The sequence below is a fragment of the Vicugna pacos genome, chromosome 6 (genome assembly GCF_048564905.1).
Source record: "Vicugna pacos chromosome 6, VicPac4, whole genome shotgun sequence".
NCBI classification, from domain to species: Eukaryota; Metazoa; Chordata; class Mammalia; order Artiodactyla; family Camelidae; genus Vicugna; species Vicugna pacos.
The window spans coordinates 22377499-22663671 of NC_132992.1; the positions used below are offsets into that span (position 1 = coordinate 22377499).

Sequence of the window (286173 nt, forward strand, 5' to 3'; positions counted from 1 at the left end):
CCCTAGTATGATATTAAATAGAAGTGGTAAGAGTAGACATCTTTATCTTCTTCCTGATCTTACAGGGGAAACATTCAGTCATTTCACCTTAAGTACATTGTTGCAGAAGCAGAAGTCTTGAATGTGCATTTTCAGGATTTTTGATAAGTACAGACTCCAGGAAAGTGCCAATTCACACAACCTCCAGCAACGTGTGAGAGGGTATCTTTTCCTACACCCTTCTCAATGTTAGGCATCATCTTAGAAAAATTAAAGCCTGCCATTCTTAATGTTATCTAGCTATTTGAAGTTTGTTTCTTTGACTGTTAAGGGAGATCAGCATCATTTAATGTTTACTGGCCAATTGTATTTATATTATTAGTTGTCTGTGTCTTCTGCTCATTTTGTCTAATGGAGTGTTCATTTTATTCATTTCTTTCTTAGAAATTTCATAGTAACTTTTTAAAGTTCGAATGTCCTTAAATATATCTAGCGTATATGTCTGTAATATTTTATCCAATTTGTCTTTTGCCTTTTACTTTTGTTTATGGATTTGTTTTTTGTTCACTATTTTTAATGAAATTTAGATTCACAGCAAAATTGAGTGTAAAGTATAGAGATTTCCCCTGTATCCCTTATCCCTCCAACACAGGCTTCCCACTATCAACATCCCACACTATCAACATCCCACACCAGAGTGGTACATATGTTACAGTCAATGAACCTAGCCTACACTGACACATTATTATTACCCCAAATACATAGTTTACATTAGGGTTCACTCCTGGTGTTATACATTCTATGGATTTGGACTAATGTATAATGACATGTATCCACAAATACATTATCATACAGAACAGTTTCACTGCCCTACAAATCTGTGCTCTTCCTATTTGTCCTTCTCTCCTCCTTGACCCTTGGCAACCACTGATCTTTTTACCGTCTCCATAGTTTTGCCTTTTCTGGGATGTCGTATAGTTGCAATCGTATGGAATCTGGCCCTTTTAGATTGGCTTCTTTCACTTAGTAATATAGATTTAAGTTTCCTCCATGTCTTTTCCTGGTTTGATAGCTCATTTCTTTTTAGCTGAATAATATTTCACTGTCTAAACGTACCACAGTTTATTTATCCATTCACCTAGCCAAGAACATCTTAGCTGCTTCCAAGTTTTGGCAATTATGCATAAAGCTGTTATAAACATTTGTGTGCAGTTTTTGTGAAAACAGAAATTTTCAACTCATTTGGGTAAATACCAAGGAGAGCAATTTCTAGATCATATGGTGAAAGTATGTTTATATGGGTTCTTTTTTTTTATGAATTTTAAAACTCATTGAAGCCTTGACTTTTTTTTGTTGACAAATCTATCAACCTTTCTTTCATAATTTTTATCTTTGATTTTGATTAGAAAGGTTTTTCCTATCCAAATTCTACAAATCTTCAGTAGCTTCTAAAATAGTTCTTCTTTCAATAGGTCTATGGTTTCATTTTATTTTTATATTTCAATCTTTGTTTTATTTTGACATGAGGCAGATATCTAACTTCATTTTCCCATGGCATTCTTTTCACTTTCCTATTTACACACAACTCCCATTTTACAAACAAGGAAACTGAGGCAGAGAGGTAACTCATTGCATTTAAGGTCACATAGTCATTAATTTATATAGTCAGGATTCAAACCCAGATCTTTGGGTGCCAAGTCCTGTTCTATTCACCACAGCCTTGGTACTCAAAGTATGATCCATGGACAAGCAGCATTTGAAACAACTGGGAGCTTGTTAGAAATGTAGTCTTGAGTCCCATCCCATACTCACTGAATCAGAATCTGCATTTCTTTCAAGTTTGAGAAGTACTGTTGTGCATCTATTCCCCCGATTTAGGGTACATTAGAATCACCTGAAGGTTCTTGTTGACCTTCATCCGTCCTCAGTATTTTAACTCAATAGGTCTGGGTTGTTGACCAGAAATCTGCATTTTAACAAGCATCCCAGGTTATTCTTACGTAAGTGACTCCTTGGACCATACTTGAGAAATACTCTAAAACTGAGAAGTATTCTAAAACTGTAACCTGGTGACACCAAAAAATGATAGCCGATTATTTCTCCCAATCTCAATTTAGGTGTATCCTTTTCACCTGAAGGTGGTAACAATAACTCTTTTTAATGCTAATATGTGGAAATGAGGTTGTAGTAATAAGGATGATGACTAAGTCTTCAATTTTACAAAACAACAACAACAACAAAGAAAACTAAGGGCAAAAGGCCTTTAATCGATTCAGAATTTGGTGGAGGTAGCGTCAAGAAGTAGGAGAAACATCTACCCGAGTACATTAGAGTCTACTTCCCGTACTTCAAATTTTGTCAGTTATGCCCGTGATTCAAAATCTCGTTGTCAATAAAATTAGAGGAGTAATAACCTTCCAGTGGGTAGAAAGAAACTGCCTGTCAACTTTATGAAGTTTTTCCCCCCGTATCGCTATCTTTAGGGCTGCGATGAGTAAACGTTCCTGGAGACTAAGCGCCTCTGGAGGCTCGATTTTTATCAGCTCAGATTTGCCTGGAAGCCGACGCCACCTGGCTAGAGGTGGGGCCCGGCAACCCAGGTGGGCCCCTCCGAGGGCGGGATTGCACGGGCAAGTTGGAGGAACGCCCTGTTCCCCGCCCTAGTCCTCCAGAAGGATTCCGTCAATAATTTATTAAGAACTTCCTCTCCATTGGTTGGCTCCTCCACCCATGCTGGCAGCGGCCCAATGAGGAAGGACTTGAGAGAGCCCTCCTGAATAGTGAACGAGCTCTCGTGACGTATAGGCTGAGGATTGGCTGAGACGGCGGGAGGCGGGGCCAGCCCGGGCGGCAGCGAGCGTGTCTCGGGCAGCTCAGTGCGTGCCGGTGAGGGTCGAACGCCGAGTCGGGTGGGAGCTCAGGACCCGCACCAACAGGGCGAGCTCGGGGCGCGGACGTGCTGACCGGCGGCAGGATGTTCAGCTGGCTGGGGCGGCAAGCGGGCGGGCGCGAGCGCCCGGGCGGCGCGGACGCCGTGCAGACGGTGACTGGAGGCCTGCGCTCGCTCTACCTGCGCAAGGTGCTGCCACTGGAGGAGGCGTACCGCTTCCACGAGTTCCACTCGCCCGCGCTGGAGGACGCCGACTTCGAGAACAAGCCCATGATCCTGCTGGTGGGCCAGTACAGCACGGGCAAGACCACCTTCATCAGGTAACCCTCGACCCCTGTCCCCCACCACCTAGGTGGAGGCGGTCCTGCCCACGTGTGTGCGTGTTGTCCACAACATACGGCCACCCTCGGGCTTCCTGCAGCTCCCGCTCCTCCTTGAGAAACCCTTTCGCCGCTGCTTCCTCCTCCAGCATCGGCGTGACCTCAGGTTCCCCGTCCGAGCGCGGTGTCAGAAGCCCCGCCTGGGGCGCGGCCGCCAGAGTGGGGCTGGCTGTCCCTATGAGGCCAGACGGGTCCTCGGAACCCCTTCTCCGTGTATTCCGAGCTCTCCTTCCTTTCTATTGGAAAGGCACTCCTCTGACTGGCTTTATTTTGTCATCCTAGCCAGGGGACCCGGGGAGGGGAGGGGAAGCGAGGCTATAATAAGCACCTTCTTGATGAGCGAATGAGGCCTAGGGCTGGAAATGGGGACGGAGGTGTGAGATACTGGAATGGGCTGAGTCAAAGTTGGAAAGTTAAGCCCTCGCACATTGTTCAGCGTATAACTGTTTATAGAATGAATGAATGAATGAATGTTAACAGTAGAGGGTATTGCCCACGCCCCCTTCCCTTGAGGTCCTTCCTTGCTGCCCCCCACCGCAGTGTGCGGGGGTGGGGTAGGGGCAGAGTAGAGAGGCCGCCTTCATTCAGCGGTTCACAGCCTCCCTTTATCCTGCCACAGGAAGTTAGCTGTGTGTAGCAGCCACACTAGCCAGCGCCCAGTGGAACTAAGGGGGAGTGTCATATTACTATTCGTTAGTTTCCATTTCTTAGATGGCTCATTCCCTCCTCGCTCACCCTTAACGACTGAAAATATTTGTCATCCTCCCTGTGTCTCCAAAAGCAAGCAAAAGCATGCCTTGACGTTCACATCGCATTGCTCCCTCTGAAGTGATTTTTGATGGGAAATAATTTACATTGAAACAGATTGCTTTTTGAAGAGGCTGTTTTACTTCTAAAGCAGCTGGCATTTCAAGACTCTCTTTCTTTGCTTAGGAGACTGGTTTTCGTGGGTTAAACTCTGTCAGTTTAAACAAAGTGACTGATCATTTAAGGTTTCCGTCTAGGGTTTTGGAAATTGTAACAGTCTCTTCATCATTGATGTTCAACAGGTGTTCAGAAAACTGCATCTATATTTGGATACATGCCATTTCTATTAAGTAGCGGCCTCTTTTTCTCCACTCTAGTGACCTAAATAGTTCCCACAAATAGAGTAGTTGTCGCTACAGAAAATATGCTCAATCCAGGCCTGCAGATACACTGTGAATGAATTCAACAAAGCAAATGTACTCTGTTAAAATATATTTCTAGATAGTCAATTGAATGTGAAGGATGACTGAGGAAAATAATTTTAAATTGCTTTATTTTGTGCTTATTAATAAGCTGAAAATAGTACTAAATATGTTACCTCAGACACTCAAAATGAACCATAGAAATATTACAGTAATTGGTACCTTGAAACATGATAGACAATACATTTAAGGTCTCAGTAATACTAACCAGTTCAGTATATGAGACAATGAAGTATTACAACCACCTGGTACAAGAGAGGGAGGTGGACCTTTTGAAATCTGCAGATAAAGGATAAGAAGGTAGCATTGTTATAATTTTAATAGTCTCAGGCATTAGCAGTGTCATGTTCATAGCATCCCGGGTAGTTCCTTCTGTCTGTCTTTGCTGTGAGAGCTTTATTGTGCCACATGTGATGAGGGAGCCCCTGATGATGCTGTGCCAACCTGAATGTACTGTGGCCCTCTCTCTGTTCTCACAGCCTGGATAATGTGCAAGCCTGAGGCAAGAGAACAGACCCCCAGGAACATGAATCAATTTTTTTTTCCAGTTTACTGCTTCATTATATTACTTCTCACTCTTCTTTCTGTTTCACCATTTGAGGGGAGCTTTGTGGAATAGCTAAGGATAGTTTTAAGATGGATTTTGAGAGTTGACTCCTGGTGACTGCATCCAAATGAACCTCTTCTCAGGAGGCATTGGTGCACCATGTGCAACACTAGGTGAGGAAGGAGTCACCTAATCAGGAAGTCACTTGTCTTGAGACCTTCCCTGACCTAAATGACTTTGCCTTTTGGCAGAAGGCACAAAAGTGGACCTGTGAGGTTTGGCGAAAATCAGGGTGGACAGGAAGCTTGGTGAGACACCAGAGATCTGAGTTTGGTTTCAAAGTGGCACTAAGAGGAAGAGATGGAGCTTCTGGGAGGAAAGCCCCAAACCAAAGGGCAGCTGTCCTCTACACTGCACTGGAGCTGGGGAGCACAAGTGCTGGCCCAGGGTGCTGACCATCCTGGAATCTGCCCGCATCCATGGTTATCTTTTCTCTGAGGCTGGTCAGTGCCTGGGTTGTTTGCTTCTAACCAGTGGGCACTGGAAGTTCATACTTGGCTCTGGGGTACACATGTCTGTGTAGTCAGATTCTTACCCACTTGGCTTCCCGCACATTCCAAGAGGTTACTGGTAACATAGAACCAGCACTGACATGGAGGGAAACCTCTCTCATTGTAAAGCCATTCAGCAAGGCCTTTGGTGTACATTCCACACCTTTAATGAAACCTTACCCTTCCTTTTGTCCCATAACTGGGAAGAATTAAGAGCCCCACCAACACATGGGGAGCCAGGACGTTCATCAAGAGTGAGGAAATGAAGTGCGTGCCGTGTTCTAATAAGAAGGTCTCCTAAAAGGGGTGGATGAAGAGCCTGAGTGTCAAGAGCCTCTGTTCACTTCTGCCTGGAAGGTCACCTCAAGGGGCCCAAGTATGAGGAGGAGGACAGACAGGAGAGTCTTGGTGGACTTGGCTCAGGTGGCTCACAAAGCTGGCCCAGAACTTCAGGAGATGCTTGTCCAAGTCTCTTTGGGTTAGAAGCAGAACAGCTTCTACTATGTCATTGGCAGTTTTGTTTCTCAGAAGGCAGAGGATGCAACGGGAGGAACTGTTGGTGCTCTGCCTCTGACCTGCAAGGAAGAACTGGCCGGAGAAGGGATGGCCCAGGGAAAGGGGCCACATCATCATAGACTCTTTAGCAATCAAGGAAGGCAGGATATTGGACTCCGCCAGGCGTATATCCAAAACCGGAGGAAAACAGATTTCAGAGATTCCCTCAGAAAACCCCTGGGCCCAGGTATAGTGAAGGAAGACATTTCCACTGAGAGGATGTGAGGTTCGCCAAAAATCAATTCAAACCGCACAAATGCAACTTCTGATATTTAAGAGCTCCACTTTCTCTCTTCCTCCTACACCCTGGCCTGTTCTCTCAAAAAAAAAATTATTCTAATGAGAAAAAAAGAAGGAATTCATTCAAGAAACTGTATAGGCTTTAAAAGAGCAAAGACAAAGGCACTTAGGCAAGAAAAAAAAATAGAAGGCATGTAGATCTGAAAGGGAGAAGTAAAACCACCTCTAGTCACAGAAGACATGATCTTGTATATAGAAAATCCTAAGGATTTAGGAAAATCTTGAAAAAAAATTCATAAAACTAACAAGTTCAGCGAAGTGTCAGGGTATAAGATTAATATGCAGAATTGTTAATATTTCTATACACCAGCAATGAGCAATCTGAAAATGAAATTAAAACAATTCCATCTAAGAGAATAAATGCAATAAAAGTAATGTAAAACTTATGCACTGAAGACTATAAAACTTTGCTGAAAGAAATTAATTAAAGAAAACCTTAAAAGAAAAAAAAAGAAAGACATTCTGTGTTCATGGGCTGGAAGACTTAATATTTTTAGAATGGCAATACTACTCAAAATGATCTGCAGATTCACTGCAATCTCTAGCAAAATCCTGGTTGCCTTCTTTACAGAAACTGACAGGCTGATCCTAAAATTCACATGGAGATGTGAGGAATCCAAAATAGCCAAAACGATCTTGAAAAAGAAAAAACAAGCCCCAAATTGGAGTTCTCATACGTCTGATTTCAAAAATTATTACAAAGCTACAGTAAACAAGATAGCATGATACCAGCTTAAAGACAGACAAGTAGATCAATTGAATAGAATTGAGAGTCCAGAAATAAGCCCATACGTCTATGATAAATTTGTTTTTACAAGGGTTCCAAGACAATTCAATGGGAGAAAAATATTCTTTTTAACAAATGATGGAAGGACAACTGGATAGCCATATTGCAGAAGAAATAGTGACTTTGAATGGGTACAGGGTTTCTTTTTGGGTGATGAAAATGTTCTGAAATTAGTGGTGTTAGTTGCACAACTTTGTGACTATATTAAAAACCACAGAATTGTGCCCTAATAAAAGGGCAAATTTTGTGGCATATGAATTGTATCTCAATAAAAAATGTAACACAATTCAGCCTTTCAATATTAAGCATCCTATGATTTAATTTCCATAATTCTGCAGTTAGTGCCAGTCAAGTAATTTCTGCACCTGTGTGCAATAATTCAAAATAAAAACGGATACCAGAAAGAAAACAAATGAAGAAAAGTAGAAATAGGCTAAAAGAACACAAGGACAAAAGGAACTAATGAGTAGGCATGAGACAAAAGGAAGTACAAACAGCCCTGACACAATCTCTATTGGTTTCTCCCTGTATGTTCTAGTCACTGTATAAACATGTTCATTCTTCATAGCACTCCAGTTAGTAAAATCGAGGTATGTTGTTTTCCTATAAAATGCTTGATTAAAGTAATTATGTTTTAAAACTTTATTACTTAAATATAGTGTTAATAGGGGAAAAAGAAGGCAAGGGTTACACAGACAAGGGTGAAAACAAGGTTTATGGACAGTGTGAAACATTAAGAAACTGGAGTGAGTGGGCTGAGAGGGTACCAGTGCCTTGGACAGTAAAAAAGCCTTTTTTGGTATGATTAGAACAAAAAAAAAGAATCAGGAAGTGAAAGGCCCACTGCATGGGACTCTTGCTATAGCATTAACAGAAAGCAGAACTATCCAACTATTATTTTGCTTCCTCCTTTTCTCTCAAAGAAAATGCTCCAGAGATGGTAGAAGGAAGACCAGCCAGGTTTGAGAGGGACTTAAACTCAGACAGTGACACACTCCCAGGGCCTGGCACAGGTGGAACTGAGTAAATACCTGGGGGAGGGATGGAAGGAGGGAGGGGTGGGTGGGTGGGTGGGAGGTCCGTACAGGAAGAACTTGCAGTTGTGCTCATAGGACTGGGTTTGGTGGTTTGTAAGAAATTATAAAGAAAATGAAAAATATCAGAAAATTGGAAGCAGGCAAATGTTCTAGTTTTTAAAAAAGGGGGAAGATAAATTTTAAGAACAAAGCTCTACTCCATCCCTTTGATCAGCTCTAGACTCCATGTTATTAAAGAGAAGTGAAGGCACTCACTAGGAGGCAACCTGGTTTACCCATTTAACAACAACAATCCCGTTAGGGAAATGCTGCGGGCCCAGTTTGGTGGTTCTCACTCATTCAGATGCTGGACCCCTGACATCATAGTCTTCCATGCCAAATACCATGCCCTTTGCAAATCTCTCTGAAATACTGAAATATTTATTGTTCACCGAAGAATACACTATATTTACAATATACAATGTAAGATCATACCTACACACCCTGGTGTTCCTTTACTCAAATAACCTTGATTTCAGGGGTGGGCCCAGCTGTCACAGAATATGGAAAGGAATCAAGACATTAGGGCCCTGGGGAATAAGAGCTGTGATGCTAAAGCACAAGGTGGGATCACAGCATAGGAGCAACCTTTCATTCAGGTTTGGAGGTTGGTAAAGGCCTCCCCGACGCTATGATGTAAAAGCTGAGCCCTGCAGAATGACCCAGAGTTAGCTGCCCAGAGGAGATGGAGGTGAAAGCGACAAAGTGTTGATGATGAGGCCCAGGTTTCTTGGATAACCAGGTGGGTGGTTGAGCCGTCCACTGAGATGGGGACACAAGAAGAGGAAGAGTGGGGGCATGATTATAAGTTTAGATTTAAACCTATGTGTAAGTGGACACCACCCAGGTGTAGGGTCCATGAGGGATCAGACATATGGGTCTGGAGCCAGAGGAAGAGGACCTTGTAGAGATGCTGGGGAAAATGGCACCAGGTGGTGAAGTAATGCCAGGGGAGGATGGTGGTTGGCTCTTTAGGTTGCAAATGATGGAAATTCAACTAAGAAACTTTTAAGTAAAAAGGTACACATTTTCTCATGAAACTGTTCAGACCAGGGTGTGCTGGCTTCAGGCCTGTTCTAGGACCCCACGTGGTGCTGTCAGGACTCTTGTCTCTCAGCTCTGGTGCCTTCCTCATGTTGGCTTCCTTCTCAGGCAGTTGCTGATGGATTGGGCAGATGGCCGTCTCCAATTCCAGACTCACATTCTGCCAGTGGGAAAAAAAGAGAACCCTCGTCCCCCAATAGTTTCAGGGAAAGTCTCAGGTTTGAGTCTCATTGGTTTAACTTTGGCCATATGCCCATCCCCGAACCAATCTCTTGAGCCAGTGGAATGAAGTATTCATGCCTGGAGCGCAGTGGTCAGCCCCCAGACCCCATGCACTAAGAGGGAGGAAAGGTAGCTCCTCAGGGTACAGCTGTCAAAAAAGGGGAAATGAATGCTAGACAGGTGAAACAGCAGGCGGCCCCCACCAAAGCCAGGGAAAGAGAGGGGATGGTCAGCAGTGTCAGCTGCTTCTGGGAAGAGGAGTGAAATGGAACCAGTGGATTAGCCATCAGGAGCTGGGTCCCCTTGGCAAGAGCTGTGTCAGTAAGTGGTGGTGATGGAAGCCAGGTGGCAGTGGGTTGAGGAATGAGTGGGAGGTGAGGCATCAAATATAGAAAACTCTCAGCAACTGGGCACTGAAGGGGAGGAACTGTGCCCTGGTCACAGGCATTCCGGAGGTTTGGTTGATGAGCAAGACCTCAGTTAGAAGTTGATGGAAGGGGCCTGTGGAGGGGGAGCAGCCGGCATTCTGAAGCCTGGGAGGAGGCAGGACTTGGAGCAAGGATTCTGAGAGGTGGGGGCGGTACAGGGCAGGTTGAGTGTGACATCGGTGGCAGCAGTCAGCTTGGCGAGACTTGGCCTCTTGTCCGCTCATTACATCATCTACCCAACAAACGGCAGTGGTGTCTGAGGATTCGGAGAAATTACATTTGGAAGCTTACATCTAGAGACATTCAGTATACTTTTCAAAGCTTGGAAAATTGTGATCTAGAAAGCTGTGATTCCTGAATCCGTCTGTGGGTCAGAATCATCAGGAGACCTTCTGAAACAGATTCCAGGGCCTCCTCCCAGCCCTTGTGAATGGGAATCTCTATGGAGATTCCAATCTGTTTCTGTTTTCATAAACTACCTCTCAGGGTGATTGTTAGGCAGCCTCCTCCAGGAAACGTCTGGGAACAATTGCTAGATGAAGGTTCAGCTGATGGAATCATGACAACTGAACCATCAAGCCTGAAGCGGGAGGCTCACTCTGGTGCACCTTCCATGGCATGTGGTCCAAGCCTGTCTGTACACATTTTTAGCAGATGACCTAGATGAAGACATAAAAGTCATGATTACAAACCTGGGGGTTATGCAGTAAAGACAGTTTAATAAACAGCCTTTTCCACTTAATATGATGATCTTTTTCTTGTGTCATTAAGTAATCTTCAAAAAATAACTAATGGCTGCATCTTACTCTGTCATATAGATTGGACCATTGTTTTTAGTTTTATGCTGTTATGCATAATATTGCAATGAATATTCTTGTCTCTAAATCTTAGTATATCTAGTTTTTTCTTTGAATAGCTGAGCATGAATTACTGCATCAACAGTTATATTTTTCAAGTTTATATATATTCCTGATTTTGTGTATATATATATATATATAATATATATACACACACACACACATGAAGGAGTATATATGTATATATATATATTCCTTTTCAGAAAAGTTCTTCCAAATTAGACTCTCACCAGGGAGTCTAATATGAGGATCATTATGTCACAAAACCATTGGTAAAACTAAGTATTACCATTAAAAACAAACAAATATGATAGGAAAAAGTTTCCTTTAATTTGCTTGTTTTTAAACCAATGACGTTGAACTTATAAAATATATAGTCATCTATATTCATGAATTGTCTGTGAACTTGACCCAATTTTTGTTTGGAGTATTAGTCTTTATCTTGTAGATGTTTAAATATTTTACTCAATATTGGCTATCAGTCTCTTGTCATAGTTATTGTGAATATTTTTCCAGTATGAGATTTGCCTCTTTAATTTTTTATAATTTTTGACATGCAGATACATTTGTGGCCAAATCTGACATTTTTTTCTCCATAAAAGATGTCTTTTATCACCCTTATGCCTAGAAAATCCTTGTTTATCCTAAGATTCAGTAAATACTCACCTCTATTTTCTTTTTTAAATAGGCTTTTAAAAATATTATCTCTTTAATTCATTTAGAAGTAAAATCTGTTTTGAAAATATCCATTTTGTTTTTAAGTTTTTTAACCCTACTTATAGAATAATCCTACCTTTTCCTGCTGTCACGTGAGGCTTCCTCAAAGGCTAATTTATTAAATATTGGGATCTTTTAGGACTTTTCCCTCTCATCTGTTGTTCTGATAGTAAATTCTGATACCCACACCATACTGTCCTAAGTATTGTCATTTTAAGACTTTCTGTAATAAATGGTAGCACAGACCCTTCTGATCTCATTTTCTCTTTGTTTTCCAAATGCTGTCAGTCATCGTTTCCTGTTATTCTTTCAGAGGAACTTTAAAATCACTTCATTAACTTCTTCCCAGAAAGTCCCCCTGGGATCCATTCATATTGGAGTGGTGGTGTATCTTGGTACTTGCTCTTCCCGTTCAGAACCTCAGCATCACTTGCACTCGGACCTCTTTTATGTATCTCAGAAAGGTGGTTGATTTACTCATACAGGGTCTATACACTCTTACTAGAGTTGTTGTTCTTAGGTATTTTATATTTCACGAATCTGATTTTTTCTCCTTTATATATTCTAGCTACATATCGCTAGTGTGTAAGAAAGCTACTGGTTTCTTGCAGTTTTGTTTTGTATGTGGTCATTTGCTTCAAGTTATTCTGACAGCTTTTCAGTAGATTCTCTCGGGTTTTCTAGACAGACCGCCGTATCATTTGCATTCATGATTACTTTGCTTCCTCTCCTCTTTCATATTTTATTGTACTGGAAAGTGAGCTTCCATATCAAACTTCTAATTTTAATGATAATGCCTTATTATTTTACCTTAAGATATGATGTTAGCTCTTGGTTTACTATTTTATAAATTAATCACACTAAGAAATTATCTCCTATTACTAATTTTAAAAGAATTTTATTTGAAAAACTTAGTATTAGAGTGGATGTTAAATTTATTAAATGCCTTTTTACCTCTTCCTTTGGTCTGTTCTGTAGAATGCAACCTGGGAGGTTGTTAACAGGTGTTCAAAGAAAAGACCTGTTCTCTAGTCAAGTAACTTTGGGAAGTGCTCTGTCTGAGAGCCTCCTTGTGAAGCTTTCCACTGCTCCCAGATCAACCTAAAGTCAGTTGTCAGATTCATATATTATAAGTTACACTGTAGGAAACACTTAATAGCTCTCCATTGCATGAGCAAATGAATGACTGGAAAAATAAACAGGATTGTGAGGAATGGGGGAAGCATGTTGCCGTTGATCCGGTAAGCTTCCTCCCCCTTTCTTCTCCTTCTCTCCTTCCTTTCCCTGTCTTCCACCCTCCTTCCAGGACAGCATGGGAGGGACAGTGGAGCAGCAGGTAATGGCATAGGTCAGACAGCAGGGAGCCTGCAGCACATGCCAGCCCCATGTAGCTTAAATGCTCACTCAGAGCCAGGAAAATGGAAATGGGAAAGGCTTTATCCAGCAAAGTCCAATTTCTTGGTCCAACAGGTCATCCCAGTTTCATGCCCCCACAGTAGATACAGTAGTTACAAGGATGATGTCATCTGAACAAGCAGTCCTGGTGATACGTCAATGATTTAAGTAAGGGGAAAACAAAAATAAAAATAAAATATTTCACACTTAAAGAGGACATGGAGTTTTAAAATGGAAGTGAAGCTTGGCCATAGTTTTTCAATCACTCCAAGAAGATTAAAAATGTAAAGTAGTCTTGTAATAAATTTTAATAGAATATAATCTGTAAAAAAAATATGGAGTCACTATGCCGTACAACTGAAACTAATATACTGTTGTAAATCAACTATACTTCAATAATTAATAAATAGATGAGTTAAGTTGAAAATATTTTTTTAAGTAGAAGAGCTCTTTGTTCAGGGATATTTATCTCAGCATTATTTATAATAGTGAGAGATGGGAAGCTATTTCAATGCCCCACAGTAAGGAAATGGCAAACTAAATTGATTCACGTTCACCTTAGAATAGTATGCCGCCATTACAAATTGTGTTTTCAAATAAATTTTAATAGCATGATAAAAACTAATGGTGAGAAATCTGGATGCAAAATTGTTTAAATGCTTTGATCTCAACTTCATAAAGAAAAATGACTGGATGGAAATACACAAAGTGTTAAAAGTAGTCATTACCTGTATTAATGTGGTCTCGTGCAAGTTGCTCAACTTGTTATAAGTTCTCTCTTCTGTAAGCTAGGGATAAAAATACCTGCTCCAGCAACCGAGAGGCTGACGTGTTAAAGCCTATGTGTGACATGCCTTATAAACTGAACAGCATGGTCTCATAATAACCTGTTGTTTGGTGGTCTACAAATGGTGGTGTTGGTGGTGGTAATACTAACTTGCTAGGAAATAATTAGGTATTCTTGACCATTTTATTAAGACTTTTGTGATAGTGAATGTTCAATTCTTCTCCCACTACCATTTCTTGGTATACATGAGGATAAACAAAGGAGACTGCTTTAAAAACATCATTTCCAAATTTAGGACAAATCAGAATCAAAAGATTAATCCTTTCTTTTCAGCCCCTCTCCTCATGAAATGGTAGATCAAGCATTATTAATTAAAAATCATTATGTAAAACCTTCCAAAAGATTATAAACTGAAATGTATTCAAACTCATAGCCCTGGATTTAAAAATAAGAAAATAAAACTATTTCTCCACTCAACTCAGAAGTTATACTTCATATATTTCTTTCACATCTGTGTGGTTTAAAACCTTAGTAATACTAAAAGGAATAAAATGACTGTTGAGGTTAAGTGTAATGCTCTTTTAAAAAATGCTCCAGGCCACAACAATGAATTGAACCTCTGAACTCTGCACAGATGCCAGTATTTTCACAAATATTTTAAAATTTCATATAGCATTACACCAGCCATTTCTCTAGAATTTGGCTTGAGAATTTTTTAAAAATAGTGCTCATAAAGCACCCCAAATATATAGGCCATATTAGTTTTTTTTTCATTTTTCAGTTTTATTAAGTAGAATTATTATAATTTGACTGCACATAAATAATGTTACATGTAAATATATATACAATTTACTGCACATAATTTTTTTAGTTTACATATATGTACTATTCATTGTTTTTAAGAACAGTTTAGAGCTTTAGCTTTTTAAACTTACATAGTTATCAAAGGAATAAAGCCTCCCACAAAATAAGAATCAACAGAATGCAGTAATCCAATCATAAAGGACAATCAAATGTGCTTACACATATTCAAGAAATCAGTCATCTAAATTATATATAATAAGTAGTTCATTTAGTCCTTTTTTTCAAGATCCCACATATAAGTGATGTCATATGGCATTTTTCTTTCTCTTTCTGGCTTACTTCACTTAGAATGACAATCTCCAGGTCCATCCATGTTGCTGCAAATGGCATTATTTTATTCTTTTTTATGGCTGAGTAGTATTCCAGTGTGTGTGTGTGTATACACACACACACACACACACACACCCCACATCTTTTTTATCCAGTCATCTGTTGATGGACATTTGGGTTGTTTCCATGTCATGGCTATTGTAAATAGTGCTACTATGAACATTGGGATGCATGTGTCTTTTTGAATTATATTTTTCCCCAGGTATATGCCCAAGAATGGGATTGCTAGATCACATGGTAAGTCTATTTTTAGTTTTTTAAGGAACCTCCATACTGTCCTCCACAGTGGCTGCACCAATCTACAGTCCCACCAACAGCGTAGGAGGGTTCCCTTTTCTCCACATCCTCTCCAGCATTTATCATTTGTTGACTTTTTAATGATGGCCATTCTGGCTGGTGTGAGGTGATACCTCATGGTAGTTTTGATCTGCATTTCTGTGACAATTAGCGATGCCTAGCATTTTTTCATGTGCCTACTGGCCACTTGTATGTCTTCATTGGAGAATTGCTTTTTTAGGTCATCTGCCCATTTTTGGATTGGGTTGCTTGTTTTTTACACTAAGGTGTATGAGCTGTTTGTGTATTTTGGAAATTAGTCCCTTGACAGTCAGATCATTTGCAAATATTTTCTCCCATTCTGCAGGTTGTCTTTTGGTTTTGTTAATGGTATCCTTAGCTGTGCAAAACTTTTAAGTTTAATTAGATCCCATTTGTTCATTTTTGCTTTTATTTCCATTACTCCAGGACCTGGTTCATAAAATACATTGCTGTGATTTATGTCCAAGCATGTTCTGCCTGTTTTCCTCTAGGAGTTTTATAGTGTCTTGTCTTACATTTAAGTCTTTAATCCATTTTGAGTTATTTTTTTATATGGTGTTAGAGATTGTTCTAATTTCAGTCTTTTACATGTAGCTCTCCAGCTTTCCCAGCATCACTTACTGAGGAGGCTGTCTTTTCTCCATTGTATATGCTTGCCTCCTTTGTTGTAGATTAATTGACTGTAAGTGTGTGGGTTTATTTCTGGACTTTCTATCCTGTTCCATTGATCTAGGTGTCTATTTTTGTGCCAGTACCATACTGTTTTGATTACTGTAGCTTTGTAAAATAGGCTGAAGTCAGGGAGCATGATTCCTCCAGCTCTGTTCTTCTTTTTCAAGATTGTTTTGGCTATTCAGGGTCTTTTCTGTTTCTGTACAAATTTTAGCATTTTTTGTTCCAGCTCTGTGAAGAATGTCATTGGTAATTTGAAGGGGACTGCGTTGAATCTGTATATTGCTTTAGGCAGTATGGCCATTTTAACAATATTGACTCTTCCAATCCAAGAGCATGGTATATCTTTCCATTTGTTTATGTCATCTTCAGTTTCCTTCATGAGTGTCTTATAGTTTTCAGAGTACAGGTCTTTGGCCTTTTTGGGTAGGTTTATTCCTAGGTATTTTATTCTTTTTGGTGCAATGGTAAATGGTATCATTTCATTAATTTCCCGTTCTGTTATTTCATTGTTAGTGTATAGAAATGCAACTGATTTCTGTATATTAGTTTTGTATCCTGCAACTTTCCCAAATTCATTGATGAGTTCTAGTAGTTTTCTAGTCACTTCTTTAGGATTTTCTATGTATACTGTCATGTCATCTGCAAACAGTGAGTTTTACTACTTCATTTCCAATTTGGATTCCTTTTATTTCTTTTTCTTCTCTGATTGCTATGGCTAAGACTTCCAAAACTATGTTGAATAAAAGTGGCAAGAGTGGGTATCCTTGCTTACTCCTGATCTTAGAGGAAATGCTTTCAGCTTTTCACCATTAGGTATGATGTTAGCTGTGGTTTGTCATAGATGGCCTTTATTATGTTGAGGTATGTTCTGTCTGTGCCCACTTTCTGGAGAGTTTTTACATAAATGGATGTTGAATTTTATCAGAAGCTTTTTCTGCATCTATTGAGATGATCATATAGTTCTTATTTTTTTGATTGTTAACATGGTGTATCACATTGATTGATCTGTGGATACTGAAAAATCCCTGCATCCTTGGGATAAATCCCACTTGATAATAATGGTGTATGATCCTTTTGATGCATTGTTGGAGTCAATTTGCTTGTATTTTATTGAGGATTTTTTCATCTATATTGATAAGTGATACTGGCCTGTAATTTTCTTTCTTTCTAATATCTTTGGTTTTCGTATCAGGGTGACATAGAATGAGTTTGGAAGTGTTCCTTCCTCTGCAATTTTTTCGAATAATTTTAGAAGGATAGGTGTTAACTCTTCTCTAAATGTTTGGTAGAATTCACCTGTGAAGCCATCTGTTCCTGGACTTTTGTTTGTTGGGAGGTTTTTAATTACCGATTCAACTTCAGTACTGGTAATTGGTCTATTCATATTGTCTGTTTCTTCCTGGTTCAGTTTTGTATGCCATATTACTTTTTAGAATGCTTACTTAATTACTGAATACCAACTAAAAAAGTCTTAGATTTGTATATTTGTCATGATTCGCAGAATGAGTTACTGTGTACACGTTGCTGGAGGCTGACTCGGCCTCTCAAGCTCAGATTTAGGGCAAGTAATGTTCTCACAGAACAAGTGAGAAATCCTAGGTTCTAATATACCCCTTAATGTATTCGAGCCTTCATTTTCTCATCTGTAAAATGGGGGTTAAAAGTAGTACCTACCCCATAAGGTACTGAGGATGAAATAAGTTTATTCATATAAAGATTTTAGCGCATAACAAGTCCTCAAACATTAAGTGTATTACTCAAATAAGTCATGCCCTTTCCACTATTCCAAGCTAAAGTGTGACAGACAAAACCCAGACAGAATTCATAGATGAATACCCGGGAGAGACAAAGTTTGCAGCTTGGAATTTTGGATGTCTATCATGGAATAGAGTGCCCCTTATTGTTTATTTGATTGTTTTTTAGATATTCTTAAGCTCATCTTTGAGAAGATGGTGCTTGGGTTGTTGAGGGACTTCTCATTGTCTTAAAGTTTTGCTTCCCCTTGTCACAAATGACAGTTTTTCTCTATGAAGTTAAAAAGAAAATTTCTCACCTAAGCAATGGAAAAAGAAAGGCATTGTCCACATATAGCCTTTCATGAAAGCAGCTCCTTGACCTTGGCTGAGCGTGGCAGCTGATGTGCTGGGAGCCACTTGGATGAGGCTGAACTGTGGCCCTCAGCAGACAGGGACAAGGTGATGCTGGGTCTCCTGTCCTCCGCACCAACCCCTCCACCCAGCTGCTTGGAATCCAAACGTCTGTCCCTTTTTTCATTGATGACTTGGCTCGAGACTCCTGGAGCAGTCACCGCCGGAATTGGCAGCCCTCTCTGAGAACACAGGAAAAGGAGAGCAAGGTGGAGCCAGGGACAAAATGTAACCCAGGGCACAGGATGCCTGTGTAGTGGGCTCGCTGGCTCTGAACCGCAGTGGAGTCTTTTCCATAGTCTTCCTGTGGCCCCCAGTTCCTTTGAATTCTTGTTATTGCAGATAACAGCACAGAGTCCCTGGAACTCGTAGCTTCGGGGAAGCCTCTGAGGTGTCCAAAAACTTTAAAAGTTTTACAGTTGATCAGCCTCATGCACGTGGCCATGTAGGTGACTGTTTTGGGACATCACACCTCAGATCCACTCAGACACTTCCTTCCAAGTTTGCTGGCTTTGAGCCTCATCTCCTCATTCTCACTTTGTTTGTGTGGATACTCTGTGTCCGGACTGTTCTCAGTCCCCTCCTGTCCAGCAGTGTGACAGAAGGGGATCTGAGTTTCACAGTCCCCCAGTGTAAAGACTCCTCTGGGCAGTCATATAGTAACTCACGTGCCTGACAGGTCCTCCTTAGGTACCAGAACCTGGGGGCTGTGTGGGACCCCAAGGCTATAGGGCTGAGCCTGGTCTAAAAGCAAAAACCTCGGGCCGGGAGGGAGGAGCTCCAGGCTCAGTGCTACATGGCCATTCACACCTTTAACCAGCAACAAGCCCTTTTCCTGCTCTAACCCTCAGTCTCGTCACCTGTAGATGTGAGGTTGAACCAAATGTCTCCTAAGAGGCTCTGGGGCTCTAACATTCTCAGTGTGTGCACCATGCCCTGTGGGAAATGGCAGCCTATCAGAAGAGAGGAGCTAAGCCCACAAGTAACAGCCATACTAGGTGTCCTGTGAGGGGCTCCACAAGGGAAGAGGAGGCGGGGAGCGGCCAAAAAAAGATCCTGGAGTGATCAGGGAGGACTGCCCCAAAGGAGGTGCCATTTTGTAAAGTGACTTAAGGAGTGAGTAGAGTAGATAGTGGAGATGGTGAGACACGAGGAGATGAAGTGAGGGAAGACAGGGAGGGGCAGGAATTTCGGGCCTGGAAGAGACCAGTCAAGGAGGGAAGAAGGTCCCCAAAAGAGGAAGAGCAAGAGCCCCCACTGCCAGGTGGAAGGTGGAGGTTGTTGGGGGCCCCAAACTGAAGTCATCCTGAAGGACTAGGTTGTGGATGAAGGCTGTCTAATTAGAGTGGTACTTTAGAAGAAGAATCTGAGCCTTGAGAGCAAGTGGGGAAGAGGGAGGCTGGGAGGCGAGGAGAACATTGGTCAGTTCACAGATACTGGTTCTGCACCTACAACGTACAGACGGACTCTGGTTCTGCACCTGCTGTGTGCCAGATTCTGTGTTAGCTGTGGGGATGTGGTGATGAGTCAGACAGACAAGGGCCCCTCTCTCAAGTGCTCCTGACATCCTGGGACAGTAACATGAGGTAATTCAGATACTGATAAGTACTATGAGTAGGGTAATGAGAGAGAGGCGGGTAGGGGATCACACAGGCTGGAGGGGCTCAGAAAGTGCCATTTGACAGGCCGAGATCTAGGGGAGGGCCTTCTAATCAACCCTGAGCTATGAGAACCCTTGGCATATTGGAATGGCGGAACACGGACCAGTGTTCCTGGCCACCTGTACATTCATTATTTCAACAAGGATTTATTGAGCACCTCACCCACTTGCCAGAGATTGTTCCAAGCACATGGAAGTGTTAGTGAACAGAAGAGACAAAAGCCCTGCTTTCCAGTGGCTTACACTCTACCGGGGGGACAGGGAATAAGTCATAAAAATAATAAGTAAATTTTACATTCTAGGGGGACGGATAAGGGCTATGGGAAAGGAAACACATCTTCTTTTTTTCTAATTTTTGTTTACTGTTGAAGATAATGCTGTAATGGAATCTTCATGCATAAATATTTTTCACGTGTCTAGGATTTTTCCTTAAGATAGATTTCTAAAACTAGAATTGCTCCATTTTAAAGGCTTTTAACACAAAGTATCAAACTGCTTTTCAGTGAGGTTATACCAACTTATTCTCCCACCAACATACATAAAGATATTTCACTACACCCTCCCTAGCACTGAGTATTATGAGTCTTTACAATGCTAATATGCTATGCTATATTAATTGGTATTACTTCAATAATGAAATTGAATACTAAATTCTGGCTTTTTATTGTATGTGAGAGAAAGTATCACTCAGCAAATAAATAATGTAAACACGCTATATAATACAGCCTGTGTGTCTGGGACCCAGAGATGGAGGGATTGGCCAGGGTCACAGTTCAGGGGGCACCTTTTGCTTCAAACTGATTGACATTAGCAGCATACTTTAAAATGATTATTTGTTAAAGTTCTGTCTGGCAGGGTTGCTACTTTGGAAATTCTAGTGTCTCTGACAGTGTGAACTTGAAAGTAAGAAACCCTTGCTCTTCTTTAAACAATTTCATACTTCAAGTTTTTCACTGAAACCTCCAACATAGAATCAGTGGGATTTGCTGTGCTTTTATGTAAATGAAACATCAGGAACAGTTCGGGCTCTCCTTGGCAATGATGGTCTGGCTTACACACCTTTACATGTGCGTTACTGCCCTGCCAGGGATTCACTGCTCAACTAGAGCACCCACATGCCCCTCCACCCCAGCCTGGACCCCATCCTCACCTCCCCACGGCCTGGAGCTGAAGGGCTCTCCTCCTGCCTAGGCCTGGGAGCGTGCAGGGAGCCACCCAAGGGGGAACTCAGCACTGAGCTGAGTAGGCAGTGCTCCAATTTCTTGTCTGGTTTGTCTTACTGGTGTGTGTAAACTTTTGGCTGTCTTGGCAAGCCAGCCGCTGCTGTTAACATTGACTCTGAGAAAGGGCCTGACAAGTTTCATACCAGCCCTCGGAGCTAACCCTTTTGTGAGCTGGGAATTGTGTGCTGCAGGAAGCCTGGTGACATTGGCTGAGGTTCCTCAAGCTCCAGTCCCTCTCCCCAGTTGTCTCCCCTTCCTCCGTCTCTCCCACGGGCCTCCTGACACTGCCTCGTTCAGGCGGCGGGGCGTGGATATCTAACTGGACGTGGGAGGGGTGTGATCTTTGTGGACTTGAATTCTAGCCTTGCTGCTGAATGACTTCAGACTTGAGATCCCAGAGTTGCTGTAAAAAGTAAATTCCACGTTCACATGTGCATGTGCAGTCTGCACGTTCTGTGTACACACCAGAAGTGCTGGGGCTGCACAAAGCGGGAGATGCTCTCACTGTAGCTTTTACCAGCATTTCTAAGATGAATGTAGAATTTCACAGGAATTTATAAACAGGAACATTTCTGCTCCTAAGGATATGTTGTAGTCTACTAGGTGCCTGGAAAAGTTTTGAAATTAAAAAAAAATTAAATTTGAACATGTTTAGAAAAACAGCACCTCCTCTCCCCAGCTTTTCCCCAGGCAGAGTGAGGGGAGCTGACCCCTTTTTATATCTGGGCGCCCAAGGACCATGCAGGGGGGTGGGTGGGAGAGCTCGTTCCCCTCATTTTTAGGAAATATAGGGTCATTGGTGCCCTATGCTCAGTGGCATGCTCTGCGTGAGGGCCCTGAACTCCCCCTGTGTTCCTCATCTCTGAACAAACACCAGCTCAAGCCCAGGTCTGAATGTATCTGGAGACAGCAAAAGACCTGGAGCCCAACTGCCTGCATTCCATCTTCTTGCTGTGTGACCTTGGGCATGTTGCTTAGCCTTTCTGTTGCCTCAGTTTTCTTACCTGTAAAGTGGGGATAATGTTAGTACCCACCTCAGAGTGTCGTGGAGATTAAATGAAACCACCGTGCATGTGGAGAGCTTTGTGTGATATCCAGTAAATTGTGAGTACAGTCGACCCTTGAACAACACAGGGGTTAGGGGTGCTGACCCTGGGAGCAGTCAAAAAGCCACACATAACATGTATTTAGCCCTCCCTACCCACAGTTCTTCCCTAACCTCAGCTCCTCCACATCCGCAGATTCAACCAACCGTGGGCCATGTAGTACCACAGTATTTATTACCAAAAAACATCCATGTGTGAGTGCAATTCAAACCCGTATTGTTCAAGGGTCAACTGTACTTGATAAATGCTGGGTGTTATTATCTAATCATTTTCATATTTATTCTAAATTTAGGGGGTCTGTTTAAATCATGTGTCTATTCTGGTGCTCTACAAGTTCACAGAAATGTAGAAAGCTTGGCTGATGTTAAAAAACCAATTAAATGTTTAGAATACAGCCTGCTAAGAGTGCTAAACAATTTCAATTTTACTTACACAGAAAACAGAAGTCTACTTAATTTCTTATTCTTAGAAAAATGGCAAAATTGTGTTGGATGTTCGATAGTTCCATTCTTTCCCTCTATCCCTGGAAATAAAATCACAGGTTCTGGGCTTAAATTTGATCAGTCAGGACATTTTAGGAACAAAGAAATGGTTTAGGACCAAACAGATTATTTGCTGCTGATGGGGAGCTGGAGAAAGTTGTGCAGTTTTCTGCCCTTGAGCCTCTGCACCAGGGAAGGGGGGACACAGCTCTGCCCCAGTCACCTCAGACGGGGATCCCCTTCCCCTACTCCCCACCCACAGTGTCCGTTCACTGTCACTACCAAGTGTTCTCTGAAGGTTTGCGTTTCCACCTGTTGCTTGATAATGAGCGAAGTGAATTCCAAAATACCCTCCTCTTCATGCTCCCCTTGATTGCAAAGGAAGGAGGGAGTGGTCTTTGCCCCCCACCATTCTATATATGCATGAACACATTTGTGTGTTTTTTTGGGAATACACTTCATGGAAAAGGAAATCTTGGTGGGGAGGAAGGGAGGGGCTCTGAGTGGCTTCAGCAGAGTGGAGTGCTGGTGGGGGTGGGGAGGAGCTATTTAGGACTCAGCCGTTTCCCACAGAAAGCAGATTTCCCCCACCACTCTCCCTCTGGCTCCCTTGCCCCACCCTAACCATGTCCCTGGGCAAGTCTTATGGCTTGTAGCACATCAGCTGGGCTCCCCAGCCCCCTGAACGAGAACCCTCAATAACGGCAGCCACGGCCGCTGGATGTAGTTGTACAGGTTAAACTACGTGAGGGCACCTTGCCCAGGGGGCACGTGGGGGTAAAATCCAACTGGAGTCCTGATCACTAAGCTGAGAGCCCTGGTGCAGGCTGGGTGCACCTAGAGGAAAGGGCATCTTTTTCCGATTTGCTCGAAGGGCTAGCGATGGCCCTGGTGGTATCTAATCTCCGCCCCCCTTCCTCACTCCCACCCCCCATGGCAGCCTCTGTTGCTGCTGAATTCTTTGGAGATCGCCTTCCGAGGCCACGACCTCCAGGAGCCCACGGGAGCCATAAAATGCATGAGGGAGGATGTGCTGACTGCACTGATTGCCAGTGACAAGGAAGGAAATGATTCACTATTTCATTCACTACATTGGGTGCCCTCTGTGGCAGACACCGTGCTGGGTGCCAGGGATATGCATGTGGCCATAGACGTGGGCCTGCCTTCAAGGCCCACAAACGGAGATGTGCAGCACTATAGTAAGCACCATGATAGCCGCAGGCCCACAGAGCAGGTGTCCCCAACATGCTGGAGGGACAGGGACACTTCCCTAAAGGTGGTAGGGCTGAGCAGGGTCTTCCAGGATACATAGGAGCTGGCGGGGTACCCTTCTCTGGGGTGGCGTCTGTTGTGACAGAAATTGCTGTGCTGAGCTAAGGTCCACTTTCAGGAGGCCCAGCAACCTGCAAGATGTCTGCCTCTTTCACTACACTCCCTACACCGGGAGCAAATAGCTCTGTAGATTTTAAGCTTTGAAAATTTGTTATTAGCCAAAGAGTAAAATACCAATCATTCTCTTTTCCTTGGGATTACATTTCAGGTTTTTAAATGATTCTGTTAAAAATTGGTAGCCCCAGGAAGCTTTCCAGCCTCTTGCTTTGTGACAACATGCTAAGTTTCTTTTCTTTTCCCCTCTCCCAGATACTTACTGGAGCAAGATTTCCCAGGCATGAGGATTGGTCCAGAGCCCACCACCGACTCCTTCATCGCTGTGATGTATGGGGACACAGAGGGCAGCACCCCAGGGAACGCTTTGGTCGTGGACCCCAAAAAGCCATTTCGAAAGCTTAGTCGCTTTGGAAATGCTTTCCTCAATCGGTAAGGACCAGCAAGCTGCCATCTTTGGTCAGGTCGTTTAAACCTGTTCTTTGAATTCTTGCCAATTACATGTAAAGTTTCAAAAACAGAAGAACAGAGCAGGTGTGTTCTAAAAGAGAAAAATTATAAGAAAATCAGAAAGATTCTCTGAGGAAATGATCATTTATGTCTATTCAGAGTTGCTTCAGAGGCCAGAGCTAAGGCCCAGGATTGGACATGATAAGGCCACACAGTATGAGGAATAAATTTTTAATAATTTGGCCTGCACAGAAGTGGACCAAGTCACCTTGTGAGGTAGTGAGTTCCCCATCTCTGGCCATGTTGCATGGTAGCTGGATGGCCACCTCTCAGGCATGGTGTGCTGGGGCCTCCTGCACAGAGGGCTAAGCCCAGAGGGCGCAGAGGTCCACTTGACACCCAGATTTAGTCTTGGTTATTCCAAGACAGATCACCCCCCCCCCCGGCTATCCCTCTTGCTTCTCACTGCCATGCTCTGAGCTGCTTCCTTACTCATTCGAGCAGGGCAGGGCTATAGGGTCAGAGCAACACCAAGCGTTGATTTTGTTGCATGGTCATTATTTCACAGCTTTGACGTTGTAAGAGAGCTGAGGTTCTGTCTTGATTGGAGTTGTGTTTTGTTTGTTCTGCCTTTCACCAGAGTTCCCAGTGACACAGACGGGACAGGACAGAACAAGCCAGCAGGTTCTCTTGGATGCAGCTCTGCACTCTTGACACCATCTGCTCTTACCTCCCCCTCCCTCCTCTTTGCCACTCCCAGCCTATTTTTTTGAAAGCCTTTTTATTTCCTCCTTTCTTGTGGCTCCCCACACCCCGCCATTCCCCTCTTTGATGAGTCTTCTGCTTTAGACTGGTCTTTGTGGTTGTGGGGAGTGGACTGTGGGAGGCACAGGGAAGGGTCTTCCATACCCCTTTAGGGAGACATTGCACTAGAGCTACCAGACGAGAGACTTGAACTGCACTTCTCCTTTTTAGATTTTTTTAAAAATAGGAACAGATCCTCCCTGATTGCTATCCTCCCAGAGGCTAATATTGCACAACCCCAGGGGGCACCATTCACAAGGACCATGGGATGAATAATGTGCCCAGATGCTGTGCGGTGGCTCTGCCGAGGGCCCAGGCAATGTCCACAGGTGCCTTCTGTGAAGAACTAAACTCTCTAGGGATCTGTCCTCAACCCTAAGCACTTGTTTGTGCTCCAAAGAAGGCATCCAACTGGCAGCAAGGGAACTTGGCAGCAGGGTGAATAGAAATGTGCAATGATGTGGATGGAGTCACAGAGAAATTTCATCTTGCTGCTGACAGTGATGGGCAGAATACCACCCAGAGACATTCTCACCTGCAGAGTCTCTACTTTAGAAGCAGTGTACAACTCAGCTCCAGAGTGGCTGTGGTTGGCACCAGAGCATCGGCTTGTGGGAGAAGTGGGGGTTGAGCCGGGAGGGAGAACACCAGAGGGTCTCTCAGGACGAGTGGACCACAGCTGAGGAGAAGTGGGACAAGATGCTCCCCCAGCAGGGCCTCCTGGGAGCTGTGGTCGTGGGCTTCCTGTCCCCAGATGGCCCTGGAAAGTGCAGGGCACAGGCTCGTTCTCCACGGAAGGCTGCCTGGAGTCCTGTGATTTCATTACCACTGTTCTTAGTCTTACTCTCTTTTTGCCTGACAAAGGCTTAAAAAAGAAAGAAGCCACCGCCTTTGTCAAACTCCCATTCTGTAAAGTCTGTATTCACAAGAATAAAACTAGGAAGAGTGGCTACTGGCTCGTTTTATTTTGGCAGATGATTTATTTCCCCAACAAGTTTATTTTTCTCAAATCCCAAGCATTCAGCAGATGAGTATGGAAAAGAAGCACTCAGGAAAGATTTTGAATAGCAAGGTTACTTATCTCAGAATTTTAAACTTGCTGAAAATAATCCATGCATTATGTAATCAAGTGTTAATTGAATTCAGAATATATAGAAAAATAATAGCAAATAACTACATGGCATTTACTCTGTGTCTAAACTTTACTTGTCAATTAGCTCTAAATTCTTACAAAAGCCCTGTGACACAGGTGCTACAATTCTCCCCAAGGTGGAGGGGAGGAATTGACGCCTAGAGAGGTCCACTTCACTTCCACAGGGCATCTCGGCTGATAAGTGGCAGTGCTGGGATTGGAACCCGGGGCGTCTGGCCCAGAGTCCTGCTAGTGGCCACTGTACTGAGCTGCCCAGAGGTAGGATGTTTGGACTGAGAATCACTGCCGACTGCCCTCTATTTAAGTTTTAAGGCTGTCCTTAATCTTAGCTCACCAACAATGATGACGAAGATGATCATGCTTATGTCCCAAATTATAGACTGATGATTTCATGTACACTCTCTTTTCAAGGCTAATGAGACATGATACCAGGGCCATTTTACAGATCAGAAAACTGGGAAGAAAGAATTAAAATGAGTTGCCCAAGAAGAGGCAGAGATAGGACTAGGATTCAGGTTCCCTCTTCCCTTTTGTCTACCTCCCTGTACCTGACAAAGTAGAGTCTCTCTCCTTCTAGCCACCTGGCAGCTGTGTATATCTGAGGCTCACATGTCAGGGATGTACCTCCTGGAAGTTAATAGCACACTTAAGAGTAAGCAGCCTGATTAAGTTGTATCCACACAACAGCGCTGCCGTTTCACGCAGCACTAATGTATAGAGGAGAGTCGGTTAGTATGGATGCTCAAATGTGTGTATGTAATTATAGCATCCCCGTGGGAAGAGCAGCAAGCTTAGTTCTAAAGGCAGGCAGACTTTTTATGTAGCATGCTTTCTGGGAACTAGGTCAAAATAGAGTACTTAGTAGGAAAAAGAATTGGGTGTCTGCTATGGAGAACTTTTACCCCTACCCCACTGAGCATCCACTGGTCCCCCACCCCGGGATAGGTCTCATTACCTGACCTCTCAGTACAGGGCATGAGCTTGGGCATCTGCCCCCAGCAGTGTCTTTAAAAGAGTTTAGTATTTAGCAAGGTGGTACCAGCCTCGAAGCATTAAGCAAACCCGTGGAGCCTGAGTCACAATCTTCAAGGCTGGATTCTAAGAAAGTAACAGAAGGTCTACAGTGCACTTCTGAACAACAAAGGCAAATTTCCAAAAGGCAGGTTCAAATTAGAGAAATTCCATACCTGAACAATAGAAGAAGGAGTTGAGTCTACAACAAAGGTGTCTATGGAAAAGACTTTAATGCGACATGGAACTCCACCATGCTGCCTTACTTTTGAGAGAATTCCACAGGTAGGCCTGTCTTGGAGTTGCTCCATGGAATTTGTGGTTATTGAGGTTCCAAATTCTGTTATCAGGAGGCAATTCCACCTCCCAGAGGAGAGGAACACCCACGGCACCCTGAGGGCACGAGTCCTGGGAGATGCCAGCATTTTGGTCCAGTCAAGAAGTGTCAGGAATTGGCCTGTGACATTTCCCTCTGCAGCCTGCATTTGAACTGGATGTTATATTTCCCCCTCAATCTACTTTTCTGAAAATAGTTGTCTTTTTTAAAATCCAGATAGCTACAGACATCGTTTTTAGTTTAAGATCTAGTATAATTTTAAATTGTAGTCTTCCACAGAAGAAGTTCTTAATCTCATTTACTTCCTCTGTTTCTCTTTGAAAAATAACTTTACTCACTGGCCCTAGGGATTGAAATTTGGAAACTTCCTTTTGAGCTAAGAGAATCTGACCAGTACTTCTAGTGCTCCTGTCATTTTAGCCAGACGTGATGATGGTGATGGTGATGATTAAAAAAAAAAAAACCCTAAAAAACCCAAAAAACAAAACAAAACAAAAAACACTGTCTTAAATTTTCATAGAATACATATGTGTATTTTTGGACTTATACTCTGTTTGTTACCTCTATGTTTATAATTGAATGAGGCTTCATTAAATATTATTAGACTATGTTATTAGACTATGAATATTACCTAGTCATTTAGTACCATTGGGAATTTTTAAATTACTGACTTAATACAAGTTTCCAGCATCAGTCCAGACACATGCTGGCTCCACCAGATAATTTAGCTGCAGAGATAAAGGAAAGCAGGCTCTTGCCAAGAATTACTGTTGATTCATCAGGAAAACTGGTTTTTTCCCCAACTTGAGAGATTAACTGGGGTTGGTTGGGTTGTGGGGGTTGTTTTGTGTGGCGTGCTTATCCATCATAAACTCCCTGAAGCTGTTCCCATTAATCTTAAACCTCAGGATTTGTGGTGGCTCCCAGGTCATCAAACAATTGCTCTCTTTTGGCAGCTGCCTATACAGCCCTGGTTCCGACTTCCCAGAAAACCACCTTTTTCCTTTTTCCCCTGCGGTGGTTGGGAGAAGGAGGCTTGATTTAGAAAAGTCCATGTTTAGGTGGAACCATGTGAAACTGCCAATGTTCAGCCATCTTTTACTTGTTAAGGGTGGTAATTCCATAAGACTTGATCTGAGTGGTAGCCATGGGCTTTTTGTAGTCTGGATATGAAATTAAATTCCCCCTGGGCAGTGAAAGATTAGATCAGACCTTTGTGATAGGACCACATAATAATAATTATCACAGGTTAGTTGTCAAAGTCTTTCTACATAGTGTGTGCTATTCACTGTGCCGACATAGGAAGTCGTGTGATCTCTCTGGTCTTACCCCTATTAGTAAAGAAGCCAGGGTCGAAACAGCAATTCCACTGTAAGCTTAGGTTTATTTGAACCTGACGACAACCTGTGAGTCCTCAGACTGGTGGAACTGCTCAGAGACCTGAGCAGTGAGTGAGAAGGAAGACAGCCAGAACCAGATCTTCTGCCGCAGTCACTGCTCCACCCCACACCAGAGGACTGACAGCAAGCTGCACACAGGGGCCTCTTCAGTGGGGAGTCTAGCACTATGTCATGTTGCTCCTTTGTTTTAGGATGTTGCCCTCTGTGTGATAAAGATACACAGCAGAGGCTCAAATGCATGAAATAGCTATAGCAGCCTGGCCTGGAGTCAGCAATGCCCATTTCGTATCCCAGCTCTGTCACCTAGCAGCTGTGTGACTTGGCAAGTTATGATATGTGACCCCTCTGTCCCCCTGTTGGAAAGGAAGAAATTTTCCTCTACCCTCTTAGGTTCTTCTGGCTGGTCTCAGAATTAAGTTGACATGAGACAGATTAACAGGAGACAATCAAACAAAAACTGAATTACATGTATACATGAGGAAGACCCAGGAAAACTAAAGAACTCGCCAAAATAGCTGAAGCCCTCACCTTAAGTACCATGTTCAGTTAAAGACAGAGGAATAGTTTGGAACCTTAAAGAGGAGGAAGGCAATTGACATGAAATGGAAAAACAAATATTTGGTAAACAAACATTTGCTGGGTCACGCAGAGACAATGGGACACAGAGAGGAGTTTTAACAAACAGATTTTGCAAGGTTCCTCCCTGTCTCCACACCTAGTTCATACTATATTTATCTCTGGTGACAGCTCCCTTCCTGGAAAGGTCCTCCATCTACATTCTTTAGGCAGTTATCAGGGAGGTCAGAGATTCTTCCTGAGTCTCTTGGGCCTTAAAAAATAATCAGCTTAAATAAATCCTCATGCCAGTGAGGCACCTTTTCAGGGTGGCAAAATTTGCTCCCCTCCACCCCAGTCTCCTCCTTTGTAGAGTGGAGGTGCCCAGCCCCACTGCTGAGTCGTGGCCAGGGTTGACTGAGTTAATGGAAAGTGCTTGGGACAGTGCCTGGCACACAGTGAGTGGTCAGTAGATGTTTGTGCCATTTTATTATTGCTGCAGCTACTGGATATCACTCCTCTGGAAATCAAATCACTATTAAGCTACTGCCTGGCTCATTTAAAATGCTGATCATTGAATTGGAATGTTAGTGTTTAGAGGCGATTTTAAAACTGGAATCCCCTTACCTCCTTGTCTTACTGTGCGCAGGACTGGTAGCAATTGGCCCAAGACCTTACAGCCCAGACCATTCCTTCACCCACCTACTCTCTGCTACCCACTTCAGCCTTCCTTGGTTGTGGGAGTGACGGAGTGGGGGTCCAGTGTAGGGATGATCCCCTCCTCCTCTCTTTTTATCAGAAAATAAAATATATCTAGTCAGCCCTGGGTGAGGGAGATCTTTCATAAATCTTATGTGAGGCTCCTGGGCTGAACCAGCTCATGTCTGCATATCTCACATATAAAGTTGAAGGCAAGCACAGATACATTTTGTGTTTGTTACAGTCACTCCGGAGGAAGTAGGAAATCCATCTGGGGACAGCAAATCTGTGCTTGGAAACATTTCAGCAGACACGCATCAGCAGGGAAGGCCTGACCCAAGGCTGACTGTGTTATTCCCAGTAAATAACCCTGCTTTTCACCTTCCTTTTGTAGAACGTAAAAGTGAGACAGTATTGTTCTCACAGCATTGCATTGGGTTTTTTTCTGACTGGAGTATAACTATCGAAGAAAATGTGTGTGTGTGGTTCTAACCCCTAGAGTGTGAGCCACGGCCCCACATAGGAGTCTGAAAGCTGACCTGTGCTCTGTGCTCCTTTGCCCACCTCCCCAGCACCCGCCTCCCACATGCTGTGCAAGGCTGTGCAAAGTCCAGCTTTGCACACACAGCCCCAGTCACCCTGTCTTGGGGTGCCCCTGGAGGGCTCCCTTCTCTTTCCCTTTTTTCTTCCCTTCCTTCTCCCCCTCCCCCTCCTGCCCACCCCCTTTTGCCTGCAGTCATCCCTCCTGGCCCCTGGGGCTGCTCCCTTGTATGTTGTGTGGTGACATCACCACATCTGACCATCTTGCTTTGTAGTTCACAAATTGTGCCCCTGCCATTGTGTTGGGAGGCATGGGAGTTGCTGAAACCTTGTCTCTGCGCAGAGGGAGTGCATAGTTTATAAATTTTGAATCCCTCTCTTAACTTCTTACTAAGATCCAGGGGTTTTGTGGTTTGGAAAAAATTGGTATTGAGTGTGAGTTTGTGGTTTCAGAAAAAGGTCAGCCTCTCACAGGAATCCTGTATGTGAAATAGTTTCACACATGTGCAGTTTTTTCAGCGTTGCCAGATGTCTCGAGCCATCTGATAAAAAGGGTGGGACTATGATTAGAGACCGAATCATCACCAACAAGAAATGCGGTCCACCACAGATGTGCTCAGAACTCCATTCCTACCACCAAGTCTAGAGACCTGACTGTGGCATTTTTTTCTCTGTGAGCTTCCAAAGGCTGCGTAGTGATCCTGGTGAATTTATTCTCACAGATCAGCTATCTGTGTGTTGGGCAACGGGGTTTATAAAGGTGGAGAGTGTGGGAGGGGCAGGAGAAAATCAGAAATGAGGGGCTTCTTATAGATTAACTTGATCCTTTACTTTTAATGTTACGAGTTTTTTCCTTTATGAGTTGAGTTCTACTCAACTCTGGCATCAGAAATCTCAGGGTGTGGCCCCCAGCCAGCCACGCATTAGCCGCACAACCTCGAAATGTCATAACTCCTCTGTGCTTCAACTTTTCCAGCTGCAAAATTATAATATCACTCCTTCATCTTCCTGGGCTGGCTAGAAAATGTGGGAAAGAATGTAAGAGAAACTTGTCCTGAGCACCTTCAGTGGAAGTTCTTTCGAAAAGTCTGTAATTGCTCCCCTTGCTCAGGGCAGCCCATCCCGCCGGGCTGCGCTGTTGACAGGAGCCCACAGGAGCCCACAGGAGTTGGAGCGTTGTGAAGGCTGGGCAGGCCTCCCTCTCCTGCATTCCCGGCATATTTACTTTCTGAGTAATCCCACCAGCTCCACTGAATGGAAGAATTGAGCTTTCACCAAGGATTTTCAAACTTTCTGCCCCCACAGATACCGAAGTTAGCCAGTTGCAGTACAGGAAAAGGAGAGGCACTCTCCAGCTCCTGCTCAAAACAGACACAGTGCCTAACAGAGATTCCACCCCCCACCCCACCCCACCCCAACCTGGACTCTCTTGCCTGGGGTGGAAGTAACAAAGCATTTACCTCTGCCACCCTAGAGTGACATAGTGTTAAAGCTGAAAGAACCTCGCCAGCCCCTGGTCCAAGCATCTCCATTTACACATAAAGAAATGGAGGCCCAGAGTGGGGAAGCCCTTGTCCAGGGTCCCAAGCAAGTTATTGGCAAAGGCTGAGCTGAATCTGAACCCAGGTCTGCTGATGCCCAGTCCACGGTTTTCCTGCCACTTCACTCTACTTCCAAGGCTGATGCCAGGGCAGCCGACTGGAGCCATGGCAGAGGGATGAGGAGGAGGAGGTGGTATCGTGGAAGTGATGGACCAGGGGGAAGGCTTGGAGAAGCTTGGCCAGGGCTCTCGCCAGCCCTGCCCTTTGTCCACTCTTAGGGCACTGAAGCACCTGGAGGGTTCGGGGTGTTGCCTGTGGGCACTTGCCCCACCCTGAGCCTGGAGCCATTGCAAGCACCAGGCAGGATGCTAAGTCCTTGGGAGATCAGACAGTGACAACAGGCCCTAGTACCTCCACTGTCACATTAGGGTGTGGGCGGGGCTGAATGGAGCTCAGTATACTCCAGCCCAGGGGCAGTGACCCTGAAGGAAGCATGGGGTTGATTCCCTGGAAGGAGAAGCCCAGGATGCCTGTCTGAGGAGCAGCGCAGAGGAGGGGCAGGTGAGGCTGATGGGCTTTGGAGTCACACTGACCTGGGTGTAAGGCTCAGCTCTAAGTGACCCTGAGCAAGTTACTTAACCTCTCAGGTAAATGGTAATTTCTTCTTCATGATACTAATATGAAGAGCAAATGAAATGAGGTTTGTAAAATACCTGTATTCAATGAATGCTAGCTAAAATAAAATTAACAGTAAGGGATCTGGTGGCAGGGAGCAGCCGGTGCCAGGCCACCCTCCCATACCTGCCTGTGGACCAGCATCTGGTCTCCTCAGCACCAGCTGGGGTGCCATCAATCTCCTCCGAGTCCCTGCTTTTCAGATGTCAGGAGCTGGGAGAGGCCAAGGAGCTCCGAGGTTAGAGTGCTCCGTGACGTGCAGGTTCTGATCCCACCTTTGATCCCTTTCTTCCAGATTCATGTGCTCCCAGCTGCCCAACCAGGTCCTGAAGAGCATCAGCATCATCGACAGCCCCGGCATCCTGTCTGGGGAGAAGCAGCGCATCAGCCGAGGTCAGTGCCCACCCCAGCCCCCCTCCACCCGGGCAGAGGCTCTCTCTGATGTTGGCATTTAATTCCTTTAAACACTGTCATCTACAACCAGTACCCACCTCACAAATCTTCAGCCTTTAAGAGGGGACCTATCACATTCACGCGGACACATGACCAAAAACCAAGGAGACTAGCCAGTCACAGAGCCCTCCCAGCTGCTCTTCCTTCCACTGGCACATACTTACCCCAGTCGCCTCTGCAGCAGCCTTCCGTTGAGCGAGCCTTTATTGGTACCTGCTTGGCACGGCACACTGTGCTGCACACTGCGGAAAAAACAGGTGCAGTTTCTGCCCTGGGGGAGCTTGTGTTCTCATGAAGAAGACTGATATTAGTTAAGTAATCACAGAAATAAATAGAAAATGAGAGCTGGGATAATCACTCTGCGACGGGGCCGTGTATCAGGTTGTAAGGGGTGTATCAGGCCTTGGGGTGTTGGGAAGCGCTCTCCAGAGAAGGTGATGTTGGAGCCAGTCTGGAGGATGAACAAGAATGACCTAAGGGGAGCTCTGGGGTGGGGAAGGAGAGACCACATGGCATTCAGAGGAGATCTACAGAGAATAGAAAATGCTTGTGAAGAACGGGGATATCTGGGCTTCTTCAGCCCTCAGAATGCAAGGCTGAGGCAGTCACTGTTTCCAGACCCATGCATCGTGGTTAAACAGATGGGCCAGCCGTCTCCCCATCCTTCTGGAGAAAGGGGCCATCAGGGGCAGCCCAGAGGACACAGTTTACTTACAGAGAGGAAATTCCTGACAGGGAGGGCCCTAGGATGAGTTCCTGTGGTCCTGGAGGCAGGTCAAGTTCCCTGTGCCCTGGCCCTTGAAACAAAGGACAGTTCCTGGAGACTTTGCTGGGAAGGAGAAGGTGGTGGAGCAGATTGATTGCTGCTGTCACTTCTCACTGATAACTCTTGACACCCCCTTGAATAGCAGCAGCCGGGGTTATGGTCAGACAGTGACCTCCCCAGAAGTACAGTTACACAGGCCCTGGGACACCCGGGAGCTGGAAAGCACAAGTCCCATGACACGGGTCAGGGGAGGGCTTCTGAGGTCATAAGCCCTCCCTTCTCAAGGCATTTCAGAAATGCTGGTTTTGCAGCATTACTGTACCTTCACCCTTTCGTTCAGGGACCTGGTGGGCCATTAGGCCTCCCCGAGGCCTCCAAGAACATTGTGCTCGTAGAAAAAGCCATAAATAGCAATTATTAATGGCTGTCTCTAGCTCCTTAGAGGCTCTTTCCTATGCATATACAAAATACCATTTTTAACAGAAACGCGATTACCACGCACATTTTCTACAACATGATTTTTTGCCGTAACAGCTATCACAGACATCATTCTATGCCCATAAACTCAAATTACTTTATTTCTTTTAACAGCTGCTTAGGTTCTGTCAAAAGGATGTAACATTGTTTATTTAACTAACTTGTGGATATTGTGATGGTTAATAATTTTTCTCTCTTACATATAGTGCTACAGATTGACATCTTTTTTGTATCTTTACAACCTCAGTGCCAATAGATTTAGTTTCTGAGAGCCAATTTAGGATCATTTATTTGGCCCTATAAAAGTTGCTCTGCAAATAAAATGTTTTGTTTTAAAAGGAAAATAAAGCAAACCGCTTTTCCATAGCTTTTGCAAATCTGATGAAAGTATGCTAGAGATATATGTGGTTCTGTTAATAAATCATTCTTTTTGCCTCTAAATTTTAGGACCTCTAGATTTTAGCTTCTGCCTTATTCACTCCTTTTCATATTTAGGCCTTTGGCCAGTGCTGATCATCCATATTCCTCAGGGTTTCTCCTTGGCTTAGTAATTCTAAGTGTCCTTCAAACTGGGGTAGCTAGCATGGCACAATGCTCTCAGGATGCTTTGAAGACAGTTCTTTTTAACACTGTAATAACTGACTCATATCCTGGTCTGACTTACCATGACAGGTCCCCTTACTCAGTTCCTATGCCCAGAAATAGCACATATGGTTCCAACCAGTCTGCCAGTCCCTGCCGCACTGACAGACAGCAGCTGGTGGGGAAGGACCCAGGCCTGCAAACAATGACAGCTTCAGGCATTGCCACCAGGTCCCCAGGCTTGGGTACCATACCGTGTTCGGACACAGTTGGTGGTTGGAGTCACTCAGTGTTGACAGTTTCAACACATCAACCCAAAGAATATATACTATTTTAAAGCTGCTTCAGCTTGAAGTCTTGCAAACAGCGCTACGTTCTCACACACACTCACACCTGCTTCCATCCCTCCACCTCCGGCTTTTAAATCACAGCACCACCTTCACCTTTATCTGTGTCAACATTGCTCGTGACACACGTACCAACTGTGACCCCACAAAACATAGGAAAACATCTACCATTGACTTTATTAATGGGGCTTTGCCTCCCTGACGGTGTCTGGTCTGTGAAAGAGGGAAGGTGGCAGCTGCTGCCCCTCCTCCCTGTTCCTTTGTGCAGTTGATGGATTAACTCTCAATAAGCAGAGACCCATCAGGCAGGCCCCTGTTATACATATGAAGCCTCCTTGAAGTGTGTCCCTGTATCAGCAATATGAGAACAGCCACCGGGTCTTGAGCCCTTGCTGTGTGTCTGCGCTGTGCTCTTCATTTAGGATTTGCTAACTTAAACCGGCAGGCAGTCACGCACAGACAGAAGCTCAGCCCTGACCAAAGAACCTCCTCGCCCTCGCTGCTCTGGGAAAGCAGAGCCTAACAGCAATCATATGAATTATTTCCCCAACTGCTAGGCGGATAGGCGACCAGACTTGACATCTGGGGAGTGGACAGAGTGAAAGCTTTAACACGGTGCCACCTTTGAAGAGCAGGCTGAGAGGTGGAGTGCTTTAGGCGGTCGCTGTAGGCTGACGCTGCTGTGTAGACCCAGCCCACCCTCCAGCCTGCAGGGCTGTGCAACCCTGGCTGAGCGCACGCTGGACAGATGGTGCAGCTGCAGGAGGAGGTGATGAGCATGGGGTGATGCTGAGCACCCCATGGAGACCTGTGACTGCACCACACTCAGCGTTCTGCCCATCTGTGTGGGACAAGGCAGATGACAGTGGAGCATTGTGCTATTTTGCTGGTGGCTAAACGGGAAAGGAGGAGCCTGAACTGGGGAGCTGGCCTCGTCATCACTGGCCACCCTCGGGTGCCCCCATGATTTTCCCAGGTCGCCTAGTGAAGATGTGTTTCCAGGTAGGAGTCCTGAACTTGGGCTTCAGTCCCATGCCTCCCCTCACCTGTGGCTGCCTCTCCCTTGTTCATTGTGCTTTCTCATGACATCGTAAGCCTGGTTCCTTTTCACTCTGTGCTGAGTAGAGGGAGCAAGTGTGATGACAAGGAGGACATGGTGTTTCACGGTCATTGCTCTTCTCTTTGCCAAAGTCATAGGTGACAAGAAAAAACACTTGACATTCCTACATGATGATTCATATTTTCAGGAGTTAGGTTTTAGGTAAAACATGGCAAACCCACTGTTATGTTAGAAGTGACCTTTACCAATTAGAATGTGCATGGCCTTCTTTTCATCAGGACCTTAACATGGACCCTACAGGTCAGATCCCTGCTCTGCGCTCCAGAGTAAAACAAGAACACATAGTCGTACACTGTTGGTGGGAATGTAAGTTGGTGCAGCCATTATGGAAAACAGCATGGAGATTCCTTAAAAACCTAAAATTAGAGTTACCATATGATCCAGCAATCTCACTCCTGGGCATGTATTTGGAGAAAACTCTAATTCAAAAGGATACATGCACCCCGATGTTCATAACAGCACTATTTACAATAGCCAAGACATGGAATCAACCTAAATGTCCATCGACAGATGACTGGATAAAGATGTGTGTGTGTGTGTGTGTGTGTGTGTATACATACATACACAAAGGAATACTACTCAGTCATTAAAAAATGAAATAATGCCATTTGCAGCAACATGGATGGATCTAGAGATTATCATAAGTGAAGTAAGTCAGACAGAGAAAGATAAATATCATCTGATATCACTTATATGTATAATCTAAAAAACATGGCACAAATGAACTTATCTATGAAGCAGAAATAGTCTCACAGACATAGAAAACAAATTTATGGTTACCAAAGGGGAAAGGGAGGGGGATAAATTAGGAGTTTGGGATTAGCAGATGCAAACTACTATATATAAAATAGATAAACAACAAGGTCCCACTGTATAGCCCAGGGAGCTATATTTAATATCTTATAATAAACTATAATGAAAAAGAATAGGAAAAGGAATATGTATATAACTGAATATATATATATATATTTATATGTATATATTCAACTGAATCACTATGCTATACACCATAAACTAACACAACGTTGTAAATCAACTATACTTAAATTAGTGCATAGTCAGCATTTGTGGGGAGTAAATGTTATCTAAATCTCCTCTTTGGAAGCTCTATAAATAAAACTCACTAGAGTAGTGGACTTTGGAGCAAATTTTAGCATACTACATATGGAAACCTGTTATCCTTCAGATGTTCCTTAGTTTAATTATAGTTAACAGAAAATCTTTAGGAACAAAAGGGTGAACTTAGATACTAAACTGTAGCTTTCTTGGCTGACATAGAGAATTCCCACCAAGCAGGGATAAAAATGTTCTGATATATTTCTAATCATAATTTTATTCTTCTGAAGCAAGAGCTATGTAAAATTCCTACAAACTTTTCTTGATTCTGTAGCCGGTAAAAGAATGACTGAGGTCTTAAGATTTTCTAAATTATGTTTGAAGTGGGTGGGTGAAATCTGACTAGGTTCACTCCTGAGAACATCCTTTGCCCTGATGATGGCATCCAGATCTTTGACCCTTTGTGACAGGAAAAGAGCACATTTATCCACACATCCTTATTTTCATTCCCAGTCTCTTATTCCAGCACCTGAACTGTTTTCTTCCTAAAATACTGTTTATGTCATGCTGAGCCGAAATATCCTCTAGGATTTATTCCTGGGCTCAGCATGAACACAGCTTCTGGTACAAAGCTTTGGGTCCTGGCTCCAATCACCACATCCCTGTGTGATGAGAAGACTATGGAAAAGTCTAATGTGGCAGCTGGTGACCTTGTCCGTCTATTATTTTAGCAGGCAAGTAATTATTCCTGTGGTTTCGTGAAAACATGAGATTTTGTGTAGTCTTCAACAGACTTGACTTTGATAACAAAAATAGTATAATTTTTCTCTTTTAAAAAATGTTAATAACTCTAGAAGAAAAAATACCTCTTGATCTGAGTTTTCCAACAGATCTACTGGCAGATAGGACTTAGGACCTAGGGCCAGCAGCTTTCAAATGAAAGTATGAGGGCATCTTCTGATGTGTAAGCCCTGCACATTATAAATCACTGAATAGAGCAGAAAAGACAGGGGGAAATAGAAGGGCAGAAATGTCCTGCTACTAAAAACAATCAATAATGAGAATGCATGAAACAGAAGGGATCTAACTGTGCTTCAGATAACATAACAGGCACTAACATTAGCTTCAAGATCATTGATTAGTGTCTTAACATTTACATACAAACATTCTTATGTCCTCCTCATTTTGGCACCAATTAAGGAAAGCCCTCGGGAATTTAAAAAAAAAAAATAGGCATCTAAATACTGACAGATACATGTGAGCAGGTAGTTTTTAAGGATCTGCCAACACAGAGGAGGTGCCCAAACACAATCACAAAAGAATTGACAGAAGGGGAAACCGGGCATGGAAATCCAACCGGTAATTATTAAAGGTGCCAGAAAAATAGTGATGGCGAAAACAAACTGTAACCAGGGAAGTATAAACACACCTCCTTGACACATTTGTTGAACTTGAAAGACAAAAGACCAGATTCTGAAGGCTGCCCAAGAAAGGAGAGAGAACATTCAGAGATGTCCCGATAAGAGTGACTTCCCCTCCTGGGCTTTGGGATCCAGGAGGACTAGAGCGGAAAACACACATGTGCACAGGAGAAATCAGTCTTTTTCCCTAAAAGAACGAGAAGGCTTGGAACAGGATGTTAGCCAGGTTCAGTGGCAGCAAAGACCCTTCTAAGAAGCACCTGGAGAGCTAGAGTTGGAGGCTTGAGAAGTCAGCAGCTCCCAGGGCAGGGCAATGCCGGCAGCTGCAGCCTGTCCCTCGGGTAGACTGCACGGCCCAAGGCTGAGCTTCATGGAGAGTGACTCCTGGGGCCTGCTAGTGCCTGCTGAGTATCCCTGGAGTAAGAAGTCCGGGCCTTGCTTGGGTGGTATACAAAGAAGAGTAGGAATAATAAATAAAGTGGGGTGCGAGGCTGCGCTGTCCCCCCCATTCTGCTCACCACACAGTACAGACACAGCTCAGGACTGTTCCTCCTTCTCTGTCGTTACCTCAGGCTGCACTCACCTGAGCTCACTGGACATGGGGCCCTTAATACAGTTGCTGCTCCTGTCCCCGCCTTCCCAGCCTATGGTTGATACAGTTTCTTTTTTTTTTTTCCCCAGTTTTATTGAGATATAATTGACATACGGCACTGTATGAGCTTAAGGTGTGTAGCATAATGAACTGACTTACATTATAAAGAGACGACCACCATAGGTGTAGTGAACATCCATCATCTCCTACAGATACAACATCAAAGAAATAGGAAAAAAATTTTCCTTGTGGTGAGGACTCTTAGGATTTACTTTCTTAGCTTTCGTTTATAACATACAGCAATGTGAATTATATGTAGTGTGATACATTACACCCCCAGTGCTTATTTATCTTTTAACTGGAAGTTGGTGCCTTTTGACTGCCTTCATCTAATTTCCCCTCCCTCATACTGGAGTTTCTTGATTTTTTTTGTTTTGTTTCTTGGGTTTGACCTTAAAACTGTGCGAGCTCTCTCAGCTCCTCTCCCTGTCATCTGTGGCTCCTCCCAGCATTAAGGCATCCCCCGGCTTCATCAGCGTGTCCTTAGACCCTTGCCCTTGGATCCAGAAGTTGGGTAGACAGGACCCAAGGTGGAACCTTGAGGTATCCCAATAGAGACCGCCCTCCAGGTTGACAGCAGTTTATCAGTGAGCAAGCTCTGTCCCGATGCACTGAGCTCCCGTGTGCCAGGCACCGAGCTGGGACCTGGGACAGTAAAGAGGATCAAGGTGCCGCCCTGCCCTGGAGTTGCTGCAGCCTAGTGTGCCCATCCTGCCGGTGACTGGTGCACCAAGTTGTTCTAAAAGAAAGGTGTCCCCTACATAGAGAGTTATTACTTGTTCAGCAAACGCTAGGCAAAAAGACAGACACGATCAGTGCCTTTATGGGATTTACATTCTAATGGGAGTGTTTGACAAGAAAAACAGGTGAACAAATAAATAAAATCGTTGTAAGGAGTGGTGAGTACCAGATGAGGCACTGAGCTCAGTGAGAAGAGGGTGAGGTGGGAGGGTTACAGTCTTGGAAGGTGGGGAGCCTGCGGCTGAAAGTTCAGAAGGAGCCAGCCTCGGAGAGTGGGGCAGGTCAAGGTTTTGCAAATTTGGGCTGACTACATTGTCTATTCAGAAATTTTCCTCCTGATATATAAAAGAAAAATAAAACAATAGACATTCAAATACCAGATATTCACATGTGGATTTCAGTTCCAGCATATTCATGTTCTTTTCCTGAGGTCTTTTCTATAACCTACACTATTCAGTCTGTAAACCAAGAATCAAACAAATTGCTGTCCTAGGTCCAATCAAGGGATTGAAGTCCCTGTAGGCTGTCCTGTGTCGTGTGGAGGGAAGTGTGTGGACAGTGGAATTGGACCTCCTGGGTTCCAGTTCAGCTTCGCCATTTACCAGCCGTGCAGCTTTGAGATGTGGTTAATCTCTGTGAAACAGGGTAATAATAGTAACTACCACATCATGTTGTAAATGAGTTAATACCTAGAAATCAGAAAATAATACCCATCCTAGTACATAGTAAGTGCTCACTAAATGTTAGCTGTTTTTATTTCTTTTATCATCTCATGATGATTTTATTCATCATGTTGTTGTTACTGTTGAAGGCCAAAGAGTTTTCAAAGGCTGATTTAATCGGTCTTTGTATTGGTTGATGTTGGTTTCTTGCCTCTTAACATCTTGTGTCTAAGAGCAGGGAAAATTTTTGTCAGGTTATTTGCAACATGAAATTTGTTGTTCGGGGGCTGAATATGCTATTTTTGGCTAAGTGTTTCTATCTTTTACCCACATATCTGGACCATTATGTGGATGATTAACTTTAAATTTTGAAATCATTTATCTCTCTGGAAGCAGAAAACGGACAACACTAACTGATCATCTCATTTAAAAATATTTGATGGAAAAAGAATTTTAAATAATGGAGAGCTATTTTGTGTGTGTGTGTGATCTTTTTGGCATTCCTTTATTGGAGAAGTGATAGGGTAAAGATGCAATAGGTAATGTTAGGGGCACACTAGAGACTACTCGTTCAACACACATTTATACTGATTACCTACCCAGCATCAAGCACTGTCCTGGATGCCAGGATAGATGGACTTGTAAACAATCCACTCGGACCTCGTGCATTAACATGGAATTCAGGTCAAGAAGTTGGGGAGGGGAGGTGGGCTGTCAGTGAAGCTGCTTCTAGAAGGGGCTCTTCTTCCCTTTCATAAAAATTTATATTTTCTCTCTCTTTTGAAACTACTCATTGGGTTTTTGATATGTTTACAGAGTTGTGCAACCATCACTACAGTCAATTTTAGAACATTTTCATCACCCCCAAAAGAAACCTTGTCCTGATTAGCAATCACTACCCATTCTCCGCCTCTGCCCAGACCCTGGCAACCACTAATCTACTTTCTGTCTCTGGATTTGCCTACTCTAGACATTTCATATAAATAGAATCATACAATGTGCGACCTGTGTGTCTGGCTTCTTTCACTTAGCATCTCATGTTCAAGTTTTGTCTGTGTCAAAGCAGGTGTCAGGGCTTCATTCACTTCTATGGTTAAATAGCATTCCATTGTATGGCTTTACTATATTTTATTCATTCATGAGTTGATGGACATTTGGGTTTTGGGTTTGTTTTTTGTTGTTGTTGTTGGGTTTTGTTTTGTTTTGTTTTTGCTAATTTAAGTAATGCTGCTATGATCATTCATGTGTGAGTTTTAGTGAAAACGAGCGTTCTCTGTTCTGTTGGGTATAAACCTAGGAGCAGAATTGCTGGATCATATGGTAACTCAATATTTAATGTGTTGAGAAACTGCCAGACTGTTTCCCAAAGTGACTGCATCATTTTATATTTCTATCAGCAGTGTGTGATGGTTCTAATTTCTCCACATCCTCATCAACACTGCCATTTTGATTACAGCCATCCTAATAGGTATGAAGTGGTATTTCACTGTGGTTTTAATTTGCATTTCTCTGATGGTTAATGATATTAAGCATCTTTTCATGTTCTTTGATGGCTACTTCTGTATCTTCTTTGGAGAAAGGTATATACAGAGCCCTTGTCCATTTTTAATTGGATTATTTGTCTTCTAATTGTTGAGTTTTAACATTCTTCATATGCCCTATGTACTAGTCAAACATATAACTTGCAAATATTTGTCTCATTTTCTTTTCACTTTCTTTATGGTATCATCTGAAGCATTAGAGTTTTTTATTTTAATGAAATCTAATTTAGCTATTTTAATTTTTGCTACTTGTGCTTTTGCCCTAACCCAAGCTCATGAAAATTCACTCCTATATTCTACTAAGAAGTTTATAATTTTAGCACTCATGTTTAGGTCGTTGATCCATTTTAAGTTAATTGTTGTATATGGTGTGAGATCCGGGTCCAACTTGATATTTTTTTTTGTGCATGTGTATATCTAGTTGTCCCAGGACCATTTGATGAAAAGACAAATACTTTCCCTGTGGAATTGTCTTGGCGCCCTTATTGACAATCAGTTGGCTATAAACATGGAGGTTTCTTTCTGTCTGTCAATTCTGTTTCATTGATCTGTATGTCTAACGTTATGAAGCAGCTCTTCTTGATCAGAGACTCCAGGTGAATGGATGAGTTCATCAGCCAGCAAGGTCAGGGCCTCATAGGCTGGGGTGAGGATAAAGTGAGGTGACAGTACGATGCTCTTACCACAGCACCTGTCTGCTGCACAGTCGAGGGAAAGACAGCCTGGCTTCCCTTACTATTGTTGTTCCCTCCCAGGCAGCAAAAAGAGGTGTGCGAGGATGGGAAGATGTGTGATCTCAGGGCCCTCAGGAGGAATGCAAGTTGTGCACGTGGCTGGGACATGAGTATGCGACAGGTGGGCACACATGTCAGGAGTCTGGGTTTTGTCCTGAAGGCTGCATGAAAAACTGAGGGGTATAAGGTAGAAGATGACATGGTAGAGAATTCTGTAAGAATTCTGTGGAACATTTGTCCACACCATAGGTTCTGTTCTACAGAGTCTAAGATCATGAAGCCATTTTTATATTTAGAGCTTGAGCTCAATGACTTGTCTCTGAGCTTTATTTGAGTTTGGCAACAACAAAAAAGTGTGCACCCCCAGGGCCTGAGGCCAGCCTCTGATAACTTGTTGGCAGATCCTGTTTTCTGGCCAGAGCTAAGCCAGGCTGAGGTTGGGTTGCGAGGTCCTGGACCTCACTTGCTTCTTGGGCCTCCAGCAGGAAATCCGGGTTTCTTTTTGTTTCGAGGAAGTTTGCTGACAAACACATTCATGGCTCCTTTTCCGCCGGTGCCACGGGAAATTCCACACCACGAGAGTGGCTGCTTCTGCCTCTAATGTGAGCACGTCATCACCATGACTCAGAATGGCATTTGCTGAGCCCTGAAAGCTATTCTTAGTTTTTGTTAATACTTAAAATCCATACTTGATCATGAGAAATGACTGCTTCTACCCAAACTTTAAACCTAACTAGATTTTTAAATGAATACAAAATTTTTTAGTAGAGACAACTACTTTCCATAGAGAGCAGCTCATAATCATAAAACATTTCACAAACATTGGGATACAGAGATTAATCACAGAAAAGGCTTGCTCTTTACTTTTTTGGATGATGATAACAACAACTGATATTTACACAGTGCATTAAGTATCTCCCATGTTTTATTGACTCATTTGCTCCTCGCAAAAGCTCTGCGACGTAGGAACTCTTACCCCATTCTATAGGAGAAAAGACTGAGGCACAAAGAGATTAAGTCCAGAGTCCTATAGCAGGTGTGTTAGCTAGTCTCAAAAGACAACTTTTCGTCCTGCCACTGCCAACACCATGAAATGTGCCTCCCAGTACTTAAGCCCTGGTGCTGTCTCCTCCCCTTGAATCTGCGATGACCTTCCAGCTCACTTTTTGATCAGTAGAATTCAGCAGAAGTGATGCTTTATGACTTTCCAAGTCTAAGTCATAAGAAACCCTAAAGGTTCTACCTGGATCTCTTGGCATGTTTTCTCTGGGAAAGCCAACTGCCAGCTAAAAAGTCTAACTACCCCAAGCCCACCGTATTGTGAGGGAAGCCCAAGCTCGTCAATGGAGTGGCCAGGAGGCTCCGGCTGGTCCAGCTACCCCAGCTGAGACATGAGTGAAGCCACTGTGGGCAGTCAGATCAGTTGAGCCTTCAGTGGTTCCAGCTTCAACTGCCATTTGACTTGCACCTCATGACAGACCCCAGTCAAGACCCACCCAATTGAGCCAAGTCAACCCTCAGACCAGAGAAAATAATAAGTTGTTGTTTAAGCCACTAAGTCTTAAGGTAACTGATAACCAAAGCAGCTAGTAAGAGGCTGAGTGGGATTCAAACCAGACAGCCTGATTCCAGAGCAGGTGCTGTTAACCCCAAGACACAAGGAGACAAACCAGGGAAACACCCCGACCCTGTCTGTCTGTCTGTCTGTCTCTCTTGCACACTCACATGCACACACACTCTCTCTCACTGAGAAGACAGCACTGGGGAAGGATACCACATGGGGTAAGTTTCCATGTAATTGACACTTTTCTCCTACCTCCTGGGTTTTTTCCTTTAGCGATTTTTGATAGCAATCTTTGGGAAAGGTAGTACACACCAGCCTGCATTCTCATTCAAAGGATAGTAGAAAGGGGAAGAGGTTTCCTTACGTTGAAGGCCTGCCCTACACCACGCTCTGCTAGTCCTCCTGGTCCCTCGCTTAAGCACTTACCACGTGTCAGGTACCAGGCACTCTGGTGTTAACAGCACCCGGATAGACCCTGTTGTTGCCTTCTTGGAGCACTGGGGTGAGGTGGGGCAGGGGACGAGTAGACGGATGAGCTAAAATACAAAACAAATGAGGTTGAAACGAAGACTTGAAGGAAACAAGCGGAGTGCCCCAGCAGGGGCGGCCCTACTTTAGGTGGGTAGTGAGGGGAGGTCTCTGTGAGGAGGTGACTTTAGGCTCAGACCCACAGGATGAAGGGACAGCCTGGCAGGGAGTTGAGGGAAGGGCATTGCAGGCAAAGACCCGAGGGAAGGTAAGAGCTGGCAGGTTCAGGGAAGGCTGGAGGCTGGGAAGTGGTAGGCAGTGGGGTCCGGAGGGCCTGCTGGTAGGAGCCGTTGGCTTTAGGGAAGCACACCAGGTTTATTGTGAGAAGAACAGGATTATCTTTATTAACCATCTCCTTACCCAGAATGATCTCTGTGAACATCCAGGTGTTCCCATCCTGGGCAGTCACAGATCCAGCCCTGGCTCTGCCACTGTTTCCTTGCATTCGTCTGCTTGGTTGGTTTTCTCTTCCCTTGATGCCAGGTTGTTGTCATTTTTCCTTCTGTCCTACCTGTTCTCAGGTCCCCTCTCCCCTCCACTCCCTTCTGCCCTGTGAATGAGGCACTGAAGCCTAGAGCCACGAGTCTTAGGCTCCAGGGAGCTGTTAATATGCTGTTCCCTGGCCTCGAGCACAATTTGGGGGATGTGGAGTGGGACCCAGAAGCTGCCTGTCAGGGTTCTGGTGCAGGGTGTCCCCACTTTGAGGAATCTGGGGTAGCACCAAGCCTGTCCCCTCCTGTGTGCTCTCCCACCCCGACACCAAATGAAAGAAAAGATCATCACAAACTTGGAAAACCTACCAAAATGGACTTGAGCTGTGTCCCATGTTCCGTTTCACCAGTGTGAATGCTGCCCTCTCAGAGAACAGGTTGGAGGATGTAAGTGGTGGGGGTGGTCTTTGGGTGGGGCGAGGGGCAGCCCAGTACTGGGCTGGGCTCTGTGACTACCCAGCATCCTTCCAGGCGGGGGCTTTGACAGGGAGCAGGGAAACTTCACCCCACCATCGTCACCAGGTAACCGGGTGACCTGACTGCCTTAGCCTTACAAGCATCTGCCAGGAACTCCTTGCCTGGTGCTGCCGTCCCCCATCTGTGCCTTCACCGCATCTAGGTGCACCCCCAAACCATTTGAGACTTCTCTGAAAGTTAAGATTTTTAGGAGCCTCTTTAAAAAATAGAATTTTTTTTGAAGACTTATTTACATTCTCAGGCGTTTAATGACTTCACTGCTATAGTGGGGACATCCTTGTTATACAACCACCATCCCTGCTGTTATGTGTGGCAAGAGCCCTCTCCCCGCAACCCCTGTGCACTCACGGGGGGACCCCCAGACTGGAGGGTGAGAGTGAGAGATTGTATATGCAGGGTTCTCGGCAGGCGAGGAGCAGTATTGTGCTGAGAAACGCTGGCCTGGGACTTTTTCCATTTTCCTGGCTCATGCACTGACCAGCTGGGTGCCCTGGGCAAGTTATTCCTCCTCTGAGAGCCTTAGTTTGCTTCTTTATAAAATGAGAAGAAAAGTACTTTCTCTCAAAGAGTTAGATCTGGATAACTATGTACATACCAAGTGCTCCATTGGCATTAGCTCTGAAGCACAATGAGAGGACCCGGAGCTGGTGGGGATCAGGTTCAGGCACGGGTGCGGGCAGCTAGGTGTCTCCAGCCGGTGGACGTAGACACATGCTGAAAATAGTGGTGCTTCCAGGACACCTTTATTTTCCAGTGCTGTGGGCCCTGAAGGAGGCTGACCTGAGCTCAAATCCCAGTGCCCCCACTTCACTGTCAGACCCTCTGAGCTTCAGTTTGTACTTTTATAAAGTGTGGGAATCTCCCACACACCGCCTCCACCAGCTTGTTTGAAGGTAAAATAACGTAACATGTATAAGCCATCTGGCATTGAATCGTGTTGCAGAGTTGGTGACGGTGGTCTTGTTTGTTTCATGGAACGAAGGTGGTGCCAGATAAGACTGACCAGGATCGCAGGGTCAGCCCGGCCGAGTGCTCCAGAGTCCCCCAGAGAGTGGATGGTGCTCGAGCCCTGGGACTCAGACAGGGACCTTGCTCTTCCAGGACTCCAAAACAGGAGGGGGACGGGGAAGGGAAGTCTTTGGACTTGACATAGAGCTGTGGAAAGAATACCCGGAGAACGCAGCCACAGAATGGCTTTCAGGGAACCTGGCACAGAGAACGACCCAGAGCAGGTGTTCTCTTGTGGCGAGGGCCTCGTCTCTTGTCAATCTTCCACTTCTTTTTCCATAATCCTCTTTCTGGTACCTAGGGGTATTTCTCACATGTTCCGTGATGCAGTTTCCTCTAGAAACTCCCATTTGTCTGGATTCTTTCAGTCTCTTTCTCAAAACCACCTCCTGTTTGAATCCGAATCACAATGCAAAGCATAAGTCAGACCATTTATTCAGCATTTCGCCCTTCTGAAGTACTCTTGAGAAGTACTGCTGTTTTGTGTGGATGTGTGTACATTCTTGGGATGAAAAATGAGATAATGAGGAATATCTGTCCCACCCACATCCCCCAGTTCCTCTCCCAGAACAAACCCCATCAGCAGTCTCACGGGCTTCCTCTGAGTGGGAGGGTCCTCGGCTCCCGGCTCCACACCAAGACTTTTTCCTCTTAGTAAGTCTTGGAGGGCATCTGTTGGGACTTCAGAGCTGTCTCCTTCCTATTCCATCATATGGATGTGCCCCGAAATTAATAGCTGGTGTCTTTCTGATGGATGACATTCAGGCTGTTTCTAATCTTTCACTGTTGGTGCCATGGAGAATATACAGTGCAGGTTTTGCAGGTGCAATGCAAGTATATGTAGTTTGCATAGTAATATAAGATATACTCCTGCTAGTGGCATTGGCGAATTAAAAGGAACTGTGATCTTTTTACCGTGTTAGCTGATGCAAAAATGCCCTCTCTAGAAGATGTACCTGTTGACATTCCCACCGGCAATGCAGAAGGGCCTGTTTCCACACATCCTCCCCAGTTTGGGGCTTTACTAATTTTTTTTTAATCTTTGCTTTATCTTTGCATTATCTGATCGGTGAATGGCATCTCATTATAATACTAATTTCATTTCTCATTATTTGTGTGGTTGAGCATCTTTTCAAATTTACAGATCTTTTCAAAGCTATCCCTTGGTATTTGACCATTTTGAATTACTGTTGGTAACTACATGGACTTTTATTTAATAAAATAAGTGAATTTTTTTTTAAATAAAGAACCCAGTGTGGACTCATATGTTCCCTGCTGACTTGATCTGTCTTTCTATCTGGGACATAAACCCAGAGATAACCCTCTCTGAGTAATGGTTTGGCTTTCGGAGTCAGTTAACTGATAACTTCGTTGCTGGAGCTGGTCTTCATGACTGACTGTTATCCAAATGCTTAGACACTCACTCAACTCTGAGAATATTTAAATGGAGGAACAGAGCAGGGCCGGAGGAGGGGGGGTCAAGGTCAGAGGACACTTGCACGCCATTTGTTGATCCGAAGTTGTCACCCTCTGGGTTTAACATTTCTCTTTAGAAAAGCATGGCTTGAAGAGACATTGTCTTTTTGCCCTTCTGAACCACAAAATGACAAGATGCATTGCCAGAGCTGAGGCCTTGTTTGTAAATATTTGGTCTCCACGCCTGAGTGGAATCTATATACCATTGGCATTTTGCCTCAAGAAAATTCCATACAAGTACAAACTGCCTCTGCCTGATTTATAGCCATATTGTATGAAACCTTCTTGCTCGAGGTACACAAAGCCCACTTGAAAATGAGGAAGGGGCTATTTCTATGTGAGTGACACTTGATTCCTGGATTCTATTAACTGTAGTGTTAGACGGTTGAATGTAATGACCTCTTCAGCATCCTGGAAAGTCTCAAATTCTGTCTTTTCCTCTGGTAATTTCTTTCAACAGAGAGGTGTTTAGAATTGGATGACAAGGAAATTAATCTTGCAGGGCAACTAAGTACCCCTCTGGCAACATGCAGGGACCTTCGCATCGGCCCACAGTGCCGTAGCACAGGAGTCCAGTGGAACAAGTATATAAAATGAAACGTGTCACCTGTTAGTCTTGTCACTTAGAGTTAATCACTGAGTATTCCTGTAACCATCCAAATGGTTTTATATTCTTATGCTGGTACTGGAACTAGACGATATCTTCTCTACAGGCATTAAATAGATTTTCCTGGGAATTTGATTTTTTTATTTCAGAAAAGCTTAATATTCAGAACCCCCAAATATAACCTTAAGATTTGAAGGAATCCATACTGATCACCTTTCCCCTCTGATAAAAGTGGAAACTGAGATCAGGCAAAGTCAGGTGTCTGAGCCAGGCTCCAGGACATGTAGGTTTTTCATGGTAGACTTTCACCAACTTCTCTCTCCAGCAAAGAGCCTGAAATGCTATGTACTGTTGCTGTCATTTTCTAAGGCTCAGACCTGCTTCTTAACCTAATTTTTAATCTGAAATGGAAAATTAAATATGAAGCCCACTTTTCTCTTTGACTTGGTCACATGACCTGAAGCAGCTGGTTCACTGCGCTGAATATTCGAGGAGAGCCTTTCTCTGGTCCCTGTCTGTGCATGGTGTCGTGGGCCTCCGGGCCATGTGGTCCCATCTGCCCCATCCTTATCTTTACAACATCCCCTGGAGGAAGGAGAGACAGGTTATGAGGCTAGCTTGTTTATTTTAGGAGGAAACAGGCACAGAAAAATTAATTCACAAGGTCTTGGACTAAATTCCACAGGAAGAAGGAGTCGGGAGAGGAGACAGAAGATAAACAACAGCAAGCCCATCCCAGGACCGGTTCGGTCCTTGGTTTAATTAAAATTGTCGCCTGCCCACTGGCCACACCTCCAGCCAGGCACAGTGAGGCAGGGAACTCTGTAACCGCAGGGATTTTCTTGTAGCCAATTATGTTCTTCATGAGGCAACACTACCATCTGAAAACTTTGAGGCAAACACACCTGGGACTTCTGCAAAAAGAGGTGACTTCTGTGCAGATGTGGAGACCAAGGTGTTTGTCCTCTCTGGCAGTCTTTTTGGATCCAAGGAGAGGTGTAGTATCAGCCCCTCCCCACTCTCAGCCCACCCACCCAACCCGTGCATGTGGTCCGCTGGGAGGGGGAGGAGGACAGGTTCAGAGGCGGCAGGAGCAGTGTCCGTGCTCCTTTCACTCCAGCTCACTGCCGGCTCTGCCAGCACAGCTGAAGGGGACCCCCTTCTCCCAGGGCATCGTGTAGTTGCAAAGACGACACTTCACCCTTAGGGGTTTCTTGAGGTGGTGGTAGACCAGATAGCGCTAGAAATTCAGACCCTAGCTGTAAACATGACAGGGGAGAAGCAGCCTCCTTAGTAATGCTGCTAGCCCAGTCACACGTGGTCCCATCATCTTTCACATGCTTATTTTTTTCTTACTACAAAAATAAAGGAGAAAATAACACTCACCTCTAATCCCACCATTCCCAACGTATGTATGGGGCAGTGCAGTGGGTGAAATTGCAGGCTCTGAGATTAGTGTCCCTGGGCTTGAATCCTGGCTCCCCAGGGAAATAGCCCTGTGACCTTGGGTAAGTTATTTAACCTCTCTGAGTCTCTGTAGCCTCACCTATAAAAGGGGGCCAATAACAGTACCTGCTTCATGGGGTTATTATGAGGATTCCAGGAGGCTGTATTGATGGAAAGCTCTCTGGGCAGTGCAGGGATGTTGAGAGAGCTCAGTAAATATTTGTTACAATTCTTTATTTTTAGCTGTCATTCTGCTTCCAACCCCACTACATTTTCAGGAACAGCCTTTTCCAGTTACAAAGTAAACTCAGCCTGGAAACAATACAAGGACTCCTTGCCCATGTTTAACTGAAGCAGCTGTTATTGTTAGCTGAAGTGACTATTTTTGAAAATATGTATTTAACACCTGAGTGAACCCAGGTATTTGATGTTTATTTTGAGATGATTTGTGCTTCCTGTAATTAGCAACAGCCCTTTTTTCAAAGAAACTCACAACACTATTTAAGCAGCTAAACCCTCTAACTTGCTAAAAATCAAGAAAAAAAATGTACCTCTTGTTCAAGTCAATTTGCTTCATTAAGCCAACTTTTCTTTTCTTTCATTGTGGTAAGGACACTTAACACGCACATATGATCTACCCTTTTAAATAACTGAGTGTACAATACAGTACTGTTCACTATAGGCACAGTGTTGTACGTGGATTTCTAGAACTTATTCACCTTGTGTAACTGGGGCTCTATGCCCATTGATTAGCAGCTCCCCATTTCCCCCTCTCCTCGGCCCCTGGCTACCACCTTTCCATGCTGTGATTCTGAGTTTAACTATTTTAGATTGCTCATGTAAGCGGACTCATGTAGTATTCGCCCTTCTGCAACTGGCTTATTTCACTTAGCCTAATGTCCTCAAGGTTCACCCGGGTTGTCACATGGTACAGAATTTCCTTCTTTAAGCCTGAGTAATATTCCAGTGTGTGCGTAAACCATGTTTTCCTTATTCATTCATCTGCCAATGGACATCTAGGTTGTTCCCACATCTGGGCTACTGTGGATCACGTTGCAGTGAACACAGGAGTGCTGATTTTCTTTCTAGATCCTGATCTAAATTTTTTTGGATAAATACCCAGGAGTGGTGTTTCTGGATCATACAATAGTTTTATTTTTAGTTTTTTGAGGAGTAAACCAAATTTATTGACCACCTCTTATGTTCAGTGAGATCCTAGATGTACAGTGGTGAACGGAATAAAGGGTGGAGGTGGAGTTTGCCCTCAGAATTTCTGTCCTATTATCACCAAATAAATGTATCCTTATAGAGTATAAGTGCGCAAAAGAAGAATCACTGGTGCTGGAAGAATATATCACAAGGGAACCTGATTAGATAGTGTAAAGCATTCTACAATGGGCTTTTGGGTTCCAAACGTGATAACAACTTGGCCCTACTCTCAGGCTGCTTCGAGTCTCGTCTAGGAGACTGGCCGTGGCGGAGAACAGACCCTCTCAGGAGGCGGGGAGGTTTAGCTCCACTGGGCTGGGGAAGACTTCCTGGGGGGAACTGAACCAAAGGGGTGGGTAGTTGGAGAGGGAAAGGAGGGAAGGCATTCCAGGCAAAAGGTGCAGAGGCAGGAAGCTGCAGGGGGCTTTGGGGAAACTGCAAAGAGCACAGTGTGGTTCCTGGGGTGTGGAGGGTAGTTTAGTAAAATTCAGAAAAGGCTGAAGAGGTATGCTGGAGCTAGTCATGAAGACTCTGTAAACCTTTACTCTAGAAGTAATTAGGGACTCAGTTTGGGCAATTATCTGAGTTCTAAGAAGGGGTGGGGTTCATTTCAGGGCTGGATCACAGAGGATGGAGCCTGGGGACAGGATGGGCAGTTAAGGGGCACTGCCAGCCTCTCTCAGTGCCTGTCTGGACAGTCTGTGCTGGACAATCAACCAGGTGCTGGAGGGACACAAAGATGGACCTGATACCTGGGGGAACTGGGGAGAGAGGCCCGTGTTACACAAACAAACCCACACAGTAAGTGGTGGGGTAGGGGTGTGAATGCCTTGGTGTGGAACCATGCTACTAGCTCTGGGAGGGGCAGGCCGGTGCCCCACCAAAGAGGAGAGGTCCGAGAAGAAGCCAGGTGGCCTTGCCCACCCCAAGAACAGCACTCGGGGCATGAGCAGGAAGAACATGGCCTCAGTCTCACTCTCCTCCCTTATCTTGCATCCTTTTGTTGACACACATCTTGTTTAAAGCTCATGTAATTGGAAACTTGGCTCTGGGAAGAAACTAAAGCATTTTTATTTTTTCTGTTCTTCTATTAAAAATAGTCTGCCCAATTTGCTTCCTCAGGGCCCCCACCCTGTGTTTACCTGAGCCGAGGGCCACTGTTCTAACCTCGGATGCCATTTCCTGGTGTGTCTTTTCAGCAGGGATGGAGGCCATGGTCCCCACAGGGCTGTGACGGAAGCCCTGATTGGGTGGAAGGGGCCCCTTCCTTCCTGCCACCCCTCTTTGTTCCCAGAACATGGAGCCAAATGCCAAGCTGGGATCTTCCGCCAGACAAATTCCCTTTCCCAGCTCCCAAAGCTATATAGCTTTTGGGTCCTTTTACAAAGATGGAAACTATATTTCTAAACAATAGGACTGATTACATCTCTGGTTTTTTCCAGACTATTAAAAGTTCCATTGGGAGGTCGTATAGAATGGAAATGTGATTGAATGAATAAGTTTTTTAAAATATATTAAGCACCCTAGGAACAGTTCTATTACTGTGTTGATTCCTGTGCCCTCCATGTGCACTCGTGCACACACATACACTGCACCCGTGTGCACACACACACCCAGGTCTGAGTGTGCCCCAGGTCATGTTGCATTTTGCCCAGCCAGAACTGATTCTCATAAACTGTACATTCTTGACCCTGATCCATCACTGTGGAAGGCTCTTTAATCACCTTGGCCACATGGCAAGACACTGTGGAATTACACGGCTCTCAAAGTTCCAGTGGACAAGCCAAGTTTTGCATTAACCTCTGTGTAGGGCTCCTGCTTTAGCTAAATCCAACTCCAGCTACAGCCAGATTGGTGACATAGTTCCCTCGACAAACGGATTTCAACTTCCTGGTCCATTCAGCCATGTGTGAAGATGTATATCTTCAAACAGGTTTAGCAGCCATGGATTTTTTCTTTCTTTCCTTCTCCCTTTCTTTCTTCTTTCCATCTTTCTGTTTATCCTTTCTTCCTTCTTTTCTTTTCTTTCTTACAATTTTTGGCTTTTTAAGTCCGTTTTATTGACATCTATAGTACACGATAATATGCTCATTTGAATTGTACAGCTTAGTGCTTTTTGATAAATTTGCAGATTTGCTCATGTACTTGTGTTTCTTATGAAACCACCACCCACATCAAGAAATAGAAACTTTCTGTCACCCTGAGGAGTTCCTTCTCTGTGCCACTTTGCAGTCAGTCCCAGCCCCACCCTCAGCCACGGGCAGCCCCTGATCTACTGTCACTGTAGCTTAGCTTTGCCTGTTCTGGGATTTACTGTAAATGGAATCTTACAGTATGTGCTCCGTAGTGTCTGGCTTCTCACTTTGTGTTTCTGAGCTGTGCCCGTGTGGGTAACGTGCCGCTAGCTCACTGCTTTTATCGCTGATAGCTTTCCACTGTACAGGTGCCGCGCAGTCTGTCTGTTCACCTGCTGAAGGACATCTGGATTATTTCTAGTTTGGGGTTATTATGAGTACAGCTGGCAGCCTTAGTTTTATAGACGTATGTCCCTCAGCGACAGTTTCAAGCACATCCTAGATGCTCGATAGCTATTCATTAATCCATTAAAAAAAATTTTTTTGTATTTGAAATATCTTGTTAAATTCCAAGATGTCTAGTGTACTTTCCACTTCCACAGGGACATGTTCCAAAAGATTGTTTAATGCCAGTTCTGGAAATTTTGAGCACATTTCCCCACAGAAAACACGGAATCCTTCAGGAAGCCTTGCTGAGGCCTCTCCTGGCGCGCACGCTTCCGGTGCTGGAGAAAGCAGGGTAGGAAAGGCCCCGAGGGAGCCCAGGAGAGCTGGGCGGCTCCCCAGAGGGCGCAGTTCTGTCTCTAAGGCTGAGTCAGAGCCATGGTGTTTGTACTCAGAAGTGGCCAGTGCATGTCCTGACCAAACAGTCAACTCAAAATGTAAGGACACCATGTAGACCAAACAAAACAGCAGCCGAGGGTACTTCAGTCCGAGGGCCACTGGTTTTCAACCTTGTTTTAAGTGGCAGCTTCCTCTTAGCATAGTGTGACTGACTCTGGTGGTGACAGGGACCTGAGCACCCTCTGTCTGTAACAGAACCTCTGGGACAGTTCATTGTATTCCACCTGCTGAGTGCGAATGTCTACCTGGAGCTGTCCTGGCCCTCGGGGGTGTGCACAGGGCTTTCCTCAGCCAGGGAGGATCCAGTGATTGGAATCATCACTTTATTTTAGGAGCAAACCAGAGTCTTTAAAACCAACTGATAGAACTCCCTTTGTTTCACAACCAACGAAGGAAAGGCCACTGGGCCTTTGTGAGCCCACTAGCTCTATTCATAAAATATGAGGGCTCTCTGCTCAGCCAGTACATTCTGTTAGCTATTTCCTAAGCACTGATTCTCTCTCTTGGCTAAACATCATCGCATTGTTACCTTTACCTAATTAGATCAGTTTTCTCCATGGCTGCCGGCTATCCTTTGCCTCAGCCAAGCATCCTTCAACGAACATTTATTGTGTCCCCACCGTGCATCTGGACTGGATATAAGGATTTTTTAAATAACCAGTAGATAACTTTTTGGGAGAGCTTTCTAGGTGCCAAGGTGATTCTAAATGCTTCACATATATTAACTCCACATCCCCCTGAAGTATGTGGACACTATTATTAGCCCCATTTTGCAGATGAGGAAATGAGGTGTAGAGAGATGAAGTAACTTGCTGAAGGTCACAGAACTAGTAAGTGATGGAGCCAGGATTAGATCCAGGCTACCTGAGTCCAGAGCCCACACTGATAGCCACTGTCCTGTGCAACCATGAGGGAGATGTGGTCCCTATGGTTGAAGAACTTTTGATCTAATGAGAGAGCTCTGTACATTCATCCGATTATAATACTCTGTGTCAAGTGGTATAATAGGAGAACAGGCAAAGGGCTCTGGAGCTCAGAAGAGGGAGCATCTGAATCCACCTATGGTGGGGGATGAGGGGCAGACATAATAATGAAAGTTTGTATTTGTTGAAAGATTACTAATTCTCAACACTGTGGTTGAGACTATTGAAAGCATTTTCTCGTGTAGTCATTCAGCAACCCGATTTCACAGATGAGAAAATTGAACCTTATAGAAGTTAAATAACATACCACTTATTCAAGGTTCAGCCCCGTCTTTTGAAGGATGGAGGGACTGGGGCTAGATTTCTAGGTCCTAAGCCAGAGTGGAAGGACTTGCTAGGGTCTAGGCCCAGCATGAGCAAAGGTAGCAGGGCGTTCATAAATTTTAAGATGCATCTTTAAATAAGCAATTTTAAATTCTGTTTCCTCAATTCTGTGATACATCATCTAACCATCTTATGGTTGGGAAAAAAAAACTACTTAATGTATTTTGTTTTGGTTTGTTTTTAGGCACATCTCTGCCATCGTATATCTTGGTCTTCAGGGATGTTCAAAATTTACCAGGCATAGTAACCTTCTGGGGAGCTTAGAAAATGCAGGTCACCAAGCCCAGCCCCAAGGACTGAGTCTGTGGTTCTTGGGAGGGGCTGGGAGTCTAAATTTTAACAAGCCCCATATTGATTCTGCTACACAGCCAAACTTTGAGAATAAGTGGTCTCTAGGTCCTTCTGAATCATTTCCTTCAGGAGGCAGACTAAATGACATATTAAATCCAATCCTTTCTTCAAAATCAGCTGGAATTTTTTGGTAGTTAGGTATTTGGTGCCTGTCTTACTTCGTGAAGATGTAAGAATCGAGCAGACCAATACAGCCTTAGAAAGGAAGGAGGTTCTGCCACATGCTACAACATGGGTGGACCTTGGAGACGTTCTGCTAAGTGAAATAAACTAGTCACAAAGAGACAAGTACTGTATGATTCCACTTATATGAAGTACTTATAGAGTAGTCAAATTTGTAAAGGCAGAAAGTAGAATTGGTGGTTGCCGGGTACTGGGGGAGGAGGAGAGGGGAGTTACTGTTTAATGGGTACAGAGGTTCAGTTTGGGAAATGGAAAGAATTCTGGAGGTGGATGGTGGTGATGGTTGCACATCAGTGTGAGTGCACTTCATGCCACTCACTGTACACTTGAAAATGGTAAAATAGTAATAACTGTGTTGGGGGTGGGGATTGAGCTGACCAGCTTCTCCCAGCTTTGATGATTCTTTGCTTGCTTTTGAGACACTTGGTGATTTTTTTTTTTTGCCTTTGATTGTGTTGCCTAATGTGTAACAGGCAATCTTTTTACACTTGCTCAGTGGTGAACAAAACAGTTCACTGCCTGCTTATACTTCTTAAACCTAATGAAGATTTCGTCGTTACTTTAAAGCACAAAAATAGGGACTTGCAGCCCTTCCTCCAGAGATGAGTACTGGCTTCACTTATAATAAACTTACATCTGGCAGCTCTATTCCCAGTGACTTTTTATTTCTCTGAAGCATTGGCATAAAGTCTTTTATAAAATAACTATTAAGAACCCAAATTTAAGTTAAAGTTTAAATGCATGTGTGTCTATCAAAGGCAACCACTGAGGCCAGGTGGCCCTTGGAGGAAGAGAAGCGTGTCTGCATGGCTGCACGGCTGGATTTTGCACGGTGCACGTGCACGGTGGTGGTGACAGCAGTTGGGGTGGCAAGTTTATTTCGGTACTGATTGTAAGAGGCATCCAGAGATCAGAAATATTTAGATGTGGGAAAAAATTATTTACCAATCATGGTCCTTGGTAGCAAACCAAAAAAGATGATTCTGGCTAACTTAAACAGAAAAGGAATTTTTCAGAAAATCAGGTTCACAGAATTGATGAGAAGGTTGGAGAGCTGGGCTCAGAAACTAGGTTAGGAAGCCGCCACCACTGACTAAACTCAGCCACCTCTGCCATAAATAAATTCTCATTTCCCTGGGTCTTTGCATCATTCCCTCAAGATTCAGCACCCTCTCTGGTGGAAGGAGTTGTCTGATTCTAGATTACCTGTCTGTAACCCAGCCTGCTAACAAGTGGGGCAGGAGACTGTCTGCCACACCAGCAGTGTCTGTGGCCCCCCAGGGGACTTCCCCACTCCCTGCCCAACAAGACGAGTGTTCAGAAAAATGCAATTCGTGTCCCCTCCAGTGTGCACTCCAGACACAGAATTTTCTTTAATCTGTTTCTGAACCTTCAGTTACCCAGTTTTGGTCATGAAAGAGACCAAGTGAGAGAGTGTCAGAGTGTCAACCATCCCATTGGAAAAGGAAGCCCGCACGCAGGGCTTGTTCCCGGCCCCAGGGAACGGCACCATCTTTCATCTGCTGAGGAGCTACCAGGTGGATCAAGCTGTCTGGCGCACAGGTCACTGTCTTGAATGACAGAACCTACTGTTATCTCAGGAGGAGGGCCTGGCCTCGCAGGGACAGAACTCGGAGTGAAATCTTGACTCTATGTCGCCAGTCCAGTAGGTCCTTGATTTCCCTCTGTTCTAACCTGGCTGCTGATCAAAATAAACTCTGGCCCACATTCTGGGAACTACCTTTGTCCTCCTTACCCCCGGGGAGTCAGGGAGTGCCGCAGGGAGACAGCCAGAAAAGAGAAGTGAAAAGCGTGGACTGGCAGCCTTCACACGTGCTTGGTGACATCAAACCCCACATCCGGCCATGGTTTCCTCTGTGGAGGAGGTTGAGGAAGGGACTTGGGGAGGGGTCCTTAGGGGGCTTCAGCATTTCTGAACATTTCCTTTATTTAAATGTGTCTAAAGGGGAGGGTGTAGTTCAGTGGTGCAGTGCATGCCTAGCATACAGGAGGTCCTGGGTTCAATCCCCAGTGTGTCCTCTAAAAAATAAATAAATAAGTAAAACCTAATTACCTCCCCCCGCCAAAAAAATAAATCCTTATTAAGAAAAAAATGTGTCTGAATCCAGTTTACTTGACCAAATTAAGTACTCCCCTTACACCTGTTCTTCACATGGAAACGTTAGTCCATGGACCCCCTTTATTTTTGCCCCAAAGCTCACTCTCCTCTAGACTCTTTCTCAACTACCTTAGATCCCTCACTCCCTCCATCCCAGAGTCAACCAGCATCCCAAAACCAGTGTACCATGTTTGTGTCCATGCTGTAGCGTGTCTCCACAGGCTGCTGAGTGGTGCTTTGTTTTTTAACATTGTACTTGAATGTGATCATACTGTAAGTGTCCTTTTGAAACTGATTTCTTTATTCACCAATTTGTGGGAGATTTGCCTATGTTGACAAGTGAAAATCTAGTTTATGCTCACTGCTGTATGGTATTTTTTTACATAAATAAACTAGGCTTCAATTTTTTTTAAGTATCTGAAGCAAAGAAAGCCAAGTGTCAAAATTTCTTAAGGTATGAAATTGGTATATCAGCATTCATCACATTCGCCTCTAGATTTTAATATGTGTTCGGAAGTTTTCAAAATCTTAAAAAGAGACCAGAGCACTAAAGAAGGGGTCAGGAAAGGTGCCATCTGGGCTCTGATTGGGCTGCATTGAGGCTCTGACCTCACAGCTAATCAGATTGAGAGTGAAAAATAAACCTTGTGGGTCTGACCCTTCTTGTTTGCTTCTCATGGGACTCGCATCCTTGGGGAAACGCCTGAAAGTCTTGACCAAAGGCTGAGGGGAGTGTTGAGTTAGCTGCATGATTTGAAGCATATTGGCACGTGGCCAAAGCAAACTAAACAGAATTGTCATGGGCCTAGCCATTTTTAGAAAGAAATTGGCAAGAGACCATTTCACAGAATGGCTGTGAGACACAATTTTTAAAATATTTACAAGATACTTAAGATATAAATGGTCCAAACAATATAGGTCACAGTTTGGATCAGGCCAACCTTTGACCTCCTTAACACTCTTTTTTAAATTTTTTAATTGGGGGGGGTTGGGTGGGAGGGTAATTAGATTTGTTTATTTATTTATTTATTTGTGTGTTTATCTTTTAATGGAGGTACTGGGGTCCTGGCGATTGAACCCAGGACCTCATGCATGGTAAGCACGTGCTTTACCACTGAGCTATACCTGCCCCTCTTCCTTAACATTCTTAAAAAATTAAAAAGAAGGTGATTTCTCTTTGGTGGTGCTTCCTGGGCACCCCATGAGTCTCCAAGCAGGCTTTCTTCCTTCTCCATCTCTGGTTCTTTTGTCAAAATGAGTCTTTGGCAGGAGTTAAGAGCTTTGGACCCCTGGCCTGCATTTTTACAGAGCTATTGATCTTTTTTGCCATTGATCTAAAGGACTGTCCAAGGTAAAACAAGAAACTCATAGGGACTAAATGAAATTACAGATGTGGAAGTAAGCAATGCCCAATCAAAATGACCAAGAGCCCCTTTCTATTCTCTGTTTCTTCCCAAGGAAGGGCTCCCAGGATCCCCAGCATTAACTCAATGCGTCCAGCCCACAGGGCCCATTTGAAATGATTTGCAGGTCATGAGACCCTCCAGCTTGGAGACAGGGCTCTCTCCTTGGCAGCTGCTGGAGACCCAGGTGATTCCAAGCCCACCTGGCAAGCGTGTTCCCCGCAGCAGTTGGCTGCACTGATGTGCCCTTCCCTCCCTGCAGGGTATGACTTCTGCCAGGTCCTGCAGTGGTTCGCTGAGCGGGTAGACAGGATCATTCTGCTCTTCGACGCACACAAACTGGATATCTCGGACGAGTTCTCGGAGGCCATCAAGGCCTTCCGGGGCCAGGATGACAAGATCCGCGTGGTGCTGAACAAGGCCGACCAAGTGGACACGCAGCAGCTCATGCGCGTCTACGGGGCCCTCATGTGGTCCCTGGGCAAGGTCATCAACACGCCCGAGGTGCTACGTGTCTACATCGGCTCCTTCTGGGCACAGCCTCTGCAAAACACTGACAACCGCCGGCTCTTCGAGGCCGAGGCCCAGGACCTGTTCAGGGACATCCAGAGCCTTCCCCAGAAGGCGGCAGTGCGCAAACTTAATGACCTCATCAAGCGAGCAAGGCTGGCCAAGGTAAGCCGGGAGATGCCCCAGCTGGGGACCCTTCCCACGCTCTGCTCTCTAAGGGAAAGTCGAGGGGAGGCTCCGTTCCAGGAGCCTCAGGGAACAGGATGTGGAATGGGTTAAGAAGAGAGCTTCATGATCAGCATCCCTCTTTAGATTCTGGCTCCTTGCTCTGTGATCTTGGGCAAATGATCAAACCTGTTTCCAAATCTGTTTTCTGCTCTATAAAATGGAGCTAATAAGAGCACATCACAGGGTGCTGGGGAGGGTTCATGTGACCTGGCTTGCAAAGTGCTTGGTGCAGCGCCAGGCACACAGGAATCCAATCCAGGTGCTCACCGCCTGAAGCTGCTGTTATGTTAGGACAGAGGGAAGTAACTGGCTGAACCGGAGAGAGGTGGCGCTGGCAGGACCAGTGGGGTGGCCTAAAGCATAGAGCCCTGTGTCACCACCTGGATGAAGAGTGGCCCTGGGAGGAAGGTTGGCTCAGCCCAGCCCACCAAGTATGCTGGTTTTGGGGGTCACACCACATCCCCATTCTGGGCTGTGGCTCCCTTTCCGCCACCTTGTGGCTGAGCCTTTCAGCAGCCTCAGGAGACTCTGCCCCACAGGAATGGATGGTCATCTGACCAAACTCAAGTAGTAGAGTCAGTTCTGTCATGTCTCTAAAAAGAGAAGAGCATGTGACTCCTCTAAGAAACAGTATAGAAAAAGTAATTTTTAAAAATCTATGCGTACATTTCATAAAATCATATTCCTCTAGTGTTAGAAGTGCCCCCAGATTTATCTAGTCCCAGCGAGCATCAGAAGCACCCAAGGATTCTAAGCAATGCAAACTCCCAGGCCCTGCCCCAGAGCCTCTGGTTCAGAGGTGTGTGTGTGTGTGTGTGTGTGTGAGAGAGAGTTTGGGGACCAAATGTCTGTCCTGACTCCCTAACTTTACAAGCACAAGGTAGGATAAATGACTTCTCCAAGGTCACCTAATCCATTAGTGGCAAAGTTAGGATGAAAAGGCAGCCCTCCTGGCTCTCAGTCTAGCCTTCTACTTCGGACTTGCCCCTTCGGTTCAAACCAGTCCCCGGGCCTGCCTCTCCAGATCCACAGAGACATGGTCAGCAAGTGAGGTCAGCTCACTTCTCCTTTATCTTCTGGTGGCAGAGAACCCATGTCCCCTCCCACTTCCTCTTGCTGCACCGTGAGTGCCTTCTGATCTGGCCTCAGGGCCCACAGGCCAGCCTTCTGGAGTCCATCACTTCGCCTCCTTCGGTCAGCAGCTGCTCAGCACCCCTGGGCCAGGGCTGGGCAGCCTAGTCTGGTGGAGAAGGGGGTGGCGAACCCCCCAGTTACAGAATGGTGAGCTGTGTGCTGATGGATGTGGACACTTGCTCTGAGGAGGGGCCCTGATAGGGGAGCAGGGGCATGGGGAGGGCTCCGCTGAGTGTGATGGCTGGGCCGTGACCAGCCATCCAACACCTCCTTCCTCATCCCTCGTCATCACTGCCTTCCTGCCAGTGCTCTGCCAGGGCACCATCCCTTCTAGGTCAAAAGAGACACCTCCCTGTCTGCGTGGCCCCACTCGCAGTCCCTCAATCTGCTCATTTCCTCTCCACTCACCTCCCTGCCCCGTGCATACTCACGCACTCCTCCTGCGTGGCCCAGCCCGTCTGCGATCACCTGTGCTTCTGTGAGTCACTGCTCTTTATCTTTCCTTCCTGGTACCAGCTGCTTTCCTTCCGGAACTACAGCCACTTTTGTTCCAGTCGTACAAGGCATGTAAATCCACTTATTGCAGCTGTCCTGAAGTGATTTCCCTCCCTGCTTGTCCTGGGCCTAATGCTTGGTGGCCGGAAGTCTGTTTTTGCCCATCTGGTGACCCCCTGGCACGTGGCCTTTCTCTTCTCCAGCTGCTACAGCTGGACTTAACCTTCAGGGTACATAATACCCAAAGTGCTTTTAGAACCAAGGCTGGGAAATGATGTCATAGCCTCTGCAGATTTCAAGATGTTTTGAATTATTTTTAAATGCCCGTGGACGTTTTTCACTTACCAGTCATTGCTGAGGGCCTAGTGACTCAAGATGCAGCTCTATTCAGTCACATAAAAAAGTAGAGGGCAGAGAGCTCACTGGGGGTGCCGAGCGCATGGGACTTCGCTGCTGTCCTGGAGCATTGGGCCCTGTGAATGGGCTGGCATGGCCTGGGTTTCAAGAGGCACAGAATGCTGCTCTGTCCTGACACCAGGAATAATGAAAGCCCTTGTGTTGAGGGTGGGGGGCAGAGGGCAGTCAACTTGCTGATCTTACTTCTAGGAAAAAAGCTTGTCTTTTTTTCTTGCTAAGAATAGTATCTGGCTTGTTCCTTTTCATAAAGGAAAATGTTTGAAGTACGGATGTTTCCAGCCTGAGCTTCTCAGTGCCAGTGTGTTCCTGGGGCGGTACCATGCTGAGAAGGGGGACAGGAAACAGTCTCAGGCGGATAAGAAGCAGAACTCAGCACAGTGGCCTTGGCCACTGACCGATGCCATCCACTCTATACGCCATCTGCTGTTTTATGTTCCATTTGTGAACTTGTTGCTGAAATGGGCAAGGAGTCACCTGAGTTTCTCTCTTTGCAACATTTCTGTTTCATAAAAACACTCTTTGGTTTTGGTATATTAATTTTATTTCTCTTGATCCAGTTTTACTTTTGCAAGCCAACCCTTATGATGGTCTGCAGGGTTCCAGAAGCTCTACGATTTTCATTTCTTGTGTAATTTTGTCTGATCCTGCCAATAAGTGCACAAAGTTGAGCATTCTCTTCGTTTCTCACATGGAGAGCTGAAGTTCAGAAAGGTGAAGTAACTTGCCCAAGGCTTCACAGCCTGAAGTTACAAAATATAGATTCAAACTCCAGTGGGCCTGACTCCCTGGTCCAGAAAGCATTCACCTGAAATCCAGAGTGGACAGCATCTGTTGCTTCTTACTATGTCCTTGCTTTCTGCATTAATCTGTCATTTTGTTTATTCTATCAAATCCTCCATCCACAGAAACCCTACAAAGTTGAGAGGTTTATCAGGCTCATTTTGAAAGCATGCAGAGGATAAGTTTTCAGGTGTCACCTGTGAGGTGTCAGATCTGAGTTGGGGTGTGGAGTGCGTCTATTGATAGAAGACCACAATTAGGTAGAATTCGTGGCCCATCCAGAGAGAAAGCCAGACATGCATCTTTAACGTCCTGCCAGGTTCTGCAGTAATCAAGACAAGCTCTCGTAAAGATGACATTTTAATAATATGAAAAATGACACTCTTATCAACGATCTCTTGAAAGTTCATGATTTCCCTGCTTTTTCTATTTATATATATATGTATATATATTTCACAACTCTCTATTTCAAGGAACAGGAAACCTTTAGAGTGGGTTTTTTGGTTAGCCTCAAAGATTATGTCTTATGATATCAGTAGACAGACACTTTCTTTGAAGACTATTCACAATCTAAGATGCCAGTCAAGTTTCATTTCATGATTTTTTAGAGTAATCTTTTTTGGGAAAGCTAAACAAAAAGGGGTTTAGAAAATATAAATCTAGTCTTATTTGGCTGTAATTAAAATAGCCAAGTGAAAGAAGTAAGGCTCAAACTCCAAATCACAGTAGTTCGTGGGATCAACGCACAAAGGTAAAAAGCAAGACAAATTGACTACAGGACCCCCACCCTTTACAAACACGCTGCCCAAGAATAGAAAAGCTTCCCACTCACTTGGAGGGCTTTGTTCAATAAAAGATTAATCAACATATGAGGAAGGAACAACTGAAAATGAGAAAGAAAAGGACAGGTCAGTGATTTAGGGGTTTACTATAGTTCTGGGGAACTTAGCTTCATCTTCAAAGCGTGTTCTCCTCTTAGTCACGTGCCGCGGGCAGGGCCCAGCTTTCCGGTCCGTCTGCCCTGCCCATCCTTTCTGTGGAGGAGTTAGACGTTTTGAAATTCACCAAGTAGACCCAGGCTAAGTTATGTAAGAATCATCCCACAGTGGCCGATGACCATCCCTTTAACACTTAGTCCACCAGGGGGGCTTTTAAAAGTGGCTCCGTTTGTAGTCCCAAGCTACTGTGGGTGTGTCACCGCCAGAGTCCACACAGGGGAGTCTGTTTCTTTGAAGGCTGGCCTCAGAGGGCTGGGTGGGCTCCCGCACATCCCCCTTCAGTGCTCTTCAGAATCACGTGCTGTTGGTGCCGCCTTCAATTTCAAAAGAGTAACAAACCCCCAAGTGGGAGCCAATCAACTGCCTCTAGCAGGTTCACACTCTCACTACCCTATGGGTTCATCTTCTGGGTCTTTAGTTTGTGAATTAAATTTTTATACCATCATAAACCCACTTTTAAAATGTGCTGATCCTCAGAGGTTAAATGCTCTAAGCACGTTTCCAACTGGGTCTACAAAGATGCAGGTTTCCCAAGCAGGGCATGTAAAGTCTGGGCAACCCTGAGGTTACCCAGTGCTGAACTGTGTTTCCCAGCCTGACACCCTCCACCCAGCTCATCCACATTCCATGAGCATCTCCACTCCTACTGCCCATGAGCCCTAGAAGCTTCCAGCACTTGCTGCCAGGGAATGCCCTCCAAGCCCAGGGTGGATGTATCCAGTGTCACCCTGCACACATGCTTCTCAGTCACTTGTCCCTGGACACAATTAATGAGATTGTGGCTGAGTGTAGGTGTGAACTATAAATTCACGTTCATTTAAAAGGGGAACATCTCTTTCTGCTGATTGAATTATTAGCCCAGAGAAAAATTGCCATTTTGATCCATTTGATTTGCCCCTAGTCATCACCATCTGATGAGCTGGGACTTTTCCAGTTTTATACAAGGGAAAGAGTGAACTGGACACGGTAAGAATGTTCAAAGGTTCCCAGGGTCCAATGTCATTCACTTGTGAATGAAAAGCTTAGAACCCAAATTCATCATGTAGCTATTTAAATATAGAGAGTTTATTCATTATTCAGTGAGGACTGAATAGCCAGGGGACTGCTCTGTTTTGAATACCTGTCCAGCAGCAGGGCTCTGACCATTGGTCACTGACAACATTTTTACTCCTCTTTCTTGTCGACAAAATGCATTCAAGTACATGCTCTCTCTCAATTCTCAAAACAACCCTATAAGGTAAGGTTTGTAATCTCCAGTTTGCGGATGAGCGAGGCTGGGAGGAGATGGCTGGCCCCGAGTTGCTCAGCCAGCGAGTGGGCAGCAGTGGCAGGGCCCGACCCCGCCTTCCAACTGGGTCGGGCCCTGCCCACCTCCTCTTTCTACCTGTCCTCTCCCTTCCATTCCTCTTCCTCTCTCATTGTAAAGAACAGACATTCAGGCTGTTCCTACCTCCTTCCACGGGACCATTGCCGGGTCTGGTCCTGGGTCCTGTGTTTATTTGGAGACATACCTTTGACCCAGTAGGGCAGAAGTGAGCTTTTGAGATCACTTCTGAGGTTTGGGGATTTCAGGCCCTGTTTACCAAGAGTCCTGAAAAGATCACAGGTGCCAACTTGCTAGAAGAGTGTAGTCTTTACCCACATTCTGTGTGGTGTTCACAGGGTTACATGCCATAACGTATCCATTTTTTGTGTATGGGGAGGGGCAGGGAGAGGCAACAACCTTCCCAAAGCGACCCTGTGGGTTAGGAGCGATCAGAAGCTAAACCTCAAAGTTGTTCATTTTGAATTTCAGACTTCAGCAGCTTCAGTAAGATTTTTAATTTATATCCACAGCAGCAGTTTAATTCTATAAGGTAGGGAATGAGGCAGTTGAATGCTGGTGCCAGCTCAGCATCACCTAACTAGTTGCATGACCTTGGGTAAGTCATACAAATTTCCTGGAACCAGGAGTTCAGTCAGGTATAGGGGCCCCTTCCAGATTTAATACTCTATGATTCTAAGGATTATAATGTATCTTGTAGCTCAATAAACTTCTTAAAAGCAGGGCCCATGCATAGAATCTGACCCTGAGTTATCATCTTAGCATGCCCAGGGAAGGACAGGAGGGGGTGGCCGTGCAGTGACAGCACAGCAGGAGACTCCACAAAACAGGCCGGTAGAGCTTCCTGGAAGTGGTGGTGGAGGCTGACAGCAGCTTGCAGCATGAGCTGGTTGGTCGGGTCACCTGAGGGTTATGACTCAGGTAGCTTGCCAGGCAAGAAGGAGGAGGAGGAGGGAGCTGAGGCCTGGCACAGAAACCGCCCCAGTTATGTCAGGGCACCGGAGGCCTGGCATCCAAGGGTGGCCCATTATCCAGCAGCCTAGGTCATCAGCAGTGAACCCCTGAGGGCGGGATAAGGGAGCAGTTGCCAGGTGGTGGGAGGAGAACTGTGGCAGGTGCACGTGACCTACAGGCCTCTGGGTACCAGACAGTGTTCAAGAACAGGATGCCAGTCCCAGGGGAGCCAGGGGCTGGGTAGGGAGTCAGCCTTCCTGGAGCAGGGGCCTGGCAGCTCTGAGAGCCACACTAATAGGCGGTGAGGGGGCTCAGGGAGGGCTGCAGGGGCCTGGCAGCTGCCCCAGGCCTGAGCTCTGGGAAGGGGTCTTGGAAAGAAGCCCTTGTGGTTGGGAGACTGAGCGGGTGGTGGGACTTCCTGCTTTGAGTGGGGCTGGCTCCAGAGCAGGGCAGGCCTGAGCATAGAACAGAGAGGTGTCCACAGGCCCAGTCCTAAGGTTCCAGGAGGGCCGAGGCCAAGGAAATGACACAAGGACAGCTGGTGAGCAGCTGGGTCACCCCAACTGAGTATGGCGGCCCCTCCAAGTCCTTTGGTGCTGCACAGAACCCTCCCCAGCTCCATCCAGACGAAGCCAGGCATTCACTATTCAAGGCGAGGAAGTTACTAGTCTCACTAATTTTACCACTTTTTCATCATATCCTCAAGAATGCAGTTAAAGCCCGTCATTCTAAATAAAGGATTCCCAAACCTTGGATTTCTCTAGTTATCTTTTAAAATCGTGTAAATATTTTTGATTGTTTTAACTTGAAAAACAAGTAAATAAACAAGTTTACTAGTGACAGAAAGGTTTAGAAGCATCTCTCCCAGTCTACACTTGTCACAGCAGCCAGGCAGCACAATGTGTGCTTATGTTAAAATGACCTTTATATAGATGGAGAAGTTAGCATTGTCTGGTCCGAGCATGTCAGCATTTGCATTATGTGCTTATTTTAGTGTTCAAATCTTAGCAAAATGTTTTTGGCTGTGCCCAGTGTATATCCCTACACAGAGGCCCTCAGCTGAGCCGTGGGATGTATCTGCTCACCCCCTTTATTCAATTGCCATTCTTCCACAAGAGTACAGTAGATGTCTGTTTTCTCTAATAGGATTTTCCATAGCTACATACTCATTTTCTTTTTGTAATCACTGCCCTGTTTTTCATCTTTTCTTATTTTACTTATTTTCTTGACTTGGAAATTACTCTGTAGAATTCTAGATATACAAAGAGAAGTTTTGTAATGAACATTTCTTAACATCCTAAAGTTGGAGATCAGAAGAAGGGTAGAAATGTTAAGGAAGGGATGACGCAGTCCAAGCAGAGCCCTAGCAGCAGGATTCACCCGCTTTGGGTAACAGTGCCAGGCCTGCTACCCCTAGGTGACCAGGGTTTCTGGAGCTTCCTCCTCGTGTACTGTGGTTCCCTCTCCCACAGGGAGCTTCTGCCATCCAGCCTGGTCCTAGGCAGCTGGTCTTGTGCAGAAATGACTTCAGTGATCTCGGGTCTACACTGTCCGCGGGGAGTTTAGTTATGGGAATTCTCATCTCATTGGTCACTGGGCACAGATTTCCATGCAGATTGACTTCCAGTTTCATTTCCTGATACTTCCATGCACTGGTCCTGGTGAAACTTCCTCTTAGGTCTTCTTAGGTTAATCACCAGAGCCAAGATCTTTCCGACTCAGACCCCCTCATTGCCTTTTCCCCAGATCCTTGCCCCTCCTCCTGTCCCAAGGACCATGGCACTGTTGGGGAACCTGTTGTGTGTTGTGATGCGTGGAAGATGCCGTTGTGTTTGTCCCTCTCTGGTGCAGTTCTGAATGGCTTGTCCTCACTGATATACACCCCTCCAGGTGCACGCCTACATCATCAGCCATCTGAAGAAGGAGATGCCGAGTGTGTTTGGAAAGGAGAACAAGAAGAGAGAGCTTATCAGCAGGTTGCCAGAAATCTACATTCAGCTGCAGCGAGAATACCAGATTTCTGCAGGGGACTTCCCCGAGGTCAAGGCAATGCAGGTGCAGGGATAGAGGGGCACTGCGACTTTGTCCGGCTGATTACTGGGGACCAGTGAGGGTTTCATGGTTTAGAATGGAGGAGAACACGGTGGATTTCTCTCTCTAGTAATCCATGATAACAGGCTCCTAATGACAAAGCAGAAATTGCTCGCCTCCCTATACATGTAAACAATAGGGAGACATTTCAAGAAGTAAATGAGGCTCACCTGAAAAAAAAAATCACACGCACAGCCCCCTAGGCTGTGTTCAGGGTCATTTTGACCTTGAAGTGAGACCTGTTTTTGGAATCCCAGAACCTTAAGGGAATTAGAGCTGAGAGTGACCTTGGAGGTCACCTCAGGTGGCCTCCTCAAGCTGGCCCTCCCCGGCGCTGTGGGATTATGTGCTCAGGCAGGGTTGCTGTCACAGGCTCAGGGGCCCAGTCAGGGGCCATGGTGGTCTGTGGACATGGCTGGAGTTCCCTAGACACAGCGAGCTGCGCCCACTGAAGACCTGCTTAAAGGTCAACACTGGGCAGCCTTTGACCTAATTTCAGAGTCTCCCTGAGTTGTGTCTGGGCAGCCCCAGCTGAGCCCGAGTGGGTCCTGCCACCCTGACCTGACCAGCGTGACCACCTGGAGGAGGAAAGGTAAACAGTGGAGGCAAGACCAGCAGGCCACAGGAGAGGACGCGTCAGTCCTGAGGGGTTTCTTAATGTAAACTTCATGTACAGTACACACTGAAATAGGAGTGGGTTACACTTACGTTGTGATGCCTGGGTTCCAGGTGAATACTTCTGGTGTATGTGTTCTGGTCAAATGTGATGTAGTCACCTTAAAAAATATACATAGAAACATCTTTTTTTTAGAAGTGAGGTTGGTACTCCTATACTCAGAGGATGAATTGGGCTTTCTTCTGGTCACAGGGTGGCTAATTTGCCAGCTTCTGGGGCCTCTTCCCAGGCAGGTTCTGCTTTCACACCCTTGGGTTATGCCCTGCACCCCATGATCAACCAGAAAGACAACTGTTTCCTTGTAGCCTTCAGATGTTTTCGTAGGGAAATTGTTTTCTTGACTGAAATGAAAGCTATGAGTAAGTACACAGTGCACACAATGCCTAATGGGGCGTCTGTGGCTCGCTGGCCTCCTGAGGCTCCCGTGATGCCCCACCCACAAGATGCTGCTCCCCAGACCTGGAGCCTCCCTGAGAGGCCGCCCCTGCCCGTCCTCAGGGAGCTCCTGTATGAAGGGAAAAAACTCTAGGCAGAGCTGCTCCTGACCACGCTAGCCTGGGCCTGGGCAGTCTGAGGGCATTCAGGCCCCTCAGAGCTGTCCAGTGGGGCAGTCCCTCACCTTGGGTCTTGGGAGCGGCCATGGCCCATATAGCTGGACGATACCGAAGAGCCCGAACCTTCACTGAGAGCCCTGTGGTCAGGGCCACACCAAGTGCCTTTGAACCTATAGTGGACACCTGTGAGCCCTGGGACTTCCAGGAGCAGGAGTCACACCTGACAGACACTCCATTCACCTGTGTTCATGTATTCATTCACCTAAGAATACTAATTAAGTCTGCTATTGGCAGGCACTATTTTCAGTCCCTGGAATAAACCCATGAACAAACAGCAAAAATAAAATTCCTTGCCCTTACAGAAGTCCATTCTGAGTTACAGTCTTGGCTGCTATGACTGTGACCAGCAGAGAAAATTTGGCAGCAAAGTCCCTTGTTGGGACATGTGCTCCTTGTTATGACGTAAGTGCTGTTGTGCTTCAGTGTAATGAATTTATTCGGTGTGTCTCTCCCATATCAGGCTGTAATTCCAAGAAGCCAGTGACCATGTCCCGTTCCCAGCTATATCCCCAGCTCCTGGAGTGTGGCAGGCGCTCGATGAATACATGTTGAATGAGTTAATAAGTTAGCGTCGGTTTATATCCTAGCAGGCTCTAGGGTAGTGAGTTTCTCAGACCCTAACCCGGCTCTGACTCCCACCGGGCTTATAGATAAGCGGTTTCCAGAGCAAACTCCTAGAAGCTGGATAAGGATTATTCCTCGGGAAGGTGGCCGGGTCTTGATCCCACCACACCAGTCCTTTCAGGGAATCTCCAGGGAACAAGGCAGGCCTGGAGTCCCAAAGGCATGCTTACTGTTGCCTGATACTTCGGGCTAGTCACCCAGGAAGCTTTGGGGCTTCCCAGTGTGGGTCGAGACCTCTGTCATCCCTGAGTCTACTGAGCATCTGACATCCTCCCCAATACAGGCATTCAACCTCTCATGGACTGCGTCTGGGACAGCGGCATGGGCAGAAGCTAGGAACTGACTTAATTATGATCTTTGCACATCTCAGGATCATGCAGCAGCCAGCTTTAATTCTCTGTTCTCCGTGTGCTCTCACGGACCAAGCTGGACAGGATGACTCTTTGCTGTAGCAAAGAGCTGACTGTATTTTGCAGGCTTTTGCCCAGTGCTGGGGGAGGCCCATGACCTACTGGTGCATCTGCCTGTGTCTACCCTACAGCCTTTGGGGAGGGAATCTGATTTGCTGCACTGACGTGTCCATACTGCAGAATGAGGGGAGCACTAGCAAAGCCACCTTTATTGCTGACTCAGTTATCCTTGGAGAATTGGGCCCCTACAGCCAATGAGTTGGCAGTGTTTCAACAACAGAGGGCAGCAGAGCCATCCCCATCTGCTTGGACCCTCCCAATGGATTCAAAAACTGCTCTTCTGGTACACGTTGGAAGTGAGCGGGCAAGGGAGACCCCAGCAGAGGCTGGGCTGGGACTGACTTTTGTCTCTTGGGAGGGAGCAGTTCCAGGATCCTGGGCTTGGTGGCTTTAATGGATACAATTGTTGATGGGTAAATCTTTCAGTTCTGCAGTGTGCAGAAATCCAGTAAAAAGTCCCTGAGCCACCCTGGTGGAGGGCAGGGATGGCATGGTTTAACTTGGTCCCGACTCCCCTACACACGCATCCCTGGTCAGGGCTGAGGAGGCGGATACCGCAGGGATATGAGTGCAGAGTTTATTTCCTCTGTGCCCTTCAGGGTGGGAATGGCTCCTGCTGCTGCTTCCTGTCCACCCCTGCAAATATGTGGCCATTTCCCCTGGCCGGTTTTCCAGAAGTTTGCAGTCTGAATCCATGTCCCCTGCAGGCGGGTAGAAAGTTTGGGCGGGCACCGCCTTCATTTGTCCACTTGACCAGACACAGGGGCTCTGTGTGTACCCAGAGCTCAGGCTCATTCATGAGGAAATAGGGTAGGTGTTCGTGCACCCAAGGGAATCTAGACTTGTTTACCCCAGCAGCACTCGGATTTTTGTGTAGGCTGCCTGCTCTCCTCCTCCCAGGCTTTCTCTTCTCAGTTCCCTTGGCTAACTGAGATGCCGGCAGCAGGCGCCCGAAGTGTTGGCAGCACTGTTTGGTGCTGATGTTGGGGTGACATGCAGGTGACTGCGGGCCATCAGTGAGGATGAAGGACACACAAACTGGAATGCGCTTTAGCAGCCAAGCCTGCAGTAACTACCCCACCGCTCCGTACTGAGCACAGGCTGCCCAGCGGGTGTCAGCCCAGCCCAGCCTGCTTTGACGGCCATAGAGTTTGCTACTGAGAAGATTGTTGGAGGCACCTCTTCAGAGATATGTCAGGCTGCTTAGCTTTCAGCTCTGTCCCCTATACCATCCAAAGGCTCAGGGCTCCACTTCTGAATAACAGCATCGTCTGTTTGCCCTGCCGGGTAAAGATGAAGGGCCCAGCTTTAAAGTTCCACTCCCGTGTCTGGCAAGTTCAGATGTGAGAACCTCACCAAACAGAAAGTTCCAGGTATGTGCTGCCTGCTTTCAGGGAGCATTCGTCTCCTTTGGCCATCCATCTCCCCATTTGCTTCCCACAGGGAGGGCGTTAACCAAGCCTGTGGTTTCTCCTTTTCCAGGAACAGCTTGAGAACTATGACTTCACCAAATTCCACTCGCTGAAGCCCAAGCTGATTGAGGCCGTGGACAACATGCTGAGCAGCAAGATCTCGTCCCTGATGAGCCTCATCAGCCAGGAGGAGACGAGCATGCCCACGCAGCTGGTGCAGGGCGGCGCCTTCGACGGCACGGCCGAGGGCCCCTTCAACCAGGGCTACGGGGAGGGCGCCAAGGAGGGCGCCGACGAGGAGGAGTGGGTTGTGGCCAAGGACAAGCCCGTCTACGATGAGCTCTTCTACACCCTGTCTCCTGTCAACGGCAAGATATCGGGCGTCAACGCCAAGAAGGAGATGGTGACCTCCAAGCTGCCCAACAGCGTGCTGGGCAAGATCTGGAAGCTGGCTGACTGCGATTGCGACGGCATGCTGGACGAGGAGGAGTTCGCGCTGGCCAAGCACCTCATCAAGATCAAGCTCGACGGCTACGAGCTACCCAACAGCCTGCCCCCCCACCTCGTGCCCCCCTCCCACCGGAAGTCCTTGTCGAAGGCCGACTGAGGGGCAGGCCGTGTGCGGGGCAGGCGGCGCGGGGTGGGAATCCGGGGGCCAGGGCCTGAGTCCCACGCTGCCGCCGAACCACTGAGCGGCCCTGGGCAAGGCGCTGCCCTCTCTGGGCCTCATCTTCCCATCTGTAGAATGCGGAGAGCAGGCGCTGGACACCAGATGAAGTCCTTCACCTCTAAAATTCCGAGTTTCTAGTAAAATATTGGGGGGAGGGGGTGGTTTAGGAGATTGAAGGGTTGAGAAGAAAGGGAAATCATCCCAAGAGTGCTCAGAAGCCGGGAGAAGCAGACGTGGAACCCCAGGAGCCACGGGAAGTGAGCCGGGGCTCTGCTGGGCTTCCCTGGACTGTTCATCGTCACGAACCTGGCTGTCTGTCCCCCAGAGAGCGCCAGGAGGCAGCAAAGGGGAGCCGATTTATTTTATTTCCTGCTTGAAAAAAAGCAGCAGAGAGGCTTTCTGTTCTCTCCAAACTGTCTACCAAAGAGAAGCCTGCTGCTCCCGCTCTGAGAGGAGGCGGCCCCATGTCTGTGTGTCCCCGTCCATTCTGCAGGCCTGCAACGCAGGCAGCCAGGTCGCCCAGGGCATCCGTCCCAGCACCCACTGGCTGACTCCCGCCAGGGCTCCCCCACCCCTGGGGCCTTCCCAGCAAAGTTCTGTTTGGTTAGGAATTTGGGACTCACAACCTTTATTAACCCCTTGCAAGACTTCTAGTATTCATTTCAAGTCACGTTGAAATCAGAAGATTAGCTTCCCTGATCTATCCAATAATTTGTAGCAAAGTCTATCATACTTAAACTAGAGTAAGAAAAGAGGTCGTTCTCCCCAGTCGTCAGTTAGTGGGTTACATGTCCCCAAGGCTCCTTGGTCCATGGCAGGATTTAAATTCAGCAAAAACATGGCTTGGTGTGTGCAGTGTCCTGGCCCTATGGACACCAGTGGGATAAGGAACCAGCCCGCGCTGGCTCTCAGGTAGAAGAGGTCATTCTACTAGCATTAAACACTATTTTTATAAAAAAATAGGCATTTTTATTATGTCCACTTTTTTTTTAATACAGTCTCTGTACAAAAGATAAAGGCCTTTATACAGAAACAAGATGGAATCTTTGGTATAAAGCCTTATCTTCAACAGGTTGTGTGGTTCGTACCATGAATGCCTCACAAGGCAGGATTTGGGCACCTACCTGTACATCAGCGCCTGAGTGAGAACACTCCCTGTAAACCTCCCTGGACCACTTGCTCAAATGCGTATGTCCAGTGGAGGTCACGGTCCCAACTACGTGGGCTCCAGCTGGAGGATGCAGGTGCCTTTCTCCATTATTTATGCAATAAGAGAGACTCGAAATAGTGATAGCCATGTGGTATGGGGTCCTGCCGGCACCAAAAATGAATGAAATGTGGACAGTCCCACCTAAGTCTTCCAAAAAGCACGTTTTTTTTTTCCTGGTGTCACCTGTGACATCAGGGTCGGAACTGCAGATTTAAAGGAAAATGTTTATTTTAAAGAAGGTTTTATCCAGATGCCAGCCCTCACACTCCCTAGCTTACTCTCTAAATAATTTAGTTTTCAGAGAAGTAAACGCATAACATGGTTTTTAATCTTAACGAGCACTTTTAAATTAGACACATAGAAAAGGGACATTTGTAATAATTCCAGTACTGTAATATGAGCAGATAGTTCTATGAACGCATGAGGACTGCCCAAGCGTGTGAGCACGGTGGATCCACCAAAGGGCAAGGTTGAGAGAGGAGAGAGTCCATTTGTCCAAAAGTTTAGAGATGCCAAGGTTAGTTAGCTGATTTCCATTCAGAATGATCTTGCTTATTTAACTCTGCTCAATTGTCATATATAAAGATAAATATATACACATATATGTCACATGAGTATGTATTTTTGACACTGTGTGTGTACAAATGTAGATATGGCCAAGTTTTATTGACATAGGGACATAGAGGAATAGTGTTTTAGAGGAGCAGCCGACAAGGTTGCTGGTTCTACGTGGATGGAAACGCCCCGTAAGGTTGTGATCCCTGCCCACCATGCCCTCAGGTGGGAGAACATCTTTGTGAATGCTTTCCCTGCTGAGAAATAAGGAAGAAAAAGGAAATCACGTGTCCTTTTGTCTTAATATCATCTCTTAAAACATGAAGTTATCCATTATGAAAAGTTGATTGGAAAGAAGACCACTGGAAAACATTTGGGACGGTGGCCAACCAAGGACCCATATCTCCCCAGGACCTGCACAGTGTTCCTTGAATCTGTGTTCCAAAACACCCTTGTCCCCTGACCTCACATAGCAGGGTGACAAACACGAAGCCCTCAGGATCTGCACTCTGACCGGCCACATTGCCCTCCTGCACCACCCCATTGTCCCAGTGCCCCCGACAGCGTGCTCGCAGATGGGTGGGAGGGTGGAGGTAGGTAAACTCTAGAACTCGGAAACTACCTTCGTGCTCTCCGTGATTCCACAGAAGAAAACCTAAGAATCTTGAGTCCATTTGCTGTACAGCACATGATAGCACATAACACAAACCTCTGCATTCTTAAGTTCAGGGGGGGAAAATGAAAACTTCTGCTACTCCTCCAAAAGTTGACTTCCAAGTTGTGAGCCTGCTCATAATGCCCACCTGAACCTTCATGTACAGAAGAGTTGCGCTGACACCTGCCGAGACACCGCCCCCCCAGCTCTACAGCCACATGCTGACATTCAACCTGCTTGGCATCATACATGGATTCTTTCCTCGCCGCGGGCTTGGGTGACCCGGGGCAGGGGTGCTCTAACATGGGAGGGTCATGCATTTGGTTGGCTTTGGCTTCTCCAGGACTGGACTGGGTTCTCTGGAACACTTGTTGTCATGCAGCAGTAACTCCTGGATTGGGGGCTGTGGCTCCTCCCACAGGAAAGTGGGCCTTAAGAGTTGGATTCTTACACTATTGTCATGGGACTGGTGTCCAGGGGGTTTAGAGAGCACATGAGAAGCCAAACGCCCCTGCTCTCCCCCACCAACCACCCCCATTACCAGCCTGCAGGAGAGGCCTCGCCCAAGCCCAGGCCGTGGTCCTTCACTGTGTCTGCTGCGTCCCTTCACCACACCAGGAATGTCTTGTGCTGGAGTCTGCCGCCCAGCATGGGGTTTAACCACCGGAGTCATGACCCGACAGCCACCGCCGGAACCTTTCCACTTAGCAGCTACACTCCTTCCTGATGCCCAGAGCAATACCCTGGACAGATTGCCTTGGAGATAAGGAAAGCATTTAACTGAGGCACTGTTTACTTCCTCCATGGAATGTGGCAGAAGAATAACACTTTTAGGACAGATAACCACTGGGTTTTTTTGGTAAACATAGCCGAATTTAAGAGTGTACCAAGTGACCTGTCGATTAGCCAATGCAATTAATATACAATGCTTCTATTTTTTTGTAATCTTGTTTAGGAGTGTCAGACAAAAAAATCTACTGATAATAAACTTCTGAAAAAAATCATTACCTTTTCCCCACTGGCTCTGCTTTCCCAGTTACTGTGTGTCAGCTATCTTGGGAATGAAGCAGGGATCCCTTGGATCCATCTGAAACAAGGCAGAGGAGTTGGGGGAGGGTGTGCCCTTTTGCATGCCATCCCTGTGACCCCCAACCCTTCCTGCATCCTCTCTGGTTGGGAGATTCTCAAACTGAGGCTTCCTCAGCAGGAAAGCAGCTCCATCTCTGGGGGCAGAGGCCAGGTCTGGGAGCAGGCCCCAAGGGAGTCTCATGCCCCAACTGAGAGTGACTAGAAGACAAGACTGGAGGGGACCATGAAGAGACCCTTCCGAGGCTGGGGACAGGACATCACAGGAGGTGGCCTCTGTCCAGTGCTGAAGCGGGCCTGAGCACCTGAGGGTACAGTAGTGCTTGGGGTCAGCCCCTGGCTGGCCGGCCCTGCTCCTGCCTCTTGCCGCACCTCACAGGTGTGGACCACCCATAGTAGACATCTGGGGTTTCCTCCGGCACCATCCACCCTTCTGGTGATCTAGACCAGGAATGTCTTTTGCAGAACACTCCCCACTTTCCCACCCTCAGTCTGAGCCATGAGGTTTGGGGAGATAGACTCCACCCACTCTTTCCAGGATGGCTTCTGATTGGCTTGAGCCAGTTAGAGTAGTTCATCCCCCCCCTCACAGAAATTACTCAGCAATGGACTTTTGGCTATGAGAGCCAGGCCGCTCAGACTTCTGTTCCAACTCCTGGGAGATATGTTCTCTTTTTTCTGAACCATGCAGTGCAAAGAAGTGAGCCTATTGAGGCAACAATATAAATAACATTAAGAGAAGTGCCTAGAGGTGGTGGGGGAAAAGGAGTGAGGTTAGGCTGGCAGCAATCACCTTGTGGAGCCGTGGAGGATAAAGATGAAGGAGGCATTGAGAAAGGCAAAGGGAATCCAAGCCTGTGATGGCATCATTTCAGCTGCTGGATCAAACCTCACCTAAAGTCCTCCTCCTGCCAGACTTTTCCATTATGTGTGCCAAAATGTTCCCTTTATATTGTTTAAACCCGTTTGACTTGAGATTTCAGTTACTTGCAACACATATTCCAAAACTGTACTGACCAATAGGGGTTCTCATTTCAGCAGGGGCTGCAATTAGTCACTACAAAAGATGAGCCAGTCCTGGCAGCATGTGCAGTGGCTTTACTGCAGTTGATCTAGGGAGGAAGAAGAGCAGTTCCCCAGCACCACTCAACAACCTCAAATACAACCACTTCTGTTGAGATCTGTGTGCAAAGCGTCATGCAGCTCCATCCTCTCTGGTGGTCACATCACACGTGATGCCCTGGGCAAAGAGCACTGCACTTCTCACTTCCAGCCATGGCCGTGGTTCAGGGGTGATGGGTCTTGCCCAACTCTCGAGGGCAGGCTCTGGTCGCTGCCCCTCTTGCCAGCCTCGGCTGTCAGGGACACCTCCCTGAGAAGTGTTGCTGGGGCTGCCGAGTGGATGAACCCACAGACACACGTCCCAGCCCAGTGACAGTAACCCTGAGCTTAGTCAGGTTGTTCTGTGAAGCCACCTGAATTAAAACTCACTCTCCCTCTGGCATGTGCTCCAAGGTTGCAGGGAGGGAGAGAGAGGGGCCTGCTAGGTGCCCCCCACAGCCTCTGCCTCCAAGCCCTGGGCCCAGCCAGCCCTGAGGGAGCACAGGTGATTAGGCCTCGCTGTGGCCCTAAAGAGTGAACATTGTGTCTCTCATTCTGGAGGAGACTCTGTCATTTCCATGGACTCTGTAACTCCAGGTGACCCCTTTCCAGGAAGAGTCTCCTTCAGAAAGTGGCCCATGCATGAAGGCGCACCAGACATGAAGGCTAGGTTGGGTGCATCTCCATCAGGGCCTGGAAAGCCCAGCCCTGGTCCGATGGTTCCCTGGGTCTGTGGTGCGTCTCCCTGGAGAGGATGCAAAGGCTACAGCCCAGTGGGCTCACCGCCATTCCCACCCCTGTGGGGATTACAAAGAGGCCTTGCAGGGGTGCAGAAGGGCACCCCCAACCTAAGAAGTGGGTGCAGAAGCTCAGACCAGAGGCTCTACCCTGCAGTGCCTTGTACCCAGACTGCAGCGCCCCCATGGTGCTCCCACCCAGAGCCACGGGAGACCATCCCATGGGCCTCTGTGTCTGGGAACCAGGACCCCCACCTAATGCTAGGAGCACTTGCAGTGGAGGATGATGAAGGAGGAGACCCTGGAACATTGATCTGGAGCATTCTTGAGCCACCCTCTCCCAGTCTGGGCCACGCCTCATGGCAGGTGGGAGGACAATGCCGGCTGTGTGTCACCCCTGCCCTGCTGGCTCAGGAGGAGGGCCATGGCGCTGCCCCAGCTCCAGCCTCAGCCTCTCCTGATTTCTGTCCCTCCCCACCCAGCCCCTGCTATCTGCCATCTCCAACCATCCAGCCGGCTCTCCTCCCAGGGCCTGGACATCATCAAGGTAAGCAGTTTCCTCTTTTCCTTCCACCTGCCCTATTCATCCCAAAGAGCAGCAGCCAGATGCTGGGGTCCTGGGGAAACCTCTGGCAGCAGGAACTCTCAAAGAAGAATCCGGAAAGTGGGGTGGGACAAAAGGGGTCCTGGGCCATTCGAGTACAGGGCACCAGCCAGGAGCACCAGACCTTACCTGGCTAGGCTCCAGGCTGCAACCCCCCACCAAATGTGGGGACAGTCTGACAGGGAAGGGCCCATCACCCCCGGCAGAGACACGCCTCTCTCAGGGAGTCATCAGTATCTCCACTCCTCCCCCAACCTCCACGCCCCCAACATCAGCTTGGGAAATGTCTAGTGATCCCTCAACACCAAAGGGCTCCAGGTCTGATGGCTGGTCAGCCCCACAGGCCCCAGCAGTTCCTTGGGGGCTACAGGGTACCTGAAGCAGGCGGCCAGAGGCAGAGCCCTGGGGCGGCTCTCCCAGTCCAGTCCCACCATGGACTCTGCATATGAGATGGGCCACATTCGCAAGCTGCAGGCACGGCACATGCGGATGCAGGAGAAGACTTTCACCAAGTGGATCAACAATATCTTCCAGCATGGCCGGGTGAGTGTAGCTGGGCGTGCCTCCCAGCCCACCTCTGCCGTCCCCCCAGCTCCTTGGACAGTGGACACTGGGGCGCTGACTGTAAGGTCATCTGACTGAGGCCTCTTCTTTTGACCCCAAGGCACAGATGAGGCCAGTGGTCCTTCCTCAGAGCAGATGCTCTGGGCTGCACCACACAGGTCCTGGGACAGGGCAGACAGGTGAGGCTGGGCTGACCACAGGCCTGCCCCATCCCCTTCCAGGTGGGAATCAAGATCCAGAACCTGTTCACAGAGCTGGCCGATGGCACCCACCTGCTGCGGCTGCTGGAGCTCATCTCAGGGGAGGCCCTGCCACCCCCCAGCCGGGGCCGCATGCGTGTGCACTTCCTGGAGAACAGCAGCCGAGCTCTGGCCTTCCTCAGGGCCAAGGTGGGTCTGGGGAGAGGGTTTCTGGATGTGCTCTGAGGTGGGCAACACGGCCAGGCTGGACGACTAGATCATCTTTCCTGGGCTGGCCACAGAGCAGAGCAGAGGATCTGGGGCCAGAACCCAGGAAGAGCAGCTGGATTACACAGGTCCAGGAAGCAAAGCCCTTCCTTGCACAGTTCTCCCAGCCTAGGGAGCTCCCAACCGGTGGGAGCAGGAACGGCCATCTTCCCCAGTGGGTAGGCATGAATTAACTGTGATGAAGGAATCCCTGGAGCCCACGCTGAGAGAGTCAGTGTACTCTTAAACTTTTCTTTTCATAAATGAGGAAATTATTTACTGGGCAACACCCATGCTGGCCAGCAGATCGTGGATGTGGGACCATGGAAGGAGGCTGAGGGTTGGACACAGGGGACTGAGCCAGGCCGTGGAGGGAAGGGATGCAGGGTCTGCCTCAGAGAAGCTGGACCAGGTAGCAGGGAGGGGCCTCAGCAAACAGGAGGGACCCTGAGAGAAAGGACCAGGTGAAAGAAATAGTCATTTAAAGGCGACAAGATCTCCAGGGACACGGAGGGAACCTCATGGCCAGAGTCAGGGGGCAGTTCAGGGGTCATTTATATTGAGAATATAAATGAGAATTGGGAAGCCCAGGGGCCCCTGGCCTCAGGTGCTGAAGCATGAGGTGGCTGTCCCTGGAGACTGCGAAGTCCCAGCTGGAACCGGCTGGGCTGAGCCTGGGTGTGTGTACCCATCACTTATGTCCTGGAATGGAGGTCACAGTCAGCCCCCTGGGAGGCTGGCATGCTGGAAGGAGGCCAGGAAGGTGAGAAACCAAAGCAAGGGACAGGAGCACTGCAGTCCCCAGGCACATGGGAGAGTAGAAGGCTGCCAGCCACACAGAGGGACGGTGGCCTGTGAGCCAGCTACCTCCTCTCTGGAACCTGGGAAGGGTGAAGCCCCGTGGCCTTTGTCAGAAGCTCTGCAGCCCCCCTCAAGCTCAGAGAGACAGCATGTCACTGACACACAGCCTGTGACAGTGACAGCCTGTGACAGCGTCAGCCTTGTCTCTGCTCTACACATAAGGCAGCTGTGGTCAAACTGTGGCTCCCAGTACATAGTTAATAAGCAGCAGAATGCGGGATGCACTCATTTCTGGAGCCCTTGCCTTGTGCTCCGGGGCTGACGCCTGGTTTGGGGACCACAAGCACAAAGCCCAGACCTGAGTGCAAGGGGCCTGCGGTTTCAGGGAATATGGTTTATTTGAACCCAGATCAGCAGTGTGCTGGTAAATGTTTAACAACCAGTTATCTGGCCTTGAGGGTTTATCGGAAGGGGGTGGATAAAAGCCCTGGTTTGCAGCATTTGCTGATTTCTGCAGCCTTGGTACCCAACCAAGCCTTGGTACCCGACTTACTAAACACTGAAGTCGGGAAGATCAGCCCTCATGAGCTGATGTGAGCAGACTCCAACTCCAAGCTGAGGAGAAGGCAGAAAGGCTCGGGGTTGTTAGGGGAACAGGGCAGAGCATGGGAAGATCCTTTAGAGACAAGAGGATACAACAATGTGTCCCCAGGGGGAGTATCCAGAATGCAGCCCCTCCCACCAGTCTGGTGGTTGGCTGAAGCCAGCTCCCCACCAGGCCTTACGGAGGGTCTCTCCTCGGTGCGTGTGTGTCCGTTACCTGCTATATGCCAGACACGGTGTAGATACTTGGGAGACATCAGGGAACAAAACCAAGATCCCCACCGAGCAGGGCAAGGGGATCAAGCTTGTTACTTTAGGGAAGATGAATAGTCCTCAGGTTTTGATTTTTTAAAAGGGGCCAGGGTAGGCCTCACTGAGAAAGTAGTATTTCAGTCGAGACTTAAAGAAGAGAAGGTAGTAGTCATGGGGCTATCTGGGAGCTAATATTTTCAGACAGCAGGGGCAGCCAGTACAAAGGTCCCAAGGCCTGAGCTTAATCTCAAGAAACTGCAAGAATCTCATGAGCCTTGGCGCCGTGGGGTCCAGAAGAGGAGGATGGAGCCAGAGGGTGAGGGGGCCCAGGCCAAGTGTGGCTTTGATGTTTATTCTGTTCCTTTCTCCCCTGATTCAACCCTCCCTGTCCAAGTGGCAAGGTCTGGAGCAGCAGGTTCTCAACCTTAGTGCACGTAAGAACCACCAAGGTGTTTGCCCTGGGTGCAAATGCAAATTCCTGGGCCTTGGCCCGAGAGAGTCTGATTGGGTAGAGCTTGAGAATCTGAGTATTTCATAGGAAATGGAACATGGATGAAGAAGGCTGAGGTTCAAGTGTGAGCCTGAGAACCAAGCCCTCCCCCAGATGCCCCGGGAGGTGGAGGCAGACTGTTGGTGTTGTCTTTTGAGCTCATACATGGACTGTTGTAACTCCTCATTGATCTTGGCCTGGCTTTACACACATACAGGGAGGCCTCCCACTCTAGTGGTCCAGCCCAGTTCACCAGGTTGGGGCTTCACTCAGAGGGGCTTGGGGCCGAAGCCCCAACCACTTAGAAAGCCTTCGCTTGCTGGCCTTGTGCCTGCCTGCTTCTCCCTTGAGGACCTCCTGGAGCCAGACAGATTCTAGGAGCCTCCCATCCAAAAGTTGGCACCCTGGACCTCTGGTTTCTCTGAGTCTTCTCTGGTGCATGCCCTTCACAGCTGAGCCCAGCCAACTGTGCCCACAGGTGCCAATACCTCTCATTGGGCCAGAGAACATTGTGGATGGAGACCAGACACTCATCCTGGGACTCATCTGGGTCATCATCCTGCGTTTCCAGATTTCCCACATCTCCCTGGACAGGGTATGTCTCAGCCCCTAGTGCCCAGTTACCCAGCCCAGCCCAGCCCTGGCCTCACCTCAGGGCCCTGAGGGCAGAGCAGTTCCACCCAACTGTTAGGATCCCACAGCAGACCCTTGCCATCCACACAAGGACCATTCACTCTTCAACTGCAGGCAAAGAATTCAGAATATCAGAGAGACCGTAATATACTGAAGTGAGAACTAGATTCAGGGGCTTCAAACCTGATCTGAGACAAGTCATTCACTAGTGAGGGGGTCAAGATACCAGCCTAGCACCTTCCTTTCACCCCCAAATTTGTTCCCTGCTTGGCATTGAAGCCCTGTAACTTTCATTACCCTTTAATGTACCACTGGAGGAAATTAAACACAGAGGAACGCCCAGCCCTGGAGGTTTCCAAATCCCTAGTATTCTAAAGACCAAAGAGATGGTCCCCCATCTTCCTCCATTCTACCTCTTGTTTTCCCACAATTGGGTCAGAAAGAGTAAATGCATGAAGTCTTTACATTTATCAATTTTTATTGTTTCACGGTTTCCAAAACCCCATCAAAAACTCGATTCCAGTAGGTTAAGAAAGCCAACCTGGAGAATCCTAATGAAAAGAAGCCACAGATTTGGCTCAAATCCAGGAGGACTCTTGACACTCATGATGGGACTGTGAGCCCCAGGCAAGCAAGGGCCCTGCCTGTCTGCGTGCCCAGAGCCTAGCACCTGTGTGGCGAATGAACGGGTGGGTGAATTTCTCACTGACCTCAAGCCCTTCCAGGAAGCTCTGCTCCCCTACCCAGTCCCCTCAGACAGTTCCAGGTGCCGCTGCTGCCCTCTCCCTTGGGAGTAGCAGGTCCACATCATCCCCTGATAGGCCACCAACCACCCAGCTGGCTCTGCTTGCCCTCAGCCTGCTCAGGCCCTGCTCCCTGCCAAACTCAGGTGTATCTGGGACCAGGCTGACCCTGCTCCTTCACATGCTTGTCCCCAGAATCTCTCCTGGTTCTTGTCCGCCAGCCTAGCGCAGTGCTCAGGGTGTCTGGGCCAGCCTGGTTGTGGCAGAGCCAGGCTCCAGGCCGGGGCCCTTTCCCCCTCCCCATCCCCTGCGCTGCCACCCAGCTGTCCTTCCTCCCCAGGCTGCGGGGGGGCCCCAAGGGCAGGGAAGGAAATGCAGCCCGCTGTGCTTTGACATTCTAAGTTTATAAACAGGAATTAGCAGAGGGGAGAAAGGAGATGAGGACTCTGTGCCGTGTGATTGGTGAGGAAGGAGTGGACAGAAGGAGAGAACCACTGAGGACCACAGGGATGAGGAATGGAAGGCTGGGAGGCAGGGAAAGAAGTAGAAGCCGGGAAGGGGGAGGGGAAGAAGCCCTGAGTGGAAGAGGGGTGGGGAGGGGGTGGGTGGGCAGACGCAGAATAAAGGAAATTATCAACCAGAGGAATATGCGGGTGGGAGGGGATTGAAACCAAATAAAGATGTTCATTTTCCAGCCCTAAGAAGCAGCCCAGCCTGAGACATTGAGGGGACAGACAGGCGGGCTCTCTGTCAGACATTTCTGGGTCAAGAGAATCCCTCCCCTATGAGCTGGGGAACCCAGGGCAGTGTCCCAATCTCTCTTACTGCACCTCATGGTGCCGTCCTTAGCAAGTAAATACTAACAGTGCCTCCCTCAGAGGGCTGTGAGGGCGAAAAGCCACTTGTGTGTGCCTGGTGCCTGGCTGGCAGGAAGCCTGCCATGACGAGCCCAGCCTCAATTCCATGCAGCCAAGGGTCGGTGAGCACGGTGCCCAGGGCATCAGAAGGGCCAGAGAAACAAGAGCTACTGCTGCTGTTGTCACCAGTTGTGACTCAAAGCCAGCTGCTCAGAGGCGACAGCTTTCAAGCACCTTGCTTCTTTGAAAGGAGTCTTTCTGTCTCACCCTTTATCCCTGCCCACCCTAAGTGAAAGCAAGTACAATTAGATGCTACGAAGAGAGCGCAGTCCATACCGCCTCCAGGTAGGGGGAGCAGGATCCCAACCGTGGCCAGCCTGCCTCTCCTGCAGGCTCTGCTCTCCCATACCTGCATGGTGACCTGCTGCCCTGTCCTTCCAGGAGGAGTTTGGGGCCAGCGCAGCCCTCCTGTCCGCCAAGGAAGCCCTGCTGGTCTGGTGCCAGCGGAAGACGGCCGGCTATGCCTACGTCAACATCACCGACTTTTCCCGAAGCTGGAGTGATGGGCTCGGCTTCAGTGCCCTCATCCATGCCCACAGGTGCATTGCGGGGGGGACCCAGCACCCTCCTCAGACTCCTTCCCAGAGGCCTCCCTCCACTGAGCAAATTGCTCCAGGACTTGGGTCCTCAACCTGCCCATCCTTCCACGTCCCTCTGGCTCCTGTGCTAGGCACAGAGGTAGAGATGGCTGACAGCTGAGGCCCTGGTCTTTGCTACCTCTCCCCGCTCCATGGAATTGGCCAGGTTTGCCTTTAATCTCTGCCTTCCTCCACCCTCTGTGACCCTGATTCCATTTTCATTCCTCTCCCTATCAAGTACTTGACCTTTTGGAGTTTCTCCCCCTACCCAGGAGCCTGGCTCCTGAGCAAAATTAACCCTCCCCTCTCTATCCAAGCCCTATTCCTTCAGCTGTGGTCTCAAATAATCATCAGGGGAAACTGATGCACATCAGTTGTGATGTATAATGATCAGTTGTGATCAGTAAGAGCTGGTTTGCCTTTTTAACAAGTCCACTTAAACCCAAGCAATCAATTACTCCGGTGAAGAGCCCTGCCTGCTCTCCGCCCAGGCCAGACCTGCTTGACTACAGCTCCCTGCGACCCGACCGCCCACTGCACAACCTCCACTGTGCTTTCTGCGTGGCTGAGCAGGAGCTGGGCATCGCTCAGCTGCTGGACCCCGAGGACGTGGCGGCCCTGCAGCCTGATGAGCGCTCCATCATGACTTACGTCTCCCTCTACTACCACCACTTCTCACGCCTGCATCAGGAGCAGACTGTCCAGAGGAGACTCTCAAAGGTTGGTGACAAAGGGAAGGTGGCACTGAGGAGAGGTGGGGCGAAAGTGGGCTACGGAGTCAGACACACCTGGGTTTGAAGGCTGCCTCTGCCCCTTCCTAGCTGCCTAGTAGCCTTGGCCGTGTCACCTAACTTTACTGCACCCCATCTGTGAAAAGGAGACGCCACCACCTGGGTAATAGATAATTAATCTTGGGTAACAGAAGGCTGCTCTGAGTGTTCACGGGAGCATGAGCACAGTGCCTGTCACACAGGGCTGCCGGGGGAGCCGCACCTCTTCCTGCCCCCGGCCCCGCCCCCTCTGCTCCTAGGCTGTTGAGCTCCTAATGGGATTAAAAGGCTTAGAGAGCTGGCATCTGCAAGGACAAGCACAGAGCAGCTCCGCCGGCTGAGTCCATGTTTTTGGGGGGCTTTCTTACCCTCTGGGCACGATGGCAGAGGCTGAGGCCTGGGAGGGCTGTTCTCAGGGTGGGTGTCTCAGCTGGGCCTGGGAGAGGGGATCCAGGCCAAGGGCTCTGAGCTGCTTTAGGGGTGTGGGGGCCTCAGGGAAGGGGGAAAAGGCTCAGAAGAAGGATAGCACCCCTAGAGTTGAGGCCAAATGAGGTTAGATAATATGGAGGCAGACAGGATGGAAGCCCCACACTCCAAGTTCTGAGTGTGGAATGGAGGCAGACCTGCTTCTCTGGGGGCAGGGAGGACCCTCCCTTTAGTGCATCCTCAGCTGAGGGAAGCTGCTGCCCCCCTGGACAAGCCTGGCTGGCACTCAGCACCCCAGAGGGGAGGGCTTCCAGGGCCTGGATTCCAGGGCCTGTCCTGAGGTGCCGCCCTGACCCCTTCTCATCCCCTCCAGATCCTGCTTCAGCTCCAGGAGACAGAAGCTCTGCAGACCCAGTACGAGCAGCTGGTGGCCGACCTGCTTTGCTGGATTGCGGAGAAGCAGGTGCAGCTGGAGGCGCGGGATTTCCCAGACACCCTGCTGGCCATGCGCCAGCTACTGGTGGCCTTTGCCACCTTCCGCACCCAGGAGAAGCCACCACGGCTGCAGCAGCGAGGGGCCACAGAGGCCCTGCTCTTCCGGCTGCAGACAGCACTCCGAGCCCAGAACCGCAGGCCCTTTCTGCCTCACGAGGGCCTGGGCCCTGCGGAGCTGTCCCAGCGCTGGGCATGCCTGGAGCGGGCAGAGGCCTCAAGGAGCCAGGCCCTGCAGCAGAGGCTCCTGCAACTAGAGCGGTTGGAAACCCTAGCCCGGCGCTTCCAGCGTAAGGCAGCCCTCCGGGAGAGCTTTCTGGCAGACACAGAGCAGGTGCTGGACCAGGCCACAGCCCCGCCAGCCAGCCCGGCCACAATGGAAGTGGCCGCCCAGAGGCTGGGCATGCTGGAGGCCAGCATCCTGCCCCAGGAGGGGCGCTTCCAGGCCCTGGCCGAAGTTGCGCATATCCTCCAGCAGGAGCACTACCACGGCTGGGCAGATGTGGCCTGCAGGTGAGCCCCGAACACATGAACCGTCTTCAAAACAGACTAGAGCCTTACTACCATACCCCTGTCTTTACATTTGCCCATTTCTGGCCACAGAGGAGGGAGTGACTTATGGGTTCAAGGCTCCCTTTAAAAAAAAAAAATCTAGCTCCCACTGATGCCTGAAATACTACCATCCATAATGGATCCCTTTTGGTAAAGCACTGTCCTTTCTAGAGAGCCTCTTATTAATTCATTTACTAAACAAGCATTTATGGAGTGCCTACTATGTCCCAAGTACTGTTCTAGGTGATGGAAATTTAGCAGTGAAGAGGACAAACAAAAATCCCTCCCCTCAAAGAGCTTACATACTACTAAGGAGAACAGAAAAATACATAACATGTGAGATAGTGGTTTTAAAAAATAATAAAGCAGAAGAGGGGATATGGGGTGCCAAGGTGGGGGGAGGAGGTTAGATTGGGTGGTCAGAGAAGGTTCACTTTTGAGCAAAGACCAGAAAGAAGTGAGAAGAAGCCATACAAACAGGGGGACAGACTCTACTAGGAAGAGGGAACGGCTAGCTCAGTGTCCTAAGGTGGGCACATGCCTGGCATGTTTGAAAAACAGCACAGACGCCAGTGTTGGCCAAGTGAACAAGTTGGAGTTGATGTCAGGGAGATGTGGAGGTGAGGGGTGTGGGCAGAGATAGTGCTGGGCCCTGCAGGGCACAGCAAAGATAGGAAATCACAGCAGGGCTGGAGCAGAGGAGTGACACAATCTAACTTTTGTCTTACAATGATCACTCTGGATGTCTGGACCTCCCAGGCCCTCCTTCCAGATTCTCTGCCTTTGTCTAAATCCTGGGGACACTACCCCAACTGCCCCAGGCTAGGATGCTCACAGCCCCAGCCACAGAACTCAGGCCCCTCCAGCATAGCCAAGACCCACCACCACCAACTATGCACCCCGAGGTATCTTCCATGCCCCAGTCCTGTGGACATCACCCTCATTCTCGTGTCCCCCAGGCAACTGGAGATCACTCAGCGCTGGGAGAGGCTGCTTCAGCGTCTCCAAGGACAGAGGAAGCAGATGGCAGGCATGCAGGCTGTGCTGAGCCTGCTGCAGGAGGTAGAAACTGCCTCCAACCAGCTCAATGAGCTGCAGGTGGGCTCCGGACCAGCCAACACCTGGGAAACAGCAGGATGTGCCAGCCCTAGCACTCACGGGGACCCAGCACTCTGGGACTTTAATAACCCCTCGTCCATCCCTGGCCAGGTGCTGGCCAGCTCCACGGCCAGTGGACAGCAGCTGGCAGAGGTAGTGGAGCTTCTGCAGAGGCATGACCTGCTGGAGGCCCAGCTCTCAGCCCATGGAGCCCATGTGAGCCATCTTGCCCACCAGACAACAGAGATGGACTCTTCCCCAGGCACTAGTGTGGAGGTGCTGCAGGCCAAGGCCAGGGCACTGGCCCAGCTCCACCAGAGCCTGGTGTCTCTTGCCAGGTCCCGGTAAGAGCTCCCCCGAACTCCCCTAACTTCTCCAGAACTTTTGTGTAACCCAAATTACCTCTCACCCAGGATAAAATACTGCTACTTGCGACTTCCTCTATGCTGACCCTCACCCCTCAAGGCCTCTGTCTCCTCTGTTGAGTCATCCAAGGAAAAGAAAACTCCTGTCTAAGGAGGAGTATCTAAGCCTGGTGGGGAACCCCCTCCCCAAGCCCCATGACTCCCCCAGCCCCTCAATGGCCCTTACTGTCCCTCAGGAGGGCCTTGCTGGAGCAGACTCTGCAGAGGACAGAGCTCCTGCACGACTGTGAGGAGGAGGAAGCCTGGTTGAGGGAGTGCAGACAGCTGATGGAGGGTGCAGCCCTGGGCAAGGATCTCAGCCAGATCTCAGCGGCTCTGCAGAAACACAAGGTACCTGCTACCCTGCGCCCTGTCAGTTCCCCCCTCCCTGCCCTCCCACCCTTCTTCTCAGCTAGCTCCTTATTCTGCGCTCCTCCAGGCCCTGGAAGCTGAGCTCTGCCACCACCAGGCCTTGTGCGCTGATCTCCTGCAGAGGGGACGGGACCTGAGCGCGCGTGGGCCCCCAACGCGGCCGGATCCCCGGGAGCGGGCCGAGGCGGTGCACGGCGCGTGGCAGCGGCTCCAGGCCCTGGCGGCGGGGCGGGGCGCGCGGCTGCAGGCAGCGCTGCTTGTCCAGCAGGTAGCGGAGCGGGCGGGCAGCGGGCGGCCGGGCGTGGAGTGCGAGGTGGGCCTGTGCCCAGCCTGCCCTCCTCCCCGCAGTACTTCGCCGACGTGTCAGAGGCGGCCTCGTGGCTCCGGGAGCGGCGGTTGACGCTGGAGAGCTCGTCTTTTGGGCAGGACCAGGCGGCCGCCGAGGCCTTGCTGCGGCGCCATCTGCGGCTGGAGCGCTCCGTGCGGGCCTTCGGGGCCGAGCTGCGGCGACTGGACGAGCAGGCGCGGGCGGCAGCGACCCGGGCGTCACTCCTGGTGCGTGGGGACCAACTGGGCAGGGACCCAGACCCACAGGCTTCTGATACCAAATGCACGTGCTGTGCCCTTTGTCCCTCAGTCACACAGAGGGTGAAAATGGGAGGGCTTTTGTGGCCCCTGAACCAGAAATTGCGGGCTTTCTCTGGGCTTAGGGGTGCACATCCCTCCTCAGCAGCATCTCCCCTGCCACCCACCTCCCCCAACCCTGCCTAGAGTTAGTGGAGTCCTGTATGCCCATGACTGGAGGCCATCCAAGTGTAGTTTGGTGTTACTCACTTCGTCCACCAGTTTCCAGGCACTGATCAGTTTCCTCCAGGAGTGTCCCTTTACTGTCTCCACCAGGCCTAAGACTGACCCTTCACCTGCAGCCCTGTTGAGCTCTCTCTCCTGACTTGGCCCTTGTAGGCTTTGGGTGGCTTAATCACTACAGCAGACTGCTTTCTGAACCCCACCTCTGCAGTTCATTAAGCCTCCAGTCTAAAAAAACATACCTACCTGGTGGGCAGGTTGATCCAGCCCTATGAGGGTTTATGCTTATCTTTCAAGAAGCATATATGTAGCTCAAGATGTGTAAATCATGGCCCTCAGACCCTGTGCTCTCATTTGGCCCCTTTACTCATCCTAAGGAAGCACCATGTCCCACACACCCTCCCTCTGCCCAGCCATGTCCCATGCACCCGCAGAGCTGCAGCTCAAGTCCTCGTATCTTAGGACGGGGCCTGGTGGCTAGTCGGCAGCTGACTGGGGTTCTGGTCCTGGTCCTGACTACCAGGACAAGACTACCAGGTCCGAAAGGTCTCTGACTCTAAGTTAGCTGAGGTTGAGCTAACCCTTTTCCTTTGCGTTTATTTATTCCCTGGAGCACACAATTAACAATTTTTGAAAATAGATTCACAGTGTGTTAGTAGTAGTCTGGTCCAGCCCCCTCACTTTACAGATGAGGTAACCACGTTCCACAGAGACCAAATTCCTGCCCTAAGACCTGCTGGAGAGGCCTCCCAACTCCTGGTCCAGGGCTGTTTCCACCTTATCCCTCACTGTGTAGCTACGATGTTTAGCTCCTAGGCCTTGCATTATACTAATGCATATTGCTTTTGGTATTGCCTTCCTCCTGTTCTGTGTGGCCTGCTTCTCCAATTTGAGTTAATTTTTCAAATGAATGAATGCAAGGAACCTTATCCTTCTTTTGTGTCCTCACCTGCCCAGCCCTCTTGGCATTGATAGAGGGGTTACTCCTTGTCCCTGGTATTTTCAGACCCTTGCTTTGCCCAGTAATGCTGGGGGGTTGGTGCAGAGATGCCCTCTCTGCTGGGAGTAGGCGCCACTTTGGCAGCTAAGCAGAGCTTTCCCTCCTCCATACAGAGGGAGCCCCCAGAAGGCTGGAGCAGAGTTGACGGGCATGCGACCAGGAGACCCCAGGTTGGAACCCACATTTTGGCAGTGCCGGGCAGCCAGCACCAGGCAGAGTGCCCTCAGGACGAGATGAGCTTCATCTGCAGAGGTACAAGGCCAAGACCCCATGTGGGAACCTTAACAGAGCTTCATAAATTTATTCCTTTGGTTCTCTGTGGCATCTCTGAGGACTGAAGGGAGGAAGTTAAGGAAAGACCACTTGGAGCTCAGCAGAAAGATGTGGAGCTGCCTGAAATTCTGAGTCTTCCTTTTTTTTCCCCCTTTCCAGTCTCTTTTGGGGGGGATCGGGGGGAGGTAATTAGGTTTATTTATTTATTTTTGGAGGAGGGACTGGGGATTGAACCCAGGACCTTGTGCATGCTAAGCATGTGATCTACCACTGAGCTATAGCCTCCCACCAAAGAGGGAGGAATGGATCTGAACAACTCTTTTTTCCCCCATTTCCAGTCTTTCTCTGTGCCTATTCCTTTTCTTCAGTCCCCTCAAGCTGCCAGAGGCCCAGAGGGATGGAGGCAAGATGCTCATCCTCCCCCCTCAGAAGAGCCAGCCTGTTGCTTCCCCTACCCATTTCTGCCCCAGCTCCTGCCACCATAACCACTTTGCCTCCCACTCTGCAAATGCTACTCCCCCAGCAGGGCTCACTGAGGCCTACCTTGTCCTTGAAATCTTTCCCAGCAGCCCCAGACTGTTCCAGTCATCCCCTCCGCCCGCCCCCAGACACCCCCATAGTATTTATTTCACACAACGCACATTCAGCTTATCTCTGCACAGTCCTGGAAGTATCCCTCTGGCTCCGAGTCTGTGGGCTTGCAAGCCTGAGAAGATTGTAAGCCCCTGGACAGGAAGCCCTGCCCCTCATCCTCTTCTAGCCCCCAGGGCTCCTGGCACAGGGCTAAGTAATAAATAATCCCCCCACCCATCCCCACTGGTCAGCTCCCAAATCAAGCAGAGGAGCAGGACCAGCACGGCCCTTAGAACCTGTGCTCCCGCAGGGGCGCGCTTCACCCAGCTCCCGGGAGAGGCCCTGCAGCCCCTGCACCACATGGGCCCCGACACCTGGGAACTGAAGGACTGGAAGGGCTGCCAGGCCGCGGTGCCCATCGGCCCCATCATGGAACAGAAGTCCCAGGTACCGCCACTGCCTCCCCACCCCCACCAAGCCTTCTGCTGCTTGCCAGGAGTCCCCTCCAGACACACTGCCCTCTATCTACCCTGTCGGCACAGGTGGTGTCTGCCCCGAGCTCTCCAAGGGAAGGCCCAAGAAACCCAGTGGCCTGGCATGAGGTTTCCTGCTACTCTGGCCCCCGGGGCAACCAGGAGATGGTCCTCACAGATGAGCCTGACCCAGACTTTGACCCTAACGCCATCCTCCAGACACAGGACCGCTTGAGCCAGGACTATGAGGGCCTACGGGCTCTGGCAGAGGTAATGCTCCTTGTTCAAGAAATGTTCACGTTGCCACTCCTCTGTACGAGACCCTGAGCTGTGAGCCCAGGGACGGAGCAGTGACTGGCCGTGCGCCCCGCCCTTGGGAGTTTATATCATGGCAGAGAAGACGTGAAACAACTTGTTAGATGGATGGGGGTGTGATGGGAGCGTGAGAGGGCAGCCCAGGTTAGGCTGGGGTGTGGGGGTAGGTGTCTCTGAGAGAAGGACATTTAGGCTGAGACTTGAACAGTGAGAAGCTGGGAGCAGATGGAGCTAGGGGGAGGGCAGGGGGAGAGAGCGGGGAGGAGTGTTCTAGGCAGGACCTGTGCAAAGGCAGGAAAGAGGAGTGAGGGCCAGGGTGCTTGGGGCATAGCAGTAAGGCCAGAGAGTAGCAAGTAAGTGGCTAGAGGAGAGCCCGAGAGGAGCAGGGCCGGTGAGCGGGTCCAGGTCCTGTGGGAGAAGCATGGCTTGTTCCTGAGAGCCAAAGGGCATGAGCAGGACAAGATCTAAAGAGCATACTCTGCCGGGGGCCCTCTGCCCTATGCCAGCTCCTTGCCCTGGACCTCTGACAGAGGGCACAGACCCAGCAGGGGTACAGGGACCATTTCTGTCCCGGCTCTGGGCTCTGCTGGCATGGGGGGTGATAGTGACCTCCTCTGAGCACCCGGTGATGGGCACTGACCTCTGGGCTGGCCTCTTCTCAGCACCACAGGGCCCGGTTGGAGGAGGTGGTGGCCCTGTTTGGCTTCTATGGCTCATGTGGGGAGCTGCAGTCCTGGCTGGAAACCCAGACAGCCCAATTCCGAACACTGCAACCCCAGGCCGACAACTTAGAGGTCATGCAGCTCAAGTATGAGGTACAGTCCCCTTGGAGCCCAAGGGGAGCCTTAGCTGCTTGGCCCCACTGCCCCTCCATATTCCTGTCCTCCCCCTCCCCACCTTGCCTCTGCCTCCCTGCTATTCACTCCTTGCCTCAGGGCTCTGGGTTAGATGTGGTCCTGGCAGGGAGGGAGCTGGCCTTGAATTTTTCTTAATTGATGTATCTTTGGCACACAATATTATATTATTTCAGATGAGCAACATAATAATTAAATGTTTGTATATATTGGAAAATGATCACAACAATAAATCTAGTTAATATCCATCACCATATATACATAGTTATGGAGTTCTTCCCTAGTGATAAGAACTTTTAAGATTTACTCTTTTAGCAATGTTCAAATATGCAATACAGTATTCTTAACTATAGTTGCCATGCTGTACATTACATCCCCATGACTTATTTATTTTATGACTGTAAATTTGTACCTTTCAAACTCTCTTCACCCATTTCACCCTCTCTCCACTCTTCTCCTCTGGCAACCACCAGTCTGTTCTCTGAATCTATAAGCTTGTTTTTTGTTATTGTTGTTTTGGTTTGGTTTGGGTTTTTTTTTTTTTTTTAAGATTTCACATGTAAGGAAGATCATATGGTATTTGTCTTTCTCCATCTGACCTGTTTCACTTAACATAATGCCGTCAAGTTCTAGCCACATTGTCCCTGACCTTGAATTTTTAAAGGATCCTCCTAGGCCTTTAAGGATGCAGATCACTGTCCTTTCGGAGGAATGCAGCTCAAACATCTCTGTAGCAGAGCATATCTGAAGTCATTCCTAGTCTTAAGGGAAGTGTGGAAAGAGAAAAAGCCCCCTCAAGGCCTGGAACCTCCTTTCCCCAGAACTTCCTCACTACCCTGGCTGTGGGAAGAGGCCTCTGGGCTGAGGTTAGCAACTCCGCTGAGCAGCTGAAGCAGAGATGTCCTGGAGATTCCCCCCAAATCCAGCAAAAGCAAGAGGAACTGAGCCAAAGGTGAGGATAAGAGGGGAAGGCTGGATGCAGTGCCTGGGCCTGAATGTCTGCTCGCCTGACTCCCGGACGTGTCAGAGACAGAGGGCGTGGGGACAGCCAGCCTGGCAGCCTCTGTCATGTGAGCCTTTGGCCAAGGCCCCAGGATGGATGGGGAGGTGCCCCTGGGATGGAGACATCCCTGTTCCCTCTGCCCAGGTGGGAGCAGCTGGAGGCCCTGAAGAAAGAAAAGGAAACACAGCTGGCATGCACCATGCACATGTGCAGTTTTCTGCAGGAGTGTGGATCCACACGGGTCCAGCTGCAAGACATGATGCTCCAGCTAAAAGCCCTGGAGCTGGGGCACTTAGAGGACAGCCACCACATCCTGCAAGTGGACCGGCAGAAGATGCTAGCGCTGGAGAGAGGCATTCACTATCTGCAAAGGGCAGCGATCAAGTACGGCCTGGGTTTGGCACAGTGAAGGCCTGAGCAGGGTTATGGGATGAGGAAGAGGGCAGAAACTGGGGTGGGGAGGACGGGCAGGATGTGCTGTCCGAAGGGCAGGGACACAGGTTGGGGAACCACGTGAGGAAATGCTCATGGTGCAGGGGAGAGCCACACATGCTTGCTGCCCCTGGGTCGAGGGTGAGGAGGGGTTCAGAGTTGCCACCACTTTCCCTGGGGAACACAGCCCTGGGCTCTGGGTCCAGGGCGGTGCACTGACTGGGCGGTGGGCTTTGTCTCCCAGAGTCAAGGAGTTGGGCCCCACAGAGAGCCAGTCCCTAGAGGGACAGGTGGAGACGCTGCAGGGGCTGCTGGAGCAAGTGCAGCAGCAAGTGGCCCAACGGGCCCGGGCCCAGGCCGAGGCGCAGGCCCGCCAGACCTTCCTGCAGGACAGCCGGCGACTGCTGCTGTGGGCAGACAGCGTCCGGGCTCGGCTGCTCAGCGAGGAGGATGCAGCGGACGTGGCCTCAGCCCAGCGGCTGCTGGGGGAGCACCGAGACCTGCTGGAGGAGATCCACCTGCTGCAGGAGAGGTCAGGACAGGAGGGGTAGACAGGGCACACTTCAGGCTGGCCACGGCCTGTGGGGACGGGGCACCAGAAAGGGAGAGGCATGAAGCAGCTTGTACCCAGGGGAGTGGCCCAGGCTTGTGTCTGGCATGGTGCTTAAGGCAGGTTTACAAAGAGTAGGGTCTAACCAAGGACTTGTCAGACATCCTACATACTTTGGGGAGGGACCCAGAGCAGAATCTGAGCTTCCTAGAAGGTTCTGTCCAGTCCAGGCCTGACCACACCCCATCCAGGTGGGCCTGATGTATTGCTTTGCCAGGGAGGCCTAGCCTCCACACCTATTATGAGTAATGAGGACCCCACTGGCCCCTGGAGTCAAATGGCTCAGGGTCCCCCTGGGACACCTAGCTCCTCGGCATGGCGATGCCACCTCATTTCCTGCAGGGGTGATGGTTCAGGCCTGTCAGGCAGGCAGGGCCACTGCAAACAGTCTGCAGGCTGTGCCTCACGTGAAGGAGCCTGACAGGTGGCCAAGCAGGCACTGAAATACAGCCCAGCCCCTGCTCGCTAGACTCTACTACCCACTTCAGGGCTGCATCAGCTCAGGGAAGGGGAGCCTTTTCCTAATTCACACAAAGGTGTCACCTGTTCCCAAGCAGTGAGCCTATGGGCTGCACCCAGCAGAGAGGGGCACCTTTCCTAATTGCTCCAGGCTCCATTGGGCCCTGCAGTCAGGCAGGGAAGTGGTTTGAGTGATTTTTTTTCTGGTTTGTGCTGCCCCAACGTATCCACTTGCCTGGACATCACCATGAGCATGGCCAACTGGAGCAAAGGTGTGACACGGCAGGGAGCATGGGAACTAGTGAGTCCCAGTGCCGTGCCAGGCTTATTACATTTGATGTCTCACTAGAGGGCAGGGCACCGCTGTCTTACGGGGCATGTGAAGCTCCTGGGCTAACCAGTTACCCTCACATCAGAACTTGAAGATGAAAGAATGTGGAGGCAAGCGGGGAGGAAGGTTGGCCAGAGGAGCAGATAGAGTTTGACCATCTCTGCCTGTTGTCCTGGACAGGCTGCAGCAGCTGGAGGCTCAGGGCCAACGCATGGCAGCCTCGGACTCCGCAGACTCCCGAGAGGTAGCCAGTGCTCTGAGGCTCCTGGGCCAGCAAGGCCGGGGGTTGAAGGCTGCCTGGGAGCAGAGACAGCAGCAGCTGCACGAGGGGCTGGAGTTGCAGAGGTTTGGTCGAGAAGTAGATGGTTTCATTGCCACCTGTGCCAACCATGAGGCCAACTTCCTACAGCTGGACAGCCTTGGGGTACGGAGTTGGGAGTGTGCAGCTGGGGTGCTACTTCCCCAGGAAGTAGGAGCTTAGAAGCCAGTCTGGGAGGGAGGCCTCTGGATTGGCAGTGGGTGAGATGGTGCTGACGCCATTCGCCGGGCCATGACCTCAGTCTCTGCATCCCCAGGAGGACGTAGGGGAGGCCCAGAGCCTGTTGCAGCGGCACCAGGAGTTTGGACAGCTCCTGGGTGCCCTTGGCCTTCGGGCAGAGGATCTACAGGCACGGGGCAAGAAGCTGGCTCAGAGACAACACCCTGCTGTTCACAAGTGAGCCTGGGCCTGTCTGGGCCGCACCTGCATGCCCCAGGTTTCTTAGCATACCCAGCCTGTTGCCCTGAGGCTGAGAGAGTGTGCAGGGAGTGGGGGCACAGTGGGGCACCCTGAGCTTCAGTGGGCCCCACCTTTAGGGTGGGCCTCAGCTGGAGTGGAGCCTCCCCATACCCTCCCCTACTCCGCTGCCCTCCAGGGTCAGAGAGCAGCTGCGGAGCATCCAGGTGCAGTGGATCAGGGTCCAGGAGCGGAGCGAGCAGAGGAGGAGGCAGCTGCTGGCTTCCCTCCAGCTCCAGGTGAGGGGCCGGCCCTGGTGCCTGAGGCCTCCCCAGGGGCAAAGGCTGAGTCCTCTGCCACACTAACAACTGTGTGCTATGCGGAGCACTTTACAGTTGACAGAGCACTTCCTCACACGTTAATGTCACTGACCCTCCCATCACCTCTTGTGAGACAGGCATTATGGCTCTAATGTTTCCAGATGAAGAAAACTGAGGCTGAGGCCACACCGCTCGGAGGCAGGACTGGGCACAAAGCCTAGGCTTCTTGAATAACCCCTCACCCTCCCTCATCCAATGCTCCCCGCCCCCATGTGTCCCCATTCTGGCCACACTCCAGGCTCTTGCATGGGCCATGGGCTCCAGCTGTAGACTTCAGCTTTGTCAGATATTTATTCTGCCCACATGGGGGCTCAGAGCTGAGCCAGTCCACAGGCCTCCTGGAGCCTAAGCCTGTCTGGAGGCAGAGGGCCGTATGTGATCTGATGCACCTTGAACGGTGGGGACCTGGCCAGGCGCTCCTTCTCTCTGGGCACAGGGTGCCGTGGGGCCGGACCCTGATTCTCCAGGCCTCTTGAGCTGTTTTCCTTGAGATATTTTTCTCCCCATCTCGGTTTCCCTGACCCCAGGCCTAGACTCTCTTATACCCCTGGATAGACTCCTCATCCTGCTCTTCCCCTGGGGGCCCTGAAACCCCTTCCCCAGAGGACCTCATACCTGTCTTCGTCCCCACTCTGTGACACCCACTCTCTCCCTATTCTGGGGCAGGAATGGAAGCAGGACATGGCGGAGCTGATGCTATGGTTGGAGGAGAAGGGGTTGATGGTGGTGGACAAGTGCTCCCAAGACCCTGGCAACATCCTGTGGAAACTCAAGTGGCACGAAGCAGTTGAGCGCGAGCTGCGGGCCACCCGTGGGCACGTGGAGGGCCTGCAGCAGGTGTGGGACACTGGGCACAGGGTACAGGGCCTACTTGGCTTCACATCTCCAGCTTCACAGCATGTTTTCATGGAACACACTCCCTGAAGGAAGAATCAACCTCACTTACCATGAAATTATGATCCCCTAGCTTTGCCCTTCGCTCAGCAGGCACCCTTGGTCTTGGTACCCAAACTGGCCCAGAAAGTTGCCATCCTCATTTCCCTTCAACTCTCCGAGGCAGCCCCAGAACCTGCCGCCTCCACCTGAGCACAGCCCTTCCCACCAGCAATCTGGTGCCTGCTCCCCCCGCACTATTTGTGGGCATCAGAGAAAAGCCCTCCCACCTCTGCCCACAGATCTGGGGCCACACAAACAGCCCGAGCCCTTGAGGCCTGTGAGGTGCAGCTTACAGCCACCCCCACTTCCCTACCCCGCCCAGGCCCAGCCCACCACTGCCACTCCGGGTACCTGCAGCTCAACAGGATACCCGGGGCCTCTGTGTCCACTGCAGGTTGGGAGAGGGCTGTTGAGCAGCTGGCCCCATGCCCAGGAGGACGTGCAGGTGGCGCTCCAGGGCCTGAGTGGCAAGTGGGAAGAGTTGCACCGCAAAGTGGCGGAGCTTGGGAAGCAGCTCCGGCGGGCTCTGCGACAGGACCAGCTCCTGGGGCTGCTACAGGTCGGCCGAAGAGAAGGGTAGAGCACGGGAAGGGAGGGAGACTGAGGCTGGGGTGGGCTGGGAACAGACAGGACAGGAAGGGGAGAGGAGGAGTCTGGGTGGTCTGCTGACTCAAGCGGCCCTGGGAAGTCCTGCAGCTTTGGTGGCCTCTGGCCTCCGGCTCGTTAAGCCTGGCTTTAACCATCATTGGCCAATCCAGGTTGTCTCCTGTGTGCCCGTGTGTGGTCAGCACAACTTGAGTCCCCCAGAGAGGAAGAAGTGTAAGGGGTCGGGGGTATTCATGAGACTCTGGGACAAGGTTTGGGCACCAAGGGTGGAGGGTGGACAATGGCAGGGACAGAAGTCTTCAGAAGTCCTTGGTGAATCCTATGTGCTACAAGCCCTGCAGCCTTAGAGCCCGAGAAGGGCTGCCTGCTAGCCTGGACGTGGAGAGCCTAATGCAGCGGCCCACCTCACTCCCCAGGAAGCCAAGGAGAAGATGGAGCAGCTAGAGGGGGCCCTGCAGAGTGCAGAATTGGGGCAGGACCTGGGCTCGAGCCGGAGGCTGCAGAAACAGCACCGCCAGCTGGAGGGCGAGAGCCAGGCGCTGGCCAGCAAGATGGCTGCCCTCGTCTCCCAGGCCCACCAGGTGGTTAAGTCCCAGACCATCGTGGAGGAAACCCAAAAGTACCTCCAGAGGTACTCACCTGCTTCTTCTGTCTCCATCCTATCGTGTGTAACTGCCACCATGTGAACATGAGATGGTTTCACCCAGTGAGCCCAGCAGGGAAACCCTGAGGTTGTCCAAACCTCCTTCCCTTATGAGTAGAGCCATTCCTGGGATAGGAGGGTCAGAGAGCCCAGCCAGACATCCTAAGCACCCCACAGCCTGAAGCCAGCTGGCTCAGCTGGGCGAGAGGTTGCACCTGGGGCCCTCTCCAGCTGCCTCCCCTTCATCAAATGAGGCTTCCGCATCCCCTGCCTCATTCCTCGTGGGTCCCTGGCTGCTCCGAGGAAAGGACTGAGCCTTGGACCTCACCTGTTCCCAGCCTCTCCCATCTCCTCCCTCCACCCAGGTTCGAGTCCCTGCAGGGACATCTGGCCGCCCGGCGAATACAGCTGCAGGCCTCGGTTGAGCTGTGTCAGTTTTACCACCTGAGTGACACGGAGTTCACATGGGTGGCAGAGCACATGCCAGCACCCAGTGCCAGCTCTGCCAAAGACTTGAATGGTGCGAACAGGCTTCTCCGCAAGCACAAGGTAATGGTCTCAGTTTTCTTCCAGGATCCCTGACATTCCATTCCCAGACCCTAGATGCTCTGCACTGCCACTCCTCAGGGAGCCCTGATTTCCAAGTCCCTGCCTCCAGCCCTTCTCTGCCTGTAAGTTTTGCCATGATTGGGCCCCAGAGCTGCATCCACGGCTCTGTTCCGGGCACAATGTGGCTAAGGGAACCCTGGAGGCGGCAGCCCCTCATGCTCTTCTTTGGCAGGTACTCTGGGCAGAGGTAAAAGGCCACCAGGGACACCTGCAATGGGTGCTGGGTTCTGGGCAAAGCCTCGCAGCCTCGGGGCATCCCCAGGCCCAGCATATCATGAAGCAGTGCCAGAAGCTGGAAGGCCGCTGGGCAGAGCTGGAGCAGGCATGTGAGGTGCAGGCCCAGCGCCTGCAGCATGTTGTTGCTCTCCAGCAGGTAGGATGCAGAGAGCACGGGGTTGGGGGAGTAGCCAAAGTTGGTAGCCTCTTAAGCGAGGTGTGTGGGACCTGGGACTCTCAGGGAGCTGGGTCAGTGGGGAGAGGTCTGGGCCCAGAGCTGCCTGGTGCCTGAGGGCACAGAAGCCTCTTTGTGCTGCCTGCTGGAGAGCAGGGCATGATGCCCTCAAGGGGTGCTGGAGGGGCCCATCTGAGATCGTCAGGGTGAGTTGGCACCATTCTTGGCAGTATTTCCTGGATGTGTCAGAGTTGGAGGACTGGGCAGAGGAACAGTGGCCGCTGGTGAGCGGGCAGGACTACGGCGGGGACGAGACAGTCACCATTAGGCTCATCAGGAAGCACCAGGTACTGTGTCCTGAGCATCCCTGGCGTGGTCTGGACCACAGTGATCCCGGGCTGTGAGGAACGCATCTGTCACATGCACAAAGGGCACATCCAGCTTCTCAGAAGCACAAAGCCCTGCTCTTTTCCTGGAGACTGTCCAGCCTCTTCCCCACTCCCACCCAGATCCTCTAGGGCCCCTTGCTCCTCACAGGGCTTCCTTCTTCAGAGGCCACCCCTTTGAGGAGTCCACTCCTCCTCATCTCTGTAGCAGCCACACTCCTGTGGCCCCAGGATGTCTTTGCCTTCTCTTCCTGCTTCTCCTCCCCAGGCATTTCTCTTCTCTCTCAGGATCACCTGTTCCCACCATCCCCACATCTTCTACAGGTTTCTTCCTCCTATAGTTTGAATGTCATCTTTTGAATTAACCAAATGCCCTTCCTGAAACCTACCTCCCCTCACAAGCATCCCTGATTAAAGCGAGGGAGACCTGGAGCACCCCTCCTCCTTTCTGGAATCTGACTCTCAGAACCGCACACGAGCCCTGGACCCCACAGGAGTCCTGGTTCCTCTGGTCATGGAAGTTTCCTCCTGTCTGGGCATTTCATCTACATAGCCCTAACGGTCAATGTTTCAGGGTCCTGTGCCTGAGGACTTTCAGTGAGCCGTTCCTCAGGGGGTACGCCATAGCCCTGGCCTCGTGGAGCTTCGGCATCCCGGGCATCCTGGGCAGCTTGCTTAACTCTGTCCATTTTCATACTGTGATGCTGGGGCCCAGTACAGTGCCTCCCATGCCCTGTCTTCCTTGGCCCACATTACCCAGCATTCACTCTTCCCTGCTAAACAGTGAGCCCTCTGCGGGGGCTCTGTGTCTTCACCTCATGGTATAGTCAGAACTCCATCCCTATTGTGTAGGTGGATGATGGGTGCATGAGTGAGCGGATGGGGTGGGGTGAGAGGATGGGTGAGTGAGTGGGTGGGTGGATGAGTGGAAGGAGAAGATGTATGGGTGTGTTATCAACAGTTGAATGGACAGGTGGATGGATGGGTGGATGAACAAATCACCCAGCCTGAGCCTGGCACAGGTCCCTGTGTGCTGGCAGGCCCTGCAACAGGAACTGGCTCATTATTGGAGCTCCCTGGAGGAGCTTGAACAGAGGGCCCAAACCCTCACTGGCCCTGAGGCCCCTGCGCAGCTACGCATGGTGTGGGAGAGGCTGCAGGAGCGGCTGCGGGCACTGCAGGAGTTGGCAGCCATACGGTGAGGGTTACTGTGCCCCAAGGTTTAGGGGGCCTAGCCACAGTTGACTGTTTCCATACGGTAACCCTGAGTTCGAAGGGGCCCATGACCCCAGGCCCACAGAGCTGTCAGGTGATTCCTTGCTGTGTTGATCCCCTCTTTCCATAATTTCACTGGGCAGGAACTCCTACCCTCTAGCTCCCAACTACCCATCCCTTCCCCACATCCACACCCTTACCTGCCCTACTCTGGCTTTCCTATGTTTACTTCTTCCTGAATCCAGAGTCTCAAGCTTGGCCAGAGACCACAAATTTGAATATCATCTTTTGAGTTAACTAGGTCCTCCTTCAGGTCATCCATCTTGGCTGGGCCAGTTGTCCCGGGGTGGGGGGGCTAACTCCTGGGGAACCACGGGCTATCCCCACAGGGACCAGGAGCTGGAAGGAACCCTAAAGCTGCATGAGTTCATGAGGGAGGCCAAGGAGCTACAGGGCTGGCTGGTCAGCCAGAAGCAGGCAGCCAGAGGAGGAGAGAGCCTTGGGGAGGACCACGAGGACGTCCTGGTGAGAAGGGGCCTGGAGCAAGGAGGAAGCCCTGAGGCCGGACACTGCGGGCCAGGGGGCCGGCTGCACTGTGTGGAGAAGGGGCCATGGGTCAGGAGCTGAGGACAGGCCCTCTGACTAGAGTGGGCAGGCGCTGCGGCCATCCAACCCACATGGCCCAGACGTCACTGAGGTGCCTCTCTCCCCGGGCCACTTGCTGCCTCACCAGCTAGGGGCCACCCTGTCACCTACTCCCCTCTCTCTTCAGCGTCTCTGCACCAAGTTTGCGAAGTTACAGCATCAAGTGGAGCTGGGCGGCCGACAGGTAGCAACCTGTCAGCAGCTGGCGGAGAGCCTGCTGGAGCAGGGGCACAGTGCTGCCCCCCAGGCTCGGCAGATGCAGCAGGATCTGCAGTGAGTGCCCAGCGGGCCCGGAGCATTAAGAGAGGGCATGTGCTCCCAGGGTCACCCGGGCTCTGCCTGCCCCTGAGGTGTCTTTCTGTAGAGGGGCCTGCCCCCAGGGAAGCCCAGCCTGCCACAGGTGGCCCTGGGCTGGTGGGGCCGGGAGGCTGGGTGTGCAGGTTAGAGAGCCCTGCCCAGACCCCCAGCAGCACTTTTCCAAACCACTGGCTCCTAGGACTTGGATGAGTTGCTGTGGGAAGACTTCCTAGCTGCCTACTGGCTGGTGGGGGGCCTCCCCCAACCTGTGAGCTTTGAGGCAAGGTCGTCCCTGTTCATAACCCACAGCACAGAGCCTGGTCCAGTGGAAGCCTTAGGAGCTCAGGGAGAGTTTGCTGAGTGAATAAGGAATGGAGAGGAGATGTGGCCTCTGCGCTCGAGCGATTATAATCTCGTTAACCTATTGAGACTCAAAGGCGCAAGATGAACGGAGTATCACAAAGCATAGAAATCAGTTAAGTGCTGAGTGTGACAGCAGCAAAGGACTGAATACAAAGCGAAGCTAGAAAGACAGGCTCCAGGAACAGGGCCAGACAGGAGAGGGGGTTAAGAAGGGAAGACTCGGGCCAGTCCTAGATGCAGCCCAGAGAGCAGGTGGGCTGACCAGCCTAGCAAGGGGGTGGAACAAGGTGCTAGGTCAACAGCTGATGTGCTGCGGGTCTCCCACGCACCTATGGGCAGGGCTGCCTGGTCGGAGCTGTGGGAGCTGACCCAGGCCCGTGGCCGCCGGCTCCGAGATGCTGAGATCACCCTCAAAGTTCACAGAGATCTGTTGGAAGCCCTCACCCAGGTCCAGGTGTGAGCCTGGGGGGGAGGAAGGGGGTCCTTTCTAGAAGTGGACCCAGGCTCAGCACCCCACTTTCCGTTCCTCATCCCCTTGGCCATCTCCTTTCCTCAGGAGAAAGCCACCAGCCTCCCCTGTGACGTGGCCCAGAACCTGTGTGGGCTGGAGGCCCAGCTGAGGAGGCACAAGGTGCTGGAGCTTGAACTTGTGGGCACTGAGCAGCAGGTGAGCCCAGTCTGGCCGCCTCTCCTACTGCAGGCCCCGCAGGCCCCCTCAGGCCTGCCCGTCTGCTCTCTAGCTTGTCCCCACTCCCTCAGGGCCGCCAGTTGGGCCCATTGTGCATGGCAGGGCATGACCCCCGGAGGGAGCTGTGGGACCAGCAGGCCCTTCAGCCTCTAGGAGGACTCCCTCCTTCCCTCCCTACCCTCTACCCTGTCCCCAGCTGCAGGAGCTGCTGGAGGCTGGAGGCGCCGTGCAGAAGCTGGGCCCCAGGCCTCAAGCCCACGCAGTGCAGCAGAGGCAGCGGGCTCTGGTGCAGGCCTGGGAGGCCCTGAAGCTGCATGTGGAGCAGCGCCGGGCCCGGCTAGAGCGGGCAGGGCTCCTGGCCCGCTTCCACACAGCGGTGAGCCATCATTCCCCAGGGCAGCATGTGTGTATGTGTGCGTGCGTGTCTGTGTTGCACCATGAGTGTGCAAGCAATAATGAGGCCCTCCAGCTCCAGATGGAAGACGAGTGTAGACACGTGCGATGTCCATCTGGCTGGTCAGAGGGCTGAGCATGGGTCCCAGCAGTGACTCCTTAGGTCTAGGTCACCGCCTGGCCAGGTAAGTGACAGCACAGTCAGGAGACAGGGGTCCCAGCCAGAGTTTGGGAGAAAAACAGCCCAGGAAAGCCCGTAACTGGAGACCCAAATGTCCTAGACAGTGACCTCTGGATCAGGCATCTTTTTAACCTCTGTGTTAGGCTCTCTGCTAGGAGCTGTGGGTGGGGAGAGGAGGATGACATGGAGCCTATGAAAGATGGGACCACTGCCATCAGGGAGCCTGTCTCGCTGGGAGATAAACCCAACACCCCAGAGAGTCAGATGGGGACAGCAGGCCTGGCCCTGGGCTCTCCCAGGAGTCCCCATGTCCCAGTGCCTGGTAGACTGCAAGGCCCAAAGTGTGACACTGCAGAAAGGCTTGCATTTAGAGACCTAGCTCTGCCACTTCCTAGCAGCGTGGGCTCGAGCAAGGCACTTACCCCTAGCTTGTTATCCACTGTGTGTGAGCGCTTGGAGGTTTCAAAACTCTCGCACACATGTTGTGCCATTTACCCTTCTTCATCTGTGCAATGATTTTGGACAAGGCTTCGAGGCTCTTCCAGCTCTAACATGCGTTTGCACACAAATCGGTAGAAGGCCACTTGTGAGTGTTGAACTGGAGATTCAGAGGACAAGTCAAGTCGGGGCCAGGGAAGGCTTCATGAGGCAAAGAAGGCCTCGGCCCTAGATGAATGTGTGCACTTGGAAGGGATGGAAGGCAGGAGAAGAACTTCTAAGCAAGAAAGGCAGTGAAAGTAAAGAATGGAGAGAAGTCTCGGTGTGGGTGAGGAGGAGGCTGGTCTTGGCACCTGTGGAAGTTTAGTGGACCTGGGAGCACTGAGTTGGATGGCAGCAAGGGAACCAGGTGACCCAGGGCCCTCACCTGTGGCTCTGACCTGGGACGCCTTGGGGCCACTCCAGTACGTGCGTGGATCCACGTGGGCTGTCGTGGTGCCTCAGAGCCTTGTTCTCTGCCACCCAGCCCATCCCAGCCTGCACCCCACTCTCTCCCTCTGTCTCCCTGGGATCCAGGTGCAGGACTACACCTCTTGGGTGACCAGCATGTGGCAGGAGCTGCAGGTGGAGGAGAGCTCCCAGGAGCCCAGCAGCAGCCTGCTAAAACTCAGCACCCACCACCAGCTTCGGGCAGAGCTGGAGGCCCAGGAGGAGCTGTACCAGCGCGCCGCCCAGCTGGGCCAGCAGGCGCTTCTGGCTGCCGGGACATCCGGCAAGGAGGTGGGCCCCCTTGTCTGGTGCCCCCTCAGCCTATCCTGGCCAAGCCTGCGCCTGACAACTGTGCTCACACCCTGCCCCGCTGTGCCACACCAGCCTCTTCTCAGAGGCTTCCCTCAGCATCCACTTCTGTCTGGTCCACGTGGCTCTCCTGAGCGCAGGCTTCCCCCACTGCCCATCCCCAGGTCCAGGAAGGGCTGCGAGCCCTGAGGGACAAGCGAGAGCAGGTGTTCCAGGCCTGGGAGCAAAAGCAAGAGAGGCTGCAGGCCGTGCACCAGGAGCAGCTCTTCCTCAGAAAGTGCGGCCACCTGGACCAGATCCTCACAGCCTGGGAGGCAGGTGCCCTCATCCTGGAATAGGCATACCTGCCTCCTAGAGGGCCCTCTCCTCCCTCTCTCCCCTCCCCCTCACTCGCTCTCTTGCTTCCTGGGGCTTCTGGTTTTTTCCCTGATTCAGAGCCCAGGGGCTGTTCACTGCCTCAGCCCAGATGGCTGCAAATGGGGAGGGGGGCTGGTTGTCTGGATAGTCCCTGATGGCCCCTTTGACTTTTCTGTGGGCTGATCCAGGTCATCCTGAAAACCAGTGCCCTGGGGAGCTCAGTGGAAGAGGTGGAGAAGTTGATCAGCAAGCATAAGACCTTCCAGAAGGTGCTGATGGCCCAGGATGAGAAGGTAATGGGTCCGGGGAGTCCTGCATGTGGTCAGAGGTGGGTGGTGGGAGTCTGGGAAATTTGGAGAGTTCTGAATGGGGTATGCAGGGTGCTTGGTGTGAACCCACAGGTAAAGCTTATGTCTGGGGGTGGCCTGTGGGGCTAGGGGAGCCTGGTTGGGGCTGACTGTGCAGAGTTGGGCGTGTGGTACAAGAGGAGGGCCTGGGATGGGGTGAATCACACTGCAGGGACACAGAGGCCAGTTGGTTGCATATCACATGGTCACTGGGGAGCTGGGGGGTAGTGCTGGGAGGACTGGGCAGCCCTATGTCACGCAGGGCTGAGGGCAGGGCTTTCCTCAGGGCCAGCCCCTGCTCCAGCCTCCCCTGTATGGTAAACAGTGGGCTGTGTCCCCCGTCCCACCACCCTGCCCACAGGAGGCAGCTCTGTGTGAGCAGGCAAAGATGCTCGGGGGCCCCAGGACGCAGGACATGCTCCACACAGTGCTGGAGCACCGGGCTATGGTGAAGAAGCTGGCGGAGATCCGGGGACACACCCTGCACACCTCCCTGCTGATGGCTGCCTTCACCAGGGCCACCACCCAGGTCAGAAGGCCACCCCAGCCCAGTGCCTTCCACCTGGGCACATTTTACAGTTTGCAAATGATGTTCGCCTTCAAGGGCTCATTCAGGCCTCACCACAGCCCTGTGATAAGGACACTGAAGTTTGGAGAGTTAAATGACTTTCCCAGAGGCCATACTGGAGCCCAGAACATTTGATTTGAAGACCCTGTGTGTGGAGACCCCTCTGCTTCCTAAGCTCTTGAAGAGCCAGAACATAGGTGCTGAGGGGGAGCAGAGCAGTCTAGGAACCTAGGACAGGCAAGCTGCACCTCCAAAATGAGATCCCACCCAAGGTCCCTGCTCAGCCCTTTCCTGTGGCTGGGGGACCAGCTGGGCCTGGGGGTGTCTTCCTGGGCTCAAACCATTGAATCTCATTTACCAGACACTGCCCAGCCCAGCAGTCAGCTACCTGGGCATGGCTGAGGGCAGGCGTGGGGGATGTCTCTGAACTGAGGCAGCATCAGCATCATGAGATTCATGTCCCCACCCCTGCCAGGCTGAGGACTGGATCCAGGAGCGAATCCAGTGGCTAAAAGAGCCAGTCCCTCCTGGGGACTTGAAAGATAACTTGAGGCACCTGCCGAAACACCAGGCCTTTGAGGCTGAGGTCCAGGCCCATGAAGAGGTCATAACCTCTGTTGCCAAGGTAACAGCCAGGCCCTTAGCCCCACCCTGCCCCAGAGGGAAGACTCTAGGATGGCCAAAGGGAAAGGTCTGAGGCGGGGGGGGGGGGGGGGGGGGGGGGGGAGCCTGGGAGCCTGTGACGGAGAAAAAGCAAGCAAGAGAAAGGGTGACAGGCAAGATCTCTTGGTGTCCCCTCTCTTCCCAGGAGGGCGAGGCTCTCCTGGCACAAAGCCACCCTTGGGCGGGAGAGGTCTCCCAGAAGCTGCGGGAGTTGCAGGAGCACTGGGAGAAGCTGAGACAGACGGTGGCTCTCCGGGGCCGGGACCTAGAGGACAAGCGGAACTTCTTGGAATTCCTGCAGAGAGTAGATGGTGCAGAGGCCTGGATCCAGGAGATGGTGAGACCCAGCTGAACAAGGACAGAGCCAGGGTGGGGCTGTGGGGCTGACAGGTTGGGGAGGGAGCCCCAGGCCTGCAGCTCCCTGCCTGATAGGAGGGAGCCCCAGCAAGAAGTTCCCAAAGCCTCCACCTGCCCCTACACTGCCCCAGCAGCTGGGTGCCTGAGGGCTGGGTGCACCTGGGCCCGGATGCTCAGAGTGCAGCCTTCCAGACACTTGGCCTCCACAGGAGGTGACGGTGGACATCGGCGACCTGGGCCAGGACCTTGAGCACTGTCTGCAGCTCCGCAGGCAGCTCCACAAGTTGCCAGGAGTCTGGGCCGGGGTAAGGGGGCCCCGCTGGGGAGAGGTAGGCCAGTGCATCCCCGCATTGGGAAATGCAGCTCAGAGCAGTGACCGAGCACGGGCTCTGGGGCCAGATGTGAACTCTCGTGTTGGCTTTGCGCTTACAACCTGCACATGCTTAGGCAGGTGCCCTCACCTCTCTGAGCCTCAGTTTCTTCATCTTTAAAATGGGGCTACTGCTTACCTCATAGGTAAGGGAGCCTGTATGTGTGATGGTGGTGGTTACACGAATCTGTATATATAATAAAACTGCCTAGAACTATGCTACCCACATACACAGATGTGTGCATGTAGAAACTGATGAAGTCTGAATGAAGTCTGTAGTTTAGTTAACATTTGTACTAAACTCAGTGTCCTGGTTTTCATATTGTACTGCAGTTACATAGGATGTTAACCATCGTTGGTAGCTGGGTGAAGGCGACATGGGACTTCTCTGTACTACTTTTGCAATTTCATGTGCATCTGCAATTATTTCAAAATTTTAAAATAAGGAACACACACGTCTGGGCATAGTGGACAATCAAAAAACTGCAGCTGCTCGTTCAGCACCTCAGCACCTGCTCACCCCCCTGCCCCAGACACACAATCCAAAAATCTATTTTCCTTATAAGGTATAGAGGAAAGAAATTGGGTAAATGTTTCAGAATCAAATGTTAGAGCCTAAACACGCCAACTTCACCCCCTGAGGTAAGTATGTATGACTTTTTAAAAGCTGCAATGCTCTGATCTAAGATAGCCTTTGCTAATGGTGGAATTTCGCAGCCACTGTGCCAGATGCCGTAGTAAGAAGAGCATTAGATACACTTGAGGAGCTGGGCTTGAGTCCTGCCTGTGCCATAAGTTCACCATGTTAGCCTCTGAGCTCTGCTCTGGCTTCTGTAAGAGAGAGCAACCCCCTTCCCTGCCCACCTCGTCTGAGACACCTATTGGGAAGTGCTGTGAAAACGTAGACCAATGCAAGATGCTTTTACAGCGGAAGGATGCCTGCCATCCCACCCAGTGCCACAGACCCCCTCCCCATGTACCCAGGAGCCCCACCCAGTGTCTAAGCAGTGGCAGCCGAGGCCCGGTGACTCCCAGGGGTGGGGACACCCAAACCCCAGGGGGCTGGCACTCACCATTTCCTTCTACACATTCTTTGCTTTTCTTATCCTGAGAAGCTTCATTACAACTTTAAAAGCTTCTGTTCCTCTGTGCATGCCTGCCTTCTCCCTCCTGCCTGGTCCTGACCTGGGGAGCATTTTTTCCAGCCTTAGAGACAGCCCTGGGGCTACAATCCCCAAGTGGATCTTCCTCACTGCACCCGGCATGGGGTGGGCTGTCCACAGCTGAAGCAGCAGCTGCCTCCACTCCCCAGACATGTTATTCCTCATGCTCTTCTGGGACCAAGCAAACCCTCCAAGTGCTGACTGCAGTGCAGAGAAGGGTCTCAGAGTGGGTGCTGCCAATGCCCTCACCCTGCACCCCCCACAGGACACGGTGGATGACGCCCGCATCAGGATTATCAACGACTTGTCACTACAGCTCAAGAACCGGGACCCCGAGCAAGTCAAGACCATCTGCCAGCGGCGACACCAGCTCAACAGCAGGCCAGTCTCTGAGCCGGAAGCAGAGGGGCTGGAGACGGGGCTGGAGACGGGCTGGAGGGCCACCTCAGACTCAGCCTTACACCCTCTCTGCCAGGTGGAACAGTTTCCATGGCAACCTGCTCCGGTACCAGCAGCAGCTTGAAGGGGCTCTGGAGATACATGCATTGTCCCAAAAGCTAGGTGACATCACTGAGCTGATTAGGGAGAAGGTAAGCGATGGAAAAGCCGGTTCAGCCCGGGAGCCAGTGCCGCCTGAGTCTCTGCATCTCTCCCCTCATCCGCCTCTCCAGCTGGGTACTGGGAGGCACGTCCCGCCAGGGGGCCATCAGGGGGTCTTCCAGGAGCTCTCGGGGTCAACTCTGGACCTAGAAGCCCCCATTGCATGCTCGGAGGCTGGCCCACCTGGCTCCTTTCTCCCTCAGAAGCACTGTGTCCAGAGGCCAGAGGACCCCCCCACCACATACTGTTTCCTCTGTTGTCCCTGAGCAAAGCCAGAACCCACAGGAGGTTTGCCCAGGGATTGTGTCAGCAGCCACAGAGAAACATGGCCTAGGTGCTGGCAGAGGCCGGAGTGGAAGAGTGGTCTGCAGCCTGAGAAGCCCCCCAGGAAGCAGGTGGTGCCCTGTTCTGGGCACGCAAAGGGCTCTTGCCAGCTGTTCCTACCGCCCCTCTGGTTCCTGCCTCAGCCAGGCCAGTCCGTGCACAGTCCTCGCAAAGGAATGAGAGCAAGTGAGACAATGCATGTGGAGGCACCACCGGTGGAGGGTACTAACTCCAGCTCAAGTCCCTCCTGGGAATCTTCCCCCTTCACAAAAGGAAGGGCCCTCTGGTCAGGGTCAGCGTCCTGCTCCAGCCCACGGAGGACACTGAGAAGGGAATCAGGCTGGGCGCTTGCTTCCCACACAGAAACCCTGTTGCCAGTGACCCATCTGCCATGAGGGAGGAGCTGAAGCAAAGGCCACTGGTAACACCCCATTCCTCTCCAGGCCACCCTGGTCCAGACCCTGGACTACGGGAAACATCTAGATGGTGTGCAGAGGCTGATGTGGAAACACAAGCAGGTGGAGCAGGAAATGGGCCTCATCCAGGAACAAGTGGAGGTGTGCAGCTGGGTGCGGAGGTGGGCCCGGGCCCAGGGGGACTTCCGCTGTGGGACCCTGGGCAGGCATGTGGCGGCAGGGTGGGGGTCAGGACCTCAAGAGCCAGCCAGATCCACTCAGCTGCACACCACAGGCTGGGGCCTCCTGCAGCTGGGGCTCCCCTGAGCACAACCTGCCTCCCTGCCCCAGCCCCTGACCCTAGCTTCCCACACAGCCCCTAGAGCGTGAGGTGGGCCGTCTCTGCCAGAGAAGCCCTGGGGCAGCCCACAACCTCAGCCTCAAGCAGCAGGAGATGATGGACAGCTGGTGGCAGCTCCGGAGCAGGGCCCAGAAGCGGTACAAGCCCTGGGGCCTCTTTCCCTCACTGCCCTCGTGGACCCGTCCCCTGCAGCAGCCTAGTCCCCAGACTGCCCCTAAGAGTCTTCCTCTGTCCTTCCAATAACCATCTGTATTGTCACCATATTAATTCCCAGCCCATGGGCCCCTTCTTTGGCTGAGGGGATTCAGGGAGAGAAGGCACCTGTGGGCACAGGGGGAAAGAGGGGCTCGGAGGCCCTGGGACTAGCTAATGACCCTGGTGGACAGGAAGGACTCGCTGGATGCCTTGCACCAAGCTCAGAAGCTGCAGGCAATGCTGCAGGAATTGCTGGTCTGGGCCCAGAGGCTGCGAGCTGACATGGATGCCCGAAGCACCCCACGCAGCCTTGCGGAGGTCCAGCACATGCTGCAGGAACAGCAGGAGTGCAAGGTGAACAGCCCAGGCCCCGGGGCCTTTCTTGGGATCTCACATCCTCCCTGGCCTCCCCTTTGCTGTGATCCCAATTTTCTCTTGGGTTCTTTCTGTATCAGCTGCCTCTGCCTTTCACCTCTTCCACCCTAACCCCCTCAGCTGTCTTCCCCACCTCTCCTCCTTCCCACTGGGCCTCTTCCCTCCCACTCAGGGAGCCTCAGCCTCTGGGATCTGAGCCCAGTCCTCTTACAGGCCGAGCTGGACTCCCGAACAGACAGCATCAGCCTGGCCCGAAGCACCGGGCAGCAACTGCTTGCCACCGGGCACCCAGCCACCCCCGACATCCGCCAGGCCCTGGCTGGTTTAGACCAGGAGCTGAACAGCCTGGAACGGGCCTGGCAGGAGCACCAGCTCCAGCTGCAGCAGGCTTTGGAGCTGCAGGTAGGCAGCCTTCATCCCAACTCCACCCGTGAGGCCTATGCTAAACCCACTGCCCCTGGTCAAAGCCAAAGCCAGAGAGACTGCTGTACCAGGGGCTTTTCCCACCACCTACCACGCACCACTCAGCTCGTGCGCTGCAAGTCTTCCTGCAGTGGGCTCGTTCTGTTAAGCCAGGCCCCAGCAGCCTGGTTTCCCCACTGGGAACCCCAACAGGCTCACTCTCCCTGAACCCTCTGCTCACTTCCTCTTGCCTTTTTCCTTTTCTTTTTCAACAGCTAGTTCTGAGCTCTGTGGAGCAGATGGAACATTGGCTCTGCAGCCAGGAAGACTGCCCAGCCAGTGAGGGTCTAGGGGTAGGTGCCCAGCAAGAGTGAGGGAGGGTTTGCAAGAGCAGCATTAGAGATCAAGGCAGACAGTGCTGCCTGAGCTCCCAGGCCAAGGGCATCTCCCAGCCCTCAACCACAAGCAGTTGCTTACCCATCCATCACTGGTGACGGTTGTGCACCAGGAGGTGCCGTGGGAGCTTGGAGGGTGAGTGTGTGGCCCTGGACACATTCTTGCCTCCTTCCCAACATGCTTCTCACCTCTGCCCTTCTTACTTCCTTACACCCAGATGTTTGTTTTTCCCACCACCGTCCCAAGCTCTGTGGCAGGAGGGCCTGACCCATGAGGGCGCTCAGAGAATAATCAGGGCTGACTCGCCCTGTGCTGACGTAGCCTTACTGGGAGTGCAGAGGAGGGGGTGTCCCTGTTATGTGGAGAAGCTCCACCTGCTCTGGAAATTCTGACTCTTGACCCATGCTTGGTTGAGAATCACTGCCCTAAAGCCAGATACGGCCTGGAGGGATTCGGGGGATGTGTTTGATCAGATGGTTTAGGTGGGAAAGCAGATAGCTTGGGAGGAGGAGGGGCAGCCCTGTGGACAGCATCAATCCCCAGGACACCCCGGCCAACGTGGAGACCCTGCTGTGGAAACACAAGATGCACGAACGGGAGCTGGAGGCACGGGCCGACAAGATCAGCGCGCTGGAGGCCGCCACCCGCAGCCTGCTCCAGGGTGGACGGCCCGAGGCCCAGGGCGCCCTGGGCCGGTGCCAGGCCATGCTCCTGAGGTACAGCGGCTCTGGGGCTAAGGGGTGGTGGGTGGGCTGGCACGAATGTCTGGCTCTTGCCCGGCTCTTCTGCCTGTTAGCCTGGGCTCCCAGCATTTTCCGGGTGCTGAGGTTGGATGCCAGGACCCCACCACTCCTGGCCCTGCAGTGTGTCAGCCTGCTGAGTCACACAGCACATGGTCACCCAGCTAAGATAAAAGGGACTTTTACAGAGCAGCATATAGTGAGAAACTGAGAGAGAGATGACCTCATGGGATGGCGATACCAGAGCACAGTCGTTAGACAGCTGAGTTTCTGTGCTGCCCACCCATGGTGGGACTTGTGGCAAATTTCTCATGGAGTCTCATGTCTACCATGAGAGGGTAACAGTACCTGCCTCTTAGGGTTGTGGTGAGGATGGGAAAGGGACCCTTGATGTCCTGACGCAGTGCCTGACAGTCACTTGGCAGATTTCTTATGCTCATGTAACTGAAGCTGGCGTAGCTATGAGCTCTGCCTTTTTCCCTCGTAAAATCCCATCTGGTTCAGCTGCCCCGTCCAGCCCCTCAGACCAAGGCATATTTGGCCAAAAGCTAGATCTCAGATTGGCAGGGGTCTCCCTCCTTCCCAGAGAGCCCACCAAGGCCCACAATGCTTGTGGCTCCTGTGCTGGAGCCCTGGAGGCCACCCCCTCCTCTTCCCTGCAGGTGGACCCCACCTGGCTACCTGAGGTCTTTGACTGACAGATGGCAAACGTTGGTGTGCTGGTCTCTGTCAACACTCCCTCCCCCTAGTCCCCTTAGGTAGTTCCTGGCAGACCTGGCTGCCCCCCAGGACAGTGCCACCCTACCCCCTCCCTCTCAGGCTCCTGGCATCCTCTGAAGCCATTTTCATTCCATCAAGACTCTGCATCTCCCCTGCCCCCAGCCCCCTTTGGCAGCCCCAGCAGGAGGACACAAGCATTCCCACTAACGCCAGCGTCGGGGCTACACTGGTGGGAGGTGTGTGTGCACCCTGGTGGGGTGAGGGTGAGGGGTGTTAGAACTTCTTTTCCTCTTTAATAGATCTCACTTCTGATGTCTATTTTTGCGCATATGGCAATGGACTTACTATATTTGTACAGAAGTACACACACATATAAATCAGTACAAATATACACACACGCACACTTACAAATACATCCCAACGAAGTCGCACTAATAGCAGTGTCTGATCAAAAAAGTGATGTAGACACTGAATTAGTTTGCTAGGGCTGCCATAACAAAATATCGCAGACTGGGTGGCTTAAACAAGAGAAGTTTATTTCTCATAATTCTGGAGGCTAGAAATCCCAAGATCAAGATGTCAGCAGCGCTGGTTTCTCCTGAGGCCTCACTCCTTGCCTTCACACGGTCTGTCCCTGTGTGTGTGTGCCTGTGTGCTAATCCCTTCTTATAAGGACACCCATTGTATCAGATTAGGGCCCAACCTAATGACCTCATTTTAACTTAATTACTTCTTTAAAGACCTTATCTTCAAAAACAGTCACATTCTGACATACTGAGGATTCGGACTTCAACCTAAGAATCTGCGGGGACACAATTCAGCCCATAACAGGCACTAATGAAGAGGGGAAGTAGGGTGTGTCTCTATTTCAAAGGAAAGCCCAGGGGTGGGGTATAGATCAAGCGGTAGAGCGTATGCTTAGCATGCATGGTCTTGCGTGAGGTCCTGGGTTCAACCCCCAGTAACTCCTCGAAATAAGTAAACCCAATTACCTCCCCCCACCTAAAAAAAAAAAAATTAAAGAAACAAAGGAAAGCCCAGACTCAGGGTATATTGATCCACAAGAAGGGCTGGAAGGGCACGCATGTGCACGCATGTGTGTATGTGTGCACACTCATCCCCGTAGCAGCTCCAGGTCCCAGTGAAAAGACCTGAGGCCCCTGACACCCTCCTTCCGGCAGGAAAGAGGCACTCCTGGAGCGAGCCAGGACCCGTCACCGCCAGCTGGAGGAGCTCAGGCAGCTGCAGGCTTTCCTGCAGGATTTCTACGAGGTTCTCCTTGGTTGGAGTGGGGAGTGGTTGTGCTTGGTGGGGAAGGAGTTGCCCCAGGAAAAAGCCACCCTTCCCCGGGGCAGCCCAGAGGTGAGGTGGACAAGCACCCTAGGCAGCAGAGCCTGGTCCTCCCTGTGTGCCCAGGTGGCCACATGGCTGAGGGAGAAGAACCTGGTGGCCCTGGAAGAGGGCTGGCGGGACCCAGCCGGGCTGCAGGCACAGTGGCGGAAGCAGCAGAATCTCCAGGCCGAGCTGGATGCGGGTGTACACCACCAACAAAGGCTGCAGACGGTGAGGCCCTGGGGGCCCGGGCCAGGCTTACTGGCCAGAGCAGGGCAACCCCACAGAGCCCTGGCAACTGGCTCTGAACCACAGCAGTGGATGGCGAAGTCTCAGTGGATGGCGAAGTCTCAGTGAATGCTTTCTGTATACAGACGCTGTACTAAGCACCAAAGGGTAGTGAGTCACAGAGGCTTCCCTGGGGCACCCTCTCCAAAAATGGTGCCTTTTCAAGAATTTCAAAGATAGTGTTTTGATGTGATGGTTTTGAAAACTCTCTTGGAAAGACAGAGAGTCAGGGCCCAGCCAGAAGTCCTGTGGGTGCAGGAGTCAAAGTACAGCACCTTTTTTATTTACCCTCTTCCACCTACAAAGGGTAGGCCCTGACCCCAGGCCCCCTCAGTCTAATATAAGTATTTGAAATGTTTTCTCTCGTTTAAACAAAATAACCACTATTGTCTCCATTATGTGGCTAAGAAAAATGAGCTCAGAGAGGTTAAGGAACTTGCCTGAGAATCACACAGCTAGCACACAGACTGCAGCCATGGGGCTGATAGTTGGAGCCAACACAAGGGCCCTGATACCAGCAGTCCTGACTCCATGAGGTGTGTGCCATGTTGTGACTATAGGAGGGGCAGAGGCTGCTGCAGGAAGGCCACCCGGCCTCAGAGACCATCCAGGAGCACCTGCAGGAGCTGAGAAAGCTTTGGGAGGAGCTGCAGGCCAACTGCCAGAGGAAGGCAGTCAAGCTACAGGAGACCTGTGAGGTGAGGTTGTGGGCTACAGAGCAGGCTAGATGCAGCTCTAGGCCTCTCCCCTGCATGCCCCCACCTCACATTCTGCCTCAGGCCCAGCGTCTGCGGCGGAGTGTGGAGGAACTGGAGAGCTGGCTGGAGCCCGTGGAGGTCAAGCTGAGGGCCCCCATCGGGGGCCTGGACCAGCCTGGGCTGGACGAGCTCCTAGGGGCACAGGGAGAGCTGGAGGCAGCAGTGGACAGGCAGGCCGGTCGGGCACAGGCCCTGCTGGGCCAGGCCCAGGCCTTTGTGCGGGAAAGCCCCAGCCTCACCCAAGACTTGGAAGAGCAGTTCCAGCGGCTGCTTCAGAGGTAGATCCATCCCTCCTCCCTGCCCCTCACTCATCTCCCCAGGGCCTCCCCCAGCCAGCCCATGATGAGGGGCACAGGGTGGGTCACAGTCTGGCCATCATAGTGACGACCAGGGTCCCCCACCCTGGTCCCGCCCTCCACTGCTGCAGGTTCGAGGGCCTGAGGGAGCCCCTGCGGGAGCGCAGGACAGCCCTGGAGGCCCGGAGCCTCCTCCTGCAGTTCTTCAGGGACGCTGATGAGGAGCTGGCCTGGGTGCGGGAGAAGCTGCCCCTGGCTGCCTCACGAGACTGCGGCCAGAGCCTGAGCACCGTGCGGCACCTGCAAGAGAAGCACCAGGTGTGGGCCCGTTAGGAAGGGTGGGGCCATCCTCCATCCGCCACTGGTGCTGGGAGCTTCCTGCCTCCAAAAGGCTTTTGGGGCCTTAGATTCTTTGCTGGTCACAAGGACAAGGTTCTCTTTGGGGACGTCTGTGGGATCCCACGAGGTTTCAAACACAGCTCTGGGTCCCCTGAGGAGCACCCAGGAGCATCCCCGGTCCTGTCTCTGCAGAACCTGGAGAGTGAGATGAGCAGCCACGAGGCTCTGACCCAGGCGGTGCTGGGCACAGGGCGCAAGCTGGTGCAGGCTGGGCACTTTGCCGCCCGCGACGTGGCTGCCCGGGTGCAGCAGCTGGAGGATGCCGTGGGCCGCCTGCGGGCAGAGGCTGCACAGAGGCGGCGGAGGCTGCAGGAGGCTCAGGAGGCCCAGCAGTTCCTGACAGAGGTGAGGGGTGAGGTGGGGCCGGGCAGGAGAACACCCAAGGTGTAGGCAGGCCTGGAGGGTAACCCCCGGCTGGGGCTCCAGGCTCTCTGTGTGTTTTCTGTCACCCCCACTGAGTCGTTTCCTTCAGCTTGTTTCCCAGAAAACAGCCCCCCGGATTTGGGTTGGTTTTGCTTTTCTGTTTCTTCTAAACCAGTGATTCTTAGTCAATGCTTTACGTGAGAATTACCTGGAACCCTGGAGAAATGCTGATTGCTACCCAGGCTCCCTTCCAGACCAGATCAGAATCTTATGGGGGGAGAGCCAGGCATAGGGAGTTGTTGAGGCTCTCAGGTGATCCCAGTCAGCCAGGCTGAGAACCACTCACTGCTCTAAATCTCAAGGTCATGAACTCAAAGTTGAGAGCCCTGGAGGGTATCACCCAGGGAAAACTGTCCCCTTTGTCACCCCAGCTCCTGGAGGCAGAATCCTGGCTGGAAGAGCAGGGCTGTGTCCTGGACACGGAGGAGATGGGCCAGAGTGCCGAGGCCACTCAAGCCTTTCTGCGGAGGCTGGACACCACCAGGAGAAAGTTGGAGGCATTCAGTCCTCGCATCGAGAGGCTGCAGCAGAGAGCTGCCCTCCTTGAGAGCAGGCCGAACTCAGAAAGGTGGGTCGTTGCCAGGACCAAATAGGGAGGAGAGGCAGGGCCCCTCCTGTCCCTACAGAGGCAGAAGGCTGATCTAGCCTGGAGAGGAAGCGCTCTAATGGGTTGTCCTTCCTGCCGCAGCCCTAAGGTGCTTGCCCAGATGCGCGCAGTGAGGGAGGCCCACTCGGGGCTGCTGCAGAGAGCAGAGTGCAGGGGGCAAGGCCTGCGGGAGCAGCTGCAGCTCCACCAACTGGAGCGGGAAGCCCTGCTCCTGGACGCCTGGCTGGCCAGCAAAGTGGCCTCTGCTGAGTCCCAGGACTATGGGCAGGACCTGGAGGCCGTCAAGGTGAGTCACTCCTGAGTGAACCTGGAGGACAGTGGATCACAAGGGCAAAGAGGGAGGGTGAGGGGGGAGCAGATGGGAAGTGGGGGCCTCTGGGCAGATCCCTACAGTTCTTGAGGCAGAGCCTCAGGACGTCAAAAGTGGCCGATTCTGCCAAGCCCTTCGTCAGCGTTGGGAGCTGCAGGATACCACACCTCCAGAGTGACCCTCCCTGGCCCTACACCCTGCAGGTGCTGGAACAGAAGTTTGATGCTTTCAGAAAGGAAGTCCAGAGCCTGGGGCAGGCCAGGGTGCAGGCCTTGCGGGAGCGGGCAGGCTCCTTGGAACGAGCAGCCCCCAGGTGCTCTCCCCAGATTCAAGTGCACCGGAGCCGCGTCGAGGCCACTTGGGAGAGGCTGGACAGGGCACTGAAAGCCCGCACACAGGTGGGTGCCTCCAGACCAGACCAGGGGCAGCCAAGGGGTGGGGACATCTGTGCCTTCTGTCTGGGCCAGGGACAGCAGACCCACCAGTTCAGTTGGGTTTGGGTGTGGGTGGGTGAGTGGAGGGAGGTGTCTGCCTCTAACTCCCAGTGCCAAGCAGATCAAGAGGCTCAAAATCTTCCACCTCCAGCCCCCTCTGAGTCTTTGTACCAACTTGGTTTCCTCCTTGTGCAGTTGACACCTCCAGGGAGAAAGAGCATGTCTGGCCAACATCTGACCCCCTCTAAACCCCCAGCTAAACTGAAGCAGGCTTCAGTTTCATTAAGACACATGCCTCTTTGGTGTCTCCTTCACCACACAAGCTCACTGGGTGAGGTCTCATCCTCATGCTCTGAGTGGATCTGTACGCCAAGGAAATCCTCAGTGTTCCCCTATCACCTTAGCTCTCAGCCAGAGCTGTTTCTAGAAAAGCAGCCCAGATCCCTGAGCCCCTGCCAGAGCCTGCAGCCCAGGGAGGCTGTCTCTGAGAGTCCTGACTGGGCAGCCTCCTGAGCAGACCCTCTTCTCCTCAACCAGATCCCCCAAACCAACTTCCTCCCTCACATGGACCCATTCCCGCCTGCTTCCGAGTCTCCACCTCTGCCTTCCTCATAAGTATGCACTGAAGACCCTCTCCTCACAGAATGTCCCCTGGGGCCCCACCACGTGTCATCAGCAACATCACACATTCACTGAGTGGCTGCCACATCTAGGACATTTTCTGCACCTGGTGCTCATGGAAGAGTCACCAATCCCCGTGGACTTGTTGGTTACCAGGGGGAGAGGGAAGGGAAGAGGGGCAAGACACGGGTGAGGGACTGAGAGGTACAAACTATTAGGTACAAAATAAGCTACAAGTATATACTGCACAACACTGAGAAATAGCCAATATTTTATAATAAGTATAAATGGAGTATAACCTTTATAAATTGTAAACTACTACATTGTACACCTATAACCTATATAATATTGTACACCAACTATACTTTAATTTAAAAATAAGTAAACAATTTTGAAAAATAAGGAAAAAATAAAAGGAGGTAGCCCAGGAGGCCATGTCTCCAGGAAGAGAGGACCGTGGCCAGAGCAGGCCCTCCCTTCTCTCCCAGAACCTGGCTGCAGCCCGGGAGGTCCGCGGCTTTGAGCAGGTGGCAGCCGAGCTCCGGGGCTGGATGCAGGAGAAGGCCAGCCTGATGGCAGGAGATGCCTGTGGCCACAGCCTGTCGTCGGTGCAGACCCTGCAGCAACAGCACAGATGCCTGGAGGTGAGGATCCACATGCCACGGCCTGCCCGTCTCAGCCCCTCCCTGAAGGCGGGGGGACGGGAGGGCCTGCCTCCCAGGTTGTGGAGCAGTCTGGAAGCAGAACCAGCTCCCCAGAGGGACTGGGTGCTCCCTGAAGAGGAGCAGGCATCAGGTGCCGGGGGGTGAGGCCTGATCATGTGTTCTGGCGGCAGAGGGAACTGACAGCCGTGGAGAAGGAGGTGGCACAGGTGCCAACTGAGGCCTGCCGGCTGGGCCAGCTACACCCCGAGGCTCAGGAGGGCCTGGCCAAGCAGCTGGCTGAGGTGCAGAAAGCCTGGGCCAGCCTGAATGTGAAGGCCCAGGAGCGGGGTCAGCAGCTGGAACAGGCTGCCCAGGGCCACGCCTTCCTCGGACGCTGTCGGGAACTGCTGTAAGTGGGTCCTCCCCGGCTGTTGGCTTAGCTCTCCCCTGCAGGGTCACCCCAGCTCTCTGGGGAGCTACAGTCCTCAGCCCCTTGTGCAGCTCCTGCCCTGCTCCACCCCCCTCCCCACCCCACAGGGCTCCTGGCCCTGACAGCAGCTTCCACTCCCTGCCCACAGAGCATGGGCTCAGGAGAAGCAGGTGATGGTGTCTTCAGAGGAGCTGGCTGGGGATGTGACTAGAGCTGAGCAGCTCCTGGAGCAGCATGAGGAGCTGGGGCGAGACATCAAGGAGCACTGCCTTCAAGCCCAGAATGTACGGCAGGAAGGGCAGCAGCTGGTGGACAATAGCCACTTCATGTCCTTGGAAGTATGAGCACTGAGATGAGTCTGGGGCTGAGCTGGGCACAGAGCCCAGTTACCCAGGGCTTCGGAACCCCCAGCAGAAGGGGAAAGCCAGGAAAGAGGTGGGGAGAGAGGGCAGAGAAGAGGACGGTCCAGGCCTCAGGGTCTTCCCCGACACCTCTCCTGGGCACTCTAGCCCCGCCCTAACGGGCGCTCTGGCTGAGCATCCCACCCACGGCGCCCTCCCACCAGGTGACCCAGTGTCTGCAGGAGCTGGAAGGGCGGCTGCAGGCGCTCGAGGAGGCCTGGGTCCTGCGCCAGGGATGCTGTGAGGAGAGCTGGCATCTGCGGAAGCTGTGGCAGGGGATGGATCAGGCCGAGGCCTGGCTGGCCTCCCGGGAGGGCCTCCTGCTGGACCCCAACTTCGGGGTGAGCTGGGGCCCTGCCCCTTAGCCAGCTGCACTGACAGCCACAACCAAGGGCGGATCCCATGGCTCCTCTGCTCACTGACCCCTGGGCCAGGCTGTGGAGGGTGAGGGGAAGGCTCTCTGTGCCCCCAGGAGCCGGGCCTCACCCTAGCTGCCTTCTCCCCAGCACTCAGTGGCAGACGTGGAGTTGCTGCTCTGCAGACACCAGGACTTTGAAAAGCTGCTGGCTGCCCAGGAAGAGAGGTTTGCCCAGCTTCAGAGGAAGGTGAGGGTGAGCAGAAGCTGGGTGTCCTAGGAGGCAGGGGCCTGGGGACCGATGGTGGCAGCGATCCTGGTCTTAGCCCGAGAGTTGGCTTATCCGCAGGCACTGAGCCCGCACCTGACCCTTCAGGAGAGCGCTGCTCTTCCCTTGCCAGCTACGGTGTCCTGTCACCCCCACCTCCTGGTGAGCTAGGGCACCCTGTGGCCTGGGACGAGAGGGAAGTCTCTTGAGCCAAAGCAGGAAGAGCTGAAAAACGAGGAGGCAGGGGCTCCCTCTGGGTGGGAGCGCCGTGGGGAGGAGGGGCTGGGACACAGAGACCACGGGAACCCTGACCTGCCCCCCTTCTCCTCTCCCCAAGATGGACCAGAAGCTGCTGCAACAGGTGAAGGGGCTGCAGCCCGAGAGAGTTGGCAGTGGGCCAGCCTCCCTCCAGCAGAGTTTCTCAGGAAGCTGGTGGCCTGGAGCACAGCTGGCTGGGACAAGGGACCCGCAGCCAGACGTCCCTGTTGGGCCGCACATAACCTTGGCCACCACTGTCTCCCTGGAGCGCGCAGCCGGGGCCGTAGGGGTAAGGATGCAAAGGGTACCCCCACCACGGAGGGATCTTCGGAGGAGCTTAAGTAGCAGCTCCTGCCGCGGGGTAGGAAGGTAAGTGCCCAGAGATTCCTTCTGCTGCAGCTCCCTCCACAGGACCGCTGGAGGCCTCGGAAGGCACAGGGCCTGGCACCCTGGCGTTGTGGTGGACACGCTCCCCGCCACAACAGTCTGGCTCCCTGGGGCCACTTCACAGCTTCTGCCCTCACCCAGGACGGGGTGGGCCCCCTTCCTCCTCCTGGGTTCCCTGGAAGTCGCTCCTTGGCTCCCGCTTCCCCGTGGGCTCCTTGGTCCAGCCTAGCACCTGCCCTGGGAGCCTCTGTAGACACAGGCCTTAACAAGGCTGGTGTGGCCTCACCGCCTTCTCTCCACAGCCCAGCTTGAGCCGCCGGCACAGCTGCCATGGGGCCTTGGGGGACAGCTGCCGGAGCCTGTCCTGGGATGAGAGGGCGGTGGCAGAGGTACCAGACAGTGGGCGGACGGGCACAGGACAGAGGCCCCACAGGGGAAAGCAGGGATGGCCGTGGTAACCCCTGCCTCTCATCTCTCCTCAGAACGTGGCTTCCACAGCCTCCTTCGACCTCACAGAAGCCCAGTGTGAGAGGCCAAGGGACCACTATGATGGAAAAGACACCTCCTTAAGGTGAGGGCCGAGTCAGGAGAGAGATGCTGGCCCCCAGACATGCTAACTCAGCTGGCATGGCCTCCCCAGAGCAGCTGAAGGGGCTGGAGGCAGGGTCCTCTGCCTGGGAGGCAGGCTTTGACCTATGGCTGTCTGGGTGGCAGGCTGTCTGGGATGGAGACCCTGTTTGCAGCACCATCTGAAGGGCAGGCTGAAAGCCAGCATCACGCCCTGAGCAGCATGGCAGGTAGGCTCCAGGGGAAGCCTGGGGGGCGCAGGGGGCTTTGATTCCCTGGGCCCCAAGCTGCTGGTGTTTAACGCATCCTCAGAAGTTTCGTATCTGGTACTTCTGTAGTCTGAGAGGTAAACAGGACTTGTCTTTTCTCAATTTAAGGCTCAGAGAGGGTAAGCAACTAACTAAAGATCACAAAGCTAAATTAGTAGCAGAGGTGAGGCCAGGCTCGACCCCCTGGCTGCCTCCTAGTTCTGTTTCACCCATTTTGGAGTCTGCCTCCCCTGAGCCCTTCCTTCAAGGATCCTTGTGGGCTTCCCCAGGCTCTGCTCTGTCTGGCTGAGGCCTTTTCTAACCTTCTAGTCTTAAAACAGCTCTGAATGCACCTCCCTTGGGGGTATCTTGTAGACAGTAGCCAAGCCCAGTTCTACCAGGAGGGAAACACAGAACGCACCCCAGCACCCCCTAGACCAAAAGCCCCTTGTCATTGTGGTCTGACAGGCTCCAAGTGGAGAGTGTTCAGGGGCCCCACCCAGGAGTCCCTCTGGGTTGCTGGCTCTATGCGTCAGTTTGTTCCCCTGGGAGCTCCCTGAGGCTGTCCTTCCAGAATCCCAAAGAGAACCGAGTTTCTTTAGAATCTCCTCCAGGCTAAGCCTTTCCGGGACCATCAGCATTCCGTCTCCCAGGAGGCCGGGTGCACTGGGGGAGCCTGCCCTGTGTGCCCCGCCTGGGCTGCACCCCTCATCGGGGGCGAGGCTTGGTGTGTGCCTCTGGGTGCCTCTTAGTCTGTTTGGGCTGAGGCAACAAGTAGACCACAGGCTGGGTAGGTTAAGGACCACAGATGTTTATTTCTCACAGTTCTGGACGTTGAGAAGTCCAAGGACAAGGCGCCGGCAGGCTGGGTGTCTGGTAAGTGCCCTCCTGCAGGCTGCAGATGTCGCCTTCTTGCTGTGTCCTTGCAGGGTGGAAGGGGGGAGGCTGCTCTCTGAGGTCTCTTTTATAAGGGCTCCACCCTCAGGACCAGATCACCTCCTGAAGGCCTCTCCTCCTAATACCATCACCTTGGGGTTAGGATTTCAACATATGAGGTTGAGGAGGACATGAACACTGAGGCCGTGGCAGGGAGGCTGCAGCTGAGCATACAGCCCAGGATGACTGTGTTCTTCTTTGCTCTGCAGCCCCTAGTCTGAGCCCAGAACTTCGAGCCGGACCCCTGGGCTTCCCGGCTGAGCAGGCTGCTGCGAGGGGCCCCAGCACGGCCGCTCCGCTCAGGTAGGGCACCCAGGTGTGTGGGTGGGAGTCCTGAGCCCCCATGACAGGCACAGACGCTGCCCTCCTAAGCCCAAGGTCCCAGGACCCAGACCTACGCTGGACGGTGTGGGGCCAACCTCCACCCCGACTCTCAGCAGAGGCAACGGAGTCCGGACCCTGAGGCTCCCTTTCCCCACAGATTCCATGGCTGTCCCTTGCCCTCCTCACTGAGGGAGATGCCCGTGTGCACTGACAGCCACCTGCAGCCCGAGGAGCTCCCGCAGGTGGCTGGCCCCGTAAAGGAAAGTGCACCAGGCTCCTAGCGGCTGTCCCACCCAGGCCAGACCACGGCAAGGGCACATGCCAGGAAGCCTGCCCGGGGCCCCACACACCTCCCTCCTCGGCCTCCTCCACTCCTTCCTCTTCAAGATGGGGCACTGCTGACAGGACAGCTAGACCCCTCTTGCACCCTTGCCTCCATCCTCCTGTGCTTTCCCCAGTCCAAGGACCAGGTCCCTGCTCCAAGGGGGAAGGGAGCCTTACTGTCCCAGACAGGCCGGGAGTGGATGTCACCGAGGCACACACGCACAACAGACATACAGACACCGATGTGCGCAGAGACACACACACGGGCCCGTACCTGAGGGAGCACTCACATCAAAACGGGTCGCAGCCACAGCTGTGGTCTCTGGTGTAACTGTCCACCTGCTCCTGCAGGGCCACAGGCTCCGATTTATGATTCAGATGATGTGCTGTTCCGTGAACAGGCCTTGTCCTGGATACAGTGGCTTCTAAGGTTATCAGGGCTGCCATTCATTCTGCTCAGAGTCTAGCCACATGCCCGGGGCAGACACATGCAGTGAGTGGGGTCATGAGACCCAGTCATCTCCCATCCATCCCACATGTAACGGCCACTTGTGCCTCTCAGCTCCCAGCGTCCTCATCCCACATCAATGGTAGGAGCAGGTGCGATTTTCCAAGGGAGGCTTAGGGCACCAGTACTAGAAGATTCTGGAGCAGCTATGCCCTAAATTCACTCCACCTCCCTATTTTCCCAACAGGTTGGGCCCCGAAGCAAAAACCCTGTGGCACCAAACCTGAGGGCTGCAAGTGAGGACACCCTTGAGGGGACCAGGAGACTCAGCTACCAGGCCCCTCAGGACCAACTTCTGGAATAGACAGTTCCCTGTTAGAAGACAGGCCCCACCAATGTCACAGCTTGCTGAAGTCACAAAGTTATCACTGGCCTCTTTCCTTGGCTCCTCTGGCCCCAGGTCTGGACACCCCTACCATGAGACAGGCAGCAGCCCTTTGAGTCCCTGGGTGAGGAGGACAGGAGTGATGGCCGTCATGGCCTGTGAGTCTGCTCCCCGGAGCAGAGCTAGGCCTGCAGACGCAAGGCCACCAGCCCGAACTGGCTTCCTCTCTGGCCTGAGTGGAGCAGACACGGCAGTCCTGGGGAAGCCCAACCAAGCTGACTTGCCAGCTCTGTAAGTTGCCAGAGATGTTTTGTTTTCTAAACCAGTTCTCAGCATGTGTAACCAAGAGCCTGGAATGATACATGTCCCTCTTGGCAGCAGTGACAGTAATCTCCATAACGCCTCGTGGTTGTGTGAGCCTCTGTAATACAAGAAATGCTCTATTTCACTCTGCACAGCTACTCAAGGTAGCCAGGAAGGGAAAGCACACACAGGCCCTGGCCTTTGTGCTCTTACAAATATGGCCAATCCTGCCCGCTCTCCCCCCGCTGCCAAAGAATCTCTGCATTTTCTCTGGCCACAGCATGGAGACCAAAACCTGAGGAGAGAGAGTCCAGCCCCTGTTTAAGACCCTCGCCCTACCCAAGGGTGTCGGCTTCAGGGCCGTGGCTGTGGTGCCGGGTACCACAAATGTGCCGTCCAAACCCCCAGCAGCTCTGGAACTTGTCGATGATGGTCTCCACCCCGACTCAACTGGAGAAGCAAGGCGGCCGGAGAGTGAGCCTTAAAAACGAATCAGGGGCCATGGGGGCCAGGCTAGAGCCGCAGGCCAGGGCACAGCAGCCTCCCCGCCCATCACTCCGGCCGGCACCGCAGGCGCTGCCTCCGCCGCTGCACGGCCTCACGCAGGGCCTCCAGCAGCCGCTCCTGGTTGTTGCAGATGTTGTAATGCGTCAGGCGGAGCAGCTTGTCTGCATCCTCCTGGCTGTAGGTCACCTTCGAGTAGTGGTAGGGGGAGTCGGATGAAGACAGGTTCACCTCCCCGGCCTCCTGTTCCTCGGCTGTCCGCCGGACCCCTGTGGAGAGAATGCAGCCTGGGCATGGGCGCAACCGCTGGGGGCGGGGGGTGGGGGACAGTGACTCACCAGGGGCCGAGTGCTCCCGGAACGAGGCATTGACCAGCGGGAAGTGCAGCACGGCGGGGGCATCGGGGCAGGCAGGGTCAGAGAAGAGGTGGCACTCCCGGGGCTGGCACTGCTCCTCTGGGCTGGGCGAGACGGGTGGGAACGGGATGCCCTGCTCCTGGCAGAACTGGCCCAGGAGCTGCAGCTGCTGCAGGGCGAACAGAGGCGGTGTCAGTGGGATGGGCCTGCATGGGCTCCTGTGTCCTCCACGCTGCGCTGATGGAACGTGGAGAGCCACTAAGACATGGAACTGAGTGCCCAGATGCCAAGTCAGACTCTCGTGGACCCAACAGGCCAGACTTGACTTAAAAAAATGCTCTAAACCTTGTAGCCTGTCTACAGCAGCTCCTCTGGGCTCAACCAAGCTGGGCTGCTAACAAACCCCAGGTTCTGCAGTTGGGAGACAAAAATCTTCATTGGGCCAGCAGAAACTCAAAGCAAGGAGTTCTAGAGGTCCAGGACCAAACGGGGTGCAGAGATAGCAAAGCAGACCCAGACAGGATACATTTTAAAGCACTGCCAGCTTCCCCATCACTACTCCCCTGGTGGTGAGTTCAGATTCCACAGCCTTCCGTTCACAGGGTCGTGTCACAGCCCCCAAGGGAAGCTGGCCCAGAAACCGGACTCCTAAGCAAATCTATCCAGAGGCAGGAGTCGGGATGCTTCTGGATTGCCACCCCCCTCCCAAGCCTGCCCCCAGCCCACCTGAAAGGCTCCATGGAGGTTGTAGTCCAGTGACAGGATGAGGTCCACGTCCCGTGTGGGCCGCAGGAGGGGTGGGCAGCTGGTGTTGACAAGGTAGCCAACATCCAGCAGGCAAAGGTAGGGCTCTGCAGGTGTCAGCTCATTGGGGAGGCCATCCAGCTTGGCGGCTGGAAAGGTAGGGGGTCGGGTGGAGAGCAGCTGTCACTGGTGCTGAGCACCAGCCCCCTCCAGCCTAACACCAGCTCCTTGCTGCTGAGGGAGGAAGGCCCTGCCCTCCAGCTCCTGCTCAATCCTGCCAAAGCAGCACCTCAATTCCTGAGGTCTCACGGATGGGCCCTGACCCCAACATAAGGAGAGTAAAAAGGGTTCCAGCTCCAAGCAACCCAGGGAACTGAGCTCAAAGGGCTTGGGGCTGAGGGGTTGGAGAGTGCACATGTCTGGACCAGGGACCCAAGGCTCAGGCGACCATGGGAAGACTTTGAAGAGCTGGGACCAGGAAGAGAAAAGCAGACACCTTTCCAGGAAGAGAAGTGAGGATGGTGGAAATAGTCCTTGTGGAAAGAGAGGCCATGCAGGAAATTGTGGGTGGCCTGGGCAAGTGGACGCCGCGTCAGAAGGTCAGTGAAAAACTCAGCTATCCTGCCAGCCACTGTGGGAGGTTCTTCTATCTTCAGAAGGGGAACCTGCTCCTTGTCTGCAGTCAAGAAGGAGGAACAGGGATCCCTGGACCTTTAGTCTGGCCTCTATGGACTCCCAAAGGCCTGAGATCCCCCTCCTCCCCAAATACAGCTCCACTCGCTGCCTCTCCCATCCAGGTGAGGGAGCCTGGACACCTACCCAGGCTGGCCTGATCCTGTGCCCAGCGGTCCCAGAACTGGCTGGGCTCTGAGGACCAATATAAGCTGTCCTGGAGGTTGGCTGCATACAGGTTGCTCCAGATACCTGAGAAGGAGACACGAGTGGGAGAGTCCCCCACTTTGTTGCAACCTGACCCTCCCCCAACCCACCCAGGGACTGAGCTGGGAAGGCAGAGCCCACCATTCCACTCAGGCCCATTCTCCCCACTACCCCAGCTTCCCCAGCCTCCCAGACCCCTCACCTTCCAGGAAGCAGATGCGGGACTCAGGAAGCTGCTTTGTCAGGCGCCCCATGAAGAACTCGGAGCCAAAGAGCTCAGCGGGGATGAAGGCACCGTACTTGGGAAAGCCGACCTCGTAGGGGGAGAACTCGCACCACTCTGTGAAGAGGCCACACGGACTCACCGTGGGGCCCAGAACCTGAGGACCCTGGGCACCAATGCACCCACCACAGGCCTCGTGACAGGCAGCCTGGTGACCAGGAGGCTCAGCCTTGTTGCTGGCACCCTGAGTGTTGGACCTACGGCCCTTGGCCCCATCCCAAAGCTGAGTGACTCCAGTAGGATGACAGGCTCTGGAAAGCATGGGGCCAGGCCCAGAAGTGCTAGGTGTGACGCCCACTTTCATACACAGGCCCAGCTACCTCTCATCCTGCCAACTGCAAGAGCACGGGCCTCAGCTCTGGGGCTACTTACCCCCAAATTCAAAGGTAGTCAGGTTCCGTTCCTTGGTGTTGAGAGCACAGTAGATGGGCAGAGGGTTCTGGCCACGACTTAGGGCCTCCCGCTGGTCTGAGAGTTTGTGGTCATGGGGCTAGGGGAAGATAATTTGAACCAAAAGCCATGGCTTCCCAGGGCTTTTTCCACCCCCGATGCCCAAGGCTGCTCTCCAGCCCTGGACCTGGCCCTTTGGTGGCCGGCCACCCCCCATCACCCGCCCCCCAACAACTCCCCGCCCTAATCACCTCCCCAGCCACACCCCTCCCCGCACCTCGCCGTGCAACAGTGCCTCGTTGATGAGGGCCCACAGGTTGGTGAAGCAGTTCGGGTAGCCCAGGCGGGCACGCTCAGCCAGCTCCTCCCGATACCGCTGCAGCTGCCTGGGGGCCAGCACGCCCAGCTTGCTCTTGGTCACCTGGGCCTTCAGTGACTCAATGGGCCCTGCCAGGTCCTTCTGAGACCACTCTGGGTCCTCGTAGAGGCTAGCCAAAGCCCTGGGAAAAGCCAAAGCCAGAGGGATCATCACTCAAGGGCCCCATCATAGGCCTTGGGCTCTGTACCCTAGGACAAGAGTCTGACAAGCACCATCCAGGGGCCCGGGTCCACTTGAACACGTTTCTCTCTGGCACGTGCATTCTCCCAGCCCTTCCAAGTTGGTCAGGGAGGCCTGTGGAGTCTAGGAGAGCCGTACCACCACACCCTCCTGCCAAGACCCAATTAGCCACCCCCAGGTTCCAGCACTCGACCTGCTGCCAGCTCACCAGGTGGAGCCAGAGGCCCCTGTGATGTAGGAGATGCAATCCAAGAGGCCCAGCTCCTTCAGGCCGGCCAGCTGCCCATACAGGGAGGTCATGGCCCGGATTCCACCACCAGTGGCCATAACAGCTACCACTGGGATCTGGAAGAGAGAACAGCCAGGCTCAGAGAGGCCTTAGGAAGACGGAAGGCCATGCCACAGGAGAGGAGGTAGCAAGCCAAGAGGCGACTCAGCTCACCCATAGCTAAGGCTGGTCAAGATCTGATCACGGCTTTTGGGACCAGTTCTAGTCAGGCCTCCTAAGAAGGGTCTAGTCAAAAGTAACCTTGCGAGGGTAAGGCCTGTCTGGTTTTAAGAACTCCAGGAAGAACGGACAAGTTCCAGTCCTCATCTCCTCACCTCCAGCCCCTGAGGAGTTTGGTGGTTGCTTTCTTGAAGCCCCTGGGCCCCCAGGTCCCCCACATGGCCACCCCTCTCCCTCTCGCAAGGAGAGGTCATTTCCTTAGGAGATGCACCAGGTCGATCCAAACCTCCAGGGACTGCCCTGGACCAGCCGGTGGCCCTCAGGCTGTATGTCTCACTGATCCATCAGACTGGGCCTAGTCTCAAAATCTGGACCAGGCCAGGAATCAAGAAACAATGAGAAGAAAAGCTAGCCCAGCGAGGCAGCTTGAAAGCTGCAGGTGCCTCATGTAACGCTCTGCATTTGATGCCGTCAAGCTCCTGACAACAGCACGTGAGCAGGAAGCAGAGCAGGGCTCAAGCCTGGCTCGGCACCGGCTCTGGTCCGGTTAGGGAACAACCGGTCCCAGCATCCAGCACTGAACTGGGGGACGCCCACCCAATCCAGCCCAGTCCCCAGACCTCATCCTCCTGCAGGTCTCCATCCAGCTGCAGGGCCTGCTTCAGGGCCCTGGCCACCACCTGCCGCCTCCTGCTCAGGAAGGCCCGCTCCTCGGCGCAGGGCTCACAGCCCAGCCGCACGGCCAGCTCCCTCGGTCTGGGTGGGAAGGAAGGGACCGTGAGGCAGCTCCCGGCCTCGTCAGAGAAGGGGAAGCTGGGCCTGCCTCCCCGGAAAGGCCCACCACCATCCTTCTCTCCCTCCTCTTCCCAACTCTCAGCCCTGCTCCTGTGCCCTGACTGAAGTGTGACGTGTGTGGATGATGGGAGAAGGTGAACCCAGACCCTTGTGGGGACACCCTTGGGCACTGCAGCACAACAGGTGCACAGGACCAGGAGTGGTGACCAGAGGCCCCTGGATGGGACCCAACACCATTGATCCACTTCCACCTCTCAGCTGTTGTGTGTCACCCACCCAAAAATGACTTCAAAGTGGGTGGGGAACAGGGCTCCCACCACTTCATGGTGGGAAGCTAGCCTCCCGGGCATGCGGAGGGCCCGTGTGGGCGGCTCCTCTTGTCTCCTGAAGGTTAGCAGAGGCCCGTCCACAACTGCCTCCCGAAGGGCCTTGACTGAGCACCTCTCAGCTTCCTGCCGTCTGCCTCTCACCACTCTCCCACCTTCACCTGTTCTTCCAGCCAAACATTTAGCAAGTGCCTCCTAAGTGCCAGGCACAGGACGAGACACACACCCCTCTGACTGCTTCAAAAACGCATGTGAAAAGTTGACAAAAAGAGCTTTCATCTGCTGAGGCTCCCACACCTCATGCCTCACCCTGGGAGCAACCCCTGAGCATCTCTGCTAGGAGTCAGCCCATCCCCCTCGCTCCTCCAGGCTGAATGCCCTGGCTGCTGTCCCCCGTGACCTTCCCCAGGGCCCAGCCAGCATCTCACCCTTCTTCTTTTTTCAGCTCCACCCTCATCAGGGGCTCCTGAAAACCATGAACACTCCAGTCACAAAGATTGGCCACTCTGTTCCCTCATCCCAACCCAAGCCATGTCCCAGGACTTCCCCATGTTCCCTTGGGCCCCAGCCATCTCCACAGGGGCCAGGTCTGAGGCCCGAGGGCAGGGATGCTCAGAGGACCCCCTCCCCAGAGTCTGGCCCAGCACTTGTCCAGGTCAGGGCCTGAGGACAGAAGCTGCTAGAGAAGCAGGCCAGCCCTTCAAGGCCTGGGGCCTGGGCCCAGCCTTGCCCGTGCATCTGTCTTTCTTTCTCTGGGTGACCAGTACCTGGGACGTAGGGAAGACGAGTCTCACCACTTGGCCAGAGGGCAGGGCCCTCAAGGGCACCTTCAGACGCTCTTGGGGGGCGTCCTGCAGGGAGGATGAAAGAAGACCTAAGAATCTCCACCCCTCCGTTCCAGCAGGGACCTCACCAACGGCCCCTGGGAGTGACAGAAAAGCAATAGGAAGGGGGACAGGAGACAGGTCGACTCCACACTTCCCAGGTGCCTGACTCTGATGGGGGGTGGGGCTCAGGGTGAGCAGAGGGACAGGCTGGCAGGAGGCGCTGGGAAGGAGGCGGAGGGGCCCTGCAGCTCCGGCACCCAGGAGGAAGCCGTGCACTACCTGCAGGTAAACACTCAGCTCCTGCTCCCAGCAGGCCGGGCAATGGAAGCAGAAGGAGCCGGCTTCCACCGAGGCCTCCTGCGGACCTTCACGGGACCCAGGAAGCACCAGATGAACTCTGCCCTCTGACTCTGGAAACAGGAACCAGAGCAGAGAGGCTAGGAATGGGAGCCCCCACAGAGGCCCCTGTCTTACCTAAGGGGCCATCTCTACTGCGATGGAGGTCTGGCCCAGACCTAGGCTGGAAGATGGAGCCCTCACCACAGTCCCTCTGAGGACTACGGGGAAAAGCCCTGGTGTGGATTTTCCCTCCAACCCCTGCTCCTGCCTGAGAGCTGAGGGCAGCTAGTACAAGGCCCCCTCCCTCCAGGGTCCCCTTGGAAAGGAGAAGAAGAGGGTGGGGGACTCACCCTTCTGATCCCCTGCCTTCTCCAGTCGAACATGCAAGCAGGAGAGCTCCCGGGCCTGGGGCATGAAGAGAGCCCCTCAGACTCGAGCCCCTCTCCTATTGGAGACCCCACCCTTCCAGGACCCTGGGTCTTGCTCCTCGGCATATTATTACCTTGGCCCTGAGTCACCAATCATGAGGCTGGGGTTGTATCCCTTTGAACTGAAATCCCAGGGCCCCCCACTCAGCTCTACCCCTGAGCCCCATGGTGGGGCACAAAGTTCAGGCCCGGGGAGGACGGTGAGAGGATGGCAAGAGGGAGGGTTCTAGACTCACCACCAGGATGCCGTTGCTGACCAGCTGCTCACAGTCTGTCCTGGAAAGAGCCCCCACTGACCCTTAGGAAGAGTCCAGGTTCTCAGGTTCTCACCCTCCAAGGAGGCCTGGGCTTTCCTCCACCCTGGTGCCTCCCAGGAAGGGTGTCAGCTCTGCGTGCGCTGGAATCCCTCCCACACAGGAACCGCCCCTTGGCCCAACTCACAGACTCTGAAGCCGAAATTCAACTTCCAGCTGCTCCTTGCCCTGGAGAGAGAAAGCAGCAAGTTACAAAGAGGGACCAAGAAAAACAATGAGGATAGGACTGCTCTCTGGTGGACAGAAGCTCTTGGCTGACAGAGGCCTCTGGGATGCCAGGGAAGCCTGGGCCACTCATTGGAGAAAGAAGCCATGTTCCTGGCTACCCACCAAAGCACCCCCTTCCCAGGGCCTAGGCCCCTGCCGCCCTGCGCACAGCCTTACCTGAGGGTTCAGTGAGAAAGTCTCGTGCCGGGACTCTCCCGTCTGCAAAGTCCCCACGTCAAACAGCACTGACAACAGGGTGTCATCCTTGGTCAGGAGGTCCTGGTCGAAGACTTTGAGTTGCACAATGTTCTGAAAGGGGAACAGAGTGAAGGCGCTGCAGGAAGGAGGGGTGGGGCAGGGGACAAGGGGCTGGGAGGGGACGGTGGCAGTGGGTGGACAGGGACAGCGAGCAGGGGCAGGGCTGACACCCGCCCACCTTGAGCTGGCTGTGGATTCGGAAGTGAAAGCTCTGATTCCAGATGGGATTTCTACTGTTCTTGACCGTGCGTGTCTGAAGCTGGTGGCTGGAGGCTGTGGGCAGCCACAGAGTTACATAGCAGTCAGAGGGGGTCACTGTGGGATAGAAGAACAAGTGCCCAGTGAGGGCCAAGAGCCCTTCCCAGTCCAGCTGCCCGGAGCCCATGTTCTTCCAGCAGGGGACCTAGAGACCCACAGAATGGTGCTGGGTTAGGGGCAGGAGGTGCAGGCCCCACCTCAACGATCCACCTGGTACCTTCTCTCAGCACCCTCCCCAAGAACCCCCTGCACACCCAGCCCTACTGACGCCTCTTCCCACTGCCCTGTCCCACTCCATTTCCCACTGCAGAACCACTGCCCACCCTGGACCCAGCACTCACCTAAGTCTTTGGAGGGCAGGCCACGGGCCTGCAGGACACGAATGGTGAGCAAGCATGTCCCGGGTACCTTTGCCTGCAGAGGGAGGGAGGGAGAAACCGGCTTACTGCAGGTTGATGGGCCCCAAAGCAACAAGGGCCCAGGGGAGGCTGGGGTGACACCCCGAGGCCTAATTCCGAATCAAAGGACCTGCCCTGCCCAGCCAAAGGCCTGTCCTCCACCCACCAGCTGTGAGCCAAAATGAGGCCACAGTACCTCCTAATGACGCCTGTCGACACTTACACAACACTCCGGGCCGCCTCTGGTCCAGGGCTTTATGTAAAGTAATTCAGTTTAATCACACAACCACCCTATGCGTGGGGACTACTTATCATGACCAACCCCACAAGGAAAGAGAGGCACAGAAAGGCGAAGTCGTTGCTTCCCTGAGGTCCAGGGCCAGGACTGGACCGGGCTAGCTTGACTGGAGCTCTCACCCGACACCTCCCTGCTTCCAGTTCCTGGTATGGTATCCTCACTCTTGCCATTCCATGTCCCCGGCTCCCTTTTTCTAAGCAGCCTTGAGGCTGGTCTTGGGTGGCGGGGGGTCCCAGTGTGGTGGAGGGGTGTGGACATAAGGCTACAGAGGCAGACGGAGAGGTACGTCAGGGCCCCTGGTTGAGCTGCTTTCTGTGCTCTCCACCCCTGGCCCGGGGACAGTTCTGGAAAGGGCTCTCCGCTAGGCTAGGATGGCAGTTACCAGTTCAGATCACCCACAGGCTGTCCCATCTTCCAGGTCCTACAAGTTCAGGCTAAAGATAGTCCCCAGGTGACCCCATCCAAACCCACGACTCTGGGTATGGGGATGTAGACCCTGCGCCAACCAATTCTTCCTTTTGGCCTTCGGCCCTGCCTCAGAAGGGCTCTGACAGATGGAGTCCAGGGGCAGAGCTGGGGAAGCTCATCCATCAGTGTCAGCCCTGGGGCCCCAACACCCGAAGCAACTGAGTCACAAGGAACACTGGAGCAGCCACTTCCTCTGGGGCCCCAGGACAGCAGCTGGGAGCCTGAGTTCTCAGGGTCCAAGTCCACGGTGCCAGGGAGCTCTGCCTAGAGTCCATCTCTAGGGCAGAAAGAACTCAGGATGACCCTTCATCCCAAGACCCTGCCCCTTCCCGGGCTTCTACTCCCATCCCTGGTCCAAGGCCAGCAAACGCCTGGAGAAGCTCATGACTCCCTTAAAAAACAGCATTAAGCCGGCCCCAGAGGGACCAGTGCCCAACCATATCTTACCAGAGCCATGGGGTGGAGTCCTCGGGAGGCAAGAATGACGGGCTGTGCCTGCAGGACTGAGGACTGTCAGCTTTTTAACCCAGAGCCAGGGATGTCCCAGCTAGTCCCAAGCTCCTCCCTGTTCCTCCCAGCCACCTCCGCTCCAGCCAAGCCCCACACCCACACCCGGACCAACCACCTGTCTGGGAAATGAGACACCTTAAACATACATGGAGTCACTGACACCCTCACGATGGGGGCTCAACACACGGGAAGATATTCTCTCCAGCCATCACCATCTCGGTCTAACCTACCCACCCGACCCTGCTCTCCCTGCCTGGACCTAGAGGGGCCCCCAGGAGACCTCAATGTCAAAGGCTGCGCGCGAGACTGGAGGGGTCCCTGGAGGGGCTGCTGAGGTCTAGGAAGCAGGGAGTGGGCCCCGGAGCAGCAGCAGCAAATCTAAGAGCTGTGTCCCCCAGCATAGGGCCTTTCGCAACCGCCTGGTGCCAGGGTGACTGAACCGCCCAGTCCCGACTGAAGTGCTTGGCCAATCTGAGGAGCGCCCCAAGCCCCAGCACAACCTGGCAGGGCTGCGGCTTGTTCCAGGAAACAGTCCTTGAAAGCCGCATGCCAGGCTGCCTCCACCTTGGAGCTGGGTGGCTGGGGAGGAGGCCTCTGGGTTGGCTCCTGGGCAAGGGGGCTCCTCCGTCTCCAGGGCCAGGGTGGGGCAGGGCGGGAGTCTGAGTGTAGAAACCCACTCCTTCATCTGGGGAGCAGCCTCAGGAAGGTTTCTGTCCCCTTCTTCCTGTGCTTGTTGTGAGAGAGAAAAGGGTGACTCTCGGGGCACCAGGCCCCAGCCGGAGGAGAGCAAGCAAGGCCAGAGCAAAGCTAGGAAGAGCTTTACGGGCCCTGCGTCAATGAGTTCCACGCCAGAGTTACAGGCCTGAGGCCGGCCTGCCCAGGGGTGCTGCAACAGCCTTCCTGGATAGAGGGGTCTTGGCAGCAGAGAGGTCCTCAGGCCCCAGCCTAGACCCAGCCCTCACCCCAACCAAGGTCACCTAAACCTTCCAGCCCTCACCAGACCACAGCAGGCAACTGCAAGGGAGTCTGAGCACTAGTGAATCACAGCTGCCTTTTATTGAATACCTCCCCTGTGCCAGACCTGTGTCATCCTTACAGATATCATCTTCAACACCCGTGAGGTAGGAACCGTCATTATCTCCATTTTACAGACAGGACACCAGTGCTCTGAAGCAGTAACTCGCCCAAGGTCATGGCGCTGGCGCGAGACGAGGCTGCACCTGGAGCCCCGTTCCCCCTCCAGCACAGGCTGCTGACCCATGCGCCAACTCCCAGGGAGCCCAGACCTGCCTGGCACCTCCTGGTCCTCCAGACCGCCTCCCCAGCCTCCAAAGCTGACCCTAAGCCCAGCAGGGCCAGCAGCCAGCACCTCTGACTCCAAGTTGCCTCTAGAGTTGACCCAGCGTGGGACAGGCACGACCTTTTCCACGAGTTGTCTTGGTGACGTTCACCAGGGCTTTGTCAGTTGAGGCCTGAGGCTTTAGTGAGGGAGTCCAGCAGCTGGAAGTAACTGTACTTGAGGTCATACTCCATGTCATACCAAAAATTCACTGGCGGGAGAATGGAGACCAGAGCATGAGGGTCCCCCTTCTAACCTAAGGTTCCCCACCCACCCCCAGGTGACCTGGGCAGCCCCTCACCAGCAATGCAGCCATGGGACTGCTGGACGTGGTGGAACCACAAGGCAGGCAAGTAGAGCATCTCCCCAGCTTGCACTGTGCAGCGAAGGGCCTGGGCCTGACTGTAACTGGGGTACCGGGCCAGATCTGGAGCCAAGGGGTCCAGTGGGATCCATGGCACCTGGGGACATAGCAGATGCCAATAAGCAGGCCCAAAGCCCCCAGGCCCTCCAACTCTGTCCCTGCCAAAAGTAAACATCACAGGCCCAGCCCTGTTCAGCACTGGGAGGCCCCATACAGAGGGATTCTTCAGACCAAGGTGCTACTTCTCTACAGCCCAGACTCCAAGGCTTCCCCCTCCCTGGGGCCTAGGAACAAGGCAGACACCTTCTCCATAGCCTCTTCATCCACCACCTTGAAGGAGCCCTCTTCAGTTAGCTGGTAGGTTGCCGGTATGTACAGCTCTGAAGCCAGAGGAAGAAAGGTGTGGGGACCCTCAAAGGGCCTGGAGCTTGCCACTTGTTCTGTGGGTGCAGGGCAAGAGGGTCCCAGTGCAGTGGAGATGCTGTGCCCAGACCTCAGGCCTGGGGCCCAGTCTGCCTGGGGCTCCCCACTGCCCTCCCTCTACCTTGGGCCACCTGCTCCCTCGCCCCTGCAGGCCACGCCCCCTACCATAGGGGATGAAAGGCCGGTCGCTGGGAGGATGCAGCAGGAAGTGTTTCTCTCCTGAGATGACACAGTAGAGGTTCTCATAGTGGTCCTTGTGCACTGTGACACAGAGGGCCAGGTGGGCAGGGTTATGAGGGGCAGGGCACAGGAGGAGGCAGATGATCACACTTGGGGCCCTGCACCCCGAGACAGCTTGTGGTGTGGCAGAAGAGTACGCAAATTCACAGCAGGCTCAGGGCGATGCCGAGGAGTCCGGCGGACATTCAGGCATCTCAGATCTCTGCCCGCCAGGGACTTGATGCTCGCCAAGCCCAGGGCTCACCTTCACCAGGAGGGGAATTCGCACAGACAGGGTTCTTCTGTGTTTACCCCCTGACCTAGCTGGCCTTCAGAGTGCTTTCTAGGCACCTAGAAGAAACGGTGTCCCCCACCGCCAGTGCCATGGGCACCTTCACCCACCTGAGCTGTCGGGGGAGGCTCTCTGCTGTGCCTGAGCCCCAGAATCCCCGAAGAAATCTCAGAGAACAGTCAGCCCAACTTCCTTCCAGGCCGAGCCTTCCACTCTCGGTCCCGCCTTCCCTCCCTCTCACCTTCTCCCCACCATTGCCTTCCCCTGACACCTACACGATGTTACAGCAGATGCCTCCCCCAGCCAGAAGTTCACGGCATCAGGCATCTTTCCTGTGGGTCAGAGGGAGGAGGGTCGGTTAGGAGAGGGCGTCCTGGGAGGCCAGGCTGGGAATTAGCACCATGCAGTAATACTGGGCCAGAACCGGGACGGGGCGCAGAGGGGACCCAGGGAGAGAGCAGGGAGAAGGGGCAGCGGTGGGCAAGCATGGGCAAGTGCCTCTATCCCCTGGAGCAGAAGGAAGGGCAGCAACCTTCAGTAGTTCATCAATCTGAAGTCAAGACTAGGGGACCTGACCCTCTGGGGCCAATTGTGTGGGCCTCATCACCAAAGGGAGAGAAATGGCAGGCAGGGCTGGCTCCCTCCTTCCCATTTCTCCCCTGCCTGGCCCCCACTCACCCAGTGCCTCAGAGGCCCAGGGCACGTGGGGCTCCAGATCAGGCAGCAGCTGAGGAAGCTCGGTGGGCAGGTTGGAGCACTGCTTCTGCACGTAGAGGACTCCGGGGTGCTGGGCTCGGCCCTCCATCACATCCAGCACACAGCTGAGGGGCAGGCGGCGCTCGGCAGGCATCACAAAGCGGTCCCCTTGCACGGCATCCGCGTAACCATCCGGGGTCACTGCCACGCTTACCTCCGTGGAGCCCACTGTGGCTCTGGAGGAATGGACGTTCGCCCCGTGCCCACAGGCCTCAAAGCACTACCCACATCCCACCCAGGACAGCCCTCACCTGAGATAGGAAAGGGACCACTTGTGGAGGGCCGGCCAATGCTGCAGGGCATTTCGGATGATGCAGGGCCTGTTGGGGCAGACCCAGTCACGGTAGAAGTGGAGTGGACTGGGGGGCTCATCCAGGTAGGGCACAGCAAGAGGCACACTGAGCTCTGAGAGAAAGAGGATGGGGTGGGGGGCTGAAGTCAAAAGCACCTAGTTGCTGCCTCACTGCCTGCATAAGAGATGGAGAAGGGCAGGCCCCACTGTGCCCCAGGGCAATCCCTATAGGTGACCAAGGGACCCTGCACAACCGGGAATAGAAGAATGAGGAGGGCAATTTGAGGGAGAAAGTGTGAAACCACCATAAACACGCCAGGATGGCCTGTAAGAATCCACATGGCCAGGGGCTCAGCCCACAACCCGAACCCTTCATGGGGCCACAGTGGCCCCTTGGCTTTCCTACTCTGGATTGGCCAACCTACTGGCACCATTAGGAAAGGCAGCCACTGAGGCAGTGCTGTGAGTCCAGAATGGGTAGAGCTGACGCCCCAAGGCCAACGCTGGTATGGGTGGGCCAAGGTTCTGGAAAGCGCCCTCCAACAGCAGTATATACTGGGCACCTAAAATGAGCTCAGTACTGACCAGTGTGGAGGTATTCAGGAATGATCTGTGTCATCTCGAGAAGCTTACAACCTAACTGAGGAGACAGGTTGCTACGCAAAACCACTGGAGGAAAAGTAAGGGCTGAAGTGTCTTTCTGGTCTTACCGAACAGCGTCACCACCCTCAGACACCCAGGGCTACCAAGTGCATTTGAGTAGACTGTGCAGTGTGCCATCTACGCAGTTGTCTAGAATGCTTCTGTGTCCCCCTTAACAAAAATCTCTCCTTTTTGACACTTTCTTCTCCCTCACTCCTGTCATCCTATTGGTTATCCCTAAGTCCTGTTAATTCTACCTCCCAGATCTCTCAAGCCGCACACCCCTCTTTCCTCTGCTGGTATCCACATTCATAGTTAGCTCATGTGGGTCCTCAAACATCACTTCAACAAGACTTCCTTCCCTGGCCACCTTTTTTTAAATCGTAACCTGCCTCCAACAATCCTTACATCCCTTTCCTTTTTATTTCCATCATGTAGTACCATCTAACACGCTATGTATTTTACTTACCCAGTTATTCACTGGTGTCTCTCTCTTGCTAGACTGTAAGCTCTGTGAGGGCAGGGATGCTTGTCTTGTCCACTGACGTATCCCTATGACCTAGAATAGTACCTGGCACACACAGGTACTCGGTAAATATTTGCTTAATGATTGGATGAAAGTCTCCAACATCTCCTGGCTGGATGATTGCTGCAGTGAACTAACTGGTTTCCTGGCTTAATTCTACTCCCCCTCAAAGCATCCCTCATGCTGGCCCCAGTCATCTTCCTAAAATACAATCTCATCTCGTCACACCCCTAGTAAAAAGTCCTTTGATGGCTTACCACTACTCCTTACAAAAATACAGTCTGCCTTGGGGCACATTCATGGTGCTCTGTGATCAGGCCCAACCTACTTTTCCAGTTGGGTTTCCTCCTGTCTGGTGCCTGCCCCTTAGCACACATTCTATTCAGCTGGTGCCAAACATTGTTCCTACGGCTCAGACTGGAATGCCTTCCTCCTGGCTTTTATAAAGGCTTTGCTGTGTTATTTTCACCCTTGAAGTCTCACCTGAATATCTTAGCCCACAGTGGGTGGTTATTACATCCTATCCTAAAAGCCACTGCCCTCATTTTCACCTCTAAGGTCATGCTGTCTCTCATAGCAACATCTCTATGCTCATCATCCTGGCCTTGCAATCAGCTGGAAAGTGAAATGTCTTTAGATCAAAAATTGAAACTGAGCAGGAAGACTGGTGAACCCTGGAAAAGTGAAAAGTGTGCCTGCTTCACTGGCTAGAGAGGCAAGATGGAAACCACCAGGTAGATAAGAGAGCAAGGGGGAAGAACTTGGCAAAGGACCTTCCCAGTCATGTCAGCCCATCCAAACAGTCACCTGGGACAGGGGGTGATCTGGGGTTCAAAAAATCCCATTTATTCTCACTGGCATTCCTAAAATACGTGGAAACTGCCTTTTTTTTTTTTAACGCTTTGTATTTTCTGCAATTATTTCAGTTTTACTTTCTCACTATTTAATAGGTTTCCTTTAGAGAATAGCCACTGTTCCCTCCTGGGGCTTCAAAGTGAGAACTTCAGAGAGGATCCAAACTATTTCTTTGGTCCAACAATCCTTCTGCTAGGAATTCAACTGACAAAAATACACATGTGCACAAAGCCTCTGCTCCAGGCACATGGACCTCCTCACCGTTCCTTGAACACACCGGGCACACTCCCACCTTAGGGTATCTGCCCCGTGTGCCCTCCAACTGGATTGCGCTTCTCTTGGCTCACCTGATGCCCTCCTTCTTCAAGCTAGTGCTCAAATGCCGCCTTATCAAGTAGGCCAACTCTGACCTTCTTATTTAAACCTGTGACCTGTGCCCCACCCCCACACCCTGAGCCTCCTGATTCTGCTTTACTTTTTCATCCCATAGCACTTACCTTCTAACCCATTTTTTTCTATTATATAATTTACTCTTTGAGCGTGCCTATGGCCTGTCTCCTCACTTAGAATGTCAGCTCTACAAAGGCAGAGATTTGTTTTGTTCAGTGATGTATCCTAAACGTACTGAATAGAGTCTGGCACACTGAAGTGCAAAGTTTTTGTTAAATGAATACTTGAAGTATTCGTTGCAGGACTGAAAACAATAGATTGGAAAAGACCTAAATACCTATCAATACTGGGCTGATTAAATTAAAACACTAGTACACAATTGTGGAACTGAAAAAGATCGAAGTAGAGAAATATAGAATGATTTTCAAGATACAGAGTACAGGAGAGTGTACTTAGCAGGCTACCATTTGTATAAAAAGTGAGATATATGCGTGTGTGTGGATACTAACGGCATTTCTGGAAGGACGCACACTGGAGCCTGGAATGGGAGGGAAGCTTACTTTACATTATAAGCCCTCTGTTTGTTAAACTATGTACCTCTGTTACTATTCAATGATAAGAAATTGCTTAAAAATAGAAAGAGAAAAGGGAGTAAGGAGGGAGGAAGGAAAAGAGAAAAATAAAAACCAAGCAGGGGAAGAGTCAGGGATGACTAGCACAGCTGCCTCCAATCTTCCCAAAGCTCTGCAGCTCTCCCAGCTTGGAGCAGTCTCTTCCTGAGTGAAGAGATCCAGCTGGGGTTGAGAGAGGGAGAAGCCACCGCCTTAGAGACTTAAAGACGGGAAAGGATAGGAAGGGCAACGAGAGAATGTTCTGGTATTCGGTGCGGGCTGACCGCGGGAAATACAGTACAGCACCAGGTCAAGACTGGACCGGGCCTTGAGAATAAGGTGAAGAGTCACCCCCAAGAAGCCACGAAGCTGTGGGAACACGACAGAAGGGCTGAAGACCCACCCAGGGGGCTGTGAAAGAAGAGTAGTCAGAAGGGGGGGCTACCCACCAGTCACGTGCACGAGGTTACGAGCGCCTTGTGCACAAGAAACAGGGTGCACCTTGGTGTCAGCGGCCCAGGAAGGAGCAGGGAGCGCCCGACTCCAGGACCCGGTTCCCAGCAACCCCAAGGCGCCTCGCGCGTCTTGAGGCTCCTCCGCGCTCGAGACAGCCCACTCACCCCTTGCCGCTGCAGGGAACTCTCGTAACTCTCTCCGCACGGCGTCCAAAGCCGCCTCCGCCATGATGCCGCCGCCCCGAGGCCCCGCCCCTCCCTCCTTGAGACCCCGCCCCGGCCCCGAAGCCCCGCCCTCCCCGCGGCCTCGCTCCAGGGCTCGGTCCTGCAGCCCGCCAGGCTCCCAGCCCTCCCCTACACCTTGTGCTCCTCCTACCGCTGACTTTAGCAGCCTCCTCCCCCGCCCCGACATGACGACAGATTCTGAATCCAAGCGGCGAGCTAGAAACCGTGCCTTCTCTCGCCTGCTCACTCCAGGGCATCCCAGAATTAGCAAATGATTGTGTTTATTGACGAGTTCATACATCAATACAAACGAACATGTTAAAAAAAAAACAGCCTCTGCCCCATGAGACCTGGGGAGGAGGGAAGGGCCAAGGCCTGGACAAAGTATAAAAGTTATAAATAAGGGTCTTTCAAAACTGGGTCAGGGCAAATCTCAACGGGGGCGGCAGTTGCCGGTGGCCTCAGACATGCAGAAGGGAACGGGCGCAAGACCTCCCCCACGCTGGGCTTGGGGTAGGGAAAGGGCGGCCACCTTCTCACAAACCTTGGCAGGAGTGTAGCTCCTTCTATGAGGGACAGACTAGCTGAGGATGGTGAAGAACCCAGAGGGCCAGGCCTGAGCTCATTTAGGGTGGACTGTGGCTGGTGTGCTGGTTAGGCGTACCCTGTGAGTGGATTTCTAATCTGACCCGGGCAGCTGCAGCCCTGCCGGGTATCCACCCTCAGCTGTGAGAGTTCCTGGGCCAGGATTCTTTGCGGCTTGGTGACGCAGGTGGTGATAACAGAGAAAGTGAGGGTGAAATAAGTTTCATCTGTTCAGGTGCATTCAGACTGATGCAACAGAGCTGGCACCCTTCAGAATCCAATTTCTTTCTAAGCCTCCACCAGTAAAGCCAGCAGGGCCCAAAGGCCTGTCCATGGGAAGATGGGCTTTAGTGGCCTAGAGCTGTGGCAGAGCTGCCCTGACTTACCTGAGACAGAGGGAAGCAGTGGGGCCCAGAGACACATATTCTTTACCCCAACTCTTCGCTTCACTACTTGGTCCTACTCTACTTGCCCACTGTGCCCTATCTCCTCACCTCTAAAACTGCCCTTCTAATTATCATCTATCTCCTTACCTCTACCACTTACCTGTCCCACCTACCACCTCTCCAGTGTGTCTCTTGACCCCTGCTGCAGTCCCATGCACCTCCCTCTCTTCAACCTCCAGTATCCAGAGCACCCCTGGGTGTCCAGCACTGCCTCTGAGGAGGCTCCTTCTACTCAAACCAGATAAACTATGGGCCATCTCCGCTAGGCTGCAGACACCAAGAATCCAGAATTCAGGTTTAGTGTGTTCCATCCCCTTTCACGTTCTTTGATAGTAGCAAGGTGGTAAAGCTAGGGCAGGCCATGAGAGGAAACCAGGCACACATCAGCCAGCATCAACGTAGGTACGTACGTGTGTGTGTGTGCGCGCGCGTGTGCGCGTGCATCTATATAGATTTCATCTGTGACCAAGGTCCTTAGAAGGTGGGCTAGCGCCCTGTAAACCATGAGGGAAGTTCCAACACAGGCTTCTGACTAGGCATCACTCAGGATGCAGGGAGAAGGTGGCCTCCAGCAACCTGCTGGGGACCAGGGCTGGAGGACAGGGAAGGTCAAGGAGCTGAGGAAAGGAGGCCAGGGCTTCATGTATGCCCAGCAGAGGGCTTTACTGTCCTGCAGCAATGTCCCACAGCTGGCTCCACAAGTTCCGGCCAGGAGAGAGAGGGGGGCACAGGAAGAGACAATGCTAGGGCCCTCTTGGAGGGGGAATGGGAGTGGAATGTGGGGGCTCAGGCCTTGATACCAACTCAAGCCTCCTGATGGCTGGGAGTGCCCTGGAGGGCCAGAGGGCTCTGCCTTTCTGAACTGCCAAGAAGTGGGGGAAACAGATAACCCCTGCTCTGGCAGCCAGGGCAGTGCAGCTGGTGTGGGAGGGGAAGTGGAGGTAGAGGTAAAGCTCCGCTGTTGGCTAAAGGGCATGGATACCAGATCACCTCTCACCTCTACCCCACTGAATACCCTGTGTGTGCTCCACTCCAGGGAGCTGATCCCTGCAGTAATTTCAAATGGCTTCTAAGAAGAGAGGGCTAGCTTCTCCCCTAGATGGGGCATGCTGCCCTCCTACTCCTCACAGCACCAAGATGACGAAGACACCCAAGACCTACCCCTGCATGAGCCACTTGAAGGGCTGTGGAGACAGGAGTTCCAAGAAAGTGAGGCAACAGTCAGGGAAATAAATTAATAAATACAGGGGTCCCATGAGGAGCAGCTGGGAAAGCTGCTTCCCCTCTGAGCACTGATCCCTGCTGTCCACTCCAAGCATCCCCACAGGTTTTGGTGAATGGAAGAAGGGCTACAGTTTGGAAGAGGGGGAGCATTCACTTGGGACAGGCTTCTGGAACTCAGAGTCTGCGTTCCATGCGCCGCTCCACGGCTCGAAGCAGCAGCTCTGAGTATTGCTCTAGCAGGGCCTGTGTCTGCTCAGCCCCCACTGCCCCAGGGCTCCCGCCTGGGCTGGACACTGCGGCCCCAGCCAGGATGTCAAGCTCCTGCCGCACTGAAGAGAAGGTGTTTCTGAGGAGCTGGGTGATGCGACTTTGCTCCACTGAGGGTGTCTTGCAGCTGGACACCTGCAACAGGAGCCCAGAAATGAGCTGGAGGAACAGCGGAGGACTGCATAAAAGGGAGAGGCCCCACTGGGTCTAGCCTGCCCTGGAAGAAGGGGCCACATGCCCTGGTGGGCATGGCTGAGAGCTCCATGCTCCCAAGATCAGCGGGTATGACCAGAGGCCAGGGGATGGCGGCAGACCCTGGGGGTGACCATCAGATTATGGCACCATCTACATCTTGTCATCAATTCCTCTTCAACTCTCGGCCTCTGCTGGACTGTCCCCTACGTCTATAGCCAAATCATTTTTGAATAATAATTACACTGAGACAACAGACATAAGCTGGGATGGTTCTGAGCAAACTAGGACACGTGGGCTCTCTACACCCCACCCTCCTGTCTGAGGATATCTCCAGCTCTTAGCCAGAAATGACCAATGTGCTCAGTTTAAGAGCCCTGACCTCTAACCCACTCGCCTCCTCAGAATGTTCTTAATTGCACCACCCACCCGTCAATGCAAGAGCCTTATCATTACGTTCTGGAAACTCAGCTCGCACTACCGACATGCTTTTTCCTTCTGCCCGCGGGTACCTGACACGTACCAAGTGGTAGAGCCGCACGGCCTGGCGCACGCTGCCCTGGAGCTCTGCCACAAGTTGTTCGCATTGCTCCAGGCTCATGGCTGGTTCTGGGAAGGACAGATACAGCTCAGTAAGGCCTGGCAAAGCTGCCCTTTCAGTCCTCCCCACCCAGGGGCCACTCAGAGTGAAAAAGGCCTACCCCCACCCCCAGCATCACCTGCACTCAGTCCCTTCCTCTTGCCTCCTTCCTTCCCAACACCCTCCGAACACCACACAGAAAACAAGGTCAAGAGGAAAGGGCCAGTCCCAGTCCCAGGGGCTAAAAGGCACTGAAGGGGCAAGTGGGCCACAGGGAGCTCATGAAGGTTGGCAGGAGTGTCTCACCATCAGGGGTGTGACTTATGGACTCAGACAGGAACAGACAGGACGAAAGACGCCAGAGGCTGGACACACAAAAATGGGGTGGAGCCAGAGAGTGGCCAACAGAGACAGGAGAGAGAGGATGGGGCAGGAGGTGAGAGCTGGGTAGCTGTGCACACCTGAGTCCCGGCTCACGGCTGCCCCTGGCTTGGTGTATTCCATGGGGCTGGGAGTCTTCTCAAGGGGTAGGGGCTGCAAGTTCTCAAGGCCTCGGAGGAGGCTGCTAACTGGCAGTTGCTGAGCATGGGGGCTGTTGGGCCCAGGCTGAGCCTGGCACTCTGTCCTAGGCTTGGGAGTGGCAACCTCCCCAAAACAGGCCGGCCTCTCAGATGTATTGTGAGCCTTTCCTAGGCCAACTGAGGAACCAGGCTGTTCTGCTTCACCAGGGGCCCGGCCCTTGGTACCAGGTGAGAATGTGGCCAGGGTAGGACGATCAGGCAGTGGCTTTGGGATATCCAGGACCAGGTGAGCCCGGCTGGGCAGGGCCAGCTTGCTGAGTGGTGAGACTCGGATGTGGGCAGGAGCTTGAGGTTCAGCCACCAGGCCCAGGTTCTCCCCAACAGAGATGCTGCGGGATATCTTGGCCATGGAACTGGTGGTGGGGTTCTGGTAGGAATGGGGCCGAGACAGATGACTATCAGCCTGGGGTAGGGAATGCAGGTGCCTCTGTACCTCCATCTCCTGTAAGAGCAATGGGCCTGGTGGAGGGGCCTCATCTGCAGAGACAGAGACACACACACAGGTCAGGGGGTGAGGCAGCGTCTCAGGTTCTAAGGCTCATCTCCCTAGGAGCTGCTGTGCCTTATACATACCCACCAAGGGACACCCACTGACAAGCACAGTGACACCTAGGGCTACATGAGCCCACCTTCCTCTAGCACACCCCCGTGTTCCACACCCCCCACACCCGGAGCTGAGCCCGCCAGGCTCCTCACCCTGTGGCACCAGACTCTGCACAGACTGGGCTTTCTGGAGTCTGCCTGAGGGGCTGGCTGTGGATACTCTCTTGGGGGCGCAGCTACTATCTGGGTTGAGACGGCGTCGTGGCAACAGCACAGGGGCTGCCTGCTGGGGGCCAGGCTTCCCTGGGGAAGGCTCCACCTCTGGGGGTGCTCCTGGAGGATTGGCACCATTGCCTCTCAGCTGCTTGCCAGAAGCCTGCGGCACCTGGACCAGTCTCGACGTCAGTGCCAAGCTTGAGGAAGATGGGGACGGTTCCCTACAGGGAGGAAATGTGGAAGGAGGCCCAGAGAAGGCTCAGGGCTCCTGCCTGCCAAGACAGGGAGAGGCTCTCACAACACTAGAGAGGCGCTAGGAGAGAAGGACAGGCACAAAGCCAGCCAAGCCGGCTGTCCCAAAACTTAGAGTGCAAAATACTGCTGGGCATGGAAACAGAGCCTTGGAGAGAGGAAGGCTGCCTGCTGCCCCAGGGGTAGTACTGGCCCTGTTGGGAGCACTGTGAGGTCAGGAGAGCCAGAGCTCCTTGTAGGAAAGCAAGCGCTGCTGTGGGGAGAGTACCTGAGTGGGGGGGTCTGCACTTGCAACAGGAATCGTGAAGAGATGCTCTGAGACTCTGTCCGCTCTGGTACCCGGACTGGGCCCCCTGCCAGGATGACAGAAATCATGTATGGGAGTGAGCCCTTGGCCCAGATTCTGCCTCACCCAGAAGGCAACCCCAGGGCACGGCCTGCCCTCAGACCCTCCCTCTCAGCTGGGCGAGGAGGGAAGAAGGGTAGATTGCAGTAACCAAATGGCCCTCTGACCACACCTGGAGCAGCCCCATTGGCCAGAGTCTCAAAGTGCTGTTTTAGAAACTGCTCCTGGTCCGGGGTATGGGGGCTGCCTTCCTGCAGCCCATAGGGGCCAGTGCCTCCCTCCTCTTCCTCCTCTTCCTCATCACCCTCGGCTGGCTCTTCAAGGTCTGAGGAAATGCCATCCACACTCAGGGGCTCCGTGCTCTCAGAGTCTGGACGTAGGGGAGGGGAGAGAAGCATCACGCTGCACCCACTTGTCGCGAGCCTCCACTCCCACCTCAGCACACTGACCTTCGCGGTCCTGGCCCCACCTCAGGGCTGCAGCCTCACCTTCGTTGGGGTGCTCAGGGCTGGAAAGACGACTGCTGCTGAAGTCCACAGAGCAGGCGCTGTCAGGGCTGTGCTTCTCTGAGCCCCTGCTGCCAGTGTACAGTCTTCCCAGGGTCCCTCGGGCTGGTGCCTGCACCTGGAACTCACTGCCAGGAAGGCCAGCAGGGGAAAGAGGAGGCAGTAAGCACTGGTGAGCTGGAGGAGCAGTGGTAAGTCCTGCCTTCCCTCTGCCCCATTCGTGAGCAGGACTGGGGATGAGGCAGAGGTGCAGTGGTGGGCAAGCCCTGAGTGCCCGGGGCCAGTCCCCCACCCAAGTACAGAACATGTGGAGGGAAGGAAGACTGAGGGGTGCATGGCCCTAGAGGTCTGCAGGACCCTTGCCTGGTATCCAGGGTGGGGCTGTCACTCGGCTCGGGGTAGACAATACCATCTTCGATGGGTGCAGGCCCCAGATCTTGGGCAAAGACCTCTTCCTCTTGGGACAACAATCGGATAAGGTGGGGGCAGGAACAGGGTTGGGAAGCCTGAGGCCGAGGGGGCTTTTCATTCTGGGAACACACAAAAGGGCAGCAGGGTGTTTGCTGACATAAGCAAGGGTCTGGGAGAAGAGGTGGAGGTGGGCAAGGATTCAGTGGGCACCAATTCTAAGGGAAGCTCCAACTCTGCGGTCAGACCCCATGAAGCCAGGCTGGGCTCCAAGTGTTCTTGAGCTTCTGGAAGATCTACATCAGCACTCTGGGCTGCCAACCTCCAGCCACCATTTCACATCATGAGCCCTCCAAGGAACCCAGCCAAGGACAAAGGCAATCCTTTGCTTCTCCACTCCGATCACTGTACCACAGCTTAGCCAGCCCCACCTGTCTTTGCCATTCAGGTTACGCATGTCCCACAGAGGTAGAGCAAGCATAGCTGGATGAAGGCTCAGGCCCCAGCTGTTGGCACAAGGCTGGCTGAGGCTCCTTGGAGATCTCTAGATTGCTGGGAGAAAGTGGGCTCACCTGGCTAGCATGTGAGGTCTCAGAGGCCCGCTGACCATGCTTCCCAGGACCAGAAGGAGTCATGGCCAGAGGGTCCTGACTAGGGCCCCGAGGGCTTGGGGCCAGTGTCTCCAGCTGCCGCAGGTCCAGCATGGAGCAAACACTCAGCTCCACACCTGGCTGAGCCCAGCGCCCCCTTCTTCTGGGTCTTTGGTTGGCTGAAGGAGCTGGGTCCAGGAACTCCTCCGTCTCCTGTGCCTGGTGTGGGGTGGGGGGTGGGAGTAGAGTAACGGTAACAATCACACGAGAGTATTAGCAAACACGTGTCATTTACTGTGTGCCAGGCACTTTACACACATGAGCTCATTTAATCCTCACAACCACCTTATGAAGTGGGTACTACTATTAGCTTCAAATTTACAGATGGGAAAACTGAAGCACAGGGGGCTTAAGTAACTTCTCCGAGTCCCACAGACAGTCTGCCTGCAGGTTACAACTCAAGCAGTCTGGCTCCAGAGTTCACGCTCTTAGCTTCCCTCTGTGTCGTGTCCCAGAGGACCTTCTGGTCTCAGTCTTCACCTAGTATCATGAACACCTCAGAGCTGGGAGTCTCTAAAAGTCCCCCACTCTGAGGACAGCCTCAATCCATTCACAGCACCAAGGGCAAACCAATAGCCCAGGCTTGAGCCCCCCTGACCTGGTCAGAAGGCACTGGACACCACACCACTATATCCTATGACACTACTGCTGACAAAGAGAGGTGCTGGCTCTTGCAATCCCGACTAAGGGAGGGTCCAGGCTGCCGCAGGGCTTGCTCTGAAAGCCTTTATCCTGCCCCCCACCACTCGCTACCCTGAAGTCACCACTCAGTTACTGGTCCTCTTATGGCATCTCTCTAACTCTTCTAGAAGTTCTGGGCTTACCTCCTATCCTGGGTCTTTAGAACTACGGTTTCTCCAGATTTCTGCTCTTTAGCCCTTTGATTTTCTTGAAATTTACTTCTAACCATTCTGCTCAGACCCCTTTTCTACTCCCCACTTCAACCCGTCCTTTGTTCACATTTACCCCCAGGCTCCCAGGTAGCGAAACAAGTGGAGTACTTCCCCTAGTGGTGACTGACCCCTGCAGGCCACTTTACCTGGTCACAGGGAGGAAACACCTGAGCTCTGTCACCCACAACCTGGGACCAGCCCAGTGGCTCAAACTCCCTTGGACACAAGGGGTGGAGCACGTGGGCAGACCCTGTGTCCAAATGTCTCGCCAGGTGCAGAGAGCCCTGCTTTCACCCTCCTTTACCTCTTGTAACCTCGGAAGAACATTTTAATGATGGTGACTCACCCGGCTCATCTCCCAGTGGGACAGGCTTCGGGGCAGTGCTGGGCTGTGCACCAAGGCTAGACAGAGACAGGCAGTCAGAGAGCGTCTCCTGCCCAACCAACCTGGAGTTCCCACCACACGCAAGCCCAGAGGCCACAGCGATGCTCCAGTTCCCTCAGCTCATGCTGTTCTCACCCCACAGTCCCAGCAAGGGCACATCTAGCCACTGTACCAACTGGTGTCTGGCCCTACACTGCACTTCCACGGACCTGGCTCTTTCTTGGTACCAAGGATGGGCAGAGCTGGAAGTTCTTCTTCTTCAGTGCCCTCGTCTTCTCCCTCCTTGTCACTGTCTGATGAGAGAGCAGGTCCAGGAGAAAGCATCGATGGGGCCTCGTGCCTAAGTCCAAGACAAGGAAGGTCATGGAGAGAGGAGAACAGCGAGAGGAAGAGGCCAGCATCATGGGTCTTTGTGTGAGAAACAGGTGCTGGGAAACAAAGCTGCCGAGTGGCAGGTCCAGAGCGAGTGGGGTGAGCAGTGAGATCACAGCGAGCAATCTGGATGTCCACCCACTGCTTTTCCACACCCCACACTCTGTTCTCACCGGTTCGGCCCAGTAGTCCTTTGGGGAGAGGACGGTCCTTGCTGACTGCCCCCTCGCTGACGCTGGCGCAGCTCAGCCAGACGCTGCCTCATGCTGATGGTCATCTCAGAGCTCAGGCGCCACACAAATATGCAGCTGGGGTAGAGACACAGAGGTGGATGAGGGAGGAGGAAGGCAGGACTCTGGGGGAGGCAACACCACTAGTACCCCTTCTCCACGGGCTGACAAGGAGACCAGAGCCACCCTCCAGTGTCAGGTCAGACCCAGCCAAGAAATATCCCTGTTCAGCCCCACTTTCCAAGACATCACTGAGGTGAAGAGAGGGGAGGGACAGGGTCTGTTTGTGGCACAGAGGGAGAATCTGTGTCTCAGGGAAGCTGGCCTCTGCTCACCTGTCCCCTGACACAGAGATGAGATGTTTGCAGTCATTACTAAATTTCATGCCAGTGACAATCTCTGTGAAGAACAAAGAATATGGCTGATGAGCCACCCTGAAGTCCCAGCCAGGTGGAGATGGAAGGCTGGTTAAAGGGGAGGGACAGACAGCTCTGCTGGGACCCAAGCAACTAAAGGAAGGAAGAGTAAAGTTCCCGGGGTCCAGTGCTGGGGCTACACTCACCTGAGTGGCCAAACATGGTAGCCACACACTCGCCTGAGGAGAAGTCAAAAATGGAGAGGTTCTTGTCGGAACAGCTGGTAGCAATGTAGATCCCTGAGGGGTCTGTCTGCACCTGAGGAGTGGGGCACACAGCTGGAAGAGGACAGGGAGCACCAGTCCCTCTCCACCTAGCACCCCTCTGTTCTCCCATTCTCTGGCCCACTGCCCAGCCTGCTGGGCCCTTACCTTAATCAGGGTGCCATCCTCACCCTGCGACCCTTTAAACAGCTTTTTCTGCTTCCCGCTGCTGATGTTGAAGATCCTGTAAAGGATGACACTCACATGAGGCGGCGGTCACAATCAAGCACCCTCGGGTGGTAGCAACGCCAGCTTCACTCCCAGCCCTGTGCTCTCTGGAAGCTGCTCCCCAACACCAAAGGGGCTACCACCTCTTGGGTGAAGCCAAGTACCTATTCTGCAGGCTCAGCGGGGCACAGAGTCCCGGACAAAAAGACAGACCCAGGGACTGAGCTGCTTAGAGCTGACCCTCTCAGGGTCGGATGGTCTGAGAAGGGGATGCCCACCGAATATTTCGATCCTGGCAGCCGATGGCTGTGTACTTCCAGCTGGGCTCCACGTCCATGTCATAGAGGGTCATCTTCCGTACCACGTGGTGTGTCCGTGTAAACTGTACGCCATCTCCAGACTGCAGGGGTGGAGCATGTGGGCAGACCCCCATGCCCAAATGCCTCACCAGGCCCCGAAAGCCCAGTTTTTGCCTCCCTTCCCTCCTTGTAACCCTAGGTAGGAGAACAGTAGCGACCTCTGCCCCCCAGCCCCAATCCCACTGCCCCATTCAGGGAAGCCCAGCAACCTCACCTTCTGTGCAGTGCGGAAGTAGATGCTCTTGTCTGCTCCACAGCTGATCATGCGGACTTGCCCATCGCTGGCTGTGGAGAAAGGGGGCCAAGCTGTTCCCACTGCTCTCACCACAAGGGGGCCAGCCTTTCCTCTGCTTCCCTCCATACTTTCCCCCTGTGGAGCTACTCTACATGGCTGGGACTACCAACTAAACCAGGATGCATCCCTCCAAACCCAAGCTTTCTTTTCTTCCCCCCTATCCTCAGCCAGCCTGGTTGCTCAAGGTCCCCTGGACTAAGAGTCCATATTCCATCCCCAGGCCTGCCAGCCACTGTCCATCACTCCCCTTGACAGGCACACCCTTCTCATGGAGGTGGGAGGCAGGTGGCAGTGGGTGGCGGGGGAGATGTCAGTGGTAGGTGGCAGAATGTATCTCAACTGCCCTGCCCCTACCTGCAAACTTGACAGCAGTGATGGAGGATGAGTGCTCGTCCAGCGTCTGCTGCAGGCTGTACTCCCGTCCAGCATCTAACACATGGATCAGCCGGTCCCGGCTGGCTGACGCTAGCAGCTTCAGACCTGAGATTGGAAGAACTCCATCAGCCCATGAGTGCCCAGAGCAGGCCTCTATATGGGCCCAGCAAAGAGGAACTGAGTCCCACATCCCTAAGCCAAGTGGACCATGGAGCAGGGATGGAGTTGTCCTCCTCCAAACCTGCAAAGACACCAAATTATTCCAAGGATTTTCAGTCCCACATACAACAGCCAGGATAGGCGTAAGTGGCACTAGCAGGACTGGGGAAGCCCTGTGCTTTTCTGGTCTAGGTACCGGGCATCCACTCTTTACCTGTGTCCGGCTTAGAGTACTCCAGGCATAGAATTTCCGAGTCATGGGCCTCCACCCTCAGCATCTCATTTAGGGACTGCAGTTCGTGCACCCTGCAAAGATGAGGAGAGGAGGGAGGAGGTCACTGCAAGGCTGCAGGAGGAGAGAGTCACCTTGCTTCCTCTACTACATCTTCTCCTATGACCTTTTTAAAAAATTATCTTTATTGTTCAACTTTCAGGTTAGAGAAAAGTTGCAATGAGTACCGAGGATTTCCCTATTTCCCTTACCCAGCTTTCCCTAATGTTAACATCTGACATAACAGTTTAATTGTCAGAACCAGGAAATTTACATAGGCTTTACTTGAATTTTACCACTTTTTCCACAATGTCCTTCTTTTAGGCTCAGGATCCTATCCAGAGTCCAAGCTGCATTGAGTTATTTCTCTTTAGTCCCCTATCTGTAACAGTTCTTCAGCTTTTGCTTACCTTTCATAACCAAGAGTACTGATCAGCACAGGCATCCTGTCATATGCACCTTAATTTGAGTTGTCTGACTTTTCTCATGACTAGACTGAGTTTACACATTTTTGGCAAGAATATCACAAAAGAAGTGCTATGTCCTTCTTAGTGCATCATATTATGGGCTTCATGATGTTGATGTGAGGATGCTAAGCTTGGTTACTTGATTAAGATGCTTTCTGCTGGGTTTCTTCATTATAAAGTAATTGTCTTTCCCTTGTATAGGAATATCTTTTTTCCAATCTCTTTGAGCCAAACTTTTCAAAAGCTGTGTCCTCGGGGACCTAACTCTCCCAGCCTGCACCACGTGACTCAGGCAGTACCCATTCCAGACCTGGCCTTACCTGAGTGTGCCCACACGGTCCCCTGAAGCTAGATGCTGTCCGTTGGGGCTGATACACACAGAACGAATGCCCACGCGGGGATCCATCAGGGACCCATCAGCTTTGTCTCCCCCAGGCAGCTCAGTGTCCAGCAGGGCCTGAGTGTTCCCATCCACATAGATGATCTTAATGAGGTCCTAGCGGAGCAGGTCAGGAGGAGAAGTGGATAAGGCAGGCCTGACCCAGAAAAGAGGCAAGGGGAGAGGAATGCTGGACAAGATAAACCCTTGGCTCACAGAGGCCAGCCAAATAAGAGCTGGGGACCCAGTTCCTAAGAAGGAAGTGTAAAGGCAAGGGGATGCAGGTACTAGGTGTGGACGGGGACCCCGTGGCTCACGTTGCTGAGGATGTTTCGGTGCAGGGTGGAGCCATGCACCCCAGAGCTCTCTGTGTTCCACAGGCGGATAGTGTTGTCGGAGGAACAGGTGATAAAGGAACTGGGGGGCAGGCAGGCCTGGTTACTGTCCTTCACTTCGGGGTAGACCTGAAGGGGCAGAGGGAACAAAGTCAGATCTCCAGTTAGGAGCAGTCCCTTATCTGCCCACGGAGATAGAAGGGAATGAGAGCAAGGGCTTGATGCTGGCCAAGGCTTAGCCCTGCGTCAGTTACATAGGAAGTAAGCTGTAACTACCAGATACTCTTCAAATCAGTATGGAAAAGCACATTAACCAAGCACCTACTGTGGACAGGCATTCTTCCATGCCTCCCATTTACATTCTTTCATTTAATTCTTAGAACAATTAGATAAATCAGGTACATCATTTTACCACTGAAGAAATGAGGCTCGGTCAGGTTCAATAACTTGTCCAAGATCATCCAGCCTAGGATGAGGCAAAGCTACGGATGGACAGGGGCACACTGGAAGAAGCCTGAGATGTATAAGCACTAAAATTCTAGTGCCGTCCTCAGGACCCATCTGAGGATATGCAGATACACAGGGATGCTGCTGGAGAAATGAGGAGGCAGCAGAACATAACATTCTACTTGGGGATCCTCACTTTCCAACCTCACAGTGGTACTCCCCCAAAACCAGGCTGGGGTCAAGCCAGCCCACCTACCTCCACACTCCAAACGCAGGAGGAATGATACAGAGCCGAGTACACCTTGCCCACTTTCTTGGGGTCCCTCACATCCCAAACATAAATGCTGTGGTCGTTGTACACACAAGACAGCCACTGATTAGTAGGATCAAAGGTCAAGGCAATGGTGTCTGGATACCTGGCATTGGCCACTCCAGAGAAGAGGCGACTGTGGGGAAGAGGACAGAGCAAACTGGTGAGTGAGGAGTTGATGAAATGAAGGACTGAGGGGAATGGAAACAGAAGCCAGTCCACAAAGGAAGGAGCAGAGCATGGGAGCCGCTCCAGACTCGTAGGTTTGGAAGCAGTTGCTTGAGAGGAAAAAGCTGCCTCTGACAGCTCTCAGTTGGGAGCCGCCCCAGCACAAGCTGCTGGGCCACGGTCTCTCCTGATGAACACGAACAAGGTCACAGAACGCCAAAGTCAGACAAGGTAACTCTGTGGCCATGAAGGGGCAAAACAAAAACAAGACCACTCTGTAACTGTGTCTGAGACAGATAAAAATATCATTGTAAAACACAAAAATGACCGAACATCACCCTTTCCTGTCTTTCAGGACTGACGGCTCCTTCTTTACCAATTACAGCCTGAGTTTCATACCTTTCCTTCTCCCTTTAATTATTAAATGTCCAATAGTAGAATTGCCCCCACCTCCTCACAGTATCCAACCAGAACAAAACTGCAGTCCCTGGAACCATTCCTAAAATCATCTAACACAAGCCCAAATCTTACAGTAAGTCCCTCCTAACACCTACATCTAAGACACTCCATAGTCCCCCACGTGAGCGGGGTACCAATGAAGCCAAATTTGTGTGTGTACAGAGGTGTTCCTCTGAGAATCTTTGGGATATCAATACACTCTTCACCTTGTTCCCTGAAGCACAGGCAAGGAAGACTGGGCACAGAGTAAAGCTTTGATGGAGGGCAGGGGGTCCACACAGCTCACCTGGCCTCTGTGACACTGGCAATGTCTGTCCCCAGGGCGTGGGGCCGGGGCAGGGTACTGAGGAAGTGCAGATTACAGGGGTTGAAGAGGCGCACGGTGCCATCAGCGCAGCCACAGAAGATGTAGTCTTGGCTGACGGAGATGCAGTGGGCCACGGTGGTCTGCAAGCAGAGGGGCTCAGGTCAGCGTGGGCCACCTGCGCAACCCCTCCTCAACAGTCACCTGCCAAGAGGAGACACCAGCCAAGGCAGGGGAGAGGGGAAAGCAGCCCAGCTGCTCTGGCCTGAGCCCCTCAGCTGTCATGTAGAGATGCCCCGCCCTCCAGCAGCAGGTGGCCAGAGGGCCCAAGGCCACGTGCAGATGGGGGATGGGTGTCGGGGACCCTTCTAGGGCACTAGAGGTTTTGGCAAAGAGGGCAAAGTAGGAAAAGCCCAACAAAGAGAAAGGAGCAGCAAGAGAAAGAGAGGAGAGTCTAGCACCACTTACTGTGAAGCTGTCTGTGTTCTGAGCAGAAGAGGAAAGCAGGGGAAAGAAAGACAGAAAGAGAGAGCAGAGAGGAGGCAGTTATACAGATCTGCATGGGCTAGAGCCGGGCCAAGCTCTGGCTCCCTCGAGCTCCTTTCTTCTGGGGTCCCCTGCTGCATGCACAAGGGCCCTGCCCCCGGCATGGAGCCGCAGCATCAGTTCCCCCTGAGCTGAGACGCAGGCAGCCTCCCCACCCCCGCACTGGTACAGAGGTACTTACTCTCAGCTCCACCCACTTATCCAAAAGCCTGCGATCACTGAACTCGCACAGCAGCCCTGAGGACGTGATGCAGAAGGTGCTGTCCGCTTTCTTCCCTCGGCCACAGGCCACATCGGTGAACAGGTTGTTCCGCAGCTCCCCCAGCAGCCCTGAGCGGCCCAGCAGGGGCACAGTGGCATTCACCTGTGGAGACACATCTCTGCTGCCCACCCATCCTCCCAGGGGCCACTGGACACCATGGGCTGGGGAGAGTGAGGGAGGAGACACAGTAAGCCTCCATTACCCTTTGAGACTATCCCTCGGCCCAGATAGCATTGGCTCATCCAAAACTTATGGATGGTGACCAAGCAAGCAGAGAAGGTCCCAAAGGGAGCAGGGTCTCCTGGGGTGGGCTGAGCAGACCCTGGCCTCCAGGGCTACTTCCATCCTCAGGACCTTACCTTTGAGGTCTTGCTGTCATCAAGGTACCAGAATTTGATGTGCCGGTTGCCTGCAGTGACAAAGTAGCTGCAATCTTCAGAGAAGGACACTGCTGTGACCCGACTGGACACTTTATTGGAGGCCACCACAATGTTTTTCTGGAGGGAAAGCCAAAGGAAGAATCAAAGTTCTGCCTCTTGGGGCCAAGAAGAAAGAGGCTCAGAGGATGGAGGAAGGTTAGATAGGATTTGTACTTAAAAAAAAAGTTTCTTTCCAGGATTCACTGGTCAGCAAAAGAGGGGAGGGAGGAGAATCACTTTCTAGAGGAGTTGAAGAGATTCAATCCTCAAAGGCATAAAGCTAGCCTCTTTCTACCAACATGCTGGGCTGCGCAGTTGCTTTTTTCTGCTTCAGATTGTTTTCTAGAATGAGACTGAGACCAGCAGAGTGGAATGGAAGGGCTGAGGTCAACAGTTTCCCAGCTCCCCAGAAGGCCCCTGGACCCCCATGAGGCTGCCAGGCTAGCCCACTGAGCCCACTTACCTTCCAGGACCAGACATTGACGATCATGTCATGTTGGTAGCCCACAGAGACGATGTACTTGGCGCTAGGGGAGAAGGCCACACAAGCCACACCATACTTGTGCTCCTGCAGCTCTGCCACCTGGCTGTGCTCAGCTACATCCCAAACCCGCACGGCTGGCATGTGCCCACTCTGCAGAGAGGAAAGAACCGGAAGTGAGGACCAGAGGCACATAGCAGCCTCCAGCCTTTCAGGGTGGGGGCCCCCACCCCTCTAGCTCCTGGGTAGAGTCTAATGACCCCCCCCCCGGATGAGAGCAGAGTGCTACACAGGGCAAAGGTATAGAGAAAACATGATAAATATCTCAGGACAACAATTAACAGAGAAAACAGCCCCAGATTTGGTTCAATATCTCTCGGTGAGGGTTTGCACCTCTGTTTTTGTTCAAAACTCCTTAAGTGATTCTGGTGAGCAGCCAGGGTTGAGAACCACTACCACCCACGCCTATTTCTGCCCCCACTGCCTCCCTGTACAAGGCTGAGATGGCAGAGGTGTCCCTCCTGTGCCCAGCAGGGGGCCTCCGGGGATAAGGAATATTCTAAGGCAGTGGTTTTCAAAGCGCGCTTCCCAAACCAGCAGAATCAGCATGATCTGGGAACCTGTTAGAAATGCAAATTTTGGGGTCCCCTTCCAGACCTATAGAACCAGAAACTCTGTGGGTAGGCCCAGCAACGTGCACTTTAACAAGCCCTCCAGGTGATTCTGGTACCCAGTAAGCCACTAAGGCTGCAGAACCACTGCTTCAAGACACAGCAAAAACTGGGATCTGGCATCAGTTCAGGAGGCCAGAAGGGCAGAGGCCCTAACCAGGCCCAGGACTGTAGCCCTCTGCTGAGACCAGGTCACCCATGTGCTTCAGAGTACTCCAGCCCCCCTTTCCCCACTCACCTCTCCAGTGACCAGGTACTTGCCATCAGGGGAGAAGGCAAGGGCGGTGATGGTTTTCCTGCAAGAAATGAGGCCGGCTCAAAAGGGCACTGGCAGGCTGGCTCCCTCACAGTCTCCTCAAAAGGCAAGACCAGGGACATCAACAGCATATGTGGTATTTCCCTATCTGGACCTGGGGCCCAACCAGGTCCCAGTACCCAGGGCCACAGAGACCCCAAACAGTGCCCATCTCACAGCCCCCAGGAGATGTTCCCCAAGGGCCCAGGCCCATTTACCTGGAACTGTTGAGGATGTGGTGCTGTTTGTGCTTCCTGGGATTGAACAGCACGACCACACACCTGGGGAGATGAGTGAGACAACCAACTTCAGCAGCAAACCACAGCTCCCCTAGGAACTCCAGTCACCCAGCAGAAGGAAACCAGGTGAGCAAGCTCAGAGGGGCTCTGCTTGCCACCGAGGGCAACTGACTGCTCTCTCCTGGAGACCTGTTCCTCTTGCTCCCTTTCACCACCCACAGGGGCCTATCTCTGCAGCTGCATGAGGGTTAAAGGGCTCCCTGGAAGTCTGTTTCCAGTGGGTCCCTAAGCACCAGCACTATCTCTGCCACAAAGGGCAGCAGGGACACAGACCTTCCCACAGTCCTCATGCACAGCCCAGGACGGGGCCCAGGAGGAAGAACTCACGTGATTTGGGCAAAGCAGGCCACAGATGGATAGCCAGTTCCCAGGCTGGAGCCACACATCAATCAAGTATTTGCGCTCCAAGGAGGAGTAAGACCTCATGTGAGTGTGTGACCATGTGTGTACTCGGCAGGGGCCAACCCCTCTCACCTTCTACATGGCAGGTGAGGGAATGGGTGGGAGGCAGGGGGCCAGAACTGCAAGGAGGCTCAGCAAGCCTAGAGGGAGAGGCAGGAGAGCCTCAGAGGGCCTAGGGAAGCCTGTTCAGTGCCTCAGAACTCCTGGGCCCAGCTCTGAGAATCCCTGGCCCCAAGGAGCCTAAGAAGAACCCTCCAGACTGACAGAAGACAATCAGAAAAGGCTGGGAGCACCCTCTCCAGCCAGAAGGTGAGGCTGGATGGGATCAGGATCAGACTGATTTCCAGAGGCAGCTCCAGAGGGGAGGCTGGGGAGCAGGAGTCAGGGGCAGGAAGCGGGAAGCCACGGCCAGCAGCATTCTCCCTCAGGCTCTCCGGCTGTCAGCAGGCCTGGGCCCACTGCCCTTCTGCCTCATCACTTCATCAGCACTGTAACTACCTGACAGGAGCAAGCGTGGAGCCTGCTACACCAGATAAGGGGACGGGGAGAGAACTGTCAGAGGGCTACATCCCCTAGACCCAGCCTTGTTTAGCTGGAAACCACTGCAACCCCCACACCTGAAACCCACTGCTTGCTAGAAATTCGAAAGGAAGGCAGGCACAGGCTGCGGGTGAGTGCTCAGCATCTCAGGCTCAATAAACCACTTCAATATGCAAATTCCACTGGTAATTGCTGGGGATGCTGGGATCTCAGAGGTATACCAGCTATGCTCAGAGCTGCCAGGCTGACCAACAGCCTTGGAATTCCGGAGTCACATCATCTTCTCCTCTAACCCCTCCCCCAAATCCTTCTTCACTGTTTTCTTTCTTCTCTCCTATCTGCTAACTTTTCTGCTTCCCTTTCCTCAGTACTTTCTCATTTCTCTCTTTATACCAACTTCCACTCTCCCACCCTTTCCCTTCTAGAATGCCATGTCAGGAGGGTTTTTAAAAATAAGACCAAAATTAAATGGCTTTGGAAACTCTGTACCCCACCAGTCTTCCTCCCCTTTCCCAACACGCACACACATACACACCCCATGCACACTTGTCCAGCTTCCTTTAGGGGCAGGCCCAGATACAAGGGGCCTAATTCCTCCAAAATAGATAAGATTCATAGAAACTCAGAGCTGGAAAGAAGGATGGAAGGAATTAAGCACACTGTGCTAGGTAACTATAAAGGTCACCTGGTCCAACCCTCCAAAATTTTGAGATGAGGAAACTCAGGCTCAGAAACATAGGCTCCTATAAAGAACAGAGCCAGAACTCATAGGTCTGCCAGTGTCCACTGCTCTTTACACCAAATAGGTGCGCACCTCCGATCTGACTGTGTCACTCTTGCTGAGCATCCCTGCGGAGCTTCTACGACCCGAGCCCTTAAGTACACATGAAGGCACTGGGTGGTGTGGCACCTGACCAGCCTCCATCCTCACCACGAACCATGCTCCAACCACATTCTTTCACTCCCTTTAACTTGCTATGTTCCTCCTACTCTAGGCCTTTGCAAGAGCCCTTTCCCCTATTTAGAACATTCTTCTCTCCCTTTTCCAACTAGTTAACCCTTAGTCCTCTTTCGATCTCAGGTCAGATGGCCTCAGTATATGATCTCATAACACAGTTGTATCAACCTTGCATGACATTCATCACAACTGCAATTTTACATTTATTGTTGATTGCCGCTCCCACTAGACCTGTGCCTCCCATGAGGGTGAGAAGTGAGTCTAGCTTCACTAACTGCTTTGTCTCCTGTGCCTAGTGGAGTCTGGCCCATTGCGGTTGTTTAAGAACCATTTATTGAATGTATGAACGCCCCGCCTTGGTCCACTAGCTTGGTCCCGCTCAGGTATCTGTAGGTCCAGCTCTCCTCCCTCCTGCCTACTCCACCTGTCTTCTATGGAAGGAAGCACTGAGGACCGCTGGGTCCTCTGAGACAGTGTGGGGCAGTGAGGACATTGTGAGCTTTGGAGTCAGAGAACAGGATTTGAGTCCTCATTCTGACATCTACAGCTTTGCGACCCTGGCTGGGCAAGTCACAGCCTATTACCTTATCTGTGAAAAAGAAGCCACGAGGATTGAGCTCTTGGAACTTCAGTGGAGATTAAGTAAAAAATTTTGACACATAGCGGGAGCCAAACAAATAGCAAATTACTATTACTCCTCCTGGAGCACAGACAGGGCGCTAAAAGAGACTCCTGGCGGTGGGGAACAAGGTGCTCAGGACTGTGTCGGGTTTTTCCCTTGGAAAAATGGAGGTGAGTCCTGTTAAGATCTGAGCAATGGTAAACACTTTAAAAGAGGCTTTATTTTTTGTTCTGGGAAGGCAGCCAAGGAAGGAGAGCTGGGTTAAGCTTGGGGAAAGAAAATATCTCCATCTTCACCCACTTAGGAGATGATGAGCTTGGAAGGTAGCAAGAAAGGGACGGAGGAAATGGGGAGGGAGAAACCAACTTGAGTGTCTAGGACAGCAGCACAGAAACATAAAAAGATGAAGGAAGTGACATCTCCTGGCTAAGCTAAAAAGCAAGCACTACACAAGAGCTTCAACGGACTCTAAACACGAAGGCTTCCACTGCCTTTAGTAACTGGTCTACTGCTCTTCCCATTCAATAACAAGAGTTACCATTTATCAAGCATTTTCTGTGTAGCAGGCACTCTGCTAAGCACTTTAGACGTCTGGTCTTATTAGCTAATCCTTATGACAAGCTTGTGATGCTGGTACAATCATCCCCACTTTAAGATGGAGAAACAAGTTCAGAGGCATTGTTCAAGGCCTCTCAGCTAATGCAAAACAGAGCCAGGATTCCAGCAGCCGAGCTCTAAGAAAAGCATAGTGGAGTGAATGGGAGAAAGTAGAGAAAACCGAAGTGGAAGAGGAGAGACTTAAACGCAGGAAGCACACAGACCTAATGCTCAGGGAGTCGGGGGGGGGGGGGGGCGCCTCTGAGAAGAGGAAGAAACGACAGGGACACTTGGAGGGAAAAAGGATTCAGGTTACAGAAATTTTGGAAATCATAACAGGGTGCATGAAAATTATAGCAGTTATAGTGCAAAGTTCATAGCTCTAGACATTTAGATTTTAATACTTTATTCAGTGTATGAAAACGGATAACCCCCAGGCCACCATCATGAAAAGCCCAGCAAGTTTTTGGGAGAACAGACGTTCTCTCGCTCTCTGTGCTGACCTGCTAAGAAGGCCCTCTGCAGGCTCACCTCTCTGGCAATGGCTTCCAGTCTGAGTGGTTTCAGGTTACCTAGCTTTCAGGTCAGCTCGAGATAAACCATGGCAAAGGGCTCCGGCTGAGAGCTGACCTGACTTGAACTGACTCAATGCTGCATATTCGGGACAGTCACATTTCAAATCCAGAAAAGGCAGGTGATGAGGGCTCTATGGTGGCTTTTGAGTTTTCCTTTAAACCCAAAGCTGCATGGTGACCTTTCAAGGGCAGTGCATTAGACGGCTTAAAACAACTTTCCAAGTCACTACACATAAATTCTGAGTCTTGCTGGGCCACACGTCTTCTGTTTCCTGCTTCCCCTCAATTTGACTCCACAGTAGAAGGAGGAAAGAGAGTGGCTTGTGTGTGTAGGAAGTCAATGGAGACAGAAAGATGGAGACTGGCAATGAGGCAACCCTTCCCTTCTCTAGCACCTCCCAACCCTCCCCCTCAGGTATAGCCTGGAGAATTCTCACCTGTGGCATGGGAGAGTTAAGCAAAGGAGGGAAACACACAGAGGTAGGCCCTTCAGCTGAAATTTTTACTTCCAATTATTCAAATTTGGAAATCTTCTAAACAGAGGAAGAGGAAGAAAGAGACCAACCCATGGTCACAGCTCCACTTGCAAGGACAAAAATGCAGATGCTGAAGTGAAGGCAGATCCTGGCAAAGACATCTAAGGTCCTCCTGTGCCCAGCTTGCTGAGGTCTTCCCAAGAAAAAAGACCTCAGAAACACTGATATGGGAGTCTCCTCAGTCTTCTTTGACCTTTGAGCAAGTTCCTCAGTTTGCTGGGGAAGGGACGGTGGGGTGTGGTTTGCATCAAACTTTGGCCCTTGGCCTCCACATCCCTTGACCCTGGCCAGCCCAGCAGGCAGTCATCTGCACATGTCTGTGCAGCAGTACTGGCTGCAGCGCCCAATGTGACAAGGGCTAGGCTGGCTCAGCCAGCTGAGTCCTGTAATTCAGAACCCCAGGGTGCAGGGAGGCTGCTTACTCTCACAGGGAGACAGTGAGGCCTCCGGCCCTCAGGGCCTCAACCTGGCAGTCACGTGGTAGAGCACCATTGCCAGGTGCTGGGCCCACTGCCCAGGAACTTCTCTGAACCAGGAAGGGCCAAGTCCTCGACAGCTGCTTCCCTGGACAGGTCCAGTGCCATCACAAAGAGCCCAGCATGCCCACAGGGTCCACCTCCTATGACTCCATCCTCCAGAAGGCAGAAACAAATGAGACTTGAGTGGACAATGAATGCAGAAGCACATACAGGGAGCAGGACACAGAAGGCCTGAGCAGCAACCCTGCACCGCAGAATTTCTTTCAGACCAAGTAAAATCAGAAGGTGACTCACAGAGGTACACCAAAGGTCCTTCAAGCCTTGCTCAAATGCCACCATGTAGCCCTGTTTAACATTACAACCCCGCAGCTCTACATTCCCTACTCCCTTTCACTGCTTATTGCTTATACTTTTTCCAAAGCATAAATCAACTTGTAATATTCCGTATAATTTACTTTTTTGAGGGGGGAGGGTGAGAGGATCTGTTTTCATCACTAGACTGCTCTATGATGGTGGTATTTGTTTATTTTGTTTACTGGTACATCTCAAGGGCCTAGAAAACAGGCACTCAGTAAACATTAGCGAATAAATCTGTAAGTCACCAGCTATCAGATCTCAAAGCCCTGACTGCCAAGGGACCTCCTGAGTAGCAGGCCCCAGGGTAGGTCCACAGTTCTCCCTTAGACTATTAGGACTCACTGACACTTGAGGGTGGGGTGATGGTGGAAAGAACAAGAAAACTGGGGTCAGGCAGACCTGTCTGCTAACATACTGTGTGATCTTGGGCATATTCCTTAATTTCTCTGAACCTCAGTTTTCTCATCTGTAAAACAGGAATAATAATATCTATGTCACAGAATTGTTTTGAGAACTGAATAATGTGCAAAGTAACAAGCATGGTGCTCCTAGTCATCTTCTTGACGAGTACTCTGGTGCACCAACAACAAGGAAAGGGCTAGCCAGAGGGTCAGCAGTTAGAACAGGAAGCCAAACTACGGTATCCCAGGCAGGACTTGCTAGGGTCCTCATTCAGGTGTGGAATTATAAACTGTCCCCCAAGATTCGCTCCCAAAGAGGAAATCTTACAGCTTTAATTATTCTAAGAGATACTGAGTCTAGGATGGTTCCTAGGACATCCTTGGTTGTGGTCCTCTTTAGATATCTGGAATCCAATGCTTTCCAAATAAATAACTTTCTTAGGCCAGGCCATGAGACCCACTGTGATCTCAGTTTCTAGTATGCTCTATGAGGCGCTGTCCCCCAAAGGCACGAGAAAAGACTTGGTGGTAATAAGCCAGTGAATAACACAGCGAATTACACTACACTAACAGAGAGAATTACACTTCTCTCTGCCCAGAGGACTCTAAACATATTCCCTTCCAGGACAAGAGGTGAATCTCTGTGAGCTGTAAGAATGACAAGCCAGGTCCAAAAGACAGTGTCTGAGCCCCCTTCCTTTCACTCACTATGGTCTAGCCACCATGGCCACTGTTTAGCTACTCAAGCAATGAACTGATTCCTCCTTTCTTTGGGACCTTTGCTGTTGAGGTCTCCTCCCTCTGGAAGTGCAGCTCTTCACTGCAGATTCCTCCTTGATATCATTCAGACATCAGCTTAAATGTTAGCACCCACTGAGCCCTGACCATCCAATCTTAAAGTAGCCCCACCCCACCCTGCTCTTAGTTACTCACTTACTCTCCTTTCCATCATTCGGGTTTATTCTCCTCAGAACACTTACCACTCTTTGATATGCTCATTTATTTGCTTACATGTGTACTGTCTGCTTGTCCTCTTTGACCCTAAACCTCACAAAAGCAGTGAGTGACACTGTCTGTCTACTGCTGTACACCCTGTGGCTGGAACACTACCTGGACCAGAGCAGTATCTGCTGAACAGATGAATGAACAGACTGTATCGATGAACAAGCTGTTTTGGGAAGAACTGAGGGACCCTGGTTTCAGGTGTGAGCTCTGTTGGGAAACCAGGAGAAAAGGCGCTGAGAGGACTGATGCTTGTGAGTGCCCTGGTGTATGATTCATAGCCATCAGGACAGCGAGTCCCAGCATCCTCTTCAGCCAGTCCACCCAGTCTCCCCACGACTCCACACACTCCCTGGCAACCCTCCACACAGTGCTTACCACAGACAGGAATAAGGCAGCTGCGTGCTCCTCCAGCTCAGATGTTACTAGAACACAGTTCAGGAGGAGATTCCGTGGCTCCACACACAGTTCAAAGCTTTGGTGCTGGATATCTTAGCATACATTCCAATATGGGCTGAGTAAGTGGAGGGCCCTCTCAGGAGAGCCGGGTTTCCCCTCCTCCTCCCTACTTAAACCAGCCTTTTGGTGCTTGGCTGCTGGATAGGGCCAGCTCCCACTCCAGTAGCTGTTCTGCACAGAGGCCCTGCACTCAGGCATTAGGGGTCAAGAGAAACCCATTCTCCAAATTGACCGGCTCCACAGCGACAACAAGGGCTGTGCTGGGCTCTAAAGGCCCTGGCCCCTCTACCGAGCCGCTAGGGAAGGGGCCTAAGTCAATTACAAGGGTTCAACCAAACTGAGTGCTTCAAAGAAGCTATCTGGGGCCCAGCATGGCCTTCTAGGGCAGGGGAAGCTTTAAAATGTGACAGGTGAGGGCTGGGCTTCCTGTGGGGAAACAGCAGCAAAGGGGGAGCTCTGGAGAAGAGGTGCAGGAGCCACTAAAACTGAGGGGTCTCTACCCAGAGACTTCAACCCACCTCTGCCTGACACACAGCGACCTTCACTCCACCCTCCCTGTGCTGTTTCATTTCCTTTCAGAAAACTTTGTTTTGGTTTGATCTTTGCCTCTAGGCCTCTGGGAGAATTTTCTGAGCTTTGTTTCTCTTCTTGTTTCTAGGATACCTGAGCTGCTCCTACAGCAACAAGCACAGTAGGAACTAGAGAGTGGCGGATGGGGGTGGGGTAGGATCACCAGATAGGAAGACAGGGTTGAGGGGGAAGAGTCTGCTTGGCTCACATAGGCTTTGGTGGTCCCCAGATACCCCAGAGGCACGTCAGGGAGCTCGAGCACAGAGCAAAACTAAAACACCCAGAAAAAGGCTATTTGTAAAGAGAGAACTCAAAGTTTAGGAAATCAAAAGGTCAGGGAGTGGATCAGGACACTGCCCAGGGCTGGCCCAAGCGAAACACACTCAGGAAACCTACTAGAGGTGACGGCAGGAAAGCTTCCATACACCACCAGGAAGGAAAATGACGCCCAGGCACGAGCCAGGCTGGGACCTGCCCACAAACAGAAGCACACACCCTTAAAGGCTCTGGGCCTGAGGTCTGGGTGTGTGGGGAGGGAGGTGGAGCAGGGCTCCACACTCCCCAGGGCAGGGACACAGGGCTCAGCATGCACGGAGGAGCAGCCCAGGCCTTTCCTGCCTGCCCCACATCCAGTCACCAGTTCCACCTCCAACAAGAAGGAACCTGGCTTTCCCAGGCCAAGACAGGCACGAGTGGAATTCCCCAGAGACTGCAGAGGGGATCCAGCAACAGAGATCATTCATCAGCTTGCTTCTGGAGGGGGAGAAGGCGGCCAACTCAGCCTCTGCAGGGTGAAGCCAGTGCAACTCTCACAGTCATCACATGCCAAAGAGCCACCCAGGAGAAACAGATTCCAGAGCCCAGGAGCAGAAGTCTCCCTGGCATAGACTGAGCTCCCCATCAACTGGCCTCTTCTTATTTGAAGGGCAGGTAGATGGCTTAGGGGAAAAGCAGCTTTAAAACACAGGAGAAAATCTGGTCTTCTCCCACCCCACACCATTTTAAGAATGAGCTCTGCCATCAAACTACTTGGGTTGGAATCCTAATACAGACATATACCCGCTGTGTGACCTGGAGCAAACTGCTTAATCTCTTTGAATCTTAGTTTCCTCCTCTAAAATATGGGATGATAATAGTACTAACCTCACAGGGTTGCTCTTAGCTTACACAAAATAATTCCTGCAAATTGCTTAACAAAGTGTCTGGCACAGAAAAAATTCTTGATAAAGGCAGCTTTTTTGATGGGATGCTAAAACTAAAAAAAAAAAATCATATAACAGATATAAAACTACAGGAGTTGCTATGGAAATCACACTGGGGAACTCAGCATTCCCAACGTGACAGTGGGGAAAGAGGCAGAGCAGTGGCCCTCCCATTTTCACATTCCTGTGACCAGCAGCAAGGAACAGAGGTTGACAGAACCAAAAGCAGGAGAGGCCCCAAGCCTCCAAAAGAAACACTTCTGCAGAAGCTTAAAGCAATTATGGTTGTGGGTTTCTCATCTGAAGAAGCAGAGGAGTGAAAAGGCAGCAAGGGAAAGAGGAACTCCAGCCCCAGGACCCTACTTCTCTTCCATGGCACTGATAATCTCTTAAAGGGACCAGAGTAGACAAATGTTCAGAGCGTTACTCGTAACAGCCGAAAAGCAGAAAGAACCCAAATGCCCATCAACTGATGAATAGTTAAAATATGGTGTATCCATACAGTGGAATGTTACTCAGACATAAAAAGGAATGAAGTACTGACACCCAACATAACATGTACGAACCTTGAAGACATCATGCTAAGTAAAAAAACGCCAGTCACAAAAAATATGAATATTTTATATTCATATATTTACATGAAATGTCCAGAACAGGCAAATCTATAGAGACAGAAAGTAGAGGAGAGATTGCCTAGGGCTGGGGATCTTGGGGGGAAATACAGAGTGACTGTTAACGGGCATGGGGTTTCTTTCTGGGGTGATGAAAATGTTCTAAAATTGATTGTGTAATGGCAGCACAACTGTGTGGATAGACTAAAAACCACTGAATTGTACATATTAAATGGGAAAGTTGTGTAGTATGTAAATTACATCTCAATAAAGCTGTTTTTAAAAATGACTAGAAGGCAGATGTCAAAGATACTGAAGATGGTGTTGGAAGCTATGTGTAACAGAAAGTGTGAGTCTGTGGGTGGGTGTGAGTGGCCAAAAAGCAGGACAGGATGGCTACAAGGACAACAATCAACAAAGAGTCTTCACCTGGCCCTGAATCTCCTTTATAAAAATGCCACCAAAACATTATATTATTATTATATTATTATTTATAAAAATGCCACTGGACACATCTCCCAGAAGATACCAGAAAACCCATGCCCACCCCAACTGGTTTAGCATGGCTATGCTCCGATGCAGTAAGACCTCTTCCAAGCCACTTACCCAGCTGGGTAGGCAACTAAACCCGATCGGGGGTCACAGGCAAGTCCTCTGCCTCCAGACACTGTTATTCCAAGCACCTTCTCCAAGGTCACCTGTTAGAGCAAGACAGAAAAGTGTTATGTTATGGACAGAGTGGGGTTGGGAAAAAAGTGCTGAAGGTACCCAGCACCTTATGCAATGCTGACTGCTTTCCTGATGGCCCTAGCTTCTGGGGAATGGGGCTACTGACTTGTCCAGGTTCTGACCTGGCCATAGGCCCCCTGACCACATGGAAAAAAGCCAGTGTGCATCACTAGCTTTTAAAAAGCAATCAAACTACTGAAAATTAAGTGGTTAAAACTCAGCTCATGGCCACAGAGGAACAAGTACTCCCCCAATCCAGGAAGGCTCCCTTTACAAGATAAGAGTTGTGGGTCCCCAGGTTGGCCTCTTGGGTCACTCTGAGAATCAGGGGAGGTCACTGATCTTCATGCCTTGCCCACTCTGATCTCCAAGAGCCAGAAGAATGTTAGGATGTTAGGCATCAATTAGGTGACTCAGACTATCCCTGATCTTTGCATTCCATCACGTTCTTGCCCTCCATCAGAGGACTCCACCCACCCATGTGTGCCAGTTCATATGGACTACAAGCTTAGGAGGCAGAAACATGGCTTAATGCTGTGTTTTGCAAAGGACAGATGCTCAGAGTACTCTAATTATTGTTATTAAGCCACAACTCCCACAGAGATGAAAGGGAAACACATGAAAAGTGCTCAGAGAGGACATGGCCACATGAGACATTCACCATCACTCTCATCATCACTATTGTTACCCCGCACTGTCTGCAGGCCCGGGACGCACAATGGACTAGCCTCAGATTACTTCTGCTAGATGATGCCATGTAGGCTTCAAACAGCCCTGTCACCTCTTGCTTATCACGCCACCTCACCGTCTGCTACACGACATCTCGCATGTCCAGGTCTAGCCCTGTCTGGATTCCCTGAAACAGCCCTCCCCAGGTATGTCCTGGGTCTTCACTGGCTCAGAGAGGGGCTTCTGAACATAAAATGGCAATGTAAACAGGGTAGCGTGTACTCTGCTAAGAGAGTCTCAGGGGCCTTAAGAGAGCCATGTGAACCAGAAACACTTCAGGGGTGTTCACACTTGTACAGGGCCGTCTACTCCTAGTTCGGGCCAGTATCCAGAGAGGGGAAGCCCAGAGTCAATTAGGGTACTCTAGGACTGCTCCTTCCCTCTTACTCTCCCAGCTGGAGGATTCTGAGTGCTCCTAGAGGGCCTGCTTAAATTCTTATCTCCAAGGACCATTTTAGTTTGAATTAGGTTGGAAAGAAATTCCCTGAGGTGGCCAAAGACCAAAATAAGGACTCTATAGTTAAAACTTATTTCCCAGGAAGGTCCCCAAGAGTCTTCTGTGCTTCTTGATGATATGGACCAGGAATTACAATGTGTGTCCAACATGTGTCACTGACAAAGGCAGTTTAGTTCCAGGGTAACGTACCTACCCCAGGCACGTGGCAAGCACCAAACTTGCCAGTTACACTTGGACCTTTGTGAGGCACTAAATCTAGTGGGGGATAAACTTTAGCCTACTCTATGCATTCTTGATAGTTTGCCCTAATTTATGCCTCCTTCCATACTTAATGACCCCCTGGCACCCAATCACCTTTCTGAAAGGCCTGCACACTGACCAGAGTACAAAATAACCCTGGGGAAGTCCGGGGATACTCAGTTCAGGGCGCCACTCCCCATCCTGGCAGTGTGCCCCTGGCTCTCCCAGGGGGAGGGGTACTCAGGAACATTCCTGCTGCACCAGCTGCCTACTGCAGAGAAAAGAGAAAGAGAAGCCTGAGGCCAGCATGACCTGCATAGATGGGAAAGGTCACAAAAGCAAGTGCAGTGAGCTAAAAGGCCACTCAACGCCCATTCTCTTCCAGCTAATCTGATTTCAGGCAAATCCTTTGGCTTCAAATTTACATCAGTCCCTCCCTTATGCTTCAGCTTTGGTCCTAAAGAATCAGACCAGTCTGTTGGTTCTCAGCTTCCCTTTCCTCTGACAGGAATTTAGGTAGGTGTTTCGTGGGTAGATGATCCAGCCCCACAGAGATTAATTCTGGAACTAGCTTGGAGTTCTCAACAGCAATCTAAAGCAGGAAGGAGTGGGGAGGATATAGCTCAGTGGTAGAGTCCATGCTTACCATGCACGAGGTCGGGTTCAATCCCCAGTACCTCCATTAATAAATAGATAAATAAATCTAATTACCTCCCACTCACCAAAAAAAAAAATTTTTTTTAAATTGAAGATTTATTATAAGGGAGGATAATAGCTCAGTGGTTCAATCCCAGTACCTCCACTTAAAAAAATGATCAACTATATGTCAATTAAAAAAAAAAAAAACACTGGGAAAAAAAAAAAGCAGGAAGGAGATCTGAGTTACTCAGATCCCAAAGTTTCACCACAGGCCACAGTAAGAGACACATTTTATATCATGACCCAGTATAAATATACATGTATGTGTGAGCATGTTCATAAAAGTGAAATAAAAGTTTCACAGAACAATATTTACTCTTACTGCATGTTATATACTCCAATTTCTATTATATTCTATTTCATTTAAAAACAGTTCTGGTCTTTACTTTACTGACTTCATGACCTACAAGTGAGCTGGAAGCTGCAGTTTGAGAGACCCTGATAAGGACCATCTCTCCCCGCTGGGCCTGGGTTCAGCCTGGTCCCTGGCACCTCTGTGTCCTGCTGTCAATTTCCTCCTAGGACTCTCGGCAGTGGAGACATCCGGGCTAGGAAACCCCACAGACAGGAGTTTGCCTGGGCTCAAAACTTGGATGATTTTCAAAGGATTTATGGGTTTTGTTTTTGGCTTTTTCTGGCTTTCTGAGCAGCTATCCAAGGGGAAAAAAGGCAGTTTCCTTTGGCTCTGTGGAGGAGGAGGAGCAGGGGAAAAACATTCAGGGGCATCAGCTGGTTTTTATTTTATGTTCTAACTCAAACCAGCTTCCTGTTTGCAGGGAGGTTTGGAGCTGAGCTCCACTTTCAAAGGATCTGAGAGTCCAGGGCTCCTGCAAGGCCTCCAACATCTAGGCTTATTCTACAAGGTTCCAGCACGGTGGACTTTATAAATTGATTCTCTCCCTCTCATAATCCTCTCTATATCCCTTCTTTCCAAAAAGGTGGTATAGCTTTCATCCACCCTGGGGAATGGAGACAAACCTGGACACCCCCTTGCAGACACGCCCAGGCTGAAAGCCCCTGGGGTCAGCAGCGGTGTGCTGCAGCTGGCTTGCATGGGCTCAGGGGACCGACTGTGCACCTCTTTTCCCAGCTCCACGTTCAGTGACAGCACACTGGTAGCTTGAAATCACCATGGCAGGAGTACTTACACCATGAAATCAGACAATGCTACAAATCAGGGCCCTTTTCCTCCTCTTCAGAGAGCGTGTAAACATTTCCCAAGGCACCACTGGGCTCAAGCAACTTCTCTCTTTCACTAGGACTATGGCTGTAACGCCCATGTGTTCACTCTACTTCAGGCCTAACTTCCTATAGTCTTTTTTGCAATATGGCATGTCACTGTGATTCTTTTAAAATATAGATGAGATCATGTCATTACTCTGCTCAAAGCCTCTAATCCTTAAGGTCAAATCCAAACTTTATCCTGGTTTATAAGCCCTAAGTCATCTGGCCTCTGGCTACCTCTCTGACCTCGTTTCCTACACCCTCCTCCTACACAACCACCCTGGCTGCCTCAAGCACCTCAAGCAGATTCCAACCTCAGGTCCTTTGCATGTGCTATTTATTCCTTCCATAAAATGCTCTTCCCTCAACTATTCCCACAGCTAATTCACCCAGGTCTTTGCTCAAAGGTCTCCTCCTCTGAGAGGACTTTTCAGACTGGCTTTACTGCTATCACTTGATACCCAACTTAACCTGCTTTATTTTTTTGTTGTTGCACTTAGAGTCACATGGTGACCCAACACCAATTATATCTTTGTGTACATATTTACTGTCTGTCTCCTCTACCAAAATATGAGCTCCTTGAGGGCAAAGCCTAAGTTGCTACCCTTCACTGATTATGTCTTTGCTGTATGTCTTAAATCTTGCAGAGCAAATGTTAAAAAGAGAGAAAAGATAGGGTCTGGGATGTGGCGTGGGGCTTAGCACCTCATGAGCAACATCCTTCTGCAGTTCACGTCCCTGACTTCTCTTTATCCTCAGGCCACTTCGTTGACACCCAGTGACCAAGCAATGTGAGGAGAAAGGGTAGAAAGAACTCCAGAATGTATGGTTTTATTTGATTTAGGTTTCTCACTTAAGTGCTCATAAGTCTGCACATGTTTTTGATGCTCTGACACGTCACTTCCACTTCCAGTAGAAGTTTTCAAGGTTCACTGTGCACATCCCTTTCCCCGACTGCTAAATGTGGCAGCAGGTGATGAGATCGGCCCCCTCAGCCTGGGCCCCAGAGTAACTCTGATGAACAGAACACCCACACCGATCCACATTAAAAGTAACTCTATTTTCCAAAACAAAAGCAAAAAAATGTAGTGAGAAGAGTGGCACTGTTTAATGTTTTTGCAGATCTCTTTAATGTCTGGCTTAATAGCAAATGGCTGGATTCTTCTATCTGCATCTGCATTCAACCTGTTGTGGTATGTTATTCAAGGTGAAGATAAAAGAAAATCTGACCTCATTTGGAAATGTAATTGTAAAAGGGGGATCACAGAGATCCCCTAAGAGGGTTTTGGGGACCCCAGGGATTCTCTGATCACACTTTGGGAACCAATGACCTAGCTCCTCCTGAACACTACAGCATCTCTCTCCATAAGGAAGCACCCTCACTAGTATGAGAGTTCTTGCCTCAGGCATCGTTTGAGGAAACTGAGGCAGGGAAGAGGCCCTATGAGAAAACAGCTGTCCTCAAAGTCAGGGACAGGGCCCCAAGTCCTGACAGGAACTTCAGCTCCAAATCCTCATGGCCCAATGCTGTGGAACGTAGCCCAAAAGACACACCAGTCCAAGTAACTGATTACGGCCAGTGACGTGAGACACCACTGCTACGGGCAGCTAGCACTGTGACACATCCACAGATTTAGGAACATCATGCACAAGTGAAAACTCAGAACTGAGAAGGGGGCACCCCTTCTGTACTCTGCAGTGATTGCCTCCACATCTGAAACACAGCCTAGAAGCAGGGAGAACACTCAAGCTATGGCCCAGCCTTCCCCTGCAGGTGGAGAGTATTAAGATGGAGGAAAGCCCGTATCAACCTGAAAGATAGTGTCATCTTCCCCAGGAAGCAAGTCTGCAGGAGGGCAGAATAACCACAGACACACTGCAGAGGAAGGCTTGAATGCCCACCCTCCCAACATGCACCAGGCCAGGCAGGATTGTATCCTCTCGAGAGAAAGAAGGAAAGCAAAATCATCCCTCACTGTAATGAGATAAAGGGATAACTTCAGAATCGCCTATCCCCAGAAGAGAAGGAAAGAATAAAGCCAACTGTTAAAGAGCTCTTCTGGCTCTCATTAAAGAAGATGGAGAAAACAGGTGGCTCAGAGGCGACAGACAGGACTACTCAGTCATACTAGATGGAACAGTATTTTCCAACGTGCAGATTACAGCCTATTAATGGGATCTGAAATTGATTTAGTGGGTAACGAATAACTAGAATAGAACAAAAAGCAGATTTCATGGCATGTAGTAACAGTAAGTACTGATCATGAAACTTTACTTTGTGAGAGGTCTGTGCTTTGTGAGTGTGTGCATGTGTACTGGGTCACAATGCAAAATGTATTTCTTAATGTGAGTTGTTCTCAAAAATGTTTGAAAGCCACTGGGATGCTGTGGGGATCCTAGGATGAAGAATACATAGACTCAACCCTCTACTCTCAAAATCCATTAGGGAAGATGAGTAGATATACCGCAAAGCAATCCAGTATGCGATGAGGGTCATAAGAAAGATACAAAGCGCTCAAAGAGAAAGAAGAGAGATGATTTCTGAACAAGATCAGGAAAGGGAAACAATGAAGGTTTCTTGGAAGACCAAATGGAATTTGTCCTGGGCCTTGTGGTGAGGACAGGATTTTGACAGACAGAAATACAGAGAGAAGGAATTCTCAGTAGAAGAAGCCGCATGAGTGAGTTTGGCAGAAGGAAACAAAAGAGCAGGTGAGCAGCAGGAAAAGCAAAGGTTTTTGTAGGAGAATTAGGTCAGGTGAGGTAGACTGCATCCAGACCAGGAAGGGCCTTGTTTGCCAAACTAAGTGGTCAACTGTGGGCCCTGGGAAGTCACTGAACTGTTTCAAGTGAGGGACACGATCAAAGCTATGTTTGGTGATGATGTATATAAGACATATAAAACAGGCAGGGAGCCCCATTAGGATGTATTACAGTAGTACAAGTGAGAAGGAATGAGGATCTAGCCCAGTATGAAGATAGTGGGCATAGAAAAGAAATAATGACAAAGAAAAGATGGCAAAGCAAACAGAATTAGCAAGACTGGGTACTGTACAATTCTGGAGGAAAAAGACAAAGACTCAAATTTTGAACCTCAGAGATAGGGAACTAGGTGGTGCTATGAAAAGAAATGGCACCATGATCAGAAAGAGGCCCTGGACAAAGGAGGAAGGACGGGAACCAATGACATCTGTTTTGGACACACTGAACCTAAGATGCTTCAGGGATATTTAGTAGGAACCATGGAACATTTAATTTAGCAACATACACAAGAAGTTGGGAGAGAGGTCAGGACTAGAAATAGATATCTGAGAATCATTCACATGGAGGTGAAAACCACCAGTGAAAATACAGTGAGACAGAAGATAGAGGGAAGGCTGAGGCTGAGAAGAGAGATGTGGGCAATACCTATTTTTAGAGTATGGAGAAGATGAGGTCCTAGGCAGTCAGAAAGGGAAGAGAGAGAACCAAGATGTCAGTGAAGGGGAGAGTTCCCAGAAGGAAGGGGTAGTTGATGTAAGTGCTATAAAGAAGTGAAGGAGGCAAGAAACGAACTCTCCAGAGTCCAGAACCATCTGCAACATAGGTGGCACAGCACAGGGTCCCAAGCAGCCCCAAACCTCTAACACAGGATCTCAGGAACTCTGGGCAAAGCCTTCTCAGCTTTTCTGGTCTCTCTCCCTCACTCTCTTCCTCTCTCTCTCTCTCTCCCTCCCTCCTCCCCTCCTGCCCACCCAGTCCCTAGATTTGATCAGCTCACAAGCTAGAGGAGAGGCACTAGCCAATGAAAGATCCAGTGTGTGGAGCCAAGACAACGGCACTGCCAGAGAAAGGCTTCTTGCCTGAACCCATGGCATAGGGGGTTCGAATCTGTTCTTCCTTTCTTAGTATGAGGGACTTCTACAGGGAGTTTGCAATAGCGAGGGAGCAGCTGCTTCCTGGAGAGACAAAAACTAAGAGCCCAGAGCCACAAAAGGACAGGGTCATCTAGGATTTAGCTGACCTCAAACTGGTAAAGAAGCCCCAGCAACTGGGAGGAAGTGGATCTCTGTTTTGGTTGCCATGTTTTGTTGCCACCAGTTTCTTTCTTTCCCCTTCTCCTTTTCTCCACTTCTCAATCCCACTCAATACAAGTTATAAATACCTGAGTTATAAGTCATTCCAGCCAAATTATGGGCTTGCTATTTCTATAAACAAACATGTCACAGACCTGTCCAAGGCAGAGCCCTCTCCGCCTTTCCCTCCCTTCCTGCAGGTTAAGAATAACTATGCTTGTCTCTTGCCCACACACTACACTCTAATCTCACAAAGCAGATTCTCTCCCAGACTCTGAGAATTGCCACTTATGCAAAAGCCACAGAGGAAGCCCAAGGCCAGCAGGCTTTGTGCAGAGACTTAGCCAGCTAGGCAGAGACCCAGGGACCAGCCCTGGGAGGAGGAAGGGGGAGGTGGGTATCATGCCCAAGCTCACTCATTCCTGCTCCTTCAGAGTCCAAAGTGCCATCTGGTCAGAGGCAGGAAGGGACGCAATGGCCACCACAAGACTGTAGAACAGACTGCCTCTCTGCTCAGCTCTTAATCTCTCCCGCGTCTAGCTGATTTATAGTCTTACTGTCTATTACCATGAAGTCTCCCAGAAACAAACAACTTTCAATATGACAGAAAAACCAGGCTCCCTCACTTAGGGCTCAAGATTAGTTGGAGTTGAGCCAATTCCACGGTGCTGGGATTAAAACAGCCTCAGCTTCTAAGGAAGGTGAGTCTGCCACTGCTTGGGAGGAGGTGACCTTAGAGATCCTTTAGCCATAAGCCCCTGGAGACTAGAGAACAGAGGTTCCCAATCCTGGCCCGTCAAGAGAATTACTCAGAGGGCTTAACGAGTTTTTTTCAGATAGCAGTCCCCAGCTTTTCCCCATCCCCTGTCTCCGCAAGATTCTAGATCCACAGCCATGGAGCAGGTCAAGAATCTGCATAATAAAGCTCTCCACGTGGTTCTAGTGATTAATCAGGTGGGGAACCATTAAATTATAAAGCATTTGGCCTTTTTAACCCCTCCTGAGACTAAGAAGAAAAACAATGTTTTGAGTATTCTTTCAAAAAGACACATGGGCTGTGAAGGGTCTTGGGCAGAGAGAGGATCTGCAGCGATAATAGCTACCATCTACTGAATGTGAACTCTGTGGGCAAAACTGTGCTAAACGCTTTACAAGATCACCTCATTTAATGCTTCTGACAACTTTATGAAGGACTAGTATTATCTCCATTTTATAGATGAAGGAGTCAGGTAAGTAGCGAGTGGGAGAACCAGGATTCAGACCTAGGTCTGCTTGGTTCCAGAAACCACAGGGTTCAAGGAGAGAGTTCAGGTTCTCCAAAATCACCAGAATGTTGGCAGTTTCTGAAAGAGTACACGGGGAAGTCACCATGCCATCACAGAGGCTTAGGGACAGGTCTGAGAACCAACGGAGAAGGTAAAGGGCACAGGATGTAGTAGAGAGGCAACAGAGTCCTCTCCTGCCAGCTTTACTGTTTTTTAAAAAATTAGCTGGTCTTATCAGTAGCTTAATGGTCTAAAAATGGGTTCTGACCTCTCCACACTGAGATGGTTGCAGAGAAAGAGCACAGAGGGTCTTCCAATGTCAGAGTATCCCACGTGGTCAGAGCTTGCCCACGTCCAGCTGGCACCAGAACTTACAGTCAACAGACAGCTGACACTCATTTCCAAGGCAACTGACATTACAGAGTCAGAAGAAGAGGAATCTGATTCCGTGTGCAGATGGAGGAAGAGGTAAGGATGGTATCAGACCTCAGACCAGAAAGAAGGGAATGAGGGGCCTCTAGCTAAAGGACTCAATTATAATATAACCAACAGCATGCGCCCAAGTCCAAAGAGAAGCCTTGGCAACACAGTGCCTGGGATAAAGCAGGGATTCCTACCCCACCTTTCTCCTCCAGTTATCAGAAAGATAAGCATAGAGGACAGCTCAATTTAAGCAACCAGAATAAGAAAAATATTTTTTTTCCTCTCTAAGGTCAGTCTTTGCTACAGCAAGACCAGAATCACAAACAAAGCTTTATGAGCTAAAAGTCTAATCATCAAGAAAGGTCGAATTCTTTCTCATTCACCAACTCTACATGCCTGGGTTTTCTTAATCTTTTGGTTTCCAAACTTTGTAACCAGGGAGAATCCTAACTGTTTCTTATCTGGACTAAGTGTGCAAAGTGAATGTGTGCTCTGGGACATCAAGGGGAGTGGGGAGGACTCCTGGTGCCCACACAATCATGCCAACATGTGCCATAAGACTCTCCTAGAAGAAGGAAGGTTTCTTCAACGTGTTATTCTCTATAAAATGCTCACTTCCTTTCCATTCCTAAGGCCAATGCCCTGGCTAAGGCTTTCAGTACCACATTCCTGGATATGGCAATGGCTTTCCAATCAATCTCCTTACTGCAGTCCCTGTCCTCCCCCTGCCAATCTATCAAAATAACCTTTCTGTAGCATAACTACGATTACACCTCTCCCCTGCTCAAAAACTTTCAATGGCTCCTTACTGCCAACTAAATAAATTACAAATGTCTTGGCTTAGCATCCGTCAATGGGCCCTCTTTTTCTTCTATTTCCTAGTAGTCACTTCTATGAATCATGTGTATTTGTCAATCTGGATTATTCATTATTCTGGAAAGGAGCCTCGCGGCTTTATTTTATATTCCACCTGGAATGCTCTTCCCTTCCACCACCCCATACTGAAACCCTACCCCTCCTTTAAGAACCAGCTCAAATATCACATTCCCTATGATTCTTTCTGTGATCACCCTGGCCATAAATTATTCCTCCCTCGTTGGTATTCTTTACAGCAGCACTTAATTTGCATCATTCACATGGTAGGTACTACTCAGTACTTTGTACAGGAATTCTTCATGGATTTTGTCTTATCTCTCCTACTAGCCTATAATCTCCTGGAAGGCAGAGGCTGTGTCTCACACAACTCCATACTTACAGCACAGGGCACAGTGTTTAATATAGTATATTTGTTGAATCCACTTTTAATACTTTAAAAATATTTGTGAATATTCTTTGATTTATCTTACTTGGTAAATTCTTTAAGCTCCTAGAGAATTCTCCATTTATCATAGCCAGCTGTAGAAACTGGAGTAGGAAGCAGGATTTTGACACCTTTCCAGAAAAGACTGGGGAAAGTCTAAAGGGAATAAGCCATGTGCCTTCAATGATTACAAACAAAACAGTTTTATCCCCGACTTTAGTAAATACATGCATGGCAATGGCTCTTCATAAATCTGACAAAATTATAGTTAACAAGCCTAAAAGGATCAGAGACAATTTTTGTTTCATAAAAGTAACAATACTATTGTTTAAAAAGAGCTTTACTGAGGAGGGAGGTTATAGCTCAAGTGGTAGAGCACATGTTTAGCATGCACAAAGGTCCTGGGTTCAATCCTCAGTACCTCCTCTAAAAATAAATCAATAAATAAGCCTAATTACCTCCTCTCCCTCAAAAAAAAAAAAACTAAAAAAAGAAAAAAAAAGAGCTTTACCTGTCCTTTTTAATCAGAAATGATTGTAGCTATCAGTAGTTATTCTGGATTGTAGAATTATGAATGGCCTGTTTTCTTCTTTATGGTTCTCCATATAGTATAAAAAAAAATCTTTTCAGAAAGGACACGTACTTCAGAAAATACAAAAAAAAAATTATTTACCAAGGAAATATCTTTGAAGATATCAGAAATGAATGATCTCAAATTTAACAAGTTAATGACGAATGGGTAAGAAAATATTTTTATGTCCTATTATTACTTAAAAAACAAACCAAGTTTATTATACCAGATATATTTTCCAACATTTGTACATAAATGCTTTAATGAGTATACAGATTTTAAAATTTAAACATTTTATATTTAGTATGAAATACACGTTTAAATTGGATAGACTTTTACCTTTATTGTTTTTTTCTACTTACAAAAATAATACAGATTCGTTGTACAAAATTCCAACATTACAGAAATATAGAAATGTAGATAGTGAATGTCCACCATAATCTACTATCCCTCCCTGAGGTAACCAGTTTTAACAATGGTTTGGTATTTATAGCCTCACAATTTTTTCTACACATATACTAATAAACATGTTTTAACAAAATATAAATAATCATTAACATAAAAACTGTTAAACAGTTTGCTTTTTGTCACTTAATAGATCTTGTATACCCTCTCATGTCAGTACATATAAATTAACCTCATTCTTTTTCAGCAAGTATAAGGTATTTCATTTTATGGATGTACACCAATCTCCTATTGATGGTTACTTGGATTACCTCAAAGATTTCACTATTGCGAATAACACCCCCCCCAAAAAATTTCAGTTATATACATTTTTTTGTAGTGTGAATGTTTGCATAGAATAAGATTCCAAAATGATAACTGCTAGATCAAAAGCTAAAAATACGTAAATTTTTTGCTAAAGGACATTTCCAAGTTGTTCTCTAAGAACATGAGATCAACATCTGCTCTTACCAATAGTGTAAGGGTACGAATGCACTTGTTTCCCCCATCTTCACATAATTTTCTTTAAGCAAAAATTATTCAAATAGAATATTTCACTCATCACAATATTAGAAACTTAAAACAATAGGTTTTTAAATGAACAGTTTTTACTCTGCCTTTAAATTCTTAGTCTAAAAGGAAGCTCTAAGACCAATTCACTTCCCAAGTAATTTCTCAATATAAATGAATTAGCCCTAAAAGAAGAAAAAAGTTTTATCTATTTCTAGAGAAGATACTGCTGTTAAAAAGCATGCTCATTATTCGGTGATTTCCAATCAGACACAGTGAATTAGGACTCTCCTTATTCCTGGTTCACTAGTTTGACTTTTTTAATTCCCCAAAATCATATTCATAGCCCTGCAATAAATTACACAGTAGTTAGTTTCAAAAGGAATATTTGCTAAGCCTTTCTTTTGGTCAGGGTAGTTAGTATTATTGACACAAGTTAGAACATTGGCAAGAAAAAGGTACTGAAGATAGGTCATGATAAAAAGCTACACAGGGAGGATGATTAAATGTTAGAACAGAAGGAGCTGAACCTGCAAAAAAGGACTTCTCACAAATGGAAACATGAAGGAATAAAATCTTGCCAGCAAATTAGAGTATTCTAGAAATCTATGGACCCTGATAACATTAGCAACACCGTACTAGCTGTAAACTTATTTAGATCTTACAATGTGCTTTCACGTTCATTAAATATCATTTAATACTCACAAAGAAACCAGCTCAGAAGCTCAGAAGTGAGGAAGGAAGCTGTCTCGCCAGCCCCCATTACACCACACGCACACGCACACATGCGCACACACACACACACACACACATACACACACACACACTAGCATGGCTACTTAAAATACTGCCCAAGCTAGAGCAGCAGGGGCATCACTTGGGAGCCTGGTAGTAACGCAGAGTCTCAGGGTGGGTCTGAAACTCAATCTGCATTTTAACGAGACCACTGGCCTCTCGCCCCAACCCCACCCCCGCCACTAATCTGTCTGCACCTTAACTCTTAAAAGCCCTGTTCATTAGCCAGTTCTGGATTTGCTATGAGGGAAAGTCTCTCCCACAGCTGCTGTGAAGGCCTCACAAGGGAGACTAAAGCAGCCTCGGGAAGGAAGGACATCATAAGGAGAAAGGCCATGTTTAGAAAAGTCAGCAGCAGGTTATTATGTTGTATGAAAACCATCATGATGTGCAAAGATACTATGCTTTCCCAAATAGAAGCTGACTGACAGTGTCAGGGTACCGGAGGCAAGCCTGCAGCCAGCCTGTTGCATGTTTTGTCCTGACAAGCAGCTGCTTGCTTTTCACCAGGCAGGAGCTGAGTGATGGCAAGAGTCAAGGTTTCCGAGCATGCTCTCAGCTCCTCCCCCCTTATCACAAACTAGCTTGGGGTTTCTCCTCAGGACTAACTGGGGCAGCTGCAGAAAAGCATGCATTAAGATCCTATGATTTTACACCCATAATGTTATCACTGCTTCCTATCTGAGGAAAGAAATCAAAATAATACACATCTGAGATCAGGTGAGGCAAGGCACTCAGCAACCCTGGAGCCACCCTAGCCAAACAGAGTCAGGTGGGCAAATGACCTCATTTTTGCTCATTTTCATGTTCACTGAACTGTGACTGTCATCATCCAGGTCAGCCCTGGCACAGGGCATTTTAGATCCAGTTTCTTTCACAGAAAATAGGCATTTTAACTCAGTGATTGTCCAGTTTCAAAGACCAAGTCAGGTGTGGATAGGGACAGCCAAAGAGGTAACAAAGAGGTGGAGAACAGAGGGAAAGAGGGAGAGATTTGGGGTAGGTAGCACGAGCAAGCAGTGAGGAGTGTGGGCTACATGATCAACTGCCACCTAAGAGGAGAACACTTTAAAGCCCCACGATACCCACACACAGAAACAACCAAGGCATCTGCTGGTCTCCACTTCACCCCCACTACCTTGCTCCAACCTCAAGAGAGAAGCAGCAACTGCTTGTAGCTTACAGGCATCTGGAACCACACAGCGGCATCCTGTCACTTGATAGGCACGTCACCCAGAACCACAAGTTGTACAGTTCCTAACCGTACCCCAGAACAAAAAGTGGGGACACAGTTCAGGAAATCTGTGGAGTTGGGAGTGGGAAGAGGAGCAAGGATGTAGAGTGAAAAGGGATACCGAATGATGGTTCTAAAATATCAGTCTGAGAAGTTCATTACATTAACTTTTATGGGGAATGTTGGGGGAAAAGTGTATTTTTTTAAGGTACTATGCTTTTCCAAGCTGATTGCTGGATGTGACTCTTGGCTCTAGCAATATTAGGCAAACTTCTGTGCTCAGTGTCATGTTTTGCACATGAAGATTCCCTGGGAGGAGTACAGGATAAAGATTAAGAGTAGGAGTTAAGATAGCCAAGGTTTGAACACCAGCTCAGTCACTTACTGGCTATATAACCACCCTCTACTCACCTGACCTCTCTTAGCATGAGTTTCCTCATCTACAAAATGGGGAGAATAATAGTACTTGTAGTGGGATGGTGTGAAACTTAAATGGGGTAATATAAGTACATGCTTAGCACAGTACATAGCAAAAAGCTCAATAACTGTTAGCCATTATCACCACTACAAATATTATTGCTTCCAGGATTGGGAGAGTAAGATATGGACAAGAAGCACTGACAACAAAAGTTGGAAAGGGGTGGTTTCAATAAGGATATTGCCTAGAAGTGCTGAATGGCACAAATCTATAATGGATGGGAAAAGACGCAACTTGAAAAGTCAAAGGACAAATAGACAAGATCAAGTCCTTGGGTATTTTAATTTCTAACAATAAAATCATCTCAGTTATGCAAGACAAAAACCCCATTTCACCTTAATGACACCGCTAGTATCACATCCTTCAGAAACTACCAACACACTGGCAGTGTTTATCTCTTGACTTGGGTGGTGGTAACAGGAGCAATCATTTTATAATCACTCACAATATAACACTGTATTATTATATTTCATAAACTTTTCCATGTTATATTCCATCTTTTTTTAAGTTTTGTTTTTTAAGTGCCAGCATCTTTAAAGGGTCAGCTGAACTTACAGGTAAATGACCAGAAGCACCATTAAAGGAACAGAGTTAGCAAAGCCAGATGAAAGGTACGATGGAAAGCCAGAAACTGTAGTGGGCTCAGCACAAATGAGAAGCAATGTTCAAATCCAGAAGAACCTAAGGAATTCCTTCTCAGGATTCCTCCAAAAGAGAATCTGACAAAGTGTGTGTGTGGTGGTGGTGGGTGGAGGGACAGCCATGTGGTTTCAAAGTGTTGTTCCAAAATCTTCCAGTATATTTAAATCTCAATTATGAGTGAAGAGGCAGGGAAGGGAAAGTATCTTTAGCTCCATTCCAGTTTTAGTGGGAGAGATAGGTATATAAACTTAAAATATATATATAATCTAAAAAAGATTGTTTTATAGACTAGGGAAGCAACACACAAAGCATTACAAACATTCTCTGCAATAAAATAAGAGAGGGTGGAATTTACTGCCTAAAAGGCGAAGAGGAGATATCCATACTGTGAACTCGTTCTTCTGTAACCGCTCTTTAAAACCAGAGGAAAATGCTGTGGCCAATTAAGAAGTACTGTGGACTTGCTGATATAACTGTTGGGAGGAAGGAAACCAAGATCTGGAAAATCTGAACAACCAAAAATACCAACCCTCAAGATCTACACTGCCCAATTTGTTTGTCATATTCACTTTATTTCTTGCTCTCCCTACCCTTCTCCCTTTTTTTAAGAGGTAACAGAAGTTAAGGAAAAATCCACAGTGTGGATTTGATTCAGTAAACTTCCAAACAGGTGGGAAATTCTCATCCCACATCTCTACTGAGAATTGCTGTAAAAGGAAGCTGACCGAAAACAATGGAGCTCAGAGGAGAGGCATAGCTTATAGCAGTGGGAATGTGATGCATAATACAACAAACCCTGCTGAAAACACTGTAGCTTTCTTTCCCTACCAACACAGCAGTCTGGACATGAAGTAAAAACCAACAGACACTCTGAGAACAACAGTGGGACACATCACGTTCCCAGAGAAGCTTAGTTTCAATAAACATAGTCCTAAATTTTAAGCCATAGACTTGTTTTCCAAAGGGGCAGGGATGACAGCCACAAGTCCAACTTTAGACTTGGGTGGTTGACAGAGAGGTTACAGAGGTCAAGCTGAAGCCTCATTTCTATGATTTTTTTTAAGTAATCAAGAAATGAAAACACACAGGTAACAAATGGAAGAAAGAAGTGAAGTCAGAGAAACACCAATGGCCCCAAAGACATTCAAAATACTGGCAAGAAATAAGACAGTGACTCAAACTGATCCAACAGGGGAAACTTGCCCTAAATTGCAAGCTGAGAAAGGGAAAAGAAACTTGGACAGTAGCAGTGCTGGTAGACTCCAAAATGAGTGAGGCCAAGTAGATGAGGGAAGATTTTATAAGACAACTTAGAGCCTGAAGAGGCTGGCCTATTTTAGACAGCATAGCAAGAGGTGTTGGGCTGGGGAGAGAAGAATTCTCTCTCTCGGTGAGAATCACTTTGAAGGCTGAGGGCAGCTGCAGACACCGGAAGGAGAAGGAAATGGAGATCAAAGGAAAAAAAACAGAACACCTCACACTTTTCATTGTACACCACCTGTTCTGAGGATCTCAAGACACTTTGCAAGCCTTAAAGAATACATCAGAGACAGAAAATTCAACAAGAACTTACCCAAGTTCACCAACAACGACAGGTGAGGGACAGGGCTGCTGGCCACAGAGGCCTCTCCTCTTGGTCATCTATTCTAGCTGGGGAGCCCAGGGAGTGTGTATTAAACACTAAAAACTCTTGGTTCCTATGAATCCCAAGGTAAGTGGGTGATGGAACAGTGACATAAAAAAACTGGCCAGGACTCAGGGATATTATCATAAAGTTTCCTATTCCTGCCTCCTGAGGAAATTCCTGCTGATCTGTCTTAGTAAGGCAATGATCAGCTGCTCATATCTGACCCTGCAAAGGGCAGTTTCTCTCAGATCTATCCCTCATATAGCAGTTTACAGAGCGGTCAGTCTAGAAGACACAAAGGAGATTTAAAAACAACCACCACCAAAAAAACTATTCAAGGAGAAGAGTATACTTACTGGGCTAGCTCTATATTTTATATATATTTATATTTATATATTCTCAAGAAGCCTCAATGGGGACTTGGGTACGAAGCCAACAGATTTCAGGGTCCTAGCACTTAAGCCAGGGGTTCATAATCCAACTGGGCTTCTGATGGAATTTAATATATACACAACTACCAAACTCTACCCCCAGAGGTTCTGATTCCATATAGCTAGGATAGGGCCCAGGAATGTATATCTTTTAAATTATGTCTCACTGCCCTCCAGACCCCACCCCGATGTTGAGCGCTATCAAGCTAGAGCCAGTGATCCATGAATGTTTGAAAGTGAGTATGACCCCCTACTACCAAACAGGCAGAATAAATAATCTCAATACTGATATAGGGCTCAAACATTAAGCAAAAGCTGAAATTAGATTACTGTATATGCCAGTATTTTTCTCCTCTATGAAATTCACCTACACAAACTCTTCCTGGAGCCACATATTAAAAGGCTTAAAAGGCTCAAAACACCACCATTACAAGCAGGCAGGAGAAAAACTGGGGGTGGGGGTGGGGAAGATTGGACTTGTATTCATGAAAACTAAGAACGAGAAGAAAGTTGCAGCCACCTTGCCCATTGTTTTCAAAGGTAAAATATGTAACTCAGATTGGATTAATGGCTATGAAGGAGGAAGATTTCAAAACCTTCTTCACTCACTTTTTAAAACCCTAACAACCCTCTAGCACAGGCAATCCTTTTGTATCTCTAACTTAAATCTTGCCTGCTCGGCTACAATCCATTTCTGTCCTTTGTTAAAATGAAAAACAACCCAGCTCCCTCCACATAAAAATCTTTCAGGAACTTTAAGAAAAGAGGGGGAGGGTTAGCAACCAAGAGCACACGCATTGGCTTCTTAAGGAAAGCACAGCCTCAACTGAGACGACAGAAAGAACCGACAGTTGCACAGGATTTGAAGTTGAAGGGTGTTTACATCTGATAACTTTGAGTTACACTTCATCAAGACTCAGCAGATCTGGCATAAAACCCCAAATTACTCCTTTCCAATTCTATTATGCTGCAGAGACTTCCCTCCCTTGGAAAAAGTTTAGTAAAAATTCCAGCTCTCATCTACTCTCTCTCTAATAACTTAAATCCTCATCTCTTCTGGCTCTCACTTCAGCTTTTAGCCATATTTTGACCATATTTCTAACTAGGTCTCTCCTGAATTAAAAAGCCTTTAATGAGCACGACTTTCCGCATGTATGTAGTTTCCCTTCTCTTTAATGCCCTTCATACCTAAATAGGCTGCATGTCTACTTCTTTTTCAACATTTTATTATTCCACTTTTTTAATTCCTAACTTTGATTTCTCTTCTAAGGAGGTGACAAACTCCTCCTAATCACTTGCTATTCTCCTGGAATTTCAAGTATATCTCTACTATATTTGACATCTTTAAATTACTCTCAGTCATTTATTCATTTAATATTTACTGCATATCTTACACCATACTAAACAGTGTGAAGCAAAGGAAAAAGAACATGACCTTAGGAAATGAAGACATACATAAAAGAACAATTAGAGACTGGTTCCCAGGTAGTGGGGCTAGTCAGAGAAGGCTGTGTGGCTCCAGTAAATATAAAGTTGGATCTAAAAATAAGTGGAGAATTTGGTGAAAAGGCTACTGTATACAGAAGAAACAGTTATGATTCAAAGCAGCAGGCCATATGAGGTAAGAGTCGCATAAAGGCCCCCTGTCACTTCCTTCTTTGCCCCTACCCCCACCTCGTGAAAGGCATATGTCTTTTGGTCTTCAAATTTTGTTTCAGGGTTAGTTATCCATGAATCACAAGATCTCTGACTACTGCCATGATTACCCACAGCTACCACATATTAGAGCAGCTTACAAAGTTTTATATACCAGGTCTTAACGTTGGTTACCATGAGGCAGGCTTTTAGAATCATCTTTGATAGAGAGTCTTCAATAAGGAATACGGGGAGTCAGGCATCTGTAAGGTCCCAGGAACACAAAGATAGCTACTATTTTTGGGTGCTAAAGATATGCACCAGCACTCTTGTTCTGTCAGACTACTCAAGGGTCATTCAACTTCAGCTAAGTATTTCCTTCATTCACAGCTCTGGGACAAACAAAGCCACTTAAAGCAGTCTGAAGCACTGAATTCCTGTTTGAAACAGGGATGTTTAATGGTGACACCAAGGATGCCCTTTTTTAATGTTTTCCTGCAGCACTTCTCCTCTCCTCTTGCCTCAGGATTCATGGTTCAAGCGTCCCTTCCTCTGTGAAGTTTTTTTTTCTAATTCCCCTAAGCTGATTTAGGTTCCCTCCCCCGTGCTGCCATTAGCATTCCTTTATATATACTTCTAGGACAGCACTTGCCACATTATGTTGTAATTATTTGTTTATATGTCTGACTGGCCACAAGCTCTCTGATGGCAAGGATAATGTTTTGTTTATCACTGATTCTACACATGATAGGCACAAAATAAACGTTTGTTGAATGCATCAATGATAAATGACATGGTAAATTTTAAAGAATGGTGACCATACCTTCTGAGTTTCAGACCAAAATTACAGTATTACTACTGAAGACTAAACTCCCATCATACATGTCTATCACCTATACCATTCTTGGTCAGAAAAAGAGGCCAAAGATATGAGAAGATGGTTCTAATAGTGCTAGTCATTGCCAAGTTACCAACCAAGAGTATGAAAGATTACAGTCCTAGGACTGACCCAACACAACAAATGAGTGAACAGAGCCAAATCTAACACAATGTCTATGTTTCAGGCTCATTCTCCTGCTTCAGGAGACTATGAACAATTATTAATAAGGGTCCTTGGAAAAGTCACTATCTCCACGGCCATGGAAACTTGTGGCCAATTTTGACTCAACATAATCTCTGCTGAAAAATACAGGAAAGGTGTTCACCTTCTGACCAAATCCAAGTATGGTTCTGCTAAGGGACAGGGATCTAAGTCTGCCCAGAACTCTGCTATGCTGTACATTAGCACTCTAAATCACTCCTCACTGGTTCTACTCATCTCTGAAGAGACACAGCAGGGCAATAAAATGAGGCTGTCTCAAATGCACTGTAGCACTCCTGCACCACACAAGGCTACTGTGTTCACTGGCTGTTAGTAAGACACAAAAGTCTAATCTGATCCTGAGGAAACAAGGCCCTAAATTCCCTCAGGGATTAAATAAATTTAGTCTACTTTTGTATTCCCAAACTTGTGGGGCTCTACAAAGCTGAAGAGAGCATATACACCAACACCCAGACAAGTGAAGGGATGGAAAGGGACTTGGTCTCTGAGGAACTTCTGCAGCAGGGTGGGATATGGCTCTTGGCATACAGTGAATGAGAAAAGCAATGCTCAAGGGCAAACCAGAATTGCTTGGTTGGCAAGTATTTGGCCCCTTGCATGTTATCATTCCTAAGAAGCCAAGAAGCTCCAGTTAAATTATTTCAGGTCCCTTGAATAAACAAATAAATTTGTTTTGAGCCCAGGCAAGAGCATTTACCAAGCCAATTCTTCAGAGTAGGTGTTATAGCATACTTCTTCCTGCTGTTTTGTCTTACATAACCCCAGCTGTGGCACTAACACTTGCGGCTACCTTACTGGTAGCTTAGCCCTTCACAAGGTATCTGGTCCCACTACCCTCTTCTAAGAAGGGCAACTGAGTCATAGCATAACAGCAGGCTTCCTCAAGCAACTCTTTGTAGTGAGGCCACAACTGAACCCAGGTTGCCTTCCTCACGTTCCTCTCTTTTCATCCATGAGTCTTAGTATGCTCACCGATGCTCCTCTTTTTCCTTTAATCTAAAACTAAATCATTGCTTTTCTGAGGGGCCGAGCTGGGCACACTTGATCCTTTAGAGCCAACATGAGCTTTTAGTTCTCCTTCCCAAGAAAGTGTAAGGTAAAAGAGGTACATGGAGCAGAGGAGGGAAGGGGAGGAAAGAGGTGGCTTCCAATACTAGGACTCACCTTGGAGCTGAGGTCCTCTCGCCGGTTTCCTGCCTTACTTCTGCGTAATTTGATGGAGGGGGATCGCAGAAGGTTCTTGATCCGGCTGGTAATGGTTGACCCTTCCACAGCCATCATGATGAGGAGCCCCTGGGTCAGTGTCTGGCCCAATCTTGGGACTTGTCTCAACAGCGGCTCTGCTTTCCCACTCCACAGGGCCTTTCAGTATGCCCTCTTACTGACCTGAGACGGCAGAGGCCACCTTACCTTCTGCCTAGCCGTCTGCAGCTCCTATTTCTAGGTATTGCCCTCTCGTTTCTCCATCCCCGCCTTCAAGCCCTGAACGGTTTCTTACAACGTCCGAAGGACAGACTCCTTAAAAGGAGATTAGGGGGCGTTTAAAAAGCCTGAGTTGTGAAGAAACGCCAGGCCAACACCTGCCAGAGATGTTCGACTGTAAGGATGGGATGGGCCCTAGTAGGGTTAGTGGCCGGTCTGGTTCCCGTTAATTCCCAACTGTTCTCATGGCCACTGCAGTGCCCAAAAGCAGGAGGCCGCCGAGGTCACCGAGGAATCCCGCAGGGGGCCCGGGCACCTGCGTTGGCAGCCGCAGGGACATTCAGGGCGGCGGGGCTCGCTGTGGCCCTGCAACCCGCTCTGCCACGGGAGCCTCCCTCCCCCACCCACGACCCTCCTGAGTCGCTCGGCCCTCCACAGGGGCCCTAGACCTATCTCTTTCAGCTCCCTCAGAAGCCCCCTACTACTCGCCAGCGCCCCCGCTTGGCCCCAGCCTCACCAGCCCCGGGGCGCGGGGGCCGCAGGGCTCACAGCGCCCTCAGGCATCGCGCTCAGCGATTTCAGCTTCGCAGCGGCAGCGGCAGCAGCAGCTATGGTGGCACGAGCGGCTCAAAACGCGAACTACCGCCCGGGCTCAGCTACAGGCTGGATGGGAGGAGCCGAAGCGGGGGGTGCGGTCTGTACGCAGGAGGGCGTTCCCAGGGTGGACGAGTAAGGCTTGTGAGGGGCGGAGCCAGTGAAAGGGCCTAGGAAGTAAAGGACTGCGGGACTCAAGAACCACGGATTCCTCACATGCAGTCGCGGGTATCGCTCCTAGAGGAGGGTCAACAGAACATGGTTTCACAACTGAGAAACCGAGCCTTTTATGGTATTATCAGGCCTGGTCCCCCAGACAAGTGCACTTCTCAGAGCCCCAACAAGACGGTAACCACGCCCCCAGGGTGTTACAGTTGGCATTCGATAGGCCCTAGGGACCAGAGCCGAAACTAACTCCTAGCTCAGAACTACACGACTGAGGTACAGCCATAAGGCTCTGCTCCCATCGACCCCAGCCAGGCGCTGGGATTTAAAGCTGTTGGAATAGCTCCTGCTTGCCCCCTGCCTGGAGTCCTGGCCTACGTAGAAATGACTCTCCTGAGTAATTCTTTCGACAGCTAAGAAGTGTATTGAACTAGGTTACCTGATTGACCATGATAAAAGGGGTGGGAGCTGATAGTCTAGAATAGCGCTTTAAGCGGGGAGGGGGGCAAAAGTGAATGTGCCTATGGGACTTACTTGTTTCGTGATTTCTTAAGCCTCCAGTGTCCCATCGCGCGCTCATCTAGAGTTAACTAGAGTTTTGTTGCTCCAGATCTCTTCCATGTTCCTGTCAAATTTTACTGGTGAAACATTTTTCCAGTAAAGGTCACCGCCAAGCCTCCTGGCACTAGATTCACTGGTATCGTTTTTCTAGCTCTTGAGCGGGGCGGGGACACACACACACACACACACACACACACACACTACCTTTACGTATTATTTCACACGTGTCTCGACCTACGTTTATTTTCTAGTAGCCTTTCTGCCTCGTTGCTACTTCAACAAATTATCTTAAAAAAAAAGGTTAGCTTACGCCAAAAGAGAAATAGTACACTAATATATCACTCATCCAATCCAGATCCTTGGAACCCCTGGGGAAGTTGGCAATGTTAGCAAAAGGGAAGGAACGCCAACCCACTGCTGTGACTGCGTCTTGTACAGCCAAGAGGCAAAACAGGTTACGTACTTGTGTATATGGTAGCACGTATTAAAAATGAAAACTGTAAAGCTCACAGATTGACATAAAGATCTGGGAAGTCATCTCCTAGAAGACCCACTGGCAACAGCTACCAGAGGCATGAGGCTTCCTTCCCTTTAAGCATGCACCGCAGATGAAATGACATATAAAATGGGATTTTCACATTTATTTCTCAAATCTTGAGAAGGCAAGGGTCATTAGCAACAATATGAAACAGGGGGTTGATTCCTTCACCTCCTTGCTATTCTGTGATTATCTCCAAGAGGTAATGGGAACACTGCTAATGGTGCCACCTGGTGTCCTTGTTTATGTGCTGCATTCCCCAGCAATTGCCATCTCCACCCACTAGAATTGTCCCTAATTCTCTCCAGATCCTTTTGCGTCCACTAGTGGTTTTCTCACTTACCTAACCACTTATGGCCAGGAAACGAGTTTACAAAAAAATGTCATTGGTCATTTCCTGTCAGGAGCTACCCTGGTTTATCCCCTTAGAGAAAATGTTCCCCAAATTACTCCCATCTGAAGCTATAAAGTTGCAGAAGAAAATCCAAGCTCCTGCTTTCGTTGTCTTAAGATGATCTAGGCGAAAACCAACTGAGAACAGTGTAATGAAGAGACTTCTGCTCAGAAAATAGTCCCAGGTCCAGTGTGAATAGAAGCATTATTCCCTTTTCTCCGAATTAAGTAATTGCTATCCCACCCTCCAAAATGCAGCTGTCCCTTATGTATTTCACTATCCATGTGCTATTTCACTTTTTATTCTGCTTGTCTACATCCTAAATATGTATACATGGTTGTCAGATACTAAAATTCTAGATGTCTGTTTTGCACTATGCTCATTAGATCAGATTTTAAATTCACCCTAGGCTTAACATGCAAATAGATGCAATTATAAGATCCTGGAAAACTAACAGTCTAGAGTAAACATTTGCTCACTGATTCAAATATTTATTGAGCACCTTTACATGCAAGGCACTGTGGGACAGCTGAGACCAGTATTTGCAGTTGGAAACAGGATGGATCTCAAAATGCTTCCAAGCCTACTTTCCTACTTAACAGAATCTAACAGCAGAACTTACAATGAGAACTTAGTTGAGTTTAGATGTCTCAGAATTTTCCAACTCATCCCATGGTTTAGCCTTCTCACCCACCACACAAACCTCCATCACTATTATTCAGCACTCAACCTATCTTTGTAGAGTAGTTGAGTCATATTTAATATACTATTATGCCTCAGTTCAAAGGCTGCATGTCAAATTATTTTTCTAATTTAGTTTCAAAAATGCATTTTTGACTGATATTTTTATCTCCAAATGGCAGTGTCTATTAACCGCAACCTTTAATTTTTCTCTGCATGCAGCAAATTCATGTTCATGTAAAATTTCATTAGCGGTAATACAATAAAATGAAGTACTGATCTCCTTTTAAGCATTTTCTTAAAAATCAACAATTCTGTGCAAGAAATGTATTGACTCTTGGTTATCACTCACTCTCTATAAAAGCACCCTGAAAACGTGCCTACTCAGTGCCTCTGTGCTTTTTTTTTAAATCTTCTAGGAGTGAGGAATGAAGGTTAATCCCCACTTTTCAGACCCATTTTCAAAGTGCATTTACCTCTCAGTTCACCTGATACCATTCCATTTCAAAATCTTAACTGGTATAATTGGGTAGGGGGGGACTATACTAATTAAACCCTGCTCCAAATAGTATATGGATTGTCTGTCTTCTCTGTTCAAAACATTTTTAAATTTGTTATAGAAAGGCATATTGTCAAATATTTCATCATAATTTGGGGGGGGACACCCTGCATTTACTATAAATTAAATAAAGTAAACTGTATGAAGTTTATTAGTTGGGCTTGATCTGTTGGTGACCTTAGAGTAGTTCAATGTCAAGTTTTTGTAAACTGTGATACTAGTTAACATATAGCTTGCTTTAAGAACATCTGTTGTCCTTAGCCACAAAGACCTGTTTATGTCCTGTTATTCCTCAAGGTAACAGGTATATTACCTTGAACACTGGTAGTCGTATGAGGCTAATCTTTCCTCACTGTAGAATGACTCTGAGACAAATACTTGCCATTAAGATGTACAAAATTTCAAAGTCTCCATGTAAAACACATTGCAAGGATTAGAATACCACAAACCTCTCCCAAATGGCATGTCAGAAACTTTGAAAACAGTAAGGAATTCCTACGATGTAAGGAATTCCTATGATTAAACTCCTTCAGTGACACCTCTCCCAAATGTTTCAGGGAATTAGCATTCTCTACTCCAACTCAGCAAAAACCTCCCAACAACCAAGTCCTGCTTTAATTATTATTAACTGATTTATTTCAAGTTTATACATTCTCACTTCCACTTGCCAAATTTCTTCTTAGGGTTCTAAAAAAATAGTCATTTTTCAAAAGCAGAAAAAGAAAGATATATATTTAATATATAAAAGAAAAAGCTAAATCTGACATAATTATATTCTTAAAAACATTCCATTTATTTACAGATGTATAAAAAGGCGAATTATTGGTCTACTGAGATCATGCTTCTTACAGAGTTAGGGTGAGAGCTCACTAACCTCCCAATTCCTTAACTCCTCTCACTCAACTACACCTTTCATAATCACACATGTAATTTTCATAGATCAGTTTCTCCTGGGGTAAGGTTAAAGGGTAGGAGTTTTTGGAGATCTTAGATTTCTATCAAGACTGCAGGATTGTTCTGAAGACTGATCCCTCCTCAAATTAGCCCTGACAACTTTCTAATTCTAAGAGATCTTGAAAACACCATTATCTTGGAGGTTTGTAATGACATCTGCAGCCTTCCTTGAACACCTGGTCTCATCTCTCATTTCCATCTTTGTACATATCTCATAAACAGAGTCAAATATCTTCCCATCAAGAACTGAATATTTTCTATTTGTCTATTTTCTTCTAAAAAAGAGAACAGTGTTCAGAAGCAGAATGGTCCTTCTTTTCCTGAGGATTACTCGCTCACTTGCCTGCTCCTTGGCTGACCCTCAAAAGCTGTAACAAGAGCCTTGGGAAGTCAGGAGGAAATGTGAAGACAAGACAAGCAAAGAAATAATGGGAAACTGCTATACCTGGATTAAAGTACTAGCATCTCCAAGGACAATTATTAGCAGGGAAGACAGGTGCTGGACTCCTTGGCTAAGGCATTGAATGAAATCTCCTGGGTAAAGAGAAGTGGGAGGGATAATGAGAAGCTGAGGGGCACTCATTACCTACTTCAAGCTTCTTCAGTAACCTTTAGAGGTGGGGAGGTTGAATGCTGATGAGCAGGTCTAGAAAGGCAAGTAGCAGAAAACCAACAAAGAATTTGCTCCCACTGCAATTTGCAGAGGAAAATTTCCCACCCTTTTCAATCTGTTTATTACCAGAGTTACTAGAAAGGGAACCAACCATGGTAGTAATTCACCAGCTAGGATCATTCCAAAGTTGGTCTCACAACCTAGTTCTGAAGATACGTTGAGTGGGATTTGGGATAAAGAAGGCAGGGGATGTAGAAGAAACAGCATTACCTAGGCACAGCCCAGGCACTGGAAGCTCTTGTGTTAGTGTTTCACAACACAAGCAAATTCTGTCAATGAAGACAGAACCGGGGTTACATTCCAAATATAATTACTTAAGAAAGGCAAAATGCAGCAGCTAAATCCCAGTTTATACATTTTCAGAATAGTGATTCTTGCCCCCAGGAGTTTCCAAGAGACCCCTCAAGTGCACCATGATTATTTACAAACTAGATAGGAAACATCATTTCTATACTCAATACAAATCTCATCTTCTAGGTTGAAAACTTCAGCCTTTGAGAAATCTATGAAAACAACTATACAAAAATATAAATATCTTTATCTTTACAGGCTGTCAGTCCTTCACATCCTGACAGCTAATGAGTGAAAAAGCTCTACAGATCACTGAATCCATGGTAGCAGGTAATAAAAAATATATCTTGTGATTCAAATACTGCCTTATTTCCCTGGTAAAGAGTGCCTACTGTGACTTTTCATTTCTTTACATCCTGTGCAGGTAATAGTGAATGAAACCTTCAAGCACCAGGAGGCTGGTTTGATTTGGGAAATATCCAGCCCCACAGTTTTTTATTTTGGCCACTGTCTCTGGTATGGGAATGCTTTTCACTTTAGCTCTCTCTTGAGTGATGTGATTTGTGAAAGGGGCTCCCTCTATGCCTACACCTCCAAAATACATATTCCAGGTAGAAAACCCCAGTACTGTAAAATGGTCTTCTCAACATCCAAAGACAGTAAGGGAGAACTAGTATTTTTTTTTAACATCTCAAAAATGATTACCTTAGTAATTTAAAAAAATTTTAAAGCATTCCTACTTTACCAGAAGGCTTGGATTTGTAATTCTGATTGAAAAGGTGAGGGAATGGAAGCTACTTGGGATATGAAAGAAGAGAAAATTCTGTTGAACGACACAAAGTCCTTCACTTTGGTATTCCATGGTACCCATCCTCTCTCTCCCTACTCTTGAAACACCATCTAAAAACTATCTCTTCTGGATCCCTTTGCACAAGTGCATCACATTCCTTGGATTTCAGACTTAAAACTAGAACACCACTATCAACTAAGGATCAGTCCATAGCAACTCCAAAGTCTCAAGCAGCTTTTTCTCTGGGAGGGAAGAACTAGGAACCATTATGGACCCTAGTCTTGCTATGAACTCCTTGGGTAAGAGGGGCACCTCGTGTTCAGTAATGGATCACATCTTCTAAGAGGATGAGGAGACCCAGCACCACAAGTGAGGTAACACATTTTAACATGATCAGAATTTCATAGTAGTAATTTCTTATACCGAGGTCAGCACCCTACCCCCTTTCTCTACCATTATCCCCTGCATCAAAGTCAAGGATCACAGTTCCATGACACAAATAAACAGATGCCTGCAGAGAAAGGAGGTTTCCCCTCACAGCCTGTCTTCCGCCTGAGGACAAATAAGTTCATTTCCCTGCAGAACTTGGTGAGGCCCCAGAATTGCCCAGTTTGGTCACAACAGGTGCCAATGTAGGCATCACCTTGCTCTCCCGGCATTCCTGGTCATTCCCTGTTAAGTTCATTTTGTGTCCAACTGGCCCAACTTTGGTGGCTACAGGTGCCAAACAAGGCATCACCTTGAGACTCTGACCATCTGCATCACTGGAAGGATTAGCTACTTTTAAACCCAGAGGTGCCAACTTTGGCATAGGCCTCCACAAGGTATCTGTGCTGCTGTTTTCTAGGCCAGCCTTCATGTGTAGGATGGGGGGTGAGGACACACTTTCAGGCTCTGCAGGGATGCCAGAAGTATTCTTCCCTCCATCACCAACTTTCCTGTGGGAAAGGAGGGAATCCTTTATCTCAGTGTCAATAACAATCTTAAGGACATCTGGCTCAGAGGCTGGTTCTGCAAGCTGTTTTTCATTCTCAGAAAAGTCATCATCTTCCAAGTGCAAGAGGAGGGGACTGGCAGAGTCACTCTCCGCTTGTACATCAGGCAACTCTTTCAAACCAGTTCCCAAGTGGCCAACTTGGAAAGATGCTCTGTTCCCAGGAGGAAGCTTACTGATAAAAGCCTGCCGAGCATCCCCTGGGAACTCTGTATCCATAGAACTGGGCAATTCAGCCAGGCTAACAGAGTCATCATTTAACTGCTGATTAAGAAAGGCAATCTCATTGAGCAGAGAAGTCAGTGTCTCATCAGTATCATCCTCATCTTCCATGTTAGTTAGCAGTTCGCTGGGATCCAGTGCTGCTTCCTCTATAGCTGATGCTACCTTTCTCAGTTCCATCTCTATGTTTGAGTCTTTGAGATCTTTCACCTTTAATTTATGAAATGAAGATTCCTTCGGCTTCAGTCTCTCCCGTCTTGATTCACTCCCTTTCCACTTATATTGAATCCCTCTCACATCACCAGAAATCTTTTTGGGTAAGAACTCTTGTGCTTCTTGCATACTGGAAACATCAACTATTTGTGGAAAACCAGAATCTTTATTTGACAGATAAACCTGTGTTGGGCCCAATGTCACTCGGCCATCTCTATGGTTGCCTCTGGAAGAGACTCTACCCGAATCTTCACAGGAGTTATCTTCATTCCTGACAGTGTTTTTCAGGTGGTCAGGTGGCTTGCCATCAGGAACTTCATGAGGATATTTGCTGCCACCCATATCTACCAAACCTCCCTCTGTGGCCAATGATGTCACATTAACAATTCTTGGCATCATAAATAAGTCGTCGTTTTCTGGGGGGGAAAAAAAAATTCATTTATATCTAAATGGTAAGCATCTCTTTCATTCATACCTAATGACTATCTCAGGGAGTTGTAGTTAAAATTTCACAGGTCTACGTTTATCAAGAAGATGAAAGGAAATATCCATTGTTTCAAATTATAGACCTAGCCTAACAAGAAAATAGGTAAAATCTAACCAAAAGACTCTGATATTCCATCATCAATAAAAGTTCTATTTAATTATTTTATAGAAATGCTCACCAAATTTATTTTTTATCCTGAGGTAGACATGAATATCAATTCTGTTTACCCCGTTGACTGCTACTGAGGGAAAAATGAAGCCCAAAAGGCAGCAGTGTAAGAAAGTATGATTCTTCCAGATAGGGTTTAGCAGTATTAGTAAGGATACTCTTCTTCCTTAATAGAAATTTAGGTGCCTATAACCTAAATCATCAAAGTGAGACTTCCTTTTCAACTCTACTCCTTATCCCCAAAAGGGAGGGTACTCAAATTAAATCAAGCTGGTAATGTAGGAGTGCACCATCACTGAATACAATACAAAACTGATAAATATTTATCAACACCAAAAAACTAAAACAATGATTCCTCATCCTCCTTTTACTTTCATATCTTTCCAATTCTTTTCCTACTTAGAAATAATGAGACATCACAAAATAGCTCCCAAACCCAGATAAAAAAGACTAATCAATACCACAGATCGAGCCAAACATGTTCTAAAAAGAGAATCTTCTCTTATAGAGGCACACTCGAATACAATAGCTCTTTTAACATTTCAGAACACATTCAATGGCTTTCTGTGTCACTGTGAGATACCAGAGATAACTCTTTTTTACCATCCATAGAGGACAACAATTATGACATACCTGATTGAGCCACAACACTGCTGGCAACTTGAGGTTTTAGATCTGCTTCTAAGAGAGCAGGAGAAACAGTTACCACTGGTCCTGAGAATAGGGGACCTTTTAACGTGAGCAATTGCCCTTGCGGAGTCATCACGATGTTAGCAGAGGTGTGTGGAGTGTTAGAGGGTGAGGTATTTTCTGTAAGGAAGATCAGAAATTAGTTAAGGATAAAAGATCTTCACCTGATGCTAGTGTACATATAGCCTAGGACCTAGGAGACATCCCTAAAAACACTCTGACTTAACATGCAAGAAGTAAATTTCAAATTTAGTTAGGGAACCTCTACTAGGAATATATTTTTTGAACCACTCTTCACTGAGTAATGATTACCTGTCCAATGACTCTCTTAAGAGACAGAATTTCTTATTGCTGAGGAATAGAGCTATGGAACCACTTTTTCAATGGAATGCTTCTGATAGTCTTGATGGAGAATCAGGATGAAAGCACACACAATTCTATCCCTAGGGTTTGCTTTCCTATGTACCTCTAACAAATTATTTCAAGTTTTTCGACCTCACTTTTTCCATCTGTAAAATGAGGTGACTGCACTAAATGATGATTAAAATCTTTTCTTAGAAGTAACATCATTTGAATGTGCATGTTAAAACTAACTCATATTTTAGTGTTCACCACTTCTTTCTTAGTTGATGTAATAAAGTGGATTTCCTTGGTTTATCCACTGGGCTACCCAAAGAGTAAAAAAGCATGTACCATTCTCAAAGGATATGAACAAGTCATGTAGAATCAGTATAACCTCACTTTCAAAATCAAGATAGGAGAGTCAGAATTCAAAACCAATTTACTTTGTTCCTTAATACCAATTCATTGACAGATTACAATGTGCTGGAAAACAGAGCCTGAATTAACAACCAAAAAAAAATTTTTTTTTTAAATTTCCGATTTATTTGTCTCAGCTACATTCAAACGTGCTCAACTCACAAGCAGGAACTGCAGGGAAATCAAGGATTCATTTTTGGTGGAGGGTATAGCTCAAGTGGTAGAGCGCATGCTTAGCATGCATGAGGTCCTGGATTCAATCCCCAGTACCTCCTCTAAAAATCAATCAATAAATAAACCTAATTACCTACCCACTACCAAAAAAAAAAAAAAAAAAGAATTCATTCATAAAGTCTGAAAAGATGACAGCTTAAAAAAAATACTGAAAACACTAGAAGAAAATACATGTCTAGAGAATGCTGTCAAGAGTAGATCTTATATGTTACCATGACTGATAGCCTATTAAGATTTGCTAGAGTATATAAAGCTAGAAACTGAAATCTAACGTAGTTAATATTCTACCTTTTAAACAACCCATCTTTAATTCATTAAACTAAAATTATGGCCAAGAGAAGACGTTCAGTCCTCCAAACTAATGTTCATCTACATTAAGGAAAGCAAAGAATGTCCCTCCTACCTGTGGCCTGGTCTCTTTTTCTGGAAAGAATCAAAGGTTTCCCCTTTCTGTTATTTAAAAACATCTGTCCAAGATCTACAGATGATGCAGAAGATCCTTCCTGCTGTTTGCTAGTTCTGGGAGACACTTCAAACTCATCTGATCCCATCTTCTTTTTTCTTTTTTGTGCCTCTAGTGCTTGTTGTTTTGCATAAATATACTCTAGCTTCTTCAGGACCACTTCTTCTGTCTTACCTATAGATTGATAGGGAATAAACTGTCACTCTATATGACCCCACATAATAATGAGAAATAGAGTCAACTGAAATCCAGTTGATTTAACTATATTCCCTAAAACTATGGAAGGCAAGAGTGATTATAATCCAGAAGAAATGTCCCACCCAACCAAAAGATAATTCTGCTCTTAACTCCAAGAACCAAGCCTTAAACTAAGTAGTATCTGAAAGGTCTACTAAGGATTTCTCCACACTAAAGCTGTATTCATACTCTTTATCAGAGATCATTCACATATCTCACCTGAAAGAGATGATACTTTCCGTATCAAAATATTCCGTTTTCGAGTCAGGAGATTCTTCTGTCCTATCAACTTGTCTGCCTGATCTGTTAGTCCCTGAATTTCGCTGAATGCCTAAAACAGGAATAGTAATATCATGTTCATCAATTCCCTTTTTTCTGAAAAACAGGTGAGGCCTACACAATTTCTTTAATGAAAAAAAATTAATCTATTATTTTACAGAAATGTATAATGTCATTTAAAACAATTTTTGATGTTTTGGAATTTACATTTTGTTAAACTGCAGGAGGTTTTTCTGGCTTACACTTTTAGGGAAAGTAATTGTTTACAAAGAGCATCACTGAGTGGTTAATAGGTGTTTCCACTACTGCAAGGAGATACATTTTACTCACTTTTGACCTCAATGATCAACTTTAAGATGAACTCCTAAGTAAAGACTGGTTGAAGTAACTTTGTTCTAAACTGATATGAATGCTTGCCTTAGACTCTTCCAACTCCTACTTACCTTAGATATTCTACATGCAAAATTAACACTTCTGCTAGCTTGAATACTGCAGATTTTCCTTTAAAATGACTGTCAACTGTCAAAAAGTATATCAAAATATTAGTTATGTTATGCCTTTCACTGTGATAAACTCTATGTGTTATGGAGAACACCAGTGTAAAGAGCTGTGGTAAACAGAGTTTACCACTTTACTTGAAGGAAGGACAATAATAACTCTGCCACTTAAGACTCTGACCCTCAATGAAAAGCTACTCTGATTCAACATAAGGACTTTTCTTCCTAAGGGATTTATTGGGCATTCACTAGTCCACATTCAAATGTTAAATACAAGCTCTAATTTAGTCCATCCTCTTTCTCATAAGTATCTCTAGAAGATTACTTTAGTCAAGCTCTTATTTGTCTGTCATTTACACAAAACACTTACCCTAGTAAGAATGAGACTTTTGGAAACCTTGGAAGAATGAAGTAACCCCAATGTGATCTTCAGTTTCTCAAAGAGATCCCTCATTTCACCACGCCGGCGCCGCTCATTAGCAGTGTGTGTCCGGCGATAATATGCAAACGCTTCTGCTTCTTTCTGTAGTTTTTCACTCCAGTAATCAGGCTTTAGTTTTAGAGGAACTGGTGGAGCCTGTTCAAACAAAAGATGGCCACCTAAGTATCCCTCACATGTGCCTGCCCCTTTCCTCCACCCCAAATGGCACTGCTCTGTATCAGACACACATCATCTTCTGCCTGGACTATCTGAACTGGTCATCTTACTACCTACCAGTCTATCCTTCCTCCAAATCTAACTTCAACTGTGTAAATCTTAATACATGTTAATGTGATCATCACTTCCCAGCTCAAATTTCAGTAAGTTGTCAAATGAGGAAGAATTTGAGAGGGGACCTAAAAAGCTTATCTATATAATTTATCATTTAAATTTGTTTTCATGACACAAATTACATGAAAAAAAATTAACAAAATCTTGATGGCTGGAAAAAAAATTTAAAACTTTTTACAACTTGGGAAAGGATCAACAGCCACTCTTTCTAAATTACCATTCTCTGCAATCATTCCAAAGTGCTAGAAGTTTCCTAAACACACCATAATCCCATACCTCCCGCCATTACACAAGCTGTTGCCCGTACCTATTCCCTCCCACTCCCCTCCATAACTTAACATTTAAAACTCAAACTGCATTTTTCAGGAAAGTCTTTCTTGACCCTCAGAATGCCTCAGGCTTCTTTTCTTATTTATTCTATTTCAATTTTTAAAGTTATTTACTATAAGAAGTAATAAATGCATATCCTGTTTTAAATCTAAGTATGTGAAAAGATTATGATGAAAAGCAACTGTGCCTGTACCTGGATCCTCAGAAACAACCATCTTTTAATTCTTTTAGTGGCTTTTTCCGGTTAAGTCTACATCCTGAGTTTAAAACAGTAAAACAAGCTTACTCTTTACAATTTTCAATGCAATCTATTTACTTCTATTTATGCAGAAAAGAACTAAGCTCACCATTCTCTTACATCTCACTATCCCACCTTCCATATATATATAAAATTAATTTTAGTTCTATTGATCCCTTTGCAACCAAAATATAATTCTATCCCCATTTCTCATTTTATCAACAATAGACAGTATCTCTTTGTAAAATAAGGGTATTGGTACTTGTATTCTTCTCTTTATTTCTTCCTTCCTCTTTCACCTCCCAATTTGTCATCTGTACTTACACAGTCTTCAAGATTGAAACTATCTTCCATACTTTATAGAAGTTTTAAATCCCCCCATGTTTCTAACTGTGTTTGTTTCTAATACTGTTCACCTTTATCATAGTAATAGTGGTGCTATATCACGGGATAGGATAGCACCGAAAACTCTTCTACAAAATTACTGTCTTTCTAAAGTTAAAAACTGATTGTACATTACAATGGTGTGAGAGAATCAAAGATACAACCAGATAGAAAGAAAATTAATACCAAGTTTAAATACACCAAGACACTACAAATAATTTGCATATAATAATTATAATATAAAACAATGGACTACATAATGAACTATTGTAAAAATTCTTACATCTAAAAAATGTCTTAGGATGAATGAAAAAATACAGTGAAAATAGTGATAGATGCCAAATAATTACAACCATGCAAATATGCATCATATGATCTCCCAAATCAGACCAAACTCGAACTAATCACCTAGTACTTTTTCAAAGGACCTGAATACCACCCTCCACATCAACCCAATCTCATCACTGTCTTTATCTCATAAATTTACAAGACAGAATAACAAGTGGAAAGTGGTTAAACAACCAAACTCTTCTCCACTCTTAGTTATCAGTAAGGATAAAGAGGAAATCTTGCTTAATTATGGTACCACAATACCTGAATACATTAAGTCAAGGAAGATTTATGATTTCATGACTCACTGAATTGCTAGCCATTGTTTCAGAGAATAATTAAATTTTTAGGTCACTAGAAAAATCATGAGCCTACATAAGAATGCTAGCCTGTTTTACATCGTATCATTATATTATAGGACTAGTTTTCAAATACGCACATCAATTTTCATCAACTCCACGCCCATTTTAATTTCTCCAAATTATTCTATCAAATACATTTAGGAGAGAATAAGTGGGGAAAAAAGCATTAATAGTATAATTTCATTAAGGGGGCTGATTATATTAACTCACTGGTAAAAATGGCCCTAAAAAAGTCATAGCTAATATAGCTAATGTTGTTTTATCCCTAAAGACAAATGTTATCAATTTCATTAAATGAGTAATTCTCATTAAATACATTGTAAATACCTTTCGACTCCTTTCAGCAACTTTTTCATCTGCAGAGATATGTGTACGGCACCTAGATAAAGATAGTATTTTCCAATATTTTATTGAAATTCAATAATTTAAGACCTATTTTACAGCTATATTAAACCAAACTATCACAAACTGTCTAAGCTGTAACCAGCTTCTTTTCCTCAAGGTCCAATATGTAGCAATATGATTTATTCAACAATATACTACTTATTTTTTCAAATAAAAGTGTCCCTAGATCCTATAACTGCACATTCCTTTTTACAATCATGAACTATTTCAGATATATAAAACTGTACAAATACATAATCAACATTCAGGTATCTGTCACCGAGCTTGAGAAAAATATCTCCAAAATATGGGCGCATTGCCTTCCTTCTCATGAGTAAACACTCTCAAACTGGGTTTACCATGCACATCTTTAGTTTCAGCAGGAATGTATCAATAGATCCCTAAACAGAAAATATTATGTAGCATTTTAAACCTACTTTATATGTAGTATATCCTTCTTCAACTGATGTATTCAGTATTATATCTGAGATATGTTGATACATCTCTGTTCAATCATTTTAACTGCTATATAGTATTCCAAAGTGTGAATGTTCCAAAACTTATTTTTTTTAGAATGTTACTAGTTATTTAGGTTGTGTCCAAACTTCACAACAGCAAATGCATGCCCATCCGGTAACTTAGTCATGTCACACTGCTCCTCAAAGTGATTATCAACAACTTACACTCCCACCTGTAGGATACTATTACTCCACAACTAGACAATACTAGCAGAAATCTCAATTTTTTTTGCCAATTTTATAGGTATAAATTGGTAAAGTCAAATGGTTTAACCTGCATTTCCTTAATTACTTGTGAGGTTGAACAAATTTTGTATATGTTTACTGGCAGCCCAGGTTTCCTCTTTGGTGAACTGCCTGTGATATCCATTAGTTACTTTTTTACTGGATCATCTTTTTCTTACTCAGTTGTAATAATTATTTTATATCCTTGATACTAACCCTTTGTCAAACACGTATTGCAAATATTTTCCTTATAGTCTGAGACTGCCTTTTCACTGGCAAAAATTATTTTAATTTTAACAATCTGTTCCTTCAGGATCTGTGCAACTTGTGTGTTGGTTATTCTTGGCCCTTTATTATTCCAATCCATTAACATGGTATCTCTCCGTTCTTTGGTGTCTTTTTTTTCAATGTATTTTTATTGAAGTATATAGTCAGTTTACAATGTTGCATCAATATCTGGTGTACAGTACAATACTTCAGTCACATAGGAACATATATACATTTGTTCTCATATTCTTCTGCACCATAGATTACTACAAGATATTGAATATGGTTCCCCATGCTATACAGTATAAACTTGTTGTTTACCTAACAGTGTCTTTGGATAACATTTTATAAGTCTTGTGCAGCTTTTATGGAAGTCACAAACAGCTTTTTTTCTGTTATTCTTGTAAACAGTATTTTTAATTGTGTTTTTTGTTTGTTTGTTTCTATTGGTTAGGAACTCGATTTTAGTGTACTGAATTTATATCCCACAATACTGCTGAACTTAAATCTAATTAAGTTTTTAAGAGATTTAAATTCTTTCAACCTTAACCAGTGGACAATTGATGTAGCCTCCAAATAACCCTGGAGTGAAGAATACTCCTCTCACTCCTTAAAATTTGTCATTGCTACTTAAATGGTAGTTAATGAGATAGCAGGAAAAGCACAATATCTGCTACAAAATAAGAACTCTTATGTTCTTTCCTCCCTTCTTTCTTTTATACCCCAATTCCTAATCAATACAAGGTATATCAAAACAGAAAACTGAACAAATTTTTCTAAGACATCTGCTCTACATTCTCATCTCACCAGCTGAAAAGTTAAGAAAATTCTCCTAAATGTATCTCACCTGTCCAACTAGTAAAGAAACTAAATTTAGAATTTAATGCCATATTCTTAAAAGATGAAGAACCACTGTTGAGTAGTCCCCTTGTGCCAGTTATGCTATTTATTTCATGTATTATCTCACTCAACACTTTAAATGAGGGCATTTTCCTCACTTAATAGGTAAAGAATCTAAGATTCAGAGAGATTACAGACTTGTGCAAGGTTAAATAGCTACGAACTAGCAAAACTAGTCAGGCTCCAAAAGCATGTTATTCACATTAATACAGTGTCTCCTAGCAATAACAAGGCAAGTTAATTACCTCTGAATTTCAGCTCCTCTCCTCATCTACTAATAAGAAAAAAGCTAGAGAAATAAAGGAACCATGTCAGTTACCCAAAACTTCTGAACAGAACATTTGGTTTTGCTTATGGTCACAAAACCACGACCAAAACCCCTACAACAAGCCAAAGAGAAAAAAGACTTACAGCTGTTGGAAAGTCTGTGTGTGGGCAGCTGTGGTCTTCATGTGGGCAACATTAATCTCCTCGGAGAGCTCTTCCACAGTCTCGATGTCCACCTGTTCTTCATCATCCTCAATGTATTCTACACAGTTATTCTGAAATACAGCATCCCAACAGTAAATAAAGTATTGGGAAGCAAGCACACCTAAACTTTTCAACTGAGTACTCCCCTTATAAAACCAACCAGTGCCAAATATTGATCTTAAACTGTGAGTACTGACAGTCCTAAACTCGTGAATGGTAAGAAGGAATGAAGCCATAAAGATAATATATGGCTAGAGCTAACAACTAAGAATTACATTATAAATTGCAGATATATGTTAAACAGGTATCATTAGACTGAACAGATAAAGTCCACAAGGGGCTGTGTTGATGCTTCAGAGTTCTTTCTAGCAGACAAATTCAGGTTCAGATATATTAAAAGTTGCATAGATCTTAAGATTAAATAGGAGTAAAACAAAATTCGGTGAGAGAGAAGGTATAAGAAAAATTCAGGTTCTAGTTTAAGAGTGCTTCATGGCTAACTCCATGTTAAATATCCACAAAAATATATTCAAGGCAGATATGGAAATAGAATATATAGCCCAATCTTCTAATTCTCTCAACCCCAAAGAAAGAGAAATTTTAAAGAATTTCATATATCAAAAGAAGCCCAGGCTTGCTGTACTAGCTAATTATGCCAAAAATGAGTCAATCAGTAAGCATTTATTGAGCACCCATCACAGAAACTCATGGTAAATTTATCATATTATCAGTAGACTATATGGATTATGAGATACGCAAATATTTTTAAGTCCACCTTTAAAAGTGGTGTTCATTATGTCAGAAATTAAACAGAGAATATGTTATCTACTTAACTGTACTGTACCAGAAAGGCACAACTCAAAATGAAGCATCCCAATCAGTTTATTAATTTAATGTTTAAACCTGTTGGAAATATTACTTACCCCCAAATTACACGCTCCATATGGCTGATAGACATAAATGATGCAAGCCATCATTTATGCTGCCCAATTTAAGCATAATCTAAACAATGTCTGTTAAATGTAAACAATGTATATTAAAATTAACTTCAGGAAGCTAAATCAACAGAGCCCCAACAGAATCTAAAGAGTTTAAATAGTGATGCTAGGTAGATGCTTTACAATATTTAAACTAAAGAATGCATATTGCATGGCTTTAATTGCAGGCTTTGTAAATAATATCCAATAAACTTCATAGGGGAAGATTTAAATTAAAGAGGCACAACTTTCCTTATACTATTCCAATATAATGCTAATCACAGGCATAAAGTTATCATAGGTGTCAGACATGTACATAGATACAATATAGAATATAGACTGAGAGATCATTTAATATAAATGCCCTTACTTAAAAAAGGCCAGTGTGCCTCTGTCATATTCTCTACTAGGAAACTCAAGCCTTGCCACCCCATATGATTAAGACACTCTGAAAGTTGTACTACTAAATCAGTCCTACTGATTTCAATAGTTTTTCACTGGTTTTAAATTTGGACTGTTTTTGGTCTGATACTTACATAGGCTTAACTACAATGAGAGACTCTGCAAAAAGTGCAAGAAGAGCTACAATCTAACTCCTAAAACTACCTATAGATACAAGTCCTCAAAAAGGATTAAGCTATAGACAGAATGTGAGGCAAATGCATATAAAAGCAGCCAATTGTAGAGCTAGATCCTCATTTTACAAATGAGACAGCTGAGGTACAGAAATAACCAACACAGGAACATTAGAATATTTAAACATTTTAGGGTTTTAAAATCTTTTTTGTTTTAGTTTATCTGCATAAGGAAGTTACGCATTAACAGAGAAGGACCAGGTAACACAGAGGCTGAAATGAATCTCAAGGAAGGGAGATTCTAAAACAGCTATGCATGACAATCATTGCAGAGGGCCGTATTATCTGCTCCTGGTCAGAAGGACACAATTTAGATTTCAGGCCACCCCACAGGCAGCTGACCTCCTTATGTTTTTACATCAGACCCCATGTCAGTGATCAGCAAACCACAGCCCCTCACCTGTTTTTGTAAATAAAGTTTTGCTGGAACACAGCCACACTCATTTACTTAGTATTGTTTATGGTTGCTTTCACTCTACAATCTGCAATTTGAGTAGCTGCAACAGCAAGTCAGCTAGCCTGCAAAGTCTAAAATATTTATAATCTGGTCCTTCACAAAAAAAGTCTGTCCAATTCCCTGCCCTGTATCAGACCTGACTCTCAGTTACTTAGTTCAGCAAATACAACCCTAAATAAAAGTCTACCAAAATGGCCTCAGAATAATAAAATAATAAATTATAAAGGTCATATTACAAAGGAAAATGACCAAAGTTCAGAATATTAATTCTAGAAACTAATTATTTAATTTTAGGAGATAATTAGAAAACATCTTTAGTCAGGGTTATAGTAAAATATTAAACGGTATTTTTCATTTTTCTCTAAAATGAAAAACATCTCTATAAATGCAGATAGATAAATTACCTCCCAGTTCTAAGGCCACCCATTCCCTGTTCTTATATATCTACCAGATAAGCTATAATCATTTCACATAGAAAATGTCAAAGAAACTGAGATCAAATGAGAGTAGTGTTTTCAGGACCTTTTTTTTTTTTTTTAAACTAATTTGATAGGGACTCTCAAGCATCTATTCCCCCTAAAGGCTCAAGCCAGCCTTCCCATAGTATCAGACAAGAACAAAATAAGCTCAATAAATGTTACCTGACTGACACAGCCTAAAAACTACAAAGTCATTTAATCATGATCTAAACCTAAGTATCCAAGTGAATGTATCAGGTCTTAGTGATCTTCTGAAAAAACTACTTGTCTCTAATAAATCATTTAAATCCTTGAGGTTTCAGTCACAACAAAAATGGGCTCACCACCTTTTCTACATCATCAACCTCCTCACTCTGGTAGTCAGAAACAACATCCACAATCTCATCAATAGAATCATCGGTTTTCTCATTCTCATCTTCCTCGTCATCCTCTTCCAAATCCAAAACAGTGAAGTCAGCACTGCTTCTCCCACCCTTCTTCTCTTGCTTTGGTTTTATCTGTTCTCCTGATAGCAGTAAGTGACCTTGAAAATGTCCTTCCCCTCTGCTCCCTTTTGTAGCTCTCCTAGGAACAATGGAGAAGGCTGCAGGACTAGAAATCCTACGCCAAGAATCACATTCAGTTTTTAAAACTCTGGCATTCTCAGTACTTCCATTTTTTCCAAGTAAATCAGAGATGCCTTGTTCCTGTTCAAACACATCTGAATTTTCCTGACAAGTCTTTGTTTCTTTAATTAACTGCTCATCTGCCTCTTTCTTGTATTCTTGTGAAGTTCTAACACATTTCTGGGTCAAAGGGCTCTTCAGGTGTTTTCTCCATCTCTCCCTAATGCTGTCCTTCTCCAGAGAATCTCCACATCCCTTCTCCTTGAGCTCTGGTTGCAGATTAGACTGCTGCTCCACAACTCTGCTCCCCGAAAATTCAAGTTTACTTTCTTCTTTAGAGATGACTGGAAATTCATTCGATTTTCCCTCTGGATTGTCTAAGCCCTTCTGCTGTTCTATTGTCACATCACCAAGTTTTTTAAGCTGCATATTACTTACACTTTGGACTGTCTGACTGGCTCTTTCAGAAATGGTCTTAACTTCTAGAATAGTCAGTTTTTCTTTGGAACTGTTACGATTTTTAGTCCCATACTCTTCATCAACATCTTTATAACAGTCTTCACCTGCATGCGACCCAGTGATACTGGCATGCTCAGAAGACTTAACAGTTGCAGGAACTTCTTCTGTAAGGGATTCTTCATCTAAATGATCACCTCCATCTTCCAAGGAATCATTCAGGGTTTCTTCTGAGACAGCAGCTGCCGAATTTTGGTTTCTTGTGTTAGTTTCAGGGTCTATAGTTTCTCCTCCTGACTGTAGGGCCTTCCTAGTTTCCTGCTCTCTTTTTAAAGAGGTCGTTTCATCTTTGTGGTCTGCATTCTGAGATTCTCTTTTCATCTGAAGTGAAGCAACATGCTGAAGAATGGAACTGGGAACCGGCTTTTGTCCTGGAATCTGCAACAAGGCAAAACTACCAGACTGGAGAGGAATAAGACTGGCTGTACCAACAGGCTGCCCTCCTGAGCTATAGGTTATTTTTGTTTCAGAGCCTGTTTTACTTGCAAAGCTTTGCGGTTCAGGAGGGGAGATCCTCAGAGTCAATGTGCCAGACTGAGACACAAAACTAGGTCCAGAAGAAAGCAATGATGGTGCCTGAGTAATAACATTCATCGCTGGAGAAGACCCAACAGCCTGAATTACAGGATTCATAACAGAGAAAGCAGAGGATGAAGTGGAAGATGGTGGAGTCTCTGAAGGTTTGGAAGGAGTGGGTAACCGGATTCCCATCACAGATCCTGTTAAGAAAAAGAACACTTTAAATCACCATTGCCCGTATCAAGACTTCCAAAGTATGCTTTTCTTTTTTAACAGGTGACTCTAAGACACTAAGACAGCCAATTCTGGTGTATTAACATACCACATAATCAAATGATTCAAGAAAAGAAAAACTTATCAGAAAGATCTCTAATTTTATACCTGGGTTCCTAAACATGACAGGTTGTAAGCTGGGCTGGGTATTAGAGCCTCGAAGCTGATGCAAAGGGAGGAGCTGGACAATCTGCCCATTAGGGTGCCTGAACAGGTTCATTCCACTTGGGCTCCTAACAGGCTGCAAGACCATTCGATGCCCCTGAAGTTGTGTGTTTGGGACAGGTCTAAGAGTAGGAGAACCTTGCTGCACTGGAATCAACAACAGTCGAGGTCCAGCACGTTTCACTGTGTTAGGAGAGACCTGTGGAGTAGCCACTGGAATCTGAGGGGCATTTTCTGAAAAACAGGAAATGGAAACATAGTATCAGAATTTCCCTGTAATGCACAGGAAAAAATTATGACATAGGATCTAACCATGTTACAAATAATTCCTAATCTAAATCACAGAGTTGGTAAAATCCTGTACCTCTGTGAAATACTACTTACTAGTCTACTGAATGAAAACAATTTATCTTAAAAAACCTAGAAGTTAACCATACATTGCAGGGCCTTACACTTATACTGGTAAAAAAAAGAACGTATCAATTGTCAAGAGGTGCATTTGAAGAGATAATACTTGTGCCTAATGAAAAACATGGGCAGGCCTCTAAACCTGGATTTGCATTAAAGTTGATGATAAAGCCTTCTTTTTTCAACTTAAAAATTCAGGCTGTTAACACTTACTAGACTTACGATTTAGTTCCACAGGTCATACTCAAGAAAGATAAAGTCAAGGGCTAAAAATCACAAGGTACAAAAACTTGGCTTTTAAATTCACTGACAAATAAGCAAAGTATAAAGATTTGTGGAAATTATTTTTCAGAAGGGAAAAAATACATACCCCACCAATGGAATGAAATTAAGAGACATCAAAAAAGCAGGGAAATAAAGCCTGATTAGGAAGAGGCAAAAGACCGTTTCAAAACGAACAGAAAAAGGAGAAATTTAATGCAGAAAATGTGAATTAAAAGAGATTTCAAAACATTAATAGTACCTAAAGATGCACTTCAATGTTTGGAAGAGGTATTTAGAAATACTAAAATGTGGGGGGGAAAAAACATTGGCCATGGGGATAAAGAGACAGAAATAATGATAATAGTAACGCATAAGTGGTCTAACATTACCATTCAAATTAGGGAACTTCTTTAACATTATTACTAATTAAAAATTTTCATTAGTTTGTCACCAAACAGAAAAATCAACAAGCCAAGCAAAACAAAGATTTTAGCTTAATATGTGATATTCTATCAGATAGGCATTCTGCCCACAAAACATATCCTAACATTTACATAACAAATTATATATAGAAGCTCCAGGACTACTTTTGAAAATGAAATAAAACAAGGAGACCAAACTGTTCATAAAAAAGTGTACAACTTAAACAAAAACATTCATCTATCTTATATGAATTTGGAAACATATTAAAGCATTCTTAATTTCCTGAACATTCCCACTCAAATTTAGTTTTAGAGAGTGATCTAAAACCAAATTACTCCAATTCAGAGAATAAAAGTAGCCTTTAATACATTATGTGATTATTTACTCACATGTGTGAGAGGGAAAAAAAGGGAAAGACAATTATATGATTATTTACTCAAATGTGAGACAGCAAAAAAGGGAAAGACAAAAAGAAGGTAAGTCAAATGAAAAAGTCACAGATGTCTGAACACCCAAGTTGGGATCCTCTTTAAGAAACTAGAACAAAATCACACACACTTCCTTAAAAGCTAGTTATTTGAGTCAGATCCATTTATAAAAAAGCAGATAGGAAAATTTGTTAATAATATTATTTCTTCAAGTGGTATTACAGAAGATACTTCAAGGTGATCATATGGATATAGAATAACACCATTTCACAGTGTCAAAATTTTAAACTTTGGATTATATACAGATTATATACCAGTCTTTGATATATGTATTTTCCAGCTTTCTTCATTAACAGAAAAAGCAAGCCACATGCTAAGAACATACAGTAGCTAGTTAGAATTTAGTATTTTTTTTATTATTGTTGTTTCCAGTGTATTTATTTATGAGGTTAACCTCTATTTTGAAAAGTAATATTGGCTTCCAATTATAGTAATATTGCTCCTTTAAAAAATGCATTTAAGTGAACAAATGATTTGATTAAATAAGAATATTAAGTCAATGCCAGTACAAATGGGAATCAGAGCAAAATACCTAGATGTATATTCCAAGTGACTGAAATCTGAGAAAAAATGAACTATAAAAAGCTAAACTACTTTACAGTTTCATGATAGAATTAAAAATATAATGAAAGGTTGGAATCCATGACTTAGAAAACCAGACCAGTTAAAATATGACAAGGTATGAACCTTGAGATTCAATTAGGAAATCAAAACAGTTTCATCATCAACAACTTTACTTCTGAAATTGTATTTTAACCATTTTTTTGGTATGTATATTTATGGGAAGAAGCAAAAAACAAATTTAATACTGTGATCCACTTTTCCATTCAACTGCACTTCAATTTATAAATCACTTCTTTCCTAAAATATCAACAAGGATTTGGACTATGCCACTAGAAACAAAAATATCTAATAGGAAAAATATCAATAACCAAGACAGAACTGCTGTTGGCTATTTATTTCCCCTTAAATCCTGCAAAGTCTGTCACACTCTTTTCCACAATAATGCCTCTTTGAGTATACTAAGAGAACAACTTACTTTAGCTAGCTGAATTAGGATATAAAAATTACCGAAGTGTAAGATACTCTTATTTCAAATTCACTTAACCTTAGCCAATAAGAGAAAATTTTTAACTTTAACAAAAAAGTTGAGAAACATATAAAATATAAGAATCCTAAACAAAGAAATAGTCCTCTTTATTTCTATTTCAATAAGTTTATGTATAATTAAATAGGAGAATACTGTCAGTCAGCATACAGGAGTTGGGCTGATTCACAAATGATTTTCACTAGGCCAGAGAAACTAGAATTTTATCTTCAACAAGGAGGAGAAAGAAAAAGCTCTCAACTTGGATGCAGCAGAAGCAGAAGTCCTCTCTCTCTTTATTAATTATAAAGAAGCAGCATCCTCCACACACACACACACACAAGAGGGAGCACTTACACTTGTTTCCCTCCTCAGAGGTGTGTGCCCCTACTTCTCAGCACACAGCACACAACAGGCTGCACTTGCTGTGGTGTCCACCTTAGTAACAGCTGCTCTACTGGCTCAGAGTTCCACTCCCATATACAATATTTCAGGATCCTGCAAATAGCATTTCCACTCTAATGTTCTTGCGTATTTTTAATCTCCTGAGGATCTCTAGCCCCACTAAACCAGCTGTCAAGGCTGTTCAAATTATCTCCAAGGCACCAGTCATGGTTTTTATTAGTGCTCTGCTTACAAAGTTGCATGAATTCTCAGTGACTGTCCTAACCCTGTATTAACCATGAGCTCTGTTATTTTTCATGTTCAGTTTTGCAGAATGCAAAGGTTTTTAGGAAGATATGTATCATATTTAGCAGAAACACCTGATATTCCTATAATCCTATCACAACCACAAAGTTATACAAATAGCTATACAGTAAACCAGCTAGTAACATCTAGGCCTTACCTGGTCTCTGGCTCACTGGTGGACTCCCATCAATTCCCGAGAGTATAATGGGAACAGAGCTCAGAGATGAAGTTGGTGTGGTCACCATGGAGGAAGATGCAGCTGTGGTCACCATGACTATGGAGGTGGAAGCAGTGGAAGCAACAGGAAGAGTTATGGTTGGAGGAGATGCTACCAAAGACTTAGGAAAAGCAACTGAAGCCACAGGGGTAGTTACCCCAGTCGTTTTGATAAGGTTCACAGTGGCTGTAGACTGGGTAGGTGTTACAAGGGTGCTGGTATTAGTTTCAGAGACCTCAACAACCCCTGCAGTGGTGGTACCAGAAGAATAAGTAGTTTCTTTAGTTCCCACGTCAGAAATAGCAGTCATAGGTGTCACAGCAGTAACATTCTCTAAAAACACTTGAGGGGTGGTAGTAGTGACAGCAGCAGTCACAGGGCTGCACACCTGAACTGGCTCAGAAGAAACCACAGGTGTGACGACCATTACTGGAGAAGGTCTGATACTGAACTTCTGTGGCCCTGTTAGGGGTTGGGGTGTGCTAACTCCAGGTATCTTCTGCTGCAGGGCTCCAACTTTACTCATCACAAACTGTGTGAACACACCACCAGGAGAGGGTCGAGCCGCTGCAAATAAAAATTTGCAGGTCAAAATTCTTCAGTTCTCATATTTTATTCTCATAGTGACTGTGTTTATCAACATTTATTGTGTACCGCTGGGTCAATTTCTTACAGGTACTACCTACCTGCATTACACATGCCAATTTCTACCCACAGAAATCCAACACATCCTTCAACCCAACCAAACCTTTAAAATTCTAACAACAAGGGATTAAAATTGGGTGTTCCTTCTGAAATTCTGCTGGTTATGTAATATAGCCATACAGTCAAACTGCCAGGAAACTAGAAAGACAATACAGTAGCACACAATTTCATCATCTAAAACAGATGAAGAAAGTAAGAAGGAAATTGTATTCCTAATTCTAATTTTAAAACTTGTTTCCACTACTTCCTCCAGTCCCAGCACCTCCACCTCTTTATTGCTGTCCTTTTACAAGACAATTAAGTTCTGCATAGTTCTAAAATGTATAGATATTTTTCAAAAAAGGGCAGGATAAGATTATCTTTTTTTTTAACCTCACCAATTAAAGCTACTTTTAAAGAAAGTGGTAAAATGGGTTCTTTTTAAGGCATATAAGGCCCATCCTCCATCTTCACACAACTCCAGCATTCAGCCAGAGATTTCAATTTCCTATTAGAGGAATAAGAATACAGCAAATGATGTTTTTACTAAACACTCCTAAACAGATTTCAAACAACAAAAAGAGGAATCCAATAAGCCAACTGTATATATTCTCAATGCTAAAACACAATTTCAAGAAGGTAATTTATTACAGACTCTAGCATTGCGATGTTGAACAAGAGGTTTTTATTCACAGAAAAGGAATGAACAGAATAAAGCCATGTATCCAAAATTGTGTTTTACAAGAGCCTTCTACTCTAAGCCCATACTAACTCAACGTACTTTGATATTGCAAGCTCCTTGGTTTCACAAGTTCAAGGAACATACAGATGACTTGTACCAAAAACACCAGTCCTCATAGGAGAAATATTATATTAGGATAAGTATTTAAGAATATGTCTTCCCTTTTTAAAAACAAGACTAAAAACCTAAGTCTTTTCTACATTAATAAACCAGTCTAAAAGTCTGGGAAGTAACTATAAAACTAACTAGAATTCAATTCATCTAGTGCTGCAGGTTATCAGAAGAGCTACTAAACAATTTTTTAAAAATTCACGCAAGACAGACATCAAGAATAAGAGTAATGCCAAATTCTGTATTTCTCTAATTTTTACAAACCCCGTATCTGTATCCACTGGCCGAGCACGAAGTCACAACCCTTTCCAAAACATACACACGGTCCAACTTACCAATTGGTCTTTTTGCCGGGACAAATGCCTTCAGATTCTTCCCAGGGCGATTTGTTGTAGTGCCGGAGGAGGATGTCGTTTTGGAATTGGATGTTGAAGGCAACAGGGTACGTGGTTTCCTGGATGCAGCCACCTTGGCATTGGATGCTACCTTGGAGATGACAGTACTGAGGGTTGAGAGGTCCAGGACTGAGGGTCGCAACCTGCCTGTGATATAAGCAGCTAGCCTATTGGCTGGATGCAATGCCCCCATCTGTCCCAATAGCAACTTAGCCTGCGGGTAACTCTTACCATTAACCTGAAACAAGTGGCAAAGAGAAATTCTGTAAAGATAAAATTCTCTTGCTAACTCATCTCCCTTGACAAGGGTTTCATTTTTACAAGGTTTTAAAAGTCTATTTTTCATATTTAAAGGGAAAAAGAAATGGACTTTTTCCATATGGTATAATCTGAGTATTTAGGTGGTGAAAAAAAAATGCTGTGTCATTTGATATACTGAACTATAACTCATCTTCATTTTAGTAGTTTGGAAACAGAATTTAAAAACTCATCATACCTATATCCTAGATATGTGGAAGAAACAGTCAAATCTAAGGACTCCTCCAATTGTTTTACTTATCAATAGCAATTCTAGTTAAGTGATTAACAATCATCAACAAATATGAGTAACTGTGTTCCACAGAACCTCTCTGACAAGACCAGAGGCATAATGAAGCCTTCTCACAAGGGTCCTTTAGGGCATCCTTCATATTTGGAAAATATATGGTGAATCTACTTTAAGTTATGAGAAAGCCACTGTTACAAATACCTAAGCCACAAAGTCATCTCGGTTTTCAGTTTTAAAAAAAACTCAACTTTGAAGGTAACTGTCATCATCTTTTGGACAAAACTTGGGCTTATGATAAATACTACTCGAAACTCATTGTAATTTTTAAAATAGTCACTAAACTCAGATGAAATTCAATGAATGAACAAGGTAAAGATTTTCCTCTGCTGCCTAAGTTGATAGACTGACAGAGCTGGGTAGCAGAATAGTTTTAAAAAGAAAGGAAAAAAACCTCCCAAGTTTCTTACCCAAGTTCTTTGTCAAACTGCTGAGTGACTAGAGAAGATATCCCTTCCTGTATTTCCTTTCCATTGTTTAAAGGGGTAAGAGAGTGGAGTGAGAGAAAATCCTACTCTAAATTTAATAGGGAACTGGTGAGAACAGCTACAGCAAGCTATTCTCTCCTCTAAGATATAAAACGAAATTACTCTTTGCTACTTAAGTAAAACTGTTATTTCCAGACAGGTCAGAAATACGTGCCCCAACTTTGGTACAAAGAATATAATTTACCCATCCTAAAGTAAACATTACTATATAGTTTTCCAGGCTCTGTGGAGTTTGGGTCAAATATCCCTGTCTGCTCCTTTGGGACTCACTCTGAAGACTATTCAGTGGCTTCCCCAAAAAGTACATTACAATGCCCTGACTGCTTATGCAAGTTCATGTTTTATGGTGGCTTTCTGAGTCCTAGACAGGAGAAGGAACACAAAATTTCTATGACTGTATTGGGGGGAGGGGTCCTAGTCTCACTAGAAATGATCTCAGGAAAGTCTGCTCTCAAAGTATGAAATCACAAACTAAATGAGAAGAAAATACTCTCCTCTTCACTAAGAGTTTAAGAAGCAGTTACACAGCAACTGCAATAAAAAAATTTTTAAAGTAGATCAGTCATATTAATGGAACAATCCTTAGCCCAGAGAAGCAGTCAAGCTAGTAAAGTCAAGTAACCTTAGCAACAATGTCAGATACCACCCCACATTTGCTACTCTGATATAAAAATGCATTTAATGTCACTGAGCAGAAGGGATAAAATCTTTCTGTGATTACATTTTACTTCAGAACTTTTCTTTCCAAAGGATTTTCTAGATGTCTGTATAATTTTACCAATATACCTGCCTGAATTAGTAAATTAGCAAGGATATAAATATTTGTCCTGTAACAATGATTATACTGGCAAAAATCCTATGAATCAATGAAAAAAGTAATTAAGTAAACTGTGGCTCAACTTTTTTAAAGTTATGTATTTGAGTAACAACGTTACTAAATTAAAATTTTCTCCCAAGTTTCCAAACATCTACTGCCTATCTCAAAATTTCACCTCATTTTATATTGAAAGCTATCTGCTAATAGCCCAAGAACTAGACTGAATCTCCTTATTATCCTTGCTTGGCTGTCAAAATATCACCACAGCCCAGGTAATACAGTTTAAGTAGGAAAATGCAGTTCAAGTCTGGGAAAAGTAGTAAGCTGACACAGGGCTCTACCATTCTGTTTGTAAAAGTGCCCAAAATTCATTCTAGGTATGTATCTAACCTAGGCCTATTACAAAAAGAAATAATGACTTTTGTCACCCAGTTCCCAGGAAATGCAAAAATAAATGATATAAGGCCCACAAAGGGCTCTGAAAAATCAAGATGTTACCTAAGTATAAAAAGGTGCTACATCCAGATTAAAGATAATTCTCACCTGGATAAGCCCAGATGTGCTTGAACTGGGTTTACGTTTATAGGCCACAAGCTTCCCTGCAGGAGAAAGCCCTGCATAAAAGGGCAGACCTTTGCCTCCATGTAATCTCTCCCTTACTGAATCCAGGGCATCTGTCTGCACAGGAGAGATATCATCCATTTTCCCAGGGGATAATGGACCGTCAGGAGTCTCTGATCCAGATTTCTCAGCCATATCATCTTGGTCTTGACATGATGGCATAGAGATTTTCACACGAGAAGAATAAACAGGAGGATTCTTTTCACCCCGGCTCTTTCGCTGAGAAGCCAACTCAATGATGAAGCTGCCCACCTTAAGTGACTGTGGCATGTTGCTATTGATGTGCTGGGATAAGATGCTCAAAATCTTATTCCGATCCTCCTCCCAGTTGCAGTCTGAGATGATTTCTATCAGTTTGGTGGGACCACCAGGTGACCTCTGATGCACATAGGAGGTAGAAGAGGATTCCCCTTCGTTGCAGGAAGACTTCCAGCTCTTTTCTGATAAGGAATTGAAAGATATTTCTGCATCAAAGCATTTTGTACCAAACTTTGAAAGATTTTTATTTTTCCTGAGTTCTCAGGAAAGTGTCAGAGGCATAACAATTCAACAGTTGCCCAGTGTTCATTGCCATGTACTTTCAGTGGTAATTTAACACTCACAATTTGAGAGTTTTCCAAGAAAAAGACTCTAGAGAATCAGACAATAATAGTCTTCAGTATCCTGCTCACTGGGATCTCTTAATAAAAGGGAGTCCTAAAAGACGGCTCTAAAAAGTCATAACTATTACATAAGAACGTGTTAGCTTATAATGCATGACCTATAACCAAGGTTGGGCTTATCTGGTACTGTTTGGTATTCTTGCCATTAATATAGGCAAACCAAAGATACTTTCCAAGATGCTTTGTAATACATGATGTGTAGAGTCAATCCTAAAGAACAGCAAGAGATATTTTTTTTTCTTTAAGGTGTACTCTACCTTTAGTTTCTACTACAAATACTTCTGAATTACTTCTGTGCCTTTAGATATGACTGCTCCACTTTTACATTTTATGCAAGACTACTCAAGTGGTCTCAAGTATTTACATTCATGGCAACATCTTAACTAAATGTGTATTTCACTGGACACCTGGATCTCTATAGCAGAATCTCCCAAAGTGCTACAGTTACAGGTCTGTCAGGAATACAGATCTCCTCAGCCTTTGGGGTGGTCATGCTCTTAGGCAGCCTTCTCCACGTATCTCAATGTGCTAGAAATATTATCATTTTTTGTGTGCATCATACCATAAAGAAAAAGTTGGGAGGCAAATGAAGTCTTAAGAAGCAAAACCGGACCAATGGAACAGAACAGAGAGCCCAGAAATGAATCTACAAACTTTTGGTCCACTAATCTTCAACAAAGGAGGCATATATATATACAATGGAATATAGACAGTCTCTTCAGCAAATGGTGTTGGGAAAACTGGACAGCAGCATGTAAATCACGAAGCTAGAACACTCCCTTACACCATACACAAAAATAAACTCAAAATGGATCAAAGACTTAAACATAAGACAAGATATAATAAACCTCCCATAAGAAAATACAGGCAAAACATTATCTCACATACATCTCAAAAATGTTCTCCTAGGGCAGTCTACCCAAGCAATAGAAATAAAAGCAAGAATAAACAAATGGAACCTAATTAAACTTAAAAGCTTCTGCACAGCAAAGGAAACCATAAGTAAAACAAAACAACAACCTATGGAAAGGGAGAAAATTTTTGCAAATGAAACCGACAAAGGCTTGATTTCCAGAATATATAAGCAGCTTATATGACTTTATACCAAAAAAACAAGCAACCCAACCCCAAAATGGGCAGAAGACCTAAACAAGCAATTCTCCACAGAAGAAATACAAATGATCAACAGGCACATGAAAAAATGCTCAATATCACTAATTATCAGAGAAATGCAAATCAAAACTACAATGAGGTATCACCTCACACCAGTCAGAATGGCCATCATTCAAAAGTCCACAAATGACAAATGCTGGAGAGGCTGTGCAGAAAAGGGAGCCCTCCTTCACTGCTGGTGGGAATGCAGTTTGGTGCAGCCACTGTGGAAAACAGTATGGAGATTCCTCAAAAGACTAGGAATAGACTTACTGTATGACCCAGTAATCCCACCCCTGGGCATTTATCCAGAAGGAATCCTACTTCAAAAAGACACCTGCACCCCAATGTTCATAGCAGCACTATTTACAATAGCCAAGACATGGAAACAGCCTAAATGTCCATCAACAGATGACTGGATAAAGAAGATGTGGTATATTTATACAATAGAATACTATTCAGCCATAAAAATGACAACGTAACGCCATTTGCTGCAACATAGATGTTCCTGGAGAATGTCATTCTAAGTGAAGTAAGCCAGAAAGAGAAAGAAAAATACCATATGAGATCACTCATATGTGGAATCTAAAAAAAAAAAAAAAAAAGAACATAAATACAAAACAGAAACAGACTCACAGACATAGAATACAAACTTGTGGTTGCCAAGGGGGAGGGGAGTGGGAAGGAATAGACTGGGAGTTCAAAACTTGTAGATACTGACATGCAAATGTAGAATAGATAAACAAGATTATGCTGTATAGCACAAGGAAATACATACAAGATCTTGTGGTAGCTCACAGCAAAAAAAATGTGACAATGAATATACATATGTTCACGTGTAACTGAAAAATTGTACTCTACACTGGAATTTGACACAACATTGTAAAATGACTATAACTCAATAAAAAAAATGCTTAAAAAAAAAGAAGCAAAACCAAGAATAGTTAACTCCCTAGACACTATCCCTCAACCTAGTGATTCTGGCAGTAACCTTTATTAGATAAATCAGTAATACTCCTTCCTTTGTCCCTCTGCATTTCTCCAATGGCAGAGCTATTAAGAACCTGTGGGAAAATTTCAATAGCTAATGATGCCAATGTTGCGGAGGTTTGTAAAGAGGGTTAAAAAAAAAAAATCACGGACTTCATCCTAAATATCTCTTACAACAACATATCATGTCAACACCATTGAATTGTATTTCTTAGAAAAGGAGTGACAGACACAGCAAATAACTGGAAAAAACTTATCATCTCTATTTTTAGCAAAACCTAGAAACAGGGTAGTTAGAACATATTCTGGATTAGTAGCTTTGGTTTCTTCCCATTATTATTTGAAACCACACCTATACAATTACTATCTAAATCTAGTTTTCATTCTGACCTTGTGATTTATCAGAATCATCCTCCAGGTCACAAGTCATTGGTTTCAAGGGCTGCTGTTCAGAATCCAGCTCCTAAAGATGAGAATAACACAGAAATACTTCAATTTGATACATATTTAATATCAACAGAAAGTGGGACATAAGCTCTCAAAGCAGCCTAAAAGAGCAGAAAGACTGAGCTCAAAGAACATCTTCATACCTACATGCGTAACTATCATACTATATAACCACAAAAACAAGTAGTCTTGCTCTCTCAAGTCCTTGATAATGACTGAATTACCAAGAAAAGAATTAACATTGCATTTTATAGTGTAATCCTATAAAGAAGAAAAAAATTTGATGTTTAATGGAACAAGTTTCACTTATTCAGAAAATTCACCTATGTGGATACATGCAAATCCTAATTGTGGATAAATGATTTAATTAAAACCAGAAATGTTTAAACTTAAAAATTACTCCAACATCAGAAAGAATAACTTTCAACGACCCTAAGGGACTATTTTCTAGAAGAAGTATGCAGAGAAACAGACAAATTGATATACACATCATGTAAACCTCAGCACCTCAAGAATTACTCCAATTATTCTGATAGTAATGCAAATTCTAATACCAGCAACAAAGAACTGGAAGTTAAAAAGAGAAATTTATGCAGTAAGTTATTCACCTTTACACCACAGTTCTCAGGACTCGAATGACATGAGCCCTGCTGCTGGAATGATGAGGATGGTGATGGTTGCCTCTGTTCCTTTTTTCGTTCATATACTCGAACTCGGGCACAAGTCATCATACTTTCAAAGTACAAGTAGACTGGATCCTTGTCTTCTTCCCGAATCTGTTAAGTTTCATACAACAAAACATTCCAAACATTGGGGAAAAATATCTTGGCACATCAAAAGGAAAAAGATGTTTAATCTTATATCTAAGTGTTCTATTACAACACCTGACATTTTCAAATGTAAACTTTAAATAGTACAGTTACAGTCGTATATGCTGGATCTTGGGACAGTCAGAAAGGATCTGCCTCTCTTTCAAGAAAATTCAGCACACCAGAGCAGTGTTTCTTAAATTATCTGCAGTGAAGGATAAATTTCTTAATTACCAGTCACACATAGGCTGATACTTACATAAAATACAATAAAATACTGGAAAAACACATGGAAAGTACAAGCTCAAGTTTTTCAGTATTAGATTTGGTATAAAATTACCCTACCAACTCGTAGTGAAAATTTCTAAACATCTATTCTCATTTTCTATACTTATTTCATCACAGACTAGTAGCAAACAGTTATGGATCAGCACTAGTACAGAGACCACACTGAATAGCACTGTACTAAAGAATCTTTCTTCAATGTAATGGACTGGGAAGACTGAAATGGATTTAATAATCTGAACTGCTTAAGCTTTAACACAAGAGAAGCATCAGCTTTTACCTGTCAGAATTCACAAAGTCACGTCAACTGTTAGGCTAAATCTTGAACTTTATTGTTATTGTATATAAAGAAATTTGCTCTAAAAAGACATTAACTTTTTAAAGCTTTTTCTTGATTTTTTCTAATAATGTGTACTATATCTCAATCAATCAATCTCTTATACTACAGGAATAAGAGTATCTTTAGAAGGCTTTTGCAAGTCATGTTTTAAAAAAAAGCCCATCTTTATTTGATCCTCCTGAAGAGAGATTTGGCTATCTTTAAGAATTACAGTTGAATTGTAATTTGAATTGCACAGGTCCACTTACATGGAGGTTTTTTCAACAGTAAATACTACAGTACTACACGATCCTCAGTTGGCTGAATTCACACACGCAGAACCACAGATTCAAAGGACTGATTGTAAAATTATATGCAGATTTTTAACTGTACAGAGGGTCCATGCTCTTAATCCCCACGTTGTTCAAGGGTCAACTGTACTACTATTTACTTTTATGACATTCTTAAGCGCCATCAACTAAACTGATTAAGTCAGAAAGGTAGATGGCTTGCAGACATATTAGCTGAAAGCACCATGATTCACAAATACAAACCAAAAATCTGGTGTAAATCTATCATCTTTACAAATGATTTTTGTAACCTGCAATAAAAGATGTAACTCCAAGCTTACCACAGGATTGGGTTTGGGAGTATATGACCGTGCAGGTTTAGCTCCAGGGAGCAATTTGCCCTTCACAGTAGGAGATAAAACTTCTGGCTGAGGCAACAACAATGGTTTCATAGGCTCAATGACAGAAGGCGTTGGGATATAAACTGGCTCTGGATCTACTTCACCTTCTACTTTCACCCATAATGGATAATGTCGAACAGGCTGTTCAGGCTCGGTTTCACATATAGCTTAACAAAAAAAAGGGGAAGATTTTTAGATGCCTTTGGCAACAAAAGTTCACTGAGGCACTGCCAAAACAAAATATTCTCCCTCATAAAAAGCATTAACCCATTAAAATAATCAAACAGATGCCCCCTAAAAAAACTTTAGTTACCCTCATGCACTTTAACTTATTCATCTATTAACCAAATATTTGTTGAATACCTATTATAAATCAAATACTGTTTTAGACATGAGTGAACACCAGCTATGAATAAAAGAAAGTTCTTGCCTTCAGAGTTCGTAATCCAGTAGAAGAAAATCAACTAATAGACATACAGTATCAAATAATGATAAATGCCAGGTAGAAAAATAAAGCAGGGTAATGAATGAAGAGTTAACCAGAGATGTTAATGTAAACTATGGACTTCGGTTGATAATAATGTGTCCATGTTGGTTCATCGATTGTACTAAATATGCTACACTGATGAGTGATGTTGAGGGTAGGGGAGTATTTGTGGGTAGGGAGGGATATGTGTGAACTCTCTGTATTTTCTGCTCAATTCTGCTGTGAACCTGAAACTGCTCTAAAAAAAATAAAGTCTGTTAAAAAAAAAAAAAAGACTTAACAGGAGATGCTATTTATATTTAGCATGGTCAGAAGAGGCCTTCTCTGTTATCCTGGAAAGGTAATCATTCTATACTACAGTTTTTAATTTTACAAATAACAAATATTTATTGAACCTTACTATATATACAGATTCTAGGCACTTGGTATGTTTTAACTCACATAACTGTAACAACAGTACTTGAGAAGCAGAGGTTCAGGGAAGTCCAACAGTAAGATGCAGAACCAGGATCAAACCTGGTCAATCCAGCTCCAGAGACCAAGCTGTTACCGTTACCTCCTGATGACAAATTCTATTCAAAAGCTAGCCAGAACTCAGCACAGGAGCAAAAATATAATCAACAGACAAGCAAGAAACCCAACTGAGATGAAATCTTACTATCAAGAAGTTCTCCACAAAGGAAATTATGCACTGATTAGTAACCAAATTAAATGGAGGATCTAGGTTAAGAAGCTGCTGGCTTTATTCTTAAAGCACACTGCCTATTCTTATCAAGAAGACAGCTACAGAGAAGCAAACACTGTATTCTGCATTTCAGTGGTCAGTGATCAGACACTATAACTGATTCTAAACCAAAGATCCCAAATTTTTGCCTAAAGTCACATAAAACGTGACTATGCAGCATTGATTAATCTTTAATTAACAAAGCAGTATCCAAACTACTAGCTGATTTCATAAGTATGTTTGTTCTGAACATTAAGACCCAACTAATGAGAACGAATGTATGTATGTTCCTATGTGATTGAAGCATTGTGCTGTACACCAGAAACTGATACAACATTGTAAACTGACTGCACGTCAATAAAAATAAATTAAAAAAAAAAAAGACCAAACTAGTAAAGAACAACTTTGCCTAAAAGGCTCCTAAGGCTAACATACATACATACATATATATTTTACATATATATATAAATTATATATACATACACACACATACATAAACATAAAATACTGAGTATAACCATAAAATACTGAATAAAGGCTTAAAGATTAAAATAGGGAGTTAAAAACATTTAGCTAGAAAGTGAGAGCCAATTACTTAGTTAGCAGTCTCTGTTAACCAATCTTTTTAACAGGTCATTCATCATATAACTCACAAAGGCTGTTTAAAACTGCAGTATTCATCCATGTATGCAAATATCTGAATGCTTACTATGTATCAGACTTTGTTAGACATAGTAATGAACAAAACTGATGAAAACCCTGCCTTCATGGAGTTTACATTAAAGTTGGGGGGAGAGGGCGAGACTGGCAATACATAAGACAAAAAAGGAAAATACGTTGGATTGCGGTGTTTATGACAAAAAAAAAAAGCAGAGAAGAGAAGTAAAAAGTCTGTTTAGTAAGGATGTATGAGTATGTATTTTGAGGGCGAGTGCTGCAATTTTTAAAAGGGTAACCAGGGACACCTTCACAATGAAGGTGGTGTATATAGTAAAAACTTTGTCTAGTTTTACTAATCATTTTATACACATAATAATTCTACATTTTCTACATTTAAAAATCTTCAGGTCAGTTTATCAGTTTATTGTCTTACCTCTCTCAATCATCTTTCAAAGATTTTCTAAGCTTCCGTAAACCAAGGATTATACTAAGATCTCTTTTCATCTTTTGAAAAATTAATACATAGTACAGTACTCCTAAATACACAGTAGAGTACATCAAAAGAAAATCTCTTAAAATGTCTTAAAACGTCTTAATTCCTCATAGGGACTCAAAGACAACTTTAAAGTTTCAATTGTGGATAAAAGGAAAAATGGTGGTTCCAGTAAACAGGGGAGTATATAAAAGAGGCTAACTGAGCATGGAGCTCTGTTTAGAAAATGTTAAGACTGAAGTGGAAGCAACATTATCAAACAGAGAAAGCAATAAAAATCAGGACTGTCATTGGTAAAGACTACATCTGAAGCCATGAAAACAGACTCCACACAAGAGCCAGAACAACAAACCAATTCCTCACTCCATTAGCCCACTATATCCACCTGATTCTTTTACACAGCCTAGAATCCAAGATAGAGCATTTATCTGCTTCCCTTCACAATACACTAGAGATACTCCTACCTTCCATCTGAAGCCCAGAAAAAAGGAGCTAGCAAAGGCAGGAGTAAGAAGAAAAATAGAGTACCAAATATTCACAGAAGCCAAGAACAGAAACCTATTTCAAGAAAGAAGTATTTATTTCTATTCAAACGCCTTCTAATATATATTACCTTCCCAAGGTTCCCTAGCATTACTACTCTATCCTCTGAGTTCTAAGTAAATCTTTTTGTTTACGAACCATAAAACATGACATTTTCACTATTGTGGCACTTAATATTATCATAAACATGTATCTATATGTTTCACCAAACTGACAGTAACCTCTTAGAAATGGCCTTAGTTTTAATTGTCTAAATCTTACCTCCTCTAAACTCCTAGCAGTGCCCAGAGTAGTTGCTGCATAAATGAAGTTTCAGACATGTAAGTCCCAGAAAACTGCTACATTAGTAATCAGCATATTGTATTCACCTCCCTCCCATTTTTGAAAGCATTTGAAACCTTTTTACTGTGAAATATAAAACCCATAAAGTTCAGAAACAATGTATATACAGCTTAATACATATTAACAAGTATATAACTATGTAAACACTATACAGATCAAGAAATGAAATACTGCAAATACCCCAGAAGGCTCTGCATGCCTTTCTCAATCACAATCCTTTATCAAAAGGGAATCACTTTAATGATAGTCACCTCTTAGCTTTCCTTTTTCAATGCCAAAGTACATACCCCTAAATATCAGTTTAATTTTTGCCTGCTTTTGAAACTTACATAAACATAATTAGAGATACAGTCTTCTGCCTAGCTTTTTTCCTTTTCAATCAACATTGCATTTGTAAAAAACATCTATGTTGTTGTACATATTCATTTATTTTTACTGTGATATACTACACCACTGATTCTTCATACTACTGTTTATTCATTTTACTGCTATTAGATACCTGGCATTGTTTTCAGGTTTTAGTTAACTGTGATTCGTGATGCCATAAACATTCTTGTATAACACAGTTCTGCTGGTTACTTTGGAGTCAAATTATTAGATCAAGGGCATGTGAATCACCAATCTCAGCAGATACTGCCAAACTACTTTCCAAAGTGGTTATATCAAATTACATTCCCATTATCAGTGAATGAGAGTTCTCATTTATTAACAACTGATATTATCAGAGGAACTAACCATTTTGGCAGGCATGTAGTGGAATTCTGCTGTGGATGTAGTTTGGATTTCCAACTGTAAATGAGATATTGAACATCCCTCCTCATGAAGTGCCTCTAAGAGATTTGTCCTTTTTTAATGGAACTGTTTAATTCTAATTAATTTGTAGACATCTCTATATATTCTGGATACAGGTCCTTAAACATTGCAAACATCTGTCTTCTCACCATAGCTTACATTTTCATTTGCTAAATGTCTTTAAGACCTGAATTTCTCCATTTTTAACTAATCATATGTATTAATGTTTACAGGCTAGCTCAAAGAACCTCTTCAACTTACACTAAGGATTGGTGTTTTCTTGGGTCATGATTAAGAACTCATTTATTAATGAGATCATACATATGTTTTATATTATCTTCTAAAAGTTGTATTGCTTGTTTTTGTCAATTAGGTCTATAATCTACCTAGAAATTAGTTCTATGTATAGTGTGAGGAATAAATAAAATTTCACTTTTTCCCATATGGATATTCAATGATCCTACCAACATTTATTTAAAAAGATCATCCTTTTCCTTATCTTCTGCCATTTTTGTCAAACCAAGTATCATATGTTTGAATCTATTGTAGCCTCACTATTTTGTCTACTGGCCTATTTAGTTTATACTCAAGCCAGTGTCACCCTGTCTTAAATATAAGAGTTTTATAAGTTTTGACATCTAGTAGAGCAAGTCCTCCTACCTTGTCACTGTTCAAGATTGCCCTGGCTATTTCTAGGTTCTTTGCTTTTTCATATAAATTTTGGAATCTGCTTTTCAAGTTTCACATAAAAACCTGTCAAGATTTTGATTACGATTACAGTGAAATTACAGATGAAAAAGCGAAGAGATACTTTTACAATATTCAGTTTTGCCTGCTAACAGGTTTTTTAAGTTTGTTTTAATTAAGAATGGATATTGAGAGGATTCTAGAAGATGGTGGAGCAGGCAGCACCAGGATATATGTCCCCAGATCTGAATAACAACTGCACTGGCAAAGTCTGTCTGATTTCTTTTGAAACTCTGAAGAGAGTCTGTTGAAGGCTTGCAACTTCCTGGGGAAGACTTGGATAGTAAACTTTCATTAATTGTGTTCAACATCAGCTCTCAGCACAGTAGCAGCTATCCATTCCTCATCGCCTCAGCCACCTGACAGGCAGCGGTGCATGTGTTCCTGGAGCAGCTTACACACAGTGGGAGCCAGGGTGGGCAGAAAGAACCCTGTCCTCCAAATATCAGGGATCTCTGTCCTGATTGCTGCTTCTGGTCAAAAAGCAATCTTGGAGCTGAAAAGTCCAGTAACTGAAACGAAAAATTCACTACAGAAATTCAAATGCAGATTTGAAAAGGCAAAAGAATCAGTGAACTTGGAAAACAGAACACTGGAAATCATGGAGTCTGAGAAACAAGAATAAAAGTGATTAAAAGAAAAGTGAACAGAGCCTAAGGGACCTGTGGGACCCCATCACGTGGACCAATATAGGTATCACAGGCATTGCTGAGAGAAAAAAGAATGAGAAGAGGGCAGAGAGAATATCTGAAGAAATAATGGCTGAAAACTTCCCAATTTCGAGGAAAGACATGAATATAAATATTCAAAAAGCTCAACAAATTCCAAGTAAGATGAACTCACAGAGACCACAATGAAACACATCATATCAAACTTTCAAAAGAGAAAGACAGAGAAAATCTCAAAAGCAGTAAGAGAGAAACAAATTATCACATCCAAAGGATCCTCAATAGAAATATGAGCAGACTACTCATCAAACTTTGGAAGCCAGCAGACAGCTGATATATTCAAAGTGCCAAAAGAAAAAAACTATCAAGCAAGAATACAGTATGTGGCAAAACTGCCCTTCAAGAGTAAGGGAGAAATGAAGAAATTCTCAGATAAACAAAAGCTAAAGGAGTCCACGACCATTAAACCTGCCTACAAGACATGCTCAAGGGAGTTCTGCAAGGTGAAATAAAAGAACACTAGACAATAACTCAAAGTTATATGGGAGAAGAAATGTCTCACTAAAGGTAAATACATGGGCAATTATAAAAGCTAGTATTACTGTATCAGTGGTTTGTAACTGTACTTATTGTTTTCTACAGGAATTAAAAGACTGGTATATTTAAAGGGAAAAAAATTAGTATGAAAGTTACTATTACGGTACAGTTAGTTTGTAACTCCAAATTTTGTTTTCTACATAATTTAAGAGATTAACACCTTTTAAAAAATTATTGTTTTATGCTTTTGGACACATTATGTGTAAATATGTAACACTGACATCAACAACCTAAAGGGGTAGGAATATAGTTATAAAGGAACAGAGGTTTTTTGTTTGGGGGTTCTTTTTTTGGTTATTCAAGTTAAATTCAAATTAGAGTATAATTTTAGGATGGCAAATGTAACTCCAATGGTAACCACAAAAAAACAGCTATATTATATACATAAAACGAAATGAGAAAAAATTTAAACATTTCACAACAAAATACCAACTAAACACAAAACAATACAGTAATGCAGGAAACGAGGGACAAGAGTTTTAAGCATATACAAAACAAATAGCACAATGACGGAAGTCCCTCCTTATCGATAATTATTTTAAATATAAATAGATTAAATTCTCCCATCAATGTCTGTATTTAATATCAACGGTTTAAAAAAATTCTCCCATCAAAAGACTGGCAGAATTGACTAAAAAATACATGATCCAACTACATCCTGTCTACAAGAGAGTCACTTGAGACCCCAAAACATAAAGAGGTTTAAAGTGAAAGGAAAAAAATGGGAAGATGGAAGATAGAAAACGATATTCCATGCAGATAATAACCAAAAGAGAGCAGGGATAGCTATACTATTATCAGACAAAATAAACATTATATCAAAAAGCGCTATGAAAGACAAAGATATTACATATTAATAAAAGGTTCAATATACACAGAAGAAATAACTATCACATTTACACACCTAATGACATACCATCAAAATACATGAAGCAAAAACTGAGAATTGTCTTAGATGGCATCTTTTTCCATCATAAGGCTGTTTCACCTACACTGAAAATCTGTTTAGTGTAGCTGTCTTGGAGCTAGATCTTCTGGATAACTTGCCACAGCTACTACATAAGTACCTGCTGTTTTACCTTGCATGTCTATGCTACAGATAGCTTCTTCCCTTAAACCTCAAGAACAAACCTCAACTAGCTTCAAACTTTTTTTCTTCAGCCTCTCTTCACCTCTCTTAGCCTTCACAGAATTAATGAGAGTTAGGGCCTTGCTCTGCATTAGGCTTTGGCTTAAAGGAATGGTGTGACTGGTTTGATCTAACCAAATCATTTAAACTTTCTCAGTATCAGCAATAAGACTGTTTTGCTTTCTTGTCATTCATGTGTTCACTGAAACAGCACTTTTATTTTCCTTCAGAAACTATTCCTTTGCATTCACAACTTGAATATGCTGTTTGGTGCAAGAGGCCTCACTTTCAGTCCATCTCAGCTTTTGACATGCCTTCCTCACCAAACTTAGCTTTTGTCTTAAAATGAGAGATGTATGACTCTTCCTTTCACTTAAACACTTAGAGGACATCATAGGATTATTAATTAGCCTAATTTCAATATTGTGTCTCAAGCTGAGGAGAGGGAGAGAGATGGGAAACAGCCAGCAGGTAGAGCAGTTAGAACACACACTTATTAAGTTTGCCATCTTTATCAGCACAGTTCATAGGGCACCAAAACAATTACAAAAGTATCATAAAAGATCACTGATCAAAGATCACCACAACAAGTGTAACAATAATGAAAAAGTTTGAAATACTCTGAGAATTACCAAAATATAACACAGAGACACAAAGGGAGCAAATGCTGTTGGAAAAATGGCACCAATAGATTTCCTGGACCTTATGTTGCCACAAACCTTCAGTTTGTAAAAAGTGCAATACCTGTGTAGGGCAATAATGTGAAGTACAATAAAATGAGGCATGCCTGTATATGTCTTTCTTTATCCCAACTACATCAGCTTTATAATAAGTCTTAAAATCAGGTAGTGTAAGTTTACCAACTATGTTCTTTTTTAAATTTTTTTTGGGTGGGGATTTGGTTTGTTTACTTATTTTTAATGGAGGTACTGGGGATTGAACCCAGGACCTTGTGCCTGCTAGGCACACACTCTACTACCGACCTATACCCTCCCCGCTAAAAGCCAAAGTTATCAATCCATTTGCTTACAAAATTATGCTTCTGTGATCAATCCTTGCAGAATCAATTAATGTGACTGACCCCTCAGGAAATATAAGTGTATACCACTTAATTTGTTCAAATAGTTCAGATGAAACAGATTCTTTTTTCTCATACTGTAATTGCTCAAAGTTTTACCAAAAATTTTATTGATTCACAGCTAGACCACAATTTTCCTATACAAATTTTTTTCCACTGTTCTGTTTTTCTTTTTTTTAATTGATGAACGTGGTATGTACCCCTAAACATGATGAATTACCCAGATTCTTAACCATGTTATTTCTTAAAACTGACCTAATACCTTCTTAAATATAGTCTTCTCAGCATCTTCAGATTTCCTACTTTAAATCAGACTGCTTGCTTTCTACTCTTGCTTTGTAGTTGTTATCTTAAGATTGTTTTTCCCTTTTGGTTTGGGTCCACTCTTCTCTAGATGTTATCTCATGCTTCTTGAATTTTTCTTTTTTTTCATTTTCTGGAGCACAATCTCAAGAAATTCATCAGGAGTTTCTAAGAGATCAACACTCGCATCCTGATTGTATGTTTTAATATATCTTTATTTCAGGCAAAAATTATTATTTATAATTTGGTTGGCTAAGAGTTCTAGGTCAAATATTCATCCAATCCTCAGCTAACTCTGATTTTAGAAATAATTATTCAAACATCCAGTGTTACTGATAATCTCTCTGACATCAAACTGATTGTACATTCTTTCTGGGAGAAGTGGCTTCTCTTTAAAACTGTTCAGTATATCTTCTTTATTCTCAATGTTCTGAAATGTCAGAAGGATGTGTCCAGATAGACTCTCCTTAAACTTATTACTGTCAGGGGCTCCTTTTAACCTGAAATTCCATGTCCTTCAGCTCTAAGACATTTTTTAACATCATTTCTTTGAGTAATTTCTCTTTTTCATTTTCTCCTCACTTTCCCCAACTCCTTTAAATCATCAGCATTTTTTTCTCATTTCCATGTAACATTCTTGCAAAACATACTGACAGATTTCAACTTCTTCCAGTTTTTGTATTTATTTTTGTTTGCTTTTAATCTCTGCAACATTTCTGCCTCCAAAATTCTTTCCTATTTATACCCCTTTTACACAGCAATCATAATAATAGTATCTTCCCTTCTTTCCTCATCTTTCCCTAACAGCATTAAAAAAAATTATAAGTGGCTTGCTTCTGGAGTTTAACTTTGATTAAGACACAGGGTAAAGATGCTAAGTAACTAAGAAAGCAAAGTAATAAACCTCACAGATACAGTGTTCCTACTGGTGTGACTTTTATAACTTATTCCTGTCGCTTTGAAATGGAAAAGTGTTGCTCTAAGTGCAAGATGGGAGAAAAACTCAGTAAGGAGATATGGATAAAACTAAATTAATAATTTTGTATTATATTTCATTTTAAACCTTTAAAATCTTATTTACAAAAAGATCATTTAGGTATATGAAGGTAATACTTAAGCACTGAAATAGCAATCAGAACAGCCTGGCACTGGTGTCAAAACAGCAGGGACCAGAAATAGACCCAGACATTAATATATTCTAATTTTCTACATCATAGGTGACATTTTAGACCAGTTGGGAAAGTATTTATTCTCAACAAGTAATGGTACAACTGGCTAGCGATCTGGGGGAGAAACGATTTCCTGGTATAAATCTCACAACAAATAAATTCCAGATATATTAACAATTTTTCAAGCTTATTTGTGAATCTAAATATTTTTAAACCTTTAGGACAGAGAAAGACCTTCTAAGTACAATTCCAAAGAACCTAAACTATAATAGGAAGAGACCTCCATACTTAACCATCCCTGCTTTTTCTTTTTCAGGGAGAGGTGTGAAGAATTTTTAACAATTAAAATATAAGTTACAAAATTACAACCTGGAAAAAATAAAACTCTTGGAAACAGGTGGGAAAAAAACAAAGCCACTCTAATAAAAGTTAGCAAAGAATTTGAAAAAGCAATTTACAGTAGAAAGCTTATGACAAATGGTCAGTAAACCTATCACTAAAGAAGTATAAATTTACAACAAGATACCAATTTCTGCCTATCAGTTTGAACATCCAGTGTTAAGAATACAGAAGAACTGCTGCTATCCAAGTATTGATAAATGTGTAGTTGGTACAACTCTAGGAACATTTATAAATGTTTAAAGAGCATTCACTGTCATAGTAATTCCACTTTTAATGGCCTGTACTGAACATGGATGTTCATAACTGTACAGTTTATAATAAAGAAAACCCCAAAAGGCCAAATGTCCAACCAAAAGGATTATAATACGAAACCATTACAACTAAAGTTACAATATAGATCTATACTTATTAACACAGAAAGCAGAACATGACCTTATGATATGAAATTTCTGAAGGTTACCACATATATAGTGGTTCCATTTCTATAAAAATATATGTATGTGAAAAAAAGACAAATGAGCTTATACATAAAATAGAAACAGATTCATAGAAGACAAACTTACGGTTACCAGAGGGGAAAGGGGTGGGAAGGGATAAATTAAGAGTTCGAGATTTTCAGATACTGACTGGTATATATAAAATAGCTAAACAAGTTTATACTGTATAGCACAGGGAACTATATTCGATAACTTGTAGTAGCTTATAGTGAAAAAGAATATGAAAATAAATATATGTATATTCATGTATGACTGAAACATTGTGCTATATACCAGAAATTGATACAACATTGTGAACTAACTATACGTCAATTAAAAATAAATAAATAAAGCAAAGGCCAAAAATATGTATATGTATGTACACATACACACAACTGGATTAAAGGAAATCCTAGATGAACATACACTAAAATAATATTCTTTTCAATCTGACTGAAGTAAGAATACAGCAAGCAATAGCAAATATAAACATAAACTGCCAAAAAATGAAAATTAATCCTCTAACAAACTAAGAAGCAAGAAACTCTTCAATTATATGGTAAAATTATAGTCAATATATTTAAACAAAAAAAGAAAAAGAAAAGTCAAGAATGAAATAATACATAACCTGGGTCTACATAGTATTGTACCAATAAGGAAAAATAAACTTTTCAAGAGTACATAATGCTCAACTCAGTTATGCCCTTATTCTGTTCCCCAATCTCCAACCACCTGGTGAATGGCTCAAACAATGACCAGAGGGTCTTTTTGTGAATTTCTCCTTTTAAAAAATAAAATGAAATGTGCTGGTTAACTTGACTGTGCTAATCATTTCGCAAAGTATACCTAAGCCAAATCATCATGTTGTATACTTTAAATATGTGCAATTTTATTTGTCAGTTATACCTAAATACAGCTGGGGGGGGGCAGAGAAAATGATGGATTATCATGATCATCTGTATATTCAAAGAACATAGGGGGAAGGGAGTGGGGAACTAGACACAAGAAAAGAGATGAAGCCTCAAAGGTATTCTGAAGATCCAAATGAGAGAATAATTCAAATTTAGCACAAAATAGCTATCTTCAAGAGAAAAATTCAATTTAAGAAAGGCATGCATAAGCACATGTGTCAATGTCACAAATGCCATATAGAAAGAGCATTTAAGAATTAAATTCTGATTAGATCACTGATCAGGATTAAAGTAAATAATAGTAATATTTGAAATAGATTTTCAAATAACTATACTTTTCTAAAAAAAAACTATACTGTTTTAACTCTCAATTAACACTCACTGTATTCCAGCTTCTTTCTCTTCTTTTTCTCTTTCAATTGTTCTTCCTCCTCCTTGACTCCCTCTTCTCCTTCTTCTCTTTGTTCCTCTCCCAAATTATCATAAAATACTGGATCACGATGAGCAGCCTTCCTTTGGAAATGCTTCGTTTTGGATCCCCCTTTAACAAGCACAACTTTTCTTTTTAAACAAGTGCAGCCAAACATGCAGTCTGGTCGGCGGCAGTGAGCAGGCTGGCGCTTCTCCAAAGCTAGACTTGAACATATACAACCCAATCGACAGAAGTCATTGTTGCATGGAGGGGCTCGCTTCCTTATGATTGTGTGGATAGGTTTAGTTTTGAGAGATGCCTAAAGTTAAAGTAGAAAATTATAAATCTACTAAATCATCTCCTAACAATTTACAATCATATAGTGGTCTGCCTTCTCCAACTCTGAGCACTCGGGACTAACAATATAAGAGCAGACTCAAAGGACAAAACAGGAATATAACCAGAATGCTGAGCAATCCCCCATTCTAATGCACAGCACAGACAAGCAAGAGAATAAATATTTTAATTAATTATGAGCCAAAATATCAACAAGGATAAATTTATTCTCAATAGAAATCACACATAATAATGTCCTAGGGCAGGGGTTGACAACCTTAAGGTCCATGGGCCAAGCCTGTTACATAAGTAAAGTTTCACTGGAACACAGCCAGGTTCATTCATTTGCATAGTATCTATGGCACACAATAGCAGAGCTGAGTAACTGCAACAGAGTGTATGGCCTGCAAAGCCTAAAATATTTACTATCTGCCCCTTTACAGAAATAGTTTACCAATCTCTGCTCTGTGTTAATTAATAAAAAGTGAGTAAGATAAAACATGCATAAAAGTCTTTAGAAATGAAGGACACAATCAGTATTTAGTCCCAATATCTGATGATCTTCAGCTCCAGAATTTAGTCACAAAATTTTAAAAACAGAAAATAAAGTATAGAAATTTCATGACAAAAGAATTCTCCAGATCCTGCTGTACCATTTAACATGCACCAGAGGCTACTAACATAGGTAAATCAACAATTAATGAAAAATTATCAATATAAAATTTTACAAAAGACAAAAGCTTTTTCCCTATAGGTTTACAATTTGGGGGATTTTCTGGGATTTAAGTACCTTCTAAGTAGTTTTCAAAGCTGTTTTATTTAACAAGATCAATAAATGTACTTGCCCATATACTAGAGAATGAAACCAGGAACTTTCAGAATGGCCAGCTGCCTTTATACAGGAGAGGGACAATTCAAAAGCACAACTGTACTGTCTCCCTTTGCTGACAAGAGGAATCTACACTTGATATCTAGTTGATAAAGAAAACAAATGTGGAAGACATCTCCTTAGTTGTCACTAAGGTAACTAAATGCCCCATCCTTCTGTCAAGAAGCCCCATCACCACTTCTCCTCAGTGTCTGATTCTTTCTAGCCAAGAACTAATATGCTCCTGGAAAACAACAGATACTTACTTGAGCCGTAAGCAGAGTTGTTAAGGATACATCTGCTCGCTCTTCAGTGATATAGGTCCTTGGTTTTCCTTCCCAAAGTGCACAGTCTTCGAGATCCATTAGCTTCACTTGAGATTTAGACAAGCCTGGAGGGCGAGTTCCCTGTTGTTGTTGCTGCTGCTGCTGGTGTGCCTGCCGCAAACTAATCTGCTTTGGAAATGTATTTTCATCTAAAGTTGGCACAACCAAGTTATTCACCCGAATTTCTGAGATGGTACTTGAAGAATTCTTGGTAACCTTATCTCCTGGAATTATATGAGTGTGTTTCTGCTTTGGTGAAACAGGATACGGTAAAATGGATTTATAAGATGATTTAGTTCGGCCACTGAAAGTTGCCTGTTTGCTTTGAGACTTTGCCTTTCGAGAGGCAGTGGGTACAGAATGAGGCTTCAAAGAGTAAGAGGTAGAAGGGGAAATGGTAGATTGCTTCTTTAGTACACTATCAAGTGTTCGAACATAGCTGGTACTCTTGGTGGGAAGCTGGTATACCACAGGAGATGTGGGAGCATTAGAAGAGAAACCCATGCTTGTTTCCATCAGCTTGCCTTCATTTTCCAAGTACTCATCTAGCTTATCACTGCAGAAAGCAGAACGGTTTTTCAGTGAGCCTTCTGAATTACCACCTGGAAGTAAAGAGACACAGATACTTAAAGCAATCTAGGACAGATTTTTAGATCTCTAGAAAGACACACTTAAAAAGGCCAGGAGCATTAAGTTATAAGCTACTGAATCTTCTAAACTGTACCTCCTCAGAAAGAAGGAAAAATGTAAAATATAAAGTCAAGTGAAGACACTTGAAAGTCATACTAATTACATTAAAATCTATTATCTAAAATTATCTTATTATGTATATTGAGCGTTAACTTTTGCAAAGTGCTAACAACAGTAGTAATTAACACTAAGACTCAACAACCTCTGACAACTTATGACCTTAATATAGAGATCATACATAAGTAAAAGCACAAAAATATATTTAAATCTGACCTTAAAAGAATATCAAGAGATTACTTAAGAGATTGCAGTATATGAACTGTGACACAAAACACAAGGTTAAAGGCACAAAAAGAGGAGTATAAAATTTAGTTTTTAAGGAAGAAAAAGCAAATTTAGTAGAAAGACCACTGTACAAAGATTCAAAGATTAAAAAAACTATTATGGACAAATGGTAAATGTATCTGGTTAGAGAATAAACTGCAAACAAGTACAGTAGGAAAGGAGAAGCACTAAGAAAGGAGACCAACAGGCATATAGTCAAAATTTAGATTTTAGATTGGATTTAGAAGTTTACTTTGAAGTACTATAACACTAATGGGAATCAATCATACAGCTCTGAAGTACAGAGCTCTGAAATAATGCTTGAGAATGATGCTTTTTATAACTGTAGAAATAGAAAGTACAGTTTGAAAAAACCGCAAGGATTATTTAAGCCTGACATGGTTAGGGACTGAACCCCAGGATCAGGACTTCAGGACACAGAAAATGAACAAAAATAGGCAAGACAATTATTTTCAGTTTATTTCAAAGCATGGAAAAAAGACATAAAGAAAAGTCACAAGGCTTACTTTTAACAAAAGGCTTTGGCCACATGTTTCAGAACATATTTATAAATTTTTAAAAAGCAGATTACCTTCATTCCTAGATGCAGACGCACTATGAAACTTTCCCCTCCATCCCTTGATCTTGGTGAAGTCATTGGTCTTCCCTGTCCTAGAAACAAAGGGAAATCCAGCATCTATAAAAGAAAAGGTAAAAGAGCTGATCAAAATTCTAGCAATCCAACACTTAATATCCAATTAATTAGTAAGACTTCATCTAAAATGTACAAATCAGACTCACCACTAGATAAAAGATCTACTTTAGAATATCCTAAATATTTCTAACAATGGTAGCATTTTATTTATAGCACAAATTTGTTTGACTTTACAAATGGTATGCACTCACCAGGAGAGGCAGGGTTGGTTCCTGTAAGATTCCAGAAAGGAAAGCTAGTGGCTGGAGCCAAAGGTAGCTGTACTCCCAAGTATTTAAGATCAATGCTCATTGTTGGATCTACCGAGTTCAACTTTAAGCCCACTACAAGAGAAAAAAGGACCATAAATCATATTTGGCTTTCTTCATTTTGGGTTGGAGGATGTGGTGAGGTAGAGGGATAACTGAGATAAAGAAAAAGTAGAGAGCAGAAATAATGAAATAAAAATTGAAAGTGGCAGACAGACTTTAAGGAGGCCTCATGATCCTCTCCTCGAGGGTATTATGTATTTGTATAATCCTCCTTCTTCCTGCCTTGAGTGTGAGAGGGGTCTGTGATTAACTTTTAATTGATGGAATGTGGCAAAAGGGATGGGATATACATGATTATCAGTACGTGGTAATATAAGAGTGAATGTATCACCCATCCTACAAGAGATACAAGGATATAAATTCTGCCAAAAACCTGAGGGCAACTGGAAGCAGGTGTCTCCCTAGTCAAGCCTCTGACGAGAAATCAGACCTGACATCTTGATTGCAGCCTTGTGAGATCCTACGCAGAGGATTCATTTAAGCCATGCACAGATACCTGACCCAAAGAAACTCTGACACAGTAAATATGTTTGTTTAAGGTAGTTAAGTTAGTGGTAATTTGTTAAGCAACAATAGACGAGTAATACATAGACACAGCAGAATTCAGATCTTTTGTACTTTAACACTTTGTGGCCCACATACTTTCTAGGACCTCCATTACAAACCTGCCATAGTCTAAGCTTCTGTCCTTATTATGGCTACTAATTCTCTAGTTATTATTAACGGCATTTATGATTAATTGAGCCTATACATATTATGATTTACTTCTAGGTTAAGAAGCAATCTTTTGGGAAAGGATTTATTTTACATATTCTTTTGCTTTTTTTTATTGAAATATAGTCAGTTTACAATGTGTCAATTTCTGGTGTAGAGCATGTTTCAGTCATACACATATTTGTTTTGTATTCATTTTCATTATAGGTTACTGTAAGATATTGAATATAGTTCCGTGCTATACAGTATAAACTTGTTTATCTATTTTATATATAGTAGCTAGTATTTGCAAATCTTGAACTCCCAATTTAATCCTTCATACCCTCTTCCCTCCCCCACTGGTAACCACAGTTTATTTAATATGCCTGTGAGTCTGTTTCTGTTTTGTGGGTAAGTTCATTTGTGTCTTTTTTTTTTTTTTAAGATTCCACATAGGAATGATATCATATGGTATTTTTCTTTCTCTTTCTGGCTTACTTCACTTAGAATTATGATCTCTAGGTCCATCCATGTTGCTACTAAGGGACTATTTTATTCTTTTTTATCACGGAGTAGTATTCCATTGTATAAATATACCACAACTTCTTTATCCAGTCATCTGTCAGTGGATATTTAGGTTGTTTCCATGTCTTGGCTATTGGATATAGTGCTGCTATGAACACTGGGGTACATGTATCTTTTCAAATTCAAGTTCCCTCCAGTTATATGCCCAGGAGTGGGACTGCTGGATCATATGGTAAGTCTATTTTTAGTTTTTTTGAAGAATCTCTATACTGTTTTCCATATTAGCTGCACCAAACTACATTCCTACCAACAGTGTAGGAGGGTTCCCTTTTCTCCACATCCTCTCCAGCATTTATCATTTGCGGATTTTTTAATGTGACCATTCTGACTGGTGTGAGGTGATACCTCATTATAGTTTTGATTTGCATTTTCCTGATAATTAGCAATATTGAGCATTTTTTCATGTACCTATTGGCCATTTGTATGTCTTCACTGGAGAATTGCTTGTTCAGGTGTTCCACCCATTTCTGGATTGAGTTGTTTTTTGTTTGTTTTGTTATTAAGTTGTATGAGCTGTTTATATATTCTGGAAATTAAGCCCTTGTCAGTCACATTATTTGAAAATATCTTCTCCCATTCCATACATTGTAGGGTTTTTTTTTGTTTGTTTGTTTTGCTTATGGTTTCCTTTGCTGTGCAAAAACTTATAAGTTTAATTAGGTCCCATCTGTTTGTTTTTGCTTTTATTTCTATTGCCTGGGTAGACTGCCCTAGGAGAACACTGCTAAGATTTATGTCAGAAAATGTTTTGCCTATGCCTATGTTTTCATCTACGAGGCTTAGTATCTTAAGCCTTTAAGCCATTTTGAGTTTATTTTTGTGTATGGTGTGAGGAAATGCTCTAACTTCACTGATTTCCATGCTATTTAGTTTGTTTGTTTAATATTTTCCATCTGAAATTTGTCTATGTTGACAGATAACCTCTGGATGACTTATTTTCACTGTTGCACACTATTCCAGATTAATTCCTTCAATTTATTCACCATTCTCCTCTTGATGAGAATTAAGTTGTTTTTATTTTAAACTATTACAAACAACACTGCAGATTAACTACACATCTTGCACAACAATGTACATCACACACGATATGTGTGAAATTCTCTAGTGCATTTAGCTTTTCCTTATGGCATTTACCCAGGAGTGGAACTGCTATGTAATGGGATATGTTCATCTATCAATTTTATTAGATGTTGTGTTTGACATACATGTGGCTGCCCAAAATGTTCCAAACACCTTTCCTATAGCTATTTCTTTTCCACATTACCTCTCCAAGGTTGAGGTGTTAAAAAACAGATGCAGCCATCAAAGGCTTCAATTTAGAAGAGAACACTGTGATGAAAGAGATGCTGTGCAGAATTGTGTAAATGAGGTTGACTGTGTTTGGCCAAGTTAAGAACTTTTAGAGGCAAAAAGTTACCAATGTCCTAGCTGTATTACACTGTGTTCAGTGTTCTTATTAAAAATGGTGTAATCTTCCAATGTTGCAAGATTGCTTGTCTGGTAATTTGGGCATTTCTCCTGACTGCACAGTCCTAGGGTCTGTTTCTCTGGCCTTTCAGGAGACTCTCTCTGTAAGTCACTTGATATTCTTTAATAAATTCATATTCCATTTCACTTGTATAGTGGGTTCTGATGCTTGCAATTAAGAATTTTGATACATTCAGTTACTCTGAATCCTTATGTAACGATGTATAAGAAAATGATAATTACATAATAAACTAGGATAACATGAGGCTGCTTATGGCTGGAGGCAGCCAGTTCTACTGATATTAATTTTTCTTGGTCTTGCCTGGCCACTCTGAGGAGATCAGTGTCTCAAGAGCATACCAGTCACACAATCATAGATAACCACATGTAACAACACACAAGTTGTGAAGCTGTGCACTAGATATTGCCAAATTACTCTCAATTTGTACACCATCCAACAGTGTAAGAGTTCTTTTTCTTCTTTTTAAATTATAGTCAGTTTACAATGTTGTGTCAATTTCTGGCGTACAGCATGTTTTAGTCATATATATATATATATATATATATATATATATTCTTTTTCATACTCTTTTTCATTATAGGTTACTACAAGATACTGAATAGAGTTCCCTGTGCTAGATAGTGTAAGAGTTCTTGCTGATCTACATCCTCTCCAACATTTGATATCACTGAACTTTAAAAATCTTATTGGTAGAAGCCTATACTCTATTGTTCTTAAATTTTCATTTTTCTGTTACTAGTGACGATCTTTTAATTTGGATTTCCTCATTTGTGAATGGCTTCATATTATTGTTTGGAGGTTCTAGCAGGGGAGCGCAGCTACTCGTATACCCTTGACCGAGAAGAACGGTCCTCCTCTATCGGGGATGGTCGTCCTCTTCGACCGAGCACGCAGCTTCAGGAGGGACGCACATGGAGCGGTGAGGGAAGAAGGGGACACCCGCCTAGCCAGCCAGATCAGCCGAATCAACCCTGGCGATCAATGGGGTGACAGATGTCGCAGCCAGATCGCCCTCACATCCGGCTTCATGTTATTGAGCAGGGAAGTAGTTAACTTAAATTTTAACAAAACTGAAACCAAAAGGAAGTCAAAGCATTAAGTATCATAGTAATAACCACTAAAAGTCATAGGTACAGGTTTCTAATAAAAAGCTTATATAGTGCTGGCTTCCTAAAAGGTAAAGATAATGAGCAGGTTATGATTTACAAGTTCTTAAGGTTAATCTATGTATCCTCTACATAGAACTTAACTAAACAAAAGATAGCTATTCTGTTTTAATTTGTAAGTCTAGTTTGTTAAGTATCATTTTTATTTGATTCAATCACATAATGTAATTAAAGCTAATATCAATAAACTAAAATATTCTTCCCTCATGTTTCCAATCAACTGGGGAGAAAATAAGATTATGAGTCAAAACAGCTGGTTTCTAATCTTGTCTTTGGGCTAAACTTCTCTTAGCTTCTGCTTCCTCATCAGTGAAATAAATACCAATCCACTACACTGGGTTTTATGTTTTAAGAAAGAATAACTGCACCTTCTCTTTGAAATACTCTGGAATACAGATGATGACAGAGATAAAAGATTTCCCAGACCTCAAGGAGCTTTTGCGTTGTTTTCCCAACTGACTCATTAGCAGCAGTTAACAATAGGGTAAATAAATCCTATAAGAGGTAAATAAAAAGAAATGACTCTTTAAAAGCCTAAGGCAATCTGGTAAAACTTCACAGAGGGTGTAATTATTAAATAAGAATTAAGTAGGAACTAATTAGGAAAGGTAGACAGAGAGAGTAGAAACAGAAAGCAAGATATTGCAGAGATTCAAGTGAAACTAAATCCTAAACAAAGGATAACATGAGATACTGTAGTGCTTTGAAAAGAGAAAAAATACTCTATTATTATAATTGACAAAAAAAATGCCAGACAGCTGCCTGCAGAGAAAGGAAAAAAGAATAAAGTTGTTAAAAAGTATCCATACAGCCAAGTAGGTAGACGTGTAAAATCTAGACCTATACAATCAAATTTAGACTTTTTCCTATGTATCTTCTTGTCTGCATTTACTTATATTTCGAACAGCCACCTTTCCCCAAAAGTGATACCAAGTGATCCTAAAAACATCAACAAAAAAAGACAAATTTATTTTAAGTATAATGTATTAATTTTTTTAAAGCCCAAAAATAACAAGGTCAATGTCACCTGGACATTGCTCAATGTAATGCCCAATTTACCTTATGTGCACATCCTGAAGTGTTTGCCCTACAATAAAATCCTTCCCCAAATAACAGAATATAAGACCTAGACTTAGCTGGTTTCATATGAATGAGAATTTTAGCTTGCCAAAATAAGATAGTTAAATAATTCATAGAAAACATTTCCTCCAAAAAAGCATAAAACCCTTTCCACATATGATAATGTAAACTAAGTCATACTCCTAAATACTTTTTACCTTATTATCATACTAGAAGCTACTTCTTAAAGACATATTATCACATCATTACAAAAAAAGACCCAAAAGACAGAAACGAAAAAAATAACCTCTACATTCCAAGGCAGAATCACCTACAATCAACTAGCAAAAGAAAATGCCTGCCTCTGGCTAAACCCACTAAATATGAAGGAGCCACAAAAATACACTCAAGAATAAAACACCTACATAACTAGTCAACATAGAACAGAAAAGTAGATACAAGAAAAACTCCAGCCAACCACTGATTTAACACTACAGAGTATTCTTTTAAAATAACTAAAAAGGAATATACAGTGTTCTGAGAATATTATCATATAGGAATTTAACATTAAAAGTGACAGAAGCCATGCTGATATAAACAAATGACTGAATAAAAATGAGGAAGAAACAAGAAATCTCTAATTGCAGAAGAATACCAAATAATTTACGCAGAACTTCATCCTCAAGAAAGCAGATCATAACAACTTCCCACTCATTAAGTGCAGACTACACAGTGACTTCCTTTCAAAGAATGCAGCACGAAAAGGTCAGTGACAAATCACGTTGATAATATGTACCTGTGATATGGTGAGAAAAGAATGGCACTTTATCTCTGTGGTCTTCCTCCCACAAACATATAATCCAGTCTAACCATGAGAAAAACATCAGACAAATCGCAACAGAGGGACATTCTACAAAATACCTGATGAATACTCCTCAAAATAGTCAAGGTAAGTAAAAACTTTTTCTAAAGTCTGAGAAACTGTCTCAGCCAATAGGAGCCTCCTTACAGCCAATAACAACCCATAACTACTAAATGTTATGTAATTCTCCAAGGGGACCCTTAAAACAACAACAACAAAAATGTAACTATGGAAATGTGAATGAATTATGGAGTTTAGTTAGTAATAATATATCAATATTGGTTCACTAATTGTAACAAATGTACTGCACTAAATGTTAGATGTTAACAATAGGACAAACTGGAGATGGAGTATAGGAGAACTCTGTACTATAGTCCCAATTTTTCTGCAAATCTGAAATTTATCAAAAATTAAAAGTTCATTTAAAAACTGACATAGAATTAAATTGGTAGCAGTGATGTAGAAATGCTTTTAGAAAAATACCTTTAAAGATCAAAAACATGATAATTTCAGGTTGATGGACTTAGTAAATAAACCAATTTGCATGTAGCAAAGATAGTACAGGAGACAGAAAAACAATACTGTGGAAAACAAAATTAAGAATCATTCTACTTTAGCAACAAAACTACAAACAACAATAAAAACATTTTCTCAGTTTAAGCAACATTTCCACTATTTCAAAGCAAGCTCAAAAAGCTTTTCAAGTTTTTCAAGTTCTTTTCAGCTCAAAAATTTCTTGGATTTTTAAGTGCTTATTTTTTAAAGAATAATGAAAATCTATAGTTGATAGAAAAGCAAAGAAATATGACATTACTGAACTGAAATATGACAATCTACTTCAAGCATCAATTTTCAAAAGGGAACTAGAAGAATGCTTTCATTATCTTCAGACACTTGGGGTTGGCACCACTCAGTTACTACAAATATTTAGCCAAACTAACTTAAATCTTTTAATATTGTAAGTCTTAAGAAGCAAAGGCTGGTTGGCTGGGGAGACGTGCACCAAAATAAAATAGAGGAAAAATTCAAAATAAAACTTTACCTCATTAGGTAAGTGCTATACCGCTTACAGATTAAACCATTTTAAAAAATAAAACTACATAGGAAAACAGTTGAATTAATTTGAACAATGTGAGGACTACGTAAAAACTTAAACATGACAACACCAAATGCATAACCTGTATCACAGGTGAAAACTGACGATTCACACACTTTTTTGCCCAAAAAACTATCAGCTACCACCACTTAAAATTGAAAGACACTACATAAAAATACTGACTTCAGAAAAAGAGCAATGGGAATTTCTGAAAACAGTAGCCCACATTTCCATATGACAACAATTCACTGATGTGGCTGCCCCTCACTCCAGCTCACGAGAGTCCAACCCCACCCACAAATTCAGGCTAATTTCTCTTTACTTATGTTACTTGCTTAGTTTCCATAACCATTTGACTTTGAACACCCATTACATAAAGGGAAAAAATTACAGATTTGACTAAAACGTCGTAAGAGAAGGAAAAAACTCATACCTTAGCCAAACAAGAAAAAAATAGGCAAACAAACCAGAGCAAAAACACCAGCAGGGAGTACTGAATATATGTTTAACTCTAAAACTAAGACTAAAACAAATGTGGGGATTAGGTTGAAAGAACACAATATAAAAATAATATTTATACATTATCAGAGTACCTAACCAAAAAAAAAAAAAAAGAGGAGGTAGGGGAGAAAGTTAACTGATAGGGGTAAGAGAATATTATTTAAATAAAATAGCAGAAGTGAAAGCTAATAAATGATAGCAGACGATATTACCAGCAAGATTACTACGATGTGACTGTGATTTTACATTGCAATCCATACTATCCAGTCCTTATCACTGGGTTGAGATTTGCATACTTTAAGATCACACTGCCACACAGTCTCACATTAAAGCAAAAGTTCTTGTTATTACCATTAATTTAGAAACTGAACGATCATTTTATAAGTCAACCTTTTGTTTGTTGGCAAATAATGCTTCCACTCTCATATAAATGATCTACTAGGTAATATAAATCAACTAGACAGTCTTGTGAAAAGAAAACTGACTAAGTCAAAAACTCAACAAACTACTCCAAGAAGTACGCCTAAAATAAAAAATATAAGGAAATTAACTACTAGGGCATGGCTTACAGTCTTTCATTTACAGTACAAACAGGGAAATCAGTAGTTAATTATGATGACAATAAGTAGAGTAAATTTTGTTATTTTTTTAAAAAGGATTAAAGCCACATAATCAAGGCCAAGATAAACTATTGTAACAAAATAGATAATAATGAAAATTTTAAATTAAGTCTCAAGCAATATATGGAATATGTTTACAGCCACACAATGAGAAAAAAGTGTTCTATTTACATAGCTAAATATATTAATAAGTATAGAAGAATAAGGACCTTCCCCTCCCAAAACAAAACAAAACAAAAAACCCACAGAAACAAATCAACCAGAATTTAGAAGAAATAAAACTGGGTTATAACAAAGAAAAGAGAAAACACCACTTTCTTATGATGATACATTTTTAATGCATAATATATTATGCTTCACAAAGATAAAACAGTATCTTCAGAGTTGGAAGAGTTTCTCTTAGGGTAAAAAAGACCTAGATATCTTTTTAAGTTAAAGGAAACAACCTAAGAGAAGCTGAAGGAAATGAAATCAAGGATGGGGGGAAGGAGGAAAAATAGAAAAAAGGAGGGAAGGAGCAAAAGGAGTGGGGGGTGGGGGAGCAAAGAAGATAACACAATTAAAACTTGGCTTGTGTACTTTTTAAAAGAGTATTACCTTCTTGAAGACCAGGATGTATCACCTGCTTGTGCCGCAAGGCCTTCAAATCCTCTATCAATTCCTTTTCTAACTGGGAAATTCTTGCTCTGCAACCTGCTCAAAAAACAATGATAAAATAAGCTACTATATACTACAGAAGAATACACACTGCATCTTTCCCTTCTAGAGGCAAACACTCCAATATATCTTTTTATACTATTATATAATACCTGGGTCATTTGTGGTTGATGCCTGAAGACTAGAGGGTTCTTCTGCTGTTCCATCAACTGCATGAATGTCTAGAGCTTCCTATATTGAAAAAAAGAAACAAAAAGTAGTTCACATCACTTCTAAAGGTTTAAAAGTAAACCAGGAGCATCTTTTTCATTTTGATACTTTTCACTATTTTCTAAATGTTATACATTAGCATCACTTTAATAACTGGGAGGGGGCAAAAAACTTTAATATATTCAGCTAGCTGACTTAAAACTATATGTATGCCTATTTATCCCAATTTGTATACTGATTTCTTAGAGCCTTTGTAAAGATAGCTTACTCAGCAATTAACAAGGAGGGAAGAAAAGACCAGGGAGAGAGAATTCAACCTCTATGCAGCCAATTTACAAAGACTAGGCTTCTATAAAAATCTAAAAGAAAAATAATCTAGTTGAAGAGTTGGAGTAAAATAAACAACTATCACTGTGACAGCAGAATTAATAAAACTATCGATATTTGGTTCTGCACTGGTATTCTGCTACTGCTGATGAAAATCAGGGGATAGAGTATCCCAAAAGAGTTAGTAAACTTTTCATTTATTTACACAATTTCAAAGTCCATAATATAATAATAAAAATTCCAGTAAAAGCCAAAGATATTTAAAAATCCAGCTAAACACAGTGCAAAAATCATACTCTGAGATCAAAGCAGACATAATTTTTAAAGTCCATTCAAACAAAATACCTTAACGATGCCTGTTAATTCAACATTTTGGAGATAGTCCCCTCCCTACGCACACAACCTCACATTATGGACGCATTCATAATAACTACATTATAAGTTAGTTATCAGCCAGTATACAATTCAAGGATAACTATTTGGCCTCAAAAAGAATACTGAAAATGACAATCTTACCTTAGACTCAAAGGAAACAAAGAGAACACCATCTACATCTTCCAGATCAGGTTTCACATCCGGAAAGGTACTCCCAGGACCCAAAGGAGTGTTCTTTGTAGACGTTAAAGACTTTCCTGTGTTTTTAGGTGGTCGCCCTGCCTTAGAGAGTCTCAATTTCCGTGGCCTTCCTCTTTTTCCAGGGACATTTGGGGGGGCATTCTGACTTGCATTTACAGCCTTAGAGGCCGTTGAAATCTTAAGCATAGTTGTTCTCTTTCTGCCCAAGTCCTCTTTTCCTAAAAATGAATCCCCAGCTGAACTCTTTGAATCATCAAGTATTTTTTCTGTATTAATGCTGTCAGATATATCAGGATATTTCCATTGAGGCTCATTAAGTGAGGGATAGTTTTGTACCACTCTGAAATCTGGTGAATGTCTTCTAAGACCATTTCCTGATTCCTTGCCTAAGCAAAAGCCAGTCTCATTAGAATTTTCAATGTACGTAGGCAAGTAGTCTAATTCTGTCAACACAGAAGATTTATCCTTCCGAGCTGTGGAAAGCATGTTATCAGGGAGCTCAGAAATCTTCACTGTGCTTTTGGTGACAGCACAGGGCTCCAGATAGACTACTGGCATCTTTCCAGCGTCTAATTTGAACATTTTAGCTTTAGCAACACCTGATGGGCTACTTGGTAGCCATTTAGAAGACAGATGGTCAGCTTCTAGGTTATCAAATTTATTGTGCCTCTTGAGCTGTTTCTCTAGTATAGGATCATCATCACTGTTTGAATATACATCTGTTTCCTCATCTGTCTCTTCCTGTTTCACAGTGACCCCTTCTGGGCATTCACCAAGTTCATATTCATAATCATCCAGAGGCTCTTCTTTAATGACAACATTGAAGTTTCCATTCGGGTTTAATGGTGATGTTACATGGGAGCCATCTTCAAAACTGTTGGCAACAAGACTGGAGAGACAGGGGAGGGGTTGTTAAAAAGGAAAGAACTATCCATAAACAAGATTCAGGAGGGGGAAAAAAGATTGTTGGAAACCAAGTAAAAACATCACATTTCAAGAACCATTCATCAAAACAAAAACACTATAGCATAACAAGGTTCTCAACAACTGTCTGTCAACATCACACTTTAACATATTCTCTCAAATTCTCATGAAAAATATATAAAATAAAGAGTAAAGTTTTAACAAGTAGCTCCCATCACTAAATAAAAAAAGCAGGATCTATCATAACACTTATTCTCCTAATGGTATTCTTCAAATGCACCAACTCAATTTTGAAAGTAAACTGGCACTGACCTGAAATCAAACTCTAGAAATCTACACAAATTGACACCTGCCAACAAAAGCAAACTAATGTCCATTACAATTAAAAACTGCAATAAACATCAGGAAGAGCCTTTCAACTGCTCAGGGATTTTTTTTTTGAGATAAAATTCACATAACATTAAACATAACACTTTAATCATTTTAAAATGTACAATCCAGCAGTTTTTTTCAGTGTATTCACAATACTCTTTTCAGGTGATTATTTCGACTTTAAAATTTAAAAACTCACTTTCAATGTAAAGATTCCACCATAATTCTTCCAAAGTAAGAGGGTAGGGTAGTTGAAGGCAACTACGTGTCTAGATTTAATGTTTATAATTCATCAAAAAACACCAAATGATCTTTTTAGTTTCCCTTTTCTCCCAACTGACCATTGAAAGTACATTAACTATACCAATGTATTTTGAGGACACATTAGAACTACTCACTAACCCAATTAAACTGATATTCTCTGTAAAACTTTCATTTATCTCAAATATGCACAAGCAACCAATACATCAATGTGTAGATACTTATTCCTTACAAAACTTAAGATCTTGACCGTATTCAAAAATTCAATGGAGGACTTCCACTTTCAATTAGAATGTAGAAGATCACAAAAACCATCACTTCTGCCACAAAAGTGACAAAATACTAGAAAATTAAAAACCCTATTTTTTTCTTTAAAGCCACTGACGACCTCTGGGTACAAATAAGTCTAAATGAACTTAATTCCAGGATCTGCCTTCTCTATTTCTCTAAGTGACCACAGATCGCTACTGCTTTCAACCACCCTGAGTAGCATTTACACTGCCTGAAGCACAAGTGAAGAGAGGAGAAAAAGCTGCTATAAGCAAAGAATCTTTGCTGGGACACAGAGAAACCAAACTTCTAATGCCTGAGTATGTGTAGACTAGAATCCGGAGGACCCAAACAGAAAACAAGTCATTGCTCCCACCAACTATCCTCTAGGGGACTTTTGCAGAATTTCCAATGATGCAGGAAACTTGGCCTGAAAACAGAGTACTTATAGTCTCACAGCACTTAGATTCCAAGGCCCTGTCATAAAGAGGAGTCCAAACAAAGCCAAGGTGAGCTGAAATCTACTGAAGTAAATCATCTAGACTGAAAGAGAAAAGGGGAAAGCAAAAAAAAGTGTCAGAACCTGTGGGACAACATCAAATATGTAACATATTAGTAGCTGCACTTCTAAAAAGGCAGGAAAAAAAAAGGAAAAACATTTGAAGAGAAAATGAATAAAAATATTCCAAAAAAGTGAAAGATTTTAATCCACAGATCTAAGAAGCTCAGCAAACACCAAGCATAAAGTCGTATCTACCCACATGAAGATCAGGAACCTGAAAAGAGATCAGGAGAAAAGCCTTATAAGCAGGGGAAGAAAGAAGACACAACACTAGAGGAAAAACAGTAACAGGAAAACTACACATTGGAAACAATGTAAACCAGAAGACAATGGAATAACACCATTCATAAAGTATTTAAATAGCCAACCAAATGTTCTAGACCTACCAAAAGAAGCCTTCAACGCTAAAGACACTTCCAAACATCTGAAGGAATTCAGACTTCACAAAAAATACTACTTCCTAAGATCAGAAACAAGACAAGGATGTGAGCTCTTGTACTAAAGGTTCCACCAGCGTGATCAGGCAAGAAAAAGAAATAAGAGGGATCCAGATTGAAATGGAAGAAGTAAAATTTTCTACTCACAAATGACATGATCTTATACACAGTCATTCCCCCAGTATTTGAGGGAGATTGGTGCCAGATCTCCCTACAAACACCAAAACCTGCCCAGTCCACAGTATTTTGTTATGTCAACCACAGAAGACTAATATAACCACATAAAAAGAATTATAGAGGCACAGCTGAAAAACCATAGGCAACACAAACAGAATTTTTAAAACGCAATCCAAATGAAAAGAGACAGATAACCAGAGAGTAAGTGATTTAAACAGAAAATAACAAGATGAAATGCTTAAAGCACAGCCATATCAGTAATATTACGTGTGCATGAACAAAACAGTCCAGTCAAAAGTCAACAATGGACAAAGAAAAAAGTCCCAACTGTAAGCCATTTAAAAGAACCACAATTTCAATCTAAAGACACACAGGCTAAAAGTAAAAGGAGAGGAAAAGATAGAATTATGCAAACAGAAAATCAGATGAAAGCCAGTGCGGCTTAATAACATCAGTCAAAGCAGATTTTAAAACAGGAGTACCGTAAGAAATTAAAAGTGTCTTTCTAAAAATTTTATAAGCTCAATTCACCAAAAAGACATAAAAATAATCCTAAATATGTATGTACCTTATCAAACAGCTTCAAAATATCTTAAGCAAAAATTTACAGTACTAAATAGAAAAAAATGACAAATCTACAACCATAGTGGGAGATTTTAAAACACCTTTCTCAGCAACTGATGGAACAAACCAGATGCCCCTCCCCACCAAAAAAATCAGTAAGGACGACAGAAGAATTGAACAATGATACAAATCAAATTTATCTATAGATAAGACTCTACAGAACACCATCCAACAACTGTACAATATATACATGATTTTCCACTGTACTTGAAGTATTAATCAAACAAACCATATGCCAGACAGTAAAGCAAAAGCAAAGTCATGACAAATTTCTATTTCAAAGCTTAAGTCACAGGTTCTCTGACAACAGAATCAAACTACAAATCAATAACAATTTCAACACAACATATCATAAATTGTAGAATGCACCTAAAGCAGTGCTCAGAGGAAATCTACAATCAATTATCTTGGGGATTGATAAACTTTTCTGTAAAGGGTTAGGTAAATAAAAATATCAGGCTTTGAGATCCACAGTCTCTACTTAACGAGTTGACACTGTAGCATAAAAGAAGCCACAAGACAATACATAAACAAGTGAGCATAGCTGTGTTTTAACATATGGACACTGAAATCTGAGTTTTACAAAATTTTTGTATGTTAGAAAAAATATTACTCTTCTTTTGTCTTTTTCCACCAGTCATTTAAAAACATAAAAACCATTTTGTTTGCAGGCTAGAGTGGGGAAGGATATGGCTCAAGTGGTAGAGCGCATGCTTAACATGCACAAGGTCTTGGGTTCAATCCCCAGTACCTTTTCCAAAAACAAATAAGTAAACCTAACTACCTCCCTCCCCACAAAAAACAAAAGTAAACCTTAGTTTGCAGGCCATACCAAAAAAAAAAAAAAGATACGCAGGCTAGTATGGTCCACAGGTCTTAGTCTACCAAGCCCTGAACTGAAATAGGCAAATTAAATCAAAAGCAAGCAAAAAGGAAATAAGACAAAGGGGGAAAAACAATCAATGAAATAGAAAACAACAGAGAAACTGAATTTATGGCTTGAAATCTGACAATAAAGAGAACTCCATGGCTGCCCTAAAGTTTAACAAAAACATGAAAAACTACCATCTGGCACAAACTCAGAAAATACAGAAGAATGCAACACTTTACAATTTGTCTTATGAAGAAAGCAAAACCCTGAAACCAAAGTATGAGAAATAATACTACACAAATATCCTTCATGAATTTAGGTGCAAATGTGAGGAATAAAATATCAGTAAATTAAATCCAGCAATATTAAAATTAATGTTGTTATGACCAAGTAGTATTTATCACAGGAATGCAAAGCTGTTATAGCATTTCCAGACCTCTCACCCCATCCCCGCTTACTTATAAAATCAATCAATGTAACTAACCATATTAACAAAAAAAAAGGAAGAAAAACATAGGAAATCTCAATGCATACAAGAACATCATTCAATAAAATTTAATAATCATTCTTAACAACGCTCAGGAAATTAGAACTTGAAGGAAAGTTCTCAGTGTGATACAGGGCATTACAAAAACCTACAGGCAACATCATAATATCCAGTAAGAAATACTGAAGGATTTTTTCTAAAGATTAAGAGACACAAATGACCATTCTCAAAATTTATTTTCAACATAATCCAAACAGCGCAACAAGGCAAAAAAGAGAAAATGGTAATAAAGGTTGGAAAAGAAGAGGTTAAACTTTCTTCACAGACAACATTAATTGTGTATGTAGAAAATCCTAAACACTATAAATTATTAAGTGAATTCAGCAAGGTCTTCAGATACAAGATCAAGACAGAAAAACCAACTGTATTTCTACTTACTATCAGAGGTTGGAAACTTACACTACCTAATTCAAAGATTTATTATAACTTATGTCATCAAGCCCATATGTTATTGGCAAAAGAACAAATATATAGAACAAAAACTAGTCTAAAAAGAGACCCATCCATGTACATATAGTCACTTGACTTTCCAAGGCACCAGTGCATTTTAATGGGAAAAGTAAAGTCTTTTCAATATGATGCTAGAGCATGTAGATACCTGCATGGAAAATATGAGCCTTGACCTCCAACTTCATGCCATACCCAAAAACTAAGCCAAGATGGATTCAATTTGAATGTGAAAGCTAAAACATCTTCCCTCTTTGAAAAATTTCACTTAACTGGTGAAAATACCTTTCTTTATCTGTTGGGTTTTTCTTTTAACAGCTTTATTATATATGTCACGTATCCTAAAACCCACCCATTTTAGGTGACAACCCAATGATTTTTATTAAATTTATAGTTTTGTCAACACCACAATCCACTCTTACTTAACCTGTTTTTAAAGGTTAAACAAAACAAGCCCCCTCTTTTCCCTTTTCTTATTATCTAAGCTTTTATGTCTATTTATGTGTAATTCCGTATCAAGTAATTTATAATTCACACTTAATGACAGTTCTTTTGTAATCTTCATATTTCAAGACATGAACTTCCAAAATAATCTCTATCTTCTTTTCATTTAACCATATGACTTGAATTATGTTTGCAGTAGCTGAGAACCTCGTGAAGCTAAATCTTGGCTGCTACTGCAATTAACTGCTTTCACATTTCCTGAGAAATTAAACTTGCTAACTTAGAAACATTCTCAGAAAGGATCTCTCTTTCTCTTCCAATAAAAACTTTATGCATAAAGCATGATTTTTTTTTTTCTTGGCAGGAAGATTTTGTAAGCACCCTGAAGTTTCATACTTTTGGGAAGTATCTACACAAAAAAACTAGTTGAAATATTATCTAATCAAGAATATGAGTAAAACCTCTGACTTGTAAACATGAATTAACTTAAAGGATTACTTTTTTGTTGGCATACACAATCAATGCAATAAATAAATATGACATATACCAGCCACTTCTGAAACACACTGAAAAGCTTTAAGTGCTGTGGATAAGCCAAACTCATTCAGTCAACATTTACTTAGCTCCTACAATGTGCCAGACACATTTTGTTGGGCACAGGGGTTACCAATATAAATAAAGCCAGTCCCTGCATTCAAGGAAGTTAGAGACCAATGCAGGAGAAAGACAAGTAGACAATATAATGTTATTTAATTTAATAGGTACTAAGGTAAAGATATGTACAGGTACTGAGGGTGCATATTAGAAAAGGCCATAACATAATGTCTTCCATGAAGTTGGTGATTAGAGTAAAAGAAAAAAGAAATCCACTGGAAAAGGGAATGTAGAGTGGAAAAGAAAATAAAAAGAGCTCTTGGAAACTGAAATCTGATAGCTGCAATAAAAACATTAGTAAGTTAGAAGCACGATCAAGGAAATCTCACATAACATAGAGCAAAAAAAGACAATGAAAGAAAATAAAAGGTGATTATATAAGATAATCAATTCAGTAGATGGAACATCCAACTATCAAGACTTGTATTTTTAAAAACAGAAAAATGAAAGTGAAAAAATTATCAAAGAAATAATACTTAAATGCTTCTAGGACCAAGCAACTTCAATTTCTTGTTTGAAAAAATGTTTTCTCACAATGCTGAGAAGAACCATGCCAAAGCTCAGCACCGAAATTTCATGAGAGACCAACAAAAGATCTTTAGAGCCTTCAAACTACCAGGAATCAAACTTCTGAACAGCAAACTGGAACACAACAACACATTTTCAGCACAGAATTCTATACTCCACAAAAATCTTATCAAGTACGAGGATACATAATAAAGCTATTTTTTCAATATGCAAGAAGAAAATCATGGGTTGAGATGGGTGAAGAAGAGGACTACCATCTTTCTCGGAAGTAGTTTTACTTAAACATTTTAAAATTCGATGCCTCATACATTCTTTCTGAGGAAACTACTGAAAATACACTTGAAAAATGTAAATTAAAACCAAAATGCCCTCACTTTCATCACTTCTATTTAACATAGTCCTGAAAGCTGTAACTAAAGCAATTAGGTAAGAAAAAAATGGTATCAATTAAAACTGGAAAGGAAGAAGTAAAACTATCATTATTAGTAAATGACATCTTATATGTAGAAAGCTCTAAGTACACACACACACACACACACACACACTCAGAGCCAGTTAGTAAATTAAGCAAAGCTGCAGGATACAAAATCAAAATAAAAAATCAGCTATATTTCCATACACTGAGCAATACACAGTATGACATAGCAGTTTCCTTTTCAAAAACAATTAGGATGAAACTAAGAGCTGCTTCTCTGAAAAGATATACAAAACTGACAAGTCTTTAGCCAGATTCATCAAGAAAAAAATAGAGGACCCAAATAAAATCAGAAATAAAATAGAAGTAGCAACCAATACCACAGAAATACAAAAGATCATAAAGAAATTACTATGAACGATTGTATGCCAATAAAATGGACAACCTAGAAGAACTGAATAAATTCCTAGAAATAATCACCTAGTATAATTGCCCAAGATTGAATCAGAAAGAAATACAAAATATAAACAGACCAATTAACAATAATAAAATTGAATCAGTAATTTAAGACCCCCAAGAAACAAAAGCCCAGGAAGAGACAGCTTCATGGGTGAATTCTACCAAGCTTCTAAAGAATTCACACCTGTACTTCTCAAAATACTCCAAAGTATCAGAAAAAAGAATGTTTCTGAAGTTCTACAAGGCCAGTATCACCCTGATAACAAAATCAGACAAAGACATCACCATAAAAGAAAGAAAAAAGAAAAAAATTTATAGACGAGTATCTGTAACAGAAATGCTGCAAAAATCCTCAACAAACTATCAGCAAACCAAATTCAACACTAGTTGTAAGGATCACAAACCATGATCAACTGGGATTTATCCCAGGGATGCAAAGATGAGTTAATACAATGCAAATCAGTCAATGTGATATACACATTAACAAATCGAGTAATAATAATATCATTTCAATAGATGCAGAAAAAGCTTTTGATAAAATCCAACATTTACTTATGATAAAAACTATCAAAGTGTGTATAGAAAGAACATACCTCAACATAATAAAGGTCATATGACAAACATAGTGCCACACTCATTGGTGAAAAGCTGAAAGTAATGCCTCTAAGATCAGGAACAAGACAAGATGCCTACTCTACCCACTTTTATACAACATAATATTGGAAGTCCTAGCCATAGCAATCAGACAAGAAAAGGAAATAAAAGGAATCTAAATTGAAAGGAAGAAGTAAAACCTACTGTTTGCAGGTGACATAATACTATATACAGAAAATCCTAAAGATGCCACTAAAAAATTAATAGAACAAATAAATGATTCAGTAAAGGTACAGGATACAAAATTAAAATACAGAAATCTGTTGTGTTTCTATACAGTAACAACAAACTATCAGAAAGGGAAACTAAAAAAATCAATCCCATTTACAATTGCATCCAAAATAATTAAGGTACCTAGGAATAAATCTAACTAAGAAGGTAAAAGATCTGTACTGGGAAAACTATAAGACAGTGATGAAAAGAACTGAAGAAGACACCAACATATGAAAAGATACACTGTGCTCATTGATTAGAAAAAAATATTATTATTAAAATGACTATACTACTCAAGGCAATCTACAGATTCAATGCGCTCCCTCTTAAAATACCAATGGCATTTTTCACAGAACTAGAACAAGTAACTATAAATCTGTACGGAAACCCAGAAGACCCTGAATAGTCAAAACAATCTTGAGAAAGAAGAACAAAACTGGAGGTATCATGCTCACTGATTCCAAACTATACTACAAAGCTAAAGTCATCAAAACAGTATGGTACTTGCACAAAAGCAGACACATATCAATGGACCAGAACAGAGAGCCTAGAAATGAACCCACATTTATATTGGCAATTAATCTACAATACAGGAAGCAAGAATAAACAATGGGGAAAAGACAGCTTCTTCAACAAATGGTGTTGGGTAAATAGGACAACTACACGCGTTAAGAATCAAACAGGACTACTCTCTTACACAATATACAAAAATAAACTCAGAATGGATTAAAGACTTAGAGGTAAGACCTGAAATCATAAAACTCCTAAAAGAAAACAAAAGCAGTATGCTCTCTAACATCACTTTAAGCAATTTTTTTTTGGATATGTCTCCTCAGGCAAGGGGAAAAAAAAATCAAAATTAGACAAATGGGATCACATCAAACTAAATAGCTTCTGCACAGCAAAGGAAACATCAACAAAATGAAAAGGCCACCTACTGAATAACAGAAGATATTTCCAAACAATTATCTGATAAAGTGTTGATGTCCAAAATATACACAGAATTCATATAGCTCAACATCAAAAACAAACAAAAAACCAAGCAACCCAATTAAGAAATGGGCAGAGGACCTAAATATGTATTTTTCCAAAGAAGACACAAATGGGCAACAAGCATATGAAAAGGTGCTCAACATCACTCATCATCAGGGAAATGCAAATCAAAACACAAGCTATCACCTCACACCTATCAGAATAACTATTACCAAAAAAACAATAGGTAACAGTATTGGTGAGAATGTGAAGAAAAGGAAACCCTCACGCACTGCTGGTGGGAGTAAGCTGGTGCAGCCACTATAGAAAACCATATGGAGGAGTCTCACAAAATTAAAGATAGAAATTCCATAGCAATTGCCAAACAATTCCACTTGTGGGTATTTTCCCAAAGAAAACAAAAACACTAAATCAAAAAGACATAGTACCCCTACGTTGATAGCAGCATTATTCACAAAAGCCAAGATGTGGAAGCAACCTAAGTGTCCACTGATAGAGGAATGGAGGAATGGATAAAGATGTGAGATAGACAGATAGATAATGGAATATTAGTCACAAAAAAGAATAAATTTCTTGCCATTTGCAACAACATGGATGGACCTAGAGGATATTGTGCTAAGTGAAATAAGTCAGACACAAAAAGACAAATATTGTGTGATTTCACTTTCATGTGAAATCTAAAAAAACAAATGAACATGTGTAACAAAACACAATCACAGATATAGAAAACAAACAGATGGTTACCAGAGAAGGAGAGGGTGGGGGAATGAATGAAATAGGTGAGGGAAATTAAGAGGTACAAACTTCAAGTTACAAAATAAATGAGTCACAAGGATGCAACAGCATAGAAAACATAGCCAATAAGAAGTTTATATCTTTGCATGGTGACACATGGTAACTAGACTTATCATGGTGACCATTTGGTAATGTATAGAAATATCAACTCACTCTGTTGCACACCAGAACTAACATAGAGTTGTAGGTCAATTATTCTCCAAAACAAACTCAGAAAAAGAGATCAGATTTGTGGTTACCAGAGGCGGGGAAGAGAGAAATTGAATGAAGGTGGCGAAAAGGTACAAACTTCCAGTTATAAGATAAATAAATACTCAGTTTGTAACGTACAACACAATTAACACTGTTGTATGTTACATATTAAAGTTACTAAGGGAATAAATTTTAAGTGTTCTCATCACAAGGAAAAATTTTTTTCTTTTATTTTGCATCTACATAAGATGATGGATATTCATTAAACTTGTGATAACCATTCCATGATGTATATAAGTCAAATCATTATGATGTACACCTTTAACTTATATATAGTGCTACATGTCAATTATATCTCAGTAACACTGGAAGTAAACACATACACAGAAAGAAAGAAAGAGAGGGAGGGAGGGAGGAAGAGAGAAAAAGAGAGAGAGGGAGAGAGGGAGGGAATTCCTGGCACATGACCTGCTTTCAATAGATGTTAAAAATTGCTATTATTGTGATATAACTATGCTATAACAGTTATTTGATGTAGCTTGGAATGAGCAAAATTATGTTAACGTAACATGAATTCAAATTAAAGTAATGGATTTGTTTAGATGCCTTAAATAAACATGAGTAATTGTCATTTGGGAAAAAATAAAGGAAATTAAGAAAATTATCCAAATTGCAATAGCATCAACAAGGATAAAATACATGGGACTAGATTCAGCCAAGGAGGTAAGAGACTTATACTGCAAACTCCACAGTACTCATAAAAGGAACTAAAGATCTAAATAAATGGAAAGATACACTATGTTTATGGATTGTTTTTAAGATATAATATTGTTAACGTAACAACACTGTAATAGAAAAGAACAAATCTGACTCTGTATTAGATCTGTTCCTATGGCTTTTACCCCTGTGCTCTGTTTCCTAGGCTGGTTCTGCACCTTTTGTAAAAGAATGTTGCCTGTCGTCTGAAATGTAAGAATAGGATAGCCTATTCTCAAGGCTCTGGCCTTACAGGGTATTAACACTTTCGCATTCACATAAAGATTAAAAGTTGCAGAATAGAAAATAACATTTGTTTTGTTGGAGGTTTACAGGGATACCATAACCTGACCCACATGGATGGCTGTAAGAACAAAGAATTCCAAAACCAAGAAGTTTGCAACAAGCACACCCCTTCTCCCCAACTTTTTAGTATACAAGGAGCCTGAATTCTGACTTGGGGAAGATGGTTCTCCAGGACATTAGCCTGACATCTTCTCAGTCTGCTGGCTTTCCGAATGAAGTGTTATTCCTTGCCCCAACACCTCATCTCCCAATGTACTGACTTGTGCAATAAGCAAAACAAGTTTGGACTTGGTAACAACACTAACCAAAGCAATATACAAATTCTGTGTAATCCTTATCAATAACCCAATGGCACTTTCTGCAGAAGTAGAAAAAACTAATACTAAAATTCGCACAAAATTTTAAGAGACCCAGATAGCCAAAACAATCTTGAAAAATAAGAACAAAGTTGGCAGACACAGACTTCTCGATTTCAAAATTTACTATAAACCTACAATAATCAAAACACTGTACTACCAGCTTAAAAACAGACATACAGACCAATGGAATAGAGATCCCAGAAACAAACACACACATATATAATCAACTGATTTTGGCCAGAGTGCCAACATCAATGAATAGGAAAAGGACAACCTTTTTCACAAATGTTGCTGGAAAAAACTGGATATACCCATGCAAAAGAATAAAGCTAGACTTTTACCTTAAACTCAGAAACACTCAAAATGGATACAAGGCCTAAATTTAAGAGCTGAAACATATTTAACTCTTAAAAACCTAGGGGAAAATCTTTTTAACTTTGTAATTGGTAGCAGTTCCTGAAGTAAGACACAAAAGCACAAGCCAGTGGAAGAAAAAAACTGAAAAACTGTACTTCATCAAAACTAAAATCTTTTTTGTGCAATAAAAACACTATCATCAGATTCAATGCACAGGATAGGGGAATATTTGCAAATCGTTTATTTAATAATGGTTTCACATCCAGAATACATAAAGAACTCCCACAACTCAACAACAACAAAAAACCCACAATTTTTAAATGGGCAAAGGACTGGAATAGACATTTTTTTTTTTGAGAAGATATACAAATGGCCAATAAGTATATGAAAAGATGCACAACATCACTAATCATTAGGGAAATACAAACCCAAACCATAATGATACAGTAAGTGTTGGGTAAAGATGTGGAGAACTGGAACCCGCGTGCACTGCTGGTGGGAAAGTAAAACAGTGGCCACTATGGAAACCAATACGGTGGCTCCTCAAAGAATTAAATGGAATTTCTATACGATCCAGAAATTCCACTTCTAGAAATACATCTAAAAGGATGAAAGGAGAGTCTCAAAAGAGGTATTTGTACACCCAGGTTCATATAGCACCATAATCCACCATAGCCAATATAGGTGGAAGCAACCCAGTGTCCATCAACAGATAAATGGATAAACAAAGTGTGGTATATACACACAATGGAATATTATTCAGTCACAAAAAGAAGTGAAACACTGATACATGCTACAACATGGATGTAAAACCACTTTGAAAACCTAAGTAATAACTGAAAACTTCCTAATTTGGGAAAGGAAACAGTCACCCAAGTCCAGGAAGCACAGAGTTCCACACAGGACCAACCCAAAGAGGAACACACCAAGGCACATAGTAATCAAATAGACAAAAATTAAGGATAAGGAGAAAATATTAAAAATCAGCAAGAGAAAAAGCAATAAATAACATACAAGGGAACTCCCAGAAGGTTATCAGCTGATTTTTCAGCAGAAACTACAGGGGCCAGAAGGGAGTGGCACTATATATTCAAAGTAATGAAAGGGGAAAACTTATAACCAAGAATACTCTATCCAGCAAGGCCCTCATTCAGATCTGCTGGAGAAATCAAAAGCTTCACAAATAAACAAAAGCTAAAAGAATTAAGCACCACCAAACCAACTTTACAACAAATGTTAAAGGAACTTCTCTAGTCATCAAATAATAAGAGAACAAAAAGAAGAAAGAGGAAAACAAACACCTACAAAAGACTGCTTTGGCAATTCAGGGTCTTTTATGGTTCCATATAAATTTCAGAATTCTTTGTTCTAATTCTATGAAAAATGCCTTGAGTATTTTGACAGGGGTTATGCTGGATCTGGAGATTGCTTTGGGTAGCACAGCCACTTTGATAATGTTAATTCTTCCAATCCAAGAGCACAAGGTATCTTTCCATTTCTTTGTATCATCTTCAATTTCCTTCATAAATGTTTTACAGTTGTCAGAGTATAGGTAACCTCTTTGGTTAAATTTATTTCTAGGTATTTTGTTGTTTTTGATGCAATAAAATGTTTATGCCAGTTGTAAAATTCTCATTTTTGAAGTTAAAAAAAAAAAAAGAAAAAAGAAAAGTGAATGAGGGGCTGCAAATGGCAAAATACCCTTCTTTCTTACAGGTGAGTTGTATTCTGTTACATACATATGCTACATCTTCTTTATCCATTCATCTATTGATGTGCATTTAGGATGCTTCTGTATTTCAGCAATTATAAATAATGTTGCTATTAATAGCAGGGTATATGTATCTTTTTGAATTAACTCTTATTTTTGGTTGGCTTTATTCCTTTGATAACTACGTAAGTTTAAAAAGCTAAAGCTCTAAACATTCTTAGAAACAATAAACAGTACATATACGTAAGTTTTAAAAATGAGTAGTATATTGTGTATATGTATTTACATGCAATATGTTGTATATGTGCAGTCAAACTGTAACAATTCTACCTAATAAACTGAAAAAATGAAAAAGAAATAAATAGAAAAAAGTATTAAAAAGATAAATTTGTTGGTATTACACAGGAGAGAGTGTAAGGAAAACAACAGCAGTTAATTTAGGAGTTAATGATTGTAAGAATAAGAAGGGTGTAAATCTCATATACCACAGAAGTGGAACCAGTAAGATTAGATAGCAGAGTAGAGTAAGAATAAAAGCAAAAAAACAAGAAGGTGCCAAGGTAGCAGAGTAGAGACTCACAGCTCACCCTCTTTGACTAATAAACACCAAGAATTACATCTACAAGTCCAATGAATCACACAGAACACCTACTGAACTCTGACAGTGTCTCTTGCTTCAAAATACAGGAGGATTCATAAAATGCAATAAACAAGTTTATAGTTCAGGGAACTACATTCAGTATCTTGTAGTAACTTATGGTGAAAAAGAATATGAAAATGAATATATGTATGTTCATGTATGACTAAAGCATTATGCTGTACACCAGAAATTGACACATTGTAAATTGACTATACTTCAATAAATATATATATACAAAAAAAGGGCAAAAAAACCCCAGAATCATCAAAGATGACTCCCACAATTTGAGCCTCAAAAGAAACTGTAATAGTCTACTGTAACTAAATAATGGAGCTGAATAAAACATCTAAAAATGGAGCCCTTTTGGAAGTCATCACTGTACAATGGTACCTAGTCATAAGGGTGCAGTGCAAATGACAGTGTAGACAGAATAAAATTTAGAATAACTTTTTTAAAAACCCAACACGAGGACTGAAAAGATAATGCTCTAAGGAGCAAGAACAAAAAATCAGGATAGTAATATCTAAAGAGAAATGAAGTATCTTATTTGTCAAAATAAAATCTGTCAAATGGATCAATCTGATCAATCTGTTAAGTGGATCCCACATGACCTTGAGAAAATAAGTACATTAGTATGTCTAGGAATGGTAGACAACAGGAGATATGAAGAAAGAAAAAAAGTGAGAAAATGTAAGCAGTGGTGGAGACAATTGTTCAAGAAAGCTGGTAACAAAAGAACAAAAGTAAATGACAACAGAAATAGATAATTAAAAACTTTTGTTTCTCACGTTTTTAAAAAGAAAAAAAAGGGTATGAAGTAGAAAGAAACTAAAGATCCTGGAAAGAGTACAATGTAAAAACACCATCCTTCACTAATAAGAAAGTTTAAGAAAACCTACGGAATGGGAGAAAATTTTTGCAAGTGAAACCGACAAAGGCTTGATCTCCAAAATATATAAGCAGCTCATACGACTCAATAAGAAAAAAATAAACAACCCAATCCAAAAATGGGCAGAAGACCTAAACAAGCAACTCTCCAAGGAAGACATACAAATGATCAAAAAGCACATGAAAAAATGTTCAATATCACTAATTATCAGAGAAATGCAAATCAAAACTACAATGAGGTATCACCTCACACCAGTCAGAATGGCCGTCATTCAAAAATCCAAAAATGACAAATGCTGGAGAGGCTGTGGAGAAAGGGGAACCCTCCTACACTGCTGGTGGGAATGCAGTTTGGTGCAGCCACTATGGAAAACAATGTGGAGATTCCTCAAAAGACTAGGAATAGACTTACCATATGACCCAGGAATCCCACTCCTGGGCTTGTATCCAGAAGGAAATCTACTTCAGGGTGACACCTGCACCCCAATGTTCATAGCAGCACTATTTACAATAGCCAAAACATGGAAACAGCCTAAATGTCCATCAACAGGTGACTGGATAAAGAAGATGTGGTATATTTATACAATGGAATACTACTCAGCCATAAAAACCGACAACATAATGCCATTTGCAGCAACATGGATGCTCCCTAGAGAATGTCATTCTAAGTGAAGTAAGCCAGAAAGAGAAAGAAAAATACCATATGAGATTGCTCATATGTGGAATCTAAAAAACAAAAACGAAAACAAACAAACAAACAAAAACAAAGCATAAATACAGGACAGAAACAGACTCATGGACAGAGAATACAGACTTGTGGTTACCAGAGGGTGGGAAGGGATAGACTGGGATTTCAAAATTGTAGAATAGATAAACAAGATTACACTGTATAGCACAGGGAAATATACACAAAATGTTATGATAAATCACAGAGAAAAAAATGTGACAATGAATGTGTATATGTTCATGAATGACTGAAAAATTGTGCTGAACACTGGAATTTGACACAACATTGTAAAATGATTACAAATCAATAAAAAATGCTAAAAAAAATACTAGGAATTCTAATAAACTCCATGATCTCTTTAAAATAAAAAAATAAAAATAAAAAAAAGAAAGTTTAATTTCCAAAGGGTAAAATACTCTATCCTCTCAACCTATGCTGAAACATTTAACAGCCTTAGACAAAATATATCAAATTAATAACAGGTTAAAAATTTACTATCATTAAAAAAGAATGAAATAATGCCATATACATCAACATGGATGGACTCAGACATTATCATACTAAGTGAAATAAGTGAAAGAAAAATATTTTATCACTTATATGTGGAATCCAAAAAAAAAAAAGATGCAAATGAGCTTATTTACAAAACAGAAACAGTCTCACAGACATAAAAAACAAACTTATGTTTAACAAACAGGAAAGTAGGGAAGGGATAAATTAGGAGTTTGGGATTTGCAGATACTAACTACTATATATAAAATAGATAAACAACAAGGTCCTACTGAATAGCACAGGAAACTATATTCAGTACCTTCTAATAATCTATAATGAAAAAGAATATTTATGTATAACTGAGTCACTGTGCTATATATCAGACACTAATACAACACTGTAAATCAACTATACTTCAATTAAAAAAAAACTTACTATCAACTACTCAAGGTAATGAAAAACCAAATGAGTGTTTATAAACGGTATTTCTAATACTCCAAAAGTTTCACTTCATCAACACTATTCAGGTTTTTGAGAAAGTAAGCAGGTTCAAATATTTATAAGGTACTTGCCCGCTATCATTCTAGGACTGAGGAATCAGTACCAAGTAAAACAAGATCTTTACTCTTAGGAAGCTTATAAGCTCACGCAAAAATGAGTACACACTAGCCAACAAATAAGATGATGGTGATAAACGCTATGAAGACCCCAAAGGACCAAAACAGACAAACTAACTAAAAATGGTATAATAGGTTAAATAAGATAGATATGAGACTAGATTTCAACGCTGAGTGTGTACCAACAATATTATAACAGAGAAAAGCACTAAAGGCATTAAAGACAGAGGGAATATGAAGAGAAAAAGGTCTAACTTAGGTGGGAATACACTCACAAAGCTGAATCATAGCACACTAGGAAAAGTATGTACAAGACAAGACGAGAGAAAGAGGCAAGAAGTCTTTAAGTACAATAGAAAGCCTTGGAAGGGTTTTAAGAGTGGAGTGACATAATATGGTTCACATTTTTCAAACAAAAAACTTAGTAGAGCATGGATTGCAGGGGGGGAAAAGCAGCAGCTGAGGGAACCAGTTACATGCTCTGTAGTAGGATGGTGTTTTGGACTAAAATGGTAGTAGTAAAGACAGTACAAAAATCAGTGTGCTCATATACTATAGGTGAAGATACAAATGGTTATAAACTTCTGAAGTATAATTTAGCAATTAACCAAAATTTAAAATCTGTATACCCTTTGATCCAAGCAATTTCATTCGTAAGAACTGAACCTTATATTTGCAAAAGTGTATAAGAATATGTGCATAGGAATTTTACTGAAAGCATTATTTGTAGTGGCTCAACAAGTGAAAAAACCTCAAGGTCCATCTAGAAGACTGATCACCTCCATTTTTATGGATTCTAACAAAAAGCCCTACAAAAATGACTGTACACTGTTGAGGGGAGGAAAGAAAAGCAGGGTTCTAGACTTTAGAGCACTACTTTTGCAAAACTATTCTCATGTATGGCAAATTTTGATATTTGTGATTCAGTATTTTCTTTCTTTCCCTGTTAAACCAGAGTGGTTCTTCTATAATAATGTCATTCTTGCTCACCTGCCTTATGATGTGCTTTCTTGGAAGAAAAACACATGTGCCAATAACTCCAGGTACACCCATGGTAGTGCTCAGTTAACCAATCGAATGGGAAAACATCTCAAAACTCTCCCACAGATGGAAAAGCTGAAGGATCTGTGAATGCTCTGGCTGTAATTATGTAGAATATAAGATCCATCAGGCAGGAATTTATTTTGGTTGGGACCTAGAAAAATGCCTGAAACCAGAAGGCATTCAGCCTTATTTGGTTAACACCTGTTAAAGAACAACAGAACTCTTAAAGGGATAAAAGTAATTTTTCTGAACATTAAAAAGAGTCATATAAAAGATATGGGTTAATTCTGCCCTCTACAACCACGATTATCTTTTTATTAAAAAGTGGGGGCAAACTTACAAAAGAAGGAGGGCAAATATACAAATTTCAACTTACAGGAAATAAGCAGTCAGTCATCCAATAATGGAATCAGCTGCCTCAAAAGATTAGTAAGACCAGAATAGCTAAAAACAAAAAACAGCGTATGTTGACAAAACTGTGGAAATCAAAGAAATTCCTATACATTGTTGGTACAAGTGTAAACTGCTATGATCATTTTGAAAAATTCTGGCAATATCTACTAAAACTAAAAGTACAATGACTCTATGATCCAGTAATTCCACTCCTATATCTATAACAAAAAATAAATTAGTACATGTCCACCAAAAGTCATGTATAAGAATATTCTTAGCAGCTTTATTACTAATGGTCAAAAACTTGAAACAATCCAAATGTCAATCAATAGGAGAATGACATAATAGATTTGCAGAAGGAAGCAAAAATAATGTAGACATTTCCAATGTGAATAACCATGACACTTAATACAAAAGAGCAGGTTTTAAGGTGAAAAATTCAATTGGAGTTGGTGGTAACAATAAACACTACAGGTAAAATTCCTGGAGCCAGGATCATCTAGAGGTCTGGAGCTAAGAAATCAGTCAAATCTAAGCTGAAGTACTACTAGCTCTCAAAACAATCAATATTACATGGGAACAAAAGACAAAATCATGGATAGACTATAAGAACATAATGCTGGGAAATACCATCATTTAATAATTGACTGAATATATTAAGAACCCATGAAGATGGCTGAAAAAAAGGGAAAAATCAAGAGTTGGGAAAACCAGGTGAATGGTCTGGTATAGATCAAGAAAGAAAAAAAGAGCTTAAAGCAGGAGATGGTCAAACAATAGCAAACGTAACAAATTAAGGCTGAATAATGATCAGCAAATTTACAAATAAAGAATTTATTCTTAATTAAAACAAAATAGAATGACAGAACAATTATTTCAGTAGACTAAGAAAATAGGAAATTCAAAAAATGTATGTAATTTTTTTAAAGACTTAAATCAGTAAATCACAGGGTGGCAAACATTTTCTATAAAGAGGCAGACAGTAAATATTTTAGGCTTTACAAGTCTCTTACAGTCTCTGCCACATATTCATATATACAAAGAGGCTGTAGGCCAGATTTGGCCAATGCCTGCCTCAAAATAATCTCAGCTCTCAAATCAAGCATTTGGAGGCAAGGTTTGCATATAGCTAAATACCACTTTCAGACATGAAGACAATGCTATTTCTTGGAGCATGCACTTCAAGTCATTTTTTTCCCTCCAGTAAAAGAGATACTCATTCATAACTCTAAACCATTTTCTGGACACATGAAGATCATAAGCTTATAACACCACATATAACACCAAAAACTACTGTCTGTAACAAAGAAATACATGACCTTCTTACTAACAAACTCCTTCTCACCCTGGCCTCCAAATTACTTTTAAAAGTAAATTCTCCATCATCCAAGGATATATTAAACTGCTTCTGGATATTGAAGGTAAAAATACTGGTGATAAAGTGTTTACATTTTTTAAATTGTGTTGGGTAATCAAGATGATTAGACTATGGTTGGACAACCAAGTATTACAGATGGCATCCGCTAGTTGCAACTACAAAAAAAAAAAAACGGTGAAAAGCATAAACTGAAAACATCTTTCCTTCTAGATAGAAAAATAGAAAACCCTATATTGCTTAAGCAACATTCACTCCACCTGTCAACAACTCTTAGAAAATAGCAAAGTACTAACTTGGCAATAGACCAAGTCAAGGGGAACTCATGAATGTGGGGATTCCAAACTCAAAGAATAGTTAGTAGTTGTTAATGGGCTATGAGTTAAGCGATAAAAGGAGGGTAAAAGAAAAGTCCTGGGCAGGGATGTACTTCTGCCCAACTTGAGTTTTAACATTCAAACTAAGGCAAGTTTCCAGTTGCATATACAAATAGCTTAGAGAGAGCCAATATGTCTTAACAAGTAAGAGTTCAACTAAGAAATCAACTCTTTTGGATTCATAAGACAGTGAAGACACAGTGCAAACTGCTGAAACAGACAGGTGAGTACAGGTAATCAAGGCTTCACTGGAACAGTGACTGATAATGGAAAACCACCTTTCAAACCAGTGTCAGGGTAGAAAAATCTGAACTGTAACTGACAAATTGCTGGAGGATCAGTGTAGACAAGTCTGAGTTAAAAACTCCAAGGGTACCAGTCTTTGGGGGGCTCCCACATTTCTCTGAGTTTTCCTCCAGGAACTAGACCAGGTTCTCACAGTAAATATCCCCAAAGGAGAAAAATCTGAAGGGCGGGGGAAGTCTGATGCTTTTTAACAACAAATCCTGACCTCTGGAGAAACTAGTTAACCAGAGCCTAATCTGCTGGGGTTTTATCAGAGCCTAACTGACCTGGAGAAAGGGAAATATTCAGCTCCAACCTATTCTAGTCAATCCTATCCAACTTAAGAGGGGAGGAGGGATATAAGCAGCACTTGTGAAGTTCACAGTCCAGAGGCACAGGCTCACTAAAACACTGAGACCTAACCACAGGACTAAAGAACACTTGCTCTTTCCTCACATCCATACCTTATCACTACATTATTAAAGGCTTATTTACAGCACTTACTTTTACCTAGTACATCATGTACAGCTACCAAGAAAAAATTACCAAGCATACTAAAAGGTCAAAAAAAAAAAAAAGCCACAATCTGAAGACACAAAATAAGAATCAAAATTACCATATTGGGATGTTGCAATTACTGATTGGGAATTTAAAACCATGATTAACATGCTAAGGGTTTTAATGGATAAAGGACAGATGTGCAATGTAAGCAGAGAAATGAAAATCCTAAGAAAGAACCAAAAAGAGACGCTAAAGATCAAAAACATGGTAAAAGAAATGAAGAATGGCTTTGATGGGAAATGACAGACTGGACACTAATTAGTAGCTGAGGAAATATTAACAGAAACCTCCAAAACTGAAAAGGAAAGAAAACAAAGACTGAGAAGAACAGAAACCCCAAGTACTGTGGGACAACTATAAAAGGTATAACATACACATAGTAGAAGTACCAGAAGAAAGAGAGAAGAAATATTTGAAACAATGATGACAGAATTTCCCCAAATACCACAAAACCAGAAGCTCACAGAACACTAAGCAGGATAAATGTTTAAAAAAAAAAAAAGCTACATGTGATTATATCATTTTTAAACTACAGAAAATCAAAAATAAAGAAAATATACTGAAAGCAGCCAGAGGAAAAAAACATCTTACCTATAGAGGAATAAAGGTAAGAATAATAACCAACTTCTCCTCAGAAACCAAAGAATCAGGAAGAGAGTGAAATAATGTAAGCACTCAGAGAGTAAAACACCAACCTAGAATTCTGTACCTTGCAATATTAGCCTTCAAAAGTAAAACAGAAATAAAGACTTTCTCAAACAAACATTAAGAGAATTGGTTGCCAGTAGATCTAACATGCAAGAAATAAAAAAGAGTTCTTTAGACACAAGGAAAGTAACACAGGAGAGATAACCGGATTTCCATATAGAAAAAAGGGAGAAAAAAATAAATGAAGATAAAATAAAAACTTCTGGGGGTTTTTTTGGGTTTGTTTTTTTTTTCGGTTCTTAATTGACCTAACAGGTAACAGTTTGTTCAAAATAATAATAGCAACAACATATATGAGTACGTATATGTATGAGTGTGTGTGTGTGTGTGTGTGTGTATATATATATATATATATATTAAAAAAACACATACATATGCTTATATATAAGTGAAATGAATGAGAGCAACGATACAAGGAACAGGAGGAATTGCACACTACCTATGAAGCAGTGCAGTATTATTTGGAAAGTGGACTTAAGTAAGTTATAAATACATATTCAAACTGAAGAGCAACCACTAAAAAGAGTAAAAAAAAAAAAAGTATAACTGACAAGCTAAGAGAAATCCAAATCCTATAGAATGCTCAACTAAGACCTTAACAAGCAGAAACAGTGGAAAACAAAAATAGGAACAAAGAACAAGGGCAAAAGAAAAACGATAATAAATTTGGTAGATATCAATCCAATTATTTCTGTAATCAACTTTGATCACTTTGAATGTCAATAGTTTAAATGCACCAAATAAGTGACAAAGATTATCAGAATGGATCAAATAAAACAAGACCCAGTAGAGAGGGTACACCTCCATGGTAGAGCACACACTTAGCATGCACAAGGTCCTGGGTTCAATCCCCAGTATCTCCATTAAAATTAATAAATAAATAAACCTTCCCCCTCCCCCACCCAAAAAAGAAAAAAGACCCAAGTATATACTGTATATATCGCCTACAAAGTCCACATTAAAAATAAAGACACATGAAGATTAGAAGTAAATGGAGAAAAAAACATGCTAACACTAATCAAAAGAAACAGGAGTAGCCTTCTTTTTTTTTTAACTTTTCTAATTTTTTTTTTGAGTTATAGTCAGTTTACAATGCTTGTCAATTTCTGGAGTACAGCACAATTTTTCAGTCATACATGAATATACATATACTCATTTGCATATTCTTTCTTCACCACAAACTACAAGATCTTGAATATATTTCCCTGTGCTATGCAGTATAAATTTGTTTATCTACTCTATATACTCCTGTCAGCGTCTACAGATCTCGAACTCCCAGTCTGTCCCTTCCCACCCCACTCTGCACTGGCAACCACAAGTTAGTATTCTATGTGAGTCTGTTTCTGTTTTATATTTAAGTTCATTTGTCTTTTTTTTTTTTTTAGATTCCATATATGAGTGATATCATATGGTATTTTTCTTTCTCTTTCTGGAGGAGTAGCCTTTTTAATTTCAGACAGAGCAGACTTCAAAGTAAGGAAGTTTATCAGGAATAAAAAAGGGCATTACATAATGATAAAGGGTCAATCCTTCAAGAAAACATAACAATCCTTAACATGTATGTGGCCCCAAACACTATCAAACTATGGGAGAAAAATTAAAAGAAACACAAGGAGAAACAGATGAATCTACTATCATAGAGACTGAAACACCCTCTATCAGAAATGGGACAGATCCAGCAAGCAGAAAATCAGTAAAGAGATAGCTGAATTCAATAACACCATCAATCGACTGAATATAACTGACATGTATAGACTACTTCATCCAACAACAGCAGAATATACATTCTTCTCAAGCTCACATTAAACTTTCACCAAGATAAACTACATTCTGGACCCCAAAACACATCTTAACAAATTTTAAAAACTACAATTAAACTAGGAATCACTGACAGAAAAGTACTGAAAATCCCAAAGTAAGTTATTAAAGAACATACTTCTAAATAACACATAGGTCAAAGAAGAAATTCCAAGAGAAACTTTAAAATATTCTGAACTAAGTGAAAATATAAATACAAGTTACCAAAATTTGTGGGATGCCGAGAAAGCAGTACTTAGGAGGAAATAGAGCACTGAATGCATGTATCACAAAATAAGCAAGATCTAAAATCAATAATCTAGTTTTCCACCTTACAAAACTGGAGAGAGGACAGCAAGCTAAATCCAAAGAACAGCAGAAAAGAAGTAAGAATTCGGGAAGAAATCAGTGAAATTGAAAACAAAATCAAGAGAAAAATTAATGAAACCAAAAGCTTATTTTTAATTTGATTTTTAAATTGATCTCTGAAAAGAACGATAAAATCAATCAATAAGCCTCTAGCCCACGCTAAGAAAAAAGAAAAGAGAGAGAAGACACAAATTACTATCAGAAATAAAAGGGGGGAGCAGGGTATAGCTCAATGGTAGAGCACATGCTCAGTATGCATGAGGTCCTCGGTTCAATCCCTGGCACCTTCTCCAAAAATAAAAAAACTCAATTACCTCCTTCCCCCCCCTCAAAAAGAAAAAAATAAAATAAAAGAGGGGACATCATTACAGAGCCCATGGACGTCAAAAAGTAACGAAGGAATACTACAAACAATTTTATGCCTGCAAATTTGATAACCTAGATAAAACGGGCCATTCCTTGAAAAACACCATCTTCTAAAATTCACACAAGAAACAGATAATCACAACAGGCTTATACTTAAAAAAACTGAAACAAAAAAGTGAATTGAATTCGAAAACTGAAAACAGGCCCAGATGGATTCATTGGTGAATTTTTCCAAACATGTAAGAAAGAAATTATACCAATTCTCTACAATCTCTTTCAGAAGATAAAAGCAGAGGGAATACTCTCTGACTCATTCTATGAGACCAGCATTACCCTAATACCAAAACCAGACAAGAGACCATCATTTCTCAAGAATATAAATGCAAAAATCCTCAACAAAATAAAACAAATCAAATAAAAAATATGAAAAGAATTGTACACTATGACCACATGGGATTTATCACAAGTGTGCAAAGCTAGTTTAACATTCAAAAAATCAATTAATATAATCTGTCACATCAACAAACCAAAAAGAAAAAAAAATCACATGCTCATATCAATAGATTTAGAAAAATCATTTGACAAAATTCAACATCCATTCATGATAAGAACTCTCAGTAAACTAGGAATATAAGGCAACTTCCTCAATTAGATTAAGAATATCTACAAAAATCCTGAAGCAAACATCATCATACTTCATGGTGAGAAACTAGAAGCCTTCCCACTAAGATCAGAAACAAGGTAAGGATATCTCCTCTCATCACTCCTTTTCAACATCATACTGGAAGTTCTAGCTAATGTAGTAAAACAGTAAAAAAAAGAAATAAAGGGAACACAGATTTGGGAGAAATAACTAAAACTATCTTTGTTCACAAATGACATTATCATCTAGGTAGAAAATCCAAAAGAACCCACAAAAACTTCTGGAACTAATTAAGTGATTATAGTAAGGTTGCAGAATACAAGGTTACAGTACATTTTCAATCACTTTCCAATATACCAACAATGAACAACCGAAATTTGAAGTTATAAATACTATCATTTATATTATCACCCAAAAAAGTGAAATGCTTTGGTATAAATCTAATAGGTACAAAACCTATACAGGGAAAATGACAATATTCTGATGAAGAAAATGAAAGAAATAAATACATGCAGAGATAGTCCATATTCATGAATAGGAAGGCTCAATACAATCAAGACATCAGTTCTTTCCAACTTGATCCATAGATTCAATGCAACCACAATCAAAACCCCAGCAAGTTATTTTGTGGATATTGATGAACTGATTCTCAAGTCTATGTGGAGAAAAAAAATCCACAATAACCAGCACAATATTGAAGGAGACAAAGAAAGTCAAAGGGCTAACACTACCCAAGTTCAAGACTTACTTATAAAACTACAGTAAGGAAAACAGTGTGGTACTGGTGAAAGAATAGACAAATACTTCAATAGAACAGACTAGAGAGCCAAAATAAACTCACATAGAGTCAACTGATCTTTGACAATGGAGCAAAGACAAAGAGAGTCTTCTCAACAAATAGTGCTGAAACAGCAAGAAATCCACATGCAAAAAAATTAATCTAGATACAGATCTTCCAACCATCATATAAATTAATTAAAAATGGATGATAAACCAAAATGTAAAACACAAAACTATAAGAATCCTAAAAGATAACATAAGACAAAAACTATATGACCTCAAATATATATGGCAATGATTTTTCAGACCAACACCAAAGGCATGATGCATGAAAGAAATCACTAATGGGCTGAACCTCATTAAATTAACAAACTTCTACTTTGTGAAAGACAACATATAAAGAATGAGAAGACAAGCCACAGATTGGGAGAAAATATCTGCAAAAGATACATTTGATAAAGGACTATTATCCAAAATATACAAAGAACTTTTAAGACAACACTATAACAATCTGATTAGAAAATAGCTCAAAGACCTTAATAGACACCAAAGAAGATACACAGATGGCAAATAAGCATATAAAAAGATACATCAAATCACATCATCAGGGAAATGCAAATTTAAACAATGAGATACTATTATACACCTATTAGTCACACCAAAATCCAGAAAACTGACAGTATGAAATGCTGAAGAGGATGTAGAGCAACAAGATCTTTTATTCACTGCTGCTGGGAATGCAAAATGGTACAGCCACTTTGGAAGAATTTGGCAGTATCTTACAACTCTAAACATATTGTTACCATATGATCTAGTTATCATGCTCCCTGGTATCTACCTATATGAACTGAAGACTTGCACACAGATGTTTATGGCAGCTTTCTTCATAACTGCCCAAACTGGGAAGCAACCAAGATGTCCTTCAGTAGGTGAATGAATAAATGAACTGGTACAACCATACAAGGAAATACACTATTTAGCACTAAAAAAAAAAATTTGCTAATAAGCCATGAAAAGACACAAAGGAACCTTATATACATACTAGTAAGTAAAAGAAGCCAATCTGAAAAGGCTACATATTGTATGATTCCAACTATATGACATTCAGTGGGGGGAGAGTATAATAGCTCAACTGGTAGAGCGCATACTTAGCATGCATGAGGTCCTGGGTTCAATCCCCAGTACCTCCATTTAAAGAAAAAAAGAAATTAAATAAATAAACCCAATTATCTCCCCCCTGTAAAAACAAAAAACAAACCCACAAACAACCAAAAAAAACCAACTGTATGACTTTCTGGAGAAGGTAAATCTATGGAGACAGTAAAAAGATCAGGGGCAGAGCAGGTAACAGGCAAAGCCAAGAGGATTCTTAGGGCAAAGAATTATATATTTGTCAAAAACCAGAGAATATACACCACCAAGAATGAACCCTTATGTAAATTACAGACTTTGGGTGATTATGATGTGTCGATGTAGGTTCATCAATTTTAACAAATGCACCACTCTGGTCGGAGATGTTGATAATGGGAGTGGCTATGCATGTGTGGAGGCAGGAGCTATATGGGAAATCTCTATACTTTCCTCTCAATTTTGCTGCAAACCTAAAAATGCTCTTTTAAAAAGTCTTTGATAAAAATAAAAATAAAAAACACAAGTTCAAATACAAAAAGCACAACAGTGTATCATGCTATTTTAACTTAGGCTTGTTTTTTAATCAGGCAATTTATGGATTAGGATGTCCATAGGGCAGCAAATTCTTAAATACTACATATAAATAAGATATAAGATAAGTTTTGTTTCAGTTATGGTTTGGGGGTCATTTTTTTCCGTTTCTCAATCAACAGTTGTGTATGTATACTGTACTTCAGTTTTTTAAAAGTTGTCTCTATATGTTAACAAGGAACAATCATGAGTGATTAACAAAAGTCTAAACGTAAAGGAATGAAAGATCCCCATTCTGATAAATCATCTAAAATTTGCCCACAATTCTGGATTGACCCAATTCATTACAGAAAAATGAACTGTCACTTCACAGAGTATAAAAACAACTGTGATATATTCTATAGTGGCTTACATTTATCAGTATTTAAAGGCAGCAGTCCACACCACCAATATGTTAAAATTCAAAATCCTTCTTTTATCTCTAAGAACAGAAAAACTGTTACCTACCTTTCAGAAACCTCTTGCTTCAACTGGGGAACATCACCAAGTGCTGTATCAATATCCATGAAACCAAGAAAGTCTTGTTTTATATTAAGGGAAGGCTTCTCCAAACCTTCGCTTGATGTTTCATGACCCCTTGATAAAGGATCTGCATCAGTTAGTTGTATCTCTGACCCCTCACCTTCTGTAAGACGGATCCGTTGACCAGGAGAACTAGGGACACTATTCCCTTCTTGGTCAGAGTTGTTTTTTTGCTTTCCATCTCTCTGGGGCTTACTATTCAGCCCATCATCCCGGAAGCCTTTAGCAAATGGATTGTAATCTATTTTCAGCTGGGTAATCTGAATGTTCTGATAAGCTGTTACTGCAAAGAATTCAGTCTGTGGGAAGGTAAAAGTATGGACACCAGGGCCATTTAATTGTATTACATCAGTAGCCTTTTCTGCAGGCACCAAATGAAGCCTCGGCAGGTAGCGATGCATAGAGTGCAAGATGATATGCCCTTCTTGGTCCAGTGTATTGTTGGTAAGTTTGAGTTTATAGAAAGATACTGGTTGATGCATCCAATAATGACCTGTGGAAGGAGACTCTGGATGAATAAAAACCCTTCCCAAAACATGGGGCTCAGCCTTCCCACTGGGCTCCCACCAGCGACCATTCCATTTATAACGATGGTTATCCACAGGAGATATATCCATGACAAGGATGTACTTCATATTTGAATCTAAACCTGTTATCCAGTAACGACAGTAAGGAAACATGCGTCTTCCCTGCTTGGTCAGAATCATCTCTGTGCTTCGATGATAGAATTCATTCCACATACTATTGTTATCCAAGGTGACAGTAATTCCTCCTACAGTACAATCAGCTGGAAGGCAGATCTTTCCTTTAGATTTTCCTGGTGATGACACACTGCTAGCCAAAGCACAGGCATCCCGATTAGTAACCAAAATTCCCTGATCAGTTTTGCCATTTCCTGGCTGTTTTAGGATGACAAAGAAGGTAGGTGCTGCTCCTGCCACTGTCCCTCCATCTTGATTAGCCAATATAATCTGCTGTTTCTCCTCCATGATTCCAGTGGGAAGCTCAGTAGTACGATAACTGTAGTTACCACATAGTCACAATGGCATTCCCAGCCTAAAAAACAAACAAAAAACCCAAAACCCTTTAATCAAGTGAACATTTATTCTGTTAACAAAAATACAAGAATGATTATGTTATTCCCAAAACATACTTCTAAATTCTTCTAAAACTTTGCTTCTACCTTCCTCTAGAATATTTGAATATCTTTTTAAAGTTCATTTTAATCTAATTAAATTACTCATAGCCCAGTCCTCCAATAATTCATCATACATACTATAATCCCACATGAAAATAAGCAAAAGTGTATATTCATTTTAGAAAAACTGTATGAAAGTATAAAAGTACACAGACTTAAGAAGATTAAATTGGAAGGTTGTACGCATTTAAAATGGATCCCAATACTTTATGAATTAATTTGCTAGAGGATTCCATTACATAGCAACTTCTAGGATGAGCAAAAGTTAACAAATTTCCATGTTACCATTGTACAGAGTTAGCTCTTTTATTATGGTAGTGGCATGAGTTCATACTTAAGTAAAATGCTATCTTAATATTTTAGTACATACACTTAAAGAAACCATGACAAATCACTGGAACTTACTGGGAAAGAAACAGTTGGCTCCTTACCTCAGATGTAACACTGAAAAAAATTCCAGATGGGCCAAACATTTAAATCCTCCCACCTCATCACCATCCAAGTCTCAGTGTAATGTTTTTTAATTCTTAAAGCAATCCCGAGAAAAGTGTTGTGATAAGTAGGATACAAATCCTAAAGGCAGTAAGACATTTTTGATGGCTTCAACATCATGTAAATTTTTTTAACCTGGCAAAAACCAACTAAGCAAAATTAAAAAACAAATGACTAACTGGAAAAGGTATTTGCAACTTAATATCATAAAGAATGCATTTCCCTAATATAAAAAGGGATCTTTTTATAGAAATCAAGACAAAAAAAATTCAGTTTTTTCTAATAGAAAAGTAGGCAAAGGATAGGAAGAGCAAATGGTTATGAAAATGTACTTAGTCTCAGAACAGAAATTAAAGCCAACCTAAGATACTATTTTTTACCCTATCACAATGCAAAAATCAAAGTTTGGTAGAGGTGTTGGAAAGAGGATACATCAATCAGCATTCTCATCTAACAAATTGTTCAGAGTTACAAGATGACAGAATCTCAGAGGGTAACATTAAAATCAGAAGTACAAATGCACACATCCCATGAGACAGCAGTTCTTCTAGGAGTTTATCTTATATATGTGCATGCAAATACACACATACACACCCATGATAAATGATATGTACACGATTATTCCCAGCATTTCCATTCATAACAGTAAAAAAAAAAAATGGAGGAAAAGAAGTCCACCAACAGAGGCTGGTTAAATAAATAGTGGTACAACCACAGAATGGAATATTCTGCAGCTAGAAAAGAGAACTATAAACTTTATAGACTCATACAAAATTATCTACAAGGTATATTAAGGGCATAATGTTCAAAAAAGTTGTAGACTATGCCACACACTTCTTTAGAAAGTTATTTCAAAAGGCTAAAAAAAAAAGAATATGTATTTGCTTGATATAGACAAACTATCTGTAAAGAAAGAAAAGAAACTGGTAGTACTGGCTTTACCAAGGGAAAAGAGGGTGGCTGGAAAAATACATACTCTGACACTTTCTAAATTTTGTATCTTGTGAACATATGACCTATTCAGAAAATAAAGTTAAATCTAAAATAGTTAATCCATAAAAGTTACAATGAAAAACATATGATTCCATTTATGAAATGTCCAGAATAGGCAAACCTATATAGAAAGTAGCTCAACGATTGCCTGTGAACAGGGAGAGGGATAACTGGGACAATTGCTAATGGGTACAGGGTTTCTTTTGGGGGTGAGGCAAATGTTCAGGAACTAAAAACCACTTAAACATACCCTTTAAAACAGGAATTTTATGTCAATTATATCTCAATAAAGCTATAAAGAAATCCTAGGTTGTAACATCTAACTGAAGTTGTGTGTTAAAATATCTACAAGATATAAAGCTATTGTCTCCAATTAGCTTTTATACAAAAAAGGAAAATGCTACTTCACTACTTCTGTTTAAATGAGTCAGTAATTTTGATTAATCAAATTCAGCCACTTACTCGTGCTCCTTATTTTAATTAAAAGTCTAATTTTACTTTTCGTCAGAGCTATTGACAAGTAACAAAAGCATATGACCTGAATTTTACCTCTTCTTATAGAACTGGCCACATGATGCCCCACTCTCCCCCCAAAAAAGGTTCCAAAACTTAAATTATTCATTAGCCTAAGGATAATATTTCAAAAATCAAGACTTCAAAAGAGGCTGGCTATTGTTCCCTATTATGGCTAGATATTATTTTAGATACTCAGGTCCTTTTACTAAAGCACTAATACCTAGAAAGGTGAAGAAAGAGTCTCTCCTCTGATTTAGAGTTCATTTTCAAGGAACAGAGAAAATTTAGGGTGATTCTTTTCAAAACCTGCCTCAGGCTTAAGGTAATTAAGTTTATCGGTTTCCTAAAACTAACAAGTCTAAGCAACACCTATCAGAGATTGATAAAACAAATTTAAACAGACTTAGAACTCACAAATTAGGTGACTTTATAAAAATAATAACATTCAGAAAACTCACAGAAACCAATACCTCTAAAATGATGTATAAGTCAAACAATACAAACTCCTATCCTGTATTTATTAGCCCATAAAGTTCAAAGTTTTGTTACCAATCAGGTAGTTTTGTAAGCAATTATGTAAAAACACTTATTAAGTGCGTTTAAATGCGACAGGTAGCAAAGAACTCTCTGAAAAAAAAATTCAGCTATAATATTAAACCTATAATATTAAAACCTTGATTTCTCAGATCATTTTTACAGGTAAAACTGGATGGGGCAAAGAAGTCTTAACGAATGCTGTGAAAATCACTATCTTTTAAAAATTAATCTATGAAGTATCAAAAATTCTACAGAAAGAAATCCAGTTCAGACATTACAGACTGTACTGAAGTAAATTTTATGCTTATGTTATAAACACACACTTCAAAATTTTCCTTTTTCCTAAACAAAAAATTAAGTGCCGAAAAGTCAGACTGTCCTATTTCAACTCTGTACACAGGTATCTAATAAATGTAAAAACGTGTATGAAAAAGAAAAAAAGTTAGAACTTTTAGACTTATGATTTGTATAAGGTCTTTTTGTTAAATCCTTCAGTAAATCCCGTGAGTTGATCAAAATGCATAAAACCAAAAACCTAATTTATGACCAAAACAATCTCTATCTTGAGACATACACTGCTACTGATTTACAAACAAGGAATAAAATTTTATTTCATAACAATCTTTAAGCACAAATTTCACCTCACTATAAGCATATGCCTATGCTCTGGGATACTATATTGGATTTTCTAATGAAAGGATAGTCAGTTCAGCAAATTCAGCTGTTTCAGACACACAAATACCATTCTAAAGCCTAAGATAACTTTAACCAATTGAAAAATCAAATGTACTTTAGGAAGAGCTAGGCTATTCATGAAGCAATAAATCTTTATCCAGCAAGATTCTAAAAATATTCTGAATTTGGCTCTCTAAAAGACTTAAGGAAGATCAGTTTTGGTACACAGATATAACTTAACATTCAAAAAAAAAATCTCAATTCAGCTTTTCAAGATTAAACGTTTATCTACATAAAATAACTATAATAATGACCCAAGGAAATAAGTTTAGTTGTAAATGGGAAATACTCTTAAGTAACATTCTGAAAATGTCAACATCAGAAGGCATGGGCAGGCACAAACACACAAATGCGACTTCACAGAATTTTTTTTCAGGTAATGTGGCAAATTCCATAATTTAGTTGCTACAACTTCAGAGTCCCTATTCTTAATGTCTTTTCACCAATGACCTCTTTGGAAAATGTTTAACTACTAAAGCCATGACCCTCAAGCAACCGACAAAATACACTAGTTAGTTTACTGGGTAGCCACCTAATTCAATGATTCAGGTACTAACCCAAAACAAACAAACAAACAAACAAACACCAGGTTAAAATTCCAAATCAGTAAAATTCTCATTTCAATTTGAATATTTTGTATTTAAAACACAAAATATTCAAATGCTGGGCAACTAGCCTATGTTTCCAAAGTTGCTAAAAATAATCATAACACTTCATACAACTGCATTTCTGTATGGTAGGCACAAAGATGTTAGTTTTCTCCTTAATATAATCATTCCACTACAATAGTGAATCAAGTTAAATTACGTTTATGAAACTCAAATTTGTAAGAAAATA

The 286173-nt window shown here is 45.6% G+C and overlaps 6 protein-coding genes and 1 non-coding gene across 38 annotated transcripts in view; 2 read left to right on the forward strand and 5 right to left on the reverse strand.

The window, feature by feature from the left end:
* Positions 1–2410: 2410 nt before the first annotated feature.
* Positions 2411–77560, forward strand: EHD4 (EH domain containing 4). 2 transcript variants are annotated; one of them, XM_006201682.4, is made up of 6 exons: positions 2415–3189; positions 24191–24367; positions 33396–33493; positions 61002–61414; positions 69470–69634; positions 73537–77560. In XM_006201682.4, exons 1-6 carry the CDS (start codon positions 2954–2956, stop codon positions 74071–74073), a joined length of 1626 nt encoding a protein of 541 aa, XP_006201744.3. In that variant the 5' UTR covers positions 2415–2953; the 3' UTR covers positions 74074–77560. The 2 variants fall into 2 exon arrangements, with proteins under 2 accessions (XP_072818720.1, XP_006201744.3); XM_072962619.1 differs by lacking the exon at positions 69470–69634 and having other exon boundaries at positions 2411–3189.
* Positions 60386–60466, reverse strand: TRNAG-ACC (transfer RNA glycine (anticodon ACC)). The gene has a single exon. It is a non-coding gene; the product is annotated as a tRNA-Gly (tRNA).
* Positions 77561–79904: 2344 nt separating the features above from the next.
* SPTBN5 (spectrin beta, non-erythrocytic 5) lies at positions 79905–124958 on the forward strand. The gene is given in 68 exon segments (XM_072962167.1): positions 79905–80027; positions 80075–80144; positions 80455–80627; positions 80870–81037; positions 83719–83835; positions 85915–86072; positions 86603–86831; positions 87681–88312; positions 89311–89449; positions 89561–89793; positions 90051–90204; positions 90293–90493; positions 90574–90780; positions 93421–93621; positions 94329–94481; positions 95342–95472; positions 95668–95907; positions 96200–96487; positions 97536–97779; positions 97931–98070; positions 98270–98369; positions 99117–99287; positions 99781–99945; positions 100409–100623; positions 101001–101184; positions 101417–101617; positions 101866–101982; positions 103062–103219; positions 103626–103761; positions 104009–104154; positions 104881–104995; positions 105098–105208; positions 105426–105605; positions 106818–107021; positions 107204–107353; positions 107585–107689; positions 108105–108272; positions 108787–108936; positions 109120–109311; positions 109541–109636; positions 111130–111245; positions 111340–111454; positions 112232–112345; positions 112560–112681; positions 112931–113093; positions 113328–113516; positions 113792–113869; positions 114456–114628; positions 116554–116644; positions 116789–116935; positions 117553–117690; positions 117772–118028; positions 118178–118364; positions 118578–118790; positions 119240–119436; positions 119557–119761; positions 119989–120183; positions 121329–121484; positions 121676–121893; positions 122063–122252; positions 122480–122656; positions 122822–122926; positions 123276–123416; positions 123491–123565; positions 123886–123972; positions 124066–124154; positions 124298–124380; positions 124867–124958. Coding segments are annotated over 68 exon segments (11178 nt in total).
* Positions 124959–127221: 2263 nt separating this feature from the next.
* PLA2G4B (phospholipase A2 group IVB) lies at positions 127222–137596 on the reverse strand. Of its 5 annotated transcripts, none has more exons than XM_072962623.1 (21): positions 136645–137596; positions 135849–135991; positions 135375–135447; positions 134954–135090; positions 134695–134826; positions 134438–134478; positions 134233–134272; positions 133919–133973; positions 133509–133639; positions 133170–133253; positions 132831–132868; positions 131902–132037; positions 131042–131178; positions 130552–130774; positions 130257–130374; positions 129804–129941; positions 129542–129646; positions 129219–129398; positions 128705–128871; positions 127961–128147; positions 127222–127891 (listed from the first exon to the last, which is right to left on the reverse strand). In XM_072962623.1, the coding sequence occupies exons 2-21, from the start codon at positions 135897–135899 to the stop codon at positions 127671–127673; spliced, it is 2394 nt and encodes a 797-aa protein (XP_072818724.1). In that variant the 5' UTR covers positions 135900–135991; positions 136645–137596; the 3' UTR covers positions 127222–127670. The 5 variants fall into 5 exon arrangements, with proteins under 5 accessions (XP_072818724.1, XP_072818721.1, XP_072818722.1 ...); XM_072962620.1 differs by having other exon boundaries at positions 135849–136474; XM_072962621.1 differs by lacking the exon at positions 136645–137596 and adding an exon at positions 136112–136631.
* A 143-nt stretch (positions 137597–137739) lies between these two features.
* JMJD7 (jumonji domain containing 7) lies at positions 137740–144163 on the reverse strand. 8 transcript variants are annotated; one of them, XM_072962629.1, is made up of 9 exons: positions 144037–144114; positions 141504–141605; positions 140352–140505; positions 140023–140208; positions 139620–139676; positions 138999–139094; positions 138714–138790; positions 138348–138507; positions 137740–138257 (listed from the first exon to the last, which is right to left on the reverse strand). In XM_072962629.1, the coding sequence occupies exons 3-9, from the start codon at positions 140470–140472 to the stop codon at positions 138169–138171; spliced, it is 786 nt and encodes a 261-aa protein (XP_072818730.1). In that variant the 5' UTR covers positions 140473–140505; positions 141504–141605; positions 144037–144114; the 3' UTR covers positions 137740–138168. The 8 variants fall into 8 exon arrangements, with proteins under 8 accessions (XP_072818730.1, XP_006201743.3, XP_072818728.1 ...); XM_006201681.3 differs by lacking the exon at positions 141504–141605 and having other exon boundaries at positions 140023–140276; positions 144037–144163; XM_072962627.1 differs by lacking the exon at positions 141504–141605 and having other exon boundaries at positions 144037–144138.
* Positions 144164–144360: 197 nt separating this feature from the next.
* Positions 144361–192909, reverse strand: MAPKBP1 (mitogen-activated protein kinase binding protein 1). Of its 4 annotated transcripts, none has more exons than XM_072962634.1 (31): positions 192761–192909; positions 191986–192207; positions 170838–170929; positions 160840–160902; positions 160565–160622; positions 159638–159808; positions 159115–159252; positions 158675–158857; positions 157930–158090; positions 156963–157152; positions 156242–156388; positions 155866–156041; positions 155022–155113; positions 154628–154753; positions 154193–154263; positions 153898–154019; positions 153560–153635; positions 153335–153446; positions 153108–153171; positions 152716–152850; positions 152380–152510; positions 152132–152187; positions 150815–151051; positions 150198–150364; positions 149817–149962; positions 149501–149653; positions 149251–149335; positions 148668–148951; positions 147852–148448; positions 147334–147419; positions 144361–146753 (listed from the first exon to the last, which is right to left on the reverse strand). In XM_072962634.1, exons 2-31 carry the CDS (start codon positions 192100–192102, stop codon positions 146526–146528), a joined length of 4464 nt encoding a protein of 1487 aa, XP_072818735.1. In that variant the 5' UTR covers positions 192103–192207; positions 192761–192909; the 3' UTR covers positions 144361–146525. The 4 variants fall into 4 exon arrangements, with proteins under 4 accessions (XP_072818735.1, XP_031528784.2, XP_072818737.1 ...); XM_031672924.2 differs by having other exon boundaries at positions 149501–149698; XM_072962636.1 differs by lacking the exons at positions 170838–170929; positions 191986–192207; positions 192761–192909 and adding an exon at positions 167768–167927 and having other exon boundaries at positions 149501–149698.
* A 3439-nt stretch (positions 192910–196348) lies between these two features.
* The window catches only part of MGA (MAX dimerization protein MGA), a 144355-nt gene continuing 54530 nt past the window's right edge, over positions 196349–286173 (reverse strand). For 5 of the 17 annotated variants that reach the window (XM_031672915.2, XM_015237148.3, XM_031672916.2 and 2 more), the window contains exons 2-24: positions 280791–281921; positions 252172–253120; positions 251271–251349; positions 251059–251154; positions 242271–242402; positions 241957–242061; positions 240291–240952; positions 238791–239139; positions 226828–227054; positions 225392–225559; positions 224727–224799; positions 221455–221972; positions 218943–219240; positions 217011–217637; positions 213437–213727; positions 211739–213255; positions 208808–208938; positions 206430–206481; positions 204057–204263; positions 203130–203241; positions 202614–202847; positions 201161–201337; positions 196349–200288 (exon numbers count right to left, since the gene is read on the reverse strand). In XM_031672915.2, the coding sequence (XP_031528775.2) occupies positions 199012–200288; positions 201161–201337; positions 202614–202847; positions 203130–203241; positions 204057–204263; positions 206430–206481; positions 208808–208938; positions 211739–213255; positions 213437–213727; positions 217011–217637; positions 218943–219240; positions 221455–221972; positions 224727–224799; positions 225392–225559; positions 226828–227054; positions 238791–239139; positions 240291–240952; positions 241957–242061; positions 242271–242402; positions 251059–251154; positions 251271–251349; positions 252172–253120; positions 280791–281854 (9345 nt within the window). In that variant the 5' untranslated portion in view covers positions 281855–281921 and the 3' untranslated portion in view covers positions 196349–199011. Of the gene's footprint in view, positions 200289–201160; positions 201338–202613; positions 202848–203129; positions 203242–204056; positions 204264–206429; positions 206482–208807; positions 208939–211738; positions 213256–213436; positions 213728–217010; positions 217638–218942; positions 219241–221454; positions 221973–224726; positions 224800–225391; positions 225560–226827; positions 227055–238790; positions 239140–240290; positions 240953–241956; positions 242062–242270; positions 242403–251058; positions 251155–251270; positions 251350–252171; positions 253121–280790; positions 281922–286173 lie in introns of those variants that run through there. The other 12 variants (XM_015237156.3, XM_072962637.1, XM_072962638.1 and 9 more) reach the window with 12 other exon arrangements.

What these genes read in the sequence shown, in the direction of transcription:
- EHD4 (XM_006201682.4), top strand. Translation starts at nt 2,954, where the DNA reads ATGTTCAGCTGGCTGGGGCGGCAAGCGGGCGGGCGCGAGCGCCCGGGC. An exon ending in GGCAAGACCACCTTCATCAG is followed by an intron (nt 3,190 to 24,190) that starts GTAACCCTCGAC and finishes CCCCTCTCCCAG; the next exon opens with ATACTTACTGGAGCAAGATT. An exon ending in GGAAATGCTTTCCTCAATCG is followed by an intron (nt 24,368 to 33,395) that starts GTAAGGACCAGC and finishes CCTTTCTTCCAG; the next exon opens with ATTCATGTGCTCCCAGCTGC.
- PLA2G4B (XM_072962623.1), bottom strand. Translation starts at nt 135,899, where the DNA reads ATGGCAAGAGTGAGGATACCATACCAGGAACTGGAAGCAGGGAGGTGT. An exon ending in CCTGCCCTCCAAAGACTTAG is followed by an intron (nt 135,091 to 135,374) that starts GTGAGTGCTGGG and finishes TCTATCCCACAG; the next exon opens with TGACCCCCTCTGACTGCTAT. An exon ending in TCAGCAACGGCATCCTGGTG is followed by an intron (nt 133,974 to 134,232) that starts GTGAGTCTAGAA and finishes TTCATGCCCCAG; the next exon opens with GCCCGGGAGCTCTCCTGCTT.
- JMJD7 (XM_006201681.3), bottom strand. Translation starts at nt 144,100, where the DNA reads ATGGCGGAGGCGGCTTTGGACGCCGTGCGGAGAGAGTTACGAGAGTTC. An exon ending in GTTCCCTGCAGCGGCAAGGG is followed by an intron (nt 140,506 to 144,036) that starts GTGAGTGGGCTG and finishes TCTTTCTCTCAG; the next exon opens with AGCTCAGTGTGCCTCTTGCT. An exon ending in GGCATCTGCTGTAACATCGT is followed by an intron (nt 139,095 to 139,619) that starts GTAGGTGTCAGG and finishes TCTGTGTCACAG; the next exon opens with TGCACAAGGACCACTATGAG.
- MAPKBP1 (XM_031672924.2), bottom strand. Translation starts at nt 192,102, where the DNA reads ATGATGGCTGTGGAAGGGTCAACCATTACCAGCCGGATCAAGAACCTT. An exon ending in AGGACTACTGGGCCGAACCG is followed by an intron (nt 152,511 to 152,715) that starts GTGAGAACAGAG and finishes TCTTGGACTTAG; the next exon opens with GCACGAGGCCCCATCGATGC. An exon ending in GCAGAGTCTGGTGCCACAGG is followed by an intron (nt 148,449 to 148,667) that starts GTGAGGAGCCTG and finishes CTGTCTCTGCAG; the next exon opens with ATGAGGCCCCTCCACCAGGC.